The sequence below is a fragment of the Abrus precatorius genome, unplaced genomic scaffold (assembly GCF_003935025.1).
Source record: "Abrus precatorius isolate BTA unplaced genomic scaffold, Abrus_2018 Scaffold7, whole genome shotgun sequence".
Classification (NCBI taxonomy): Eukaryota; Viridiplantae; Streptophyta; class Magnoliopsida; order Fabales; family Fabaceae; genus Abrus; species Abrus precatorius.
The window spans coordinates 31,195,066-31,473,683 of record NW_020874417.1 but is presented as its reverse complement, the minus strand read 5'-3'; the positions used below and the strand labels follow the sequence as shown (position 1 = coordinate 31,473,683).

Genomic DNA, 278,618 nt, shown 5'->3' with positions numbered 1-278,618 from the left:
TTTGTCACGAGTTGAGTGGGCATCCATGATGCTTTGAGATATAGCAGTGCTCTTGAACAGGTCGGTCTGTTTCATCAATAATAATAATCACATGAAAAAAATACTAGTACAGACAATAGTCCCACATCGATGGTATAAAAAGTAGACTGAATATATATAAGTACAAAGAGAATTGCTGGAATGCCGGACTTGGTAACTCAAGCCTGTAACCCAAGTGGGGGCATTAAAATGATGGAACGACGATGAGTGTCGTGGCTTTGGTTGAGCACACTGGTGGCCAGCTTCAAAGAAGAGAGTGCCCCTGCTTGTAAGTTTACCTGTACGCATAGGAATCCTTCAAGGCCAGGGGGTGCAATTAACTTGGATTGTTCAAGTTATCGTTGTCTTATCAGAGCAACGCTCAAAAAAAGTGGAAGTAATTCCAGTTGCTTGCCCTATTGTTCTCCTCTGTAAGCCATCACGTCACCATTAACCTTCATTTTTTATACTTTATTTGTATAATTTATCCTTTTTACTTTATTTTATATTACGAAAAATTATTATTATTATTCATAATTACAAATCAGTTTTGTTATTTAAATAATTACAAATGAAGAATGTAACAAGTATAATTTTTGTATATAAATGTTATAAATTTATTTTAATGATATATGATATATCAAATTTTATTAGCATGTGAAATGGGCATATACTACTCCTATATCATGTTGCTCATATAATAATTTCATCATTTGGATAAACTCATAGCAATTATACACTACTATATCATGTTTATATACATCCAAAGCTTAGAGTATGTACCTGATTTAATTATCCAAGTTTTTTTTTTTCAAATTGATTACATCTATAATATTCTTTCTTTATATTTATTTTGGTACTGTCAATTGGTGTCCATAAAATTTCACCTTAAGCAACTTATTTATTAGATTTTGAATCACACTTGTGGATTATTCTTTAACTTACTTTGTGACACACCGTATGGTAAAAAATGTGGAATGCTGACTACAAAAGTAGCTCCGAGACGTTCTATAAATAACTGTGGATGCTGCTCTATTATCACTGAACCAAAGCATTGCAATGACAGCTGTAGCTAGTTTGTACTCTTTACTCTCTATTTCTTTGTTACTTTTGGGTACCCACATTCATGACTCTTCAAACTCTCACTATGAGGTATTTGCAAGGCCTCCAATTGCCAAAGGATTGTCATGGGATTACTATTAGTTGAGTTGTCCCAAACTTGAAAGAATAGTGGGGAAGCATTTAGTAAAGGTGTTCAAGCAGGATAGTGGTCAAGCTCCTGCCTTACTAAGGATCTTCTTCTATGACTGTTTTGTTCAGGTAAATAAATATTGTTTACTACAAATTTGCTAAAAGTAATATAGTTTATCTCTCTCTTTTTCTATGCCAATATCCTAATGGTTTGACAACAAGAGTTATCAAATTATCTTTCTCAAAATAATGTTTATTAAAAATCGTAGGTCGATACAAATTGAGTCATGTTAAAAATACACTTATATATGTTTGTGGAAATAACTGCTAATTTTATTTAAGCAGAGAAATATATAGTACTTCAAAATGTTTTGATGACAAATCAGGCATGCATCTTATTACATAGAAAAAAGAAAGGTGTTGTTACTAGAAGTGATCTGAGCACAGGAATTAAAAAATTATCATAATAAATAAGTACATAAAAATGTTGATATAGAGGGTTGTTGCGATGGGTCAATATTGTTGGATGGAACTCCAAATGAAAGGGATCAACCAGCAAACATAGGGATAAGGCCAGAGGCCTTGCAGACCATTGAAGACCTTCGATCTTGTTCACAGTGGAAAGGTTGTCACTGTTTCTCAGGTTATTTCATTCACTTCATATTTAATTAGTGATCTTAACTATTCTTTTTTCATCTAATAAGTAAAATGAACGTGAAAAATCATAACTCTATATAAACTGAAAAAAAGAAAGAAAAAAAAACTCTACTCTTAAGATAAATATATGCTGCTGGTTTGGGAAATTTTCAAACTGTATGTTATATATGAAATGATAGCAGAATGAAGGTATGATCCATGAAACAAAAGATTAAGAATAAGATGTAGTTGGATCTGTAATATACAATTTTAAGAAATATGAAATGGTTTAAGTCCTGTTTGTAATTCTTTAAAGGGATTTTTAAAACATTTTTGGTGCCTAAAAGGGTACAATGATTAATTAACAACTAATATTTTTTTATTAAAGATTATAGTATTTAATATAATTAATATATAACAAAATATACGTGTAGAAAAATTATTTTAACAAGAAAAGTATATATAATTATTTATTGGTGGAGCCCCAAAATTTCAATAATAAAATATTTATTTATATTATCACTTGGTATTTTTTAGACTTATTTAGTAATAACATGCATAGTATTATAGAAGATGACGTAAAACAAAAAATATTTTCCCCTTGTTTTTGTTTATTGTATTAGGCCATTCCCCTTGTTTGAGCATAAAGGGAACAAACAATCTTCAACCCCACCTTTTCAGAACCAGTGAACTCCTCCAAGCATTTGCACCCAGAAACTTTGATGAATGGTGTTATGAGAAGTGTATGATATATGGTGAATACTGCTGTGGCTAGTGGTGCACATCTTTTTTATTTCTTCATTGTCCTTTCACTTTTCTATTTATATCCTCTCAAAATCATTGGCGTATGGATATGGCTCATATACCGTTCCTTTCTGTACAAACTCAGATGCAGCCACCAAAATGAGTCAAATTGATAGAAATTAGATTATTAAATTTAATATATAGATTTTTTTAGGTAAAATCTATGGTACTCTAGATAATTGAGAGAGTTTATACCTTTCTTATACCTAAAATAATCTTGACTACTAATTTTACATAAATAGATAATAGAAATAGTAATTTAGTTAAAAAAAAATGTTATTAATTTAAAGAGAGTATAAAATATCTTCTCAAATTTAGAGTACGATAAGAAACAATTTTTTTTATGATCGTGTATCAAAGAAATGATTTTTTTTCCTCCAAATGACTAAGAACTTGGGCCATGGTAGTGTTATTTTTCTAAACTGACTCCAAAGGTAGTGGTTAATTAGTCCAAAATGGATGAGGGGGACTCCTGAAAAACATACACATTGAGAAGCTTCATGTTTATGATAGGAAAATCAAATGTTCACATTGAGAAAAACATACCCACCATTTGTTTCTGTGGGCGAGAAGAAGAAAAAGATTGAAAGAAAAGAAGTACAGAAAAGAGAGAAGGTGTAAAAATGTGAAAATATAAAATTTATTAACAATATGCTCCACCTGTAAAATAGGATGTTGTGCTAGTTTCTCATGATTGGGCTTGTTTATGCTCAATAGGTGTATGATTAACTTTATCTAACTTATTTTTTTGGAGATTATGTTTACACAACTATTTTTATTATTAATACCACCCTTTATATATCATTTTTTGAATTAAATTTTTATAAGTGCATTCTACGTCTTCTGAAATTAAAATTTGAAAGTCATTTATAAATACCTTATAGAGTTTAAATTTTTAAAATAATTTTATATTTTTAAAAATTAAATTCTATTTTTTGTAAACTACTTCTAAAATTTAATTTCTAGAATGTTCTAAATATATTTCCAAAAATAAAGTTATAAAAAACAATAAATAGTACCGATAAAAAAAAAACACAAAAGTCAATACTCATCTCTTATATATATAAAGTGAAGTGGATGGGTTTTGAAAAAGACAAATGGCCAATATGCTTTTGTTAGTTACCTGGGATTTTCAGAACTTTGAAAAATCCAAAGGTTTTAATTACAAGAACGGTTGGTCAGTGGAAGAAGAACGTGTAGGTAAGCTAAATATCACATCATTTTAATTGCTAATTTTATTGCAAACATGACTATGTATTTTACAAATTTGGTAGTCAATAACAGTTTTTTTTTGCTCTTTTAGGCTTTAGCCCCATTTTTTCTTGCCTTTTTTTTCCGTAAAAGAAAAGACAAACCAAATACAATTAAAAAATAATAATTTTAAAGATAAAATTATTTTACTACTAAAAAATAACAAAAAAATAAAGGTTTAGAATATGTTTGATTTCTTTTTAAAAATTGTTTTTAGTTTTTAAAAATAAATTGTAGCAAAATTTTTTACTACAATTTATTTTTAAAAACTAAAAACAATTTTTAAAAAGGAAATCAAACATACTCTTAGTGATTTAAAAAAGGTTAAAGATAAAAGTTACTTGAAAGAGTTTTTACTTTTTTAAAAAGAAAATTTCTTTTATAAAAAAATCAAATACCACCAAATAGTTAGTAATTATCAAACTAAAAGACTTATTCTCACAGGTATGAAAAATTAGATGTTAGGATTGTTTTTATTGATATAGAGACTTTATTTAATAAATTTAAACTGTTAATATAGATATTGTAGGGTTCCATAGTTCAAATAAAGAAAATAGATATTAAAATTATGGCATATGAGGTTTTAATTTTTTTATACATAATGCATGACATTACCGCTTATAAATACAATACATTTAGTACATTTGAATCTTTTTTTTTTTAATATGAATACATTTTAACTTTCATGATCTATTTCTCTTAATTTTAAAAATATTTCCATCGTTATTTGTTTATACCTTTTATGATTTATATTAATAGACCATTCATTTTACTTGTAAGATATGAATAAATTAATCAACGATTTAAGAAGTTAGAACTTACCTCTGGCTAATAACGAACACGAATAACTACTAAAATCTAAAAAAAAAATAAAATTTAAGTTTGAGATTGAATTGATTGTCAACGTTGTGGATGAAATAAATTTAATATTGCTTTACAATAAATAAAACATATTCAGAATACTTTTCTTTAAGAAAATATTAATATTAATACAGTAAACATTGAAGAAATTAGTGCAAAAACAAGAAAGTTTATACCCCATAAAAATTAACTTAATGATCGATGAGGATTGAGAATAATATAAAAGATCTTATTATTATAATATTTTAATATATAAGAACGTGTTAGATCTATCTAATTTTTATAATTTTAAATATATTTTATTTTAATTAATAATAAAGAATGCATTAGAAAGTTTATTGTTAATATTCTATTTAAAAACATATGTTAGTAGGAGGTAATTTGCATGAAATCAAAGTCGAAATTTCTCCAATATATCATAATTATATAAAAAGAATCTTGTGTCTTCTTTTAAAAGAGATTGACAAAAAGGGTTCACTGGCCATCAAAATTGAACTGAACTTATTCCACATTATTGAAATAGACATGCCACTTTGTTCTAAGTTCTGCCCTCTATCTTTATAGTTAATTTCAACAAGGGTAGTTATGGAATGTTTCAACATTGTGCAGTTCACTTGCACTAAAAGCAGTAGCCTAAGCTTAACCCTCTCAACAGGGTCCGTGCTTACCACGTGACCTTTTGCTTATCCTTGACGCTCCATTCTATTCAATTACAAAGACCAATATGTCTGATCTAGCTAATCTTGTATGCTCCTTTGGTAGTGTCATTGTCTAATTTGCTGGCAACAAAGACGTCCTTGAACCAACCACACGGCTGCTAAAGGAAATCAATCATCTCATGTTGAAATATTACAGGACAAAGTTATACACAAGTTTTATATTTATTTATTTTAATAGATTTTAAATAAGAAAAGTTTTGTAAAAAAAATAAAAAGACAACTTATACATTACCCATCATGTCATGTGACTGACTTTAAGAAAAATAATGTTTGCCTAAGTGATCAATTTGTATTAATACGCTAAAGTCCAAAAGAAATATATGAATATATTCACACAGTGGTTCATGAATTGTCATGCACCAGTTCATGTACTCAAAGTCATTACCTTATCTTTAAATACTAGAGGTACCTAATGCATATAAAGTCATTGCTTATTTACGTACACATGATCATGGCATCTGCTTCTTATAGGAGTGTTTTTTTCACCTTTCTTCTGCTCTCTACCTTACTTTAGGTTTCCCACATCAAAGTGTGTGAGGCACAAGCCAATCCTCCTGTTGTGAAGGGGTTATCATGGACCTTCTATGATTCAAGCTGTCCTAAACTTGAATCCATCATCAGAAAAGAGCTGAAAAAGGTCTTCAAGAAAGACATTGCTCAAGCAGCTGGCTTGCTTCGCCTTCACTTCCATGACTGCTTTGTTCAGGTAATTAACCTCATAATTGATTAATATGAATTTTACCAATTAACATACATGCACAAACTCTTTAAAATACTTTTATTAGTACGCCATTTAACAATAATATGAGTTTTACTAATGAATCTTATATACTGATGATATTCATTAGTATATTAACTTTAATTAATCCAGTATCATTAGACTAAATTGACATGTAGCTAGTTATGTTTTCAAAACAAGTTTCATGTATGGATGAAGCTTTTTTTTTAAAAATGCAGGGTTGTGATGGGTCAGTGTTATTGGATGGATCAGCAAGTGGACCGAGTGAGAAAGATGCACCGCCAAACTTGAGTTTGAGGGCCTCATCCTTTAGGATCATCGAAGACCTTCGTCGTCGCGTAGAGAAGAGCTGTGGAAGAGTTGTCTCTTGTGCTGACATCACTGCCCTTGCCGCTCGTGATGCTGTTTTCCTCGTAAGTACCCATAACCATTTTTGGTATCACACGAGAAAATAAACGCTCACAAGTGAGACAACTCAGTTTAATTAACACGTTTTTTATTATTAAATAGAATTATTACTAATAAGTGACTAGAAGATATCAATTATGTAATTAATAAAGGTAAAAGATTTTAAACTTTCTATTAAAAAAACACATTTATTTATTAAAATTATAATGAATGATTTCACTTTAATAAATATTACTATTATTAATTGAGGGTGTCCATTGCACACTCGTGTCTATTTCACTCTAATTTAATAAATTTTTATATAAAATATTCTTAGTGTTAATATAGTTATTAAATGAGTGATAATAAACATGTAGAAGTGATAATAGACATTTTTATTAACCGCTTAAATTCAACCGGTTAACATTTAAAAATAAATAAATTTTGGGAATCAATATCGTTAATATATTGGTTAAGGAGTTTCTTTTTTATTTTATTAAAAACACATTAAAAGTCACAATAGAAATACATTTATAAAGTTTGTGTTGTGTGTACAAAATGACAGAAAACAAATTACTCGTCACATATCTAGCTACACTTCTATGAATATAATAAAATGTTGACTTAAACTCCTTTCTCTAATATCTACTTATATAATCTCATTTCAATTTTTCTGAATCCAAAAAATTAGGTAGAATACATGGTAACCTTAGATTTTTGTTTCCTTTAATTTCCCCCCTTATATGCATTATTCAATTTCTTTCTTTGTTGTCTACAATATTGCAGTCAGGAGGACCAGACTACGATATTCCCTTGGGAAGAAGGGATGGGTTAATCTTTGCCACAGAAGAAGTCACATTAGACAACCTTCCACCACCATCAAGCAACACCACTACCATCCTGAACAAACTTGCAAGCAAAAACCTTAACCCCGCGGATGTGGTATCTCTCTCAGGTGGCCACACCATAGGCATTAGCCACTGCAACTCCTTCACCAACAGACTCTACCCTAAACAAGACCCTGTCATGGACAAAACCTTTGGCAAAAACCTCAAACTCACTTGCCCCTCTTCCACCACAGACAACACCACCGTGTTGGACATTCGAACCCCTAACACTTTTGACAACAAATACTATGTTGACCTCATGAACCGCCAGGGCCTATTCACCTCTGACCAAGACTTGTACACTGATAAGAGAACCAAAGGCATTGTCACTAGCTTTGCTGTCAATCAGAGCCTCTTCTTTGAGAACTTTGTCACTGCTATGCTCAAAATGGGTCAGCTTAGCGTATTGACAGGAACTCAAGGGGAGATTCGTGCCAATTGCTCTGCGAGGAATAAGGATACCAAGTCCTTGTTGACTTCTGTGGTCCAAAATGTGGCGGAACAATTCATAGAAATGTAACCGGGTCATGCATGTGTGTTGTATATATATGTTATGGCGATGAATAAACATAAATCCTTGGTTCTTTTCAACGGTTTTAGAAGGATGATCTTTTATGATATAAGGAATCATCTAATGTTCAAGTTCTACTTCAGAAACGGATAAATCTAAGTGAGAGCTTTTCTTTTTCTCATATATATGCTTCTCATAAAGTTTGGAGAAATTAATAAAAGCTTGCATTTAAATGTTTGTTAAATATTCATGTCGATGGATGTTTATAATTATAAATGTGGTATATAAAACAATATGAAGATTCATTAGTCCTTTACTATAACGAGGACAATCACGACAGAACACTTGTGGATTTGTAATTAACTTTGGGCCGGTGTGTATAACCATTGAAACCAAATCTTACTCATCAAATTTAAATTTCTCTCTCTCTCTCTCTCTCTCTCTTTTCTTTTTTTGCATTAAAAAAATCACGAATTGGATGACTAGCATGAAACCCACCCACATGGGTCGTCCTGAGATGCTACATGAAAATAGAGAGCAAAATCTGCATAATTTAGTGGATTTCACAAAATGCAATAAATGTCACCTAATACTTCATCTGTCTTATATTATTATTATTATTAAAAATATATAATTTAATATATTAATAATATTAAATATAATCATTTTATTAATTTTTATGCCCCTCCAAAGACACATTAGCAAAAATGTTTTATAAAGAGATGTGCTCATTTATGATTTAAATAAATCTTAAAATATCACCATTTATATTTTCTTATGTGGTTAAAAAGAAGAAATCTAGTTTGTAACATTTGGGGTACAGATAAAACTTACACGGTGTATTTGCATGCTTCCCGGGAAAGAAACTCGCGTATGAAGTTGCAAAAAATAATATCAACTGCAAAATTTTCAAATGTACGGTGTGTTTACTAAGAATTTATTAATAGAGTTAATTTTTTAAATATAATATTAGCCTCATAATAAAATATATACGAACTATTGATCGATCTCTACGAAATTAAAGGGTGCATAAATATGTTCGATGTGTATGATATCAAGTTCAAATCTTATCAATGCTAATTATTTAATGTTTGATTACAAAAAGTATGAATACAATTGTGAAGATATATTATAGTGAGAGAGATGATTAGTAAAAATACGTACAATTATCCACAAAAACAAAAAGGTTAAAATACATACAATACAAGTTGGCAAACCAATTAATAATAATAAAAAAGACAGCCAAATTTACTTTCTCTTTTTGTATAAATTAATAAACATTGAGTCCTTGATACTATTTATTACAGCAAAAATTAACACTCCTCGATACTATTTAGACTATATTATTTAATCATTACATTGGACTTACTGCTACTAATCTCTTGATTTTCATTCATTCATTAATATCACCACGTTATCTTAATTAATCATCTCACTAAATCTATTTCATGCACACAACCCGTATGGATATAGTCCACACACGTACGTAAGTTCATTACTATTGAAACATGACATAATATCATTTATATGATGTATATATTTCTCGATCGTGTACACACACAATACAATATAATTTTAAATGATTAAATTATTATATATACACATTGATTAAATATGTGTAAAGCTTTAAATGCTCATCTAATCGAATCGATCAGCTTAACTTATAATTAAACTAGTCTAATACCATAATTAATCCTAATTCATTTAATTAACTTGATTTGATATAGATCGCCCTGAAAATAATTAGAAATAATGGGTTAATGGTTATGGAGAACCGTACATAATAGAGTCTACAAGCTATTAATGTCACAGCCCTCCATGTTTGGATGAGGAAGAACTAGTGTCCAAATTGGTATCAAACTAACCAATTATCTAGATTTGACATGAATAAAGGAAAGTGATTGAAAAAGAAGATAAGAAAACGTGCAACGCATATAGAAACAACGAAAGGTGAGTGCTTAAAGACACTGTAGTGAGATTGGGAGTCCAAGAAACATCCCTAAATGTACGGCTTCTACAGATGACACACATGTATTCATCCAATTTAACCTCATCAAACATCATGGCCAACTGAGAACGACCATTTATTGGGGTTCTTAGCATTTCCCCTAAATGAACCTTCCCAACTCCCCACTAATTCCTCTCCGCACACGAGACTTACTCAATCATGGGTTTTGCCTTAAATATTCTCTTGTGCACGCTCCATTTTCTTTCTTTTACCACTTGTATGCATGTCATTGTCGATGTTATTCTTCTTCTTTAGGAAATAATTTTAGCTTGAAGGGATATTTTACCTTAATTTTAGGTGAGAAGAACTTATAAACTAAAAAAATGCTTTTAAAAAACTGTATTTATAGTATCACCCAAATTTAAAACCAGTATTGTTAACGGGGTTCATTTATATATCACAATAACATAACTTGAATTGAAATTCAGAAATTTCCCGTTAACAAATAGTCTTGTTATCGATATTTGATTTTTTAAAGATTTTAAATTCAGGTATTATATATATATATATATATATATATATATATATATATAAACTACTGTTATTATATTGTAGATGTAAACAAACTCTCCTTAATTTTAAAACGTCTTGAACATCTATGCATTACAAAAAAAAAGTTATTTACGATAGTTTAATATAAAATTAGCCTCTGTTACTATGTATTTTTTTTTACAAAATTTAAATTATTAATATAGACATTATGAATTTATATACCACTTAACAATAATATATTATATTAACAATTAATTTTATTGATAAAAAATTAATACATATTATCAATAAATTAAAATGTTAGTACAATGCATTATTTATTAGTATAAATTTTTAAATTTCTATTAATAATTTAAATTTACGTTGAACAAAATGTATATTGATAAATGTTATTCTTGACAATTTTTATTTATAAGTAAATGATACCCCCCCCCCAACACACACACACACACAATTAGATAGTACTATGCAGTACCCATTCAAATTAATTTGTGGTAAATAACTGTATATATTAAAAAAAAGTTAACATAAGATATAATAGTTCGTTTAAATTACTGTTGCTTTTAGATTGCATTTGTTTAGCTTGTATCCTACTTTTCTTATTATTATTATTATTTTATCAGGTGTCATTACTAAGAAAAGATCACGTATCCGCCTCTTAATTTAGTGATAGGTATATATAAAAATCACAGTGATAGGTAAGCAAAGTATAAAGAAATATTTAACTATGATCGTCAGCCATTAATTTACAATTATGAGAGGAGCGGTTTGAAAATTAACTGTAAAGGATCCTCATCCACTATAATAGTAGGAATTTTCTATTTCTCCTTCAGTCAACCTAAATTTACCTGGCCGCAGTTTAAAAATCCAAGTTTAAGTGCCCATGCAAAAATAAAATAATAATAAATTATAATTTTGTCTAAGTTAGCAAAATAAATACTATTGTTTATTATGTTTTAAGTCAACAATTTTTATCCGTAAGAATAAATAACATTATCATAACTTAAGAATGTTATAATATTAAGGAAAAAGACTGTTCGAGTCCCCTGAACATGCTTTGAGCTCTAGGTTTGTTAGAAAGTGTTTTATATTTTTCATTTTAAAAATAAAAATAAAAAATTGATTGATATTACCATGTTTACTGATTATCAAGATTTTGTTTATTAAATAAAATGACAAAAAGACAGGCCAACCAGCGAACTACTCATCTCTTATTATGCCTAAACGTCCATGCTCTCAACCAAAACTATGGCTGAATCTTTTAAACTCTCTCTTGTTCATTTGATGACTAATCCTTATCTACTCTTTTATTAAATATATGTTTTTTAAGATGGATTCATCACAGCAAGCTATATGTGCAACAAATTACTTTGCAACGTTCATTTTAAACACTACAGAGCATATTCATTATTCACCTATTTAATAGTTTTCGCCTAATGCAATGATCATAGCAGTATAAAGAAAAAAAAATAGCCACTAATATACAAGACATGATTGCAATTTGCAGCATTTTTACTCCACTCCATATAAAGAACAGTTTGTGTGCAGGCCAAGCACTAAAAGGGGAAATTGCAGCTGAATTTAACATAAAAAAAATAAAATAAAAACTTGCAGATCATTATTGAATCAGAATAGGTAATGGAGTAATGGAATGTGGATAAATCATTGTTATAACTGGCATGAATCGCTAATTATTTTAAAAATCACGAGTACTGCATGCTGAAATGGCAAGGGATGATTCTATGGTGCCATCATATATGCAGCATTATGATGTCTGGCTTTGCTGTAATAAACTTTAAATGAGAGGACTCTTTCACCCAACTTTAGTCAATGCAAAACCAGGTTAATTTTCAGTTGCATGCTTGCTTTTAGCATGAAAAATATTCGTACTTCGGAGGAGTGTGTTTATTGTCTGGACTTCAATCAATAAATTGTGGTCCACAATAATAATTGGCATTGCCATGCTAATTTTACAGTATCCACATTAACGAAGATTACATTAACTCTCTTTTTTTATCTGATTTAGCGTAATCCACCTCTAACTGACTTAGCATTATGTTTTGCTAAAACACATGTACACACATAAAAAAAACTTAACACAAACGTGTTTGTGAATTTTTCGGGTCAAGATATTTTTCTTTTTTAATATTTTCTTACTATATATTTTTATAAAAAAAAAAATTATTTATGGGTTCTTAAATTTGAAATTAACAAAAGCCTTTCTTTTTAAAAGCTGATTGTTTCACATCCGATGAGTGCTACGTCTTCATTTTTCGAGAAGGATTTCATGAAAGTTATTAATGTAGGAAATAACATTATTCATTAATATACACAAATATGAAGTTTGTGTAGCTATAACCTATGCTTCCAGGTTTTTCTTCTTCACACATTCACATTCTTTATCAATCAGTACTATTCTGTCTCAATCTAGAAGCCCTCCAACCATACGAATGCATTTATCATTATTTGACAGAAGAACGAGGAAAAATTGTAGAAACAATTCGAATGTCTAATCTAACCGACACGGTTGACTTGAAAATAATTTATTTAGTTTAAATAATTTTTACTTTTATTGGTTTAAAAATTGTAAAAGTATTATTTAGTTAAAATCTATAAAAATTAATATAGTAAGGCTTATATGTAAAGTTTGAGATTTTATCCCCAGTATATAAAATGTAGAGAATTTAGAATATTCATTGGCATTGCCTAGAAAATAAAAAAGGCCAAAAAGATGGGTCATAAACCTTCATTATATTGATGATTAGGCTTCTGATCCCCGAACCATGATGTTATTCAGGAATCAGCAAAGTCCCTTTTCAGCATCTTTTTGGTAGAGGCTTGCAAGATTTTCTGGTTTTGATTCTGGACAGAAAAATGATAAGAAAGATGCTTGTTCTAAAAAAATTCAGACCAAATTGAGACTCAAATTTGTTTTCTTTTTCCATTTCCATTTTCCTATATATTTGCATTCTACTTAATTTTTCAACTTGAGAAGATTCATGAAAATGCTGATACTGAATGGACCAAATCGATCAAGTGAGACATTTTTATGCTATAAATATTTTGGAGTCTATTGGAATAATAGGGAGAACCAAAGCTTTTATAGGCCAGTTGATTTGGTACTCAAACTACAATACATGTGGGTCTACATGTATCCGAGAGTCTTTAATTTTCAGTTTTCTAACTTGTGCAATCACCACAGTTCTACACTAATTAAGTCATACAGAGACTATGATTTCTCTTTGTATTTATATAAACTATTATTAAATTGAATTTCATTGACGAAGGTTGAGATTTGAGCATGTTGATATGTGATAGCACAACCTGATGAATACCCCAGTTATGTGTTAAGAATTCTATTATGTTGAATAAGATTTAGAGGAAAATTTCAAATGAAATGAATATATGATAATCATCCATAAAAAATTTTTATTAGGAAATGTGGAGCACTGATGGTTTTGTCCCATTTGTGCAACTAATAATGATATTAATTCTGTCAATCATATATAGCTGATCATAATTCCATTAGATAATTTCTATCTTAAAGCAGACGGATGAAGATAATCTCATCAATCCTTGAACTGCATGAAAGTCCAAAGGCCCACCTAGCACTAAGTCACTGACTTTGTCTTTGACATAAAGTGGGAGATGACTCCCATTTTCTTTTCATTAAAAAATGGTTGGGACACAAGAAGTTCCCCATGACCAAACAACATAAATGTGAATGTATCATAGCTTGCAAATGGCTATTCAGCATCTGTTCAAATCAAAGCCTAGTGCCTTATCTTGGTATCAAAATCTAAATAAAACAACCTACTTGGGGTCCCCCCATTAGAAAGGGAGGGACCATACCCCTACCTTGAAAATTCATATTGTGTCATCACTAGTAGATGGTGGCATCTCCTACAAGTGTGTCCCACTTCCCACGCAACCAATGACCCTCATGATTCTCCAAATCCAAAAGGGCACTATCCAACATCACACATGGGGTGCCACCACACTGGATCATGATGTTGCCTCTCCCTCTAAAAACCCACAACCAGCTTGTCCCATTTGTGCTTAAGCCTTATGTAATACAAATATTTTGCTGTTTAATGCAGTGAGGAGATTATAGAGCAAGTTTCTTTGTTAAACTTGGTGGATTTTGTCATGGAGAAAAGCAAGTCATTCCCTGAATACTCCTGCTCTTACTCTGAATTTGGGTTCAGAGAACGGTCCAATTCATATAATTTTAATGGGCCAAGCCAAAAGGGTAGTGGGTTTTCTGCATCAAATGATCCAGAGCTCAAGAGGAAAAAGAGAATCAAGGCCTATAATGTGTTAACGGTGGAGGGAAAGCTTAAAACAAGTGTCAGAAACAGCTTCAAGTGGATCAAAAACAAGTTCACTGACATTCGCTATGGTGTGTGAAATATGACCAACCTTAAGGATTGTTTGCCATGGGCTAGCACCTGTTCAGTAATACTATCATCTTTGAAGGTAAGACCTTTATAAGGGAAAATATTTCAGAGGTGTATTTGTGAGGTAAGATGTTATGCATAAAAAATGAATGAGAGGACTTGGTGGGTTGGAATCTATGTATGTTCTACAATCAAATGTAATCAAGGGTTTCTTAGCTGGCCTTTTGTAAGAGCAAGAGCAAAATTGTATGCTTTGTATCAAACAAGCAAGAATTCAAAATGATTCCAAATTGTGATTAATAATAGACTCTTATTCCTATCTTTAGATGTACTGTGCTCTATGTTCGTGACTTCTAATCCAATTATCTGAAATAGTAGAAATCTTAATATAGTTTTCTACTTTGTAATTTTAACAATGAACCTTTTCTTTATATCTTTTTTCTAGATTCTAAATATTTTTTGAACCCTAGCCAATACAGTTAATAAAGTAACTTAAAAGGGGTTCATTAATTCATGTAATATAAGAGCCAACTCACATTTAAAATTCGCTTTTTCCGCATAAATTTGTAATTCCTTGGAATAAGTTTGGAGATGGTGTTTGTCAAGTTCCAATATCTGCAGTCTAAACGCAGTACCTTACTGGCTTCAATTTCTGTGAACTTTTTTCAAGATGCAGACAGGTCAAAGCCTAAACCCGCCTAATTTAACTTGACCATCCACTGAAATATTCTCGAGAAGCTAATCTAATTTTTTTTTATCTTCATACATGCCTCAAAACGCCTGCCACTGTTACAATTTGAACATTAGAGCTTGGATTTGATCGTTGAAGTTTCAATGTTCAACACATCTCAAATGATTTTAAACACGTTTACTTTAGTTTAGTTTTAAAAAATTGTATTCATTATTTTAAAATTTGGTAAAATTAATTTTAATAATTTTTATTTGAACCATTAAATGTTATTAAAATATGTGCTAAAATTAATCGTAACCAAAATTTCATTTTAGAATATGTATTATTATGTGTAAAACTAATTTTAAATAGTAAATAAGCATACACAATCGTTTATTTTTGCTAATTTTTTAGAAAGAAATTTTGAAAAATAAGTTATTATTGCTCTTAAATTATTCTCTACCAAACACTCATTAAGGCTAGTAATTAGCAGTTCTTTAAAACTAATCTCATCATTGTCTCTTTGCTGTCATATTAAAATCTGCGAATCCAAATTCAATGGCTGAACTCTTTCGATTGATTAATGAACAAAAACCAACATATGTGTAAAACAAACAAACTAGTAGGAAGGATTATAAAGATTTAGAGTAGGGTATCATAGAATGTGACACCCCAACTCACAGCACGTCATGTATGATGGGGACAACTAAAAATAATTAGGCTTCATAATGATATGAATACTTACTTTAATTATTGATACTACAGTGGAAAATAATCAATTACAAGTTCCAATGCCAATTGTCTATCTGAGTGTCTCTAGCTCTATTTTAAATTCATTACTTTTTTCTTTTTTCAAACTTGCAATATTTGATCACACTAACTAAATTGTTGTAAAACATTTACTACACTAATTACAAAGTATATCAAAATAGTTTTTATTAATTTCAGTCTTTAAAATTAAGGATAAACAGTTAATAATAATAAAATTTTATTATAAAAAAATATTTATTATATTTTTATAACTTTAATACAATAACTTTGTGTTTTTTTTATAAATTTTTTTTATTTGTGATGCTTAAACTAAAAATATGCATAAAAAAAATTGAACAATTAACTTCAAGTTTCTTCCCACCAAAATTAAACAAAATATTTTTCTTTATTTCTTTAGTTGGGGATTTCTTTTAATATGACAATAATGCTAGGTACACATCACTTGAGCTACTTTTGTTCATACTTGCAAATGCACAGTTTTCAGCATCTTATTATAGTTAGTCCCACCTGAACAAAAGCACACGTACGCCTCGATGCTTCCAAACATGCAGGATTTGATTGAGTTGATGTGCACCTTAGATGCGTGTTCTAAGAAATATTATAATTTTCACAACGATTTCATTATTTAAACATCACACAATTGATAATGTACACAGTTATTTTTATCTCTGTTTTTTATTATCTTCTACACACACTTCAAAAATACTCTCCCAAATCGTAGGGCACTACAGAAGATGTCCCACTTGTAAAAGAAACAAAATGATATTACAAAAACAACATTTTTCTTTCTATAAAATACTAAACCGTGTGCAAAATGTATAATACAAATGGTAAGTTCATTTACAAGCTGATGCTTACTGAACAGAAGAATCAAAAAGTTAGGGGCGTGGGTCGACAAGTAATGTCACACCAAGAGAGCAAAGAATATGTAGAGCTGTCAGAATACATCAAATGCTAAAATAAAAATAACCGTTTTGGGTTTACATAAACTTTAATAGCCTAATCATCAATTTCAAAGATTAAACGATCGTCACGTTTTAAGTATCTGAATTCTCTAGTGGAAGCTGACTTGAAAACCTGGTTTGGTCTGTATCTGTTGTCATCTTTCTTTATAGCATTAGGTTTTGACTTGGGTAGTGGAGGAAGTTTATTGATGTTTTTTTCACCAACATTAGCATGGTGATGGAGTTTAGGAGACAGCTTTTGATCTGAACCTTTAAATGGAGATAGAAAGAAAGGTGAGTGATCCTTAGCCCCAGCAGGGTTTACACTAGATGAGGTACTACTTGTGCTATCCATTTCTTCAGTTGGAACATAAGTTTCAGGTTTAACATTCCTTATCAATTCCTGAAATAATAAATGAATTCAATACATCAATGAACCATACATCAAATTGGTTGTAATAGTAGCAGCATTTACATAATCAAAAGGATAACAAAAAGAATTAAAAAAAGCATGAACAAACATCAAAGTTTATATCGGAAGACATGTAACACAGTACAACATCTGTGGTTTTAAATTATTGATGTATTTATCTTTTTTCTTTTGGTGCTGTGTTCCTGGAGACACAGTACCAGCTTTATTTCATTATGTGGTCTACTGTGAACAATATTCCCACTGTAACAAGTGTGGACCAGATTGATATGTTAACCTCAAAAGTTGTTCCAATCAAACACTTTCTCTAGCATAATGTGAAACAAGTCAACATAACCACAGGAGTTGAGGAGCCAAATAGAAGGAAACTTAACAGGGAAGTCCTTGGTTCGATCTGAAGGTGGACAAAACAAAAATTTGAATCCAACCCTGTCACGCATGAGAGAGGGAAATTTTTCACCAGGCACAGTATGTTCTAAAGCACTATGTATGATACCTCTTTAGAAGATGCAGTGTGTTCTATTGGCCTCTTAGATGCTAAATTCTTCTGACGCTCTAGATATGTACGAGAACGCCTGATTTTAGAGTTCATGTACCTGTAAACACTAGCAAAGCAATAAGATATTTTTGCCAGCACTAAAATGAAAAATTTAAATCTTTTAATCAAATTTTTTTCATATAATAGTCACACTGTAAAAAAGTAAATCTGGATTAGTTGTTTTGTTCAATGCCACATCTTGAACAACAAAATTCCATAACATAAACATATGTCAAAATCATCCAATCCAAGTACAAATACATCAACAATGAAAAGAATTGTATATAGAGTAATATGCACTTGGCATTGTCTTCCATTCGACTTCTAGTAAATTCAAATAGAATTACTTTATTGACCGCAAAAGATATTAGAAAATGACTTTCATAAATGCCATCCAATAGTTAGATCACAAAAAGGTACTTTGGTCAACTAACTGCATTTTATTATGATTCAATGAACCCATCGTCTGCTCAATTCTGAAAACAGAGTTGTGCATATGGCGATGGCACAATCCTCTCTACGACAATAAGAGATATACCATGAATCACTGTTATGTATACATATACACATATGCGATGACAGAAGCATGTGTATTTGTGTAACAAGTTGACTGAAACCATTCTCGAAACATTGTATAGCTAAACATAACTTACTTGATCTGTTCCTTCGCTTGAACAAGCTCATCATCCTCTCTGTAGGTTACAGGCAGCCCAGAGAGATCACATGCCAATGGGCTCGTAGAGAAAAACTGCATGCAAAAGGTACTTGTATGAGGAAATTTTGGAGGAATATAGGAATGGAAATATTTCAGGCTGTTCAAAAGGAATTGCATGCTGAACTTAATATCATTGCACATGCTTGTGTTGTGACATTCTAAATCTACAAGTGCCACATGATCGTTAGCTAATACTGGTTCAACACGAGAACATAAAATCAATATAATGTATTTTCATCATGTAAATGATTAGTGAAATCAAAATGCACAAAGTAGTTAGACCATTAAGCACATATATGTAAGATATGTACTCTATTAATTGGCAACTGGAATTGCAAATTGGTTAGAGAATGTAGTTGAAGTTAATGGTTCGAGGTCAGAACCACTTAAGTCAGGAAAAGCTGTTGTTTTCTTCTCTAACCTGATTTTTTAGAGCTTTAGATGCACTGCCACGAAATGCAGGATCCAAAGCAAGCAAAGTGCATAAAAGACCCAAAGAAGATGGAGGTAGATCCCTGAAAGATTCTACCAGGCTTGGTCTATAAGACTTTGGAGGTCTAAAAGTTGTAGAAAGTTTCAACTTTCTCCAATACTCCTCTGATGGTGTGCCACATAGCCTGAAAATTTTATGAAGTTGCTCAACCTGGAATTAGGTAAACTTCATGATCAGCAGATCTAGACAATTGAAGCAAGATAAGCAGACAACATAACACAAATTTATACAAAGCCAAAATAAAAGAGTAAAAAAGGAAAGAATTTCAGTTTCTCACAAATAATCAAAGATACTTGAAGATAAAAGGCAGCTATTATCTCAGCATGATCACCTCTGTTCTTCCAGGCATGATTGGAATTCCTTTAAACATTTCTGCCAAGAGACATCCAGCACTCCATAGATCAACACCAACTCCATAATCTGTGGCACCTAACAACAACTCGGGAGCTCTGTACCATAGTGTCACAACCCGACTTGTGAGAGGCTGGTGACGGTCTGGAGCATAAAAATTGGCAAGCCCAAAATCTGCAATCTTAAGCATCCCATTTTTATCAATCAAAAGGTTTGACCCCTTTATATCCCGATGCAGAATTCCCCTATCATGGCAATGCTGCAGACCTGAAAGCAATTGATGCATATAGCACTTGACCTACATTAACTTTTTAAGATTATTAAGTAGAATAAAGGGATCCAAATGCTAAAATGTCCAAGGCATCAAAGAGTATCTTTTAACCTGTGGTTCAGTTAATCTTTCTTCGGGACGAGCAATAATTCTTGCCAAATCTGTTTGCATGAAGTCAAAAACTAGATATAAACTGTATTGCATTCTTGAAGTAGCTAATCCTTTAAGTTTTACTACATTGGGATGATCCAGTCTCTGCAATATCATAATTTCTCTTGCCATAAATTTTATGCTTTCAGGTTCTGATGTATTGAAGCGGACCTTCTTCAGGGCCACAATTTCTCCCGTGTCTCGATCCAGAGCTTTATAGACATTGCTGTAGGTTCCTTGCCCTACCTGCAAAACGGACATAAGTTAATTCAATTATCTTAACCCCCTTCTGCACCTTTTTCCAATTAGTATAGCCTTTTAGTTTTGGTTGTTCCTAAATAAACCGTACATTAATGAACTTTGTTAAACTTGTATACTAGATAGTCAATGATCAAGAAACCAGAAACTTAAGTCGTTCCATATAATAACTTTTAATCTAGATAGAAATCAGTATCATGATTCGATGCTTACTTGAAAGTTTCATAATTTAGCTGACCCGATCCTTGATTAAACTTAGTACATACTAATGATTAATAATGCTTTCAAAACGATCATGCATTATGCAAACAACAGAAGTCTGCTTGTACCTTACATTGCAAACAATAATCTCTAAACTCAAATATCCTATTCTCAATGCAAACGTAGATAATTTTACAACTCCTTAAGTTCAAGCAGAAAAAAGAAAAAAAGCATGAATTGCTGAAGACATGGCACATCATGAAAAATGATTGGAAGCATCTTTAAATACGATATGGCATATTGATGTTCTAGAGCTAGCTATCTGCACTATGCGCTGAAAAACCAAATAAACAATTTTGCAAGAAATGCTTCGAAAAAGCATATTTATACATAGAACTTTCCATAACCCTGTATCCTAGATTTTCCAAATCCACAACATAAAACTTACACAAAACTAAGAAACAAAGACCTTAACCTTATCAATCATTTTGTACGATTCAGCACTCTTAGGAACCAGAGTAGCCAAAACCTGTTCAGGAACATTATCAACAAACCACCTGGGCCACCCACCAACCATGTCATCCACAAAACACTTATTTGACAACTTCTTACTCCTCTCTCTGCCAACCAACTTGTCCTTATGACCCACACCAACAGCAAGGCCTTGCCTTTCACCATTGGCAACACCTCCAGTGGATCTTCTGTGAGCAACAAAGTCAGAACTTGCAACATACCCATTATCCAATTTCAACCTCTCTAGGCTTCTATAATCTGAAGCTTCCAAATCCAGTGACTTAGCCTGAACACAACCCATAACGGGTCTTCACTCTTCACGTGCTGCTATGAGTGTGGCTACAAAGAAAAGGAGAAGAGTAGCCGACCATGGACGGCACAAATGGGAAGGTAGGAGTGAGTACAGAGAAGCACACACAGCCAATGTTCTTTGGTTTTTCCTCAGAGAGAAAATGACTGCGCGGTTCTTACTACTTCTTAGAAAGCAAAGGTTGGAACTTGGAAGTGAGAGAGAGAGTGTGTGTGTTGGGCGCACGTGTCTGTCTGTGGCAGAGATGTTTGGATCTTTTATTCTTTTGTTGGGTCCCATTCCGTTTGCCGGCAACATTCTCAGAATGTCGATACCCAACAAGAGTCCGTATGTGCTAACATATGTCCGTATTTCGGTATCTCCCACCTTATTATAATTGCTACATGCTAGTTATATTTTTTTTCTTATTTAAAAATAAGAAAATATACAATTTCTTATTTAAAGCTAATTTTTAAAAATATTTATAAAAAAGAAATGTTGTTTCGTTTTAAGGCAAACAAAAAGTTATTAAATTCAAAAATAATTATAAAAAATTGTATTTATATACTCAAAGAAACGAGTAAGAGTTTAAACATCCAATAGTATTTTACTAGCATAAAATTATTTTAAAGAATTTGTTATAATTTTTTTAATAAGATTTCTTGTAATTATATTCTTTATTTTTTTATAAAAATATAGTTAGAGGAAATAAAGTAATTTATTAGATAAAAAGATAGTAAGATAATGTGTTTCAATATTTTAAAGGTAATTTTGAAAATTAATTAAATTATTAATAAATTTAATGTTATTAACAAAATTTAGTATATTTATTATTTTTTGTAAAGTAACTAAAATGATCTTGTATTTAGGACTTATTTTATTTCTTGAATATTTTATTTTGTATCAAATTATTTCATACAAAATAAATTAACATAGGGTTAAGATAAATTTTATAAAACAAAACTTTTAGAAATCAAAAGCAAATTAAATGTTACTTTTAAAGATTAATTTATGGATTTACTTTTTTAAATTATTCCCCAAAACACAGTTGTTCTACAGAAGGAAAAAAAAAAAACGTTGCAATACATTGGTTCATAAAATAAGACTAGTTTTTGAGCAATATTTAAAAATAATTTTTAATTAAACCTTTATATTTCTAGATTTTTTTGGTGTGTGCTAGAAAATAAAAATTAAAAAGTAATTATATATAACATTACATATAATATCAATTTTTAATTGGTAAAATAAGAAAACTCATCACAAGTTAAACTAGTAGGCAAGGTCCACCATATCCAACGAACATAGAAAACTGACATGTTAATTTTCTCAATTAATATGGTAATGACTTGTCTAATTCAAATAAACTAATGTATATCTCATCAAAACTTGTGTCAAGTTGAGGAAATAACTTCTGAGGTAACAAATTTTATCAATGATGAGTGGTGATGGAGAGAACCAATGTGAACGGAAAGCGTTAAAGACAAGCAATGAGTGAGGTGAGCTGGTGCGCTTCAAGTGTTGTTTTTTTCTAACGTAGGCAGTGATTTGAGATGTCATTGCACTCTCAAAAGTTAAAAGAATTCCAAACTGAACATTCTACGGCTATCCATTCACCATTGTTTACACATTGTTTGCTTTGGGGAAAATAATGAAAGAAAAGAAAAGGGTGGTGAGATAAATTTTTTAAGTTGTTTGGTAAAAACAGGAAAAAGAAAAGGAAGAAAGGTAAAACTTTTCTCTCCCTACAAAACATTCTGACAGCATTGCATACAACGTCATTGGCATCTTTGCTGGCCCTTTGTACTTGTCTAGAATCAATTTCACTAAAATCCAGCAAATAAAGAAAATATAACATAAATTTTTTAAATTAATTATAATTTATTATCAAACACGTAAATTAACTGATAAATGATTTTTTTACATCTTGAGTTTAGAGTTCAAAATTCAGTTAATACATTTATGTTAATTAGTCAAGAGAAAAAGTCTCACTTGAAATAGATTGTCTCCATAAAAAAAATACTTATGATTTAGACAAAATAAAAAATTAGCTTTGCCAATTTCATTTGTCTTGCTTTTTAAGGTAATGAATTAAGATTTCAAATATCATCTAAGGGTTCTGGAAAAATAAAATATTATTTTAATTCTTAAAATTTGTCAATTATTTTAGTCGTTAAAAGATAAAAATTGTCTTTTCCATCTTTAAAAAATGAAAATGTTGATTGATTTAATTGATGAAAAGGATTAAATTGATCATAATTTTTTATCTCTGAGACACAAAAAGGCTAATTCTCATCTTTATCAGGATCCAAATTATCTATAATTTGCGCAGAAACTGAAAGTCCAGTCTAATTTTTGCTTAAGCGAAAATTGGTTAATTTCACATAAATTTATAACAAAATAGCTTCAGCCAATTTTCGTAAAATAAATAATTTAAAAAAAAAATTAAGTGACAAATGACTTAAACAAAAATATTAGGCTTAAGCAAAAAATAGAGACAGAACTTTAATTTTCACTCAATCTTGTCTCCTCCTTCTTCCTAAACTTAACATTCCCTCTTCAACCTCTATATTCAACCCTATTTAACCTTTATATTCAACATTCTTCTTTCTCTTATACTTAATTCTTCTCTTTTTTTTCTAACTCTTTTTTCCTTCAATCTCGTACCAAATTCTTCTCTTCCTCTTTCTCTTCTCACTCCACCCAATACCTATCTCTCCATCTTTTCTTTATACTCAATTCTTCACTTTTGTCTTCCTTCACCGACACTCTTATTATATCACTCGTTCTCCTTATCTACATCAATTCTTAGTCCTTTCTTTTCTCTACATACAACCTTCATCTTTTCAATATAAAATTTGTTTAAGCTAAAATAATTCGTTTAAGCGAATTTGCACAATTCATTTAAGCCAAAAAAATAAACTTATGCTAATTTTGAATATAAAAAAATTGGCAATGAAAGAAGAGGAAAATGAAGAATTAAGTATAGAGAAAAGAGGGAGAGATAAGTATTAAGTGGAGTAAGAATGTGAAAAGAAAAAAGAAGAGAAGAATTAGGTATGAAGTTGAAAAAAAAAAGAATTAAAAAAGAAAAAGAAAAATTAAGTATAAGAGAAAAAAATGAATTGAATATAAAGATTGAAGAGAAAATATTCCGTTTAAGAAGAAGGAGAAAAGAAGATTAAGTAAAAATTAAAACTCTCTACACTCTAATATTTTCGTTTAAGCCATTATCGCTGAAGTCTTTTTTTTTTTTTTTTTACTTAAGCTATTTATTTTATGAAAATTAGCTCAAGACACTTTGTTACAAATTTAAGTGAAATTAATCCATTTTCGCTTAAGTGAATTAGAATTGCTTAAGCAAAAATTGAACTGAATATCGAGTTCCATGCAAACTAGAGACAATCCAAATCCTCTTTTATCATGAGACTCAAAATTGTGAAGAGACAAGTTGCACATTCAAGTGGTACATGTAACAAGAAACCCCATCTAAGGGGAATGAACAATGATGTTCTTACGTAAAATAGTTGAGGCTTTGATTGTGACAATATTACACATCTCATTGATGTTATCTGAAATGCACTTAAAGGCCTACCATATCAATAGCAAGAATTAAAAGAAAAAGGAAAATCGCATTATTGTTATTTAATAGAAGTAAGACAAAGCAAGCTTGCTTGCTATATAAGAAGATGAAACAAATTGATGAACGTTGTTTACACTATGAACAGCAACAAGAACCTATTGACAGTATATATAATATGAAGGTAGTCACTCCAAATCTACAATCCCAAAATTCGATAGAAGTATCTTTACTTGATCAACAAAATTGGAGCCTGTTGCATACTCTGTTAGCAATCCAACAGCAAAACCAAACATTGCCCATCTGTAGAAACAAAATTACAGATTCAAAGGTCAAATAAATAGGCTAAGCAGAATAAGCACAAGCATGCAGATATTCCATACAAGAGCAAAGGTTTCATCTCAAAATGAATATACATATTATTAAACACAAGTAGGTAAATCACAGAAAAGATGCTTCTTTGAGATTAAGCTTGGAGTATAAGGTAATTAACAGCTATATACCACTGAATGGGGAAAAGTACTACGAAATCAATATCTATTGTCATATATTTCATTCATATACAATAACAGCACATCAGAGACAAAAAGAGCTTCTGCCTCATGCTATTTTTTCAGGAAGTAGTGGACAGGATTATTTATAATTGGAGTTATTAATTTGATGTCTTTGTCACTTTATTTTAAGCTGAGCTTCTTAGGTTTCAAATTAAAGTCAAGGATACAGATAAATGATTGAATAAATTACCCATTTAACGGATCAACTGTTTCTGTTCATTGTCATCTTCACAAAGAAACTAAACTGTATAATCTATTTTCTAAGGTCCATAACTATTCAAGTAGCTATTTTGAAATTTGAAAATATTAGAATATAGATTACAAATAATACTAATAATTCGACCTGGGTAATTATTTATCTTAGTAATCAGATTTACAACAATTATCAAGATGACTTTTCTACCAGTTACTGACTGCATATAAATACTAATTGGTCTATCTTTCATTGTGAATTCTGTAAGACTACCCTTGAAGGTTTCTTCTTTATAACGATGTAAGAAAGCTTTAAACCTTCAGGACATATGCATATAAAATTTATTTCAAAGGAGCCTAAGAAGGCTCAAGACACAAAACTAATTTCCCTATGGAGCATCCAAGAGATTTCACATGGATTTTATTTCCCTTAATTTCTCTTCACTTGGAAAATGATTCAATACAGAATGATATTTAATTTGACTGCCACTCCTGCTTGATATGTGTGAGCGCACGCATTTGTATTGCAGTGTAGCCAATAGTTTAAGCTTTTGGGAGAGGTTGTTATAAACATGATACCAGAGCCTCTATGATCAAGTAGACAAGAGTTCAATCCAGGCCTCACTCACATTCTTCTAAATAAAAGTTCAATTTCAGTAAAAGATAGGTGAGCATGTTTATTTTCTATGCTTCAAGCCCAAATACTCTTGCATAAGTATATAAAATGCGAAAACCATCCACAGCCTTAACCTAACAGCTTAAGATTTTAGGATACTTGTTGTTTTGTGACATGCTGAAATATGCTAGGCGATTTGCTAGTCAAATAGTTAGGACAAAGGGTACAATTCCAAATTTGAAGCATCTTTATATTGCAATAAGTTATTGTCTCTTATTACTGATGAGTACTGTAATCAATAATCATAAAAAAACACTGCTGCTTTTAAGAAACAATATAATGGGTTTTCTGAACCTGGAATAATTGTTCCTTCAAAGTATCACTACAAAGGGCAATATAAAATTTGGGGTGCTTTTTTTTTTTATGTTGGAAGTTCAATCCTCCACCAAGCCACCGGAATGTAACGATTTTGGAAGTATCCCTCGAAATTTGCTAGCCTATCATCACAACGCAACTGATAACTGGGACAGATTTGTGTGTATGTTTTTGCGTTTGCAACCACACAAACAGCCACCGGAATGTAACGATTTTGGAAGTATCCCTCGAAATTTGCTAGCCTATCATCACAACGCAACTGATAACTGGGACAGATTTGTGTATGTTTTTGCGTTTGCAACCACACAAACCCAAGTTTCCTCAACAGCAACAAAGTGTTGCTTCCCTATGTTGGTACATCGGAACTAACAAAAACAACTCAAGGTTCATCTAATATTTTGATGAATAGCACATCACTCCAGCATTAAACCAAATAGTAGCTCACAATTAACTAGTTCTACCCACATAAAGAAAACAAAATCAACACAAACCCTCATAAAGAAAAGCTCTAACTTCAATATGACCCAACAGAAAAAATAAAAATAAAAAACAAAATTTTACCTCCCGTTGTTAATCTCATTTCTCCCAATGAAGCCAAACAAAGGACCTTGATCTGCTTCTTCAAGCTTCTTCTGTTTAAAGTATTCTTGCAGCTCCTTAGCCTTTTGCCTTTGAAACTCTAACGTAACAACACTCTTATCATCTCCAACAACAGTAGCACCCTTCTGGGGCTGTGGTGGAGTCTGAGAAGGAGGTGAAGGCTTCAAGGGCTGAGGGACACTACTTGATGGTTCTCTCACAGGAGGAGCCACTGGTCTTCTCAGAGGCCCTTCAGTTTGAGAGTTCCTTATGGTAACTGCAGCATAAGGCTTGAAAGATGAAAATCTAAAAGAATAGGATGGAGTTGATGGAGGTGAGGAACAAGCAGGGATTTTGATGCATGGGAATGAAGATGTCACAGACATTTTTTTCGCTTCGTGATATCCACAATCCTAAGATTTTATTTTTGTTATTTTTATTCTCTCTCTTTTTTTCACTTTTTCTACAACTGGGTTTTGGTTGGACCTGGGGACTTGGACATGTCTTATCAAAATCAGAGGCTATGTGTGTGGACAAGGTTTCGCCAAGTTTCCACAGGAAGAGCAGTTGAGAGATGTAAGTGTCTTAACTTGCACCGTGAATGTCGTATATACCTCTTTTGAGTTCTGCAGTGTTTGACTTAAGAGAATTCGCGATTATACTCACATTTAAAAAAAATTAATAAAATTCTATTTGCATTGCCATATTTTGTTTATAAAAATTGGAAGTAGTAAATTAAAGTGAATCTTAAAATTTATGGATATCAAATCCGGTACTAAATATTTTTGCGGTTATCCGGGTTTCGATAGGTAGCCAGTTTATTGTCGATTGTATGATCATAACAATATAATTATATTTTATGCAGATTAAATATCGTTTCCTCAATCATATTAGAATTAATTACATATTCTTTTGGCTAATTGCTTATATTTTGTTATAATAGCTTACCCATTTGATCAATCAGTTGTTATCTGTATTGATAATCGATTTTAAGGGATTAAAATGAACTAAACTTAATTAATCATTATCCGTTAGCAACTAAAGTGTAATCATGTACATGGCGGTAGCGAAAAACAATGAAGTAGCCTACGAAGAACCAAAGAAAATCTCTTTTAAAGCATTTCTTTAATCACCTTTCAGGAATTACCCCAAAAATTGTTGCACTGCATACGAGAGAATCAATCGCTTTAGCAATTTCATTTTCTATTCATAACATCAAAGTAACAAAGCAGTCAAGAAAAATAGGACACAAATGGGTATCCCAAATTGCAAGAAAAGTGAATCATCCTTAAGACATGGTGAATGAACGTTAATTTTTGGAAAATGATTGTTGACGCCCTAAAATAGGCAGAGGGAGAAAAAAAAAAGGAAGAGAGAGGAGGGGGAAAACAGAAGATGTAAGTGATTATATGATAAAAAATAAGAGAGAGAAATAGAAAACTAAAAATAGATATAAGAAAAAATAAATGTAAAGTTAAAAAGATTTGTTAATTTTTAACCAGAGTAAGCGATCCCAAACAATCAACAGCCTATAAAGGAATCGCACGAACACGAGATTTTTATACTTTTTAACATATAAACCTCCTTAACAAATCCTAGTCTCATCACAAGTTTGTTACCAGGAAGCCACACTGATTTTTACAAAATCTTACATTTGTATTATCTTCCTTCAAGATAACGCCAGTGCATAGAACGAAACCTTTGTTAATCCATATAAAAATAGGAACATAAAGTACCATAAAAATTATGAATCAAAGGCAAAAGAATTCACACATGACAAGAATTATACAAATTGATGAGGAGCAGAGGTGCAAAATTTAAAGCCGCAGCAAGCAATGACAGAATCAATCACTCAGATAAAATGTTGGTGTATATATCTCCACAGGACTGAAAAATCTTTGCTTCTCTTGCTTCAAACCGAGTAGGATTGTGTTAGCTGTGATTGATCCGATGAATGAGCCTGTCATCTTAATGAAACTCCAATTTACATAATCGCACAGGAACAAGTTCTGTCATTTCCACTATCAAATTCATCATCCGATCCATCCACCTCACTGAAGTTGAATGAAAAATAGCATCTTATTAAATCAATTACTACAAGTAGGTAATAAAACATGAAAACAAAAGAAACAAAGAAATATGACTAGGAAAACGTTAGAAACTTTCATCACAACCAACTCATAAGTATAGGAAAAGATATCATAGCAGAATACAAGACATGAATTGTTGTGAACCTATCAGGATTCAGGATACCAGAGATGACAAATTTCCATCAACAGGAATAGTCTGCCCCGTTCAGGACTCTTTCCCTCGATAGTATATTTGGGGAAAGGAAAATGCTTTTTATCCTGTGGACTTCCCATATATCGAAAATGACAAAATCAATCTTAATTTCATATACATGCATGTTTTTGTGTGAGGGAAAGAGAGAAACTTTTTTAGTATTGTCCTCCATATAGTTTGATATATTAATGTGTTTTTAATTTGTTAAAGGAGACCTGAATTTGTCAAATAGCCTTATTTTTTTAATAAGTTGTTATTATTACTATTATTTCACAATTCCAGGGTCCCGAAAAGAATCAGCAAGGGATTGGGGGAATCAAGGATGGAAAATATTTAACTCAATGCAAGAATTGAGGATGAGAATGGGAGAATAATAGGGAAGCAGGGACAAGATACAGGGAGGTTCTTCTCGCTCTAGTGGTGTGTGGGTGCCATCCCTACATGGTTTAGGACAGGCAATTGACACACTGTAGTATGGCCTCACTTATGATATTCTTGTTAGCGATAGTGAACACAGTTGAGACATAACCCCAAAGTTTCCATCATTACAATAAACTTTTTATGATATTGGATTAAAAAAAACTAAATTAAATTTTTGGTCGCTATAGTCACATGCAATTTTAACAAGTCTTAATCCTTACGCCCTTTTATTAATTGAGTGCCTATAATTTTATTCCACTTTTTATTGGATCCTGACATAAGCAGAAGTAATAACACTGACAAAATTTGTTGATGTGGCATATGAAATGTCCATGCATTAACATGAGCTACCTTTTTCCATGTCAATATCACATGTGAGAACTCAATGTTTTCAATATCATTCAATTAAAATAACTAAGCGTCTAAACCCCCTCATTCTCCTGTAACCATCTCACAGGGCCAGTAGAACAAGTCGGCTAGGGTATATCCACCATACATGCACTCTTGGCCATATCCAGTCTACCAAAAATGTGATATCCACAATCATCAGCAGAAAAGAGATGCATTTGAATGGACTACCTGTCAATGCTGTCACGCTGAGGGGCATAGACTTCCCAAAGTCTAACACACTATGGATTGTTGAACTGAAACCAATTAGCCACAAGATGATAAGAACCAAAAACAAGACCTTCTTTATCCTTACAAAAGGAATTGCATTCTACTAGGCCAAGAATGGTAACAAAGACAAATAGGAGATGTGTTTACCAGACGAGCATTAGAAATCTAGATGGGACTATTTTCAAGGATGCAATGAAGGCATCTTAATAGGACCACCAAACACAAGTGTTCACCCACAAAGCTTTAATGATTAGAATTTAGAAGTTGTTAATGTTGGATTTTAAATTTCAATTGTTTAGTGGAGTTGAAACAAGGAAGGAACTCTACAGAAGAAAGAAAGAAAAGAATGAAGGAAAAATTGAGTCCAAAGATGTGGTATCAACATGGAAAAACCTTAACAACGTGTACACACATGTCCATTCAGTCTGCTGGTGCCACCTTGGCAAATTTTGACTGGGTCATAAATTCTACTGATGGCATGGACCCAATTACAAACAGAATAAAACTATAGGAACTCAATTAATGGGAAAAAAGTGCAAGGAGAAATAAAAATTAAGTGAAGTTATGAATACTAAAAGATTATTTAGCCCCAAAAAAAAAAAAAACAGCTACATATGCAAAGCAAACTTTGGTTAGAGTAAATAAAATTGATCTTTAAGGACCCAGAGAAATCAATACTACACATGAGGAGATCACAAACACGATATACAAATACACTTTGTCTGGAATATTACATTCATATATGGACCAATGATGCAAGGCAAATAAATTCAAAATATAACATCAGCAGAGTTTTGCCTCAGTAGACCATTATTTAGCCTCCAAAATAGTTGCCACATCAGAATGGTCCACAATTTGTTTAAAAAAGTGTGCTAAAAGTGGTTTGGTTGTATACAGGTTAACAAGGTGTTCAGTAAAAATTATAGCAAAATTCTTATGATTATCTATAGATTCAAAGGACCTATTAAAACAAGGATTTGCAATATTTCTGCAACATTCATGGTATCAAGTATGGAAATTTCAAAAAAAATAATCTCCCCAACCAAGATGCAAGTTATTTACATTTTATGCAAAACCAGTAGCACACAAGATGCCCAGGGATCAATCGAAGAGTAAAACATCTATTTACTATTAGCAAAGATTTGCAAAAAAGCATTGTTTAATGTAATTAGTATGGGTTAATAAGATAAATAAATAACTAACATAAGCATATGATGTAGAACCTTGGATAAATTATGTGAATATACACAAAGAAAGTTCCAAATAAGGAGAAAGTAGTCAGCGGTGTTTAATGATAATTGTTAAGATATTAAGATAAAGCTTTGCAGATAACAATAAAGTGCAAGAAATGAAATAACAGAAATTAAGTGATTGCACACCCAAAGGAAAGGAGCAAAATAGGGAATCTCTTATTTTAGATATAATTTATGTGGACAAAAGAATAACTTTGATCACAATGGAATTAGGACAATTATAGACACCCAAATGATGATTTTGTAAATTGCCTGACAGAACCTGATCAAACAAGGAAAAAAGAAACAGACATCTAATTTATGTTGAAACCTTAAATAAAGCACCAAGCAAGGTCAAATCTTGGGCACTAGACATAATACCCCTCCGGGATTCCATAGAACTATAAGTTTAGAACCCCCTAACTATGAATTCAACCAGATATCCTGACTTCTTTCTAATCATTTGAGAAAGAAAATTGATTTCCCTAGTGTTTTTCTATAGGTCATATTCTAAAAATAACCTTTCTAAAGCTTCTAAACATATCAGTGATCCTTGCAAGTTTTATATTTTTGCCACATAATTATTTAGAGTGAACTTTGGTTATGCAAAAATGGAAGGAATGAATGACAGGCTTTCAACATTTGTGTCTGAATGCATCCCCACATTTCCATTCAATCATCAAGCACAGCACCAGCTTAGCCTTCAAGATAACAGTTGGACATAACAGAGTTAGATCGAACAAATGTGAAACTCCTTAGTGCTTTTTGAAATCATAGATGCACCTTCTCTAATCAGAATTCAGTTCACACTTCATTTTGCAAAAATGAAAACCTACTTCACTCAACTCAGCCTCAAACCAAAATACTAAACGCTTGATACATCAGTTATCATCATGATATCAGATACTCAGGTCATTAATACTAAAGATGGGGGGGGGGGGTGGTGGGGAGGAATGAAAAGGCCATCCAAACATATCTGATTCACTTGTGTAAATCACAGAAAATCATCATGAGCACCCATTGATAAAATCTAATAAACAAGACCTTCAAAATTCTGCATTTGAACAAAGAGAAAGATTCCCTCTTTAATAATAGCTGATATAGAAGATAAAATATTCAAATACCTGGGCTCAAATTCTCGTATTTCAACAAGCTCACTACCACAATTATCTGTCCACTGCACTTTCCTTCTTTCTGCTTGACCACCAGGAGTACAAATCCCCTGCCCACCTGATGCTTCGTGCTCATTAGTAGCCTCAACAGGAACTGATTTATTAATTTGTGGCTTTTTTATGCTACTTTTAAGTGTAACCTTTCTGTTATCATTTTCATCATCTACATGTGCAGAAGGATCCTTTCCCTTGTTGGAAACCAATGGCCCTGGTGAGACATCATGCTGTTGGGCAGGGCCCACTTTAAGATGAGATGGAGTATCAAGCCCTGCGGAAGTGCGACCAAAGCAAACAAAGGAGGCACACCCGCGGGAGAGGCGGTTCTTTGTGGAAGCCAGCTGGAGCTCGGGATCAGATTCTTGGTCTACCAACTGGTACTGGTTCCACGGCGCAACTCTCATGGGTTTATCCTCATTCCTCTGACCCAAAAGGAGAAGGCTCAGGCCCTTAGTATACCCTGAAGCCGAAGCAGAGAAGAATCCTCCTCCTTCTACTGCCAATAACATCAGTTCTGCTCATCGGCACACCATAAAAATGATTTCTATATGTGGCTCCCTTCTCTCTGAAGAACCAAAGTCACAGCCTTTTCCAACCAAAAGTAATCAGAGATCAGAACAATTTTCCATAATTCCAAAATCTTTCATTTCATATCTACTTTAACTGTTTTTAATAATATTTTCCAATCCATTTATTCCTTTCAGCTACCAAAAGACAGAATATGCTCAGCTGAACAAATTCAATGTTGATAAGATAATAAAAGCACATTTCACAGTGAAGATACAGATTTGAAAGCCTTAAGACTTAAGACAAGGACAATCTCACAGAACTAAAACCACTTTAGAACTTCCTCAAGTTTGTAGATGCTCCAAAGCATGGTGAATCTGTTTGTTTTAAAAAAAAAAAGCAACTAAAAAGGCCACAACATAATTAAGTTTTGTTTTTGCAGAAATCATCAAAATATACAGAAAAAAGTTCAAAACAAAAATTAAAAACATAACTCACTTCATCACCACTCCCAACCATCTCATGTAAACCACCATGTATATATCTGACCTACCTAATGAACATGCATATGACACACACGAATTAAAAATTCCTCTTGATTCATCACCGAGAGAGAGAGAGAGAGAGAGAGAGAGATAAGAAGATCTCTGCTTCTATGTCGCAACCACACACGTTAGCGAGCAATTTCTCAAACGCAATCTCAACTCCAAAAAAGCAAATTAAATTGCAAAACCAAAAACAGAAAAAATAATAATAAAAAAAAAGGAAAGCTTATCAGGTACTTCGCAAATGCAAGAGAAAGGAAAACAGAAACAACAGAACCAAGTCCTGGACAACACGAAATCATACTCAAATCGAACAAAGCAAAGCGAGATTTCAAAGTGTCGGTTTTCGCTCACTTTATCGAGAAATCTTAGATCGAAGAAGGAACGAGTTTACTGTACCAAAACAGTGCCGTAAAATCAACAAGGAAGGTCACCGGCGCGTGGATCAACGGCGACGACTTGTAGCAAGTGAAGTCGCCAGTCGCCAACTGAACGAAAACTCGGCGAGGAATTGAATTGAACAACAATAAGAAGGGGAAAAAAACGGTTCTGTATATTTTTCTTCTGCTTCCAATTATTTAAAAGGAGGATAGGATAGTGACCCACACGGCGCATGATAGCGACGTGTCCCCATTATTCAATATGCGCAATGGCATGCAATGTTTTTATATATATTATTAGTATTAATTTGTTTAATACACCGATTTTAATTAGTAAGTGTGTCGTTATTTATTTCTTTAGTAGTTAAAGGAATAATTAATTTTAATTTCTTGCACATGGTTTCCTTGGTGAGAAAATTTTGAGACGATAAATCTGGAAGAGAAGTTACTTAAATTAAATAATGAATAAATTAGTTTCATTATGATGTTTGGAAAATTCTAGAAAAAATAAATAGTGTAATTACATGTCTTTTTTTTTTTTATCTCATTTTGCTTTTTGTGTTGTGAATCTTTGGGTGAAGAGAAGACGTCAACTAAAATGGTAGACATGATGAAATTGATGAGTTGAAATTGTTGCATGCAGCTTTTGACAACAAAAGAGGGATCAACTTGAAGAAAGATGTCTTCCTTCCTTAATTAGGATAAGTCAATATATGTTTACTAAATAGAACTTCAGTGAGCAAGGTGTTATGGATGCAAAGTGTCTTCTCAAGTACATCATAAACTTTGACATCTTTTATATTTTAATCAAATAATAAAGGTTTTGTCAAATTAACTACGTATTCTTAGTGGCCAGATTCCCCGTGGGTAAAGTGAACATGTATTGTCATTAAAATACCTCAAAAGTAGTTTCAACTAATTATTACAACAGATGAACCGAAATTGTTTTTAAAATGAAAGTTGAGTAAGATTATTCAAATATATATGTGCATAAATGTCCAAATTAAGCATAATATAAAAGGTAATTTGTGTAACTATAGCAAGTTGTACCAAACACTTAAAATGTGGTGGTTTTTATTAGAATAAGTAATTATATTAAAAACATTTATTCATAAAAAAAAAATTGTATTGTCATATTATATATAACATCTTTAACATAGAACTTTTTACTCAACATATCGTTTACGTATATATAAATGTAATGGAACCTTGCAATACTGCGTTATTTTTCAGGTTATCTTTTGAACTATGCATAACGCATATCTAAACATATTAAAGGAATTTTAATACAATTTTTTCACACATTCATTTATTGGTTAAAATTATAGAAGTATAAATAAAAATTTTAAAATTAAGAGCAAAATTTACATGATTATAGAAGTATAAATAAATTTTAATTAATAATAAATTAAAAAAAGTGTTTTGCCTATTTCTGAATACATTATAAATTTGAATGAACAAAGCATTCCTAAAATGTGTTTCACTGGGGTTTGGATCCAATTTCATAGCAAAAGGTTAACTTCTAAGACTGCACACAGGAGCGTCATTTTAAAAGCTGTGGTAGGAGCTGACAGTTGCTCTTCTGAGAAAAATTTCCTAATTTTTATACAATTGTTCCAAACCAAAGCAATATATTTGCACTTCCAAGCAAGGTAACAAGATGTGCGTGGCAGACTCTAGTCCTAGATTGTGAGCAGTGGAATATATTCTAAAAAGCAAAGGTCCCAAATTGGGTCTCTTAAATGAAAAGCAAGGGTCCTAAATTGTCCCTTTGAAACAAACCTATGACATTGGGATCTATAGGCTTTGACCTTCCGAAGTGATTATCTCAACAGTGTACACATGGGGGAGAAATTTCACTTCACGTGGATATCTTAGGAGAAATATATGGCTTATAATTTTCATGCAACATAACTTGTTACACAAGCCACCAAAAGTTGTTCTCTGCAGACTCTTCCCATTCCTCTTCAAGTGATCTATTCTTAACGTTGAAGCCTGTGTATGTCCGTGCCACAAAGTTGAGTCGTGTATAGAAAACTTTTTGTTTCTATTAATTTTATTATTTGGTCACTTTTATTTGTTCTTCACACTTCATCACAACCTAGTAAGATACCCAACAATTAAACACACAAATGCCCCATAAAAGGACAGGTGTTTGTTATCAAATGTCAAACTCGTACCAATCAAGTTTCTTCCCCCGTCATGTTTCTATGTGGTGTTGACGATGGTTTTGTATCAAGTGTTATATACATATCAACAATATTCTTTTGTCATTAGATTGGGCTAAATGAGGGTTTATCTCTCTTCACTTGTACGGGTTTCTATTTTAATTTTTCTTTCGATGAAATATTTTATTGAAATATGGAAGATGGGTACTTAGTTAATTATACATGACAGTATCTAGGACTAGTCATTAATTACCACCTCTCATTATTAACACTGAAAGCAATGTTTCCTAACATTTTTTAAAAGGTTTTGGAAAAGATCTATGCTTGCCTTGTTGTGAAACATGCTTTCAACTTCATGAAGTAAAATATATCAGCTAGAATCTCACTGCAAGATCATCGTCTACCTCTACCTGTGAACAACGCAACTTATAAATGGAAAATGTTAAATGATACTCTCTCCGTCTCTAAACAACAGTTGTTTAAACTTGTAGGACAAGAAATAATAAATGTATTTAATAATCTTATTTTTATTAAAAATGAATTTTAAGATAATTATTATTTTAAGAGTAAAATTAAAAGAAAAAATTGATTCTGTCTTAAAATTATAAAATTATTATTATTTTGAGAAAAATAAAATTGATTAAAGAGATTCATTTTTTAAGAAAAAAAAGGGATCGTAATCCCTCGTGTTCAAAACCGAACATGACCGTCATGTTTGTGTAATTTTGAACATTTGCTTAAGCGAAAATTTACTCGCTTAAACAAATGTTCAAAATTATACAAATATGGTCATGTTCGGTTTTAAAAATAAGAAGATCCTGTCGCCAAATAAAGTATTTTAAAGAAATTGATTAAAGAATTTAAAATAAAAAATTATTATAAAACATAACAATATTTTTATTTTTATAATTTTTAATGTATTTAACATAATTTTTAATGAAAAATTATTATGTTATAATTTTATAAAAAAAATCTAATTAGCGTGACCCTTAAATAATTTCAGTTATACTTTATTTATTTATTTAATATAAAGTATATTTGTATTAATCTGTTATCGTTATTGTATTATTATTAGTTTTTAACCTCTTAAAGGTAAAAAATATATATCATATTTAAATGTAAGTAAAAGTATTATATTCAAATTTAAGTAAAAAGATAACACAGTCAAATTTATATAATATATACATGTATGCATGAAGTATATAATACAAATATAATATGGGTAATTGCTAATTGTTAAGTATAGGTACATCACAAGCAATCACTAACTTATATAATTGGTGTTGGGTTAATTATATAACAGATAAGTTATATTATATATGTTTTACAATTTTACACTTTCCTTACTTTTTAAAACTTTTCTTTCATTTCTTTAAGTTTGAATTAAAACTAAAAAAGTTAAATTAATCTTTTTTGCTTAAAATAACGTTAAGATTTGAGACTTAATATAACCAGAGTTTTAATTGTCTTACCCGTTCGACTTTTTTGTTGGCCTCTGTCTAAAGATGAACATACAGGCTAATTAGCATAAGTCTGGTCATTAAATGAGTAAACCTACGAAATAAACAGACCCATAAAATTGTTGGTCTACATCTAAGTAGTGAAACATGAAAGTTCCGATGTGAATCTAGTTTACGCATCCACGCAATGATTGTGAGAGCATACCCTGTTGCAAAAATGATTGAGTGGTCAAAAAGCTCACACGGTGCCGTCCATTATTTATCAAAAAAATATGCAGTTCAAGTTAATGGAAATAGTTGAAGTGATTGTAGGGTCTGATTAGATGCAATGACCTCTTCAATCGGAAAGAAGAAGATGCCGATTGCAACTTTAAGAAGGAATAGCAAAATATAAAATCCCATTGATTTGCTTGGACTCTTCAATTAAAAATCTGATTTCCAAAGGCTTGCTGATAGGTTGATAGAATTATCAAATACTTTTAAGGCCAAAACAGAGAGAAAATAATTCGATGCTGAAAGAGACGATTTTGGATTTAATGCATAGTGATGTCTTTGTTGCCATGAAAGAACAATTTAGAGCCAGTTTGTATTGACAGTGAAAGAAAGTTCGAGCTAAAATTATTTCTGTTCCCTTTGAAAACATGGAACTCTCTCCAACATGAAAAATCGCGTAACTCGCATTTAACATTATTTTTTAAAAAAATTTATTTATTAGGTGATGATATATATATATATAAATAATGGGCAGTCGCACTTATCTTGTTTCTTTTTTTATAGACATCCCTATTCTTTGTAATGTAAAAAGCTTCAAAGATTAAATTCTAAACATCAAATCATAGAAGTTCAGAAATAATGCCAAAAGCTTAAAATATTTTAACAATAATAATGATTTTTATTTGTTTTATATCAAGAGTATCTCCTTACTAATAATTGGGATTTTTTTAAAACACATAAAAGTATTAAATAATTTTATAATAAAAAATTTTATATATACAATTAAAATTTAAATTATTAATATATTTAAAAATATAACTATTTATTAATTGTTAAAAAATTTATTATAATAATTTTTATATTGCATCTTTATCACTTGATATATATAATTTTTAGGTTAAATTATAAGTTTAGTTTATATACTTGACATTATTTTATTTTATTTTTATATAAAAAATTTAATTATTATATAAGTAAATGTTTTTTATTACTTCTTATTAAAAATTCATTGACAAATTTTATGAAAACAATTGAAACATAAAAAAATATTTATATAAAAAGTAACACATAAATATTAATCGTAGAAAATAATAATTTCTAAATAAATATCAATTATAAAAATTTAAAGTGTATTTAAACTAAAAATAAAAAAAATTAAAGATTTGTTTAAAAAAATTGAAATATCAAATAAAAAAATTATGAAATTTTTAAAAACTACAAAATTATATCTTCAATTAAACTTATATTTATTATAACTTTATATTTTAAAGATAATAAAAAAAAGTTTTTAAAATATAAGATAAAAGATAAAAATATTAATTTAAATTATTAGGACTAAATTTTGTTAATATTGAATTTAAAATACACTTATTCTGGACTAATAAAAATATTTATTTTATTTCATAATTTTTGTTAACTTTAATCTTTACAATTGATTTTAAACATTTAAAAGTAAAAAAAATAAAAAAAATTATGTATTATATTAAAATTATAAAAGTTTAAATAAATACTTCTTATTGTAATAAAATTTTATTATAATTAATTGCTTAAATTTAATCTTAAAATTTGAAATTGATATTTATTTATTTCATATTTTTATCTTAACTAAAAATAAATAAATAAAGTATTAATATTAAGTTTTTTGTTATAATTTTTATTATACATAAATTTCTATAAAATAATTTTTTTAAAAATTATAAAAATAAAATATTTATTATTTTTATATATAAAACTACACTATATAAGTTTAAAGATATAAGTTTTAAATATTTTATAAATTTTTTGAATATTTTATTCGGTGCCTTATTTATTTTTCTAAACAAATTTATAATTTTTTATATATTTTTAAAATATACATTTAATTTCTATAATTAATACTTATTTATAAAACAATTTTATAATTAATATTTAAATTTTAGTCTTTATATAAATAATTTTTTAACTTTTATTCATCGTTCTCAACATATTTTTAAGAATAATGATTAATTTAAAAGAAATTAAAATAAATAATTATATAAACTAAAATTATAATTTAACGAATTTTTATATATGAGATTATTTGAGATTTAAAAGCACAAATGAATTCAACCGGCATTCATGAATCACGATCTGACGCAATACATCATATCACCGTCTCATCACCTCCGATATGGGAATGAATGTTTTATTTTTGGAATATTTAACGATGATAGAAAAGAGAGTAATGATGGTATCGAATTATAAAAAAAATAGATAAAGTTTTTATTGAATTAGATTTGATATTATATCAGAAATAAATAAGGTTTAGCATACGCTTATAAAATTTTTAAATTAATGTAATTCATTTAAAATAAATTACATTTTTATTTAAAATCACATATATTAAAATATTATTAAGTATTTAACTCGTATGTGTTGAGTTAGATAGGATAACTACAAGTGATGTTATTATTTTTTAATTTTGACTCTATATATATAGAAAAATAGAAGTCAACATATTTCAATTTTTTTGTTGTTGCTATTAACATATTTCAAATTTTAACTTATATTCGTATATTTCAAGCATGATGTATGCTAATTAATATAAAAAAGTTCTCAAATAATTAATACATTTACATATGCATAAACCAATGGATATTCTGCCATTTAGCATGATTGGATAGTATTATCTGTAATATTTCCCTATAAATTTTCGCGATGTTATATAATATCATTAATGATTTGACCTTTTAAATGAAATGCATTCTAACTTTGTACAGGGTAAATGGATTTGTCAATAATACACAATCCCAATTTTTTTTTTCTTTTGGAAAATTACAACACAGTGTTGAAGTAAAAAAAACAGTCTTTGCAAAGAAGATTCTCTTTTAACAAAAAAGGATTATTTAACAAAACTATTATAACAAAGGAGTAAATTGCAAATATATCTTTCAGAGAATATTCTACGACTACCAACCAGTACACCATGGAATCTGTTGTGCACCGTAGACTGACCCATGAAAAATAATTATATATAAGAATCTTTGCTGTTGACTTGATAAACATAATTTTATTTTTCACATATGCAAACTCTATTTATGTAATTGTTAAATCAAAATGTCTTTATTGATCCCTCCCTCAAAAGTAAAATAAAAAACCAACAACCAGATCACGAAAAGGAAGAAGACTTCTCCCTGTATCCTGAAGTCAACGATACATAAGCTACGCAATATTATTATTAATAACATTATCCTAGCTCTGCTAATTCTCAAATAAGCTTGAACGTGCCACCATTCAACTCTATCACACGAAGATGGAAACCACTACTTAAACAGCATTTGACTTGCAACTCAAATTGCGGCTACAATCAAAATGCATTACGATATTTTATTTCCTGATTTAGTTTTCAAAATAAAAATAAAATAAAATCATTGAGGATTACTATTCAAACCTTAAAATTGTCTCTGCATTGTGCAAATTTTTGCGCCGGTGAAACTACTTGCTCTGCATTGTGTATGATACAGAATTTTATGTTGAGTATTGCACTAACAAGGAGTTTAGGAAAAGCGGCTAGAGGTATGTAGGAAGACATCAAGCTAGGAGAGTCCTTAATGAAGCAATTCTACATGTGGACACAATCTTAATCTTAAGCTTCAAGTATACTGATGCTAATATACCTTCTATGTCATCACATAAACACAACAGCGCAAGCAATTCCATATCAACCCTTCCAAGGCTCCAATCAGAAACACCTTTTGTTCCCTTCTTTCCTGCACCATCCATTTCCAATTCCATGCTTAACATTGTGGTTTCAAGGACCCTTTTCTTTTTCTTTCTTTTGTTTTTTATATTGTTCCCTTCTATGTTTTAGAAATATCAAGCTTTGACCAAGCATATACCATAATGCATCATTAACTAAGAACTTTGTCGTATGTATGAGTTGCAGCCAAATGGGTGTCTTTATTCCCTCCCTTAACAATACTACAAAGAAAAGTGCAGTGCGCAGACGCAAAGAAATGACAAAAGTAGAAATGAAAAGCAAAGTGATAATAGACAAAAGATGCCTGAAGTTGTAAATTGCCGCATATAGAATCTACGAAGAGGACAGATATACATAGGAAACTTCAGATAGAAGCAATCCCTACATTGAAAAAGTTGTCTTTGAGAAAGAGGAGTGAGGGAGACAATCAAGGTACAAATTTAAATGCCTTTAAACTATTTCAACAAAATACTTTACAAAGAACATTTAAGATCCAAACTATCACTCCGATGAAATAAGCATTTCAATAAGTTAATACAAGTGGTTCAACCCTGCTGCTGCTATTTGTTGTAGGATGCAATGAGCAAAACCAGATATGGCCTTCCATTAGTTATTCACTTCTTTTGCAGGTAATGTAGAAGGATGGTCAAACAAAAATATTCATTGGATATAACAATGGGCAGGACTAGTCTGCATGCATGTCCATGGCAGAATCATTAGAACTGAATGTGGCAGAGTCTCTGCTTTGCTGATGAAGAAAGCCGGGTTCAATGTTCCGGTTTCCATTGCCAATGGAGAGACCACTTGGGTGGTTCCCTCCCTCACCAATTTGATAATGCTGAAGACTGCGACGAACAGGGCTTGACAAAGCATTTGAAAACACAGAATTCTTCGATTGATTTTCACAGTGGTCAGATCGGATTCCCTGCCCAATAATTGTTTGGCCAGAAAATCCCGATGTTACAGGAAATCCTGAACCAGTGACATGCATTAGTGGTTGTGACTGTTGATGTTGCAATGGAGCTCTAGGGGACATGGACGGCTCTTCTCCACCGTAATCCAGTTCATTCTGCTAGCAGAAAAGTCACCTTTTATAAATGCACTTAAACAACAACATAAACCAACATTTCATTAAAGTACAGAGGAATCCCAAGTAGCCCAACACCCACTATGTTATCAATCACATTTTCAGAGGTTCAAGATATCTAACTAGCCACAGGCACACACAAGTTCCTGAAACAATTTAAATTTCTGAAAAATTGTGAATCCTGCACAGCAGAAAAAAAAGGACATCTCATTATCTTTTCCATCTTATTAAGCCATCCTTTCTACAACTATTGTAATATAACTTAAGAATCAAGATAGATAGACAAACTGCCACAAGAATATCCAAGTTACGAAATCATACTCGCCATTTTAATTTCTGAGAAGTCATATATTCTATAAATCTTTAATATGGCATAAAAGAAACTTGTAATTGTCTTTTCTACATCTCTTTGGCAATCAGCAGTCCCCATACTGTAACTTCCTGAAGTACGCCAGGGAAATATATAATTCCAAATGTTTTTTTACAAAAAAAATTAAAATAACAGATTCCACAGCTTCAACAATTCTAGAAAATGATGAATTAAACAAAGAAAGGATCACATAAAAGCAATATCCATCAGACAAATCATCTGGCTTTCTCCCACTTAAATTTTACCAAATTTTCCAGACCTCTTCTAATTAAAGTTATTTTCCACTGAACAATTTGTACCTATAATTTGAAGTTTTAGCAAGGCACAGTCAAGGAAATTTTCCAAGATTCTCTGTATGTTACATCTTGCATACAGACAATAGCAAGCAAAACACTCATTTCCGTGACACAAGTTCATAAACAATATCATCAATAAATTGAAAATAAGCAATCTAGTTAGACATTCATAAAGGCCAGGGAAAGACCAAAAAGATAAAAAGGAAAAACAGCAACACTAACAGGACATAAAGCAAAGCAAAAAGAGAAAAGGAAAAGGCCTGCACGCCAAACAAATATCGTGGATGACAAAGTTTCCATCATTCATCCTGCCTACGGAAACATAATATAACTAACCAAATAAGCAAGTATCAACACCAGTAAACAATTTCACCAAAACCAGTCAAAATCACAATCTGAAGACAACAAGACTAATATGACATTTTCACATATTATTTTCCTTCTTTTTTAAAAATGTTCTCCATCAACAGCACTCATTATTGATGACATTCACAAGTGAGGGTTTGGGCAAAATTCTATAAACGAATTTGTTAGGCTCGGCTTATAGTCCTTCAAAACTTGACAATCACGGGGGCAGGGATTAGGTCAACACTCAACAGTCCAGCATTGGCAATCAAAAGAGACATGCATGGAATTAAGAAGCATAGAAGAGTAGGAGAGTTTCAAACAACCTGAATGTAGTTAAGTATATCAAGGGTTGCAACTCGTGATCCACCCTCTTGCTGTCTCCAGATCCACTGATAGAGTTTGTCCTGAAATCAAAAGCACGGTTTAAACCACAAACATAAGGCAATTAAAAAATTTAAAAAAAAAAAAACTTTATTGAATGATTAGATTAGACGCAGAACAGAAATGATTATGATATCATAAAAAAAGTGAGAGTGAAGTAAATTAGAATAACGATAAAGTGGAGAAAGAGAAAGAATTACGAGGGAGTGGCGTTCGCCAGCTTGGAAGGAGAGTTTTTGGTGGTTCATGGCTTGTGTGTAGAGGTGGGAGAGGGAATTTGCGGCGGTGCAGAAGGAAGCGTACATGGTTCGATCGACCTCGTCGAGGCTGGTGGCGATGGATTTTCTCTTCTTCCCCATTTCTAATGCCTCAAAGGTAGAGTGAGGCTTTTATAGGATTCACAGATGAGAAGGGAAAGGGACACATCTTATTTGCAATAACTAATATTAATATTAATATTAAAGGGCGTGCCAGACACGTGATCATTGTTTGGAAAGGGAAACACCCTAACTCTTACTCTTCTTCTATCTATCCCTGGCAAAATCAAGGAAGACTCTCGTCTTTGTGGGTTGCATGCAATTTTCCTTTCCTCTTTCTACTACTGGGCTTTCCTTGTTATTCTCAAGTCCAACTCACATCTTTCCCTCCACCCTTTCCTTTGCCCATGATAAATGTTTGTTTAAACTTTTAATTGATTTTTTTTCTTTACCAAAATAAATCAAATTTTTTTAAATAAAAAAATTAAAATATTTTAATAATTAATTATATTGATTATTATTATAAATAAGTTAAATTATATATTGAGTTCTACTGAATCTATTCACCATCCTACTTTTATATTATCATAATTATAAACTTATAATCTAATAAATATTTATGTTTTTTTATGTATATGTTTATGGTAAAATTTGTAATTGATAAATAAATAAATTTAAATAAGTAATTTGTGATTTAATTTTTTTTATTTCTTAAATATGTTTTTAATATAATAATTAAATCAATATCATAAAACAAAAGATTAAAAAGAAAGTAGAAGTAGAATGATACAATCTTGAAATAAACATCAAAATTATATAAACAAACTTTAAATTGAATTAAATTGAAAAAATATAACGTAAAACTTTCATTCACAATCAACACATGTTTATTGATCTCAAAGTTGTTGGATTTAACTAAATTGTTAAACTTTGGTTTAAAAAAATTTTGGGTAGTGTATAAAAGTGTTAACCCTCTAAAATGTAAAAATTATCTATATTTATATACAAATTATCTTAACTGTTTTTTTTCATGAATATCTTTTGTAATTTTTTTTATACTTTTTTTCATAACAACTATTATTTTCTTACCCATAACTTGTTCTACGTGTCGTGATCTTCAATCGATAGTAACTGTTGATGATTGTTAATAATTACTTAAGAATATTTTAAGACTAACATTTTTTTATATCTCTTGCATTTGCTTTTATTGTTGGACATGTTACAAATTCCTTAAAATACTTTCTATAAAATTACATTGAAGTACTCTTTTTGATATATTTTGATACTTAAGTTTAAGATCATTAATTATGTAAAAAATCTTTGAAATATTATTCCTGTTTCAACATAAAATGAAGCTCTTGTATTTACTTTTATGAAAACATGTTGAAATATGATATTTTTCACAAAAATTATAAACTTTTGAGGTCATATGTTGCAAAAATTAATCAAAATGCAAGATATTAAAGTTACATCAATTATAGTGAAAATGTATTTATAATCAACAAATTTTAAGATGTGCTGTACTGTACTTTTAAAAGGTATAGCTCATTCATCTATCGTGAACTTTGACAATAAGGTTTTATATTTTAGAATTTATTTTTCAAACAATATGATATTTCAAATACATTATAATTATTATTTTTTTGTGACAGTAAAGATGTAATTTATTATATGTTATTACTCTACTAATGCAGTCATTAAATTAATAATTAGAGTACCTTTTTTGAATATGTGATTTCTTATTCTATCATCAATCTTGTATACTAGTTTTGTAATGTTATTATTTAAAATACTTGAATTTGTTTCTATTAAACTCACAAAATATATATGTACCATATATATAATTTAATTTTAATCTAATATTGCATCAACACTTATCTCTTCTTTTTAAAGGTTTTCTTTTCCATTTTAAGATTTTTTTTACGTATTTCTAATGATTTTTTTCTTTGGTGAAAGCCTTTTTTATGATTTTTTTTTCATTGCTTTACTATTTCATTTCTATCTCTCCCCACCTTTTACCACCCCCTCCCCCTCTCACATTTCACTGTTTTTTCACCACTCTTTTCCTTTTTTAGCCACTAGCCATCCTAACCCTCTTAATTAATGCCTTTATTTCCTTGCATATGTCGTTATCTCTTTCATTGAACCATTCAGCAAATAGAGAGGATTCTCTTCCTCCTTTCATACAAATTTTCACTTCTTGTCTTGGGTAAAATTTTCTTATTATTCTACTATCTTTGCTCATATGCCATAACTTTTCTTATTATCTACAATTGAGCGAGACTGAAACACTAACAGAGTTAGTGATATTTTAAAGTTGAAAATCTTTAATTTCAAAGAGAAGATTAGTCATAGGGAAGCTTAGCAATTGTTTGATTATTTTACTCAATTTCCATTTAATTACCATTAAATGAGCATGTTGTGTTTTATAATATTTTATATTGTAGTATCAGATAACCACATCGGTATTCCGTTATTTATTTTTGTATGTGTGGCTTAGCTGCCTTGAAACTCTAAATGATTGACAAAGCATTTTTTTAATTCAAAGGAGAATGATTTTAGTAATTACTATATCGGTTACTATTATAATTAACTATGTAAAATATTTTATATATATATATATATATATATATATATATATATATATATATATATATATATATTGGGTATAACAAGTGAAGTGATTTTAAGATAATTTATTTTATTTGAATTATTTTAAAATAAAACATTACAACAGTTAATTTTATGTTTACAAGCGATGTCAGATATTTTACGTATTATTTACAGTAATTGAAATCATAATTTTAACTTACCATGCGATTAATCTCTAACCATTCTTATTTCGATCGATAAGTGTAGTTTAAAGTTAATAAATAGTCTATATAAATTTAGTTTAGATAAACTTTTTAAAAATTACTTATAAGAAAGAAAAATACAAATGTAGAATAAATAAAATGCATTTCATAAATAAAAATTAATGTATACATCTTAATTTTTTTTAAAATAATTCAAAACCGTCATAATTTAATATAACGATGAAAAGAAAGAAAAAGAAAAGAGAACATATTACGGTTATACTTGTGTTGTTTGTCCCAAAATGAAAGTAAAAGCAAGGGAGAACGTGCATGTTGGACCATACCAACAAGAATACGTGAAGGAATCAGAAAACATGGATTACTCTGCCATACCATAGCAACCATAACTTGCTTATGCTCGTGTTGTGTTGTTGGGTGCGTACCGCGTGCCTCTCCTACTACAATCTGCAAACCAATTCCCTTCTTCCATTTTCCCACCTTTCGTATCATTCCAAGTTCCAATGCATTCTCAATTCACGGTTTGCTTCTTTCTTTTCCTTCTTCTCTCTCAACCCCACATTCTCATTCCTTCAAAAGCTTCACCTTTTTTTAAATGATTAATCGTATCTTATATGTTTCTTATTTGAAGAGCAGAACTCGATGAATATGAGCTTACCCATGTTTGATCTCTTTCTCTCTTTTAAGTTTATTTATTTATTTATTAATTTTCAGTGCTACCCTTCTGGATCTGAGACTGCTTTTGGGATCTGGTTATGATGGATTTGATTTTTTTTAAAATTTAGTTAATTTATTTTTCCATAGAGCGGAGAATTGTTTTGCATTAGGAAATTATTGGAGTTCAATTCAGATGATATGGCATTTTGGTTAATTTAGGAGCTTTGTTTATGAAATTGGGCCAATTGGCATTTCATTCAAACGGGATATAATGTCTTCAAGGTTGTGTTTGTTTTGATAATCCACCCGGAAAATGTGTGAATCACTTTAGGGGTTATTACCGTGTATGATTAGAATAGAAATGTACTTATATGTTAGGTTTTGGATGAAAGATCTACTTTATTCATATTGATAGATTACTTATATCATTCTTCTTCTATTGGGCTATTGTACCGTTAGTGGTAGAAATGAATTTTGATCGCGATGTTTTACATGTCATATATTAATTCTAAAAATGATTTCTTGCTGATTTTTCCTAATTTTGAATAAATAATTATATATAATTTGAAAATGATATTGATAAAATGTATCATTATCACCACTTGATGAATTCAAAACCATACCATGTGGGCTTGTTTTTAAAGAAACCATGACATGATTTTGTGAATATTTTTTCTTATTCCTTCACATTACCTTTTACAACTCTTGGTCAATGCATAACTATAGTTGGCTTCGTTGATCGATTTATACTCTTGGGGAAAGGAAGATGCTATTTGCTGAGAAAAACAGGGCTTGCTAGGCGAGAGAATAGAGGTGTCATGTTAGCTGAAGGTCCCCAAAGGGGATGATGTGGGTTATGTTGAATCTAAATTAAGGAGATGCAGACTTTTCTGATTCTGAGTCTTGAATGTATCTTCTGCATTTCACATTTTAATTTTATAAATTTAATTTGAAACTCTAAGCTCAAAGGCTTAGTGATTCTCATATTTTCAACGTGTCAACTCTCTGTGGAGGTAGATTATTTTCATAACTAGGAGAAAAGGAACAAGGTAGAGTGCTAAATGTTGTGCATCAACATTTTTATCAATAAATAATATTATCCTGGGGGTTATTGTTAAAGATGATGAGATGCATATCAATTCTTTTGTTTGTCAGCTGTCAATTTCTGATCCTTTTGATGTCCTTAAGATTTTTATACAAATATTCATTTTTCTATCACAGTGAATTTGTGATATTTGTGGTCACATTTCCATTTGTTTTCTTTTTATTTAAATATGATAATTTCATACCTTCCACTTTACCAGGCTTCGTTGTTTATTTAAGTGGGCTGACCCATGCACATCATTTGAATGGAATTTTATGGAGGCTAGCTAGAAGAGATCAGTGTGAAATTGTGAAAAATAAGAAGGAACATGGCGCCAGCTAGCAAGGCTGAAAAGAAGGCAGCAGTGGATGCAGCTGCATGGATGTTCAATGTTGTAACTTCTGTTGGAATTATCATTGTAAACAAAGCTTTGATGGCCACTTATGGCTTCAGTTTTGGTAAATTCCCTTTCCAAAATTTTAATGATAATTTTGTTCTCGAGTTACAATGTCCCGGTTAATATATTATCATGCTTTGATGCTAATTTCTTATCTTCTTAATATAATTTGCCTTTGCGTGCAGCTACAACATTAACAGGTCTTCATTTTGCTACTACTACTTTGATGACAGTCATACTAAGGATGCTAGGATATATCCAGGCTTCTCATTTACCCTTACTAGAAATTCTAAAGTTTGTTTTCTTCGCTAACTTCTCCATTGTTGGAATGAATGTCAGTCTAATGTGGAACTCAGTCGGATTCTATCAAGTGAGTTGGGCTTAATTCGCTATTGGTCCATTAATGCATTCAGAAGTTAAATTTACTTTTTAACCACTGGCAGATTGCTAAGTTGAGTATGATCCCTGTATCCTGCTTGTTGGAAGTTGTTTTTGATAAGATTCGGTATTCAAGAGATACAAAACTGAGCATAGGTGTTGTTCTTTTGGGCGTTGGTGTTTGCACTGTTACTGATGTGAGTGTTAACACAAGAGGGTTCGTTGCTGCCTTTATAGCAGTGTGGAGCACTTCTCTGCAACAATATGTAAGTGTGAATTCCACTACATGTAATATACTGCATCTGTTCAAACATAAATGGCATAATTGAATCATAAATGGATTCATGCAAGCACAAACACCTGCATACACAACATTACAGAGAGAGGAATGGAATCAGACTAACATTGTCCTTTCTGCCTTATTATTGTGTTATGCTTATATGTCCACATGAATGCATTTTAGAAAAGTTCTGGTATTGTGAAAATTATCATGTTTCAGCCTGCTATTAACACTCCTATTTGGTTTATGGAGTGTAAGGATTAAGGAATCTTAATCTGATTTTTTTTTCTGACTTATTAATGAATTTTCAAATCTCTCATGTGCAGTATGTGCACTTTCTTCAACGGAAGTATTCGTTGAGTTCCTTCAACCTTTTGGGACATACAGCACCTGCACAGGCTGCATCACTCCTGTTATTTGGCCCTGTTCTAGACTATTGGTTGACAAACAACAGAGTTGACAAATATGCTTATAACGCAGGCCCTTTGGTATGTACAATGGATCACAAAATGATATCAATTTCAACATATGAACCATAGATAATTTATTTTTTCTGAGAAATCGAGTGCACAAACTAGTAGATTCACATGGATTTGCATATTATAGTGGATGGCTTGATGTGTTAAATAGATATTGATTTCACCTTTAAATAGATCTAGACAATTGTGTATATTATATATTTGGTCTTGTTTGTATGCCTGTGTGTTACATGACTGTTATTTAGGCATAGACATTACTATGCCTATCAGTGTAGATAAACACACAATAAAACAGATGGATTAATGCATGCTGACCTTATGTTACTTTTCACAATCTTATGTGGGTTGATATTGACCTTGCCTAAGGTTGTCATCTTATGTGTTGGCTTTGGCAGATATTCATATTTCTGTCATGCACTATCGCGGTGGGGACCAACCTGAGCCAATTTATCTGCATTGGAAGATTTACTGCAGTTTCATTTCAAGTACTAGGCCATATGAAGACAATACTTGTTTTAATAATGGGATTCTTTTTCTTTGGGAGGGAAGGTCTCAACGTTCACGTGGTTTTAGGGATGGTAATAGCCGTGGTTGGAATGATATGGTATGGCAATGCCTCATCAAAGCCTGGTGGAAAAGAGCGCTTGAACCACTCTCTTCCCACCAACAAAACAGAAACCAGATAGTTTCACAGCACTGGCTCGTTCTGGTGATTTTATTTGCAAAAGTTGAGGATAAGAAGATAGGAGTAGGAAAGTATTTAATTATTTGAAATTAAACCTTATTCGTTATAATTATTTCAACCTTATTTGCTATTCTTTAAATTTTCATCTCGGTTATGAAAGTATATTAATTCCCCACTCATAATTGTAATATGTGCTTAGATGACGACGGCACTTTTTGATGAAATTTTCATGCTGACACAATAGTGCAAATTGCAATGACTACATGAACCATATAATATGACACTTTACTCTTAAAATTATATATTTTCCTTGAAAATGTATATTAGGTTTGTCAGAATTACTGATGATTTAACGACCCATAATGAAAAATATAGGAAAAACGAATAAAAAAGCAAGCAAAATCTTAGGGAAGACCATTAATATAAATTCTTAGAAAAGAAAAATGAGATTTTGGGGAGTACTGAGAACCATACCCTATGCCTCAACGTTCAATTTCTCCAATTAACGCAAACGTATAAACTTGGTTACCTTTTTCAAACGTCTTCCATCAATGTTCACGAAAAATAAGTAATTACGTACTAATGTATGCATACAAAGCAGTGTGAAAACTTGCAACAAAATAAATTATAGACGGGTAGCTACCAAATCAAGTGTTTGGAATAAAGTAGTGATATTGTCATATTAAAGAGTTGGAGAAAATATAGAACTACTTAATTTTCAAATACATTTTGTGAATCAAAATCATCATTGTCTAACAATATGAATTCCATATAGAAAGGAAAAAAATTTCTTAAAAAAGGCTTACTTATAAAATGAGGAAAACAACGATATATCCACCCTTAAATTCTTTAAGGTTGGAATTATCACATATTTTAAATTATACGAATAGTAAAGGACTTCCTAGTTTTTACTTTATAAATAACTCACTTTTAAAAAACCTTATGAATGTGAAAGGACCACAAACAATTTTAATATCTCACCAAGTTACAAAATGTTTTGCGTCGCCAATTTATTGCCAAATATCATTACTTGAATACGAAAAAGTAACATTTTCCTTTGAGGAACATAGTGAATACGTAATTTCATCAAATACTATTTAAGGTTCTCTACAACTAAGAATACCAACATTAAACTAAACGGAAGCTTAACGCAAATAACAAACAAAATTGAAATTGTCACCGCATTTCACAACTAATACAAAGTCGGTATGGAAAACATGTCTAATGTACTTGAAATTTGCCTCCTCAACAAAATCTAATCTCAAGCCAAAACATATCAGCTTAACGCTTCTTGGAGACACCAACAGTTTTCCCCCTGCGGCCAGTAGTCTTGGTATGCTGACCACGGACACGAAGGCCCCAGTAGTGCCTCAAACCACGGTGGTTTCTGCATGATAGTTAGAATGTGAGTCCCAAGTGTTATAACAACAGCCAAAATTTACTTAAACATACAATGCATAGGCTTTCCACAGTAATTCTTAAGTATGTTGGTAGACTTTGATTTCATTACACATTCAATATTTGGACTGACATCTAGCAACTATGTGGACTAACAGAAAACCAAGCACAAGCTATTGGACGACAGGCTAGCAAACTAATATGATCAGGTTCTTTTGAGGAGATAAATTAGATCAACGTTAAGATAAATATTCCTATCAGATAATGAGAACCTGTCCTTCCATGATATCATATACAAACATCGCAGGCAAAACAATCACATAATCATAAAAGGAAAGAAATAAAAAAAAAAGAACAGATCTGCGTCCAGCATACATTCATGTTGCACATATCAGAAGACAGAAATCTAGTAGTCAATTTGACTTTGTCAACAAGGTAAAACTTATTCTGATTTTGAACAAACAAATATCAGATTCACCAGGAAAACAATTAGAACATAAAATATATGAAAAGATAGGTAACTAGTAGAGGTGAGTGAGTAACCTAATTTTCTTGAGTCTCTCCAAGTCATCCCTCAGCTTCATGTCAAGTGCATTAGACACAACCTGCGAGTACTTTCCATCCTTGTAATCCTTCTTCCTGTTCAAAAACCAGTCTGGGATCTTGAATTGCCGAGGGTTATAAACCACAGCCATCAGATTTTCCAACTCAGCAGCACTCAACTCACCAGCTCTGAAAATCCCAACACAACAAAACACCCATTTCAACAAAATGGAAAAAAAGAAAAAAAAACACGTCAGTCAATGTGCAATTGAACAGAACAAAAGAAAAAACAAAAACCTTTTGTTCATGTCAACATCGGTTTTCTTGCAAACGATGTTGGCAAATCTCCTCCCAATACCCTTGATTGAGGTAAGAGCAAACATTATCTTCTGCTTGCCGTCCACGTTCGTGTTCAGCACACGCAGAATGTGCTGGAAATCCTCGTTCGCCACCAGAGACTGCAAGACCCACAACAAACAAATTCAGTTACCTTTCAAGGTTTCTCAAAATTGCACCTTTGTTTCTTCCAATCAACTCCGTGCACGGAGGGGGCCAATCGAGATGGGAGCCTACCATTTTTGCCGCGGAAATGTTGTCGGAGAGTGAGGGTCGCCGCCGAAGCTGTTGGTGCTGCCCAATTGAGGATCTGAATTTTTAGGGTTCGTGAGCGAATCAACGTTATATAGGGTGCTGCTTCCAGGTCTTCGCTAGGGTTTTGTTCGTGTGCCGCACAGAGTGACAGGTGACTAGAACGTCGTCGTTTGAGTTACTAGAATTTGTGGGCTAGTTTGGGCTCCATCGGCCCATTTCTAAACTGCTTTTTTAAAAACATACTGATGCTTTCGACAAGCCCAGACTATTGTTGACAAAAAAAAAAGGAAAAAAGCCAAGGCTATTTTTTAAAATAATCCCAAGAAAATATTAATAACAGGGTTAAAATAATGATATGTGAATAAATTTATGAACAGAAGGAAGGGGTCAGACATTTCAATAATTCATATTTTTTGCTCACCGTTATGCTATGTTATGTTTCAGTACTATGATGGTATGCTAGTGGCATGTACATGTTTTTCTTGAATATTTAAAAAATGTCTAAATTTAGCTTCCTCCCTTGCTCTTCTTTAATATGTTGTTTTCCTTTCTCCTATAATGGTTAGAAGCAATAAATGAAAAGAGTCTTTTAAAATTAATGTAATTCCAAAATAAGCAAAAATAATATATTAACAAGTAAAATTTCAGGATGAACGTTAAGAGTATCTTAAAGAATTATATATTATTAATTCATTAAGTTTTTGTTAATATATTAATTTATATTTTTTTATCTTTCAAAATATTAATTTTAAATATATTTATTTAAAATATAAATTTTGCTCTCTTTTTTTCTTTCCTCCAAAACTCTTCTTCCCAGATAATTTTTAAGAAAAATAAATTCTAGTAACAAATTTGGTAGGCAATCATTTAGTTATTAGTGGATCCAGATCGCCTGTAATTTTAACTGGAGCTGCAACATCTTCTTCTTCCTGTATAGTTTCGCTTAAACGAAAATACACAACAAGAAGAAGATGTTGTCTTTACTTCCATTTCAACTCTCTCTCTTTCATCCACCCACTCAGCCCTTCTTCCTCTCCTCTCTTTCCTTTCCTATCCAGCCACCCTCTTTCTCAGTCTCTTTCTTCCTCTCTCTTTATTTAGTTCTTCACCCCTCTTTTTCTCTCTTCATCCGACCATTTTCCCTTCCTTTTATTATCCTTCTCACGCTCTCCCTCTCCCTTGTGCTCTTGCCTCATCTCCTCTTACCTTCTCTTTCTCTCTTTTTCTTCTCTTACTCTCTTTTTCTCTCTTTTTTCTAGTTTTTTGTCACTCTTTCTGGCTTAAACTATATTCGCTTAAACGAATTTTTTTGACTTAAGCAAAATTTGCTTAAGTTAATTTTTTTTTGTTTAAACTAAAATCACTTTTTACTAAATTCGTTTAAATAAATTTTGTTTCGATTAAGTGAATTTTGTTTCGCTTAAGCAAATGAAAAACTGCAACCAAAACTGTAGGTGATTCAAATTTGTTATTGGTTCTATAATGTTTTCAATGCATATGAAGAAACAAGACTTATGAACTCAAAATTATAGAGGAAGGTGATGTTCCTATGAAATATGGTTTGCAATACTATTCATCTTTAAATTTTAATATGAAAAATGTCAAACAATACACTTCAACCTATTTTTTTAGTAATTTATAGTGAAATAAAAAAATATTAAAAAAATAAAAAAAATATAATTAAAATATTTTTTAAAACTTAAAAATTTTAGAACAATATTAATGAATGGCTCAAAACACTTATTAAATATTTAAATATCAAACAAAAAATTATATATTTTTATTGTTTTAAATACTATAATTTTATTTAAAAATATTTTCTTATTATTTATCTAATGCCTTAATCTATATTATCAATCTTGATTAATGAATAAGATAAGAAAATAATAAGATAGAGATAAGATATAATAAAAGAATAATAATCGCTGATCCTATCCTATATTATAGGTTTGAAATAAATAAAAAATAAATAATATTATGTTTTGTTATTCGCAATCTAACACTAGCAAGTGCACTAGGATTGCAGCAAGTAATGAGTAAATTTAAGATCCAAATATCGTTTCCACAGGAAATTTAGGTTTCAAATACCACTTCATAGAATTATAACCATTTACGCTTTTTTGAAATTGGAAGGAGAGTAGTAACATGTAATAACAGCAAACCAGAACAATTAAAAGTAAAATGAACTTGCAGAAAATAGAACAATGAACAAACAATTATTTGATAACAGAAAAAGAAACCATAGCTAGGGAATTGCTTCACCAAAACTCCAATGTTTAATCAATAAAGTTCTAAATTAACAAGCATTTGGAAAGAAAGACAACCAGTTTCATGTTCTATTGTTCAGAGGTTAATTCCTTAACTCAGTGAACCTAACATTCAATTAAAACATTCTAATTTCTTAGATCTGATTTAATTCAACATTGCTTTAAGTATAAGAAACCAAAAGATTGCAAGATCAAAGTTCCTTATCCCTAAGAAAACTATAATCTTGGTGATTGGTTCAGATCTGAAGAACAAATTCAATTTCCATTGACAAAAGTTCCTCTGAAATTAGTTAATCAAATATCCATTCAATTCCTACGTAAAGTGCAGAATCAATCACTCATTCTATTCCAAAGCTTGAAATCCAGATCCAAAATCAATTCAACATATTCGTTTCAGATCTACAATTCCTAGCTATGAACAAATTACACAACCATGGCAGCAGAGAGAAAAAAAGAAAGAGAAGAAGAAAATCAGAATCGCCATGGAAGCTTGCTCCACTCCTATTCCTTTTCGTGAAGTTCCGAGATTCGAATCCCTACTCCTCTCTCTCACTTCCTCTAACAAGAATCTAACTAAAAAAACTGAAAATAAATAGAATCCCCTTTTTTCGGATCATTTCTGGTATTTATAGAATTTTTCATATTTTTACATCATCACTTTTATGAGAAATAGTAGTTACGCAGAGGGTTTATTGTTGCGCGTTAACACTTTTTCCAGTAATAGTGGCCACGCGCAACTTCCTGATATTGAGAGCTCTCTGAAACTATCACTCTTGCTGATAAAAGTGACAACGCAGATGCAAAGTAGTTGCGCGTTATCACTCTTACAGATAAAAGTGACTACGCGCAACTCGTCAAGTTGAAGACTCTCTGAGCTCTGAAGTGATCATTTTCTTATTCTTGTATTTTTGGAGTCCAGACTTGCTTCTTTCCTCTTCCTTTTCATCAAACCTCCATGGATATGATCCTTGCTCAAATTATTCCTTCAAAAACAAGATTAAAAACTTAATTCCTAAGCAAAAATTTCACAATTGCTAAAATAGCTACAAATTTAAACAAAACTTTAATTTCTTCTCTTTTTTTGAGTTTTTCTGTTTTATATATTTTTCTTATCAAATGTGTTAGAATTATACTAAAATATCAGTCAAAATATAGATTCATCATGTATTATTTTTAATATTTAAGATAAGTAAAAATTAATAAAATAAAATAAAGTTATATTTAAATAAAAGAGTATTAAAATTAATATATTTTATAATATAATTTTTTTATTTTTCCATATATACATAGATATAGATTAAAATTTTAGAAAAAAATTATAATTAGAACAAAAAATTACAAAAGCTTTAAAAATGTTTTATTAAATGATTTTTTTTTTTATAAATGTTACTTTAAATTCACTTTTTCTTTAAAAAGTTATGAATTTTAAAAAAATAAAAATAATTTGTTATTGAAAATGTTCATATAGGTTTATTATATTTAAATATTTTTTTTACAAAATATTTAAGAAGATAAAAAGTATGAATAATTTTTGTTTTAAAAAAAGTTATGATAATTCTTAACCAGCACCTCCTTGACATGAAAATTTGAATTAGGATAATTCAATGAAATATAACCATCTTATCATGTTAATCAACATTGAAAATAAGATAAGATAAATTATCCACTAAACAGGACGTTAATGACTTTCTAACTTCTCATTCAAAACCTTAATTTATAATTATCATGCCTCTGAACATGTCCCGCAATTCAAACAAATCATTGATCACGATCATAAAAGGAATATGGACCACTAAATCTTCGGTATGTCATGACAGGAGATGGAGGAAATAAAGCATCTCGTGTATATATTTTTTCGGTTAATCTACTGTGGTATCCAGTTGATAAAATCGAATACAACGTAAAAATAATAAAGAAAAAACACATCTCGTGTAAAATGAAAGCCAACAACAAAATTTAAAAAACACATATACTCAAGTACATACATCGGTCTAACAATTAGTACTGAATTTCGTTACAAGCTAAATCAACATAAGCACAACACAAAATGAGACAATGATGAGTAAAGTAAAAGAAAGACCTGGTTACAGCCTCGTCTTTCGTTACTGTACAAGTCTGTTCTATTGAGAGCACAATCATGATGAGCAAGTCCATGATGAAACAATGCTCAGGGTTGATGTACACATTACATGCATGATACAAAATGAGCTTTCTATAAACATACTAGAATTATGACTGCGGCTCTTTTAACAGGACTAGCAGAATGATGTTGCTTATTTGCAAACCCGTTAGTTCCAAAAGCATAAATAACATGTCTTTTTTCCTATAGTAAAAAATTGTCACAGACTAAGATGGTTGGTTCTACATGGTTTAATTTCATTTCATATGGAAATAGTACAGCCTAATTCTTTGGCAGCTGTATCAAGAAACGTAATAGACAAGTCACTGGAAATTCGGCTATGCGCTTCCCATGTCAAGCATTTTTCTATGTCAGCTTGCCAGTCAATGACATCCAAATTGAAGTACTGGAAAGACGGGTTGTGGATGCCATTTATTCGCAGTGGTTTAGGACTAGATCTGATTGAACCAGTGTGCAAAATGTCACGAAGTACCGATATGCTCAGGGTTCGGACGTGTGCACTTGGATGAGAGAGGCATCTAATAGTAGCCGACAGGCGACACTGGCATTTTCACAATTCTAAAATATCAGTCAACAATGTTATAAAAGCAAAAGAAAAGCACGATAATTGCAATAGTTCTACATTTGATTTCCCTTTCACTGATCTCATAATCTAGAATCAGATTTGTAAATGTATCACCGTAACCCAGCCATATTACAAGTTATGATGACGAGGGAAGTTTTTATTTACCTTTAAAAGATTTGAAAGGCCATCCGCCACAGCTAATCCAGATTCTCCAAACTCTAGCACCGGCTGAACTGCTCTAGCTGTTGCTTCCAATAGCTGACCATTTTTATTGTTGAAATTTGCATATCAGTAAAGCTCAAGTATAAAACAAAATATATGAAATACCAATCCCTTCTACTGTGCCACTAATAGCTGCTCTACCTATCAAAGTTTGTCTTTGGAAATTAGGAAATCATAGTGTACTAGCAAGCTGGCTCATAATATTAGTAAACTAAGTCACATTTCAATATAGCTTTCTTAATGAGTTGGTGAATCATCAAGTCCACTCACTCTGATGATGTTTTGTACATTTCAAAAACCTAAAATGAGCTCTAGCACGATGAATATTGTATGCTGGTTCTTTTTTAATGATCATGATCACTGTGAAGTAGAAGCTTTATTAGATGTCGACTACAGCACTATGCTGGTTCTGTAGAATGTAGGACTTGGGGATACTGTGAGTTTTTGCTGTGGAAACCTGCTTTCTTGGAAAAGTAAGAAGCAAAATGTGGTAGTATGGTCAAGTGTAGAAAAGGATACCATGCTATGGCTGAGCCTACACATATCGGTGTAATAGCCAGGATATTATTAAGATAGTGTTTAGTCCTGCTTTCCCTGAGCTAACAAAGACCAATGAGAAACTTCAGCAACGATTCATTTCTACTACTTAGGTGAGAATGAGCAGTAACAACCAGATTCAATGGAACTTTGTCGGAGGAGCATAGATACATTCATAGCAAACTGAACATGATTAGATACCAAGGCCTAACTCCATAGAGGGAGTGTTAGGACATAATCAACGTTTCAAAAATTAGAGCATTCACTAAAATTGGTAATCAGATCATTGGTATTTGGTCCAATGTGGTAGTTGAACCATGGTAGAATCAACAATTATATATAATGAGTAATAAATTAACATAAATTAAATAAAAAAACACATCTCGTAAATTTTTAAATAATCATTGAAGAACCAAATTTATGTCCAAGAAAAAAACCAATAACAAAGATTAATAACAGGATATATGTAGGCCTTTATTAATCTCAAAATATAATTTAGAACAAATAAAAAATCTTAGTAAGTAAAAAGAGAAAAAAGTTCAAGTTAGTTTTTTGATACTGATTTTCATGATGATCATCAGTTTTAGACTGGTTTGACCAGTTTTTTGCTCCCTAATTTTTAGGATTTTTTAGACTGGTGAATTGACAAATTCACAATTTTTCCATCTGAACCAGCTGGTCCAGTCTATCAATATATGATGTATCAATGTTTTAGTGTGTTATGTGACATTTGGTATTACTCGTGTACTAACTACATCCTATTTACTTGTAGAAAGAAACAAATAGGGGGCATTAACATCAAGTTAGCACGGTCCTTTATATAATAGTTTGCAATCTATTCATTCTATCTGTGTTTCCTTAGCAAAGTTTATATTCGAGACTTTAACAACACCAGTTTTATTTTCTTAATATCTATTTAGAGTTTTGAATTGAAGGCTACATCTTGGTTAAAAGAATTTATTTAATGATATAATGCTTTTCAATAAATAGTCTGCTATACAAGTATATAGCATAAAATTTCCTTTGAACTTTTAACTTATGGAACAAATAATTTAATGCTCTAAAATCTATAATTTCATTTAAAGACACCATGAAGGAGTGACATTAGCTTGATGTATGGGATCATTGGGATGTGTGCATACCAAAGAAAGGCAAATATTTATCTGGAAAAAGTTGCATGACATGCCTGTATGAGTGAGGGGAAAATTACATAGTTAATGTACATAAAATGAGGAATAGCTAAAGATTAAATGACAATAAATACTATTATGCAAGTATATTTTAAAATAGACACACAAATATGTGTTTTAAGTAAGAAATGAGTCAGTTTTCTGGTTGTGTGTGAAGCAGAATTAGGTTAACTCAGTAAATGAAAAGAACTTGAAAATTGATAGACGCTAATGTTGAAACAAACTACCTCCAGCTGTGGTAAAGTGCAAGCTTCTCCATCAACCAGCATCCCATCTGTGGCTCGCAGTAGTAAATCTGAGGCACTTGCCACAATTACCAACGATTCAGCAGTGTCATGATTCCGCATTAGTTCCACTATCAATTTTACAATCCGCTGATTGATTCGCCACATCTTCTGACCAAGATCATCATCCTTAGCAATCCAGGGCTGCAATTCCCTCTCCGCCTGACAAGCAAACAAGCCCAGGAAAGTGACTAAACAAGTGAATGTTGGAAATAATAATTAAAAAAAATTACAATAAACAGTGGATAGATGACATCTTCAGCATCAGCTATTGAACTTTCAAGACATTAAAAGACAGTTTTCAAAGGTATTAGGAATGATAGTTCATAAATTTTGGCAATCTGTTTAAAAAATGGTAATATATTTTTTTTGGGTGGGGCTAAAAAAGGTAATTGCTATTGCTAAACAGAATATGCGTCCAAGTTAGAGCTCAGAGTAATTAAAGAAACCACTCATGAGAAGACGAAATTTTGGACCTGAAGAACAACTGCTGTAGCTGCTTTTGTTGGTGAGGCTGATACAACATTGCATAATGCATCAACAACCTATAAAACATATAATAAAAATTAGTCGATATTGAACCCTTTTGTGAAATACAATATAAATAAGATATTTGGATCCACACAATCACATAGCACAGCCACACATACACAGTTAGAACTAAATCTTATTATGGGTCTCGATGGGGTAACTCTGTGTTTCGTTTCACTAACCCTTTAATACTTTTTTTTCCATTTAAAACGTCTATCTCCCCATGTGTAGAGTTGAGTTAGAAGAGGAGGCACTTCACATATGAATGTGATTCCTCTCCTCAAGCTTCACCAATTTGTAGCATTCAAAATATTGAAGTTTTCAATGCATGTGTTAATGAATGTTGCCTGCTCTGCATTTTAAAACTCCAGATCACAATTTTCTGTATGTGTTGCTGTTTCAGAATTTTGGTTGCATCTTTCCTATGCTTCATGTGTACACAGGATACACCTATTTATCCTCATCTCCAGTTCTTGTTTTATTAGAACCCTACTTCTATTATTAACAAGAACTTAGGTGCTCCATCAAGGAAAATTTCCTCACAATTTGTGTCAAAGGTTAAAAACACGTATAATTCTACCATTGGATGAAAAAAATAATTAAATTCGGTTAAAGTTTCTGCAGTATTAGTTTGGCACTCGTACCTGTCTCCATCCCTGTTGGGCAGAAGTGCTTTCTGCGAAAGGTTGAGTTTCAGGAGATGCAATCAACTTGTGCCATAATAGTGAAACTACAGAGAAACATAACTCTTGTTTCTCTGCCAGCATTGATCTCAGGAAAATTTGTGCATTGCAATTAAGTCCTATATGCCTGTCCATTGTGAGGAAGTTGGCAAGATCAGAAGCATCCAATGAGAAACCTGTGACACCTTTACCCAAGCTACACCCCGATGCTTCATTTGAACATGGAGTTCTTTCAGAACTATGGTTAATTTTTGACGGGAATGAATCTTCCATAGGTACAACAGATGTCTGCCCAGGGTCAAAGCAGCTACTACTTTCACACTGATTCTGTCTTTTACCATCAAAACAAACAAGAGAGTCCTTCCAAAGAGGTGTGTGAATTAAGTTTGCTTCTAATGGCTCGGCCTTGTTCACTATAGATGCAACAGCTTTGCTGTGAATGTCAATGAGATTATACAATGATGATGCCCTGGAGTGAATTTCATTGTCCCATTTGCAGCGAATCAAAACAGATAGAGCATGCATGCAAGCTTTTGACCTTCTAAATAGTTCAGAAACATGTGCAGCAACCATTGCTGCTGCAACTATTTCATTTGAGCTGTAACTCCATGGGGTGCCGACAGAAGATGGCTTCAATGAAAATAGGGCCTCTAAAATTGCCAAAATTCTGTGAGTATGACGTACTGCTGAATCTAAGCCATTCCGCAACTCATGGGATGATCCATTTAGTCTAACAGGCTTGGCTATATCTTGCACATTATTGGAAACTGAATGATTATTCCCTCGGGATATCAAAGGGAACAACTGAAGCTCACAGGCAAGAGCACAAACAGCAGCCAAAACGTAAGAATCAAATGCTGCTACCGGACCTTGCTTCTTTGTTTTCCTATTTCTTCTCTCTTTTTGGTTCTCAGATGTTGTTTGCAAGTCCTCACCAATTTCCTCCACTGAATAGTTATCTTCACCTCTAGGCCTCTTGCTTCCATTGAATTGGGCTTCATGACTAACACAGACAGTTAAGACAACAAAAAGTAGGCGTGAAGCAAGCTCTACAGATGCACACGATTCCAAGAACAGTGAATGAACCATGGTACGAAGTTCTGCCACAGCAAGGTTTTTAGAGGCAGAACCAATTCCAGATAGGTATTTTGATTTTCTGTTTTGTTCTCTAGTGGCCTCGGGGGGAAATGTCCTCTGAAGAATAGCTTCTACCGTAGCAGCAAATATTTTCATGAGACATGCTTCTGATGGGCTTCCACGAGGAAGATATTCCAAGACCTTTAGTAGGGGAATGTACAAATTCCATGACAGTATGGGAGGTTGTAGGGGGGTTGCAACTATAATATCTGGAAGATCAACAGCAGAGGAACTTGTAGGAATCAGGCCATAAGCAGCTTCCCAAATGGTGCATATTCTCCATTCAACCTCAGGACCATGGGCACAAAGCATTGATGCAATGCCTTGGGCAGTAGCCTCAATTGAGGCTTCAGCTGCAGGAACTTCTATCTGATCAACAAGAGATTTTTAGATCTTCAGTGTATAGAAAGAATTTGTCTGAAAAACTTGACAAAATAAAAATAACAGAGAAATAAAAATGCAACTGACAAAGATGAACACAACCTGCTTTTTATATGAAGAAATATAACCACCCAAAGGTTCGTGCTGAACTTCAACTCCATCAACTTGCCTAAGAGGAGGAAAAAGCAATGCAGGCTGAGAAAGTATTCGAAAAAGCAGAGCAGCAGCAGCATCTGCAGCTATACCAACTCTCATGGACATTGCAGTCCCTATTGCACGCAAGAAATGCAAATGCATCCAATTTCTAGGAAGCTGCATTAACACATAAAAGAAAAGAAAAACAAATCAGCCAATTAGTTTAAATCTTTAACTAACTGACTGATTTTGTTAGAAGGATACATGATAATCTGTCACATTAAAAATTTCTCAAATAAGGGGAATGTTACTTAAACTAAAAAAATAACCCCTCCTCTTCAGTACCATCCAAATCTATTGAGGCATGTAATAAGAGTATACAATTTAAACCAATGGAATATACTGTGTCCCTTTTCCACCTCTCCATGAGCTTCCTCAAGGCTCACTTCTGTGGTGGATCTTCCCTTGAACGAATAAAACATGTTTGAATCATATTATAATTTTATTTAATTTATGCATATTTCAATTTCTTCTTCCTATACTAATAATAATAATACTAGCATAAGATTTATATTTCACATCAACTACAGATTTGATCAAAGTAGAATATATAGAAGCTAAGGTAATTATCACTTTAAGAGCTAGCTTTTGGAACTCAGTTAGAATCTTTAGATATTAGCCCAAATTTAAGATGTTATCCAAGTTTACTGTAGATCTGGAATTAGGTTACCCTCAACTTGCGGAAACAAAACTTAACTTGGCCCTTAGATTTCATAATGAAACCTACCCAGCTTTCCCAATTCAATCTACATGGTTTGACGACTTTTTTAGTGCAATATATATTTAAAAAGTTATTGTTACAATTTTTGCACTCCAAATGTCCAATCTTGAGCATGAGGGGTGTGTGTTGAGATCTCAAATAACCATAATAAAGCTTATAAAGATTAAAGCAATTTTTATCTTACAATTTAGCTTTTAGGATTAAGTCCAATCCCAAATTTAAAAATAATATTAGAGTACTAGTAATATATTTACCTTAATGAAAGCATCACAGTATTCTCTATCTATCAATATTATACTTACCCTTATGCCAGATGCATAATCTTCTGCAGCTCGAAGAAGCTCCACAAGCTGCACTGCAGCATCAAGTGCATCTGGAGCCCATGATGGGGGCGCTTCTAGAAGTCCAAGAAGAAGTCTTTGTGTAGCACTTGGAGTAGCAATTGCATAATATCTGCAAAAGTTAGGTATATACATTTTCTTAGGCACATGAACTCTATGAACAACTAAACAGCAAGAAAGGTATTAAGTTCAAAATAACCTATGAAATAAACGTGCATATGGTTCTAGGGCTGGTAATCCAGCAACAAGATGTTCATCCACAGCTGTTGTTGGAGGGGGAAGCAAAAGTGCAGGGACTGCAGCAGCTGTTAAAGTAGCAGTCTCATTACGAGCAACTTCATCATCACAAACGCTTAATATAACACCAGCACCATTGGCAACAGCCCATCTTGGAGTTGAAGGCACGAGTTGAGGATGCTTCCCAGAACCACGAGAAGAAGCTAAGATAAAAAACAGACATATCATCATATTCGAAACATACACATAGGCATCAATACAATAGTGAAAATTGAAAAATGATAATTTTGTTGAATAAAATTCATTGACAATATTTTTACATAGCTGTTCATAGGAAAAGAAGAAAATTAATTCTGACATGTCCACTTAGTATGTTCAATCATTAGAATCACACCAGAAGACTTGTGTTAAGAAGTACAGTTAAGTGTCATCAATAAGTGGGTGTATAATGAAAAAATTCAAAAAATATAGAAGATCAAGTAGCCACATTGTTCCCACATTGTATTCAATTATTATATTTCTACAGAGTTCTACTATTATATTGGCTAACACAATGCAATAGCATGAGGTCAAGTAGGCCATGCTCTGATCTAAACATTTAAACAGAATGGCTGCATGCAAAAAAATACCAATAGTATGGATGTACATTGAGCTTTGATTTTTCAAATGAAAGTCCCCAAAGAGGTTGCCACTGATGCTGTAACTACAAATTTCTATTCAGTAATTTGTCTGTCTTATTTACTTAACTGCCAAGTTCCCTGCTCTATCTTCTTTCTGACTTTAGACTTTTTTCTTTCTTCCTCCTCAATTTTGGATGCCATGAAAAATGTATTTTTCTTTCAAAAACATGAGTTGCATGGCAAGATTTTCAAACTGTGTTTAATTTAAAAAACCATAAACCAAATTACATAATCATTAATAAGACTGCAACATAATATTCATCTTTTAGTCTTAAAATGAAAAATAACTATCTAAACTTAATTGGCCAATAAATTCTTCATATCATATTTGGACTAACTGATAAAATGGTGGGTTGAGTTGTGACAGAGGAGAGGCACAAGAAATAAAAGGGGGATGATGAACATGAAGATTGACGCATAAGGCAATTCCAAATTCTATGTACATAGTCAGCAAATATAGTGTAAACATGCACCCAAGCTCGTTTGACAAAAACCTTTTATGAATAGAAGCTCGTGTGACAGAAAATACATTTGCACCTTAAATAAATTCTCCACTCTATGAAGAAATGTCTCAAATATTTTGATATAATTGTTCACACAATATTGTGAATGAACGTCATCTAAAACAAAATAACAAAAATTACAACATTATGCAAACTAAATTTAATGTACCAGTTGATGGAGGCTTGAGTTCTCCTGCAGCATATTTACCCATAACACCACTGCACCTGTTAACATATGGAGAAATCCACTGACTTAAATAAAAATATACAAATGCCCACAACCCACAAGAAGATAATTCAACACATTACACTATGAGTCAAAGCAAATCAAGTAAGCTGTTTCTTTTATCAAGATAAAAGGAAGAACAGCTATTACCATACTAGGTAAGTTGTTCTAATTCATACTACTAAGTAAAATATAAAATTCTGCACCCCTAAACTTCATCATGCTATATTCTAATAAAGGAAAGCACTAATGAACATGAGTTCAAAAGCTTCCATTTTCACTGCCTTTGAGAGGTGATTATTTACTTCAATCCATATACTTCATCTAACAAACAAGAAAAGCTGCCAACAAGCTTGCACCTGTTTGGTCCTTTAAGATTAAGAGTGATAATTGTTGAGAAAAAAAGAGAAACAAGAGACACAAGATGAAATTCATGTGTCTAAACTACATATTACAAATAAACTATATAGACTAAAGGAAAAAATATACATAAATTACAGTTACCCTAATTACATGATTAACATATAGCCATCTAATGGACTTGTAAACAATTAAAAAGTTTTACAACGCTCTCTTTCAACTTGAAGCATTTAAGTCATTTGCATCAAGTATGTTACATATATAACATACTCAAGTACCTCCCAAAGTCATTTGTCAGCTGGTCAATTGAATAGACAAAGCAAGTGGCAATGTTTCAATGTAAGACTTTCTCTTTAATGGTATGACAATTCACCTTAATGTGTTTGGTACTGTCACAAAACACTAAATTTGAGGCAATATTCAAGGTAACTTGATTGTCATAAATAAGAGTTATTTATGTAATCTCCTCAAACTTAAAGTTCTTGTAGTTATTGCCTAAGTCAAATGAATTCACAAGCCGTAGATGTCATGGCTCAATATTTAGTTTCAATACCTAACCTTGTGGCAACAATATTTCTTACTTTCTAGCAATTATCTACAACAAATACACAAAACTAGGAAGCAAGTCTCTTGTCAATAAAACCTATCCAAATCTGGGTTTGCATATTCAACAATAAATGGCCATTGACTTCATAAATAAGACCTGCCCCTAAGACCTGGTCCACGTAAGCCAACAACAACAACAATCAAGTCTTATCCCACTAGATGAGGTCGACTACATGGATTACAAGACGCTAATAAGCTCAATAAAAAAACAAGTTTTAAGAAATATAATTAATCAAAAGATCTATTTTAATAACTTCAGTTTAAATGTGGTATTACATATTTCATTACCTGGGATACCATGGCTCTATACATACCGTTTTAGCAAGAGCATCATACAGGAAAAAAAAAATTAGTATCTACTTAATATAGTGGCCAAAAATAGTAACCATGGATAGAAACAATTGAGTTAAAGTCATTTTAGCCATCAAGGAAAAAGGTCTTCAAAATCTAACTCAAAACTGTCTTCAAAATCTAACTCAAAACAGATGCGTAACCTTTGGCCATCAAATAGGTCTTTTAAGATAATCAATTTGCTAACCTTGACTATATAGACCCGTTGACAACTTACAGCTAACTTCCTAAAGGTGGAAGAACAAGGTATCATGTCTCATTGCTCCAAAGTGCATACATCTCATCAAACATAACTTGTCTCTACAAAAAATAAGATATTGTCCTACAAATAGCCACAAGACAAAGAAGCCAAGCAAAATGTAGAGACCACGGGTCAGCAAAGAAGAGAGAGAAAAAGGTTGGACAACAATTGGAACGTGCTTGTTTTAAAATAAGGGCAACCTAAATGAGTTAAGATGAGGGAAGCAATACAAGGGTTGATCTAAGTGACAGTGAAGTAAGTCTGGCACAAGTGGTGGCAACAGCCATATAAATAGCTGCATGCACCATGATGAGCAATAGAGGGGTTTGCCAAAAAGGTTGAGCATAGAACAAAGAAGTGAGCATTAAGGCATATCACACATGCCCATTCAGCCAAAGAGGTAGGGACCACTAGGATATTGTCACAATTGACAAGGCAACTCAATTAAAAAAATAGTCAATTAAAAAATAATGATAGCAACTAATGGCAATCTAAGACAAAGATGTAGCTGAAATAATGTCACAGCAAAGAACCATTAAGGACTAAAACAAGAGATAACGAAACAAGAGATAATGCTCCTCCACACTGAAATAATGAAACAATCCCTACAAAACCTTCTTTAACTAGCACACCTAACTTCATTTACTTTAATCAAATCTTTATTCTTTTGAATTTTCTAATAATTTCAACACTGAAATCTAGTTCCTTTCAAATTGGTATCAGGGCTTTGATCTAGAAGGTATGGTACTTGATTCAAAGATGAAGAAAGTGAACAAACATTGGGAGCTCAAAACCCTTGAAAAGTATTAGAAGTTTGAGATCAAGGGAGGAAGAACAAGAATAACATAAAATATTGAAGTTTCCAAAGTTTGAAAGAAAAGGTGCCTATTGGTGGGTGGCTGATCAATGTGGAGGAGCATTTTAGTTTGAAAGGAACATTTTAGGGGTTGTTTCAACCTGGATATGACTTCTAGCATTTCCAACCTAAGTATAATCTAGAACAGCAATTTGAGAAAATATAGGAACCAATGCCATTCAAGTTAGGAAAGAGGTGCCCTTCACTAAGTATTCCTATGGCTTCAAAATTCTATTCCACATTAATTAACCACCAATGGGAGTCTTTTCCTTCAATTTATGGAAACATCTTCAAGATCTAACACCCACAGCTCTAAGATCGAAACTCTTATACCAATTGATAGTAATTAGAATATGAACAAAAATATGTAATATTATTGAAGAACCCAAATCCTGACCTTGCCCTAACAGGGTACAACACCAAGAATAAGAAGAATGTACAATAAGAAAATTGATTTCCAAGATAATCAAAAGATCCATGCCTTTTCCAAGTCCCTATCATACGTCTGAATTCTCAAATGTCCTCTCTAGTTTCCCTCCCCTATTTATCCAGTTTCCCTCCCCTTATTCATACTGATGAATATATAATTGATACTGTGTATAGGGTATGTTGGTTGATGGTAGAGTCAAGGTTGATCACCTTTTTCTGCTAGGCAAAAACTAGGGAAGAAGGTTGATCAAATAAAGTGTAGCAGGATGCAGATAAAATGGGATTTTGAACTTTTAAGTAGGAAGGCCTAAGGAATGATATTGATTGAAACGGAGAGATGAATATCTAGGTATAGGAGCCCAAAATAAATTGAATGAGATTGCCACCAGGTTGAACAATGGCTGGAGAAATTCCAAGCATCATGAAATATGGTTGAGTTTAAGGTCAAACCTTAAATCAACCAAATTGAATCATAGCACCCTTAATACTTGCAAGCAGAGTAACTCACAATGTATATATTACTAAGAAATACTCACCACCGGAAGTAGTCACTTCTAATGCCTACTGGTGCAGCCAACAATATATCCGTAATCCAGGGGGACAAAGGCCTTATAGGTCTCTTCTCTTGCTGTGTTAAAGAATTATGGCCAGATTTCCCAACAGCAGGATCACTAGTAGTGGCATGGCTACCACTACTGCTTCTTTCTGTTTCACCATACTGTCTTTCAGTTTTGTAAATAGGACGATTGTAATGAGTTAATATGCGCAAAATTTCACCACATGCCAGAGCCCACTGTTCTGAGTATTCATTCTGGAAAATTATACACAAAAGAAATGAAAATGATAGAGAACGTAGTTGCAAATTGAATTATACGCAAATTGAATTGAATAAATGCTCTTGATCAGCTTAGAAACTGAAAGACAAAAGGCAAGAGACTAACTCGCTACAAACTTGAATTATATACAAATAAAATCAAGGAAAGGAATAATACTTTTACCTCACTTTTTGGGCAGACTAAAGATATGAAAGAGGCGAATGGAGGACTAGCCTTATCATAGACTAGTGTACCATCAATAATACATGAAATAATTGGAAGAACAACTGCATGCCCATGCTCTGGATGATGAAGGACAAATGTCGCTGGAGGTACAAGTGAATGCAAAAAGAAATTAGTACACATAACATAGAAATAAACTCATGGTAAAATATTCATGTTGAATCAACCACAAGTTAAACTAACATGGGATAAAGCATAAATACCCAAAACATCATCAAAGAGAAGAATTTCCTTCGATGGATAACGGTTACGGATCAACTGTCAAGATAATACAGAATAGTGAGTGCCATTTGTATAAAAATTCAAGATTTCTCATGTAAAAAAAAGCCAAAAAATCTAATTCATGAAAATAGTTTGTATATAAATCTGTCTACAGTTCACAAGGTTTAACTGTAAATATGGGTGCATTTATCATACCTCAGCAATATCATCAGCGAATTGTTCTGATGTAAACTGAATGAAGTATTCAACATATGCAGCAATTTGATCCTGGAGAAATATGATAAAAACCAATGAAATGAAATTACAATGAGCTTCTAATACAGCAGATGATGTACTATGTTTACATTTAGATTGAAAAACAAATCTTTCTACATTACAATTCACCAAAAGACTGCTGCTTTCTCACCAGTGAAATAAGATTGACGAGTTTTCCAATTTTTTACAGGTAAGAAAAATGTGTACTTTTAGAGACAATAGTGAAAAGCAACCCACTTAATATGGTTAGTGGGTTACCAGGGAAACCTGTGTGAAGCTAAATTGAATAAAAGATGTGCATGATCATTGATTATATCATCCCATTTCAGGGAATTTTTCATAAATAGAAGATATTTCATTAGTAGTATAGGTGCAGAGAATATGGTATCCTCAAATGAGAAACTTAAACAAATCAATAACTAAACACAAAAAAAAACACAGCAAACAAGAGTAGCAGCACATCTCAAGTCCATCAAAGAGACCTCTCAAAAATAGAGGTTAAGTGAGCTAGCATAAAGAGGTTGAGAAGGTCATTTAATTCCATAAATGATGCAGCTGGAAAAAATTTATTGTTAAGAATTCTGGCACATTGTCCAACCATAAACACATTGCATTACACTGTAGAATCTTGTCCCTACTAGTCATTATTCCTCCCAAACCCTCTGAAACAGCACACAATTAAGTTCTCTGAATTCTCATTGCAGGCTCGTATGTTGCACTCTAAGACTAAAGTACATAGATGCACAGGAATGGTTTTATATTGCATCTATAACATGCCACCTCATGAAAGGGACCTTTCAGTTTGAAGCTTGGATAATCCATGCACCCACCTACATTGAGCTGAAATTCATTTTTCTTCATTGCCATAGTTAATGTCTCACTAAATCAAATTATTCCCGGGATTTATATCATCACAAAATTCTCTGCTAGGAAAATTCATCCAATACCCATACTTATTTCAACTTCAGTCAGTCTAGTGCTATAAAAAATAAAAAAGATAAACATTTTCCCCAAAGATGCTTTCAAAAAAGCATCCAAATCCAACCTAATGCCTGATAAAGGCATATATAATAGGAAAAAAAATCCCAGATAAATATAATGCGTCACAAAAAAATTTTCCAGATAATATTAGAAAAAGATATCATAATTTCTTTATTAACGTCTAATGGAAAATATAGAACTTCCCTCCACAAAAGAAATATATTCTATACTGAGTATACTCTCGCAAGGACATTGGCATATTGCAAGAGTCAACAGTGCCCCCCTTCAAAATTTATGTTTTCACAAAAACAATTGCTGCTATACAGTTTAGGAAAAATATATTAATTTATCATCCTAATTATTTATGATATTATTCAACATCTGCTTCTACATACATACATAAAATTAAATTAAAGTTGCATTCACATTCCATTCACAATTTAATTTTTTTCATTATATTAGAAAATATATCATAAATTCTTCATTAACATCTAATGGGAAATACAAAACTTCTCTCTACAAATAATAAATTATATACTCTTGCAAGGACATTCTAACAGTTATCAGTGCCACATAAAACTCTACATTTTAGCCAATGAATGTTGAATATCACTCAACTAATTTGCTGCAGGATCAATGTAAACCAAAACAATTATGTACAAGGAAAGATCCTAGTCCAACAAATTTGCTTCACAATTTTTTTGATTGATGAAATATCTTAATAAATGAAAAGAAAAAATCCCATAATTTTTATGCAGAAAATGACTTTTTTTTTTTGTTCAAGGTCAAAGACCATGAGGTGTCCTCAAGCCCAAAGAGCTCAAGACTTAATATCCACTTACAGTTCATGACTGCCTATACAGATTAGCTTGAGGGAATTTTGCATATGGTGGGGTTTGAACACAGGATCTCTTGCTAAAATGCCATTATATTCCATGTCTAATTAATCAAAAAAATCAAGTCAAAGCCCCGAGTGCATACACAATTACTGGTATGAAAGATCCTAGTAAATAGATAATAAACACTAAATTGATAAAACAAACCAAAAGGTGCCCATTACCAAAATTAGTGATATTACAAGACAAACAAATGAAACAATTTCCAAAATAAAATTAGAATGGAAAAGAAGTATACTTTGATTATATCAAATCACCATGCATTATTTATGCATAAAAATTTTTCTGTTTTATTAAAAACATATGTATGTGTGTGCACAGCCCCATCATCAAGCCTACGATATTATTGCCTAATATTTTTTCTCTCACACGCACCAAGCACCAAATAGGTTAAGGACTAAGGAGCATTAAATACACTTGCCTTGAAGGCTTTCAATTACTGAATAAAACAAGTACTGGATCTTATTGTGTTTCTGGCATAATATATACTTTTGTCTGATAAAAACCGACTAAATATGTATTCATTAGGAATTTCCATTGCTAAACTACCGAATTTTTTTAAGCTTTGTTCCAAACATTGAAACATAATAATATTAACAACAACAACAATAATATAGCAAAATCCAAAAAAGATTGCAACTGGCATTCAATGAACAGGAGTTAAAAGCTAATTTCACAATAAGAATATTAAAGAAGGGAGAAAAAGGAAATCACGATTCAAATGGCACCTTTCTTTGTTGACCATCTAGTGGAGGAGGCCAGAACAATGAAGAGAACTGAAGACGGTCAATCCACCTTTCATTGGAAGCAACCATCGAAGAAGACGAAGACATCTATCTACCTTGGTATTCCCCTCTACCTCTGATTATCAAATAGCAATTATCCAAATTCCAGCCAAAACATGCTACCAATCAAGAATTAAAATATCGTAATTCACCATTCCCTGTTTACCATGCCCAGATATTTTTTACCTTAGTAATAAATTCATTACCAACAATTCATCATTCATCCACCAGGACAATTTTCAGAAAAAAAAAAAAAAAAAGACAGAAAGCAAATATAAAAGAAAAGAACCAAATACATCTTTACAAATCTATTGTTGATTTCTAAGTTTCTTTACACTGTAAACCCACGACTAAAAAATATACGATTTTTTTTTAAATAATGAAAATCAGAACAGAGATAAATCAAAAGCAAAGTCCTGCCAAACAGAGCAAAATCAAAATTAAAAAAAAAAATATAAACAAAAAATAACACTGAGAACTTTGTAGGAGAAATCTTGAATTTTCTCAAGGCCAAAGAGGTCAGCCAAAATTGAAAAGTCAGCACAAATAGCAAAAAATACATGCATATAATAATTAAAGAAAAAGAAACAAATATCTAACAACAACTCAGATTCACCACAGAAAAAAATGAAAAAAAATAAAAACCATCAAACCCACTTCAAGAATCAACACAAACCCAGGAACGAAATCTAAGAACACAGGTTTTTAATCAAGAAAAAATCAGCCATAAAAAATCCAAAGCAAAAAGAAAAAAGTGTACCTGAACACTAGTGTGTAGATAGCCGATTTTTATGAGAAATAAAAAATCTTGATTTGGAAGGTGAAAAAGCGTGAGTGAGAAAAAGGGAAATTTTCTAAATTTTTGGCTTTTTATCCGAAAAAAATCATTGAAGAAAAAATGAAGGGGTGGTGGTAAGTTTATGGGGGTAGAGAGACAGAGAGAGAGAGAGAGAAAGAGAACACAACTGGGAGAGAGAGAGAAAGAGAAGATCTTTAGGAGCTCTGAGAAGCCTAGATTGAATGCATACGTGGCAATGATATTTTCCTCTCACCTTATAGCCCTTCTGTCACGTCATGTTACTCTACCCATCCCATTCCATCTATGTATCCGCATCATGCATGCCCATCCATCATCATCATTACATGCGCCCGCGTCTTCATTTTGCACGTATTACTTTCACGCTTTCTTTCTTTTAATCTATCAAATTAATGTTAAAAATGTGCAGAGATAATACGCTGTAAATAATTTTATATAAGTTATCAAAAGTATTGAAGTGAATTAGTATTCGACTGGTAGGATTAAGTTGATTACTGATTTCTGAAATATATCTGGTCTTGGTATTATTTTCCACAAAATATTTAATTTTTGTGGAAAATTAAAATATTTTTCTTTAATTTTATGTTTTTTTTTCCACAAAACAAATAAAATTTTAATTCAACTAAAGGTGCATTCCAAATTATATTTGTCAATTAATAAAATTTAAATCTATAAATCGAATAAGAAATTTTTTTTTCACCATTAATCTAATTTAATACTTGTTGTCACCTGAATTAATATTCTTGAGTGATAAGTACTTTATTATATTAAAAAATATTTAAGTACGAACAAATTAAAAAATGAAACTTTTTAAATCGAGTAAAAAGATTATGTAAATAAATTATTAAATCAATAAACAATTCTTTCACTAATACAATTTATTAAAATTAAAAGTTTAAAATCTAAATTAATTCATATATATAATTTTTTTTTACAATGTATCTTTGATTTGATATAATACACCAAAATTAAAATAAGGCAAAATTAAGATTAGTATTTAAAGAAAATAAAAAATACTATGTGATTTTAAAAAAATTATAAAATAATCTTACACTGAAATAAAAATCTAAATATATAATATAAAGATAAATAATTTTATATTAAATTAATCACTTTTTTTTATTTCTCATCTAATTTAATTTGAATAGTCACACATTTAAATATAGTAAGTAAATTTATTATTAAAATTTTTTTATATACATAAAAATTTAAACTCAAAATTTTATTTAAACATTACTCAGTCACTTAAATTAGATCACTTTTAAGCTTTAGGTTAACAACATTTTAATTATGTGTTGAAGCAAGCTTGGACTAATTGGGTTTCACGTGATTGAAACGGGGAAAGTTGAAGGAAAATACGAAAGTGTCCTCGGCGTGATGAATTTTATATTGGGTGTTGTTGGAAAGTTAGAATAATCGGAAGGGAGCGGTCGATAAAATAGTATTTGGTGTGTTGCGGTGTCAACTATGGTAGATATTTGTGTCCAGTGTGAGGTCATTAAGGTCATGTTCATGTTATTAGGGCCTTTTCACCCTTCCCATTTTATTCCATCCACAGATTCATTCATTTCCAAGTAAGTTCTCATCTTTTATAAATACACCTTTTATTTCCTGAAAACTTTTTGAATATAAGTTGTGTTTTGATTGATGATATATGTGTTAATCTGTATGCTTTTCTTTAAGAGATTTTTTTGTTGTGTTCCAAGGTCCTCATCTTAAAAATGTTCTTGGTGTGCAAGTTACATCTTTTTGTCCTTTAAAAAACAAGCTCCACTTGAAAGTGTTTTTGATGAGTTATAGAATTACAAAAAGTCAACCAACGTTTTACCCCACTAAATGAACCAAGTGTTTGACAAAAAATTCCACATCCTTTGTGCTAACTGGCCATATGTGGCAGACATGGCTTGTCTTGTTGCCAGATTTGGCAAAAGCTGATAGGCACTGCTTTTGGTTGACTTAAAACTTGCTATCTCTTGCCATTTCTTTTTATAAAAAACTATATTACTTATATTATGAAACGAAATCATTCAGCTAACTTTCTTCCAAAGTGGATACATATTCATTTAGTAACGGCTAGTGCAAATTTTTTAAGTTTTTATAAGAAGACACGTTATTTAGTGCTGTTTGAAAGATACCGCCGCTAGTGCTACTTTCTGATTAAAATATACATTGAATTTTTTAAACATCTTATTCTATTTTAATATCTACTATTATAATATAATTCAAAAATAGTAACTACAAAATATAGAAAATTTCATACGTATCCCAGAAACTTCTACATAACTGTGTAACTTATTTTTTAAATATATAAATGTGTTTCTCTGTCATTTCTCAAACTGATTGTTGAGAAATGATAATCAACCTCAAGTTAGGAGCATAATTTTAGGACACATGTTCTTATTTTCAGAAATGAAAGAGACAAATTAGGATCACATTTTTATGATGGGAAGGTGGAAGTGGAACATGTTGAGTTTCAAAGAAGATGATGCGTTGGAGCAGAACGCAGAATTGTAGCAGTGAAGAGCCTAACCCGTAGCAGATTCCATTGCCGAAGAGAAAAGATCCGATCCAATCAAATGGGTGGGCCCAGGCCAACCCGCTGCCCGGGAACGCATCGTGCTACCACATTAGTGGCTGGCAGCGACCGGGCAGCACTTCGGTCAGCTAAGAAATATCTGGTGGTAAAGACGCGCAACCCCGAAGATATTTATTTGTGGACTCGTTGGCGAGTTAACTGTGTTGACTCGGTGGTGCGTGGCCCAATGGGGATGCAACTTTAGATATACAGAGATCTAATTCTCACCGCGTGACCATGCTTCGTTCCGTTGTTAATGTTTCGCACATTCAAATTTCCATCCCCAACTTGCATGTGGGTCCCTCCGTCGCTTCCAACATCATCATCTTCATCATCATGCCATGATGTGCATTCATCATGCCATCCGCTTAATGTGGGTCTTTGTTATATTAAATGCGCCTACAGTTATCGTGGCTGATTTTTATTGGCTCTGTAAAGTGATTTGTCTTTGCCTGCGTTGGATTCTTACTTTTATCGAATCGTGCTGCGGGTTTTCATCGATTTCACCAAAACGCCCTTCCTCGGTCAAAAAATGAAATTGTTTATTTATAGCCCCTTTTTTAAAAAAAAAATTATAATAAAAGGTTCTTAAAATATGATAATATATATTTGTTATAATCTATAATGTTTTTATATGGTTTTGAGTTTAATAAATCTATGCTTTAATTTTAATTTTTATATATTTTCTAATTATGTAATTTAATAAGAACGTAATTTATTTTAATGTCTGATTATTCAAGTATATTTCATATTAGTTTTTACAGTCATCCAACATTAATAATAATTAATGATATTGTTTGTTTCGTGCTTTTTGTTTTAATTTCATCAATTAAATAATATATATACACACACTTATTTATTAAAATGTATATTTAAATTTACTTTTCTCATTAAGGTCTACTTTTTTTTATATTATAAATACTGAATTTTATTAATTTTAACTTTTAGATTTAAGATAAATAATTAATAATAATAATGTTTTATTAAAAATTAAATATTTATTATAATTTTATAATTTTGATATAATGAATACACATTGGTTTATAAAAAAATTATATATGCTTAAATTCAACTTTTAAAAATTCATGTTAACAAATTTTATATTTATTAATGTTCATTAATAAAATTTGAATGTTGATTTAATATTTTATGTAAATACACTTGTTAAGTGTTATTAAAATTTATAAATAAGAATAATAATAACTAACATAAATTAATATGTTATATGACTTATAAATAAATTAATAATATAATCTGTTATGATAAATTTTAAAGGTTATAATATTTATATTTTAATTTTTTATATATTTTATTGAGTTAAAAATTTCAGTATTTTAATAGATCATTTGAAATATTTTTGAAGATAATATTTTTTTAAGAACCTAATTATAATAAATTTAAATGAGTTTTGTTTATAAAACTTAACTTTATTCTATTTTTTTTTAAGTTTGTTTATTTTATTTTTTAAATTTTTTATAACTAGTTTGATAGATTTAGTGATTGTGATTGAATTTTAAAGTTAAAAGTTTAAAAGAAATATTTTAGAATTAAAATGTGAAATAAAATAAAATAATCTTTAATTAGAAACAGTAACACACATAATTTGTTTAAATTATCTTTATTATATGCCCTTCTATAAATAGTATGCAAACATGTTTCTATATTTAACAACTTAAATAGTTATACTATTTTTTACATTGTCCTATTTTAAATTATAATATTTATAAATATAATTAATTAAAATTAAAAATAACATATTTTATCATAATTCTCTTGACAACAAATAACTTAGTTAAATTAAAAATTAATAATGTCTAAATAAATATAATTGAACTTTAACAAATACAATAAAAATGTTGTTTATAAAATTCGTTTAAGTTACTCAATATTTATTAACGTTAAACTTATATAGTGATAACCATATAAAATTTATTAATTTTCATTTGGACTATTTTTTGTTTTCATTTAAGTTAAAAATGATTAAATAATTTGTCTTCATAGTTTGCTTAAGTCATATTAATTTATTTAAACTAATACTTATTTACTTACGTAATATTTTTTTAAGGAACATTTATTTGAGTGAGGTTAAAATGACTTAAGCAAATATATTATATTATGCATATGTAACTCGAAACTTAAACATATAAGAAGAATATGAAAAATATTTAAAATAATATTCAATGTTCTATAAGTATGTTTGAAAATTTTAATTTTTAAAATTGTCACTTACGTATAATATCTATGTGAGAAAAATTAAATATGACATTTAAATATCATTGTAATTCTACAAAAATCTAAATAATAATTTTTAAATATTTAAAGAGAAATTTTATAAAATTTCATAAAAAATTAAATCATAAATTTATAAAAATCAATATTTTTAAGTAAAACTAAAAAATCTTAGTGGTTAATTATTTACAAATATATTTAACATTTTAAACATACTACCTTACTCCTATACCATTTAAATACACCATTTAATTATTAGCTCATTTTAGTTGGAGAGCTTAGAAAAAAATACTAATATGATAAACTTTTTAACTTTTTAAATATTAAAGCAACTTTTTACTAATTTAGAAACAGATTTTAAAAAATGTTATTTTGAAAAGCTAAAGTGATAATCAAAGAATAATCTTTCATTAGCTTTTTAACATCGAAATAATCAATACAAAAACTTAATGCAAATAAAATCTACATATATTTAATTTCTTTCATTAAGGGGTGTAAGACAATAAAATTCCAAGTAAGAAACAAGTCACAGTAATAAATGAACAAAGACTAATAAAATATGCTTCAAAGTTGTTAATAAAATTAAACATGAACTAGAAAAATGTTTAAAAGAACATATAAAGAACTTAATTTATGAAGAAGATAATTTCACGTCACGTACGTATAGATACAAGAATGATAATACCCCATATTCAAATTAAGATATCATATTCTTTTACTTATTTGGTAAAGTGTTGAACTACTCATCTGCTTCTACACTAATGCCATACAAAAATAATTTTGGATATAAAATAAACGATGACGACGTATTTACAATAAATAAAATAAAATCCGTTCTCTCACATTTATCTATCTAATCAAATCAGACCACAAATCATTGCAAGCTGCTTTGATCCTTTGAACGTACCTTGCTGGATGGACCAACCTATTGTCGTTCAAACAATGCTCGATGACATGCATGTTCCGTTCTAAGAAACAATATATTCAACGACACATATACTGCATTGCCTTATTCATATTTAATTAAGAAAATAAAACCTTCATACTATGCTTACTTTTAACTTACTTTTAAAGCTCTTTTTTTCAAAATCGTACATTACAGTGATTCTTAGATTTGAAAAACCGATGGAAAAATTCAAAAGGGTAACCCAGTAATTGAAAATATCTAATGAGCAAGGAATTTTGACAAAAGTGAGAAGAACAATCCAGAATGATGACAACTAAGCTAAATAGCAGAAAGAGGTGTTGGAATACGCAATGAACTAACCAACATGATTGGTACGCTTGTCCATTCCAACGGCCAAACAAACTCGTTACCTTGTTACTTATTCGATTTTACGATAATTTTATTTTAATAAACATAAACCGTACACGTGTCCATAATTATGCTATCGTCACTGTGTCGGCAAGTGATATGCTATTATAAAGTGTTTGGACGGCTCCAAAGCAGGATATAACTTCTTGCGTGATGTAACATCTGACTTGGTTTCCATTCACAACCAAAACCTAATCACTCCTGCTTTTTAGTTTGCTTTTGTTTCGTTACTTTTGCATCTTATTTTTTAGTGTTTTATTTTTATTTTTATACTTTCAAGACTCCAATGTGATCCATGTGTAATCATCCTTAACTGCAAAACACAACAAGAGTTTTCTGAGGAGTACACTGTCTGTAATGCATTATTGTCAATTTTCTTTTGCAGGTTTGGTACGTGTTTGTAGTTTGTCTCTTACACTGTTGAGATTTTGGCAATTCCAGATTGTTTCTACTATAAATATTATAATTCTTCAAATTGCTTGATCATGCTTACTTGTCAATGTTGTCATATTCTGTATATTGTAAGTGAATATCTACATGTATTTCCCCCTCTTTAATTTGTGCCGTTCATATTGTTCATTCTTACGGGTCTGGTTTGTCCAAGATGGAGTATGGACAAAAAATGAAGAAATTGTTTTGTTGTAATAATGAAGAACAATTGAGTTTTCAAGCAAAAACTTTTTCTAGGCATGCCAACATGATAAAGGAATTTGGTGGGTTTCTACACTCAATGATACAACCCATGTCTCTAAAATATTTCATTAACGAATTGTGGCAATAAAATGTGTTGTTCATTTCGATCATTGTTTTATTATTTGTATTTTTTAATGTGAAAGGTAAAGATGGCTGTGCCGTTAAAAACACTCTAGTTTAAAAGAAAAAACGCACTTCAAAAATAAAATGCAGTTATATATAGTAATTATTATAAGATTAATAATTGAGATAATAATGAAACAGAAGGTATTAAGTATTTGTAATCTTTATCAATATAATTTAAGTTTTTTAAATTTTTCTGTAAACTTTTAAAATAAATATAATTATTATTGTCACTTATTAATAATGTAACAATCATTTAAACATGTTGCGTCACTTATTGTATTAGAATAATTATTTATGTTACATAAATAAATGCATGTCACGTTAAAGTTCTGACAATGAGTATTTTAAAATTTTATGTCTTTGATTATGAGAATATATAAACCATGTGAGAGCCCACTTTAATTTAGGAGTAAAACATTAATGTCAAAATCCGTATTGTTTCTTTCTTTTATTTTCTTTTACATTTCATTCCATCTAAACAACTATCAAGAAATTATCTTATTTTCATTTTTTAAATTCTTTCAATTTAAAATGCATGCTTTTCTGTTTTGCTTTCGTTTTATTTTTGTGTTTTTTCTTCTTTATTTCTCATTTTTCCTGTCCAAACTAAGTGTTAATCTCAATCCACTTAAGGTGTTCTATAGTATTGACGAAAAAAAAAAGTTACTCTAAACTCTAGACTTCTGTTAAAACCTTCATATTTTTTATCTTGATTTTGTTGCTCTTGTTTTACATTGTAAATTTACCATTTTTGTTGCAACCAAATATTTTGTAAGCATATAAATCAAGGTTGTTAGATTTTTAAATATTTTCCAGGTTAATATCATGTATGAGAGTGGATGTGTGAGATTATAAAAGAAATATAAGCTTCTTTGGTAAAGCGAGTGTTTGTGCTTATGTCACCTCAAGCATTTTTTCAAGTAGAAAACAGTCATTTACCAACACACTTATCCAACTTAGAAGCGCTTCATATCACAAAATCAATTGGTAAATCGAATTCCACTGACTTACCAAGTTATTCCAACGAGACAAATTCAATTCCACCATTATCTAAAAGCTAAAAAGAGAGTCCGAAATTGAATAAAGAACACTGTTGGACATAGCTCAAGTGGATGGATGAAAATATAGGAGAAAAAGTACAAATTTCAATTATGATTGTAATTGATGACAAAAAATATAAAATGCTCGAGAGTTATAATTTGATGCTAACAATTTGTTTAGATAATCAGGACACGAATGAAATATTGTATTAAAAATCCATTATGCGCATAATTAATTTGCTTAGATATGTTAATTCACAATTCATATTAGAACTATATAAAAAAAGTCACCTTTACGAATTACATTGTCATAAAAGTGGCATGAAATGGTTAAAAAATGCATTTTTGAAATGGATTAAAAAATTATTTAATTAATGACATAGTAGTATTTATAATAACACTGACAACGGGTTATAAGCAAAAGCAAAACAGTAAAATCATACATTTTGAAAAAAAATTGTTTTCAGCATAAAGTATTTTTGGACATTTTTATTTTAATTTAGCAAGTCTTCAAAAAGTGAAAAGAGCTTTTATGATGTGGAAGTTTTTTAGTCGCATTGTCATATGAAAAAGTTGTTTTTCTTTATTTTTCTTGTTCATGGAAAGTTTTTTTTTTCCCCAAAAATTTAATAAAAAGGTGACGGGCCTTCCAAACTGACAAATGGGTAATGATTTAATGACATAGCCCAGCCCAGAATAGCATAAAGTTATATATATCTTCCAAGTTGCATTTGCAGACGAAAACAAGATTAAAAGTGGCAACGTTGCTTGAATATGAAAGGTTGGATTTTTCACGTCACGGGAGTGACCCCGATGAATCAGAACAAACAACCTTAAACGTGAATCCGACATCATTATCCATGGTTGTGAAGATGAACCTGCTCTTCTTCCTTCTTCTTCTAGCTTCCACACCTTCCTCTTCTCTTGCCAGGGGTTCCTGGCAAAGCCTTGTTCCTTCAGGTCTTCTTTGCATCTCAAACTGTGCATCAATGCTCTCTGAATGCTTATTTTTCTTTCCTTCTTTTAAAAAAAATCTGATTAGAACAGGGAAAGAAATGGGTTCGTTGAAATTTGAGTCTTTTGAATTTTTGCTCAACACAATCTGAAACTCATTGTTGAAGTCGTAACTATATTTAAGATTTGGTGGTTCTTTTATAGATAATTTTTTAACTTCTTGATGTTGTCAATGGATGAGATTGTGGATAATGCTTTATCCTTTTCTTGCTCAATGTATCTTGGCTTGCTTGTGGATTTATATTGTCAGTTCATTTTTATTTCAGCTGTTTGCTTTAGAAGTTTACTGTGAAAGATTACAACTTTGGGAGTCGGAATTTACATTGTTGTGAAAATTAGATTGATAAACTTTTCTGTTTAGCTTGAAAGATGGATTTTTAGTTTGGACTTTGGAGTTTCTAATTGCATGTTTATGTTGGGATTAGAAGACTTCAATAACCATAGTAATGCAAGCCGTGCAAGGCATTTGCTGGATCATGACGAGTCTCAGGCTAAGACAAGGTAATCATTGCTTTTATCTGGATACCCATGACATGATTATTGCTATGTTTTGTTCTACATTTAACTTCAAATAGTGTGTTTTCATTTTTATCATCTAATTATTTGTTTTCTTTAGCAGTGTTGATTTGGCACTAGGATATATGACCAATGCTGACCTTGAAAGGGCCATTAAGGAATTTGGACAAAGATGCAGTAACATTTCTAGGATATACAGGTGATTCCTCATACTTGTGTAATGCATCTTCTTGATTATCTATCTCAAAATTATGCCTCAATAAAGGACATTAGAGCATAATGTTCAGTCATTCCATCTTTATTGAACAAATTAACTTCTGAAAAAGGCAGTGCTTCTTCTTACAACTTTTAAACTGACTGGAGATTTGTTTCTCTCTTTGAGGGATTCTTGGAATGGGCTATTAGTATTGGGAAGAGTGTAAATGGAGTTCCACTGGTAATCTCTCTTTTTTTTCTTCTTTTTGAAGTTCATTAATAACTTACCTTCGAATAAAAATAGCTTCATTTAAGTGAGTGTTGTCTTTCTTTTGTTTTCCTCCATTCCATATAGTGGGTTATAGAGATTTCTGACACGCCAGGAGAAGAAGAGACTAAACCTGCATTTAAGGTATGTGTTTTGCATCCGATACAAGTGAAGTAATTTGCTCGTGGTATTGCTTTATTTTAACTTTATTGATTGAAGTTAGAACATGATGACACATTGAGTGGTAGGAACAGACAAAATTATTGAAATAACTTTTCCATTTATTCTAATCCTCTTGATTCCCCTCCCTTTTTACACGTTTCCATAGTTAATGACTTCATTGAAATAAAACATAAAAAATCTGTAGCATTATATTAGAATAACACCTATTACTTAAGAATTCATGTTCATGAATGTTTCAATCGGTGTCAATGTGTCATATGGGATACTTGTCGTGACAGTTCAATGCTGGAGGCGATTTTGAACAGGTTTGTCTCTTGAATATAAATTTCAAGATTGTGATATTCGAAATTCTTTTTGTTCTCTATTAGGAACACCAATGCATTCTACATGCATCAATTTTCTGAACTGGCAGGAGTTTATTGGGGTAAGTGGTTAAATAATTCAAGGATTTGAAGTGTAAAAGAAATCATTGGCATATAAGTGTGTAAAATACATCTTTCATAACTCATAAAAATTACACTCCATGTTCAACACTTATCTAAAATAATGATCTCAGATAACTTCTGATAAGATGTTAAATAATCCTAGGAACTACTTCCCAATTATGCTTTTTTTTTAACTTGTGCATTTTTGCATGAGGTTTAGCAAATTCTTGTTGCATTTTCTCTCAATAAATTCTTCTTTTCTTGGATTTTTTTACTCATATATGGATTAGTAGTTTTGTGGCTTTGATTTTTGTGATCTATTCTATATTTATACTTTTGCCTTTTGTTTATTAATTCCCTGAAGAATATTCTGTTGTTCTGTATTCAGCAACTCTATGACCAATATAATACTGAATATGCAGTATATTGGGAACGTGCATGGAGATGAACCTGTAGGGCGTGAGCTTCTTATATTTTTGGCTAATTGGTTATGTGATAACCATTTGAAAGATCCTCTGGTATTTTTCTTTCCTGTATGTGCACAAATATATTCTGACCTCTTTCCCTGCATTTGTTGTGCATGACAAGTATGTGCCTTGGCTGTTATTTTACTGATACTGTTGACAGGAAGTTTATAAATTGGAGCAATATCTATTATTGAGCACACAAACTCTAGTGATTGGCCCAAAGTTGTTATACAGCCTTATAACAATCTCTTCATTTTTTCCTATATTGAAACGTCTTTTATTTTAAAAAATAGAAAGAAATCCATCAAATCAAGGCTTTTCCATCTTGTTGAATATCCACCTGTCAAATTTCATGAATAATGCCAGAGAAAGGAATGGTCCATTCATTTCAATTTCAAATGACTGAATGTGAAAAAACTCTGCATTTGTGTTATCACATTTATTTAATAAATAATATGAGCTATATTTCCAATATATTGGAATTCAGTTTCGGTATTCTCATCTTGCATTTGTCAGTGACACTATTATTATTTTATGATTCAGTTTTTACAGAGTCTGACTTTTTTTCAGGCAACATTGATTGTGGAGAATGTTCACCTTCATTTACTTCCATCAATGAATCCTGATGGGTTTAGTTTAAGAAAGCGTGGTAATGCAAATAATATTGACCTGAACCGGGATTTTCCTGACCAGGTATATTTTTTTAGAGTAATCTGTATACAGTATGTTAATGAAATTGTTTGAAGTTCATTTTTACTATGAAATCTGATCCTAATATTACAATAATTATTGATTTTTTGGCTGTCATGGTCATAAGATTGTTATAATGCTTGATTTACATTTATAAGTGCTTTGCATTAAATTTATGATTCCTTTTATTGATGATTTTAATATTAGGACCATGAACTTTTACTTTCTGGATATGGATGTATACATATTTTTTCCTTTTTTTGGCATTTAATTTAAATTTAAAGTTGCACTTTCTATATTTATTTTGTTATTTGTTATAATTACCTCTGTTTCTTGCTATAGATAATCTGAACATTAACCTATGATGTCTGTCTTAAATGAAACAATAGTTCTTTTTTATAAATGATGATGAGGATTCCCGGCAACCTGAAACAAGAGCAATAATGAATTGGTCGCGAGATATACGATTCACAGCATCTGCCACTTTGCACGGGGTACTACTTCTTTGGAATCAACATATAGGTTTCTTGATTTATTTATTTTTTGTGATGTCTACACTTGGTGAGATTTTTGTTTCCAGTTTTTCTTTTACATATGGGGATCCTGCTACACATCATGGAATTCTACCCTTGCTTTCATTCTACAATCTTTCTATTTTTTCTATTAGAAGATACACAGCGCAGAAGCAATTATATGATAAAAGTTAGAATATGAGGTTAAGCAGTTTGAACTGCATGGTTCCTGCTTTCTGAAATTCTGGGAATTTTTTTTTTCCAGTTAGTTTATTTTGTTTTATATTTCTTCTTTAATCCTATATTTGGATGAAGAGAAATAAAAAAAGGTGGAAAGAAAACATTTAAAATTTGAAAAGTTCTATGGTTTGGTTGAAAAAGAAAGTAGAGAGGAAATTAGATTCAAAAAACAAAATTTTCCTTCTATGTTTTTTCTTTATTTCAAATTTCAAAATCTCTCCTAATTGTTTCCTTGCATCTGAACATAGTTTAAATGAAAACTGAAATGTAGGAACTTCATTGCATTGCATTCTGCCAGCATTTACATAACTCGTTTTCATTTCTTCACTGACGTCAACTTTTCTTGATTTTCATTTATGGTTGAAAAGGCCAACCTATGTGAACTAACCCTGAATAGTTCATCTTGTAGAATTGTTTATAACTTGTCTACATTTGTATTATCAAATTTAGATACAAAGTTTGTTCATTAATGGTGTCTTTTTTTTAAAAAAAACTTCAGGGTGCACTTGTTGCAAATTATCCATGGGATGGTACTGATGATAAAAGGTGGTACTTTTATTTTTTTTGTATTCATTACACACATTAATTTGCACTTTGTGTCGACTTTGCAGCACATTATGTGTTTTTCACATGGTCACCATTGACTTGTAATGTTTTATGAAATTGAATGTTGAGCGGTAAAAAGCCAACGGAAATGTAGTAGAGATGAGAATGTTGTGTTGGATGAGCAACTGGGCATACTAGACAACGTAAAATTAGTAACAAAGGTATTGAAGAAAAAGTAGAAGTAGCACCTGCTGTAGAAAAGATGGTAGAAGCTCACCTTATGTAGTTTAAGCATTTGTGGAAAAGAACTGTAGATTTCCCAATGAAGAGAGTAGGTTGGATGGAAGATCCCAATCACTAGAGGTAGAGGGCAACCAATGGAAACTAAAGCCCAAACTACTTAGACATGATTTATGCTACATTATGGCATCGTTTGATCCATGAATCTAACCCCTTCTATTGGAAAAGAAAGGCTTGGTTATTGTCGTAGTGGTTATTGTTCTACTAAGTGTTCTATGTTTAATTGTTATGTTTGTTAAGTTGGAAAATGATTACCAATCTTTGTTTCCTGAAGCTTTCTTATCGGATGACAAATCTTTTGCTATTTGAAGTTATTAACATTCTGCAAGTGCTATGTTCTATTGTTATTAACATTCCGTGAGTGCTATGTTATAATGTTATTAAATTGGAATATGGTTACCAAGATTTGATTTTTGAATATTTTTTACTGTATGTAAAATCTTTTCTATTCTAAGTTATTAATTATTTCATTAGATATCAAAATAACTTTCAGACCTTATACTCATGTCAGCAACACCATGGGAAATATGACTTTAGGGACATATGTGATGTCAGATACTGTTTGTCTCTTCTTGCTTTCACACCATCTTCAGTACATTACATTTATGCTGGGATGTATAATGATATGCTCCCAATCTAGACACTTGCATTGAATTTGTCTATTAATATGAATATATTACAGGACAAAGTACTATGGATGTCCTGATGATGATACATTCCAATTCATAGCAAGCATATATAGTCACTCACACTACAATATGTCTTCAAGCAAGGAATTTCTCGGTGGAATTACAAATGGAGCAGCTTGGTATTGTCTAAAAGTACTGCATTGAAGTTCATAAATCATAATTGAAATCTGTTTCCTTTTTATATGTGCACAAATTACAAATGATAATCATTGCAGGTACCCTCTATATGGAGGAATGCAAGATTGGAACTATATACATGCTGGCTGTTTTGAGTTGACCTTGGAAATTAGTGATAATAAATGGCCTAATGCTGCTGAGGTTAGTTTCAATTTTTGAATCTGAGCAGTCCCTAAAATTACAAGTATATCTGGTGTAAGGTAAAATAATTATTAGAAGGGAACTTGAAAAAAGCAAGATAATCTTATAAGATCAGGTAAGAGAATATGTTTTCGGCTGACATTATCCTGTAGATTGTCTGAAGCTGGATGAATTTCCCCTCAGACATAATGAAAACCAAATTTTAGTAATATAACTGTTCATTCATTTGACAAATTTTACCCAGATATTGTTCACTTCATTTTAAAGAAAGTTCTTCATTTTCAGTGATCATAAGTTCTCTCCACATAACACAGCAAGTATGATTTGGCTGTTACACAGTCTAACTGGAAACCCCATTGTCTGACACCATCATAATTTATTTTTGTTTCTTTGCATTGAGTATGAGATACCAATAGGCATGTAGGAGTGAAGACCATAAGGTACCAGACATGCAGTGTACTATACGCTGGCTAAAAGGAATATTCACTAGTGGAGAAGGTGTGAGTTGTCTGAGAAAATTATTAAAAGGAGAGAGAGGACGAGAGGGAGGGTAAACAAGAATTAAGAAGAGAGGTTTTGGGAGGCTGGAATATTCTGTTAATCTGCAGGATTTCCTTTATTTTTCAGCATTATTTGTCTTTCGTGATTTCAATCTAACCTAAGGTCTACCTATGCTTATAAGGAGCTTGGTTTCCGCTATTTCTACCCTAATATTGAGTACTTGTCAGAAACTTGGTAAACATGTTTGACATCTACATGTTATTGATATTTTTTTTTTTACTTTTCATGGAGAAAAATTTCTTTTGATGACACCTGTTTACTTTGTTAATATTTAGCTTCCCATTCTTTGGAGATACAACAGAATGAGCATGCTTAACCTTGTGGCAAGCCTTGTGAAGGTATGCTGTTTCTGTTTATGTGCAAAATGCCTAAAGAACTAATATCAAATATTTTTACTGTCCTTTTCCTTTATAAATCAGAATATTTAAAAAACCCTTGAATGGTTCCTGTAAACTATTTCAGAGAAAAGAATGTAGGAGACAACATCCCTGAGTGAATGTTTAGTTATATGTATATGAGTGACCTTGACCTTACGTTTCAGTTTATTTACAAAGAGAATGAGACTCTTGACAGCCTGTCGTACAAGTCTGTAGTACAAGAACACTGATAATACAGCTATATAAAATACAGATATTTGCATACAAATTGCTATAATGACTACTATTTAACCAGTTTCCAATAGTAAAATCATGTTTTCTTTTTGACTGTTAAAATTACTTAACTCACCTTTGCACTAGGATAATGCCGATAGAGATCAGGTTAAGGAAAAAATAAGAATTAGTAAATAAAGTTTCTATTATGAAATTCTCAATGGAACTGAACATATCATGTATCACTAACTCCTATTATAGTTTACAGTAATGTGGATTTGTAGGCATGTCATAACAAGTAACTCATGATCTGCTGTTTCATGTATCCTTTATATTTTTAATACCGATTGCCAAGTTACCAACTAAGGCCGTGAAGACTTTTATGTGATTGTCTGCTCAGAATATGTTTAAAGGGCAATGTGGACAAAGAAAATGAAAGTTTAGAGGGGAGTTCAGCACACTGAACTGCTTTCCATCGACTGCTACAATGAGTACATTATCCTTTAGCAGACACTGCGATTTCCTTTGATTTCCAACACATCCCATTATTCCTGTCAATTTTCACAGACGTTGAAGGAAACCTGAAAGATTCAGTTTCAAATAAATTGCTGAATGCTTGAAATGAGATGCACAATTATATTTGATGACAGTTCCATACTTTTGTATATAGGGCTCAGTTGTTTTTAATTTTTTCCATTATAGTTTTATTAGATTGATTGGCTATTTGTTTTGTACTCTCTAGACAGGAGTGCATGGAAGAGTATATTCTTCAGGTGATGGAAGGCCACTACCGGCCTTTATAACCGTCAGTGGAATAAATTACACGGTATGTGTGAAAGTATATTTATGGTTCCTCCTCGTGATCCTTTAAAATTTGTTGTGTCTATTTTTTCTTCCTTCACTATGACTTTTCCATGTTAAGAAGTATGCATCTTCACATTTTTGTTCAATTATTAGATAATGACATCAGAGATTTATGTGAATTTCCAAACATGCTCCAATTTTGCCATAAAAATTGCACGGGTCACAAGGATTAGTCTGATCCCATGACATGGAATATGCTTTTCCTGTTATTAAATGTTCTATGCTCCATGATTCTTGTGTATCTTTGAATAAACTTTCTTCTTCTATTGCAAAAAATAAGGGTTCTGATGACAGTGAATCAATGAATCTTTATGTTGTTCTGCTTGATAGAAGTAATTTTCAATTTATCTAGATAAGAAAGGCCTATGGTAATTCGCGAATAGTAATTTTCATTCATATACTACATGAAGATTAGAAAATACTATGAAAGTGGGGTAAAATTGAAATCAGTTAGATGGAGGAAAAGGAAATAGAAAATGAGCAGAAATATTAGAATATGGGTATTTCACAATTCTAGCAAAGAATTTTTCCTTCTTTTCCTTTACGCTTTTTAGAATTGGTTATGTCAAAAATAAAGTAAAATTCTGACACTTCTTTGTTTGATAGCTTGAGTGCTACGTGGCCTACTGCAATAATGTGTTTATTATAATAAGCATTTCCTGATATATAACTTTTAGGAGCTAGTGGTCTAAAATAATATTCAAAAACAATAAGAAAGATTACATTTTTCTGGTTTTTGTAAAATTCTTTCCCAGCGTTGCCTTTTCATACAATGCTGATCTATATATTTGACTGATTGACCTATTAGACAATAATATGTTTCAATTTTTAGCCTATGGATTTGTTCCTTTGCTATAGTTCTTGATATTTCTCGGCACATTTGATTTTGAGCTTCACTTTTTTGGGTCTGTTAATTTTCTGGACCAACAGGTTAGAGCTGGAAAATTTTTTGGTGACTATCATCGCTTACTTGCACCAAGAGATAAATATGAAGGTATTACTATAAATTTCTGATTATTTCATCATAGTCCAGGTTGAAGCCTCCCTGAAGATATTCTGAAATAATTAAATAATAAAAATGACTGTCTCAAGATTTGATGATTTAGGTGGGTTCTTAAGTTGTTTGAAGACAAATTAAATAAATTACATCAAATAAAAAGGCTTAGGACATTTACTTCCTTAATATTCCAATTAAGTGAATTGCTGACAAAGGGAATACAGATTACATTGTATGATAAGTGACAATTTCATCACTACCCTGATGACATTATCCTGGTTTTTATCTTAAATTATGCAATGTTCTGTTTCTGAATGTGTGTAATCAATTTCTCAATTATAAATTGCAGTAGTGGCAACCATGCCTGGCTACAAGTCAAAGAATACATCTATTTGGTTGGATGAAGGCCCGGTGACTTTGGATTTTGTTCTTGACCCTGAAGTCATTGTCAAGGGGAGTGTACTGCAAAATATCTATGATTGCAACTGTAACAGTAAAAACAAACTAGAATTTGTTCAGTTTTTTGGGGGAGTTCACTTGGAAGTTTACTTTGTTTTCATTGTTATTCTAGGATTTCTATGCTTATTATTTCAGAGGAGAGCAAAAGCCAAACTTTCAACAAGCAGAGCAGCGGGAGCAAAAAGAACTGCTGTGGTTTGAGTTGTTGGTTATTTGTATTAAATTATGTTCTATACTTAGGTGGCTAAAGAAATCAAACCTTTTTCTTGTAAAAATTTCTTCAGATGGCTAACGTAAATTCATGTTATTGAATTCTGTTCGAAGAAATTAAACGTATTTCCATTTGAATAATATTTCTGCAGATGAATGACGTTAGTTCATATTACTCAATGCTTCGATTCTTGAAATGTGTGGCCCACTTTAGTTCTAGAAAAGGAAGAACACGGACGAAAAAAGGAAAGAAATAAAAAGAACATTGCGCAAGATATCCAATCGCAATGATGCGTACATTGTTAATGATTTTTTCAAAAATGAAATTTCTCAAGAATTTAGCTCTTCAAAGTTGATGTGCTGCTTCCTTGTTTGTCGTGAACTTCATCGACCAAAAGTTTAACAAATAAATAAATATCTTCTTGTCAAGTAAACAAAATAACAGTAAATACCCGAAGAAAAATGTTTAGAAGAAACGTGCACCGTGTGATCGGGGAAAGCTGGAGCAAGAGTTAGTTCAATAAGGTGCTGGAATTAGACAAGTGTACAATATACCGACACAAGGTTGTACAGCTCCAATATACCCTAAATATATTCTGAGCCTTCATTGTTTTTTCTTCCTTTATTGTCCCTGTTCTGTTGCTTGGTGTTTGAGTGAAAAGAATAATTTTCTGCAGAAAAGATAAGATAGAAAAAAAAAATGTACATTTGTTACAGTCGGTGCTTTGTCAGCCTTGCTAGAGAAAAGTCCAGGTAGGCCCAGATTTTATTCAATCTTTACAACAGCCCAAATGGGCATGTTTTGAGCTGGACTCATTCAGGTGGCATTAAATTAGGAATGAAGTAGAGGAAGAATCTGAATAAAGAGTGGCTCATTAGTCATTGCAATCATGAGCTTAAATTAAATAGCTCTTGCAACATCATCAGCTTAATCATGCCTAGAAGAAACTCGCTTCTGAGCCTCAGCTTGGGGGTGCCTCTGAGCAAGAATTTGCTTTGTCTTCTCAAGAACACCAAAAAATATTGAACCTCCAACTCCTATCCACAGAACTCTAGGCCCAATACCCTGCAGAAAAATGGAAATGTAACATAGTTAAGGGCCTTTTTACTTTGAGGAAATGTTTTCACTTTTAACTATGAAAAGGTTATCTTGTTTTGAATTTATTTTATTTTTCTAAAGATTTGTATACAGTAAAAGCAATAAAAAACTTATTTTAACAGTTTCCTATATAAACTTTTAAAATAAGAAAGAGTATGAAAATAAGCAGTATTTTTACAATTAAAAATAAAAACAGAAAATATTTCCCCAATAGTCCTAGATTCTGGAAGTTATTTGGTTTAAATAAAACTACAATTGTAAATATTGATTAGTGTTACTCTGAATTTCAAGAAATGACAATACCTTAAAAAGAGCATGAGTTCCTTCTTCTTTAACTATTGTCCTCACACAATCAAAAATGCCTTTGTAATGGTTTTGTGATCCCTGATGCTCCAAAAAGAGAGAGAGAGAGAGAGCGAAGGAGAAAGAATGTAATATTCAAATCAAACGTGTGAAAAAAAGGGGAATTTGAAATAAACAACTCCTATTAGAAAATTTTTCCACAAAGGAAAAATAACTGCAAAAATGGTTATTTTGTATAGTACTCAGCCATTAAAACGAGATCTTACTGGCCTGCTTGACCGATTGGCCCCCAGTACAGACAACTTAGAAAATCAATAGAACAGAAAACCAATCAAGAACTGGCCAAAACCAGATAATTATTGATGCAAAAACTCAGCTTGAACCAGTCTTTTATTTATTTTTCCCTTTTTTGGTTAGTTGTTTAGATTGCTAATGTACTACGATCTTTTCATAGTCTAAAATTTCACCTAATCAAATTTTCTAATAATTTTAGAATAATCAATTGCTTGATATATTATAAAATATATATTATTTATTAATTAATTGCTTTCACTAATTTAATGACCAATTTGATTTTAAGCACATGAGGAGTGCTAGTAACACACTCTTAGTTTATGGCTGAAAATTTATTAAAAACTACTAACGTACGAATCAAATTCATTAGATTATGAGTAAAACTTACATAGTTTTTGTAATTTTTAATAATTTTAGTTGTTAATAAAGAATATGTTTAAAAGAGTATGTTGCTAGTATTTCCCTAAAAACATTGGTAATATTAATGTAGTGGCATAACACCTAATATAACCACATTCTTCATTTCATAGCAAACTTATATAAAAATAGACTTGTGTTTGAACCTCTCCCCAAAACCCTTTCAAATAACAAGCAACAAGCAACAACAACCAACAACCAACAACCAATCCTTATTTCACTATGTGAGGTCGGCTAGCTTTCAAATAACAAGCAAAGAAAAAAAATTTATTTGTACCTGAACCATCAATCTGGTCTTTATTACATCAAGAGGAGTGGTAACTGCTCCAGTTATGGCACCTATTAGGTAAAAAATTTACCATTCTCAGTTCAAACAAGCTGGGAAGGATGTTATTTCAGCATGAATAGATGGAAAATAAAAGAAAGGTAAAGACTAATTTGAAGCTAAATTTAGCTGGTACAATGCTTCCTTATGGTCTAGTTACTAATTTAAATTAACCTTTCTTTGGGGAAGGGACAGTCATTTGTTTAGCATGTTGCAAATTGTCATACTATCTTCCATTTAATGGGACTTTTTACTAACTTGTAAGCCCAGCCGATTATAAAATAGTTTAGCTTTCACAGCAAAAGTTATGGCAAAGATTAGGAAATTATTTGGAAAAAATAAGGACTAACAATCATTATATAAAACAAAATTAGAGAAAACATTATTCATTAAGATACCCTTTAACCAGAAACCAAAGTAAAGGAATAGAAAATCCACATGAATTTAGCAGCACATGTTGGTCATGAATTCCAGGAAGAAAAGAGTAACACGTACTGACAGTTGAAGAACAAATATCAAAGAATCGTTGAATACTTTAAATAAAACTACTAATAGATATGTAGTACCAGCCAATGCCCCAAGCATAGCATTCTCTGGATCATTCAGATCTCTTTTTGCCTACAATGAAACAAAAAGTCAAGAAAATATCAAGTACCTCTACAGAGAGTGTATAAAAATTTGTTAGCATTGCTCAAGATCATATGCATCAACCACTATGGTGTACAGAAAATGAGAAAGGAGATAAACCACATTCTCTCTTCAACTTTGTCTAAGTAACCTTGACTCAATCATAAGCTTTCTAAAAATTGGGTTTTAAAGACTAAATGTTGCATCTCTTGCTACCTCATTTGCAACAAGTGCCACACCCAAAATGTGTATACTGAGAATGAATTCCCTTTGGTTTCTTCCTATCTTATAGCACCTCATTCAGGCAAAAAGTGAGAAATTTTGTAGTATCTTATAATATATATGCTAGAAAGTAGAAGCCAAACAAATTGATCTAAAGTCACTTAATCCTGAGCCAATTACAATAATATCTGATAAAGTGATGCCTAAAATTCAAGAAGAAATTTAATATTCATCAGAAAAATTACAATGAGCATAGCCACAAAGAAGATATATAATTTTACATGAAATAGAATGCTTCTTTGATTTATAGACAATTTAGTACCATTGGTAACTTTTATAAAAATACATATAAATCAATAGACAATTCAAACATTAAGCATACCGCCAGTTTATACCCAATCCGGAGCTGCTCGTAAATGCATAATTCTATGGCATCAAATGGTAAATCTCGCAATAAGAAAGATCCATATCCCTACAATCTCACAAAAACAAAAGTTGAGGTTCGTTAAGTCAGGTAAAACAAACAAAACAAATTAGCATTATATATAATTTTCAAATAGCATGTAAATTGGAAAACCAAAAAAACAATGTAAAAGCATTATGGTTCTGACTTCTGAGCATAATCCTGAAAAGAACATCATATCTCCTCTCTAACATAGCAACATAAAACTTCTTTAGTTCTCTGAATAAAGAGCACCCAGAACAATATTTAAAAGCAAAAATCATAGGCTACCTTGAGATTAATGAATAACTAATTATTGGTCATTCCTAAGATGTGAAATTAAGCAATACATACCGCATAAAGACCTTTAAAACCCTCATTAGCAACAATAAGACGGACAGCAGCTGGGGCTGATCCAAATTGCCCAATTTGCATCCTTTGCTTAATAACCTAGAAAGAAAAAAAATCAATTCCAAGTTCAAGAAAGCAGAAAATATTTGGCTGTGTCAGAAGTAAAGTTGCTTACCTCTGTTGGAACACGAACAAGAGAAGAAGCAATGCCTCCAATAGCACCTGCAGCCTGTATTCAGCTTCAGTGTATCAAAATAACATTTTTTTAAAAGAAATGTCACCCAGCTCTAGGTCAGGGTGATAGGCTAATGGCTTCTGCGCCAATCACATAAGACAAGCTTGATGTTGAACCCATCAACATAACAGCTCACCAAAAAGTTCAGTTAACTAATCGTATCTTATAACTTTTATTTATATGTATCTGTTTATATGCCTTCTGATTTATTTTGTTTCTATGTCTTATAATCATTGTGCAACTAGATAATTGACTCAAGCTATATAGACCGAAGTTTTTATTAAGTCTACTACAAGTGTTGCAAACCATTGTTAAAATATAATAAAGCTGGTATCTGCATTGGATTGATTGATAAAAAGTTTTGGTGAAATTTCTTGTAAATCTGCTGAATAACTAAGGTTACAAAATTTTGGATATCTATAAGGCTTCAAATTAGAAAAGGTTAACTTTGGGGCATTGGTGGATCACATCTTTGCAATGTCTGTCTTTTTTTCACGAAGGTTGAAATGTACCTATGATACGTATAATTGTAAATATAATAGCACTTCATTATCATATAAAAGAACTATGCTCTTGTGTTTCTGGTCAAGTACTGGCCTTGCTGCCACTCCTACTCGGTTGTGAATCCTATGATTTATCTGAGCTAAGCAATTCTCGGAAATCAGTATATTGGCATCAAGATATAAAAAAAAGTAACATGAAAACTAAGAATTCTGAAAGGGGCTGGGGCTGAAAAGCATCTCCGCATAAATATCTAAGGTGAAAGTTGGTAGCACACGTCTCCACATAGACAAGTTGAATAGAATGTCTCTTTTTAGTGAAGAGCAACTTACAAAATGAGCCACAGCACTGAGATTTTCAGGCAAGGACTTTAATAATTGCTGCTTAGTGGGTTCATATACACCAATAAAAATTGCTGAAGCTCTGCAAGAGTGGACAAATTGTCTATCAGGCATATGCACTGCATAAATTAATCAATCAAAAACCAATATTTTTGCTTTGAAGAAGGTTAACGGCCAATATGCCCTTAAAACTATCTTCTCGTAGTACATTGTATTTTCAGACAAAATTCAGTACACAACTGTGCATTTTAAGTTAAAAAAGCATGTAAACCTGTACTATGGGGTATTCAACCAGCATGATGGCATTGCCTAGCTCGTACTACAAGTTCTAAAATTTTCCACCTCTAACCTTTCTATTCCATAATGGCAATAGTTTGAACACTATCCTTGGTATAACTTATGTGGGAATATAGCTAGACCTTGATGTTATATATCTGTTGCTGAAAACAAAAGCTTGAGTATTGTGTTATGTGAGGTTTAGTCTTACTGTGAAGCCCACTGCATTTTAAAGATCCTCCAAGTTAGCTAGTTGTTAGTTAGTCTAACATAATGACAGCTGTCACTGTGATCTAGCTACAGCTGCATCAGATAACTCCATAAATATAGAGTTCAGTTGTCTTTCTTAATGATTACAAGATTCAGAAATCAGAAAAACAAATTTTCTCTCATTATTTTCATTCAGTTTTTCAGAAACTCTCATTTTCTTCTCTCATGGTATTAAACTCATCATAACAGATCAACCTGCTCATAATAATGAAGTTTGTACAAACATGTGTCAACAAATAAGATATTTATGATTAAATTACAAATACCCAAAGGTGGGACTTGAATACAGACCATCTTTTTCCTGTGTTGAAGATATGAAGATATACAAACTGCCTTTCCAGAAACTAAAAAATTGCTTTATCCCTAATAAGCATTAAGAGAGAAGTCCTAGTGAATGATTAGAAGGTAAACAAATATTCTTTTAGTCAATTCCTAATAGATAAAACCAGAAACAGGAATTTTCTTTGCTTGGATTCAAATAAGTTTGTCACAGAAAAATATTAAGAGAAAAATGGAGAAACAAGATAAATAACAAAAAACTAATTGCCGTAAGAACTGCAAGGGATGAGGTATATATGGAAATAAAAAATTTACTCACGGTAAGACACCAGCAATGTTTCCAGACAAACCAGAATACAAACCCTTCAAAACAATTTTCCCTCCATCACGAGCAACCTGATATAGTACGGAATGAGATACAAAATCAACTTATAATGTAACTGAAAGGTAGATATTAGAGAAGCCTGTTTGTTTTACAATTTGGGTACTTTTTACAAAAGGAAGATTTTCTTGCAGTAGTCTATGTCAAATGCTGACCTCCCATTTGATGGCTTATGCAAACAGAAGCTACACAAGAGGACAGCATAACTTATCCCTGGGAAGATGATATATTACAGTTTAAGAAAGCTTATTGCATTGCCCCACTAGCAAAAAAGATTACATCAAATAGGATAGAATGAATGGAGAACAAAGTCTATATCTCATGCATAAATATAAGTTGAATAGTGTGCAATAAGTAACAATTATGACGTTTACAGACTTGGATCTTTGATATGCACTAACACTGGGAAACCACAATAAAATGGGGAAACGAGTATCAATGTTGGAAAACTGCATTTTCAGACCTACAACAATACATGCTACCTCTTGTATAACAAACCATGAAATTGATTATTTCCATTTGTCTTCCTAGTCCCTCCCTCCTGTCCAACCCCCACCAGACAGATGTAAACATAGATATATTTAAAATATATATACTTAATTACCTGTAGTCGGGTTTTGATGGTATCAATGGGGTATAAAGCTGTTTCTACAACGACACCAGCAACACCTCCAGCAATACATCCATCTGCAGTTAGTGCAATATCCATAAGTATGTTACACAACAAAATATTATAGTACAAGAAAATAGGGATACATGATGAGATGCAACTTATGACCAGTTTGAGTTTCAAAGTCCAGTGCCAGATCCTGGATCATGAAATGTAATTGTAATTGTCCATATACATAGAAACACTGTCAACCATCTTTCTTGGGTAAAAATGGAACAAAACATTGAAATATCCAACTAAGAAGACAGCCCAGCACTGCCCACAGAAGTTGTTATGCTTGTCAATTCATTACAGTTTATAAACAAGGGGAAAAACAACTACTTGAAATGGAAACTACAATTTCAAGGCTTCAAAATTTTCAATTCTAATTACAATAATTTATTTTCATAGTTTCCTATACAATCTTTTGAATACAAGAAACAAAGTGAAAATTAAAAGTGAAAATAGAAAATATTTTCTCAAACTAAATGACCCCTTATATGGCTCGGATCTCATTTTCAGCACAAAACGTAATATAGACATACAACATATGCACGATGCCATGACAAGACAGGCTAGGACAACTGGTCAATATTTAAATAGCAAAGGATTGCGGTTTTTTTATCCACGCATCAACACAATCTTCAACTGGAATGGCTATACTTACCATACAGAACTCGTAAAAAGTCAAATGGCTTCTTCTCTCCTTCGCTGATGGACATGAAGAACTTATCTGTATCCTTTTGAGAAGACATTTTGAACTTGGATGCATCTGCATAGACATTAGACAAGTAAAGTGTTCAAAATAAGCAATGCAAAGCAAAACACAAGCAGGAACTTCAGCCAATAAATTGACGCTGCGATTTTGCTTTTGAAAAATAACAGATAAGCAACTGAATAATTAAAAAGCGCTTCTTGAGCCCGAGACTCACTGCATTAACTACTCACTATTCAACTTCTCCCTCTAGGCCAACAATGGGGTAAAAATGAAAATCAAAACAAAGTCACAAAACAAAATTGAATTTTGAGGAAAACCCATGGAAATGCGGACCAGTAATTGCGAAGATTAATCATAGTTACTGGAAAAAAAGGGAGTAAACTGAGTCAAGTACCAATTGAATCTTTGGAGCTCATGGGCAATGGGGGAAGATCAAATCTTTATCGAACAAACCAATCTTCTACGATAACAAATCAATTCTGTTCTCGCTTAAGTGAAGCCTAATCATGAAACAAAAGGGTTTTAGCTGGGGTTTATTCTTATTAACACTTAACCTATTATGTTTAACTAGAGTATTAAAAATTTAGTAAATACAAAACTCACTAAAAATTAAGTTAAAGCATATTTAAAATTATGAATATTATTATTACATAATTCTTTAATTAACGACTTATAGATGTAAATTATCATTTTTCTAATTTTATTACATGTTCGGTAATTTTTTTTAAGAGAAATAATTGACTATTTTTTAAAATTTATCGTGAAATACGGTATTATTCTCATAAAATAACATAATTTTGTATACATAACAAATTTATAAAAAATTACATAATATATCAATATATGCTATTATTTTTTATTATATAGATTTCAAGACAATTTAAAAATAAATAAATTGCATAAATCAAAGGCCTGATATTTGTTAAATCCAAACGCCACTTCAATTCTGTGTATAGACCTGATTAGACAAATTTGTAAGTTACGAGCGCTTTGATTCTTTTTACATTCTATTTCCCTTTTTTTAATTTTAATTTAAAAAACTCTTTCAAAAATTAAATTTTATATTTTTTGCACAATGTGTTAATATTTCTAAAAAAAATAATTCAAAAATTAATTTGTGATTTATTTATAAATCACTTGTGAACTAATAATAATAATATCATAAATGCAAATGTAAAAATGGCAGTATGAAAAGATGGGCCGGGCCCCTATAACACCATGACATGAAAAATTAAATTTAATATATAATAGAAAAATGAACTGAAAAATGAGTTGTAAAAAAAATTTAGTCCAAAACAAAAACAAAAAAATATATAATAGAAAAACCATGACATGAACTGAAAAGCCATGACAAGAAGTAGAAGAAAATTTTAAAAATTATTGGGCAGCAAATTTTTATTAAATGTTTTTATCAAAATGCTTTGTTTTTGTTATTAGAATTTAATTAGAATATATAATATATTATCGTTTAATCATTAAAGTTTATACATTTAAAAAATAATTTAATTAATGTTTATTTTAAAAATTAAATTTAAGATGATATTTAATTGATTAATGATAACTTTTCTACTAATACTATATTAAAATTTAATTTTTATCTATTCTTAAATATATAATTTTAAAAAACTTAACTAACTTTTGATCATTATTATTTGAACTTAATCAATTTTAATTGAATTTTATCAATATTTTAGAGTTATTTCTTTTTCTTCTATCCAATTTAATATAGATTTTATTCAAGTTTTGTATTTAAATAAGATGAATAAGTTTATTATTAAAATTTAAATTCAAAATCTTTTTTAAACTATACCAAGTTACTTATTACTTAACTAATTTTTATTAATATATTTTGAAATTATTTATTCTTATACAAATATATATATTTAATTCTATAAAAACAAACTATGATTTTTATTTTATTGTGGTGTTAGAAAATAATTGTCAAAACATATTATAACTCTTTCTCTTTAATTTATTTTGGATCCAAAATTTGTGAGTTTATTATAAAAATATATCAAATTAATAACTCTTATATAAATATATAAATATATATATATATATATATATAATTTACAAATTCTTAAACACAAGAAATAAAATGATAATAATATAATTTTTAAATAGTAACAAATATATATATCAGCTAAAAATGAAACTAGAAACAAACCAACCCTCTACTAAATTCTACAACTTTTTCTTGTGAAAGTAGATACCAAATACTCTTTTCTAACCATCTTTCATATCCCAACATTTCTCCATCACGTATAATAATCACATAACGATGAATTAAAATAGGTTAATTCAAGGTCGAATAATTTTTTAAGAGCACTGTACATTTGATGCAAATGAAAAATAAAGTTCTCATTGCAATATTTTTTTTTTAGTTGAGACAATTAAAAATATACATAAGTCTTTCTGTAAAAGTATACATTTAATAAATAGTTAATTATCTGTATTTGTTATGATAGATATATTTGACAATTTGTCCTTTTAACAAAAAAATAATAATTATTATTTTTCATTTTTATTTTATTCAAAAAAAGTAATGAAAAAAATTAATATTTTTCCATATTATATTAAATGATATAAAAACTTACTCATTTTTCTTTCTTATTTTCTCTTTTTAATTTGTTTATATTATTTTTCATACTAACTAAAACATTTTTTTATTCGAAGTATCTTCTTGAAATCAACACCATAAATTGAGTTAAAACAATTTTCCCTTTTAAAATACTCACATCTCATATAAAAAAAACTATAATTAATATAATTAAAAAATATAAAATTATAATGATTTTAGTTCCTTCTTATTTTTTTTATCTTATTTTCTTTTCATAACATCCCATTCACATGACCACGGCCCCCACCATCACAAATTCAATAAAATCTCAAAGAAGACATTTCTGATATTTCATTTGAGAGAATAAATAAATAAAAAACAATAAATTTTACAGTTTGTATCGTTTATTTTTATAATTTTGAATACACTAAATTTAAACTCAGCGTCAGCTATATTTAAACTGCTCTTTACCTTTATAATGTTGAATTTATTAAACTCGAATTTAATTATATATTTTAATTCATTAAAAATATTCTTAAATTTATCTTTTATTCGTTTCAAAATCTAAACTTATAATATATATATTATTGCTTTCCAGGTTCTTAGTTTCTACACGTTGCTTTTTTTGTTTCACATGATAATTTAAGTAAAGATAATAAAAGGGACATGTTACTTGATAGGTACCGCTATTATCTTATAATTTTTTTTCTTTTCTATAACACAAGCATAATGTACATTTAAAATTTTAATATTTATCGTATATAATAATAAGATAACTTTTATGTTACCTTAAAAATTAAGAAGGTATTATATATATTTTTAATGTAAAATGATCACAACCGTTAATATAAATATATAATAATTATTTGGATCAATAATTTGGCTTGAAAAATAAATATTTTTTAATTTTAAAAAAATTTAAATAATCTTAGCTGTTGTTCTCTCAAATTTATGAGGACAGTACCAAATATTTAATAACAATAAAATTATTATCATTATTATTATTTTTAGATTGCCTCACTTATCCAAGTTCCTAGATGAGATCTGCCAGTGTCCATAATGTTTGTGTAGTGTCCATAACAATAACAATATGCGTGAGAATTGACATTTCATCTGCTTGATCAGAAGCAAAAAATTGCAGTGATGAATTGACTATAACGTAGAAACTGTGCCACAAGCTGTTTTCAATATATGGTGTTCTTACTTACATCAAGGACCATTCAAGGTGGTGGGGACATATTCAGATAAGAGCAAGAAGCCTATGATATGATATGATAAGTGTAATACATAGTAAAGAGTTTCAAGTTCTGCAATCCATCGTCAACTTTCAAATATGATGTGCTATTTTCAAAGGATGTATATCACTTATGTTACTCTATGCATTCAGGTCGTGATTTTCGTTTATTATTATAAAACTACTGAAAACTAAACACTAAAATGCAATAAACAAAAAATATGCACTACTTAATCAATAAACATATGGGAACCAATTTTTTTAAAATAAAATATAATGAACAAATGTGATTTTATTTAATATTTCTATTTTGAATATTGATCCACGTGATTCATGTGACGAAATTTTACATCTAATCCAGATCACGTCCTCAGCACTTTTTGTTCACTTTTTCACTCTTACTCTGTCTGAGTAATAGTCTATTATTTTATGTTTCTGTTATTTTAATTATAGGAACGAATTGAGAGCCTATTGTATTATATTTGAGCATAGTAATGTTACATTTTCTTATAATAAATTTGAAATTTTACGCTGTTTAAAAGTAAAAAATATCAACATTTTATTTTACTATTTTTAATTTTTTATTCGATTTAATTAAAATTTGATATGAGATACACGTTTGAATATAATAGATGAGTTTATTATTATAAATTTTTTTTATATATAAAAATTTAAATTTAAAATTTTATTTAAATGAAACTGAATTACTTATTACTCAAACTAATCTTTAATTTTATTAATATTTTATTTAATAACTAAAGTCTTAGAACTGTTAATTCCAAAAACAGAACTCAACGGGGAAACAATAATGGTACTGTGTGGTTGTAAGTTAATGACATGAGGTGTAGGACCACGAGCATAACTGTGTGTGTATTGCACCGTCCAAATTCTTTATAACAAAATGAAAAATTGAAATATTGACGCAAAAATTATGATAAATCAATTTAATAAAATTATACATTTTGTCATAAAAATTTGCTTTCAGTTAATATCAGTTATTTTGATTAAAATATCTGAAGATGTTATATAATTTATAATGCTACGCCAGGCTCATTTGTACTCATTTTCAACGCTTATGCTGGAAAAGGCAAAAGAAAAACTCATCCATATCCATACAATATAGTTAAAAGTGTTGATTGTCTTTTATTTAGTATTGTAATTTTTATAATGTTTTGAAGATTAAAAGAGTATTATATATTATTTTATGTGAAATAGTTATAATAAAAGTTAGTAATTTATTTTAAAAAGAATATAAATATTTTTTTTAATTTTTAAAGCATTTAAACAATTATAAATGTCAATTTTAAAAAATATATAAAATATGTTTTGAAATTGACCTGAACAGTAGCAGCACCAAATAAATATCTGTCTATTTTTATTTATTTATATTTTTATATAAATTATAAAAACTATTCCATGGAGCCGCGTTAGCTTATTATGAACGGCATTATTTTTGTCCTCAAATAGTTACACGTCTCGTGGAGGACGCGGTTCATCTTAGGGACAGTTTGGCCTCTGTTTTTTTTTTTTTTTCTTTTTTTTCTGTTTTCATAATTATAAACATCAATTTTCAAATATAATTTTGTGAAAAATAATTTAAACTATGAGTCTAAACCTTTTCGATAATAAATTATGGTTTGTATCAACGATCTTGATTTTATAGGTGTTTTAATATTAAAAACAATTTAAGAACAAATTATCGTTGACTTTTACATTTATCTTACAAACACATTCTTTAACACGTTTTTTAAAATATTTTTATTATTAGTTAAAATTTATTAAAAACTAAAAAGTTAATAAATTAATTTTTTTTCATATTTTTTAATTTTTAATAAATTTTAATTAATAATGTAAAGTGCGTTAAAGAATTGTTAATATTTTTTTTCTCCTAAATAGTTATTTGAAATCAAGGATTTAATTTTTCTATTTTAAATTTAAGTTTCTGAACATGCATCTATAATAAATACTTGAAGTAAAAATTATATCTTTCAATGGTTCTACTTAATTTGAATAGAATTATTTTTACTAAAAAATAATTAGTAATTTTTTTATATAAAAAAATTATTATTATAAAGTCAATAGTAAATACTAAGTTAACAAAGACAAGCTCCGACTGAGACCGCTTGTGCGTCCTTTTGTGAGGCATCCAAAGTGGATGCTTCCAAGTTGCATAAATTCAATTTTGATGCAACGAATCGAAAAAACATTTATCAAATGAAATTGAAAAATTATATCCCAGTAATTTTCTAAAGTAGATAATGCATAAAAAAATCAACATCTATATTTTTTTATTGGTCACTATTAATATTTGTCTATTCTAATTGATTTTGCTACGCTAATAAGCTATTCGCAAGTTTGACCATTAGAATTACAGGAAATCTTTGAGTTTAAGTTACCAATATAAAGGTTTTCTTTTCAAATAAAAAATAATAAAAAGAAAGCTCCATGGTCAAACAAACACCAAAAGGCAAATACGCACTGTAAACGGCTAATACTTGTTTTCCTCTCTCTATAAATGTTGCGAGTTTTCTAACTTCACACAAACAAAGAACCTTAGTGTCCGTGTTAGACACCTTCACTCTGTTTCAGCTTCAACCACTTTGGTCAGTTCCTAATTCCCTAAATTCTACCTTTTCTCTTATTTCTTCTTACCCTTTAATCATTCTTCACGGTTTGTTGATTCCTGATGCTTTTCATCAACTGGGTTTTCACAAAGTTTCAGTCTTTTTCACGAAATCTTCACTGAACTTTTTTGTTCGCAGCATTTCCCCTGTTTTGAAACTCTATTCTTCTTTGTTCGCTGGGTAGTTTCTTAAAACACGCAATTATACTTTTTTATTCTATTCTCTGTTTGTTTCTCTCAGTTATCTTATAAAGGGTCATCGGTTTTCGCAACTGGGTTATAAAATTTGGCATCCTTCTCCGTGTGTTTTTGCATGCAGGAAAGTGCTTAACCAAACTCTGGTTCCGTTTCCTCTGTTCTTCAGCACAAACAGAACTCTTGTTTCCGTTGATCACTAAAAAATAATGGCCATAAAGACAACTGAATTGTTGAAAGGGTGCGCATCGCAGGAAGAGATAATGGAAGTACTTGCTGCGGTGGCTTCGGATTTGGGGGATGCGATTGATGATGTGAACACCTTGCAAGTGATTCCGTTGAAGGGTGCAATGACCAATGAGGTTTTTATGATAAACTGGCCAACCAATAAAGATGGTGATCTCAGAAAAGTTCTACTTCGTTTGTACGGTGATGGTGTTGACGTTTTCTTCGACAGGGAAGAAGAAGTTCGAACCTTTGAGTGCATTTCAGAGCATGGTCAAGGTCCACGCCTTCTTGGCAGGTTTGCATCTGGCAGAGTTGAAGAGTTCATTCATGCCAAAGTATGTGATTCTCTTCTTCGCTTTTGCATACTTTTTCTTTGAAAAGAAAAATTCTAACATGATAGTTACATGTCCAAACAAAATTATCCTTGTTGGGTGGATTATATAATTGGAGTTAAATTTTAATCCAATGTTCACCTAAAAATATAAAGTCTTTCTTAGAATGAAAAAAATTATTGCGTCTGAATTATAAAAATCATTTATTACATCAGAACCTTTTCCATTTTGGTTCATTAACTTATGCACTTGGTGCATAGGATAAAATAATGGACCTACATTGTCATTTTTCTAATGACGTGTCAATATACAATTCAACGTTAGTGAAAAAGAACTTCTACAGAGAGTAATAAATTAACCAAATTGTGTGTCTTGATGAACAACCGACAAGGACGAATTAGTCAACCAAGTTAGCTTCACTATGGAGGATACACTCTCCTCTTATCAGCCACCTCATAAATTTAAGTTTTTTTTTTTTAAATGGTTGCTATGATTAAATTATGCTTGAGCTTTAGAGACCGTATATATGCTCAGTTTAAAAGTTAATTACCTTTTTCTTCTCCATTTTACTTTATTCTTTAGTCAAAAAGCTTTTCTTTGGACTGGTACTTCCTTTTCCATGTTTTATTCCCCTTATCACTTGGAGCAATGGAGGGTTACCATTAACAGTTATTTGTTTAGGATTAATTAATTAATTAAGAAGCGTCTTTAAGAAGTTCAATTGAATGGTATTGAGTCGTCAATGGGATGGGATTAGGTACTCTTAGGTGCAATTTTCACCATTCTTTTTCCTCTACTCCCTTCCTAATGTTATTTTTTTTTATATAAAAAAGTAAAGAAACATAATAAAACAATGACGTTTGTTGAAGGGCATCTGGAATTTTTTATGCATACATGGAAGGATCAGATTTATTTCCTGTCTATTTCCCTCATTAAGTGCTCATTAATAAATATAGTGCTTGATTATTTAAGTAGTTCCTAACATGTTGTCACCTTTATATTTGGCTCTTTGAAGTTGACCTCTAGAGGAGTAAATGGGAAATTTATTTTGTGACCCGACTAATTGATGAACCTTGTGATCTCCTATGCAGGACTCTGAAAAGCAGTACATAAACACTATAAAAAGAATTCGAAGACTTCTTTTTTTTATCTAAACCCAGATGAGACTAAATATTGTTGATGTTGGACTGTGCAAATAGATGTGTTTTAGGTGGAATAGTTTATAGTAATGACTTATCACTTACGCTGCCAAAATAGAGACTTCCCTTCTCTATTATTTGCACAAATTTGACAAACTAAGCATTAAATTCAACTTCCAAAGGTGCATAAAATAATTAAAAGTTGATTATAATTATATTTCAGCCACCTTAACTTGGTAGGCCTCATTTAGTATATCAAATATGGACTATGGTATTGCATAAGGCCATCCACTCCTTGTTTTCTATCTGGAATTGATGTCACTTTTTATCGCAATGGAATAAAACCAAATTAATGAGTCAACAATAAAGATGTGATGAACTTGACAAGCAGTGTCATTTATGAACGTTTTTTTCTTTTCTTGTTTTTGGCTTTTTAGACTCTTTCGGCTGCTGACATTCGTGACCCCGAAATATCTGCTCTGATAGCTTCTAAGATGAGAGAGTTCCATAGTCTTCATATGCCTGGACCAAAGAAGGTTCAGATTTGGCAGAGAATGAGGTAATTATAGATCAGGTCAATATTAAAATCCTTTTTCATTGCTATGCTGCATATTAAACGCTCTCCATATGTTATTAGGAAGTGGCTTGGTCAAGCCAAAAGTTTATGCTCTCCAAAGGATATAAAAGTCTTTGGTTTGGACAATCTGGATGAGGAAATAAATACACTTGAGAAGAAGTTATCAGAAGGATATCAAGAAATTGGTTTTTGTCACAACGACCTACAATATGGTAACATAATGATGGATGAAGAGACAAGATCAGTCACTCTAATTGTAAGTATTGGTTATATACTTTTTTGCCTTGGGCATTTTGTGGAATTGATTTTTCTTTTTATTGTGCTACTGCGACAATTTGAGTGACACCCAATACCCATGAAAAGGTATGCATGGCCATAAGAAATATGAACTTCATACTCTATCATTGTTGGGACTTGGGAAGATAATACTACTTTACGGTAAACCTATCTTTTGTCCCTATTTTAACTTTCTTTAATGATACAGGATTATGAATATGCCAGTTATAATCCTATTGCATATGATTTGGCAAATCATTTCTGTGAAATGGTGGCAAATTACCACACTGACACACCTCATGTTCTTGACTACAACAAGTATCCAGGTAAAGTTTTTGTTTGTAATATTTCACTGCCTGAATTACATTTACACAATGATTATTAGTAATTGCTATTATATGTTAATTGAGATAACTCTGGATTGCTAACACACCAAATTGTATATGATAAACCAGGACTAGAGGAGCGTAAAAGGTTTATCCGCGTCTATCTGAGTTCTAAAGGTTAGTCCTCTGACTTGTTCACTCCAATAGTACATATGATTGGCAAAGATCAAGATATAGATAATTAATTGCTATGTGAATCTTGCATTCATTTGTTTAATTTATGCTTAACATAGTTATTTAGTATCTCATGAACTTTTCAGTGTATCTGTGGTGTCTCATTCACTCTTCTGCATGCCTTGTTCATATAGCTTTAAGAATCCTTGTCACATTCATTCCATCAAAATCATGTTATAAAAAGTTGAAATCATATCTTGAACTATGCAACGTTTCTGAATCTCAATCACGTCTCAAATTTATTCTGGCAACTCCTTGTACACAGGCAAGAAACCAAGTCATGCTAAAGTGAACCAGTTAGTGAAAGCTGCAGAAAAATACACTCTTGCTAACCATCTATTTTGGGGTTTGTGGGGACTTATTTCGGTATGTTCCATTTTATTTTTCTAGTTGTCCTATATAAGGCTACTTGTGCCAGCTAATTGGATATACTCATATATGTTTCACATGTAAATGCAGAGTTACGTCAATAAAATAGACTTTGACTACAAGGACTATGCAAGGCAAAGGTTTCAGCAATACTGGTTAAGGAAGCCCACTTTACTGGACTCACCAAGCATCGTTTCTCAAGCAGGAATTGTGAATGGATCATTGGCATCCTTCACGTGATTTTGCTTCTAATGTCTTAGTGGAGTTTAGTCTTAGTATATATTTATTAATAACATTGCAGCATCCTATATGTAAATAATATATAATCACTCACAATGCGTGATGGGTTTTGGAAATTTTAATTATGATTTGCTGATCAATCCCGCTCTTTTGGAATTGAGTTGGGGAATGAAATTGAGAATAGTTGGTTTACATTATTTGCAATATCGATGGGATAAGCATACAGAGGGCAGATAGCTTTGTTTTGTCTTCTCATCTATTACACATTAAATAATGGTTAAGCTTATGATTTGATATTAATCACTCTGACACCACTTGCTTAATGGTGCATAAAATATTTACCAAATTGTTTGTATTGATGAGATATAATTTGGTTAGTTTTTCTCATCTAACAAGGTTAGTCCACTCCTCTCCGCCTTTGTTGAAATGTTTTGTCCGGATAAACTATAAGCCATTGCTTTGAAATTTATCAAAACAGAAATTTCAAATTTGACTACAAATTATACTCTATTCCATTTTTAACGTTTAATAATTTTTTACTTGACATCGTTAAGTGACTAAAAAACTAATGAAAACTCATTTATAGTTATGTATTTGATATTTCTATATTGAAATAGTTTTTGAAATTTAATCTAGGCTTTATTTTACAAAGTAAAGTTAACATATATAATATTTACAAATTGTTATAAAGAGAGTATAATTAATATCTGTATTTTTAGTTTAATATTTCTTAATTATAATCAAATAAACAATTCATATATCATGTAGCCGTAGTCATAGGAAAATCACACGAAAAGATTAAATCTTGTGTAATAGTTGGAAGAAAGAAACACAAACAACAAAAAGAAAAGAAAAGAAAAAATCAATGTTGCACACATCCATACATATTAATTATTATTTCCACAAAACAAACCTGGCATGACATAAAACGATGATCACACAAAACATACACACTTAAATTCAGAAGGAGTCCCCCCACGTTTTATTTAATTGGGTTTTATACAAAACATGAAACATTGAGCTATGAACATGAGAGTGGGGTGGATGAAGGTGCAGTCTAGTTATTAGAACTAGCGACGGAAGCTCCTAACTTGTCGCGGTGGTTCAGCCTCGCTGTCTCGCAGCTTCACCAGCGTGTAAACGCCTGCACCAGCGAGTGCACCAAGTGTTGGTGCCACCAAATATATCCATAAATGTTTGTAATTTCCTGCAGCAACTGCTGGACCCAACGTACGCACCGGATTCATCGAACCCCCACTTGTTGGCCTAATCAACCGACCACAACATGCCAGAGATAAAACTATATTTATATTTTGATATGTTATGCAAATAATAATACTATAGTTTAATGATGAGATAAAGTTATTGAGTTCAAATTGAATCCATTTAAGTATTATTATTAAATTCCAACCTAATTTACTTCACATTTGACATATTTTGAGTAAAGGGTTCGTGTTATACTGTTCCATTTAATCTGAATTTGATGAAATAATTGTTACCCTGAGATGAGAATGTTAAGCAAAACTGTAGCACCAACAGCAATTCCTGCCAATTCACCAACCTGCATGGGAGCAAAATAAAAATGATGATAAAAAAGTTAATGAAAATTGAAAATGAAATAATGCAACGAATGAATGAATGAACCCACCGCACGAGTATCAGTAGCAACAGCAGTGACGACAAACAAGAGAATAAAAGTGATAATAAACTCAGTGGCAAAAGCTTGGCCAATGCTGACAGAAGGAACAGTGACACCACCAGAGAGAAAAGGATGGTAAACACCTTTGAGAGCAAAACAGGCACAGATGGAGGCAGAGACCTGTGCAGCTATGTATGCTGGGACATGGGTCCATGGGAAATGCCGAAATGCTGCAAAGGCAATGGTGAGTGATGGGTTTAGGTGTGCACCTGAGATGTGACCAATTGAGAGAATAATGAACATCACTGTTAATCCAGCACAAGCTGCATTCCCCATCAATGTCTCTGCTCCATTGTACTTGTTGTTCACTATGGGTCCAGCCGTTGCAGCAAATATCAATATGAAGGTCCCCACAAACTCTGCTCCAATCTATTCAACCCATCATTGTTCAATACCAATTTCTAAATTATGATAAGTTTCCACAAATTCAATTCTATATTTATTTGTCAAATCTAAAGTGAGAAAATCCTCCTTAATTGTCCCACTATTGTATTTTTCTCACCATATATGATAAAAAATAAATGTAAATAAGCATTCTTTTTTCGTGTTTTTTTATACATTCTTGATACCATTTGTAATAATTTTTTTTGTTTATTAATTCTTTAATTAGTATCATATTAATATTAATTAGCAATATCATAAGATAGTTGATTCTTGTACATTTGTTTAGTCTTGGCATTGCGTTTTCTACGCTTGTAATTTATTCATTCACACAAGCCAACAATTAGGTGTATTTTTCATACCCCAAAACACACACACACACACAAATGGCGAATTCCTTATGTAACATGCAAGTCTTGTTGGGCCGACCATTGATTTAACTTTTGTAAAGTGTGGTCTCCACGACCCAAAAGACAAAAAGGTATGATGCCCAGTCTTGTCCAGCCTAGCTTGACCAAAAAAATAAAAAAAGCTTAGCCTAAATTTGTATTATATAATTACGGATCACATTTATCAAATAAAATTTAAATTCCAATGATAATTAAAAAAAAAAAAACTTCATATTGATCTCATGGTGTGTCAAAATTATCGTAGGGACACTGCAAATGCTTCTCCCAGAAATGTTTTATTTTATATCGGATGTCCCGAATAAATGCTACATTTAATAAATAAGGTAATTTAATGGCATAAGTCCTCAAATTTGAAGTCCGAAATTTCATAGTAATTATAACGATCATCGGACACCTTTCTTCCTTACATTTCTGTTTTAACTTTAATTTTTTTATTACATTATTTATCAATTATCATATCTTCTTTCATTTTTTTTTTTTATCTTAAATGAGATATACACTCATCATTATCCTTCTCATAAATTGAAAACAATATTGATTTTATTAAATTTTAATATATTTATTTCAAAAGCAGTATGACAAGATAAATAGTACATCGAAAGTCTAAAAGACCAGAAATTGTGATCAGAGCCATCAATGAACGAAGAAATATGAAACACGGATATCCTAAGGCTAAGTTTACAAAAGAAATAAAAAACGACACACTAGCTCCTGCGTGTTCCTTTTTTTGTATAATAACTACAATGTATGAATATTGAACACCCTATGGATATTAATTGAACGCCCACCTGAATTTCTTATAATTGAAAATACAAAACCTTCTATATTGCAATTGCATTATTTTACTAGAGTCCCATTCATGCACTTCTCATCAATATCATATAAAAAGATGACAATTCTAGCTTGAAATCAAATGTAACTGCAACTTTGCCGACTCAAGAACAAAAAAAATCTGGAAAATGCAATGAAAATCGTTGACCAAGAGAGAGAGAGAGAGAGAGGCTTGTTAGTTGATACCTTTTGCGCGAGAGACACGTTGGGAATTGGAACCCCAACCGAGAAGTCATTGAAGCAGCTATCACCCTTAGTTGGCAAACACTTGCACCGAGCCATTGCAAACGAGTCACGCGTGTGGGACAGTGAGTCAACTCGCAGCGACGTGAATAGTGGCCCTCCCGGAGTATCCGGCGTTGCCGGCACCGACGCAGCCGTAGGCGTCCCTGTCTCCGATTCCGGCATTCTTTTTTTTTTTTTTTAATTCACAAATATAAACAAACCTAAAAAAAATAACTAGATAGAATAGTGGATATACCAAAGGGTACCACTACATGGTTTATCAAACGTAAGGAGAAACAAATATTTTTTTTGGGTTTTTTTGTGTAGTCTTTAAGGTAGAAAGGGGTAGTTTTACATAATGGGAAGGTTTTTATAAAAGTGATGTTAAGGAATGGAGGGAGAAAAGGGAGCCAGGTTTGGAAAGTTGGGAGTTAGAAAGAGGAGGTATGAAATGGTGGGATTAGGAAATGGAGCATGTATGAGGTTTTTAAGAGTAGAGTTTGTTTTTGTTAAGGTTGGAATGGAATCATGAAAACTTGTGATAGCGGTTGTGATCCAACTTGGAAGTTGGAGATTAGAGGGAAAAGAAAAGGGAAAAGCGTAGTTGAAGATGGGGAGAAGGAGAAGGAGAAGGAGAAGCAAAAGTAGCGTATGCAAATGGTCGGAAAAATAAAGTGAGAGGGTCAACGAGTTAAGAGAATGGAGGAGCAGTGAGGAGTTGTTAATATATGGTTATAATATTGAGTTGAGGAAGTGCTCTGAACGTTGAGTCGGTGACTTGCTTGCATATTACCCGTAGGAAAATGCTTAGCGTTCATTTTTTAGATGAAAAATATGAGAGACAAGTAAAAATATAGTATTATATCATACACGCTGTGATAATGTATTAATGCCAAAGTCAAAGGCCTCGCATTATTGTTTTGTTTTGTTTTTTAATGTAATGATTCTATACTCTATATTTTTATATCATAATAATTATGTATTATTGTACTATATTAATATAACACAAACAAATAAAATATTATATAATATTGTCATAAAAATATAATTCTCGATTCCCATATGTTACTGCACGGATATGTGATTTAACTTTGTATTTTAATTCGTTGTGTACTTGCTTTCTTCTTTTTCTTTTTCTTTTCGCATCATCTTAGCACCAAAAGAAATTATATGACTGAACCAATTGTCAGTCAAGGATTTAAATAAGATAAATAAGTTAATTTTTAATTTATTTAATCAATCAAAATAAACATTTTTAATATCACAATTTAACCTTGCCAACAAAATGCTTTTATCAAATATCATCTTGTGCCACTTTCTAGAATATACTAAAACATTCATATACCAAACGTCACTTGAGATAATTTTATTCAATAAAAATTTATTAATATTTTACATTAATAATATATACTAATTTATGCATAGACAAAATATATTATTATATATTAAACATATACTATACTCTCTCCAGTTCTTTTTATTAGAAATAAAATTGAGTATTTTTTAATTATAAAAAATATATAATATATTTGAGATGTATTAATTATTAAATTTTTTATACTCTTATTTTATTGTTAAATATATATTTATGAACCAATGACTACACTAACTATATTATTTAGTATTATAGGTATTTTTTAAATAAAATTTATATTTATAAAAAATGTAAGTGAATTAATTATTTTTCTTGATTTAATAATTTAATCTTCTATTTCTTATAAATAGGATTAAAGAGAGTACTATCATTATGTAAATTTGGGTAATATTTATATTAACTATTTCATTTTTATTAAGCTGATGTTATATTAAATTCAACGCTAGCCGTTAATATATGCTTTATTTATGATTTTTTAACGTGGGTAGGGTATATAATACCATTTTTTAACAAAAATTGCAAGATCTAATGTTATTAGTAATATAAAATATATAATTTTATATAAAATTATTATTTATTATAATATTTAATACATTCATTATTTTGTTGTTAAAAAATTACAAAATTTGAATTGTTAATTAATATAAGGTCCCATGTGCCATTAATTGCTGAACAATTAATTAAATACGATTAAAGTCGTGTTTTTCTTTCCAAAACGTGACGATATCATGTCATTTAGTTTAAAAATAATCAATTTAACATAAAAAGAGACAGAACGATATAATAACATATTTTAATAATTTTTAAAATACACTCTCTAGTGTTAGTTAAATTTTATTAAAATAATAAAATTGAAATAATTTTTACCAAAATTTGATTAATGATTAAAGAACATCATACAAAAAATATATATTAAAGAATAATATATTCTTACCATTCATGGTCTGCAAGGGAATTAATGTGGGTGCAGCAATGATTGACGAGGGTAGTATGCAAATTAAAAAAAGATGGATCATCAATGAATGGTTCATGGTATGGTCATGGCTACAACCGTTAGCAAACGTTAGTTGACTTTGATGATTCGGGTAAATAGGAGTGGGAGCAACGTAGCCATAGGCTTCTCCTTCCTGCAATTTGCCCAATTGATGATAATCATAATTATTTTTTATTTTAAATCTCAATGAGTTATTTTTAATTATATACACTAAACTCTTATTATTCAATTAAGGCAACTGAATAACAATAATGGTGATTGGTTTAAACACCCTTAGCGTGCGCAAGTTGCCATCTTGTGTATTCTAAATTTAATTTTGGAAATACATCATTCAAATTTGATACAGTAAATTTTGATTACGTGACCTTAATTAATAACTATTGCTTTAAAATTAGCAACAATACCTTTAATCTAAAAAATATAAATATAATTATAAGTAAAATTCTTATTTGCCCTCGCTCTTCAATTTCAACGTCTTTTAATTGAAAAGCTCCGTATAGTCAAATTTGCAAAAAGAAGCGTAGAAATTCGCCAAATCTCTGGTAGTCAACGCCCCACTTTCTCCACCCTGTGTTGCTATTATTCCTCCTCGCGTTAGTCTATAAAACTTTAATTTAAAAATTCAATTAATAAAATTTATTTATAAGAAATTATTGAATAGAATGACTCTTAAACTTAAATTATTATTATGCATGATATTCAACAGATTAAACAATTAGTGTATACTTAAAAGTGTGGGGTTAAAGTGTTCAATAAGGAACGAGTACTTATATAACTAACAACGTTCTCTCATATAAGCAAAGCAACCCTCATCACTCTTCCATTTAACTTTGAAACATATGTGTATTGTTTACTTATAAGCTTTGCAATATTCTTATCTTTTTAACATCCTTTCTTCTATTTTGTAAACGAAATATTAAACCATTTTTTCACATTTATTATCTTAAAAATATATTAAAAATTATTATTTAATAATAAAAAAGTTTTATAAATTTAAGAATTAAAAATTAAAAATAATTTTTTATTTATTTTTAATCAACCTTGTAGGGTTGAATGAATCGAATATGTTTAATTTGGCAATGTAAGGCAAAATAAGGATATTGGAAGTTGAAAAAAGCACTTCAGATGCTGACTATTACAAGTGGACGGCTTTTGTATTGTTCATTCGTTGGAGAAGACAAAAAGTGGGGTCTGGGTGACATTTTTTTCTTGGGGTTATTAATCTTTGTACTATACCCCTTTTCACTTTTAGAATTTAATATTATAAATATATTTAATATATTCGGACAATTAAATTCTAAAAATATTTTTAATTATTTTTAAAATTTAATTTTATAAAATAATTTTATATTGTTCAAAAAATATTTTTAAAAAATTTATTACAAATTACTTCTGAAATTTAATTCTAAAAGCATTTATACTTTCTAAAAATTTATAAATAAATTTTACTTTTTAAATGCATCTAATATATTTTAAATATTAAAATTAAAAAACTATAGAAGAGGGTGGCGCGCATACCAAGTAGCCATTTCTTTTTTTTTTTTATTCCTTTTGTAATTTCTTCTAATTTTACGCTTTAAATTTTTTTTATTCCTTTTGTCATATAATAATATATCACTGGACGTTCGAAGCCTCGAAGACAGAGTTTTTATTCAATATTCTGCTTTATTTATTTTTTAATAAATAAATTATCACTTCAAGTGAAAATTTGGATGCTATGAAACAACAGAAAAAAGTTTTGTAATTTAAATAAATATTTTAAAGACATAAGAATTTGATTTGGAGGCTTGGAGCGTAGGAAAAAGGAAAGAAAATGTAAAAAATTAAAAAAAGAATAAAAAGATAAAGTAGAAAAATTTTACCTTTTTATTCTTACTTGTTTATTATTTAGTAATTAAATTGAATGATTGAGATTTATTATTTAGCATCCTATCCCTTAATAATAGTAAGTACATGCAAGATCTTTTTGGAGACTGTGATCTTCTTTATCATATTATCATATATCTTGCAAGTAATTATTTGTATTATTAAAAAAAAACAAATTCTTATCAGAGACTAAGTAATTAACTACGTAAACTTAAAGAATTAATAAAGTGAAACATGATAATTAACTACGTAAATTTGATAAAAAAACTGAGTGTAGTTTCAGAAGCATATCATCGTCATTGGGGGAACAGCACAAGTTGTTTGCAGGATTATCGGCGGGAACGATTATAGACAACAATGGTTCATGGAGATGAGGGGAACACCTCACACCCATGTGAAATACCACAAATATATTTGAAAAACAAATTGTACATACCTAAATTTATGGAGACTATTTAATTTTTAAATAAAATCAATATATAAAATGAAGACTTGATTAAGTGTTAAGTCTCAAAAGTTATATGACTTTGTTTTTATACAATTTTTTTATAGTCTCTTAATATGTATCTTCTAGATAATTCTAAGTGTTAGTTTTTGGTTAGATTATATTAGATAGATAGATTATACATTAAAAAAAAAATAAAGAGTATAACTTTATTTGGTAAATTGTAGATAAATTTTATAAATTAAAAATAAATTATCTCTTCATATTTTAGAAAAGTTACATAAAAAATTTTATCAAAACTTTTAAAAAATTATAAAAATATTAAGTTATATTTTAATTTATAAAAAGATTATTTATTTTTATACTGATTTTTTTTCCTTATAAAAACTTCTCAAAATATTTACCAAAATAAAACTTATATACCCTACTAAAAAATTTTAAAGAAAAGAAGTTAAAATTATACAACTTTTGTAGTACTAAAACTTAATTAAACCTAAAATAAATCGATGCATTTAATCAAAGACTAAATTTTATAAAATAAAAACTATTAGAAAAAAATAAACACATTACTTTGACGGACCCCTGTTTTTGTTTTCTATATTCTCAATTCACTATTATTTAACAATTAATAGTGACCAATTTTCACTTTTCGCTTTCTCCAGTTTCTCTCATCTCTTATACGCTTTTATCGCTGGAATTTTATAAAGAAATCAAATTATTAAACTCATGAACTAAGCCATACAAGGGAAATGCGGCACCGACACTTAATAAAAAAAAAGGATTGATTGAACTTCGTACCGATAAATAATTTAAGTTTGACAATTAGTATTTTTTTTCTTATATTTAAATGACAATTATGAAAATTAGTATATTCATTTAACTATCGTATCGAAACTTTTATGATGTAAATATTATAACATATTGAAATTATTAAAAAATATAGCAAAGAACTAGAAGTCGGCACAATCTGGTAATGTATTATAATTCATGAATATAGTAATCTTTTACAGCAACAAAATAATAAAATTCTCTCGTATAACTGAGATTAAAATCTTTGTAATTATAGTCAATGAGATAACAGAATAAGAAAGTGTATCTTGTGCATTCTTCATGAGTATCAAATGAATGCGTGCTGCAATAGACAAAAGCATATTCACTCAAATCAAATGCAACCATCTGTCCATAAAACTAATACTTTACAAGATTTTCTTTTCAAAAGAAGATAATAAAGAATAAACAAATGTATAAATTGGAGAATCAGTATTGAAATGCTGTATCTTGAATTGAAAGTGAAAGGAGCAGTATGTTGAACATGGAGAACCAACCCTTGATTTTAGACAGATGTTCCTTCAATTTATTTTTATTAGCATACACAAAGCTTCCCATGAAAAGTCTTACAGTGCAAGTCACAGTTCAGCAGTCAATAAATATATATGATACAGCCAATCTATCAACAAACTTAAAATCTTATTCGTAAGATACCATATAAACTAATCATACAAATATTTTCTCTAAAAGTAAATATGTCAAAATAAAAAAACTAATGAAGAAATCGAAAATATAGCTGTGGCAATGTGAATTTGAGAAGTTGCAATAGCTATCACTGTTGCTCCTTTCAATTCAATGAATACTTCATTCAGAATTCATACAATGGCCCTGCACCAGAAAGTAAAGATTAAGTTAATATCTATGAAGCCTAGACAAGTAGTAGTTGTTGCAGTCCGGTTGTAACAACTGAATTGGACAACTCATAACAGTAAGATTATGAGTTAAGTATGATCTGGTAACTTTTTTGGTCACCGGTAAAGATTTGAAACAGTTCTCGGAGATTGCTTAGGATTGTGTCCTATTTATTATCTATGATATTTGAATAAATTTGTTAAATTTATGCAACCCAATATTGACCATAGATCTATATTAAGTTGTAATTGTTGAGATCAGTGTTAACTAAACAAAACAAAACAAATACTGATACAAACAACACATTCTCTTTAACATACTCTACTAAAATTTATTGAGAACTAAAAAAGTACAAAAACATTAATTTAAGAGTGAAACTTACATAATTTTTAATAAAATTTAGCAAATAGTAAGAGGTGTGTCGCAAAGAATGTGATGTTAGCATTATTCTAATTACAAATTATTCAGTTTAAGAAAAATATTTTTATTTGAATATATAGAAAGATACAATTAGGTATGTAATTTGAGTTCCACCTTAAATATGGGATTTTGGTTTAGTTTAACGTTTTGAAAGTTGTTATCAGTATCCAACTCTAGCCAATAACAAAGCCTTTTAGGACAATAACAACCAAAAGAAAATATGATACTTCAGTTTTTTCAATGTCAAGAACCTGGGGAATTGGCAGTAGGAGCCAGAAAAGGAAGAAATTGTTAGTCTATTAGTTGAATTAATATATGACTTAATGTTGGCAACTTATATTCCCGTGAATGTTTATTAATAATATATAACAAATCCCTTGATAGTTCCATTTAAGGCTACATTGGGTTGTTTTCTGTAAGGATGGAATTACACAGAAGGAAAGTAGAGGGGGAGCATAGCACAGTTCATTCAAATTTCATGCAAGAAAGATGTGTTTATTTATATAAAGCAAAGTGTCCAGATTATGAGACTAAATTCCAACTACCTAAATTTGTTATGACTTCTTCATTTTCAATCTCTGCATCAGTGAATGTCAGGGCTTTCTGTAGTTTCCTTGGGGAGAACACCTCAACCTCGGCCATATATGTGGCAGTCACAGGTCTGTGGTCTGAAAATTTGAGTTCAGTCCTTCCATAACTAAGTAATCTCATTCCCTTGCCATATGAAAGAACACGATCACACCTGCAAGGTAATTGCAAGTTTTATAAAGAAAAATCATTTTAAAAAAAATAAAAGGGTTTTAATAACTAGTGCCTTAGAAAAGGATAAGGAAGTTTAAATATTTAAGATCTTATTAGAAAAGGATAAGGAAGTCTAAATATTTAAGATCTTATCCCTATTTCATTCAACATGTTTACCACAACTCCACCAGATATTTTACTTTTGGATAGTGTATTCAAGACATTATGGAATGACACATACATATCGACACACAAAATTACTAATACCTGTTTTTACTAAGAATAATTCAGTTTATAAATATGAGAAAACAACGGAAGTTTAGAAGATAGATAATAAATTGGTTTTTCTTAACATGTGCCTAAAGATACATAATAAGAAATTAATAAATAATAAGTTTTTATTGAAATTTGAAGCATTTCATCTTAATATTATCAGTGTATTAATTGTGATATCTTGTAATTTAAAATAAAAATTTACAATAAATATGTTCTTATTGTGTGACCTTAATTGCAATCTTAGAAAAACCATAAATAAATATATGAACATAGATTGATTGGCAGATGTTGAAGTAAAATCTCAGTTCAAACAAACTCAAGCATACCATGCAGGTGTGCGCCTCCCAATCTTTGGGTCCTCTCCATAGTATTTCTCTGAATTAGTCTCATACTTATAAGTTGGTGGGAAGTTTAATGTGCCTTCTGACCATCCATCAAACACGCCTTTCTTAAGTTCTTTCACAAGCTGTCATAATAAGATGTCAATGAACTAAACAGCCAAACCAGTCACCTTACAACTTGAGTTCTTTTTTGCAGGTTCTTTCATCATTTCATAATCCATCTCATGGAGCCAAAATAAACAATGACATGGACTATACCCATTTATCTAACTTGGTCCAATTAGGAAGCATTAAGAATGGTATAAGTGACAGATCCACTAGGACATGGATACTGGTATACTGCTGCTTTTAAATGCCAGCATCTACGTTACAGCTAGGAAATTTTAGTTTAATATCACTATGCAGTTTCATTTACATGAAATCACTAAACATGGTCCTGACAGAGTCAAATGCTCTCTTTTAAGCAAAGTATGATAAATGTCAAGAAAGAATATGCAAAAATCACCACGTGTCACGAAAAAATTTGTCAGACAAAACAATATGGTAAATCATCTACATAAATATCAGTAAAATTTTATATAAATTTAACACCAAATACTTTAAATAATAGTTCATTAAAAATAAGTTTAATATCAATCGAAAAATCATACATGCTTTATTTCATCCTCTTCAAGATGTTATTATTCAAGTAATTCTCTTAATTCTTAACTGGTAGTATTATTATTAGTGAATTGTTAATTTACTTAGACGTGATAGGAAAATTTCTTGAGTGACGGCACATGTTTCCTTATGGTTTTTGTGTATTACTCCTGCAGGCAAGAGCTCAAGGGTTCTAAATTTTTTCCTTTATAAGACAAAAAGAAAGTGACAAAAAAAACTAGTTAGCTTGAACCCAATCAGGTCATAGAAAAAGGTTGGTTAGATCAGTAACAAAGGCTTGCTAGGCCCTTTATCTGATGTGGTTTAGACTCTGGGTACCAAATTTCTTATCAAAGCAGTAGATGGACCATACAAATTGTGCTGCAAAGGAAGGTTCTTATGCTGTACACGTCTAATGTAAGAGTTTCTATATTATTACCTGGTCTTTCTCAATCAATTTTGACCATTGCTTTTTTGATATAAAATCTCTTGTTTTCTCATATGACAAGTTGATACGGTAATTCAGATCACCCAACCAAATTATTCTTCTGCAAATAAATTGGAATTGATTTAGTGATTATAATTCTTTTAGACAAAACATGTAAATACAGAACTAGGGCAACCAAACATGAAGCAGAAGGCAGATTAAGATGCTACTTCAAGTGAATGAAACATGAGTGGACAAATTAATTACTTTTCTGAACTATGGCCTTCAATTCCTTCCCACCCTTCGAACACGGAGAATGTTTTTAGAATATTGAACTATGTGATCATATATGTAATTGCCTAAATTTTGTTAGATAATTGGGGTTGTAGGGATACAACAGTATCATCCAGGAGACAAATAACATTTTAGTGTATCTTAGTATATAAAACATGGACTCACTCATGATCGAGGATGCTTCTGGGAACTCCAATATCAGTAAGAGAATAAAAATGGGTTCTTTGATGTATCTCACGGACGTCAGCATTTCTTTTATGTTCATCTCCTTCCTTTTCACCTGCTGTAAGGTGGGTGCATATAAAACAAAAAAGTGTCTGATATATAGACATGCTGATAGATATCGATCCCTGAAAATTTTTTAAAAAAAATCTTATTATCTGATAACTAGAGTAACATTGATCATATGGTTATCAACTCATAAAGATATCCAAATATTACTAACAACCTAGTTAAAATCTTCATAAGAAGTCATGTTGAAAGATATATTATCATTCTCATATCATAATGATGATGTAATGACCAAAAACTATACCATCAAGTAGTAAAAACAAAAAAGCAAAGTTCTAAAGAAAAGGAAAAAGACCTTGTTACCAATATAGCCCATAACACCAACACCAACAGTTGACACCTTTAAATTCTGAATATGTTTACGCAAGCTACGACGAACCCATATGGTGATGAAAATCCCAACCATCTGTTTGCTCACTATCTTTACATATGATGACCTCCTTTTCCTCTTCATTAAAGCTTCAAGATCAATTTCAGCAAGCAAGCCTATTTCATCTATGGTTGGCTTGAAAGAATTATATGTTTTGAAAGACTTTGACGCTTTAAAGGATCTGATAGATTTAAAAGAAGTTGGTCTATCCAATGCTGCTCTCTCTGGTAGCAGATGTAGTGGTGGCTCTGGCCAGCTCAAGCCAATCCTTTCAGAACTACTAATCATTCTGGATAGCTTATTGGCCTGTTGAGAAGATGATGTTTCCTTGTATTCTGATGAATTTTCATCTCGGAAACAATTCAGCCTATTCAACCTCTTTGGATAAGAAAACTGTCTCAGTAAATCATTGTCCACTGGCACTACTGTGTTGGAAGTATCAGCAGCATCTGAAGCCTGAAAATTCTGGTTCAAGACTTCTTCATTTGCAATTGGTTTATGTGTCCCTCCATCATAAACATTCTGTTCTTCATCAAAAGGATGGACTTCTACACCAATATCACTATCACTTTCAAGCAATATTTCTTCTTCTATGTCTGGAACATCATCTGATGGCTTAAACTTTGATGGAGATGGGGGATCACTGAAGGATTTCACCTTAGGTGCTTTTGGTCTTACTCTATTCAGTGTATTTCTAATAATATTTTCCCATTTTGGTACCGGCCGAGTATCTTCAGCACCAAAAATGTTACCAGGGTTTAAAGGTACAATCTCCTGAAGACTGCAACATTGTAATGCAACATTTTGTCAAAAACAAAAAGGGGTGAATATCCTTATGCATGAAAGAAAAGTGAATATATTAAAAGTTGCTGCAAAATGGCATTGTATTCAGGTGAATGTACAATATTAGAAACAGGAAAAAAAAAAAAAAAAAAAAAACTATGATAAGGGACAGTGTAGAACTTACCCAAAGACATAGATATCAGCTGGGTTGTTAACGCCTAGCCAATCATCAATATCTAAGTCATCAGGTGGAAGTTTTCCTCCAACATTCCATGTCCCAACACATACTCTAAGAGACAAATATCACCAGAATCCAGATATGAGGGGCTTGAGCAATACTAACAAATAAACTGTGCTTTATACACTTTCAAATCATTGCAATTAGAGTCTGCTCTTGGTGGCTGAATAAACAAGAGGGCAGTGACTCACCTCAGTTCCTTGTTGTTTATATACTGAGACCTAGATGTTAATGACTTTTGCCTCCTTAACCTTGGAAGAAATTCTGCAGTTAATATTACAAATTTAGGGGGTGTGATGAAGATTATCTAGCAATATACTAATCTTTGCTATTATCAGAATATAAAAAAGAAAAATTACGAACTATAATATCATTTATGAAGAAAATAAACACCATTTGATTCCGTTGGAGCTTGTTCCCCTCTGCTGTCCACAAACCGCTCTGCATAATACACCCAATTCAAATTGAGACAGATCACAGAAACGGCCAAACTGAAAAGGAGTCTTCACACACATACAATAAGCGCTCCTAACAATCTCAATTCTGAATTTTCAGATCATTTGACATAAACCATAATGCTCAATTTCCATATTCTAATAAAATTTAACAACATGCTAAGACTAACTTCTTCAATCTTCAAATAGTAAACACACACATAGTCACAAACGCAAACACACTCGTGTAACAACAGAAACGTTGTTGTATACTCGCCTTCATTGTCTGAGTCACTGTCAGGGTCATCCTCATTAACATCATCATCAGGATCAGCACTGTAATCAGGCTCGTTGCTACTCATGTTAAGCCATTTGCGCATAACCACTCTTGCCCACAACAGCTGCAAGCAACACCAACCCAAAAAGCACTTTTTAGCCCAAGTCCTCCACACTTTGCCTCAGTTTCCCGATATTACCATGTCCCAAAACACCAAAGACACTAACTTGCACAAGTATGCAGAAAGAAGCCATGCACAAACAAACTCGTGGTAGAAAAAGAGAGAGAGAGAGAGAAACAGTACCTGTTGCTTGTTTGCTGGTTGTTGCTTCATCACTAATGAAAATGGCTATATATGGACAAAGCAGAACAAGTGACTCGCGAGCAAAGACAGAAACTGATATATTGCCTAGAAGAAGAAGAAGAAGGAAAAAGGATGAGAGGGAAGAAAAGGAAGTTCAAGCAGTTGCCAACGTTAACAAATCATCATGAAGGAGAAACAATGGTAGTTGAAGCTGCAAAACTGGTTTTTTCATATGAAGTTATTTTTTTACTCTTATTTGCTATTGAATGTGGAATTAAAGCAACAATAATTATAGGGTGCGGGCGATTTGTTAAAGTCTAGAACATCAAATACAGGATAATGGTTACACTCGGGAATTCTTAATCAGAAAAACAATAGTATTTTTTTTTATCAACAACTTAAAAGCATGATTAGCTGCACTATTTGACATTCTTTAACAAGGCAAAAAGTGGGTCCATGCCTAAAATCACGGACCATAAACAAGTTGCCAGTTGGAGGTTCAGCTAGTAAATTACAATAGTCATACTCGCACATGTCAACCAACTGTTTCCCCACACGTGGCATACCGTGCTGAGAAATCTTAAGATTTCTGAAACCATAATATATATAAAAAATTATGATAAGCCTATCAACTTATTGAATTATTTTCGTTATGATATTAATTAAATTAATGTTAATGATTCCATCGTATAAAACTAACTAATTAAACTCGAATTCTTATTTTAAGTTTCTTCCGGGAAGACTTTATTGAGAAGTTTTAATATGACTTTAAAGTCAAGGAAGCAACGTAAATAAAAAAAGAAAAAAATACTACTGTTTATGGGAATGGATCAAAGTCCCAATAACTCGATTGGCTTCAACAACCACTGCCGACCCCCAATTTTTAGAATTTCAGAGGAACTAAAGTTTAACTTTGAATTTTGCTATTAAAATATATGTAAACGTGTTGTGTAACACAAGTATTAATAACACCATTGTTTAAGAACGTGAAACTGCTAATATGAAGATAGGTAAAAATTATGTGTACTGCTATATATTTAGTAAACATGTAATAATTGAGTATATAATTTTACATTATAAATACACAGGTGTTATGTATTGTTGATTGGTCCTGTCATCGTTACTCACTTTGTATTCCCTGCCACTTTTCAGTAACATACATTAAACCCCTTTAAACATTGCTACCATAGACAGTCACAAGAGAAACTAATGAATCAAACATTAAATTATGTCAATACAGCATCTTCTTGCCTAAAACTATGTTAATCTCTTTCCACACTAACAAATAGATTAATGTGTTTCATAAAAAAAAGGATTAATGTGTACACCGTGTGAAAAGTAAAAGCCCAACTTAATGAGTGAGACAACAAAATCCTAATGTTGAATAATTTAACAACCTAGTTGGTTGAATTATTAATGTTGCTTTCTTTCACAACCTAATTGGTTGAACATATGACCATGGAAATGACAAAGAAAATAACACATCGAAATGAAATGAAATGACCCCACGACTGGAAGAAAAAATTGAATTATATCACGTGTAACAATCCTTGGCCCCTGACTTTAGACGAAGGTACCAACCCACAATATTTGAAGGGAAAACAAACAAAATGATGGAGTTGTTATATATTAAACCTGGTAGATAAGGGAAACAGAGAGCGACTAATTAAATGGGAAATACCACATTTTTGTTACTTGAAAAATGAAAGAGTAACCCCGCAATGCCCTTTTTTCCAAAGAGAAATGATAAGGTTGTGTGGAGAAACAAATAAAGCTATTTAATAATGCACGCACTAATTATATTTAATTAATATTTCTGCTTTCAAATGGGTGTGGATGATCATTTTGACTTGGCCATATGCATAATTTCGTATATAATGGCAGTAACTTTTATATGATAATTTTCTACATTGCTTGTACAATTATTTATACATCACCTAATCGTATTTTGGTTTGAGTTAATTAAATGTGGACCCCTACAGCCTCTTTTTTTTTCCTTTCTGTTAACGGCTTCTTATAATATAGGCTCTATGATTTAAGACTTCTTCAAGATGAAAACATATATGATACATTTTAAAAGGTAAAAACTTTACGAAAATCTCACATTCCATGCATGTTTGGAACAATCTATTCCCAATAATTACAAAAAAGTTCTTTTTTAAGAGAGTGAGATAATATCCTTTTTAATAAAATCTCCTTCAAATTGTTTATTGTATTATTAGTTCTATTCTTTTTCTCCATAATGTTCTTAAGTGAATTTGATGTATTGATTAATTAAGTAAAAATAAATAAAGAACATAGAATTTTAATTATTTTAATAATAGTATTTAAAAAATTTAAATTAATTGTAAAATAATTTTAAAATGTTATACATAAGACCAAAAATAATGAAAGGGTATAATAATCATAAATAACATTTTTTTGATTTTTTATATTTAATCAAATAGTGAAAATATTTGTTTTTACTTCTTACTAAGTTTAAACAACTTATTATTTTAATTTTTTTCACCTAATTCCCCTTTCCTTATTTCTCTCTCATTATTCAAGCTGCCCATTTACTGTTTTGACATCAAAGAAATGTTAATAATACAACACACAGTGTGAACAAGTTTTGATGACATATTCTTACCAAATTCACGCGCTTCGTGTTTAAAAATAAGAGGAAATGGTTAATAGATATCTTAGCTAGGGCTTTTATATATAAAGGAAAATAATAAAAAATGATAAATGTAAAAAATAAAAATAAAAATAGATAAATATTAATACTCTTAAAATGTTTAAAAATTATGGTTTCAAATTAAGATGCAGAGACTTTGACGGTTCATAAAAACACCACACAATGAAATGGTCTTTGGCAGAGATGGCACACGCCGTATTACGAGTTCGAGACATGCAAACATGCAGGCACATGCATGCGACAGTGACTTGACATGTCCTATACACCCAATCACAGCCACAAGTTCGTTATTTCCCAAACCAAATTGGGTAAAGGCCTTTAATTTTCAGACATCAAAACTGAGGATATCTGACTAGACATAAAAATGATTGTTTTTGTCGTACCTTTTTCTTTAATTATGATCGTGCAAGACAAATGTTATCTACCCAACACTTATATCCTCTAATATCTGGTTATGTAATACTAATAACAAGCTAGCAATGTTTTTAATTCAATGAAGTTTTTACAACATACCCAGGTTGAAAGGTAAATGCTACATGTATGAAATTAGTATATGCTCAACAGGCGTCGAAACCAGTTTTGCAAGGTTAAAATTTGTCTTTAAGGTTAAAAATGTATTCACTATATATATTAATTTTTAATAGTACTTGCTACAGTATTCTTAGATTTGAGACATTAAATACTTTTTTAAAATTATATTAAGATATTAAAAAATGTTTATATTTTTTTAAATAAATTATTAATTTCACTATCAAAATCAATTATCGATAATATAGAATACCTCTCAATTTTCATATTATAGTAAAATTTATCATTTTTAATATATTTTTTAATTGGTGCTCATAACCACCGCAGTTGCGCTGTATCTATATACATTAATTCAGTCTTAACGTTTGGGTTGAAGTTTGTAGGGTGAAGCAAATGGGCAAAGGACAAAAAACTAAACAGATATGCATATGACTTGCAAATTGCAATTGACTAAATTGGGACCCATACACATTTGACAATGTCTCTCATTTGGTTGGGATCTTTTAAGACACATTCACACAAAATTCTCCTCAGGATATCTCTCTCTTTCTGCTAAGACTTAAGAGGAAGCTGTGGCGGTGACTTTTGTCCTCTACCTATGTCATTTTTATTCATTTTTTGATGAATTTTGTCCTTAGCTTGGGGTACAGGTCCAGTTTGACATTAAAAAAAATTATAAACAAATTTGGCTTGTAATGAAAATAATTTATTCTATAATCATGATTTTAAAGAAGACTTTATTGAATCATCATTTTCATTTTTTTTTTCATTTTATGAGTAATGTGATAATTTTATATTAGGAAAGATACAAGGTAAAATTTATAAATCTACATAAATATAAATTTTTTTTTATAATTGTTTTATATTTTTTATATTAATAAAATAATCAATATAAAAATATTTCTAATTTTCAATATTAAAATATAAACTGTAACAAAGTGATATGTTTGTTACATTTTTTTTTCTTTTTAGAAAGAGAGGTAGGGTAAAATGTAGATTAGACTTTTTTTTATGGTAAATTACAAGTATATCACATGTAAATGAAAAAAAAAACATTATAAACTAATTATTTTGCGTAGATTTTGTTTATCATTTAATAAAATTTTATAAAATATGAAATTAACTAATTCAACAGTTAGATAAAAAAATTTATCAAATAAATTAACTTATCAAAATTTTATATAAAAAATTAATAAATATTTTATTGTAGTACTTTATTTTAATAGATAATATATTTTTAAAATATAAAAAATATCAAATTTTTAATAAATATATAAAATATTTTAATTGTAATAAATTTAATATATATGATAATAATGATGATATAAAATATTATAATAGTTAAATTTATCAATTTTATATCAAGGCTGAAAATTGTGAAGAACTCATTCAGGATCATTTAAGAGCTTTTAAAACTAGTTTTCACATCTCCATTTAGTTTTGCTCTCCCTCTTGTTGCCAAGTTTTGGGCCATTGTTTAGAGCTTTAAACTAGTAATACATAGATAAATTCATATGATTTGAATTAAATCTGATTGTAAAGATGCTATTTTTTTAGTTACTACTGTTTAAAATAGTAATTATCCTTTATTTTCTGTTATTAAGGAAATAAGGCTTTTCCTTAAAAATATCAAATATGTTAGATTTAATCATATTTTTTTTAGAAAACTAACCAATGTACGAATTGGATGAATAGATTAGGACAAGAAGAAAAAATGAGTTATTGCTGATTGGATACAACGGTTTCTTTTTAGAAACTCTTGATAAGATTAAACATTGTTAACTTTATTTGACCTAAAGTTTGTAGTTAGTTTTTTTATTATTATTTGAGCTGTGTTAAGCTCTGTTTATTAATAAATTTTTTTTTATCAATTTTACATTTATCTACAAATTTCGTACTTAATAAAGGTTCCTGACTCATATTTTTATGTATAAAATATACATAATATACTATGCAAATTTGTAAGAAGCTTTAAAATTCCAATTTCTTGTTAATGGAATTACAAAGTTAAACAAACTTACACTAATAATTCATTCCAAAAAGGAAATTGGTAATTTCTTCCTATGTTGATGATTGCTGCAAACTGACTGAATATTATCTTCTCTTATTAAATCATTAAAAAATAATGAATATTATATATATATATATATATATATATATTGTGTTTATATTTTAAAATATTAAAAAAAATTCCTAAAAATAAAGGAAAATTACAAGATAATTCCGTGTACATTACTTAAGGAAAAAAATTTGTTTAAACAAATTATCTTTTTTCCTTTACAAAAATAAATTATCTTTTAGTATATTAAGATTTTCAAGTGGAAGCCAAACAATCTTTTATTCTACTTCGACATTAAAGAGTAAAGACTGCAAAAGTGGACACAGAAATGGCGTTTCTTTTCATTCAGTATGTTCTCTTGCGGCAGATTATATTTAGAGAAATATAATTTAAAGAGTAAGTTGATTTAGGGTCTGATTGGTTTACAAATAAAAAACGTGAGAATCGATTGTGTAAAAGTTTAACAGTAATTAAAGCGGTGATACTCATTGTCGTTTTAGTTTTCCCAACTCCATTACTGTACACAAACTCACTCTTCAGCGTCTGTTAATTGTTTCACCATTCAAATGAGTTAAGCGTATGTGAATTTCAACACAGCTTAAATTGCTTTTTGGGTTAAAAACGTGTGTATAACTGTTATCATCAACGTGAAATAAAAACATATCAATGTTTCTATCAATAGCATACCAAAATATATCTAAGGAAAAAAAAATCCTGCAAAATTTCATCTTCTCCATATAAAATTCACTGTTTAATTAGATTTTTTCCCCCCAATTTCATCTTCAATTAATCTCATAATCAGTTGCTTCACCGACAGTACTATAGCGAAAAAAACATGAAAGTTTATGTCTTAGACATGCATACATAAGATCGAGAAGAATAGAAAAAGAAGATTATCGATCAAGACAAAAACGGAGAAAGTATCATACCTTCGTATAAGATCAGAGCAGGGTAGTGAACTTGACGTTTCAACTTCTTCCTCTGCTATGTACTGTCACTTGCAGGCTTCGATCTTAAGGGAACAAGGAACCAAGACTTTGCAGTGCTATGCATGTATATTATAGAGTGTATGAACAAAATATGAGAGTAATAATGAGTACCCATCATTCTCTTATACTTGTGCATATGAGAAGAAAAGGTGTACCTTAATTATTGACTAAATGACTGATATTAAAAGCAGTGGCAATTGTGAAGAGGGTTGAGCATCTTTCACCGGAGACATCTTGTCTGACCCAACGCTGTTGATACACGTGGCCTTGCTATGTGTCATCTGATATGTGCCTATATGCATAAAGAGATATATTTAAATAATAAAAAATAATAATTAATTAAGAAAATGCATTTTTCATGGTTGGTGTTCTATGGAGTTCTTCAGGTGTGTCTATACATGAATTTCAACAGAAGGGTTAACCAAACCTTTTCACGTGTAAAATATTTGTGTTATTATTGGATCGAGAAAAATAATAGATCTTTATGATTGTTTCTCTTTTTTTCTATATTCATGTTTATGTTAATTTTTTATGCATTATTAAGTCTTATAATAATTAATAATGTGGTTTTAATTTTTTTACTTAAAACTTTGACAATTTTCTTTTTAGTTAATTTTTGTGAAGTGAGTTAAGTCATGCTATCAATATACTTTGTTAATTAATACGTTATTTGACATGTCTTTTGAGATTTGTTAAATTTTTTGAAAAATTACATCAATAAATATATTTTTTAACAAAATAAATCAACCATATGACTGTTACAGATAAGTTAATATGGACTTATTTTAACTTAAATTATGATCTCAAATTTGAAACTTAATGCATAAAGAATTTTATTGTTTAATGATTTTACTTTCTTGAACATGATTATTTCATGTGAGTATATGATTTCCAATTTGATATTAAAATTTATCAAAATTAAATCTTAATTCATTTATAAATGTTTAGTTTTAAAAAGTCCACAAATTAAATATTTAAAACTAAATATGAAAAATATATGCTAAAATATTTTACCCTAAAAAAATTAATCAAAATATCCCTTACAAAACATATATATCTCTCCTTTCTTAAATTTAACTTTCAAAATCATAAAATGAAGAAGAAAAAGGTAAATTAAAAATATGTTTGATTTTTTAAAAAAATAATATAAATTTAAACTGTATTTTATTTTTAAAAACAGAAAGCTATTTTTAAAAAGGAAATCAAACATCTATTAAGCTTCTGCTGACATCCGTTTTGTTTATAAATATAAGAAACAACACATCTTATCATAATAAAAAATGTGGCAAAGTTTTGTTTATTGCCTTTTTAGATACGACTCCACATTGGCGTACGTTTCAAAATTGATGTTTTGTTACATTTCCTTCACACAAATCTATTAATCAATTCACTGTTTCCAAACTCTTGCCAAGTGCCACAAAGCGACGTATTCATTATTTCTTAAATCATGGCAACCTTAGACATAACATGTGACCAAGTCCAAAATCTTAAACTTTTTTTTAACACCACCAATCAAGATTTGTTCTTTTGATGACTGCTACGAAAAGGACTAATATAACGTAAGTGTTTTAATTAAGGGCAAGATTAGCTGATGATACTCTTTCTACGAATGACAGTATTTTGACCTAACATTGAATAGTTGGTTTTAGTGAATTGTGATTTTAAATAACAACACTCGTAATTGTTTAAGTTTCAATATTGAAGTTGATAGTTTAAGAATATTTAATCTGACCAACATTATTGATTTAAAGTGTTTGAATTATGAAGTTATAGGTGTAGGAAAAAGAGAGAAAAAAACTCTAAATATATTTCACAAAATCTAAAGCATTAATACTAATTACAATTTTAATCAAACAAGAAAGCAAATCACTGAACAAGGAAGTATGGAAACTAATATAGAAAGATGATGAGTAAAAAGAGAACAATAATAACATTCTGATGTCAATTTTCCCTTTGAGTTGATTTTTTTTATGTATTGCAAAAATCAATAATTTTATGTATGACAATCTACAATTGCATGATAATATATATAGCAAAAATTGCAATTAGTAATTGCATTACATTTGTTTATTTTTAAAAAAATAGAACTGTGTAAATAATAGATATAAAGTAATATCAAATTGTATTCTTTGAAAGTAAATGTTAATAAATAATTTTATAACATGTGAAACCCTATTTTTATTCAAAATACTTAAAATTACATGTATACAAAATACATTAAAAGTGGAAATGTAAAACATGTTTTCCAAAATCCAAATAAAAACGAAAAGGGGAAGTCACATGAGGAAAGCAGAAAGATTCCTATATTATTGCCATCCTAATATTCAAGGCCCTGTCCTATCTAACAAGAACAAATTTGCATCATTGAAGGGTGCAGGTGATCTTGGAGAAACATACGTAAACTACGAAATAGGAAGGAAAAAAAAGTGTGATTGAGTTTTGAGGAGATGGGAACAACTGAGGAGAAATCATTGACCTGAGCATATTTCTATGAAACTGCAAAAATGTTAATTTATGTGGTAAAAAGTTTAATTTTTACATATTTGATTATCAATTTTTAAAAGCTTGTCTAAACAATATAATTGATTATTTTTTCAATTTAAAGAGTTTCACTTAATAAATATATTATGTAAGAGTTAATGTTGAGTGCATAAATCAACATAAAGAATTGTTCAATTTTAATATATAATATGAATCGTAGATTTTGAGTACGTCCTTGTCCTAACCATTTGAAATAATGAATGGCTTAGGTTAATTGTCATTATCCAATAATTAATTATTGTAAATATTACAATTTTTGTTCAGCACTCATAGCTTTTCTCTTTACTTTTGGTTCTTCCATATTTTCCTCTTCCTTGTGGGAGACCTCATAGAGAACTAAAGGTGAGATTTCAGATAGGAAATCCAACAAAAATCAATTGAGTAGGTAATATTCGTTACTTTAGTAAATGAGCAAATTGTTTGAAAATGATATTATCATATTACATTATTATTTTTATCTAATAACCATACATCATTTAATTGCTAACTCAGGTTAGCCTACGTCAAAAACAAAATTTAATATTTTACAGACTTGTTATCACTGATAATTTTACTGCTAACTCATGCATGAACCACTTAAATTACTGTTTAGCATGAAAAAATAACTTAGAAAGTTCACACAAATCAATTATTTGAAAGTTTTATTAGCTGAATATTAAATAATTAAAATTTGAAAACAATATTTACTTGACTGAAATCATGCAAGTTAAAAACGGTTTCGTGATTCATTCTCAGAAAAAATATTTTTGTATTGGGCCGAGTTTCGGTTTTTTGGTCCATTCTGTGGCCTTTCTTGGCATCGGGCCGCATGTACTGATAGCCTTTGAGCTTTAACTTTCGGGCCTATGATTTACCAATCTGTTGAAAAAAATGATAACGGTGTAAAAAATTAAAGCAGGTAAAAGAATATCATGAGCTTGAGATATAAAATCATTACATTTCATTTTTTGTATAAATGTCAATTAAATTAATAAAATTTAATATTTATAAAAAAAATTTGAGCAGAATAAGATAAAATTTATTTTTTGAATTAAAAAATATATTATATATATTATAATATTTTTTTTATTGTATCAATCATCTTATTATAGATTCGTTTTTTCTCTTTATTATTAAATAAACTGTATAATATATATTAGGTAATTGTAATACTTAAAAAAGTTTATAAATATAATGAAACTTAAAAAAAAGAATTAAAATTTTCACAATTCATATAAAATAATTTATATCGTCTTCTTATGTCTCGCGTAGAATTAATTAAATCAAATTTCAAAGGTAAAAATATCAAGGAAAACAAAGGCAGAGAGCCAGAGACATGAAACCTCAAAAGGATAAAACAAAAATCAATATTTTCGTGTCTGTCTGAAAACCAAAGGTGATGTTGTGTGCAACAGCATACCAAGATGCCATTTATTCTTCATCCCTGTAAGTTCCTTTGCTTTCCAAAGTGCACAAAACCTGTTAAGGATATCAGTGTTTTCAGCAGCACCTTCATAAAGAAACCACACAACAACCCCACCAAGAACCCGTCTCCGACGCCCCAAAAGTTTTATTCTTTTGACAAGTTTGTTTTTTGCAACCCTCGTGCTTCCCTAGTTTCTAAGAAATATTCAATCTTGGGTGATACCCATTTCACATTTTGCTCCAAGAATGATGGGTTTGATGGGTTTTCCAGTGATTTTTCCCAAGAAGCTATTGAGGATGGAACCCAAGAACTTGAAAGCGAAAAGCTTGAGTTGCTGAACAAGCCTTCTCCTGTGCGTGTTGCAGAAGAGTCTTCCTCTGAAGTTGAAATGGACCAAGAGGAACCTTCTAAAGAGGAGGCTTTGGCACCTTTCTTGAAGTTTTTCAAAGGTAATGACTCTGTGAAGGATTTTGAACAAGATGGTGAGGTATTGGGAGTTTCTGAAGAAAAAGATGACGTTGGTGGTGATAATAAAGAAGAAGAAAAGAAGGTTAATGTTGAGTACTACGAGCCAAAACCTGGGGATTTTGTGGTGGGTGTTGTTGTTTCAGGTAATGAAAACAAGCTTGATGTCAATGTGGGGGCAGACTTACTAGGTACAATGTTGACCAAGGAAGTGCTTCCTTTGTATGGTAAGGAAATGGAAAACTTGTTATGTGATGTGAACAAGAATGCAGAGAGTTTCATGGTTCATGGGAAGATGGGAATCGTGAAGAATGAGGAGGCAATAAGTGGAGTACCAGTGCCTGGAAGGCCTGTTGTAGAGACTGGAACCATTTTGTTTGCTGAGGTTTTAGGTAGAACTCTTAGTGGCCGGCCATTGCTTTCTACAAGAAGGCTCTTTCGTCGAATTGCTTGGCATCGAGTGAGGCAGGTTTTCCTCTTTCTTTCACTCCCGTTTTCCCCGTCACTATGTTTAGTTTAGTAGATATTCCAACTTCCATGCATAATTTGTGATATGAAGCATCAGTACTTGCATTTTCTTCACCTGTTTGTAGTGGTTATGCACCCTACAATGATCTTAGATACTTTACCTATATGTGTCTATGAAGTATCCGAGCCTTTTTTTAAGTTATGAAAATCTGAGATGGCTGGATACATACAGATAGTGAGGGAGCTTTGATATCTTTCAATATGGATTCTTCAAGTTTCTGATTTTTCATTTTCCCCTGACTATATGGCATGAGATGCAACTCTTTTATGTTTATATCAATGCAACATTTCTGTATGTTTTGGGATTTCCTAACAAAACTGATGCCCATAATCTAATGAATGCTACTTTGTCCCCGTTAGCTTTCTTAACTCATGTAAAGTCAAATAACATCTTTTTAATGCTGAGAAGATTTAAATTTTCAATTTTTAATGTTTTGGGCAGATAAAACAGCTCAATGAACCTATAGAGGTTAGCATTACAGAATGGAATACTGGGGGCCTGCTAACAAGGATTGAGGTTTGCTCCGTTTACCATAAATTCATGTTAATGTGGCATTTGACCAAATGTTTATCTCTCCACAAATTTGGATGTGCAGGGTTTGCGAGCTTTCCTACCCAAGGCTGAGCTAATAAAAAGAGTAAATAGCTTTACTGAATTGAAAGAAAATGTAAGTTGCAGAGTTGGAATATTTGTCCATGCCAGAAAAAAATCAGTTTTTTATTGGGATGACTACTTATCTTATAAGTGTCTGTTGATACTCTCTGATTTTATCTTCTGTTATTTAGTAGATATGCTTATAACAATAATCAGTTTTTTTTTTTCCCTGTATTTTTTAACCTGCACCAGCCTTGATTTAATCCATATATATCATGCTGGGGGTTCAGAGTATAAAAAGTGATATTGCATAATACTTTACTACTTTATGAGCTTCCTCTAGGTATATGAATGTAGCATATTTTATAATTTTTTCAGAAAATTACCTGAAAAGATTCTGTACTTCTTTAAATACCTGCTAATTTTTACGTTTCTTTACAGCTGGAAGACTCCTATTAGTTTGACAGAATACATTTGTAGTTATCATTTGTCTTTATCGTCTTCCCATACTAGTACTTGATTATAATGATGTAGGTGGGACGCCGTATGTATGTACAAATTACTCGAATAGATGAAGCTAAAAACAATTTGATGCTTAGTGAAAAGGAAGCTTGGGTTAGTATTCAAATCTGTTTATTTCCTAGTCTTCCTTGCGTAATTTTTTCATAGTTTTTCTTTCTTTTTTTTGTCTGTTGAAATTCCTGCTGTGCTATATGACGTTCCAGGAAAAGCTATATCTTCGTGAGGGAACACTTCTAGATGGGACTGTAAAAAAGATCTTTCCATATGGAGCCCAAATCAAGCTAGGAAAAACTAACAGAAGGTCAGTGACTGCTTGGATATGGATTGCAAACTCTTGTGCATTTTTTTCCTGTTTAGTAAATCACAGTCATAACTTTATTCAAAGGGGTTCCAATAGGGTGTAATTCTCATTGCAAGGGATAATTCCATCTTAGAGTATTGTTAGATGTTTCCAAATGCCACTTGTGAAGATAAGAAAACTTAATTCAAGTTGGTTTCCTGCATATGGCTGATGGAAAACTACATAAATCAGGCACACTGACATACAAGTGTTTTCTTAAATTCTATGATTTGGCCTTGGAAATTGGGGAATTGTTTTGAGCTGCATCAACACTAATGAAGCAAATTGGTCAATCATTGCTGTTAAATTATTTAGTGGATTGCCACTATGTTCCTTTTCCACTTATTCCTGGCTGTAACAACATTTAAGACTGTTAAATGGATTTGATTAGTGTTTTACAACTATCAATTTGAGTTATGTTCTTTTCAAATATCTATTAAACCGAAAAGCTTTAGTTGTAAGGTTCTGGCATATGAATGTTCTATATCTCTAAAACACTCCCCCTCCCTTCCCCATGGGTCATGCGAGAAGCTTCATACCTGGCTAAAGAGGCTTTAATAACATGCTGAAGACCAATTCTACCAAAAGCTTAAGATGTTGAGTGCAGTTACACAAATGGTTTTATTTTTCTAACACATCTTTGCCGAGTTGAAAAAATAAGTCTCTCCCTTATTTTGAGTGATATGCTCCTTCTGACTTAGCATGTAAATTGGCTCAAAAATAGCTTAAAAAATTTCTCCCCTTCAGTTACAGGGAGGGGTCATGACCCCTAAGCCCAACAACATCCCTTCAGAAACTTTAAATTCTGTTTGAAATTTTTTAAAAGTTCTATATATTTGTAATGGTTTGGTCCCTCAAAAAATGATGGTATAAATATAATCTTTGGCATCCTGACATCCACAATGAGTAAATCCTAGCTCAGCTTCAAATAATGACATATTATGCTGCATCTTATAGATCCAGGGTACTAATAGAGGTGCAACACTTTAGCCACACATTCTGACTAGACCCATAAAAGGTAGGGAGGCTTTAATATAAAAAAACATGATCTTAGTATACCATATTTTCCTGGTCTATTGAAGCTTGCTTTAAAATGGTAGTCCATCCCCCTTTCATTACATTCTATTCTCTTTCTAAACTCCCAGTGAGATTTAAACTTGGGGTGTCAACTTAAAGTATCCAATGGGAATGTTGCATCCCTTTGTCTCCATGGATTCTTCACAACTAGCCTGTAAAAAAATATATAAAAAGGAAATTCCATGCAAAATAATAGGGAAAGTACTTTACATAAAAAAGCTGAAGTTCCAAAAGAAACATTTGAAGTTTTGGGAATTGCCGGTAACTAACAAGCAGTTTTATTAGGGTTCACACACATTTCTACCTTGTAAGAAGTGTTTCCTTCAAATTTCAAAACAACATAGATAGATGTAAAAATTTCCTTAATTTTTCTTCATTTCTTTTATCTAGACCATATTTGGCATTGTATTGTTTTTAATCCAAAAATAGATGTGACATAAATTGTAAATTTAACTGTTATTGGTCAAGTTACATTCTGTATGTGAATGAAGCTAACAAATATAATATGCATCAATCCTTGTTACTGCATAATTTTCCTTATTATTTCCCTATCTATCATGGTTTTAATATTCCCGTGCACATATCTATCCGTATCATTGTTGTATCATCTGACATTCTGGTTTGGATGCTCTGATGTCAAGAGGCTTTATAGGCATTTTATCATCTTCAAGATTTGATATCAATTTTATGAGTTTCATTTGTTTAAGCTGGATTAAATCTGCCCCTTATACATTGACTTGACATTTTAAATGAACCTATTGGATGTCTTTCAGTGGTTTGCTGCATGTTTCAAATATCACTCGAGCTGACATTACTTCTGTCAATGACATACTTTCAATTGATCAGAGCGTTAAAGTTCTTGTGTTGAAGTCAATGTTTCCTAATAAAATTTCCTTGAGGTAATGGATTGCTCACTTTAACTTCCTTCTGTAATTGTTGGGTACATTTAGTTTGTTCCTGTTTAATTTGCCATATTTAGTGAACCTGGACAACTTACCAAAAATAAGGCATCACCTTTAAAAGGAGAAAGATAAGGCTATCACGTTATACAGAATGGTTTAATCCAATTTAAAAACTGTAATTTTTCCAATTCTAGATGATTTTACCTGATGGCAATTTGATGTGTAAAGTTTCAACTTATTAAAACAAATTAAAATAGTGGGAAAAACACATATGGGGTGGCACAGTGGAAGTGGGAGAATTAAAAGATCACAAGGTTGAGTTGTGTTGCCAAAAAACTGCTTTACACCTTGAGTCCCCTGACTTTTTCATCGGAGAATAGAATATCTTTATTGGGCTCTCTCAAATGAATGCTCCACAAACTACTTTACACTTTCTTGTTCTTTACCCACTGGATGTGTTTAGTTTCAAGCCTTTTTCCCCCTAAACTCGTAAAAACTTCATTAGATTATAACATTGAGCAATCATTTGCTGTGATGGTAATTTGCCTTTCCTACCATGCAGCATTGCAGACCTTGAAAGTGAACCTGGTCTTTTCCTGTCAAATAAAGAGGTATATCTTTATTATTTTCCAATTAAAGTTCTCTTTAGTTTTACTTGGACTGATATTTATAAATGCTTTATTTATTTTGGTTATAAAAAGAGAGTATTTCTGGAAGCTGATATGATGGCAAAGAAATACAAGCAAAAGCTACCACCAGCTATTATCACTCGACAATTAGAACCCCTATCAACCAGTGGCCTCCCTTTCGAAAATGAAGCACTTTATGCAAACTGGAAGTGGTTTAAGTTTGAAAAGTAATGCATGGAACAATTTGACACAAAAGCATGAAAATATTCACTGACTGAAGCTCAATTGAGAGAACATGACATTGCATGGGGAAGTGCCTTTCCGAAAGAAAACATTAAGAGCCTCCAATGGTTTTTGTTTTGATGCGGTCATTGTTCTCCTGATGAGTAGCGCAAAGATCACAAAGCCGCAAGTGTGTGGCGAAAAGGATCAAAGCGTAATTTACTTCACGAGGTTGATTTTTATTAAGGCTCAGTAAAGTTTTTGCACTATCGTCAAATTGTGCTGACACTTCATTTTTGAATTTTTCAGGCTAGAGTTTTTTTTAATGTTCTAACATATTAATGATAGTGTAAAAGTTTTACATTGAGAAGATCAAAATTAAGTCCAAACTGTAATGTATTACATTCATTCACTCAAATTTTGATGTTTTCTTTTATATATATATATATATATATATATATATATATAAAATATCATCTTGAGCTTCTCCTTATCCTTTTGGCCTTTTGTACTGTTTTTAAGGGTTTGGACATCATTGATTGCAAATTTTAGTAGCAATAGCCAATGGGAATTGGAGGGAATTTCTTCTACTCTTCTAAAACTGGATGTTTCAGCTCATTCAAGTTTGTCAGCAAAGTGGGTGGTGATTACACTTTTATGATTAGTTGACGTGAAGCCCTTTGGTACTGGAAATAATTGATCTTTTGAAAAAATCAAGCACCCCCCGATCATTGTAGGTGCCAACTATCTAGAACGATAAAAGTAAATCCCACGAACGGTACGTTTCCAAATTAGAAAAAAAAAAAAATCCTAAAACACGTACTCTTCATAGATGTATCGTTATTTTTTATTATAAAATTATCTTAAAGATAAAAATAAGATAAACAGTCAAATTTGAAGTAAAATTTGACAAACGAGCAAGCACTGCAGAATTATAGAAACATGTCTCTCAATAGATATATCTAACAATGTGTTAACGGAAAAAGAGAAAAGTTAGGAATGAATTTAATTAAAAGAAATTAAAATACTTCCTGAAACTTGAAGACAAAAGTCTTTAAACATTTCAAAGCAAAGTTACTCAAAAATGAATTTAAGACTTTTAATATATTAATGCACATTAAATTTGTAATAAATTCAAATTGGATTTATTTAAATATGCAAAACATTTTTATCATTTATTTACAAAACTCAAACTTGATACGTCTTTTCTTAAAAGCGAATCCAATTCTTTATCATTAAAATCAAAAGATGTTGAGAAAAATAAAATAAAGGCTCTTAAAATTTAATAAATTCCTTTTGAAAGATGCTATTAAAACTTGAATTCAAATAATAACCAAGCACACCCATCCTATGAAATAATGTAACTTTCTTCAAACTAGATATGCCGTACTCATCTTCATACACGTTAAATACTTTAATTGCATACTATAATTTTATATTTTACATCAATACAGATGGTAATATCCAAAAAATGAAATAATTTACAATATTTTATATTTTTATCGTGTACATAATAACTTTCTTTTTTTAAAAGTATCCTTTTGTTTAAAATTTATATTTAATGTAAACGTTACCTTATGTTAGAACCGTATTCGATTTAATGTAATTTTGTCCATTCCATTCTACGCAGTCACTCAATCCAGACGCCATCCAAACAAAAGAGAAAGACAACCGTCTGATTATTTTTTCTGTATTTTCAGACCCTATACGGAAAACTTACGACGAAAAATATAGCTGCAGGAACAGGCGGAAAAAACCATGTAGTTTGAGTCCGGAAAAAAACTGAAACTCAAACAATTTGTACCCAAAACCCTTGCTCAACTATTTCTCGACTGCACCCTCCCAACCAACATGACTCATTACTCGCAACAAATACATATTTAGAATGAAAATAACAAGACTCCCAGACCCCGAAAGCTCAACCAGTCAAGCCACAAAATTCAAACTCAACCCTAACTTTGCCTGCTGACAAAAACTCAAGACACAAACAGCTCAATTCAGTGATACAATCTGATGACTATTAAGTATGAGAATATCCCAAGATTCGGGCAGCAAAACCATCAACCCCCTAACCTTGTCAGACCACCGAGTAGTATAGAATATGAATGAGTAATACTCAAGCTGAGGAAGCAGGTTCTTCAACTTTCTTATCTTCATCTGCCTTACTTTCTTTTGCAGATGCCGATTCTCTTTCCTCAGTTTTGTCATCAGATATCTTCTCATCTTTCTTCTCTCCATCGGCCTTCTCATCGGCCTTCTCTTCTACACTCAATTGCTCAATGAGACCAGCTGCTGCAGATGCATCATTCTCTTCCTCTCTATTCTGAGACTCGGCAACTTCTTGGAATGTTTCCATGAAGCTTTTGCAATCTAAAAGGAAAGCAAGCCAACAGAAAATAATTAAATATAGACATGCAATTAGAAAATTACCCCTCGTACATCCACACAATACTCCTATAGGCTATACCACTCAGCCAAATAGAGCATAGGAAAGAGCATATCTAGGAAAATAAAGTTAATATGCATATCAATGTATAGATCATTCAGACCATGGAAGGGTAAATGGAAAATCATTTCATTTCAGACATCGGCACTGATGACAAGTATACACTGAATCCTGGAAATTGAAATGGAGTGAATACATGTACCATAATATCAACTAAAGAAACTTTTATTCAGGCAATACACTGATGAGTGTCTAAACCAAACTAAGACCTCTTTTAGGGGGTATAGAACAATCTGTGCCTAAAGTAATTTTAATTAATTATTAAGTACACATAAGTGAATGTTTAAAATAGATTTGTACACGTGTATCTGTGAGCCTAAAGTTTTCTGAAGAACTTGAGAACCAAAGATCACATAACACAAAATATAAGTCGCATTACATTTAAAAATTAAAAGGAAATTCATATAAATGAGTTGCCATGATAATTATACTCATAATCGTAGAGATATCAATTGCATTTGAAAAGCAGTTAATCAAATACATAATGCAGTAGCAGCACACACACAAATCGGCTGGGCCAAAGCAGGCTGCGCTAAATTCAGTGAAACTTAAAGCCATGAAAGAAAATATGATATATACTGAGAAACTGGCCGTGCCAAAACATATAATACGTCTAAAAATTTTCCTACTACTAATAAATATAGCTTGACTAAGGTCAGAGATTCTTTTATAAATACTGATATAGAACATAAAATATTCTCAAATCTTTTGTGATGACTAAATCACTTAATGAGAGCCCGTATTGATTCTGGAATATGTGCAGATAATCCACATAAATCAAGACACTACACAACAATATTTCTCTGTCAAAAATACTGTAGCCAATTATGCTGGAGAACAGATATCGAAATAAACAGAGGATATGCTGATAAGTGGCACATGTTAAAGCCAGTTCGGTCATTCTCCTTCGACTATGCATCAATGAGTGTAAGACAAGTAAGTTTTTTCAATGAAATTACTAGAAGACCACAATACACTTGCATAGACAAAGTCGCCAGACTATAATTTCCCAGCTCATGGAGTGTGAACATGTACTTCAAACACTGAACTCATCAAATGACTTAATGAAAACTTTGCAATGTGAGTGTTTTAGCAGAGATTCATCAAAAACAACTTTATGCTAATGTTCCGAGGAGATACTGAGTGCAGAATAAGACACCGTGCATATTATATTCCAGATTAGATGGATTTAATATAGTGAAGTGACTAAAAATTGCAACTATCAAATGCAACAGATGAATTCTCAAATCAATGTTAGGTGGTAACAGATAACTCCAAGGCATCTAGATGTCAAGTTGAAAAACAAAGAATCACGAAATTGATCTAAATCAAAAGAACTACAGACCCAACACATTAACTGCATCTAAACAAAAGAATCAGCAAATTGAAACTTGAAAACGCAGAACTTACTTTCAACAGAAGGAAAACGAATGCAGAAAAGCTCATCTTTGAGTTCTCCATCGGCATAGTCCCTTGCATGCCAAACGCAAGATTTCTCATTCCCAGCATGCTCTTGCACAGTCATCGTAGGCAAAACTGCGACAATCGAGAGTCAAGAAAACAAAACCAGAAAACCGAATCTCATAATCAAAATCGGCGACGCAGACACAAAAGCACATGAAGAAAAGAGTGCACATACTGAGATGATTGGCGCAGATCTTGAGAGTCTTGGATTGCCTCATGAGAAGCCTAACCTTGCCAGAAACCTTATGCTCCAGGAACTTGACGGTACCCGCACCTCGCTCCTTCCACTGGTTCCCATCCTTGTCGAACCGGTAAAGCTTCGATTTGCTGCGATCAGTGAAAGAAACCAAATCGATCAGTGGCAAAACCGTAAAAATCTAAAAGAAGAGGTAGAAAATAGGATAATGAAGAGGCATACAGATCTAGAATGGGATCTTCATCCTCCTCGCCAGTGGTGACGGCAACCTCCTCGAGCTTGACGATGGGAGCAACGTGAGCTCCGGTGTCCTCATCTTCGCCGGGGGCGGGTGCCTCCTCCTCTTCACGGTGCTCGGGATCGGCGCTCGACATGTTCTGGAGATAGAGAGAGAGTGTGTAGTGCCGGCTAGGGTTTGGAGAGTGTGAGATGGTAGTAGTGAGAACGGTGGAATGTGAGTTGTAGAGAATAGACTATAGAGGGGTTGTGTTGTGCCAAAACAATCATGCTGGGCTGAGTGGGCTCTTTTGCATCTACGGTTAGATCATTGCCACGTCCCTTCTTTTTCGTTTTTCTTATAAATATGGAAATATTTTTTTCCTTAATGATGTTATCTTATTTTAATTATTTTCTTTTTCTAATAAAGTGTATAAAATATTTATAACTGTTTAATCGAAAATAATAATGATGAGTCAAACGGCAAAAAATACTTTTTAGTTTAAGCATAAATAATAACATTAACTCGTTTTAATAAAAAAATTGTTTTGCTATTGTACCATTCATGAAAAAATAAAAGTAGAAGGTTAACTTGCATTCACTTTTTTTTTAAATAGTATATTTTATTTTTTATTTTTTATTTTTTACATTACTCTGACTTCTTGTTTATATAATTGTATTAAAAAAATAAATATGAAATGTATAATAAAAAATTGTATACATTAAAAAAAGTTGGAGAAAGATAAATAAAATAAATATATTAAAAAAATATTGAATGGTATGAATATAATTTACTCAAAATATTAGCATAGATCATTGTTATTAAAAGAAAACATTATTTATATAGTTGTTTTAAACACCTACGCTATCTTGTTTTTATATTTTATTACAATTATTTAGATTTCTTATTTATTTACACCATCCTCCTATAGGTGTCCGAAGATGTTAAAAAATATATATATCAGCTGTTAAATTTGGAATTTTGATTAGTTGTATTTTTGGTCAGTAAAAAATCCGAAGCAAACAATTGATAGAAAGATAACGTTGGAATCGTGTGATGATTGATAAGGAGAAATATTGTATAATTTTTATTCTAAGTATATTTTATAGAAATAAAATCTATATGTATGATTTGTATATTAACTACTTTCTGTGAGTTTTATTTTTATAAAATATGCATTATGATTTTCCATATTAATTTAAATTTTCACGCAATTTAATTTTTTATAAATTTTATATCACACGATAATTAAAAAATATATATTTTGTTATTATTAAGTTGAATCAATCACGCCTTTCATTGATCTAGTTATTGAATTAAATATAAGAATATTTGGATCATTGATTAATTATATATTTATCTTTTCTGGCTATACTCTTTCTCGTCCATCCATGTCTTGCATAAGCTTATTATCAGACATGCTTTTCTTGTGGAGTATTATTTACATTGTTAAAGCTTTGTGTTTTGAATTTAAGTTTGATAATAGTTAATTAAAATACAAGTTTTAAATAACTTTTTTTAATATATTTTCACGTATTGTAATTTTAGTTTTAATAGTTTTGATTATTTATACTTAATTAATTTAAAAATGTGCAATTTTAATTGTTCACATTTGTCTTTTAAATTGCATAATTTTAATTGCTTATATTCAGTCCTTCTAACTGTTTAAATGTTTTATAAATTCTTTATTTATTTGTATAAATCAATAAAATAGGCTTAATTTAGTTATTTTAAAAAATAAATATAAAAAATTAAAGAGACTAAAATTACATATTTAAAAAATGACAGGAACTAAATTTAAGTAATTAAAGTGACCAAAATATTACATTTAAAAATTTTAAAAGAACTAAATATGAGCACTTAAAATAGAGGGACTAAAATTACACACATTAAAGTATATAAATAAAAAATATAATTAAATAAAATATATAATAAATAAAAAGGTTTAATTAATTATAAAAAATAACATTTCTTGTCAATTGGATGAATCATGATACATGATTAAATAATAATATATAGTATCAACGTGTTTTAATCAAAAGTATCATCACCCAAAATGTTACACATACAGGCAATGAAATTGAAATAAAATTCAGTTTGAATTTTCAGAACTGAATTTCTTACCTTCAATATGCAGTTATGCTATTTTTTATGTTATGTTTACTACGCATTTAAATAGTAAATTAAATAACATAATATTTGAGATACATAAAAATAATAAAATAAAATATAAATTTGATTATGTTTTTATATTCTTACTACATTAACTATTTTTTAATAACACTGGTCAGTTTTAATAATTTAAAATCAATTTTAAGTTTAATGTTTTTTTTATAATAATCCTTGTTTAGCATTACTTGACTTTTTAGGCCTGAGTTTTTTTTTCTTGTTTGCTTGAGGAAGTAATTTTACGCACCACATAACCATATTTCTTGCAATATTTTTACAAAGATATTAACAATATACTAATTTAAAAATACTGTTTAGTATAATTTTGTAAAATATCAATTTAAAAAAAAAAAAAATACTTATGACATTAATTAATTTTTAAACATTATTTTAAAATTTTAATCATCCAATCACAGAAAATGTATCGAATAATATACATATACCGTTAAACCATTCTTACCTTGCAATTAATGATTTTGTACTGTGTCGTAACTATTTTTCTTCTCATCCCCAACACTGAAATTAGAGGCAACAAAGTGAGCACTGTGAAGTTGGTTCTTTGTGGACTTCTCCTCGAGTGACGAAAGAAATTATCTCATCAAGTGTTCATTCGCGATTTTGAATCCTTTAGTTTTGTCAAATTCATACGAGTTCACCAACATATGTGTAAAATTTCTAACTTAACTATTTTCATTAAAAAAACAAAATTGATAAAAAGAAAAAAACAGAGGAGAAAAATAAAAAAAATAAAAAAGAAGTGTACTTTACATTTATATGGAAAAAATTTCCATCTCGATTATTTTGTGGCAAGAACTCTTTTTGTTTATCCTTAAATTAGCCCAAGTTTCAAAAAAATAAGAACCGAGATATTCATTCAATAAAATGGGCCATAGCCCAAGGCCCGCTATTTAACTTGAGGGTTGGGAGAAATTATTTGAGCCATGGATATTTCTTTACCACGAAAATAAAAACAATGGGTAATCTTAACAACGAAATAAGTTATGGATAATTGGTATGCGAATTCTTTCTTTTTCTCTTTTGATATTTAGTATTTATCGTTATTTTACAATTTTTTTAGATAAAATCTATGACACCTCTTTTAATTTAGAGAAATTGATATCCTTTCTTATATAATCTTGAAGAAAAAAATTGTTAATATTTTTTTATTTTTAAAATATTCAAAAAATCATAATCGTTAACTTAAAGAGAATATGAAATATCGTTTTAAGTTTATGAGTATTATAATAAACACTTATTTTTATATGTATTTATAAATTAAATTATCTTATTCTTAAAAAAAAAAAAAGTTTTGACATCTACATTTGTTCAGATACTCATAGCATAACATTCATTAACTAAACTAATAATAAATAATAAAAAAGAAATCCTAATAAACAATATGCATATAAATAGAATTAATCTGAAATTTAGGTGAATGATAAATAAAGAATAACAATCTGCAAAAGAGAAGGATTAGAAAATAAAAAAGCTAAATAAAACAAGAAAAAATAATTTGAGTATCATCAAAACACTATTTGATCCTTAATTAACAGTTAACATAAAAAATCTGAATTTTTTTACTGATTTACCTTGCCTATAAATTGAGTGAACAGTTGAAAAAATTACATTGTTATTTTTCTTGAAAAACAAACCTTTTCTCTTCTCAAATTGACAGGTCAAGGGGATATTCGAGGAGAAGAAAAAATAAGACTTTAAACTTACAGTTCTAATACTTGTTTGGCGTTAAGGTATTCATCTTCTTTCTATAGTAATTGTGCTTTATCAATTGAGCTGTCTTGTGACTCTTGTCGACTTGTAATCCTCATTTGAAACGAAATGTTCGTGCATTGATGTCGATTCCTTGTATTTGGTTATAATTGAATGAAAATTCTGTGGGTTTGCTTGCATCTTAAAAAAAAAAGAAAAGAAATCATGATTCAACTATGTATTGAACTTTATATAAAAACAATAGTGATAATAATAAAATATGTAGGTAGTCAAAAACCCATCATTTGTTGTCTGTGCCTATATGCGTGTCTTATTTAATTTCGAGGTTTTGTTTTAATTTTATTTCAATAGTTGTTCATCATGTATGACACCCTAAAATGTTAGCAATTTCTATGCTGGTACACAATTTTTCATATGTATAATTATTTTTATCATCATTTTTTTCACTTTAGTTAGCTTTGCTAATCATGATATTTGAAAAAAAAAAATTTCTCAATATTAGAAAAAAGATCGTTAGCTCAATTAAGTGTACTGATGAGTTTGAAAGATTTAATTTTTTATATTATTATTAATATTATTTAACATGTTTGTATTTCATAATTTGATTGTTACACATGAAATTAAGAAAACATTAAAATATCATCAACTGTTTTTTATTATATTCTTGAAGGTATTATTATTGAATCTGGTTAATTCTGCTGGCTTGGTCTAATCTCTCACGTAATATATTTATTTAATATATGTAACTTTTGTATATACCATAGTTTGTATTAAAAATAAAACATTATCAATGACAGAAAATTATGAGAGAATTTATTTATAATCATAAATTAAGACTAGTTTTTACACGATTTTAATGTGATTAATTAAGATACTACAACTGTTTGTTTTGCACTTATATATAGGAACTACGGCTTAAGTTGATCTCCTTTGTCCTCTTCATTTAGAATTTCTTTGCATTGTTTATTAAAAATCACAAGTCTCATTGTTTAAACAGCTGCAAGACACAGACAAATTAATTAATTAATAAGTGAATTCATCCTAAAAGAATCTTAGGCGATTAAATTGTCACCTCCTATTACCATTATAGGGTTTGGGGCTCTATAAGCTTAACTATAATTAGAATATATGCATGCTGATCAAATAATTATCATCAACACTTCAAATTCATTTCTTGCACCTCACCATAAGCTACACATCATATATATACTATTTTCCATTTTTTCTTTTGACCCTTAATCTATGAAGTAGGAACCCTGAAAACAAGGGAACCCAATATCCACTAGTCTATAAATCTTATATGCACTACTTAGTATAAAGATCCTTATACACTTGAATGGATAAAAATTTAAACTTATATATGCTCAAATAAACAATCATTTAAAGAAAACCAAATAGAATAATAGATACCTGTTCCCTGTGTAGTTAGCTGCAGAGTGTAGAGCCAAGGTTTGTCTCTGGTTGCTTTTGAGTCCAGCTTCTTATCTTAATGGATTCACTCATGTCCAATAAGGGTATGCCACATAACTCAATCAACAAATATTTTTTAGACAAGAGTTATATCTACCATCATGAATCATAATGTGATCCAAATAAAAACTATTTTGTTTAGTATTCTTTGTGTACATATTAATCAATATTAGCATGTTGTATATGTAGCGGCGCATTAAAGTAAAGTTCGAATCTTTTTTCATGCGACTCTTTGCTCCTTAGGGTTAAACTACTTTCCCCCTAACTTATTTAGTCTTTTATGATCGTTATTTAAATTAGCGTAGCCCAAAAAAGGGGAAAAGAAGATGATATGTGCATTCTTTAGTTTGATTATATATGTTATATGAGATGTAATTACGGTATACGAAAAATATGAAGATCTTGGTTTACACTATACGTTACAGGAAGGACATGCACATTATCAGAACTATTTTTCACGAATAACTATACCATTTTGGTAGCTAATTAAGACTAATCCACACACTTAGTTAATGATAATTCTAGGTGTTATATATATGGCTTTCTAGGGGAGAATATGGACTCATCTTACATTTATATTGCAAATTTTGACATGTATAATTAACTAATGCCCAAATCAGTGTTATTCCGATTAGTGAAACCAGTTTAGTTGCTTGCAAACCACCCCAATACTGTAAAAGTCACGTCATTACCCAAAAAAATTGTTAACACTGATTTTTAAAATTGTTTTTAAGCATTAAAAATAAATATAATTTTAAATATAAAAATACAATTTTGAAATATTTAAAATAAAACCTGAAATTTTATGTTAATAAAATCGACAACTAAATCTTTGACTCTGCAGTGATACTATTAATTATTCTTCATCATAAATTCAAATTTATTAAATAATTTTTTAAATCACATGTTTCTTTACAAGAGGAAATTTTTCCCAAATAAAATAAAATAATTATAAACAATAAATATTAACATACAATATAAATATCTAAATTAAATATTCAAAAGTAAAACAAAAATAAAACTTCGATTAAATTTAGAAAATTACTACTATAACTTTGTCTCAAAATTTTTAAAAGCGTAAGAATATCATAGGTACCATTCCAAAAGGTTTCCAGTTTTAAAATTTTGTGACATTAATGGGAGATAAGCCTCGTGCAGCTGAAATGTAAGAAAACAGTCAAAACCTAAACCTTAATAAAAACCCTAATCGTTACCTGTGCCCTAATTTATTCCAAAACCTTCTCTCTGTCATGTGACACAAATTTCTTTTGCTCCACTCCCAAAACAAAGCCACCACCTCCTCCTCGGTAACCAAATCACTCTAACCTTTCTTAATTCCATCCTCAAAACAGTAATCAAACAGTTAAAAAGGTACAAACAAACAAAATTAAAACTTACAAATTTACTCTATCAATTTCTTCCCTATGCACACCATGTTATTGCTCCTCCTATCGGAATTCCTCTATAACTACGCTACCTTGCACTTCATGCCCTTTTTAAATTACAAGTACTTAGTATTTAAAAACAAGGCCACGTTTTAGGATGCTTAGTTTATGCAAAGAGGAAGACATTGAAATTGTTTTGCTTACTCTAACCCTTTAACCTTTCACATTCTCCCAAACTGCCTCACTCCTTATATTATCATCAAAGTGCTATTTCTGTTCCCTAGAAGGCAATCTTACAGAGTGTGCTATGCCCAACTCCATGGACATATTTGCACATAAACACACAGCTCTGAAACTCTTGCATTGTCCCAATTGGAGCCCTAACCAGCAGAATTGAGATAGCGAAAACTTATCCACAGCGCCCCATTTTGTCACATTGATGCACGGACTACTATTTTACATTTTTTAGGACCTTGATTATTAAGGGCATTTTGTCTTTTTAGGCGTTGATTTATGAGGACTGATGTTTACACCAACATTGCTCTCAGTCACAGACCTCACAAAATTTCACTCTTCACATTGAAAAATGTTGGGTCTTCATACATGTGTACTTGTTCACAAAAGTATATTAGAGATATATTAGAAATCATAAGAATAATATGTTGTTACACTTTTTTAATAGCAAAATTTTTTTAATCCTTAATCAGTTTTTGAGTTAATATTTGTCAAAAAAAAAAAGTTGTATGATTTAGATTCATTAATACAGTTGTTAGAGAGAAAAGGCATAATTTTTATTAAATTTAATTACTTTTTTTTTTCATATAGCAAACAATTTTTATCAATTAAATTAGTCAAATTTACAGGTTATGCTGTTCACAGAATTTATCAGAGGCGTGAGAATTTTGGTGTGTTTTATAAATCAGTCATCAGTTACCACAGCATGCAGATACAAGAACAAACAGGGAAGCCCCACTCCTCTCCAAATAGTAGATAATGAAAAGGGAAGGGAGAGTGTGAGTGACAGGAGAGGAGAACACTTGGCTTTTTATAAACTCTCAACATTGTCCCCATTCATACATTCCCTCTATATCTTAATGACTAAATAATGAAGGCCAATTTGGTAAATGTACAGAACAACTAATACAGCCAAATCAATGAAATAAAAACTAGCCTAAGTATTTAAATGTACACGAGATATTGGGAGGGGAGGTTTTCAAAGTGCATTGAACTCTAAAAAAGCTCAGCCACCGCACTATCACCGTTGAGCTAAACTCTTTTGTTATTATTACCTGTAAGCAGCCACGCGAATCATGGAAACCAATAATGGTGCATACACCAAAACTGCCAGAACTTAGATGGCTATGCCACCGTTCACATCACCATTTTACCAAAAATAAAGAAATAGCAGCAAGCAAATTAGAGTTGTGTGGTCTTCTGGTAAGACACAGAAATAGGTATCATTATTCATTGTCCATCTCAGCTGTGTAATCTTCCTTCTTCAAGATACATGATACAGTCTCCTTTGTTTCACATGCTGGTATTGAAAACGTTAGTGTGAAACTTAAGCAATGGAGACTCTCTTTCACATGCACTTGGTCTCCTAGAGTGGACTTTTTATCAACTTCAACTTCATCAATCATCATCATCTTCAATAGCTGCAAGACTGACTGACAACTTTCAACCAACACTCCATTAATTCCAGTTCTTAATCTCCAACACCAAGTCATTTTCACAATCCAAATGGAAAACATTGTTCCACGTGGTGTTACTGCTTGGTTATTTTCCTTGTTGTTCTTATTCCTCACCCTGACAAATATAGAAGTCACTTGTCTCTCACCTGATGGACAGACACTTCTTTCTCTTCTGTCAGCAGCTGGTCCAGCTGCAAAATCATCACCTTCTGTACTCTCCTCATGGAATCCATCAAGCTTAACACCGTGTTCTTGGAAAGGCATTACTTGCTCACCACAAGGTAGAGTCATTTCACTCTCTATTCCAGATACTTTCCTCAACCTTTCCTATTTACCTCCTCAACTCTCCTCTTTATCAATGCTACAACTTCTCAATCTCTCTTCGACCAATGTCTCTGGCTCCATCCCATCCTCTTTTGGTCAACTCTCCCATCTTCAACTGCTTGACCTCTCCTCAAACTCTCTCACTGGTTCCATTCCTGCTGAACTTGGAAGGCTCTCTTCACTTCAGTTCCTTTTCTTGAACTCCAACAGATTGACAGGAAGCATTCCACAACATCTTGCTAATCTTAGTTCACTTGAAGTTCTTTGCCTCCAAGACAATCTTCTTAACGGGTCAATCCCATCACAGTTAGGCTCTTTGACATCTTTGCAGCAGTTTCGGATAGGGGGTAACCCATATCTCACTGGACAAATCCCATCACAGTTAGGCCTACTCATAAACCTCACCACATTTGGTGCAGCTGCCACTGGACTTTCTGGCTCCATTCCCTCTTCATTCGGTAATTTGATCAATCTACAAACTTTAGCACTTTATGATACTGATATTTCTGGTTCAATACCACCAGAACTCGGGTTGTGCTCAGAGTTGAGAAATCTGTATCTTCACATGAATAAGCTCACTGGCTCTATCCCTTCTCAATTGAGTAAGCTGCAAAAACTTACTAGCTTGCTTCTTTGGGGCAATGCATTGTCAGGGCCAATCCCAGCTGATCTTTCCAATTGTTCATCGCTTGTTATATTCGATGTCTCTTCTAATGACCTCTCAGGTGAAATACCAGGGGACTTTGGGAAGCTGGTGGTTCTGGAACAGCTTCATCTATCAGACAATTCACTCACAGGTAAAATACCATCGCAGTTGAGCAACTGCACTAGTCTGTCCACTGTTCAGCTCGACAAGAATCAGTTATCAGGTACCATTCCATGGCAGGTTGGCAAGTTGAAGGTTTTGCAGAGTTTTTTCTTGTGGGGTAATTTGGTGTCTGGAACCATACCGCCCTCTTTTGGAAACTGCACAGAACTCTACGTACTTGACCTTTCAAGGAACAAGCTAACAGGTTCTATCCCAGAAGAAATTTTCAGCTTGAATAAGCTGAGTAAGCTTCTGCTTCTGGGAAATTCATTAGCAGGAAGGTTGCCACCAAGTGTTGCAAACTGCCAGTCTTTAGTGAGACTGAGGGTTGGAGAAAACCAGCTTTCAGGACACATTCCTAAAGAGATAGGGCAGTTGCAGAATCTGGTGTTTCTTGACTTGTACATGAATCACTTCTCTGGAAACTTACCAGTGGAGATAGCCAACATCACAGTTCTTGAGCTTTTAGATGTGCATAACAACTACCTCACTGGGGAAATTCCATCTGTGATTGGGGAACTTGAAAATTTGGAGCAGCTTGATCTCAGTAGGAACAGTTTGACAGGTGAAATTCCTTGGAGCTTTGGAAACTTCAGCTATTTGAACAAGCTCATCCTCAACAATAACCTGCTGAGTGGATCAATCCCAAAATCCATTAGGAATTTGCAGAAGCTAACTCTACTGGATTTGAGTTACAACAGCCTCTCTGGTAGCATACCATCTGAGATTGGTTATGTTACAAGCTTAACCATCAGTTTGGACTTGAGCTCAAATGCTTTCACAGGAGAAATCCCAGATTCAATGTCTGCTTTGACACAGTTACAATCACTTGACCTTTCTCATAATAGGCTTTATGGAGGAATTGAGATTCTGGGTTCTCTCACTAGTCTCACTTCCCTCAATATCTCCTACAACAATTTCTCAGGTCCTATCCCGGTAACTCCATTCTTCAGAACTCTATCTTCTAATTCATATCTTCAGAACCCCCACCTATGTCAGTCCATTGATGGGACTACATGTTCTTCAAGTCTGATTCGAAAAAATGGTTTGAAATCTGCAAAAACCATAGCTCTGATCACTGTAATTTTAGCCTCAGTTACTATAATTCTCATTGCATCCTGGATTCTAGTAACTCGAGATCACAGGTACAGGGTTTCAAAAACTTTGGGGGCATCAACCTCCACCTCAGGAGCTGAGGATTTCTCTTATCCTTGGACTTTCATTCCATTTCAGAAACTAAACTTCACCATAGATAATATCTTGGATTGCTTGAAAGATGAAAATGTGATTGGAAAGGGTTGCTCTGGTGTTGTGTATAAAGCTGAGATGCCAAATGGGGAGTTGATAGCAGTGAAGAAGCTTTGGAAAGCAAACAAAGCAGATGAAATGGTGGATTCTTTTGCTGCTGAGATTCAGATTCTTGGGTACATTCGGCATAGGAACATTGTGAGGCTCATAGGTTATTGTTCTAACAGAAGTGTCAATCTTCTTCTCTATAACTACATCCCAAATGGTAATCTGAGACAGCTTTTGCAAGGGAACAGGAACTTGGACTGGGAAACTAGATACAAGATTGCTGTTGGATCAGCTCAGGGTCTAGCTTACCTGCATCATGATTGTGTCCCCGCAATTCTTCATAGGGATGTTAAATGCAATAACATACTCCTAGATTCCAAATTTGAGGCATATCTTGCAGATTTTGGTCTTGCAAAGCTAATGAATTCACCAAATTATCATCATGCAATGTCCAGAGTTGCTGGTTCCTATGGTTATATTGCCCCAGGCAAGTGTACTTGACTTTTATTCTTTGCATAATTTACATAATTAATGCCCTTATATTTGTTGATTTCAATTAATTTTAGTTTGCATCACCAAAAACAGACTTGAATAGTCACATGACAGCCAAAATAGAAACAATGTGCACCAGTTCAGTTCAAGCCCTGAAATATTTGGAGATCAATTTTTTGTAATTTATTGCTATTGGTTTAAGCTTTAAATTCTAATCATGTTTCATCATCAATGCAGAATATGGCTACTCCATGAACATAACAGAGAAGAGTGATGTCTATAGTTATGGGGTGGTTTTGCTAGAGATACTAAGTGGGCGTAGTGCTGTGGAACCCAATGTTGGAGATGGACAACACATAGTTGAGTGGGTGAAGAGGAAGATGGGAAGCTTTGAACCAGCAGTATCAATACTAGACACGAAGCTCCAAGGTCTACCAGATCAAATGGTGCAAGAGATGCTTCAAACACTTGGAATTGCTATGTTCTGTGTGAACTCTTCCCCAACAGAACGCCCCACAATGAAGGAAGTGGTTGCATTGCTAATGGAGGTAAAGAGCCAGCCTGAGGAGATGGCCAAGACCTCTCAGCCTCTAATAAAGCAGTCCTCAAATCACAGTTGATATTTTCCTCTTTTTTTTCTTTTACTTCCAATGTTTAGTGGATGATTTTCATCTCTTCCCAGATGACAAAAAGATGCTGTTCATGTGGAAACTTGAGAGTAGGAAGCTAGAGAGAATTCATTCAAGCGGCTATTGTTGTTGTACAGTTTTAGAAATACAGATGCCAGTTATGTGATTGGGAAGTAGCAATACTCTTGTTTCACCATCTAGTACAGCCGAATAATTATGATCTTTCATGTCATCTTTCAAGTTGCTAATCCATGTCGATGATTTGCTGAAGCTTGAATAGTCGGCTGAGTGGACTTGACATGGCACCGAAAGTTTGTCATTTATGCTAGTTGAATGGTCCCAGTTCTTGTGCCTGAAATTCTGCTGATAATTTTCTTAGGGGAAAGGACCTTTTAAATGTGAGTACTTTAAAAGTAGACAATTAAAGAAATATTTAGTGTTAAATTTTAATAAATTATAGTTACCGTACATTTCCTCTTTAAAAAACCTAGTAACATACTCTTTCTTGTTAGCATTCTTTTAACTTAAATTTAAAATAAGTACACATTTATTATTTACTGAAAAAACAAATTTACTCTAGCTCTTATCTGATTCTACACAAATAATTTCTTTGACGACTTTAGGTCTCACATCGACCAAAGAGTTCAAGAGAGACAACCGAAAGGCGTGAAGTTGACAGGAAAAATACTGAACATGCATGGCCCGGAAGTTTCCTTGAAAAATAATAGTAGTAGCTTTGGACAAAACGTATGCTTTTTCTACGTAACAAATTAATGCTTTTACCATGCAAAAACTTGATTTATTTTTAAGTGTACATAATGTAATCACATTAATTAAATTCCATCCAACTATTACTCAATACTCCCCGGGTAACGAGTTTAGTTAAATTAATTTGAAAAATGTAACACTGATTAAGAAAATATACATTATATGTTCTTCTTGTGATTTCTAAGAAAAATCTTCTTTAAACACTCCTTAATAACCATGAAATTTATGAATGATGTAACTGAAATATAAACGTGGACACTGACTCTTACAGAACAGGAAAACAGTGTAATGATTGATGCATGGTTTATGGAGAGGTTTTAAGAGTGGGGGCCAAGATTGCAGCGTGTTGGGAGACAAAAAGAAACAAGCCATGCTTGTCTCTCCTTCTTCCATGTCTTAGCAGACACTACATTTCCTTCAACACCTGCGCTTTGATTTTTCAGACAATGTTGTTGGTCAAAAGGCAGAATCGTCATGTTCATCACTTTGCACTCCGAATCTCCATTCTTATATTGCATTCATCCCCCCCCCCCCCAAAAAAAACACTTTGTTGTTTGTAGGGTAGCAAATTTTGTCAATATATAAAAAACAAAATACCTTTATCTCTGTTTCTTTCATTATCCTTAAGGACCAATTCCAACTTCGAATTTTGAAGTTTTAATAAATAGATTTTTCAAGAATAACCTCGATTTTTTTAATTTCTGATTATAGAATTTAGTCCGTGGATGAATGTTGAAAATTAATCTAGTTCCTTGAAAAAAACTCTCTCATGTGGGTGGCACGATCTGTCATTTTCTACCCGCTCCAAAGAATCCAACATTTAAGCTAACTGCGCACCATCTGTTCCTTCAATGTTCAGACCATAAAGTAACTATATGTAATAATGCAGATTCAAGAAAACGGGTTCTTATGTAATAATGCATATCAGGCAGCATCCAAAACGATTGTGTTTTGGACAAGATACACAACAGTTAACAATGGCATCTTATAAGATCAAACATCTTCTACATAAAATTTCCTATATTGAGAATTTTCTGGTTAACACATTCCTAAACCTCAAGATAAGTGAATGGATCACGTGCAGCAACTAGGGACAAGTGGTGAGCTATTTAGAAATATGGTTCACATTTTTGCATTGAATACAATTGACATAATTGCTATAATTCAAGGTCAATAGATATAATTAAAACAGTAAACCTCCTAAAGAATAAATAAAAACAAACTAGTTTTCAAATTTGGCGATGCTTATTAGATTATTTTTTGTCCACAAAGAATGTGCATTGCAGTAGAGACAGAGATAATTAAGAAGTAAAAGGAGAGGCCAAGCTGGCTATTGGAAGCAGTGACAACCTCCATTGGGCAGGACTAAGAGATAATATGTAACAACAGCTTTAGTTTTGTGTATTGAGGAATGACCTAAATGATACTATTGCTGCTGCTGGTGACACAACCTAATCCTGCTTTGCATCCTCTCTTGTCTCCACTGGATTCTTCATTAAAATCTGGAGAGCAAGACCCTTTCCTATGGATTAAAAAGTATAGGAATACCATGGCTGGAATGCTTGCCCATATATATTGATTACTGCAAGCACCGACCTGAATTGCTTCTTGAATTGAATGGACACAATAAAACTGAGAAGGATCTCATGGATATACTATTACCATATGAAGTCTCTTTGATTTTGATGTTATTTTATTTAATTCTGATTTATGAACATTCCAACATTATCAACACCAATTAGCACTACTCATTTCTCTTTATGTCACATTATATCCATATCACATCTATTACTCTTCTCTTTCTATCTCTCTGGGTATATTCATCCAAGGTAGTACTATCTATGAACTGTTTCCCTACTTCGATATCAAATTGCAATAATGTTTATCTAGTTTCATTGCCTATAATATTAATTGGGGTCATTCTACAAGTTCTAAACTATTTGTTAAACAATTGTCACTATGTTAGCTTTTATATTAAGGGCATTCTTGAGTATATTGATTGTTACTTTCTATTTCCAGTAGTTTTATAAACATATCAATCAATGTGTTCCTTCACCTGTTTAATAACTATCAGAAAAACCTAAAGTGGACAGAATGCAAATGAATGTCACATTAAACCAATAATAAAACTAGTGGAAATGCAAAAAGAATAACAACATAAAAGAACTTGAGTAATCAATCCCTACAAACAGAACAGGTCATAAAATTGTGGCTTCCGAATTCTAATGCATTTATTCAAAATTACAGCCAATAAAACACCCTAATATAATTGTGTCAGCTAAAATTTTCTAGAGTTGGAAAAATTGACTAGCATAACTCACAACCATCAAACAATAAAATCTCCTACTCATCCAATTGTTGAAGTTCAGCCTTCAATTGTTCAATTTTGAGACCCATAGACCTTTGCAAAGCTCCTCTTTCCCTCTCTGGCAATTTTGCCAACAACTCCTCGAACAAGCCCACAACTTCATTGACGGCAGCACGGGCACACTCGGCTTCTTCATCGAAATAAACGGTGTCTTTGGACTCCAAGGCCATCTCTATCTCTTCCCTTGCTTCTGCAAACTTGAGGTTGATGGTGTCCACCTCCTTGGTCTGATCCAACTCGCTAGACCCACCACTGAAACTCCTTAGATTGTGACGAATCGCCAAGTGGGTACTCATGATATTGGAAAAAGAGTGGAACTTTGAGGTTGGCACGACTTGGGTCGATGGAGTAAAGGGAATGATCTGGAAAGTGGGTATTGGAGATTGACGAAAAGGGTGTCTGATTCTGAAGAACACGTTGCAGAGGGAAAGCTTCGCGCGTCGATTCATCCTATCGTGTTCACAGAAACAACAAGTTGAAGTTGCAGCGGCGACAGGAAGAGATAGAGTAAGCAAGGAACTCTCAGTCTTCAAACATACATAGCAATGTGATTCGAGTACGTGTCTAACAGTCCAAGGTTAAGGGTTTTTTTTTTTTTTTCCTCTTTCGATAATAGGACTAGAACCTTGATTTATTTAGAATATTTGATTAATTTGCGATAATTATCCAATTTTTAGTTAGAGATTATTCTTGTTGAGCGAGTTAAAAAATTACTTAATGTTTACAAGAATTTAGAATTTTTTTTTCTAATATTTTTATTTTATTTCAATTAATAGTTTTTTGGTATATTATACAAGTGTTATTTTATTTTTTAATGTACATAAAAATACATGTTAAAAAATTAAGTTAATATTTATTATTTTATAATTATAACAAATATTTAATGTATAAAAATAATTCAAAGTATTTAATAGAGTATATTAACTGGTTATTAGTGAATCAAGTAGTAAGAAGATACATAATAAAAAAATTTAAATAAGTTTTTACATAAATAATTTAGAATATATTGTTTAAAAATATTTAAATTTAAGAAATTTTAAATATATAATAATAATTATTAATATTTTATCATATTCAATAAAATATTTGAAAATATTATGAGATTTCAAACTTTAAATTTAAATTTAAAAAATAATTATTTTATATAAAAAAGTATTTGATACATTTTCTATTTTTAATTTTTAATTTTTTAATTTCTAATTTCTTAAACATGTAAAACTCCCATAGAAGCAGCATGAGTTACTTGTTTTAATAATCTTTAGAGATTCAAAAGGAGAGGAGTTAACCCATTTTACTACGGCTAAAGTAATCCATGTCGAAGAACTTAAACAACATATATTAGAGATGCCAAACAAAAGATCTATTCTAGAATTTTAACATCTAACAATTTTTAACTTATAAAACCTAATAAAAATAAAAATAAAAATATGATAAATTTTAAAACATGTTACAATAGGTAATTTTACAAGAGCATGGGTGCACTACTTCAAACATAAATAACTTTGTGCATGACATACATCTCCTAAGTTAATATAGTAAATTTATTTTATCTTTTAAAATAAGTAGTTCAATCCACAATAGGTGGATGCTCAAAAGTCAAACGGTATAAAATTATTCAATTATATTTCATGTAATTTAAAAAATATATTTTATTAGAAATTAAAATTTTGGAATATTAGTAAGATACAAAATACATATTATTTACATTAAATACAAAGAATATATTTTAAAAGATTGAAATTTAAAAATATCTAAAAAAATTAGAATATCTGTTAATTTTATTCTTCTTTAATAAAATTGGTATTGAACGTTTGAGTGTTATAAGTAAATAAATAAAATATCGATTTATTTTATTCTTCTTTAAAAGCATCCAATTGAAACGAGTTATATTGTTTTTAAAATTCAGAATAATAATTTTTTTTATCATATTATGCTTAATTATTTTTCTCACACACACAAGTGTGTGTATATATGTATATAATGCAAGTACAATTTGGCAAGAGGATACGTTGCCAGCACTACCAAAACGATAACGTTTTACTAAATCGATACTCGAAACTCCCGCCAAGATGTCTAAACTTCATTCTCCCGCCGGCGATGAGTCTCCGGCGTGCCAGCGATCGCCAGTACTCCCCCAGGATCTCATCTTCGAAATCCTTCTTCGGCTTCCGGTGAGATCCCTTCTGCAATTCATGTGCGTATGCAAATCTTGGAAAACCCTAATCTCCGATTCCCAATTTGCGAAGGACCACCTTCGCACCTCAACCGCGGATTCAAACATGACCCACCAACGATTGGTCTCTTCCGTCCCTTACGACCGCTTCAAAATCGAATTTTTCTCTGTGCAGTCTCTGTTTCAGAACCCATCAATCCCTATCAAAGGTCTTACCTGTTGGATGAGTCACTGCTTCGAAATTCTAGGTTCTTGCAATGGGTTACTGTGTATGCATGACCCTAATGAAGATAATATCATATTATGGAACCCTTCTACCAGATTGAGATCCAAAAGAATGCCAAACCGTGTTTCTCTTGATGATGTTACTTGTCATGGTTTTGGTTACGATCACGTGAATGACAAGTACAAGTTGTTTATAGTTGTGGATGGTGAGCGCATATATGTGACAAAAATATTTAACTTCAGTTCAAATTCTTGGACAGTGATTCAGAATTTCCCTTGTCGTAATGCTTATAGTAGGTTAGGAAAATTTGTGAGTGGAACTCTGAATTGGATAACTTGGGGAGGTGTTCTTAACAAAGATCAATGGATGGTTCTTTTCTTTGATCTGGGAAAGGAGAGTTATGGTGAAGTATTGCTGCCTGATGGGGGCCACGACAAAGATTTCATTTCCACGCTTAATGTCATTCGTGACTGTCTTTGTTTTTGTTTGCTTGATTCCAAGAAAGCTCACTGGGCATTGTGGCTGATGAAGGAGTATGGGGTTCATGAGTCTTGGACTAAATTGATGATAATACCTGACATTGGGTCTGGATGGTATTATTTCTCCTTGGACCCTTTGTGCATTTCGGAAAATGGTGTTGTTCTGTTGAGAACTACACCTCCCAAATTAGTTCTGTATAACTCAAATGATGGTAGGTTCGATTATCCTAGGATTTGGGACAAACTTGGGTTGGATGTGCATGTTTACCATGAAAGTTTGTTTTCACCTCAAATTTGAGGTTACATTTGTGAACTCTTTCCTTATAGGATATCTGATTAAAACAAGTGTACCTTTCTTCAGAATTTTTGGGCGCTGCTTTAATTTGAATAATAGCATAGAATGTTGGAAGTCACTGCTTTATAAGAGCTAAACTAATATTTATAGCATTGTTTTATTCGATTCAGAAATATATTTATGTTATCTGGTGGGAAGACAATTGTGTTATATGAGTTGTGCTTTTACAGGATAAACACTGAAATAGGAAAGAATTCCTAGTGTTGCAATAGTGGACTCACATAATTTAATTTGCACTTGCAAGACTAAAACTAGCTTTTGAATTCACAAAGTTACGAATCATTTTGTTGGAAAAATTAGGTCTTGTTTCGTAGCTGTGATTGCCAAGACAAGGATTAGGGATTTGGCAAAAATATCTTTTGAAACAGCTTTTCCCACCTATCAATATAAAGGTTTCAGTGGCCTAGTGGAAATATGCAATCTTACTTTTTATTTGGGGTTAGAATTAGCCCTGGTTTCAAAGGAAGCAATGTAGAACTTTGTTAGCAATTGCTTTGATCACGATAGATATATGCAATGGCCCACAATACTGGTGTATATGGACAACGTGATGGTAAGGGATCTATTACTTAGTGTGGATGATCATGTGGGAAAACTTCAATTTTGTTAGAGTTGGATTGAAATGTTGTTCATCTCTGCCCAAATTGCTTTAAGATAAAAAAAAAAAAACAAAAACGTTGTAGCTTGAGGCCAGTGGTCATCTTATGAAAATTTATTTTGAAAATAATATAACTCTTGTCATTCTATCAACTAGTCTAATTTTTTTTAAACATTTTACAAATTTTCCAACAAAAAATTCTAAAAATTACATTAACTTTAATTCACAATTTACCAATAATTCGCTCAATCACTTGAATACCACGTCGATAATATCTTAATTTTTTTAATATATTAATTATTTAAATCCTTTCTTCATTGCCTTATTTTTATTTTAGACAATAATGATTAATTGTTGGTTACGATATTTGTAGGGCAAAGACATGTTCTTCGCGAATTTTCCTTAAAGCATCATGTTATCCATATACAATTTGGGGTCATTGCTATCGTGATCAAAGCAATTTGCAAATGATTAACAAACATCTACAGAGCATATTTGGAAACCAGGACTGATTCTAACTCCAAATAGAACATAAGATTGCATATTTCCACCATGCACCTATTTCAGTGTTTATGCGTGTAAAGCACAACTTATATAATACCAGTGTCTTCCTAGTCTACATAACATAAATGTATTTCTCAATCGAATAAAGCAAAGCGATAAATATTAGTTTAGCTCTTCCAACAGTCTATGCTATCATTCAAATTAAAGCAGCGCCCAAAAATAGAAGCGGATTTAAAATTTTCAAACGTGATAAAAACAATGGTTATCAACCACCAAAAATGTAATGTACGCTTTTTTTTCGAAGAATATAATGTATTTGAAGTATATCTCTTGTATAAAGTAAAAAATAGAGTTATTCACATTATGTTGCAATTAGAATATATCTAATATATAGTAGAATAAATATAATATTTTAATCGTTATATTCAAAACATGCGTCACTCAGTCCAAGAACACTTAAAAAAGCAAGGATATAAAATCACAAAGCATTACAATAATGTGTAGTAGATACATTGAAAAAAAATAATCAAGCACACGTACATATCCAAATATAAATACAACTTAACAGTGAAAACTGAACACACCGAAGTCAAAATCAAACATAAAATTACATTCTTTTCTCGTATAGGAAATTTAATGAAGTTTTAGAGAATCAAAAGGAAAATAACAGGACAGAAAAGACACAGAAAAAAATAATAAAAAATGAAAAGTTCGAATAAACTCTCACAAAAAAGAGGAAAAAAATTCATTTAATGTGAGTAAAAAGTCTTAGTAAGAAGATGACAAATTCTTGCCCAGCAACGGAAACTAGTAACCATTCAAGGTGGGTTCGGGTATTTGGGTTTTCGAAACAGTTGCAAAACAATTGTCACTAATAAATTTTTGCTTTTGACTTGTATTGAGTCTATTAACAATCATTTTCCTTGTATAAATTATTCACATCTCTCAATACTAATCTACTCTTAATATCTTTTGTTCACACGCGAAAGTTATTTGAATTCTTCAATAACCACATGTCACACATTAAAAAAGAAAAAATAAGAATCCGGAGGTAAAAAGAACAAAAGACAGTGCAAAGCATAAAAAAGTCTTTGATTACATCCAAGTCCTCTGTATTTCTTTAATATTAAATTTAGAACTGTTATCAGTTAGTGCAAGTATCGCACTGTCACGTTGATCAAATATGATAATAGAAAAATGAAACTGTGAAGTTCTGAAGAATTTATAATGGCATTATAGCCATGGAAAGCGCACATCAAATGCATCTTATTCTCTTCTTCTAGTTTCTATCAGCTTTTCATTCCATGAATCAAGTGTAATAATCGGAAGAATGAGTGATATAAAAACATAGAAAACCATATTTAATACTTCAAGGTTCCACGTGTGACCAGTGACAACTAAGAAACATACGATCACTTGTAGTGTTCAGGCTTCAAGACACCAATGTAAGGCAAATTTCTATACAGTTCGGAAAAATCCATTCCATAACCTACAACAAAATAGTCTGGACACTGCATACCAAAAATATGTAAACAGAATCAGTAGATATCACTTTAACTCACACTGCTTATTGAGATTCATGTGAAATAAAGAATCAACCACAGCAGAAAATTTGAAAACAAAAATGATCATAACTGCAACATAACTAAAATACACTTCCACCTCAAAAGTTAAGTGGACGTTGATATGGGAACCAATAGAGCCCTTTTCTTTTGTATTTCTATTCAATAATTTGGCTTATGAAAATGTCAAGTAAATAAGCATGAAAATGAGAGGAAAATCAGTTAATAGAAGTCAAAGAAATTATGAAAATGACAAATCAAAGTTGCAACTTAATTCCAAAAGTTTTAGGAGGTCCCTCACTCCTCAGACATCGTGGCCAAAGCTGATGTGGCATGTATTGGACTGCAGAAAAAAATAGCACAACCCCAAAACAAAAAAAGGGACGAATAAAGCAGTTAGAGCATCATACCTCAAATCCACGATAGAATTTCCCTTCACCCACCAGTTGAAAATTAACTTTTCTCCTTGCAGGTTTATCAAGGAATGTGCACACAGAGACAGAGGAAGCTCCTTTTGATTTCAAGTATGCAATGACCTTGGATAAAGTGTGTCCAGTATCTACAATGTCTTCAACCTAATTATCAATTTTAAAAGGTGTGTAATACATATATTGGGCTAGCAAAGAAAGGAGGGAGAAAAAAATACAATAACAAGAGAAGTAATTAAAAAGAAATAGAAATAAGTAAATCAGAGATTAAAACTACAAAATGCAATTTTATTTATTTATTTATTTTTAAAAGTGAACTTTCCTTTTGAAACCTCACTCTTTTTGAGACAATAACAATGTTACGCTTATTTTAATAGAAAACTTTACCTTTTGATTCCAAATGACATGTTTTTGACCCAACTGAAACGAAAGCATAAAATAATCAGTTACAGTTATAGTAGACCAAAAAACATAAACGCCTTTTGACTGAGCACTTCAGAGGATAAAACAAAGCTAAGGCTTGACATTATGATAAAACACATGCACATGTAATATACAAATTTCATTCAATATCCAAACATCAAATAATTTTTAATTAATAGAAGACAAAAATAAAAACTTAAAGCTCAGTAAAACTTGCAGCAATCCAAAATCACATAAAGTTTAAGTTTACCTTTTATTTCTAGGGTTATTCTTCATTGAAATCAAAATGTTATTTGAATAAAAATTCACATTTAAAATTATTAAAAAATATTTAAATAAAACTCAAATTTTAATTGAAAAACATCACTAAAACACTTTAAAATTATATATAAACTCTGTGGTCCGATAACACTATTAAAAAGCAGTGGCGTAGCGTGGAGTAAAGGGTAAAGAAGGGGAATACCAAGATAACGTGGCGAGCGTTGATGTCGACCTTCAAATCTAAGGAAATGGTGGGTGCGCCATTGGACTCGGTTCCGGAACCGTAGGATTCAGCTCGGACGAAATCAACGGCGATGGGGAGTTCGATTTTGCGAACGAGATCGGCCAAGAAGAGAAATGCGCCGGTGGCCACACCGACGACCACGGGCACAGAAGAACGGGCGTTAAAGTCGCCGGCGATTTGGGCGGCGAGTTCAGAGACTCGGTGAGAAATTTGGTCCTCGCTCCACAGGATTCTCTCTATGTGGGAATGCATTGTCAAGAGAGTGAATGGGGAGGCCTTGCTTTGCATCCACCACCTACACACTACACACTACACACTACACACGTTAGGGTTTTTCTCAATATTATTACCCGTTCCATTCTGTTTTTATTTATTTTAATAACCCCTTTAAAATTTACAGTCACAAGAAAAGTTTTTAGGTAATACTCGTTATAGTATATTACGCGAATGTTCTTTCAGCAGCCACTATTAAACATTTTTTTGTTGTAAATTTCTTTACACTTTTACCTCTTTTACATTGTTGATGTTCAATTTTTTTATATAATCAAGTAATTAAGATATATCAGATATAATTTTATATTAATTATTATAAAAATTGATAATTTTACTTAAATGACAATCCACAATGAGTGACGGTATACAAAATTTTAATAACTAAAATAGTATAGATTTATATTTTTATAAAAAATTTTACAATTAATCATAATTATTTTATTATTATCTGTTAATATGAATTTATAACAGGAAATACAAATTAATTATTAATAATATTGAATAAGTATAATTTTGATATTTGTAAAATACTCTTTAATTTTGATCACAATTTTGTTTTAATTCTCACTTTTTTTCTCTTGAACTACTGTATATATACTTCTAAAATACCAATTAATATACTTTATATGATGTCATAAAAATGTTCTATTAAACTAATAACTAAAACCATCAGTTATGGATATAAATTTTTTTATGAAATACTTTAATTTATAATATATTCTAAACAACTAATTATGAGAATTTTCAGAAGATTATATACTTGTTTATTTTAAAATTTGTAAGATAAATTTTGATGTGTAATAATAATAATAATAATTAAAAAAATTGTTCACATTGCATGCAAGTAACTGTCTTCAAATCATGATCTGTAACATATTTGAATATATTTCAACCTCACATTCTTTCTAGCAAGAAGGTGGCGTCAGTTGGAATTTCCCAATAAAAAATTAAAGCACAATTCCATTTTAAACAACAAAAGGAATGGAAAAACAAAATTGTTGTCAAGATAAATATAATTATAAGTCTGAAAATACTAAAATCATTAAGATGCTAAAAAAAACTACCAAAACAAATCCCTGGATCCCTCCATGTCAACTCAAATCAATATTCTCGCAAAAAGAAAAAGTGATCCCACTGAAAGTTAAAATTTCAGAAGACTCTATAGAATACTAGGTCCAAAAAAGTGCTGCTCACGGATGATCGAACGCAACACATCTACCAGTGATTACTTTATTCATTTAAAGACATTGAACCAAGTTGATCACTGATTTCAGTCCCTGATGCAGCTTCACGCAGGACCTGCATTGCCTCTGATACCTTTATCTTCAGGTCTTCTGGAGATTCAATCAGATGTATTACCTCTGATTGGTCCATTTCAAGCAACATCCCTGTCACTTTTGCCGTATATTGGTTTGTTGTAAGACGCTCCACTAGAGGATATAAATGTTCACCCAACATCTGTTAATTTAAACCAAAATACAAATCAAAGATTACATTTCTCACCCAACAATCTTCATCAATTCAATAAAATGTCACAATACTTGTAGTTACAAACTAAACTGCAAGAAATGTAAAATAATCCCTGATTTATTTTGTGAGTGCAGTTTGTCCTCTAAATTTTAAAACTCATTTTGCTTGTTCCCACTGAAGAAAGTAGTAGAAGGACTAACATGAAAATAATTTAAGGAGTAAACAATACTATAATCTGAAACAATATGAGTGAATTGTGAGAGAAGAAAATTTTCAGATACCAAAATGCCAGTTCCCTGTGAAAAATATAATACTGGTCCTAATTCTATACAAAAAACCTATTTATATATACCATGCGTTGATTTTCCGGGGTGGCAGAGGCTAAAGCAGAGGCAAGTGTGGCAGACACTGCTCCTGGATGCTGATTATCATTAGAAGTTGCAGCAACTCCAGAACCATCAAAGGTCATCGGCATCATTGGAGCCCCAAGACCTTGAGGAACTAAAGATGGGTCCATGCCATTTCTACTGGTAGCCATGTATCTATACCCTTGGTTGGAGTTGCGATGTAGCATCTGTTGCCAAATGTTAAGTTGTTTTCAACTGTGATAAAATAATAAGATTATTTATTAAAAGCACAAACTTCTTAGACTATAGAATAATTACCTGGTTTTGCTGCACTTGTTGAAGATTTCCATTTCTTCGAAATCCCATCCTCTGTCCTGGCTGAGCCTGCCTCTGAAGTTGGTAAGGCATAATGAAATTTGGAGCAACGCCCCGCATTCCAGGCAAGATTTGGTGCTGGAAACCATATCCAGCAGGCTGTGGTGGAATGAAGCCAGGTGTGCCTTGACCATAATACATCTGTTGAGGGGCAAGTCTTGGTGTGCCAGGATGATATCCAGGAATTCCTGTGGGCAGAGGTGTCATTCCATTAGGTGATCGGATTTGAGCAAAGTGAGCCTGCAAGAGAATCAATTTGTTATCCCATCAATCAAGTTTAATGAAAAATTAAATAAAATCAAACAACCGATATTCTCTATGCTTGAAAATAATAAAAACAACAGTAAAACACTCTTTTTTGTAAGGGACATAAAATGTCAAAATCCTAAGCACAGTAAGGATTGGCACAAGTACTGCAAAATAGCAAAACTCAAATAACCCAGAAAAGAAAATTAGAACAAACCTTGTTAATAATACATAAAAAAGCGCATGTGAAGATTTCAACAAATGCAGTTAAAACAAACCCACTTACTATAAGCTACTTTCACAAGGAAGTAATCGGGCTATATATAAATCAGGTCAGAACATTGAGATTAGGGAAGGGCATCACCTGTAGACGAGCCTTCCTCTCCTCTTTGCGCTGTGCCACAGCAACATACAAAGGCTTCCTTCCCAACAACTTTCCATTCATTTCATTCAACTGAACAAAAGATAATAAAAAGCTCAGGGATCCAATATGAAAAGGAACAAAGCAAAGTTAGCCACACCTTTTTGAACCAAAAGAATTAACCACTCACAGCTTTAGTTGCTTCTTCGGGAGAAGAAAAGGCCACAAAACCAGATCCCTTGCTATGCCCATGTGAATCAAGCATTACCTAATATATTCAATATATAACTTCATTCACTCAAGTAATGATAATAAAACCAACAAGTTAAAAGGCTAATTGAACGTTCGAGGTACACTCAAGCAAGGATGCAATATAATACAAATAGAGAGATAAATAGACATACAACCAGAATACTCGTCTCATACCTTACAAGACGTTATAGTTCCAAACTCAGAAAATAGATTTTTCAACTTTTCATCACTGAAGCTGTCATCGAGATTTTTCAAGTACAAATTAGCACCTTTTAATTTGTCAAATCTATTAATTCTTTCCTGCTCAAATTTGGCTTTCAACTCAGCCTCTCTTTCAGCTTTCCTCTGAGCTCTCCCCACATACAAAACCTTATCATCATTCATGGTAGTTTCATTCAACCTCTCAACTGCAGCAGCCGCAGAATCTGGACTCTGGAAATTTACAAAACCAAAACATCTAGATTTTCCATTCATATCTGTCATAACAGTGGCACTGGTTATTGTACCATAAGGGCTAAATAGCTGCTTCAGGTCCTCGTCAGTATACGTCTCAGGAAAATTTTTCACGTACACGTTAGTGAACTTTGGTGATCCATTTGTAGGAGCCCTTTCTTGGCGCCTAACAAAGAGTCCAACATAGACTTGTTTATCATTAATTAACATACCATTCAGCTGTTTGATTGCATTCTGGGCAGCCTCTTCATTGTCAAACTGAACAAAGCCATGTCCTTTTGACTGGCCGCTGCTGTCAAGAGCCACCTTACAAGAAAGGACATTGCCAAAGGTAGCAAAAGTGTCATGTAATGCCTTGTTATCAATTGATGTGTCCAGGTTCTTAATGAACACATTGCCATATCCACTTTTCCGAATGCTAGGATCTCGTTGAGAAAACATAATTCGAATGGGTCTCCCATTCAGAGGAGTGAAGTTCAGCAGTTCCATGGCATTTGCCGCTGTGATATAATTACCAAAAGTCAGGAGAAATAAAGAATGCACAGTTGCAATAAAACAGTAAATAACTCTCTTCTGTAAAGAGATCATAGGGGTTTCAAAATCAGGCTCAAACAGTCAAACCTCTTACATCAATAGCTAACCCATAGTAGCTTAAAGTACTAGTAACAAATACCTATCTAATTATCGAATATCATAATGAATATCATGTACGATACAAAAAACAGCCTCTACCCAACATTGCCCTCCTATTACCCTCGCATGAAAACAAAATTCAGTAAAATATTATTTTGATTACAACGATATAAATTCAGAATCCCTATTTTTTACTCACTTTAAATTGACTGTTCTCTTTTTTATAAGAAAAAAAACAACAAAATCAACAAATGTACGTAGTAAATCAGAAGTATTCACATAGATTTGCAATTTTACGAAAAAAAAAAAAACGTAAATTAACGACAAAAAGAAACACGAACCATCCTGAGCATTGCCGAAGTTGACGTATGCGTAACCGAGAGAGGATCGCTTGGTCTGATCCCTACAAACCCTAATCGAGACCACCTGCGCCACCTGACCGAACAGTTCAAAAAGTTGTCCCTCGTTCACATTCCCTTCGAGATCGCCAACATACAGCGATGCATTCGCGAATGTCCCTCCGCCCAATGCTGTCAGATTCGAGGCGGGAGCCATTGTTCCCGCAGACTGAATCATCGGTGAAGAAATCGCCGCTGCCATTCACTCTTCTGAGAAAAAACAAAAATTGAAGGAAAAAAATAACTGAAGACGAGAAAAAAAGAATGAGGAGTGTGATTTTATGAGTGGATGGATATCTAGGTTAAAACAATTAAGTAACGACCGATCTTTTATAATTTTGGATATTATTTTTCTTTTTAGGAAAATATTTTTCTTTTTTTCTGGAAATAAAGAACAAAAGAGGAGGGAAGTTCAGAAGACGAAGAATTGGGCTTATATATGCGTTCAAAGTCTTGTTTCCTACCTATTATATTGCCGTTTCCGAAGAGATGACGTGCACCTTTTTTGTTTTTTTTGTTTTTTTTTTAAATATTTATTTCCAAAGGTGTCATATATTCTGTAAAAATAAATAAATCTTACTCTATCTTTATTGGGCTTTTTTATTTCAATATTATTATTTAAATAAATTATTAAATTATAATTTTTCAAAACTAATTCTTTATTTTTAATGAATCTGACCAAGTGGCATAAATTTTGCTATTTCTGTTAATCAAATTTTATTTTTTTATTTTTCAAAATAAATTTTATCGTTATAAATATAAAATTTGTAAAATTTTAACACGCGGTCAAAATTTTATAAATTTCACAAATATCGTGACGATATCTTTTCACCTTAAAAATAGCAAAACTTATGTCACGTGATTTTATTCATTCCTGATAGAAAAAATTATAATTAATAATTTGTTTTTTAAAAAAACAATAAATGAAATAGAAAACAAAATTTATTGCTTAAATTTTTATTTTGAATTATATTTAAAAGGTATTGCATTATCATATTTTTAATTTTCTATCATTAACTTAAGAACATCATTTAATATTTTTTTAAATATTTAAAGTATTTTTATTTTATAATTTGATAATGTATTTTTTTCATAAACTTAATACCTTTTTTGAAGTAAAATAAAAAATGGATGGTAAAAAAATTATCTTCAAAATTTAGTGATGGATAACTAATTATTTTATAAGAATTTTCGTGTGTGCAAAATAATATTATTTTTTTATAAAATAAAATGTTTATTTTTTAATAAAATAAAATAAAGATGGAAATATCAGTACGTACCTTACTGTGAAAGCTCCCGATTCGTAAGGTAATGTGCGGAAATCTCTCACTTTTCATAATATATATTTTTTTTGTAACAAGATTAAGAGAGTATTTTATTTTATTTATACGTAATATAATTATTATTGGCAATGTTATATTAAAAAAATATGTATCATAATTAATAAAGACTAATAATTTATCTAAAAATTGTAAATATTTTTAAATTTAAAATATTAAAATAATATAACTGACAAATTTATATAAAAAAAAAGTATAAGATCCACTTTTAATTTTACAGGAAGCCGGTACTTTAGGATGCTTTTTTATTAAATCATTTAATGCGTACACTTAATATTATTAATTAAAATTTATGGTATGTTATTAGCATTTCTTTTATTTAATTTATTGCGATATTTCAGTTTTGTTACAATTCATTATTTATCAAAATTTTAAATTTAACTGATTCAATTAAGATTAAATTAACAAAAAATTAAATTAAAAAATTAAGACAATATTTTATAATTAAAAAATTAAAATTTGTATTATATTTTATTATTTTAAAAGATTTTGTTAACCTCACCTTTAAGAACTAAATTTAAGCATTTATAAAGATAAAATATATTTATAAACAAAATATATACTTATTATATTAAAATTATAAAAATACAATGAATATTTTTTAATAAAATTTTACTATTATTGATTGTTTATTTTTAGAGGCTGAGATTAACAATATTTTATTTTAAAAACTAATTTTCTCTTACTTAATATTTACTTAATATTTACACTGAAATAATGATAGGTTTAATGAAATCACGTGTATGTGTACTGTGTTATTTTCTCTTTCTGCTAATTTGGACGATTTTCCTTTTTCTTGTTCAAATAAGAGAAGAGAGTTAGATAATCTGTTTCTTTATCTATGTGCTTCAACTGCATCAAATTTCGGATATAGATAATCACCTTCTTTATAACAGTGAATAAAAATTAATTTTAAAAACAAGGGAAAGTTAAATTTTGACCAAATAAATAAGTTAGATAAAAGGGTACAACTTTTCTGAATCAATAACTTTGAAAATTAGATAAAATCTTTCGAAATAATTCTCAGATCGATGCACTGAGTGAAAATAATAATAATTTAACCTATGAATTCAAACCGGTAAAATATGTAACAAAATTTATTTTAAAATGGGTTTGATGCAAATTTTTTAGTTAAACAAGAATGCAAAAATTATTAAACTATAAAATTGAATTATTCTAATAAAAGATATATTTCGATTTAATTTCAATTACTTGTAAAATAATATAATATTTTATTATTATTATTGCACAAAAAGTTTGTAGGCCCACATAAACCAAAACTTGATTTAGGAAGCCGAACTTTAAGCCCAATCTTAAATGCATCCTTATGCAACAATTCATCCAAAGAAGACTTAGATCCTACATACACACACACACATTTGATATATACACGTGACACGTATTTATATGTTACCAGCCATGATAAATAAAATATTCTTAAATATATAATATTGTGATATATATACTATAAAGTAAAGTTGATTAATAAAATATTAAATATTTTAATTATATAAAATTTTCTAATTTACAATTATTAAATAAAATGTTATAGTGCAGAACAATAGCAACTTTTTTTCAAAAGACTAAAATTAATTTTTATATAAAGTTAAGGACCACGAGATGGTTTAAAATTTCAAGAACTAGAATCTAACTTATACAAATTTAAAAAAGATGACTTGAAGTTTTATTTTACAATCAATTTTCCTTAGTTTTCTTTTTCTTGGCTTTCTAACTCGTTGAGAACTAAAATGGTTGAAAGCTTGAAAATGGAACTAGGGCTCCAAATAAATCCACTCCTTATAGAGAAGGTTACAAAAAGCAATAACTAAGAACAAACAAAGGAGAAAATTAAGGAGCATGTGCTTGTCCTTCAAGATGAGACAGGCTTGTCCTTTAAAATGAGACAGTCACACAAGGACTTATAATTTTAAGCATGAAAATGGGTTTTATTTTAGTGTTTACATTCATAAACATGCTTGAAATCCATCATTGCAGAAAAAAAGAATCAAAATAACTAATAATGATGACGGTTAGTGTTTCTAGCAATGTGGCCTTCTTTGGTATTCAATCGGTGACACGACCGGGCTTGATCACAATAATTTTAAAGTTGTTCTCCAAGCACCAAGCTGAGATTTTAGCTGCAAATGTCTCAGTTAATAACGGGAAATTGATATTAGCAATCACGGCTTTGGTACAAAATGGTGGTGATGGAAACAGTGACATTGAAAATATAAAGAAAGATATCATGACTTTGCAGGTTTAACTCTTATGCTTTGAATTTTCTTTAGAAATTTAAACGGAGGACATGACATGGTGTTATACACAAAAGTGGAACTAATACAATTACCCAATAACAGATACCATGATTGATGGGAGAAGAAATAGTGGGTGGCATTGAAATATATTAGTCAAAATGTTTATCATGAGCAGAATAATTGGAATATATGGTTCAGTGTATTGAAGGGGTTGTTATGGTTTTTTCTTCTAGATCAAGAAATTGGACACCCACATTTAACTGGCTTTTGTCCTAAATTTACCTAAGAAGGAAGGAATCGGGTTATAGGGAGAGTGAACATGTTTCGAGGTTTTTAGGGGTAAAAAAACAAAATGATGTTACGAAAATAAAAGCTAAATCCTTTTTTTTAAAGAAAATGTTAACTTCAACCTCTAAAATTGAACTTAAGTAATTAATAATAATAAAATATATTAAAAATACTACTTTTGTATCTTAATGTAATAAATATATTTTTTAATAAAATTTTCTACTTTTATATGCTTAAAATAAATTAAAAATGTTGATATTAACAAACTTATCATCCAAAATTAATGTTATAATTAAGTATAAATAAAGTATTTAAGTGATTGACCACTTTTATTTTAATGTTATTGAATTACGTGTGTCAAATTTTATATCACTATCAATAAATCCTAACCTACAAGTTTTTTTTTTTCAAGGAATATTTCAAATATATATACATTAAATGCTTCATTTATGCGTAGAATTAAGCACGGAATTAGAGTTTACTAGAACTTGAAATTTATACAATTACTTACAATTTTTTTTATTCTTGGAAATGTTTTCAGAATTAAAGTCATAATTCTTTAACAATTTCGTGGAATTTCAAAACAATTAACTGGAGTTCTTCTTAACTAGTACTACTACTAATCTCAATTTTTAAGGATGAGCTCAAACACGTATAAACAGTTAAGTTTTTGTTTAAAAAATTAACATTTATTGCACTTCATATTCTCAAGATAATAAATAATTTTTTATAATAAAATTACCACTTTAGTTAACATTTTCCTATTACAAAACTTCTTTTCACTCCACCCCAAAAAAATAAGGAAACAGTGACAACGGAAATATAAAGAAAGAAATTATGAGTTGGTAGGTTAAACTCTTCTGCTTTGAATTTTCTTCAGCAATTTAAAAGGAGGACATGGCACGGTGCATGATTTTAACACCAAGTGTGTGTTTTTATACACAAGCAGAACTAAACCAATTACTTAGTAACATAGGTCCTGATTCATGGGAGAAGAAATAGTGGGTGGCATTGAAATGCACACACTATACAGTGTATTGTATGGAATTTTTTAATTATAATTGGGTAATCAGAACCACTTGTTTTGTAAATGTTGGTATTTGAAAAAGCATATTAAGGATTTATTTGAGATTATTAAAAAAGTTTGTGATTCTTATAAATCATTTTTAATTTTGTTTCAATAAACTTTTTAATGTACCTTATTATAAACTTCTTTTAACTAATATTAATATGTTTCACAGTTATGGTATAAACCTTATCTAATAAAAAGTTATTAAATAAGGACTAAACTAAGTTGTTTAGCCAAGCACCCTTATATTAAAGAAAATAAGTTTTAAAATCGTTGCATTTATGTAGACCACTTTTTCGTTTTCTTTGTTTTCGCAACTATCTAGTTCTCTTCTATTACCTATTCCCTCGGGTTTCAAGAATTGAAGAAGTCTTCAATCCCATAATAGTGCAATTGAGGCTGCAGTATCTTCGGTAACCCATATCCACCAACCATTTTTTCAAACATAAATTTGTGTTACAAACTGTAAGAGCAATCAAGATGTTCTTGAATTATATCATCAAGTACATTGTTTCATACTCTTAATGCAGGTTGCTCCATTTAGGTCTTAAAAATACGTAACCACCAAAATTACAAGAGAACTAGTAGTGTTTGCAGAGAAATAGATGCTAAAGCCAGTCAATCCACATGAGATTCACAAGAACATGCCGCATGAACCTTTATTGTATTTGGTTCATGAAAAACATTGCTATGCTGCCTCGTCAGAAAGCCCATTATATTTGTTTTCTGGCCTATCATATATAACAATAACGTTTCTAAGTAAACTATAAACAGGTTATGCAAACAAAGATTGGATGAACATCATTCTTCCGTTAACTGTTAAACCTTAGAACGGTGAGTTAACCAGGGATAAGTCTCAAGTATCAGTGAGACTAAAAAACTAACTTCTTTAACAGTTAAAGGATTCAGTTCCAATACAAATGTTAAAAAATAAAAAGAAACAAGTGCTATGTACTTGCCTGTCACCATGACGCACCAAAATAAGGTAAGCAGGATCATGAGAAGATATCTGGAACAACTGCCACGCAATGTAGAAGCAAGTAGTAATGCTGAAAATTTTTAAAAGTAACCACAAAAAGTGAAACGTTAGTATTGTTAGAACCTAGTGAAGCGTAAACCTTAACACAGGGAATGATAAATTTTTATTATAATTTAAAATCATACATTATTTAAAGTATTTTAAGTTGTCCATTGGAAATTGGAATGTATCTTAAAACTAAAATTAGTTAAAATTCTTTGTAAAGGTATTTTCTAATGATAACTAGTTTTAATCACCAACCAGTAAGCAAAATTCAAAATTATGTGAACAAACCTGCCAAAACATATCAAAAGAATTATCCAAAAGACTGCAGAAATCCAACGAGATTCTTTGTAGGCAACCCAGACCTGATAATGCCTGAATAGTTAGGATGCTTCAATTGAGACAAAACTAGTGTACTAAAATTACACTTCTGCATTCTTACACACTATTGAACATAACCTTCCATGTACAGATATTTCAAATTTGATTATCTCCATATCGTTTACTGGTCCGTAGTCACATAGATCATTTTCACAATTATTGATAATGAAAAACTACTATTTCTTATATTATTAAAATCTTTCTGCTGTAGTTCCAGAGTGCACTTGATAGTGCATATTTCGCTAACACTATTATATACGATTGGGTTTTCTGGTTAAACTAGAGTCATTGCACGATTGATGTATTTTTATTTGAATTTACCAGTTTGCCACTATGCTTGAATAAAGAGTTCATTTTCTAGGCATACACAGCAATCTCAGTTAGTGAAAAAAATCACCAACTAGACAACCACATAATACATCGTCTCCCCCCTAAATCCTTAACACTACATAACCTCAATTTTTTCAACAGCTGAATTCTATTTTGTCACATTTATGTTCTACGAAAATTATTATTATTTTAACATATATATTGTCATGAGCTAGGATCACAGATAGGAACATCCAAATGACTTCTTGAACCTGTTTAAAGAGGCAATATAATCTGCCAAAATTAAGTTTCAGTTCAGGTAGTATGATTTTTGAGAGTTTCCTGCTTGTTGGCATCCATCCCTAGCTAGGCAGATTCATCGGTTCCTTTGCTGAAACATCTCGTGTAGGATTTCAAGTCTTGTTATATTCTGTTAAAATTATAGAATCACCTCCCAATTCATAATGCTGAGCCAACGTTGCAAAGTGGCCATCAGACATTGTTTAAGATAAAAGGAGGAAACACTTTTTTCTTAGAAGTTTAACATAGGCAGTCTCTTTGGTTGGAAAGAAGAAAAATAATCTATGGAATGGCCTGAATACTCTTTAAAGTGTCACTCCCTACTTACACTCATCATGAGTTGTAGAATATATGGAAGATGTCTTTCTGTTATACAAGTCATTACTGAATGGCCAACTATCTATTAATCACCAATAAAATTCTGCACATTAAAATTTTAGACTTCCGATCATTAAAAATGTTAATCCAAGCATATAAACGTAAACAATATTCAAAATTGTTTTCCGTCCTTGAACCTTAATTGTCCAAGTTAATGAAATTAATTTATATTTGGTATAAATTAGAACTGCTAAGATAAAAAAATGTAGACATACTGCTAGAGCCGTAACATTCATGTAGAAGTCAATTAGTGTTGCTGTCATCCACCTGCAAACATTTCGGAGCTTATGATGTTCACTTAAAAGAAAAATGACAGGGACAAGCTGAAACTTTGGAGAAAATTTTCTCCATGAGCATGCAAAAGTTGTAAACACATACTTGAATGAGACAAAAAGTACATGCTTTGGTCTTGGTGAATACTTAATTTAGGAAAATGAAGACTCAAAAACACCACGTTGATTGAAAATTTGAAAATTAATGTGGTCCACTCTGCATTCTATGGATAAGCTTTCAAATGTTTACCAACAGCTACATGGGGACAAAACATGAGCAATTTGTCGTGCTTTATTATCTGTATTTGGAATTTTGAATTTTGCTGAAATCAAGTCAGGCGTTTTCATAGAAAGTATGGAATCCAAATATTTAAAATGCAGCTAAGAATGACAGTTGTGCATTTGGAACCAAAGTCAAACAATGAAGATTACCGTCATTCATCCACAATTTTATCCCTAGCCTCTTCAAACTGCAAACAATGATTTTTCTAAGGTCTGACAAAGGTTCATGGTGTACTTTCACTAAACAGAATCTATTACATCATAATGTGAGAAAATTTTACCTAAGAAGGAATAAAGGCATATACAACATGTTGAAAATAGAATAATTCATTCAAGTATACAGAAAACAGCACAAAGAAAGAGGTAACGTGGTTATATAACTTCAAAAATGAAGCTAACAGTAACAATGCAAAGCACTTACGGAGTTAGAAGCTCTTTACGGAAAGGAGAACCATGAGTGACAAGTGTGTACACCAAAGTTCCAATCATGACAAAACCCAAAATGCTGAAAAGTATTCTAAGAGTCACAGCAGAAGAATGCTCTGTTTTTGGTGCTGCACCATTCCTATGTAAAAGACTTCTCAGAGTCAATCAGAACTGATGATGAAAGTGTAGAGATTATATACAAAATCATACAGTGAAGTAGACCATGAAATTAGATTCTATAATATCCTCCAGCACATTTTCTTCGCATACACGTGTTGAACAATTCCACAATATAGCAAGGATAGTTTATTAAACAAGGATAAAAAATAATTTAGATCATAAAATTTAGCAACAGGAAAGAAAAAAATGAACACCTTAAAATTCATAGATTTCACAAATACCCAAAAAACAAAAATTAAATCATCCCAACATATATTTCACCTAAGACTGTAAGACCTTGAATCATTTTTTCCCTTTTTTGATATAAAGAAGACTTCTCAAACAGTTGATCATACTCAGGAAATCTAATCATCCTCGTACTTAATTCAAGGAAGAAAATCAATATATTCATTTCAGAGTGAAGGCAATCAAACTAGTAAAACTCCATAATAACTAATGAAGAGATTATGTATGTAGGAGCATAAGCTGGATGGCCACTGGAGTGGTTCTGTTATCCATGGATCAAGAAAACTGATAAATTGTTAAAAAAAATGGAAAATGTTGAGAAAACATGACTCTGTAGTAGTGCTTCTGTAGACATACTTGTGTGGATGCCGCAACAGAACATAATATATAGGATCCTGTGAAGATTCTTGGGGTGACAGCTTCAATAATTGCGCAACAATATACGCAGATGTAGTAATGCTGAAACAATTGAACAAATATAAAAGAATATGGTGAACATAAATTAGAACTTATTCTTTTAAATGATCATAAACAAGATAAAATAAAATAAAATACTCTAACTCATGATCAATTTGATCTTTTATACAGAGGAACAGTTTGCATTTTGAAAGTAATATGAAATCAGAGTATCGCTGCCAGCTTTCTCCACTGGTGCAACAAATGACAGGATACCAATTTAAGTAACATAAACCTGTTGTTACACGAGAGATAAAAGTACACGAAGCTTCTCTTATCAGAAACCAATTTAAGAAATATGAAAAGATCATTCCTATGTGACCTTCTGTCAGTATAACACACAAATAACCAAGATTAGCTAACGTTTACATGAACACAAAAGAAAGTTACATGCAATTCATAAATTCATTTTAAAGACGAAGTATATATAGCATTATCAGATCCCTGTATCCGCTTGGACTGTGCCATGCAAAATTGTATAGCGATAAGACCAACTATATTTTAAATTAAACATAAGAAACTTTGACCCAAAATCTACTTGTTCTGTACAATGTACATTTGTATAAGAGAGCTATATTTAAACTGAAACAGGAAACCATGACATTTGGTTGGATTTTTATTTTACGTGACATTTATAGAAGGACAAGGTGATAATATCGGGTTGATTTTAATATGTGCCCACTTAAGCAATGTTAAGCAAAATGATACCTTCCAAGGCAGACAAGCAAAATTATCAACAAAATTGAGCTGATCCAATTTGATTCCTTGTAAACAATCCATACCTGATGTGATAAATTAATGTATGTCAGAGCTTTTGAAACTTCACTCGAGAAGTGATTTTAACTTATTATCAATTAGGCAATGTTCCGTTAAGCATTAGTCATATATTAAAGGAAAATTTATTTTAAATTTGAAAATTACAAGTTGGTTCGGTTCTTTCGAAGAAAAGTGACAGGTAAATCACAAAAGCAACTAGGTAATACAGGTAAATTGACTTATATTCACATGAAAAATTATAGGGGCACACAGCTCAAGTGACGATTTTTCATTCGAAAACTGCACCAAACATTCATAGGAAGTTGTACAGTTGAGTACAATTAAAAAATGTCAACTTTTTTTCTCAATCCAAGACACCCCACAAGATCAGTCTACTGACTCAATCCTGCACAACATATATATTTTAAATTAGAATTTTAATAAACTTTTGATTTTCACTGTATCTAATGCTGATTTTGGTTTATTCGCATCACTAAATATCACTGTATATTGTATCAATGCAGTAATCGCTTAAGAAATGGATAATTTCTCGTTGAAAACAAAAACACTGATTTTCAATTAAAATTATCGTCAATCTAAGTCTATCTAAAACACTGAAGAAAATAAGGAAGTTAAGTAGTTGTTGACTTACACTCAAAGCTGCAACGTTGATATAGAAATCAATCAAAGTTGCAAGGAACCACCTGAATCAAATAAAATTACGAGGAGAAAAAACTTGTTTTATTCCAAAAAGAAAGTAAGCGTCAACTAAAATATATAAAATAGAATGAAAAATGTTAGTTAACACATTTTCTAACAAGTCTTCTTAATACACTCCTAACGAGTAAATAATTGAAAATCACAAAATTACATCTCGCTCCTAACAAACTCTACTCCTAAAATTTCATTAGTTTTTAATAAATTTTACCTAATAATAAAGTATGATACTATTGCTAGTACTCCTCAAATAAAATAACCCTATGAATGAGTGAATACCCACTTTCAGTGATGAGTTGGCAGAGAAGGAGGAAATATTTGCCCTTGGTTTTGAGTTTAGGGTGCTGACCACCACGTGTCAACTTATCACTTGGTTACCTCTTAAGGACAAGGAGAAATACAATGGAGGAACGTTAAGGACGAAATTGGTATTTTAAGGATTAGATTGACGGGGTCGAAAGTGGGTATTCACTGTTCTATGAATCTATGATCGTTCTATTCGATTGTTCAAAAGGAAAATAAATCCATGCAAACATGTGTTGATGATTCAACGTATTTGAGAATGGATGAGAGGGAGAGAGGTTACGTACGGTTTGAGGAGTTCTTTGGTAAACGGATTACCATTGGTGAAGAGAAAGTAAAGAAGGGTAGCAAGCATGAGAGCTCCCAATACAGCGAAGAGAGTTCTCAAACCAATTGCCAGTGAAATTTTCGCCATTGAGTTTGAGATTTGAGAGAGTATGGCAATAATAGTAGCAGAGAAGGAAAGGACAATAATGAGAGTGGGAACTTTATTCTCTAGTTTATGTGATCATCAACACAACATCAAGCTGAATATCACCAAACACTTCCAATCCAAGGCTACAGTGGATTTGGATAAGGTACGGTAATGTTTCTTTTCTTTTCTTTGTGTCTCCTAAGTCTAGAAATACATGTATTTTCTGAAATCGAGTTTCAAGTATATAACATTTACACATGAATTTGATTCCCCTCTCTCTCTCACAGTGTGTATATATAATTGTAGAAATAGATACTGCGTGATAAACATGTATGAAGTGGTGAGTAGGATTGTGCACTTGTTGATTTTGGATTTGGGCCTCTATTCGATAACCCGCGTAAGCCCAAGTTTGTGCATCATGAGCATGTAAAAGCTCAGACACATGAGAAACCAAACGCCACCAATCATCCATATTAGCTTAGGGCCTTCACTGCCCCCCAAGTACAAAAAATAGGTTACTACTAATGACTTCATCCAATTTTACCTTAATATAAATGATGATTCCTTAGACACATGAGAAACCAAAATAATTCTTCAAAGAGAATGTGTGAAATAATACATTAAAGAGTTAAATATGTATTTTGTCCGTTAAAATATACTAAATTTTTTATTTTATAAAATTATATGTTTAGTCTTTATATATTTTTTAAAATTTTAATTTTAATATTTAGTCATATGACTAATCCAAATACTTTTGGGAAGAGAAATCGTCCCCTTTCTATTCCATTCTCAATTATTAAATAAAATTATTAAAAACTATAAAAATATTAGTAATAATTATTAAATTAAAAATAAAATTCACCATTTCTAAAAAAAATTAATCAATAAGTGCATTTAAAATAGCATTTTAAAAAAATATGCTAGTATTTTCCTTGACGAAAAACCACCCTCTACCAAAATAACTTCACAAAACATACTTTATTGATTTAAGTGGTCTAATTATATTATCCCAAGGCTATTCCTTAACATGTTTGAGAGTTTTATATCATGAAAATTTGATTAAAAATTTATTTTTGTTATCCAACAAATTCAATGTCTCACTAAAGTTGCCCTTGGATATATAATTTATTTTAAATACTAAATAAATAAACTATTTTCCAAGGACAACTTACAACGTAAATTTAACAAAACTTGTCATTAAAAAATTTATAAATAAGTTAAAAACAAATAACCTGTATCATCTATAGGTACAAATAATTGATTAAGCCAAACCCAAAAGCAATAATCGACAACCATTGTACCCTTAGAAATTATACTAAAAATTTAAAAACATTTACTAGAGCCAAAATAAAAATAGGAAATAAATATTGCTTAACCATCATGAAGATATAGGATGAATGATATGCGCATTTGAAGATATATGTTTAATCTCTCTCTCACACATACATGTATACATCAAGGACAACATGTTCAATTGATTCAAAGAAATGCGACAATGAATACCACTGTGAGAAGCCATTCAATTGAATTTAACCAATGAATGGTATGACATAATTCAAGTTGTCAAAACAAGCAATTTAACCATTTCAACCAGATAAAAAAGCATGCAAAGAAGCAAGATTGACCATATAACACTTAAATAAAAAAGCCTGTCTATTGAAAGCTCCATATTTTTTTGGGGGAAAAAAGTTCTCAAATCGCGCCCCAGCAGTTTAACAGACAAACTATCCAAGAAACAAAACTGGAAAACATGCAATCAAATATAACAATCCTAATAACGTTATCTTCAAGCACCCTTGTCAGCTTTAGCAGCAGTTGCAGCAGCTTGACCTCTAAGACGACCCGTCCTCCTAGCAGCAATAAGACCAACCTTCTGGCCAGGAGGAGCATCGCGCCGGACAGTACTAGCATGTCCAATATGCTGGTGGTTACCTCCTCCATGAGGATGCTCAACAGGGTTCATGGCAACACCACGCACCTTAGGCCAGCAATTCCTCTTCACCCTGAACTTGTGGTAAGCACTTCCAGCCTTAAGAAGAGGCTTCTCAGTTCTCCCACCACCCGCAACTTGCCCAATCATAGCCCTACAATCACTTGGAACGATCTTCTTTGCACCAGATGGAAGCTTAATCCTGTATTTACACAAGGTTATTGCTAAAGAGTACGATATTGTAACTATTAAATACAACCACTATCCTTGATTTCCGCCAAATGAAATCTTATTTTATCTTTTCTAATACTAATATCCAAACCATTCATACCAAAAATGATAACAGTTTTCGCCATACCCATGCCAAAAGTTTTCATACCATTTAGCACTGCTCTTTACAAAACCTAATAAAAACTGCGCGCCCAAATGTAATAGAATTAAAAAAAAATCCGTAAACCAATTCACCCAAAATTTCAACCCTCCTATTCAACAAAATATAAATTACACTATGCACTTCAAATCGCAATTAATACACCACAAATTCCATTTCCAAGTAATTGAATCAACAGTGCAACAACAGCATCACTAATGAGAAACGAGATCTGGCAGTTCTACTTAAATTTTTGAAGAGAAATGGAAGTGGTTACCTACTGGTGTCGTTATCAGGGTTGTGGCTGATAACGATGGCGTAGTCGCCGGAGGCCCTGGCGAAGACGCCGCGGTCACCAACGTGGTGTTCAACGTTGCAGATGACAGCACCTTCGGGGATGGATCGGAGGGGCAAGACGTTACCAACGATGAGGGTGGCTTTTTTGCCACAGTAGACGAACTGGCCAGTGTACATGCCCTCAGCGGCAACGAAGAGTTCATTCTGCTTCTTGTACCTGAATGGGTGGCGGAAAGTGACCTTGGCGAGAGGGGCACCGCGACCGGGGTCGTGAATGACGTCGGTGACAACACCCTTCAGGTAACCATTTCGTTCGCCGAAGTCAAGGCTGCGGAACCTAGCAGGGCCCTTGCGGTGGTGGGTGTGGGACTTGAATACTGAACCCGCACCCTTACGCTGCGCACGGATCACACGTCCCATTGCAGAAACAACCACTTACCTCTGGGATGGGGATTCTAGGGTTTATTGTTAACGGTTTAGGGTTATATTGCTTTTTGTTTTTGGGTTCAAGTTATTCAGCTATTTGGGCCTGTTTCAACCCAATATGATACGGGTAAAATGCTTCACTAATTGGGCCTCAGAAGAAGGACTCAGCTCATCCATTACGTCATACAAATACAAAATACTCAACTCAATAAATTAAGTAAAAAAGAAAAAGGTAACATCAAGAAATGTGTTATTTGGTTCTACCTTTCAATTTAAATTATTTTTTTTATAAAAAATATATATTTAATTTGTTTCAGAAGTCTTGTGTTTCCGGAAAGATGATGGAACATTTTTGCCTCTTTCTTTTAAAACTATCTAGATGTTATAAATTTTGTAACCAAAATAAAAAATCCATAATCTAAATTTATTAATTAAATTTTTATTTAGAATTATATTTAACTTGTAATGTAAATTATAAAACAAGAACTATCTTATTTTTAATAAAATATTTTTTTATTTTCTTATTATTAACCTGATAACATAATTTAATATTTGTTCTTTTTTTTATATATTTTAAGTATTTTTATTGTATCATTCTTTTTCATAAAATTAATGTGTTTTTTAAGGTAAATAAAAAATGCAAGGTAAATAAATTGTTTTCAAAATTTAGTGGTGGACAAACTAATCATTTTGTTGTGTGTATAAAATAATATTATTGTATTACAAAATAAAATGTTCATTTTCTTTTCAAAATAAAATGAATATGAAAAATATTAGTACAACTGTGTTTAAGGAAGATGAAAAAAATATATAGGTGCAGAGTATTTTTTTTAAAATTAAATTTAGATACGCTTTTAAGTAACCGGATAAAACTACACAAGTTTGGCAATAACAAATAAATAAATCAGCAAATCATACTAATTTTATATAAAAAAAAATGATTTTAACTAACTACTTACCTTAAATTAAAAGAATACTAAAATATAAATTTTAAATAATAAAAACATATATAATAAAGTTATATTTAAAAAATATTATTTTAATGCAAAACTTATTCGTAAACATCTAAAAAATAATATATTTTTTATTAAATTAAAATTATTATTTAGTATAAAAACAATGTTTTAGTTTTTTTACTCACATATTTACCAATACATAATTAAAAATTATTATAAAAAATAAATATTACAAAATTTAATAAATATATCTTTAAAAAAAAATTCATTCAATATCTTTAGATTTGTCATAAGAAAACAATATATCCTACTTTAAACACCCAGTAAAAGTCTGTAAAATTCACATAAGGGATGATGATATCTTCAGGTTACCGCAAATTGATTGTCGTGTGATTAATCCCCACTAAAACATGCTTCACAACACCATCTTTTCATATTTGATGTCTAAATTTTGTTTGTTGCAAATACATCATCTTTTCATATTTTGATCTACAAATTTAAAAAAATAGAATTGCAGAGGATCTCAATCCAATGCAAACAAAATATTATGAATGACTTTCAATTTACTTACTGATGCAAATTCTAAGCCAAATTGTAAGCGTTAAGACTAAATTAAACATGACATTTGCAAACATCATATATCCTAAACCATGCTTGCTTTGCAAAGGAAACAAAAACCATTCATTTCTGGGACACACCACAAAGATTAATGTCCACTAAGCACCATTCAAACAGAATATACACTGTCCATCCCACATCTCAATTTCTGAATAGATTGTTAGTTCATCAATTTAATGTCTTATCTGCAACTGCAATATTCTCAAGCTCATCCTTTCCAAAACAAGACTAGAATAAATTGTACAATTTATCAAAATCGCAACCTCAAGGTGCACAATTTACTCCCACAATCATGGCATACAGTGTACTCTATATGACCAAAAAGAATTTGAAGAGTTTGAACTACAGCATTAAGGAGAGTGGGTAAAATTATGCAGTATTTTGACATCAGCATGCACATCCACCCCTCTGCTCATTCTCTGGAACTGCCTCAGGAATCCCTTGAAAATATCTGCAATCAAAATTGAAACAAAGAATTCAAAAGTCAGTTGAGCTATAATATTGTAAGCGATTCATCAACTTGGCTTTCTATATAACGAGAAATGCTATGTAGTGCAAAAATTTTAAGCGCAAATTTGCTCAAATTCATGTAGGAGTTTTATTTGGTTTGTGAATAAATTATTGAACACAAATCTAAGGAGCAAAACAGAAATCAGCCGCATTTATTTTAGTTTTTGTAAAAAAAAAAATTACTATCAAGCAATTTCCTTATACAATATATATAAATTCAAAGTCCCTAATTAATAGTAATTGGCACCATAGTAGTCAATATCGAATAGTGGCGCTGAGCTCGACTCCAAAAACACTACACACTTATATATGCTAAAAAAATTATAAAATTAGTATCCAAAACAGAGCAGGAAAATAAATAGAGAAAGAAATAAAAAATAGAAAAAGAAAATAGAAAACAGATAATTAGTCATCACTGGAAATTCGTAAGAAGTTTTGTTGGAGATGGAGAAGATGACCAAAATATGTATGGGTTACATTGGAAGCTTCGCCGAAATTGAAAAAGATGACTGGAGATGAATAAGATGACTGAGAAACGTCTAAGTCATGTCAGAAGCTTCATTAGAGATGAAAGAGATAAACAGAGATCAACTTTGTCGCATCAAAAGCCTCACCGGAGATGAAAAAGGACACTGGAAGCAAGAGAATGTCACAGAGAACAAAGATGAGAAAGAACAGAAACAGAGATAATTGAGAGGAAAACTAAAAGATGAGAATTTGAACTTAGGGCTTGCAAAGGAGAAGATATTAGAAATGTAGAAGGGGGCAAAATTCCAACATCGCCCCCATTTAAAGTTGTCCAACGTTCTAAAAGGGAGGACAAAGTCAGGTTTTGGCCAGAGATGAAATAGCAGCCATAGCGGCTGCTATTCTCCTGCAATTTGGCCGCTATTCACAGCATGATGGCTGCTCCACTAAAACGTGACGCTACAAGCTCTTCATAGCAGCAACCTGCTGCTCCACTCTGCTCCTCTGCAGTGGCGGCTGCTATAGCCGCTGTTGACTACTATGATTGGCACTTTGCATGTATACGCATATATGCTTTATCTCATGGCTCAGATTATAACTAAAGGCTGCTATTTTCATTTTCAAGATGAAAAGGCTAAATCTAAAAACAGGATATGTAATTTTGTGGAGCAAACACCGTCTAACTCTTCTCCCTTTGTTGTAAATGATTTTCATCTCAAAAAGAAAAAATAGATCACTGGCTGGAATTCACAATCGAGATTGGAGAAAAGATTACTAAATTAAGTTGAAACTGGAATGTCCTACAAAAATATAAATATCCTCTCATAAGAATAAAGTTTTGGATACTTATTAAACTATCAGATGCAAAAAGAAATCATTCTGAGTGCCAGAAATATAATTAAAGCTTTTAACAAAACAGAGAAATCCTGGAGCAGGAAGAAATTTCAAGATTTTATTAGATTATAACTTCATAAAAGACCAGATAATTTGGCTATATATCAATCACAGTATTAATCAAGTTTACTGCTTCAATAACTGAACATCAAACTGAATTTTGCAAAAGTGAACAATCTTTATACAGTATCAACTGAACAGAACATTTGGTGACACTGGAAGTATGAAGACCAGAGAAGCTTAATTGAACTGAATATTGCATTTCCTTAGCAACAAGCTAGTCTACATAGTTTTGACCAACTACGTATGACAATTCCAAGATAATATCAAAGCTGTGCTTTTCTGTGCTTTTGGCATTGATACAAAGCATTGTTAACATGTTTGATATGAAGCAGTCAAAATAGCTAATATCAAGTGATAGCATTATGTTATTTTGAAAAATGAGATGATCAAATCTTGACCCTCGGAATATGAATGATTAGCATGATAACTTTAAAAGGTTGCACAACTTCAACTTCTAATCTTAACCATCCATGCTCTATTCTATTTTCCTGAAAAACCAATTTAGGCATAAATGACCTTTAGGGTAATAAATGATAACTTTATAAGCCGCAAGAAAAAAAGTTGTCAAAGAATATCTTCTTCTAAACCAGCTATTATCCCTGAAATGTCATTCTACAAGAAATCACTTTGTTTCAAAAGGCTTGGAAATAGAGATTCTCATGAAATGACATTACAAAGTCAATACAAGTTGGCCTGATAGTTTAAGATGCAACTATAAAATAGCTGCATGAATAAGATAGAACTACTGGTTCAAGAATTGAGAGCAAAAGAAAATGGGAAAAAAATGACAAAAGCATGGAATATTTTATTTTCTTTTTATTATTTATTTCTAATTACTTAAATATAAAATTTTCAATTAAAAATAAAAAATGATATATTCAGTTATTATGATACATGCTAGAAGAAATGTCGTCATCTTTAGCAAACTCTCTTCCAAAGCAATCAGCAACTAGAAAAAGATTATCAAGAGAAAGGCTTTTATTGCGTACATCATTAATGTAGTTTGCACACTGTAGAAGCCATGCGCAATAGTACCAACTACCAACTCAAAGAAAGTCATTGAAGTTGAAGAACAAGTTGCAAAAATTGTAGAAGAGAAGGATTTGCAGGGAGATATTCTTTATTAAGCTATGGGCTATCATGTGGTTAATCAAGTTCTTGTGAAATCATTTATTGCAGAAAATAGATAAGAGTTAGCTTCTTTTTTTTTTTTTTTTTTTTTTTTTTCGCATAATCGTTAGCTATGATCTCTGAAATCTTTACGAACATATTAATGATTTCATATCAAGCAAGCGGATAATTCTTGTATCAATGTGATGTAGTGTCTTGTGTCTGTTGCAAGTAGTTAGCATTGACTTGAACAGAGCACTAATGTATGGAAGATGGGAGCAGGTTTAGGAATTTCTTCATAAGATACAGATAGTGACTTCATAAGATGGAGCTAAAAATGAGATCAAAATTTTCAAATTAAAGCCTTTCCAAAGATCATAGTGGCAATAGGTTTGGACCAGCAAATAACCTCATCATTTCTTTATATTTGTGTAGCAGCTAATTAAGGAGGATTAATTTTAGACAACTTTTAACAAAAGATTATACTCCAAAATAATCATTATTTTGCATAAAAATTCAGATACAGAACAAAAAAGGGTAAATATTTTACATCAAGGAAAAACTTGGGCAAAAAACAGCAGCATGTGCCATGCAATGCATAATAGTGAACCATCTTCTATTTCTAGCACTTCATTGACGTTCCAACAGTGAGTACCAATTGCATGCTAGCTGTATATTAATTTTAGACTGCATGCAGTACTAGTGCTACAGACAATAGATAGTACAAATTCATACTTATTCTTACTGAACATTCTAGAGGTTAATGTGTCACAAATACAGTTCTTTTTTCTATAAACGTTTTTACATTTTAATAAATTCATGATAATAGTACTATTTCTTTGCCTAACTTCAATTATACAGTACTACAGCTTATATTCATCATAATGTATATCTGCATACAAATCTAAAGTGAAACTTACATGTCTTGTTCATGCTCATTGGCTAGAGCAGCCTTAGCAATACACAGGAATGCAAGATCAACATTGTAATCCTCTTTTGCAGATGTTTCAAAGTAGGGAATATTCCCTTTTGAAGCGCACCAGTCCTTTGCTTTTTTCTCAGAAACCTGCACATAATATAAGTAAACATTTAAATGAATAAAATAAGGAAAGTTAGAAGTGTGATGATATCCACCTACCACTCGACTATTCCCACCATCGATATCCATCTTGTTTCCAAGCAGTATAAATGGAAATGTCCTTGGATCAGGGGGGTTTGCCTGTGTCACAGCGAGAACATAAATCTTAATGCAAAGCTTATCTAGCGAAGTTCACTATTGGTTGGTCATATACATAAGAGTGAGACAAATCCAATCAATTGGCATGCAAATCAGTAGGTGCATTCTTTGATGCTGTAAAGATGAATATTTGCTCTCCCCTCTCTTCCTCTTCCATTAGCACGATGTTACAAAAAGATGGACCAATGGAAATAAATTACAAGGAACCTAAAAGTTCTGCACTTCTTTTCATTTGCTGATGCCAAGATTCTGAGTTTCTTTTTAGTTAGAATACAAATACAAACTACAATGGTAATAATATTAATATACTAGTCATAATGACTAAATTAAACTGGATGTGTACCTTTTTCTCATAACAATGAACTATAAACAAGGAAATATTAAATGCAAACTATCACAAACCACACATTGCAACAAATGTGGTCATTAGAAAAGGACAACCTGTTTGAGAAATTCCTCGTGCCAGTTGTCAAGGGTGTCAAACGACCTCATCACATTCACATCATAGACTAGAACACAGCAATCCGCCCCTCTGTAAAACGCAACTCCAAGACTTTGGAATCTCTCTTGCCCAGCAGTGTCCCATATCTAACAATGAGACACATACAACATATTGCAATATACACAACTTTCCCAACAATCTCAACACAAAAAAACAAAAGAATACAGAAATACCGTTGAAATAGGAAACCCACTTGTAGAGTGACAAGTCTGTCTTCAATCTGGAGTTCCTTAGTGACAAAATCAGCACCAATCGTAGCTTTATACTGCTGACTAAACTTCTTGTGCACATATCTACACAATTAGTTAAGGTCCACATGGGGCTAAATTCCAAAAAGGAAAGAAACAGCCATAAAAATATCATTAAATTGACCTCAAACACAAAACTCTAAAACTTTACAGATGCAATAATTATAATTATAACAAAGCATTATAAATCAAAGTTAATACTAACAAAAAAATAACTTAAACAAAAAGCAAATACCAGAAAATTCCAAAGTAAACATAAATTAAGGTAAAGCAAAATGAACGCGCCAAACGCGCAACAGCGCTGTTCAAAATCAACACTCGAAGACACGGGTTTCGAAGACATTAGCACAAACCCAGAAACGATTACGCATTCAATTACAAACCCAACGCAAGGGCGCGTGAGGCGGCGCGTGAGGATACTGATTCATCAACGAGGTCTTTCCCACCCTGGCAATGGCAATGAAGGAAAAGGGGTGAACTCAGATGTTGCGTTTTACCAAAAGGGAAAATCCAAAGAACGTACCCGCTATCGCCGAGGACAATGACTTTGAGCAAGGTTCGCCTACGCAACGACATAGCTGCTTACGGTGGGATGCAATGGATTCAACGCGGTGGATGCTTTTGCCTAGAAGCTCCCTTTGGTTTCTTCGATTATTTATTGGGTGATTTGGTTCAGAGGTCAACTGCGAACACAAAAGGGGAAAAGGGACGCCATTTTCGATCGCTTTCTGCACTATTCTTGTACTCCACAAATTTCACCAAAAACAAAAAAAGTAAATAAATAAAGGATAAACAGTTTTTAATTTTTGCATTAATTTATTCGACTTCAATGAAAATGGCAAACGATTAACTCTTCCCCCGTTTGTCTATTTCTCACTTGCTAGATGTCTAAATTTTAACTACTCAAAATCGATTTGAGTTAATACATCAAAATATACGATGAATATTCTTTATAATTATTTAACTCATTTGAAAGGAAAATGCTAATTAATGATCCAAAGTAACTAAATAAAATTATACATTTTTATTAAAAATATATATAAATACAGCATTATTACATTTTTTACACATATTTTCAAAATCATGATCAGGACACTAATTAGTAAGATCATAACAAAATATTCACTACAGAGTTTTATCGTGTATCATGATGCGCTTTTAAATAATTATAACGAAATATTATTAAACATGACGTAGATAAATGTATAATTTGTAATTGTTCCTTCTAATTTTTTTAAACGATAATTTAATTATATTTTAGAGATTTTAAAAAGTTGTCAAAGGTAGTTAATATGTTATTTTAAAAAATGTTACAATATTCTCAGATTGTCGATAGTTAAAGTTTTAATTAATTTACTATCTTTATTTTTATTTATTTGTTTATTTAAAGAGTTTCAGTTGTATATATTTAACATTATTATTATTATGTAAAAATGTTTTTATATTAAATATATTTATTATTAGTTTAGTTATAATGAAAGCGACAATCAACATTTGAAAATGATGAAAAACAAGCCAGTCTATTTAGACAGGGAAGAGTAATTTTGTTCTAACGTAGTTGTCTATGTAGAAGCTTGAGATAACGTTAATTATTATTCTTTTATTAATTTTGTTTGTTTATTTAAATATTTATACGATTTGAGATGTCTAAAAGTTAAAGAAAAATTATTAATAAAGAATAAGTTAGAAAATATGTCACTGATATTTTCTAACAATCAAATTTAATAAATATAATTAGTTTATATGATTTCTTATCTCCTATATAGATACATAAATAAAAATAAACTCAGCATTATATTAATTGTTAAGAATATATAAACATTCAATAAGAATGAAAAATAAACGTGTAAATAATTAACAAATACTCAAAAAGAATTGTAATTTTTAAAAAATCAATTTAAAACATTATTATAAAAAACTATGGGAGGAGTATGTTCTTAAACCATGTAGTAACTACAAGGCAACATACGAGCAAATATCATATGTACATGAAATAATAATAATAAAAAAAACAATATAATTATTTTGTATTTGAATGACAAGGAATTAAACATTCTTTAACTAATGCTTTAGTTTTAACTCTTGTAAATTAAAAAAAATAAGAGATTTAAAATATGTTTGATTACTGTTTTAAAAATAGTTTTTAATTATTAAAAATAAAATTTAATATAAAATTATATCAAATTTTATTTTTAAATACAGAAATATATTTTTAAAATAATAATCAAACATGGTCATAGTTTTACTGAGTACTAACTTAAATTAATCTAAACAGCATAATTTTTAAATATCAAAAGTTAAAAAATGTACGATATTTAGTGACTGAAAATTGCATGTGCGTTACTTATGCGTGGTATATTTGTAAAAATGAGAAAGATAATTAAGGCAAGACAGACACGACAGTGTAAGACAATGAGATGCAAGTAAGTGTAAATGTTGACATAAAAACTATCAAAATCGTTTTGTCTGTCTATATTCAATAACATTGCTTACGTGAAAATAAAAAACACGAAATTTTTCCAACTTTCTGAAAACAGATAAGATTACCAAATCCCAGAACTTAAAATCAATAAATTTAATGACTTCAAATATTTCAGTCAAATAATGATAGAGAGAGAGAGAGAGACCTGAGGAAACATTTTTTTAGCAGTTAAAGATAAAGAAAAATGTTAAACTCATTTTTATTAAATATTTGAGTTTAAATAATTAATAGTAATTTTTAAGAATATTTTTTATAAAAAATATTTTGTAAATATTTAAATTCAGTCTCAAAATATACATTCAACGTTTTTTTTAATTATATAGATTAAAATAAAGTGTTAACATGAATTAATACTTTATTATTAGTAGTAGTACATGGGAAAGTATATAGATTGTTAATCAGGATTGCTGAAAGAGGAAGGAAAGAAGCGAAGAGAAGAGCAATGGAGGAGGAAGAAAAAGCAGCGCTGTTAAGCGAAAACGAGGAAGAAGATGGAGAGGTGAAGGAGGTGGAGATCCACCTGTTCCGGCGAGGTCATGGTCCAATTGCGGTATTCAAGTCCAAATTAGGTGGATCTCAACACAACCAGTTAGAGGTTCGTCACATTCTCCACAACCACTCTCTCAAATCCATGTTCGCTTTCAACCCCCAATCTGGCCGTGCCGTCCCCATCCGCTTCAACCCTAAAACCGGAAGGTCCATTCTCACTTACCGAAACGGCGCCGTTATTTTCGTCGACGGCGAACCCAAGGTCTTCTTTCATTCCTCGATTCAATTCATTTGTGATTATTCTCTCTTTTTAACATTTTCTTTTGCTTTCTATTGTAGGACTCGTTGCTTAAGCCAGTGACTAGGATCTTGGTTGGGGTGGTGCTCATAACGATTATGATACTTCTAGTTTCGAGGGAAAGTCCTCAGTGGATTCACAAATTAAACTTTTCGGGTGTGAATTTCCCTCCCTTGATCTTGGCTTGTGTTGTTATTGTCTTCACCCGCATGAGGAAGAGAACCAAAGATTTTCTTAGCAAGTGGGGTTTGTGAATCAATGCTTTCAGGCTGTCTTAGTTGATGCTGTTGTTTTGCGAGTATGCCTTGTTTGGCGGTATACTGTTTCTCAATTTTCGTTTTTTGTTTTTTATGCTTCGAAGCATTTCTAATGATGGTGGAAAAAAATTATGTTTAGTGGAAATATTGTAAAATTGTAATCTTGCTGGTATCACATCATTCCGAATATAACAAGTACATAGCTGTTAAATATGTAACAATTTAGACTTTGTTTGTTTCTCAATTATAAAATAAATTCTGAGTTTTTAATATATAATATACATTGTAATAAAAATATATGATTCAGATTACATATGTATGTATTTCAATCATATTTAATAATTTAAAATTAGTTTTACTCATCTGGATACTTAAACTAGGGAGTTATTGAGAAGTGTTGCTGTTGATATCATTCATGGTTCTTCCTAACAAATGATGATTTTCTGGTCATGGAATTCCCCTTCTGGGTTCATTTTCTATTAGCATGATGGTTAATTAACTCCCGGTGATTGGTATTTGATTTGGCGCATGGGTGAGCAGCAATTAGCTTCAATAATTACAGAAACAGAAAGGACCACAATGATTTCTTAGGATGGCAAAATTTGAAGAGAGATTCTCACATCACACCACTCTGTATGTGCCATATCAAATTCAATTATGTGGGCCAACACTAGCTTCTATCTTGAGCTTTCATTGTTAATTATGGTTGCTGTATTGAAGCTTTCGAAAAATTAATGGGATGGGTAAGTTGTAGACGATAATGGCTAACATAGATGAAATAGATGATGTGACATTTGTTGAGTGGTAAGTTGCGAGACTATAATGGAGTATAAGAATCTTTCAAAATTGAAGCATTATTGCCCAAGAACTGAAGTAAATTATCAGTACATCCGCTACAGCTTTGGTTTTGTTCAACTTTTCTGAAAATAGTGGTAGCAATTAATGAGCAGTCTATTTATTTTATTTTATTTTATTATTTTTATTTATAAAATTTTATTTGTTTTTATTATTTTTAATTTTTTTTATTTTCTATATAAATTAATAAAAATTAAATAAAAATAAGGTGATGATTTTATAATTAAAATAAAAGCTTTTCTCTTGAATTGTGCCCTTTTGACATTGCAGCACACTGTTTCCCCGGCTTCAGTTGTGTTTAGCAAGTGATTGTAGTTAACTCAATTTATTTAATTAGTTTATATTTTTTTCTTTTTACAGTTTACAAAATTGTTTTATTAAAATAAAAAATATGTTGAATGAGTCTATTTTATTGAACTATAATATTTTTTCAGACACAAGCAATACAGTAATAATTTAAATATTAGTATTAAATTTTTTATTAATTGTTTTACTAATAGGATAGTGTATAATTGTAAGACCATATTAGTATTTTATAAATAAATTTAAATTAACTTGAGTAAAAAATTAAAGAATTAAACTCTATGATGAAAATTATAATTTTGTCAATTCATTCCGATTTCATTTGAATTTGACGCATTGTAATTTTTAATTTAGATTAAATATATATTTCGCTCCTTTTAAGATAAACATATTTGAGATGGGTAGAAAATTTAATTTAAGATTATAGATCAAATTGGAACAACTTATTAATTGAAATTATGATATATTATAATTTATTTTTTGAAAATGTGTAATTAAAGATAATATTTATATTTAAAATATTTATCATCCTAAAAATATAAAATATAATAAGCATTATGTTTTCAATAAAATGTTATTATTTTAAACTTATTAAACTCAGCTTAAAATTTGAAAAAAAAAAACCTTTAATTATATATTAAAAACTGATTACAGTGGATCAATGGATAGGTTATTTCCACGGTAAGAATTCAAGCCAATTCGCGCAATAAGCAGTACAATAACAATGACAAGTACGTGGAGAAGGTTCCATGCGTGTTTGTCTTTCCATTTCTAGAATTTGCGAAACAAAACCTAACAGCAAGCAAAGGTTATTTTCCATTCCATTATAACAATTTGAGGTTCGAAAACTGTACCCATCTTTGGTATAGTGTTTGTGTCTTGACGATGGCGACGCAACTGAGTGATCCCGAACTCATAGCCAGCTTGCAAGCCAGGGTCAAGGTAGTATTTTCTTTCAACGTCCATTCCAATTCCAATTTCAGTCTCTTTTCCGAGAGAACAGGGGGAACAAGAAAATTATAGGCAAATTTTATCGATGGATTGGAAATGGCAACATGTCAATTGTCAACTGTCCCGTTTATTAGAGTGGAAGTAGATGTGGGGTAAATGTATGTTACGCATGACTTTGTTAGTGTTTGTTGTTTAAGCAAGCCTGATATTATAATCTGAAAATCAATGAACGTGCTTAAGGTTCTGCCGTTGTTGTTTTATTTTAATAATAATTAAGGAGATTGTGGTGAAGGTTTTACCTGGCCTAATCCAGTTTAGAGCTTTCGATGTGGTTTTTCCTACTGATTTGTGATTCATACTATCAGGAATTACAAGCTGAGAATGCAAAGCTACTATCTCAACTTGCTGATTGCCACAGTCATGAGGTTAGCTAGTAAATTGTTTCAGCGTTTTCGTAGCATTTTTGGCTCTGTGTTTTATCTTCTTGGCCAGTGGAACATATTGATAGTTTTCAGCCTGGAAAGTTAACCAAAGAAAAAGAAAGAGCAAGGGGGACAAAGCTGCATTCTTCAAAGAATTTTGTTTAAATCTGTGATGCAGATGGAGAAAAAATTATTTGGCCCAGATGAGAAAGGCGTGGAATCAGACAAAGGCAACAGGAAATCTGAAGAGAAGATAAAGAATATGCCAGGTTCCTTTTCTCAATATTTTCGTTAGGGGACTGGTAGTGGCACCTGTGATGTGGGTGTTAAGAGAAAATATCTTTTTTTAATACATGATGACATTAACATGATAACTCTCCCCCTTTATTTTTTCACAAAACTATATGAAATTTGAAACTATAAGCTTCACTTTCTGTTCTTCAGCAGAAACTTCATGCTATTGATTTGTATGCTTTGCTTCTGTTTTTCTGCTCCAACTGCATTTTTTTGGGTCTGCTGTTCTGTGTGTATGAGTTTCCACTCTTTCACTTGTTGTAGTTTCTAAAGAAATTTAAAAGACAAAGAAACATTATTTTTTTAATCTCGTGAGAGATGTCATTTTAGCAAAACATATTGAAAATTTAAATTAGCTTTTACATCATGATACAGGCTATAACACAAGGTTTATGAGTCATCATAGCAAGAGATATGTAGCTTTAAAAGTCATGTACTTTGGAAAAAGGTATATACTATCACTGTAATATCTGGCTTTGTTTTCTGTCATAAGAATTTGCCCCATAGCTTCTGTCTGTGTTATCCAGAGGTTGAGAGTCAAGCCTTTCACCCCCGCCTATTTTGTTCCCCATCCAGTGGGAACTTGGAAAATAATTTTTTGTTGTTTTCCATCTTAATAATTTCTGCTGAGGTTCTGATCTATTCTGAAAAGACAGATATGTGTATTTCATCAAAATTATTTTCTTTGAAAAATGTATTTTAGGATATTGATATTCAAGATCATGCTACAATCTCTAAACTATTGATTTATATTTTAGTAACTATTTATATATCTACAGAGTTTGCTTTGTAGGTCCTTAATGATCTGAATTTCTCATAATCATTTAAGTTTTCCTTTAGTTGAATTGAGGCCTTTTCTGTTTTTTATCCCTTCCTATCATTTCACTGTTTTGGTTCTTTACACTTTTGATTCTCATTGAATTAGAAGTATATAATTCAATGTGATAATTAATATTAGGGTTTTCTGATTGCCTGGTAAATACAGGTTCTATGGTTTTGCTTCAGAGGCACAAATGGAACCAACTGTTGAGGTTAGCTTTCTTCAAATTCGAAGTCAAAAGCTAATAATTCTCAAAATCTGCATAAATTTGTCAGGAGTACCATGAAGTAGGAATTTTCATACTTAGCACAAATTATATGTGCTGGACGAATTGTTTTGGTTGTCAACTGGGAGGATAGTTTTGTAGAACCATTGTATGGCACTGTATGTGAATGCTCAGTTTTATTTATCACTTCTCATTTTTCTTGCAGTCTGAACTTTTTAAAGCTCTTGAGAAAACAAGACTATTGGTTGGTGATAAGAAGGAGTCACAATATTCAAGATGTGGTAGAACAGACAAAGGGGTTTCTGCTGTTGGACAAGTAAGTTGATTGCTGCATGAAGGTGGAAAAGAAAGAAAAAGAGAATGATTTCTATTAGTAATAACTGATACACACATGATTAAGAAAAGCTGATATGAGAAATTGATCTTTCCCATTTTTATATTAAGATACACCCATTAACTATCATTTTGCTGCCAAAGAGTAAAAACCTATGGCAAATACAGGGCAAGAAAAGATGAGGTGCTTTTGTGGTGTGCCTCACTGGAGATAAAGAGGATCAGAGAGTAAATTTCTAAACAAGTTAATACATTTACAATTAACATTGGTGCTCCTCATCTTTTGGGAAGACCTATGTATAGGAGATTTATCCGTTGCTGGGGCTTTCTTCACCTTCATTGACTTTCTATCCATGTACTACTTTCCTCTCTTTAGGAGAATTGTTGTTCATCACTTCGTCTAACTAAAACGATGAAACTTGAAAAACAATAATATAAGCATTATGCAGTCCTTAATATTTTGAAAAATGCTATTAACACACTCTTTTACACACTCTTAGTTATTAGTTAAAATTTATTGAAAACTACAAAAATTATATGGATCTCACTTTTTTCAACTCTCAATTTAATAATTTTCTCTTATATTTTTATATTTTTCAATGATTTAGTAAATAATTAGGTTTGTGTTAAAAAAATTGTGTTCCTAACATTCCTCTAATATTTTATATTGTTTGGAATCTTTAATGGTCTAAAAATTTGGAAGGTTATTAATTGTATGAGGTCATTGAAGTGGGTTGGTTTGAACGTCAATGCCGAATTTCTAATTGTTATACTGCTCTATTCTGCTGTTGATTTGTGGATCTTTATGCAATTTCTTAATTCATTATTTAATTGGTTCTGATGACTGCAACATGCTGAAGCAGGTGATAGCTCTTTTCCTAAGATCAAACTGCAAGATATCTGCAACAGATAATGGAAAATCTGGAGTTGCTGCTTTAGATGAGCAATATGGTTAGCAGGAAATTTTAAAATAAACTTTTTTTTTCCTGACTTTTGTGTTTCTTTTTTAAGGACTTAATCTTGTTTCATTTTCATTTTTGGCAATATCCTAGTTTTTTCTTGTCATACACAGGCTGGTATTGGTTTTCCTTGTTCACACTTCTCCATCTTAAAGTGAGTCTACAGATCATTTACACATGTATAGGAGAAGAAGAAAGAAGGGTAGGCCCAATGATAAGGGTGTGCATGTTTATGGAAGTTAAAAAAATGATATAGTGGGCAAGGTGGGTAGTGGGGCAGGAGATTTGGGTATCATTGGGGGAAAATGGGGAGTGGCATTACATGATGGGGGTTATGGAAAAATTGGTATAGGTTTTGGGGCTAGACTGCCCAACCTGTGTTACAGTCTTATTTTCTTTTTCTTTCCTTCAAATGTTCTGTTTCCAGAGGTTTACCTTTCTGTAAAGAGCCTGTTCTCTTTCTTTTCAGCTAAGTAGTTCTCAGATTTTCAGTTTGTCAGAATCACATTAAATTATTTTTTCATATTATCCCTCAAAATTATATATAATAACTTTAAACAGAAATTCAAGTGCTGGGCATGGGATCAAATACTATACATCTGCATACAATCAATACTAGTTGTGGTGCTAATATTTGATTTGAATGCCATTGTGCTGTTGTATGGATGTATTGATTTTGTTTCCCCTTTCTCTTCTCTCCTCTATTAAAGATTAAAGTTGTCAATAACACCATTTTCTTTTTCGTACTGTTACTATATAATTAGGGAAGTCCTTTCTCTGAAAATTACAATTCTGACATGGTTCCTCCTAATTCAGCTTAGATAATAAAGTCTTCTTTTTTTTCTTCACCAGGGGAAGGGGTTTAATTCAGGAAAGTAATGAAAGTTGAGCTTTTAATGATATTTGGATCTTTATTTCTCAATTTAGTTTTGAAGGTTTTAAGCTCAGACTTTAAGTAGAACAATATAAAGAAGGCTGTGGCTTTTCATTAACCCATTGGCAATATGGATCTTGGACAATTATATTATTGATAATCCTTTTTCTCACTATTATGATTTGAAAATGTTAGAGCTTTTACATTTTTCATTTTATGGTGCTATTAATGACAGTTCTGCCATACTGATTATTGACCACCAAAGACCAATGAGTGTTAGGCCCGAATGTTCTAAGCATGAAATCCAGATCATATTTGTATTAGTCTAAAAATGTCAGAGCTTGAGGTATAGTTAAAACTTTTTGTTTGGAGGCAGTAAAAATACATAAATAAAATTTACTCTATCTAGGGTAGGTAACCACCCTCCCCCCGACTTTCATTTTTAGGGAAATGGAGATAATCAATTGTATAAATATTAGTTAATGTTTTCTGCCTTGTGTACATATCAAAAGGATTACTTGTTAGGGTATTTGTTCAGATTCATGCCCATTGAGTTGTATCTGATGCAAAAATGATGGAGGTGTCATATGGTTTTAGCCAATTATAAATGTAAATACAATTGTATCCTTTATTATATCTTTTACATCTGTCTGGAAAATTATTCAGCTTTATTTCTCCTTTCATAAAACCAACCTTTTTCTTTGTAGAAGGGGAAATTGATTATGTGAGGGTGCTAAATCGAGTCCTTCCAAATGATATTCGAATTCTGGGCTGGTGTCCTGTTCCTGTTGATTTCCATGCAAGGTTTGTATGCATTCTTCTAAAGCTTTCCTTCTTATATGATGATTAAATTATGCAGAGATTAATGATAGCAATAAGTAACACTAGACAAGGGATCTCCTTTCCCAGTATCCTGCATAATGGGTTCGAAGCAATGGGGTAACACTGGATATGTGTGTAGTTTTTTAGCAAAGTACTTTTTGGCTGCTATGTGTCCCTACTATGAGATTTAATATTTTGTTTCACTCCTAAATTTGAAGCAACTTAACCAGAGTAAATATATGCTCAAATATGTAAGTTTCTATATATGCTGACTGGTCTGGTTTGCAGGAGAGATTATAATATAACATGAATTCTGACTACAAGGGTGACCATTGGCCAACTTTGCACACATTTGGAAACAAATTAATTTAGGAAAATAATCATTTTCCCAAAAGCTTAATCTAAGGATGACAATTGGACCTAGATCCAATATGTACATGTAAAAATCCTACAAACATGGGAAGGGAAATTATTCACTAAATGGGTTTGGATCCAATTATGGTTATTTATCTGCAAAAATTTATAGGGATAGTTGAAGGGATGGGTACCTTACTACCCAACCCACCACATATTCACATGTTATTCAACATGTTAAATTTAAAATAAAAACTAGTATTGCACAAATCATTACATATAATTAATTGTGTTATTTTGAATACTATTATGCCAATAACTCTTTTGAGCTTGATGATAAGATAGTTGTTTTGATAAGAATTTATTTTGAAGAGAAATTATTTCTGAAAGCTTGAGTTGATCTTGAAAGGACCACTCACACAAATGTATAAGAAACTCGACACATTGTAGCTTTTCCTTTCATGGGTGTGGGTTATGAATTAGAGCAGAAATAGAGAAGGATATTATAGACAGGAATCAATGCTTTTTCTAGATAACAATTTTAGCCATCTCACTTAACAGCTTAAGTTGATAGGAATTGTATTTCATTTGGTGAGCTAAACCATACTATTCTATTTGCAGTGTACAATTAATTGGTTAGTTGATTTTTGGGGTAGGATTGTGACACAAGTTGAACTGTCTGTGTATTTACTAACATTAAAACCTTATTATTGCAAAGATCTTCAATAAATTAAATTTATTTTTTTACTTAATGAAGCTTGATATCTTGAATTATTCTATTTGGTTATTGTGTTTCTTGTTTGCTTTGTCGATACAGGTTCAGCTGCTTAAGCAGGGAGTATAAATATTTCTTTTGGAGAGAAAATTTGGATATCCTGGTAGGAAAACCATTTTCCTATGCAGTTGCTATAACTTCTTGATCCTTGTTTTGTCCTTTTTCTCTTCTCTTTTTCCAATCATTTTTCAAAGATTTTAGAAGCATGTAAACTGTAAACATCTCATTGATTCTTGTCCCATAATTCCCATTAGGCTATGGAGAGTGCTGGAAACAAATTTATAGGAGAACATGACTTTCGAAACTTCTGTAAAATGGATGCAGCCAATGTGCACAACTACAGGCGGCGCATCACGTTGTTTGAGATTTCTCCCACAGATGTGAGGTTAAGATTGGTAGACAATTTTTCCTACCCTTGTGTTTATGTGTATGCTTGCAGGCAAGAAATATGTAGGGAACCAACACAGATTTTTGAAAATTGGATGTAGCAAATGTGCACCACTATCGAAGTGGTAGTTTATCACAATATTTCATATATCCTGTACTTATGTGGAGTTAAGATTGGTGGAAAATTTGCAAGTTTTTGGGTTGAAGTCAGCAATTTTTCTACATTTACGTGCAGGTACAATGGTAATCAACTTTGGGTAATCAAAATAAGAGGTAGTGCTTTTCTATGGCATCAGGTTCGCTGCATGGTTGCTGTACTATTCATGGTTGGCAAAGGTCTTGAATCTCCAAATGTCGGTATCTGGAACCCTCTCTTATATAAATTATTTTGAATTGTTTAATTGCTATATCTGTCCTATAGTTTTTAAAGTGTACAACAGAATCAGTGTTGTAATCTGTGAAGACTGCATGCATCTATAAGGCATGTTTGCCAAGTTTACTTCCTGAAGCCAATTTCATTAAGGATTTTCTGCATCTAATGGAGGCAACACGCACCAAATGGCAGTGTTCTCTTTGCTGCAATATACAAAATGTCACTTTTATAATAATAGTTCTATTACTGTTGTAGAACATAATTGTTTTTATCATCTTGATGTCGGAATTGAGGTTTTGAAACTCCTCTCAAACAGCTGCAATCTCATATTAAACACTTCAACATATACACACACTCGACGATGTGGAGAGACCTTTTCTATTGAGAGTGTTTCCACATCGCATTTCTCTCTTTCTTATTCTATGCTTTAGCATATCCTACATTATGAGAGGGTACAGCTTAATCACACAGGGAACAGTCTTTTTGAAATCTTTGTTGGGAAAATTGTTTTGCCTTCTTGCTTATGAGGGGTGTCTCACCTTGTCTCTAATTTATTTATTTTCTTTTCTTTTTTATAATAGCAGCACACTGTAATATTAAATCCTAGAACAATTCATCTCTACATATGGATTTCTTGTTTTGTAGTTTGAGCTAATAAGTTTAATTTTTAAATTTGAAGGTGATTGATATGCTACTGGACACCAATAGGATCCTAAGGAAACCCCAGTACTCTATGGCTTCAGAGGTTCCATTGGTTCTTCAGTCCTGTGAATTTGACGATATTAAGTTTACGTGTTCATCAGGTATTTCTGATTTGTATGTATGGTGACTAACTACTTAGATTCCTTTCCGGAAATCTTTGTATCAGTTAGCAAACATATTAATGCCATAGACTTTGGTTGCATCTAAATCTTCAATTTCTTCTTTGGTTTCCTATTGGGGCTTTTTACTCGAGAGAAGTTTGATTACTTGAATTTATTTTACTGCTGCATATCTAGATGCAGGAGAAGTGCTGCGTGTACACTTGATGAATGAAAGCCAAATTTACCAGCTTCAAGCTGCAATCTTTCATGAAGCTCTTCTTAATTGCGTGCCTCTATCAAATGGTGCTGCAAATGTGTTAGCTTAATTACATTGCAATTACCTTGCTTACTCTGTTTACAGTGATCTATTGTGCTGATATCCCTTCCTTTTCCAGATCAAAGTTTGCTGCCTTTTCAAGGAACCAAGAAGAAAGTTTCGCATGTCCCTCTTATGTCACGACCAACTGAGCGTGAGTTTTTTCACCTGCAATATTTTAAAGCTTGTGTAAAAATTACTCAAATGCATGATAATGCTACGAATTAAATGTGAATGCGTTGTTTTCTTCTAAGCTCCACAGCAAATTATTTCACAGAATATACATCTTGGCTCCTGCACTCTGACTGCTTTCTTATTCTTGTTGAATTAAATCCAGCGTCATATGAAGAACGCCGTGCCAAAATCAACTCAAATACATGAAGATTTCACCGGTCATCTGCATTAGTATGAGTTCTGAGTGAGCATTTTTAAACTTGATTTTGGATAAACTTAATTTTGATTAAAAGTGAATTTAAAGTGGAATGATTTTAATTTATTTTATTTGGATATGTTGACAAAATCACTTTTAGATGTAACGTTGGCAATAAAGGGATTTCTAAAAGCCATTAAAAGAAATTATAATATTAAATTAAGGAAATATTTTTGTCAACGGACATGCAACTGGTTTTTTTCCAATGCAAGAGTAACAAAATCATGCTTCCATAAAAGAAAAACCATTATTTGGAATGCAGAATACACAATTTTACCCAATATGTTGGCAAAATAAACAAGGCGTGTTTCCATGAGGTGCATGTACTTATAAATGCTCCCAATGTTTTTCCAAACGCACCAAGACATTTTAGTTTACTTAGTACTTGTTTGTTTTATAGTTAAAAAAATAATTCTCATGATTTTTAATGAAAAATACACATTTTAATACAAAATTATGACTAAAATAAATGTTGGCACATTTTTTAATTATACTTAATGATTTAAAATTAATTTTATTCAATTCTTAAACAAATGACTCTCAGATTCTAAGTCTTGTTGTATCTTTCGTAGTTTCATCTGTTTTCAAGGAAATAGGATGGTTTTCGCTTATTCTGGGCTGGCTTCCATTGATGGCTGATTCTTTGAGATGAGCAATCTGAAACAGCAGAATGTGAACGATCATGGGAGCTGAGAGATTGTGTTTGCGACACTCGCAATTTACAAGTGGATGATATATATCAAATTCTATTTATAATAGGATTTTTTAAATTATCTTTTGGGTTTCTGAAAAAGTAATGATTTTTATTGTTCATAATCACTAAATATTATATATGATATGATATCCAAACTTACATAATTGTCAGTTAAAAAAAATCATTTCAATCTATCTGGAATCAAGACTTGCTGGGATCACTTTGGTAAAACAGACAAAAGCTACTTCCCAATACTTTGCTTGTCCATGTCTCCAATCTCGGGTGCGGATGCCTTCAATCAAACTCCTCCTTATCTGGCAGTCACCATGTGGGAAAAAGTTGAACCACCCAAACATCTAAAACCTTTTCATACCTCGTTCTTATGATGGTGGGTTAATAATGGCCTTATGCTTGTTATCATATGTATGGATAGGCATGGTCGCAGTCGACTTCGATTCATTCAATTTGAAAATGAAATCCTTTAGTATCAAGAATGATTGATTAGTGGAACCCATGTCCACCCAAAAGCTTAAATTTTGGTTTTAGAGAAATGTTACTTACATTATGTCCAACACCTATAAAAATTTATATTTTTTAATGATAAATTTACCATGAGTTTGAGTACGTAACTTTTATCTAAAACAAAAAAAAAAAAAATCGATCTTTTTAAAATACAAAAGCTAAACGGTCAAACTTGAATATTCTTTTTCATTTGAGATACATTGTGAGGCATAAAATGTTGGAGTAAAATTTTAATGTTTTGACTTAACGTCGATTGAAAAGGGCTCGAGCTAAAAAAAAACATGCTTTATTAAAATTATCTGAATTTGATGGTTTATATATGTAAAAAAATATTATTGTAAGGAATTTTGACTTTTGGTGTATAATGATATTTAAAAGAGTAAACTACTACTTTAGTTTATGCAATTGTAAGCTCTAATTATAAAAAAAAATATTTTAATTCTTAACGTTATAAAATATTATAATAATGAATTAAAAAATAAAATGGAGAATCACTCATATTTAAAGGATTAACTTTTACTTATTAAGAAAAAATAATAAAAGAATCCAAAAGTTTTATTAAAAAATAAAATGGAGAATCACTCATATTTAAAGGATTAACTTTTACTTATTAAGAAAAAATAATAAAAGAATCCAAAAGTTTTATATATATATATATATATATATATTTAGAAGTATAACATTCTTCTATCCAAAAAAAAAAAAAAGTATAAGTCGCGGACTTGACGCTCGACATTCAACTACTTTAGTACATAAATTTTAATATTTTATTCTTTGACTATGAATGTATATAACGAGAGAGAGAGAGAGAGAGTGGAGGGAAATTGGGATAAAAAAAGAAGAGGAAGGCCTAACAAAGGAAAATTTGTTGAGAAAATTTCTCTCTTAGACGCTGTATGTGTGTGTGTATGTGCATTTGAAGAGAGAGAGAGAAATGGAAGCTGCGATGGGACTGATGCGGAGGATTCCGCCGAAGCACACAGAAACAGCTCTCTCAGCGCTTCTGAGCCTTATGCCTCACCATTCTTCCGATCTCCTCTCTCAAGTCGATCAGCCCCTTCAGGTCTCACTCCTTCATTTCCATTCTTTACCACAATTTTCACCACATTACATTATTGGGTTGGGTTTAAGGCCTTTTTTTTATTTTAATTTTCATCAATTTACACAACATAATTTGGGGATGAAAAATAAAATAAGAACTGGGTTTAAAGCTCAAAGAAAAGTTGTGTTTTTTAAACTGGGGTTTAGGTTAATGTCTTTTTTTCTTCGCCTGTAGGTTTTGGCTTTGGAGGGGAAGTTATTGTTGTGTGACTATGAATGCTTTCAAAGCTTGAACTTTTATTTATTATAATATTTTGAATGACAAAGCAGGTTTTGTGCGACGTTGAATGTGGAAAGGAGTTCATATTGTGTGAGTATAACAGAGATGCTGACTCTTACAGGTTAATTATTCATCCCTCTATGTGGTTTGGTTTGTGCTGTATAGGATATGATTATGTTAAGTCTTTGTTTTCAAGCATGTTTCACTATTATTTTTTTCAATTGTGTACCGTAATCTAGTAGCTTTTATTTCCTTTGAAGCTAATTAAGATATGAACTTTATGAAGTATTATTGGTCAATTTTTTTTATTGGAATCATCACTGAGTAGTGAATAGTATGTACAGAAGGAATCTATCATCTAATAAAACCCCAAATCATGTTTGGTATTGTATTAAATTTAAAACACTTGACATATTTTTTAACGAAGAAAGGATTTATGTTTATTTATATATGAGGTAGCGCCTGGGAGAAAATCAGGGAGGGAAAATGAAAAAAGATTTTATACCATGAAATATATCGTTAATTCCATAATTTTTTTATCTATGAAATCAAATTCAATATTTTTTGCAGCATTTTAATGAATATTGCAGCATATAATAATAATAATAATTATTATTATTATTATTATTATTATTATTAGTAATGACTGAATATTTTATAGAAAATTTAATCTTGAAATGTAGACCAATACCACTATTGAATTATTTGTGGCTAAGTAGTCTAGCTCTTGTAGACAGATCCATAACTAATTTATCATGAGCCCCCTCCCCCACTCCATTTTCCTCTTCTAATGTGTTTAGTATTCAGAGAGAGACAATTTTAAACTTATTGTTGTACTGTATGTCTCTGCAGATCACCTTGGTCAAATAAATACCATCCACCATTAGAAGATGGGTCCCTCCCTTCTTTAGAATTGAGGAAGCTTGAAATTGAAGCAAATGACATATTTGCAATATATCGTGACCAGTGAGGTCCTATACTTACCTCATCTTTAGAGCATATGTGCTTTTCTAGTTGTCTTATTAAGCAACCATTTTGCCTGCTAGTAGCTTATTGCCTAATTTCGGTCTGGTGTCAAAGAAAATCAATTGAAGATGGATCATCTTGTGTTTTCTGCTAGCTGTTTATCTGAATATAATTATTTTAGCTACTTTGTTTTGAATCAATATGCACCATTAATGGATAATGTCATAGATATTATGAAGGTGGCATTTCATCAGTTTACATGTGGGAAGATGACAATGAAGGTTTTGTAGCCTGCTTTTTAATCAAGAAAGGTGAGCCTGTTATTTGAGTAAACACTGATAGAAAAAAACACTTCTCATCCTTTTAGCCTTTCTTCTAATGTGATCCTGGTTGCAATTCCACGATTAAAGATGGCTCAAAGACAGGGCAAGGTCGACGTGGATATCTAGAGGAAGGAGCATGGGATGCTATACATGTTATTGAGGTAAAGTGTCTTTATGTTGAAGACTACGCATTTTCATCAAATGCAGCTGCATAATCTCTCTTTACTAATAATTTTTCAGATTATTCTCCTGCAAGTTGATTTCAGTAATCCTTAGTCTTGCTTTTCTTTTCTTAATTTAGGTGGGACCGGAGGAAGAAGAAAACACCAATTATCGTTTAACCAGTACAGTTATGCTGACTCTGACTACAAATAACGAGTCTTCGGGAACTTTCAGTTTGTCTGGATCAATTAGACGTCAGGTACTTTCAATTAAAACCTGCTCATTTTGACAATTAGATCATTTAGTTAAAACTTGCATGCTAAGTTCAACTTTCTACCTTTCTTGAAAAGTCACATCATTATTGAATATTAAATTAATTATATGGTGGTTGTTTTCTATATTTTTTCTTGCCTTTTATACTTGAGTCAACTATTTCAGTTTTTGTTAATCCTAATTTTTTTCTTTATATTTTAGATGAGTATGAAGCTATCAGTTGCTGATGGGCATCTCTGTAACATGGGAAGGATGATTGAAGAAATGGAGAGTAAGCTGAGGAACTCACTAGATCAGGTACATATTTTATTCAAGATTACTTTCTTTACTTTTTCTTTTGCCTGTTCTTTGATTGGCGAAGGTGGGATCAAAGATCAAGTTGTCCTTTGGGTGTTTATTAAATTTAATACTTGATTCCTTCTTGTCTATGACATTTCACATTTCAAACTATAAGGCAATATACTTTATCTGGTTAATCATCTGTAGCTAATGCATGTTACAGGTATACTTTGGCAAAACGAGAGAAATGGTTTGCACACTGAGACCACCATCTGAAGTAGCACAGATGAGAATGCCTGAGAGCTGATGTGCCATTACTTGGGGTAGCAGAGACAACTTTAATTTGTTTTCATCATATGTTTTAGCTGATTGGCTGGTAATTTGTGTCAGAGTATCTGAAGTAGGTAGTTTCACAACGGTTGTGGTTCAGATGGCAATCGTTTTACAGAGGTAGTTGCGTTTGTTTTTTGAGTGTCTATTGTTGTGTTCTGTAGTGGATAAGCATCAATGTTTGTTGTTGATACTTGAATGATGATTCAACAAGACAATGGGATTCCAAATTTCTCATGCCATTAACTAGAGGATTTTTATTTTCATCATTATTGTTATTATTAACCAAAAAATAACATAGAGCTACCGGAAGGACTCGGGGCATGATGTATATTATTATTTAACAAAAATTTTACATGCTCATATATATGATAAGAACATTAAAAAAAAGAATTTTTTATTAAAAAATTATTATATAAATAACACAGGTCATTTAGTTCTGGTAAAGTATCCATTAGAGTATATTGTTCCTTATCATCTGTTCATAGACATTAAAATACCCTTTAACAAATTTAAAGCTTTGTTAATATATTCGTTATTAAAACAAAAGTATACCCTAATAAATAATAGAGGAAATAGCATTTGTGAGGAGGCAGCATTTTTTTTAATGATGTAAAACTAGTATATAAAATGTATTTCATATTGTCAATTATAATAATATTTTTTCTAATCTATGTTATACATAATAAAATTTTATTAAAACTTGTAACCTTTTATTATTCTTAATATTTTATATAATTTTCACAATAAATTTTAACGTTTTTTCAGTCATTAAATGCATTTTAGGTAGTTCAGCAAATTTTGTTACACACACTAATTCAATCACTTAATTATAAGGTACAAGTTTTTAGGTAGTTTCTTTAACTAATTTTATGTTACAAGCTTTTAATTAATTTTATTAAAACATAGCTTTTATAATTTTGTTTCATTTGATCATAAACTTTACATTGCCTGACGGAATGAACAAACTTACTGAATCATGAAAAATCAAAGGTGGAATCCAAGGCTAAAATATTAAAAACGTTAAAAGAGCAAATAACTAATTTTGTCTTTCAAAAAAGGGTATATTTTTAAGATCCGATGAGTTTTCTCTTAATTTGGCCCAAGGCTAGAATTTTGAAGGAACCCACTGCCGCTATAAAACTTTCCAAATGCCACAAATAGCAAGGTAAATATAGCATACTAAAAAATGCTCGTCTAAAATTGTTATATTACTCTAAAAAATGGGCTAACTTTAACTACTTTAATTGATAATTTAGTTAAAGATACCTTATAAAAAGGATTTGAGAGAATTTTTTTTCAGACTAACCCTAACCCAAACAAAGGCAACCGATATATTCCTAACTACTCGTTAAAAACCAAGGATAATTTAACCCGTCACCAACCTAAAACCATAATAATCCGGGAGCTATAAACTTGTCCTACACTGAAAGCTATGATAAGGTCCACGATTCCACGATTCTAAACTTTGGCATCAGATGCAGCACTAGGGTTGCTGCCTGCCGTGTCTTTTGTGTCAGGCTCATTATCAGCTGATTCTGAGTCCTCCTCTTCTGTGTCACTCTCATCATCTGAACAAAAGACCAATAAACTCCAGTGAAATTGAAGTTCATAAAGAATTTAAAATCACAGTAAGAAGCAACCATGCTGCACTCCCATAAATAAAATAAATGACAACAGGCAGATACTCTTACCATCACCATCATCTGCCACATCACCATCCAGTCCCTCATCGCCACCCATGTTCAACTTCTGGAATTTATAAAAAAAGGAACAAGCGTGTAAGATCTCATAAAACCAAAAACATTTAAGTATTAACCTATATTGAATTTTGCTACTTACAGAAAAATCGAAGTTGCCATAGTCCATATCAGTTCCAGCTGAAAAACAATGAGCAAATCAGACAACTGATGTAAAAACGAGCTTATATCCTGAGAAATGTAGTAGAATCACTAACGTTTATTGTCTTCTTGCTCCTCATCTTCATCAACCCACTTGTCCCAATCTACTTTCAGAAAGACTGGAGGTTTTCCTTCTGGCTTTAACAATCTGCTCCACCATTTGCTCTCGGACTTTTTCACAATGTAGAAGATATTTCTAGAACCGGTGCTAGCTTTGCTATTCTGAAAAGAAAGATTTAACACGCAAATTATAAGAAAACTGTGCAAAATGATACGATTACTAAACCATTACAAGAATGACATCGCTTACATTTACATCAACCTTGTCAAACAAGTCAATATTAATTTCATAAGGAATTTTTTCTGCACCAGTAGTTGCAGAGAAGTAAAATTTCCCATCTGGCTCCAATTTAAGTTTCACATCCTGGGCATCAGGCAACTCCACAGTTATGTAGAGCTCATCGGACCTCTGGGCCCACTTGACAGGAGGATGGCGGCTGTATTTAAAAATTCAAAGGAATTTAGGGATCTAGAATACTGAAAATCTTGCTCAATATTTCCCGCAACTGACACTAGAGCATGGCATAACTAATTTTCAAACAACAAACTTAATGCAAGTATCAAGTCACAGGGCCCCAACAATAGCATACAGAATGAATACATCATATAATAACAATCATTTAACAACTTTCTTATATTAAAAGAACTTTTTATCAAATTACAGTAGAAAACAAGAAAAATAAAAAAAATGCAGGAAATCTTCCCAATCTTTATACATGTCTGAAATGCCAACACCCTTAAAACAGCCATCAACTGAACGACAGACTGCTAGCTAATATTTTATCAGTACAGTGGCCACAGAAGCCCAACATAGACTGAAAACATTGAAACTTGAAAGCAATTGCAAAATTCTGATCTGACATTTTTACTTTCATTGAATTTTTACTCTATAAAACTTCATATAAATTATTGTTTCAAAGGTATCCAAAATTTTGCTGTAAATGAGCACTAAAAACCTCAAAATAACTTATTGCACAACTACACAATAAATAAAATTCAAGTACAAGAAAAAAAAGAAAAGAAATCATGCTGACCTACTTCCATGTAATTTCTTCACTTAAATTAATTAAAATTATACTAGAAAAACATCTTGAGTGGAATATATTTTAGATCCATGTCCATCAAATATGAATCTAGAAGAGATTATACTCTAAAACATAATTTTGTTTTAATTTTCCCCCTCAAACTTATAATTCAGCATAATGTGTCCTTGATTTTATGATCATCAATATATATGACATGAATTTCTTTTAAACTGAAAACTCATTTCAAACAAAAACTATTAAATTCCTGACCCATGCTAAGCAGTACCATACACCTAAAATGAGCATCAATCTTATTTGCATTGCTCTCTGTCAATATATATATATATATATATAAGAAATCTCCATCGCTTACATCACCAATCATAGACAGAGTAGCCTTTGAGCGTGAACTCAAACAAGAAATACAATTACGAGACCACATCAAAACTTATGCGGCAGAAAATGGATTAAATTGAAAAATAACTATAATTAAGAAAACATCACATTCGAGTACAAAATAAAAAAACAGCCCTCTGTTCTGTTTCCCGCGAAGCAACCAAAAAAATTGAGAGAGTAAAGAAATAAGCGCACAAGAATAAAACAAAGAGGATATGCAAGTAACCCAAACCCTACAGCTACAATCAACCGATGAAGGCACAAACAAACGGTGCGAATATCAAATTATCAATAATTAAATGTTGCAATCAACCAAGAAACCAGAGAGAATCGAAAAATTCTTAAGCACAGTGCTAAAAAAAATAAAGTTCACAACAAAGAGAAAGAAAAAAAAAAAAAAGTAGAAAACTATAGAATTAAATAGAGAGATAATACCAACAAAACGAAACGCAGTCTATATAGTCTTAAATTGTGTTCGGGCACTTTCTCGGGAACCAAACCGTAGAATGTGGAAGATAGAAAAACGCACCTCATCTTCGAATTTTCTCGGGAAAACGGTGCAAAACGGTAGAGTGCGTCGGGTTTTCTCAGCGAGCAGAGATGTTGTGACTGGGGACTCGCAATTGATGCCGTTTTGGCAAATACTTTCAGTTTTATAGCCCCAATCAATAAAAAATATCATTTTTTAAAAAAGCAGAAATAAAACAATGTGATGATATAAGATAAAATTTATTTTACTTTTAGTATTTATTACTTTAATCTAGGTGCATTCTATAATTTTAATTATTTAAAATTGATCTATACAATATTTTATTAATTAAAAATAAATCTTTCATCTCAAATTTCATTTAATAATTACTACCAATATAATTTATTTAAATATTTTACAGATTCTTTTTATATTAATGAGTTATACAAATTAATGTCTCATCACTCGTTTATTATATTCCTGTTAATTATTAAATACAAGTTAGGGTAAAAACTTAATTTTTGTAATTAAAATACTATGAAGATAAATACATCCAATTAAAACAAGGAAGATCAAAATCATTAATAAATTAAAGTTAAACACCAACACAAGTAAACTTGAATAAAATATTAATTTTATAAAATGTAAATTATTTTCATAATTTTATTTTTCAAATTTCCCCAAACTTTATTATTTATTACAAACTAATAACTTTGTTTTTTAAGAAACCGAAGGAACTAATATTAATCGTCAATTAAACATTGCGATAAACATTAAGCTCTCATTCTATGTTTACTTGTTATGTGTGCTGAGAACATTAACCCTCTCAAAATAATCACGAAGGCAGTACTAATATTTAATGGAAGGTCTTTAACGAAAATTATCCTTTAATAAATATTTAATTTTGTGCCAAAAAATAACACCTAGTATAATCTTCAAATATATGAATTCCATATTAATTTAGTTTTTCCCCCATCATCTTATATCTAAATTTCATAACAATTTAAACTATGTTTATTTTCCTTTTTAAAAATAAAAGTTAATACAACTTTGTATTATATTTTATTTTTAAAACACAAAGAAAATTGTTTTGAAAAAAGGAAACAAACATGGTAGATCTAAATCTGTTTAACTTTCATAAAATTTGGCCACTTTCAACAAAGAAGAAAGAGTTAATTTGTTACCAAGTTAACAAATTTAGGCACCAAAAATACACACACTGACCATCAAGGGCGAAACGAGCACATGTTGCCACTAGTATATTTACTCATTTTTGTTTTAATCATTCAAAAGTAAATGAATTACAATGATATCTTCACTCCCAATGGTTCTGGATTACAATAAAAATTTATAATAAATAAATGGTACAAGTGAACCAACAGTAGAAATAACAAATTATGGTAGCAAAAACCTGGTACTCTTTTAGCAACTTACACCTTCAAAAATGTTTTTAAGTACATGGAAAATAAATAATGAAAAGCTCCTTAATCACATCATCATAGTTATGCTACACAAGGTGGATTGGCAAACCTACTGTAACTTCATGAACTGAAAAAGCCAGTAAGCTCCAATTAACTTGAGAAATGCCTACAGTAAAGCCTCTGGTCCTAAGGAAAAATGATACCATCAGATGAAAGTTTCAACAATTACAGGGTAACTAGTCCTTTGCTGGCCTGGCCTCAAAACCCCCTTCAGGCCTCCTTACAAGATTAAAAGGCATGTATGTCCCAAGAAGTTTGTCCCATAAGGGAAAGAATGGCTGAGAATAATTGTACTTCAGCCCTTGTAGTTGATGATGAATGTCATGGTAAGCTGTGTTATTCTGGAAAAATAAATGGAAGATGTTGCCAGGCAACCACAGTCCACAGTGATCATCAACCGTTTTCATGACAGCGAAGCAGAAGAATACAACAGCTGTTCTTGCAGTCATCCCTGAGGCCAGAAATGAGATTGCCCCACCCACGGTGTCAAGTAGAAGACCCTCAATGGGGTGATTGTAAAGTGCTCCTATTGCATAAGGAACAACCAACCTGTGATGCTGGGAGTGGATATGGCGGTATAAAAACTTGTTCTGATGCATGTACCGATGAACAAAATACTGCCAAGTATCCATCACAAACATTGCAATAAGGATCTGCAGAACTTGCTTGGGGATAGAAGGCTGCACTATAACCCCAGATCCATTTGTTGTAGTCAGCTGCAAAATTGTATCAGGCATATATATAAGCCATTCAACCACAGGTAAAAAGTTTATCTACAGAAAATTATATTTTAAGATAGCAACCGCAATTTATCTCTCTCCATGCACTCACTGTGATATGACAACTACAATTTTTCCAAGGCGTGTAACAACTTCAAGAGGTTCATTTCAATATTCAGCGACAATTCATCATATAAGAAATAAGAAGTAATAGCCAGGTCTATTAATGTAATTGCTCCTATATATAGTTCAATTCTTAACTTGTACCTCTTTTAGTAGATAGAAGCTGGGCTTTATAACTAATTTCCATGGTGGCTTCATATGTTTGCCAAACCAAACACAATAGCTAGAGTACTAAATAACCAATATCAATATGAAATATTATCCGCTTAACTGACACTAAATATAGATCTACAACAACAGCAACCAACCATTATCCTACTGGGTGAAAAAACTTTGAAGAGGACACAAAAGCCCAGGGGTTTGAATTATAGCTAGAGCAATTATCAGGGTTCATTTAAAATTTAATATGCAGATTAGCTTTATTAACTTGCCTGAAATGGTTCCTGAAAATTGATGCTTCAACAGTTAACATAACAAAGTAAAAGAGAAATTAACACATCAGGCATATTTGCTAGTTTCATATAAAAAAGAAGACACTTCTTTTCCCATAAAACTCAAGCATAAGCACAGAATCCCACAAGGTCAACAAATAAACAATCGGTGTCATCAGCACAACAAACTATGCCTAGCTTATTGCCAAATATCTGGGCACCAAGTTCAAAAACAAGTCAAAATGCCCACAACTCACGGCAGTTTGTTATTTTTACGGTGCATATGGCTGAAATGTCTACACCCTACATCTTTATGTAATAACTGTACCTAAGTGGCTTCTCTTTGGAACTCTGCTAGCGGTTGTTTCTGTTTCTAATATACGAAAAAATTAGACTGATTTCTTGCATTTTGAGCCATTTTGGCTGGCTGCATAGAGATTATCATTTTAGAAGAGTTTCTTGGATTGCTTTCAGATGTAATTTCTCTCCTTTCTTCCTAATAATATTATTCTTCTTTGTCAGGACTCAGGAGTAAAAAGAATGAATATAAATTCAGACCAAAATTTTTACTAGAGTGAACTTAAATTCCCATGAATGGATAATTATATCAATGAAAGGCCAAAAGCAGCGTCTCAAATGAAAGTCAAACCTAGTTGTAGATAAAATATTCAATTAACAATTATAAAGTAGAATAATCCTTTCAAAAAATCAACTATTAAATTACATAACAATATTTTAAAAAAGAAACTATGCATGTAAATCAACACCACTATTTAGTTGCCACCTAACATGTCTAAATGGCAGTTCATATGCAACATCAGACCATTCACACATCAGCAACTGGATAGATCACACATGAATATGCTACACCATGCAATGTGGTAGATCACATCTAGACACAATGTCACCCTGCCCATGCCAAAAATATACCCAGTAAATAGTTCATATTTGAAGCTGTATATCATGTAAAAAAAATAGGGATCATTCTCAGTGTTTGTAAAAAAATTTTGTTTTGTGATTAATAAATCAAACTCGTAACCTGGTGGGAAATAACACATCCATTTTTCTAATATGTGCCCAAGGACACACAGTAAGAAATTAATAAATACTAATAGTAAGTTAGCATTTAATGCTATCAATGCATTGAATCTTGTGATATCCTATGATTTCCCATGAAAACTTACCATACATAGGTTTTTGTTGTATGCCCATGAGCATACATTAGAAAAACCATGTGTGTGAGTGTGTGTACACATGTGCTTTGCATTTGGTATTTTTAAAATATATTACATATTATCAAAATCAATCTGCAGTCTGCACTGCACTAATGGTGGAGTCATTTGGGCTCTTCTATTTTTCTGGCTCCATTTTCATAATACTACTCTTTCTTTGCTCTCATCTTGGATATTCAAGGAGTTTGGTCAAATAGTCATGTAAATTGGGCCAAAGGTATACTAAGTATTAAGTAACACCTTCTATCTAAAGCAGAAATGTTAGCTTTTCATAACTTATGCCGTATCACTGTGCAAGTCATACAAAAAACTGTAGGCACAACACGAACAACAAAAAGAGTTGGGGATAAACGAATGAAATAGAAACTAGAAAATGGAATAACAGTTTCATTTAGAAAATGCTATAAGCCTCTAACACCAGATGTGCAGAAAAGCAACAGCAAGCAATGCAGCACAAATTTGAAAACTAGAGTGAGTTTTCAACTATGAAACGGTTATACAATTTAGCTTAGTACATAAATGTAAATGGCAAAATTAATTCAAATGCAGAAGGACTGACCAAGAAGAGTGCAACAATTGCCTGAACAAGCTGCTGAAGCAAAACACCCTTCACAACTGTTGAAAAGGGCACCAAATTCTTGTTTCCCTCGTCTCTCTTAGGATGCAACCGATACTTTTCTAAAGGTGGAAGCAAGTGATAAAATCCAGCATATACCCAATAAAGCACAATAGGGGCAAATGTGCCCATTACTTCATCGCTCACATATTCTTCCCAAAAAACCATTATATAAATTTTGATCTGAAACAAGTCAAATTTAAGCAAAACAACCCAACCCAGGAGCAAACTCAGGAAATCAATGCTGCATTGCAGCTCAAGATCTTAACTTGGACAAGTTCCCTCACTCCCTGAAAATGAGAATCAAAACTGTCAAGTTATTGGGCAGACAAAAGAAGAAAACAACTTAAAAAGGAAACCACCACATGTTGGCATGATTCTTAACCTTTGCAAATACCCAACATGAACAAAAATAACAAGAGCCACGAAATTTTTCATTAGATAACATTCAATTCCCAAAACCTTAGAATTATAAAACTTTAAGAATCCCCCTGAAATTATAAGAAACCAAACTCAAAGCATGAAACTTTCCAACAATGCAAAACAAACCCAGAACAGAATCTGGCACAATGGCTTACCAGAACAACCAGATGATCAAAACGGTTTCAGCCACGAAACCCTCCTCGGGTAGAAAAGCGCATTGCTCGATCAGATCTAGGGCCCAATCTGAATGGATGAACACTGGTGACAGTTGTGAGATTCCAAAAATCTTCAAAAGTTTGAATTTTTATTTCAAACTTTGATTAATTTTGTTTTGTTTTTTCCCCTTTATCTTCTCTCCCTTCTCTGAAGAGAAAAGAAACGTGTTTGGGAGACACGAAAATGATTGAAACATTTTCTTTTTGGCCCCTCCATGACCTAATTTTTGCTGTTGGAAAAGTTAGAAATGGGGATGAATACACGTGTTGCAATTTCGTGGTCATGATCAAATTTTCCTTCAATCGCCAACGTTCGAAAAGTTTTACTTTCCATGTCTTCTTTGTTTCTTTCCTTTTTTCTATAAATAGAAAATTAGCAATTTTTAACTATATTATTAATTATCAGTTAAAGTCCACTTAACATCTCTTCAATAAGAAACTATAGCCCACTTAATTAAAAGCAAAATTAACCATTGTAGATTCAAATATATCTTTAATCTTCATAAATATTAGTTTCATTTATTCTTAGTCATTTAGAAAAAAAAATATTTAATTTTATGAATTTTAAAAATTTTAAAAAATACAGATATTTCAAAGGGTATTTGTATTTAATGAGGGAGAAGCATAAGAAAACAGATAATAAATATGATAGATAATATGGTGTGATGAAAAAATATTAATGTTGTTAAATTAAAATTAAATGTTTTAAAATGATACATAACACGATTAAATATATGTTACATCATTCACGAAAGGCAATAAAAAATGTTTTTAAAAATACATATAAAATTCATGAACATAAAAAAGCAATAAAAAATAACATTAGAAGATTTTAAATTTGTAAAAAAATGCCATAAATTTAATATAAACATTATTTATCAGTAAAAACAGTGTTAAAATATATTCTTGTTACAATACATTGTCTAAAATATATTAGACAATGCATTGTAAATATTCCTCTCACGATGATTAAAAAAATGAGTGTTAATCATGTATATGTATTATCAATCAAAATTTAAGTCATATATATTGCATCGTTTATCTAATCTTATTTTAATTACGGTTAAGTTATAAATTTGATTTATACTAAGTAATTTTAAGTTAATTCTTACATATATTTTTATTTGAACATACAAAAATTGTTTATAGATTAGTTCTTATCATTTTATTGAAGTTGAAATAGTATTCATTTCGATCTTGATATTTATCATTGTTTTTTATTTTAATCCATGTATTTTCATCGATTCATGTAAACAAATTTGTACATATTGATCTTTGCATGTGATATACTACTTCGTTTGTTTGACATCAGCATAAAAAAAAATACACTGCCGTTTTTATAATTTCACTAAACATTGAAGACTAATTTATAATTTTCCCACACAAAAATAATTATGTATTTCTTTTATTAAGACTTTAAAAAACATTTACATATAGAATTTGAGCTCAGATTTGGTAAACTCCTAGAGAAATTATTATTATTATTATTATATAAAAGAATGGCATACAAAATAAATATTTTTGTTTATAAGCTGTGTCATGCTAACATTATAGGTTGTGTAATTTATTATCTATTATTTATTGTTTGAAACAAGCTAAAATGTTGTAACTCAATTATTATACCAACTATATTGTAATATTTGAATTGTTTTGAGTTTGTTGTTATTTGGTTTATCTAGAGTACACCAAATATTATACTAAATTATGAATCTAATTTTAACATGCTTTTGGTATAAACATTTTTATATAAAATTTTACTGATTTTTTAAAACTAACTATTCTACGAAATTAATTGCATAACAACCGATAATCAAAGAATAATATGACTGTTAAATATTTTAATCCTTTGTTTATTTAGTATAAAGAATAATTTTTTTATTTTATAAAAACTATAATTATTTATCTTTCTGATACGATAATATTTTTGAGAACCAAATTAATGCTTTATCTAGTTAGAATGAAAAAAATACGGATATATTTTTTTACTGTCTAGTTAAATAGAAATTAAAAAACTTTTAAAAACAATAATTCAAACTTTTTATTCTTTTCAATTATTTTCTGAAAAATGTTTTCTTTTACTTTTCTTTCATCGTAAATGTTCACTCTTTTTTACTCTTTATTTTGTTGTATTTTTTACAGTGAAGAATAGTCAACAATAACCACTGTGATCATCTGCACGTGTCAAGATAGGCAAAGTATGATTTGGAGTGTGTGATACCAAGTCGAAGCCAATGTTCACACTCAATAGTTTAATCACATACACCCAAACATACGTGAAACCATTGACTAAACCTTAAACTCCAGAACGATAATCACCGTTCATCTTCCTATGATGGAAGCTTAAGACCCACGCAATCACATCTCGTTAATGAGCTCACTCCCTCACTCCCTCACTCAGATGCACCAAATCTCCCTTCGACGAAGGTTCGCAGCCACTGCTATTAGCTTCCTTCTTTGACCACAACACTATCCCCAATCAAAAACTCTTTTTACCCCTTTCAATTTTTCTCGTAAACGCGTTTTAAGCGCTCTCTCTCTGTTTAGGTATTCGAATCCTCTCACCCAGAGGTCCGAGTCGTATCATGTAATTGTGGGTTATTGGTTTTTCGACTTTTAAGTTTCGAAGACTTTGGTGTTTTTGCTTCTTATCCCTTTTGGGTTGCGGATTTTGATTTCCCTAATTAGGGTATTTTTTTTAATTCTGGAATTCAATTGCCGGTTTAGAATACCCAGAGGTTCGAATCGTGTCATATAGTTTTGGGTTTTCGGTTTTGATTAAAAAGGTTTGGGTTTTTGGTGTTGGGTGGTTGAGGGCTGTTTCTTTTTGCTCCGATCGAGAATGGGTGAGGCTTCGGAACCTGCTTCCGCTGATTGTTTCAGCAAGATGATGTCGTCGATGCCGGGTTTTCGCTTTCATCCCACGGATGAGGAGCTGGTGATGTACTATCTGAAGCGGAAGATTTGCGGGAAGAAGCTGAATCTCAACGTGATTCGCGAAACTGATGTGTACAAGTGGGATCCCGAGGATTTGCCTGGTATTTTCTCTTGTTCTAAAACTCTTATTTCATCTCCCCTTTTATCCTTTTTTCTTGTTGGTGATTGTTATGGCGATGACTTTTGGTTGGGGGTTGTGTGTTGTTTTGGTTCTTTTGATTTTGTCCTTTATTGTTTGTTTGATCGGATATAAGTTGTCTATTTGGCTATGAATGTTCAGATTTGTGAATGTTGGCTATGATCGATGCTTATTTTTTATCAAATGAAACTTTGGATGTGTTTTTCAGGTTAGAGTACCAATCGTTGACTTGGGTTTTCTTCAATAAGGTGTTGTGTGTTATTTTGGTTCTTTTGATTTGTTGATCTAAGCGATTCAGGTTGTGATTCATGTTTATTTGATGAGTGATGCTGTGAATCTGTTTGCTTTTCTGTTTGGATGTAAGACTGATCCCCAGCCTTTCCTCTTGTGGCTGGGTTTCGTTACATGGCTTTATCTATTTTTCATGTTTCTTGATATCTCCTGTTGATATTTTGGTGGGGCATTTCACATCAATTGAAATTTCATACTTCAGTGTCGTTTGTCAATGCGATGGAGTTCTAAATTTCTAGCCACTCTTATGCAAAAATTACTTAGTTTTTCGCTAGGATATGAAGCTGGTGCTTTGCTAACCGTATGTCATTTAATCCCACGCTGCTTTAATCTGATTAATAAGATTTTGACTACCCTTATTTCCTTCTTGTTTACTTGCTAATTCATAGCTTGTAATATTTGGCAGGGCTATCTATACTGAGAACTGGAGATAGGCAATGGTTCTTTTTCTGTCACCGAGATAGGAAGTATCCTAATGGTGGAAGGTCTAATCGAGCAACCAAACACGGGTACTGGAAAGCAACAGGAAAGGATCGTAATGTGATGTGCAATTCTAGGGATGTTGGAGTGAAAAAGACACTCGTTTACTATGTAGGCAGAGCTCCTAATGGTAAGCGGACTGATTGGGTCATGCATGAATACACCATGGATGAAGAGGAGCTCAAGAGATGCCAGGGTGTTAAGGTATCACTTCAAGTGACAGTTTTGCTTTAAATTTCTTGATTTGTTTTTTTTTTTTTACTGATTTTGATCCTGGTAGTATTATTTACTGACTTTTGGGTTTCTGTATAAATTCAGGACTATTATGCACTTTACAAGGTTTACAAGAAAAGTGGACCTGGGCCTAAAAATGGTGAACAGTACGGTGCACCATTTAATGAAGAAGAGTGGGCAGATGAAGATATTGTAGATTTTAATAATAAAGCAGCTGATCGGGAGGCTCCTAATGCTCTCACCGAGACTGTTAATGACCAGATGCAACGTTTGTTTGATGATGAAATTGATATCATTAAAGAAATCTTGGATGATGATCTTGTCCTTGACCCGCAGCATGTGGGTGGTTATCCTGACTTTCCTCAGGTGTGTGATCTTCCCAAAATTTCTTTTAAGTTCTTATTGATTTAGTTCACCGTCTTTATTTCTTTTTGGTTGTTGGGGCTGCGGGTAGGAACCTTTATCTGTAGGGACTAAATATGTAATCATTTCATCTTTTCAAAGTTTTGATCTTCTTGTCTGCGTACTGGTGTTCATTTTACAGCAAAATTTTGCAGCTTATTTAGGGGTTCAAAATGTTTGAAAATCAGCTGTACTTGTGATTTTGGATTTCTGAAAAATAATACTATTAATAAAGAAACTGGAAGGCAGTATCTATTTTAAATGTGCACATAGTTGTCTGCTAATTTCTAGTGTTTGTTGATTGTAGTATTGATCTTCTCTTTCATTTTTTCCCTCTATTAAATTTTAAGAAAGCTGCTAGTGATTTGTTGTTCATTTGATTTCTTCAGTCATTGAAAGTCACTGACTAATATTTTCCCTAAAATCATGTAGGTTGTTACAGAAGAAACACAAAGTACTGTCGTGGATCAAATCTCTGAGGCTATGATATTCCCTGAGCCAAGCAGAATCTTTGATTCTAACAGTCAGTATTATGATGTGCAGCCCAGCTTTGACTTCAATCAGTCAGATACTTCTCATTTGCATGTTTCTGAAGCATCTGAGGTCTCTTCTGCTCCCAACATTCAAATTGAGGGGCTTGACTTTCAAGAGGATGGCTTCTTGGAAATTAATGATCTCGTTGATACTGAACCTGCACTTTCGAATGTGGAAAAGCCCGTGGAGAACCTGCAGTATGAAGATGGGTTAAGTGAACTTGATCTGTTCCAAGATGCAGAGATGTTTCTTCGTGACTTGGGGCCAATTCTTCACGAAACAGATTCCCATGTGTATTTGAATACCCATTACAACAATACTGAAAATCAAAATTACCAGTTCTTGCCCAATCCAGAGGATGCCAATCAAACCGATGGTGAATTCTGGATGCGTGGTGACGGAAACACCCTCAGTCCATCAGAAGGCTTTGTTGATTCTTTATCTCCATCGAACCCAGGTATAGTCATCAGCACAAGACACAGTGTTGCTCAACTGCCAAAAAATTATTTCACTTTCTTTGATTTGGGTGGAGACGCAAACTTCCCATCTCATTTGTGCTGAGCTCGTCACAGTTTACCACTCCTGGTTGTCATGCCATCTTTTATGCATGGCAGAAACCTTTCTGGAGTATAAATTTTGTGCCATTTTGAGAGCGCTTTATAAACCTAAATTAAAATTTCTGATCACATATTCCCACTGGGAAAATAAGATTTAAGCCAGTTTCATGTGGCTCTTTTGTAAAAACTAAAAGAAATGTCATAGATATCCCTAATGCAATGTAGTTTTTGGTCATGTTTTAGGTGTTGTATGTGAATCTGTCAGCTTTGCTACCGAAGGCAATAACAATCAAAGTAGCACCGTAGAAGACATTGCTACTAGTAGATTCTCCTCTGCTCTCTGGGCCTTTGTTGAGTCAATACCTACTACTCCTGCATCAGCTGCTGAAAGTGATTTGGTGAACCGAGCTTTGAATCGAATGTCTAGCTTCAGCAGGGTAAAGACCAAACACACAAACTTTGCTGCAGGTAACGACACTGCAACTGTGAAGAGAGCAGGCAGAAAGGGACTTTCATTCCTTTTCTTCTCAATTATTATTGCTTTATGTGCTTTCATGTGGGTTTCTATTGGAAATTTAAGACTATTAGGGAGATGCATCTCTCCTTGAATATGTAAATCTGAAGTTTTGCTTCTAGGTATATTATATCTGGGATCTACCCAGAATGAATGAAAACACTAAAACAGTGTTGTTCTAACATATTCTGAAAATAAAAAAAAATCTTTGTGAATATTGAAGTCGGGATCAAGTGTAGGGTAAGAGCCTAATCGGCCTTGTATAGGATTTTGCTGGGCGAATTGGCAATTTCATTCACAAAACTTCCACCTAGTTGTTAATCTTGTCTAATCTTATTTTCGGATTAGTTTATTTAGTTTGGTTTAGCCCCATGCCTTGTATTGTTTTCATTAACCTGAAGAGAGCACTTTGTTTTCGAGAGTAATTGTACGTGGATCTAGATCACCTTATGTGAAATGTGTATGATGATGTATATTTAGGCCCAGTTAAACGTCTATGCTTGTAATGATCTTTTTTTGTTTGTAAATATTGTTATTGTTCATACTTCTTGATAAATAGATGTGTCCTGAATCTCTGATTTGCAAGTAAATAGCATAGTTTTGAACATTGGACCGAACCGACTGTTTTGATTGGTTTATCTGAGAATTGATCAAGTTATCACTATCAGATTAAAAATAGGTAAGTACAGGTCTAAATAAACGGTTTGAACCAATGTTTCAGAAATATTGTTTTTTTTTTTTTTGCTTATATATGAAATTTATGTATGGGTTGTTTTTATTTAGTTGTTTATTGTGAATTTTATATTTTATAAGACTATTATTTTAGTTTAAATTTACATTTTTATGTAACTTTTTTTATAATTTCATATTAATTTACTATTTGATATGTTCATATAATATTGAATACATATACTTAATTGCCATTGGTTGGAATTTGGTCTAATTGTGGTTGAGTCAATGGAACCTTGATAGAGTAAATACTCCTTCATTCATTGGATTTTAGTCTAATCTAAAATGAAAGTGAAGTTCAACTCTCGAGAAACCTAAGGAAGCAAAGAATATGTAGCAAATATTAAAATGAGTTAATATTTTGGGGAATCCTTGAAGGCAACTGTTTGTCGGCCTTGTGGTGGTGTAGATTGATAAGTTCCAAATATGTATTCCTTCTAATATGAAATATTTGTTGTCGTAGCAAAATATTGTGTCAATTTTTCGTCAAAAAATAGTATATTAATTATATTTGTTTATTGATGGTTTGATAAAAATGAATTAGTGCATTAATGAAGCAATAATATGCTGAGTATTTTAACAAAAAATGACTTGATCAAATGAATTAAAGAAAACAAAAAGGAAATTTCATAGAAGCCTTTTTACACCATTATCTTTGCACCAAAGGATTCCATTTTTCACTTGCAATCAATTGATTTGCATTGTTTTTTTAGTGAAGGTATTCTACACGCTTAAATTTTATTTTATTTTTTGTAGAAGGGTTATCATTGTACCTTTTATCTAATCATGCAAGGAGCAATGGGTCTGATCCTTATTGTCATAATTATGCATTATTAAATTTGGGTAAATTAAGTATTAATAAATATTTATTTTATAATCAACATATAATTTTAATATGGAGTTTTGTAAATTTAATGTAGCTTATTAGAACTTGCAATTCAGATAGAGTGGCAAGAAGAACCCTTCGTACATGACATATTCCGATTGAGAATACCTCTTCGAATTCAAGTACTCTACACAAAGACTTCAGCATCTACAGTTTCTTTCGTTTCCCCTCTTTTTGGGTTGCAACAATAAAAACAAAAGTTGCAATTTTTAACAATGCCAATTCATGTCTTGTGTTTTATGCAATATTATTATAGAAAAAATTATATCACTCTTAGATTGTGTAACAATTTATATCAATTAGTACATGTGCGTATAAGAATTTTTATACTATTAACTAATTATAATAAATTTTGTACTAATTATTATACAAATTAATAATTCTTACTGATATAATAATCTATAATTTAATTTAATGATAATAATTTTTTACGCAGATAGTTTATTTAAATTAAATTTATATTTTTATATATATGTTTATTAATACAGTAAATATTACAGTGGACAATTGAAGAACTTAACTAACATTTTTAGATGTCTATTACTTTTATAAGATACAAAATCATTATTATAATTATTTACATGCTTTAAATCATAACAAATCAATACTCAGTACTTAATATATAGTTTTTAATTAAAATATTTGATTTTTTTTTACTATAAACGTTTTAAATTAAATAAATTTAATCATAAAAAGTAAAAAAAGGTTAAACCTTATAATTATTAAATAAAAATAATTCGTACAAGCCATGCGTATCCCAACTAGTTAGCTAACAATAATCGCTTTTTAGTTATTGAACACTACATCTTTAGCCAAATTTAATTTACAAAAATTGAATTTTTTTTTTTTTAATGAATACCGTTACCTGTTTCTTTGCGATTCTTAATAGCATTCGTAATTAAAATATGTTTAAAAGAACTTTACAATAATTATATGCCTTTAAATAACATAAAAAATAAAAGTAATTAAATATTTTTTAAATTTAAACACAATATAATTTTAACAACGTGTAACCTATTATAAATAAGAACGTCTATAATCTATTCAAAATATCTTTACGAAAAATACTGTTACCAAAAACCCTAGTGCTTACCAAATATATTCATATATGAGTACGACCCTTCTTTGAAGAGATACAGTAAAAAATCTTAGTGTAATGATGTACACTATTTATCTATTTTAGTTTAAGTTGTGTATAATTTTAGCTTTAAAACTTTTTTTTAATCAATTGCAATATTTTATGTCTAAAATTTAGGAAATTTGGCCCTATCACTATTTTATTTCATTGTAATTCTCATTTATTTTACTTACAGATTTTACAAATAAGATCGATTAAAATTAAGAAATTAAAAAGCACAAATTAACCTTTTTTTTTTTCTAAATAATTTAGCTGTCCCACATTGAACCCTTAAAATTCTTAACAATTATATATTTTTTATAATTTATTTTACACTCACTTCTTTTTAATATTTTTTATTATATTATTTATTACATCTTTTACTTTTTTTTTCTTCTATTATTTTTCTATATTTTCTACACCCATTTTACATTCTTATGCGGAGTGTGAAAAAAGGTACGGATTCTTTGATATTATAATTGATTTTTTTTTGTTAAACACCATTTTGTTAAAGATAAATATAAAGTACAAAAGATATTTTAGCTTATTACAACTCAAAAGGGAATTTACAATATACTTTAGAAGATCATTAGTCCAATTCACATATATTATCAATGTTTTCAAAGGTTCTGCTGCAAGCTATTTCTAAGAATAATATTTAATAAAATCAAATATTTTACTAATATTTAACACATTATTATTAAAGAAAATATTATTCTGCTACAGCCAAATAACCTATACAATTACAACTCTCTTCATTTATTTTTTTTACATTAGATTCTATACATATTTAGTGATGTCTCAAATTTTTAGTTAAGCATAAAGTGATATAAAATCATTTAAACACCATATATTACAGTTTCATAGAAACATCGCAATGTAAAAACGATATAATATGTTCTCATCTTTAATATTACACAAACCAAAAGTTTTTGAAGGAATTCTTAATCGTTTGATCAAGTTCTTCTACACTAATACTATATTAAGCAATAGATGCTAAATGAATATTACTTCATTTCTCAACATATTAACCTTACAAGTCTTAATAAAGTCTGCATTAGACCCAACTCCAAACTATTATCTGTAATAAAAAAATAATAAATGTAATAATAAATAAATTACACACACTATATTTTTTTTACTATTATATTTCTACGGTAACATGTCACCTTATATTATAGTTGAATTAAATCTTAAAAAGCTTACAAGAATGACTTAAAATATGTTTTGTTTTTATTCATTCAGCTAAATGCATATGGGTCTCAACATGAGTAATTTTTTATAATTCTTTCTAAATATACGTGCAATTATTTTAACCCTGAACTCGTTCCAAATGTGTGATTCCTTCTCCAAGCTCATTCTTTTATTTTAGAAAGAATGCTTTGGATATTTTAAATTATTTAGTTAGTTTTATATGTGTAGTCAGATTTGAATAGAAAAATGTATACATGTTTCAATCTAAAATCTATAATTATAATTAAATTAACAATTACATTTAATAATTTAAAATTAATTATAAAAAAATAAATTTCAACAAATTTTACGTTAACGCGAATGACCAGCCAAGCCTCATCCAAAGTAAAGTCACCCATAATTTGATTTAAGAAAGTTTAATGTGGTTGAATTGACTATGTTAATTTTTTCATTTTGCATATTAAAATATGCACGTTGAGACCGGTGCGAATATTAGTCATATAAAAACAAGTGCACGAGAAATATTACAGTTGTGGGGCTTATAAAAAAAATAAAAATAAAAATAAAAAACCCTTCCCACTAACAGTGTCGTTGTTGAAGAAGAAGATCGAATCGAAACGCAAATTTTTGTTTTCTGTTTCTGATCAAAGAATGATTCTGAGGAGGAAGAAGATGGGGCCCTTCTTCTTCTGTTGATTTCATGGCCACCTCTCAATCCCAGCATCGCTGCGTTTTCGGTATCCCTCTTTCTCTCTCTTTCTTCATTTCTTTGCACTTTTTCTTGTTATTGAGTGTTTGCTAATCGAATATCTTTCTAGAAGGAATGAAGTCTTTGATTTCTTTATTTTTTATTTGAACTTTCTATCTTCCTGGCTCCATGTTTGTTGCAATCTTGAATGTTCATAGTTTAAATCAGATTGAAATTTGTGATTCTGTTTATTGCAGTTGGGAATATACCGTATGATGCCACGGAGGAACAGTTGATTGAAATCTGTCAGGAGGTTGGCCCTGTAGTCTCATTTAGGTAATTTTGTAAAAAGTTAAGCTCTTTATTATATAGGAGTTTTCTTAGATTTAATTATTTGTTACCACAGTTCACCGTAATTTCCTGGAATTATTTTTTGCTTCTTTACCAATGGTTTATTTGGTTCCAACATTTCCGTCGTCCTTATCTGCAGATTGGTTATTGATAGAGAAACTGGGAAACCGAAAGGTTATGGATTCTGCGAGTATAAGGATGAAGAGACAGCTTTAAGTGCTCGACGAAATCTTCAGGGTTATGAAATTAATGGGCGGCAATTACGTGTTGATTTTGCTGAAAATGATAAAGGGAATGATAGAAATAGAGAACAGGTATATTGTCGAAACTTCTTGAAATAGTGGCAAGTTATTTTCCCAAATCTTTGCTATGATTTCTTTAACGAAAGTGCAGTAAATCACCTGGAAGAAGTTAACGTTTAAACCATTAGACACACCCTGAAAGTCGTGTGATGGGATGATGTGGATTTTCTCGTTACATTTACTTTTTTCAAACCATAATATTCGATCAACATGAAACCAAAAGGGAAATAATTATTTACTTATTCTTAATCTTACATTGACCCATGTCTTTTACTTGTTAACTATTACTTTTTAAAATTTTTGACCAAATAAATCAAGTTGCCTGCAATCAATCGAAGGTGTCAAGCTTTTTAACTCTAAAGCAATGTAAAGATTTTGTTATTTTTGTTTTTCCTCCCCAAGTTCTTTGTGCTTTAATAGGTCAAAATAGAGGAATCATTTGCTAAATTCCAGTTTCATCACAAATTATATTGATTTTTTTTTTTTGGTGCAGGGTCGTGGTGGGCCTGGAATGATAACAAATGCTGGTTGGTTCTTTATCTCTCTGCTTTCTTATATGTTATGATAAATTATCACCTCACACACATAATCACTGTGTTGTCTTTTTTGTCTTGTGTTTTTCATTTTCTTCTTTTATATGTCAAGATCCTCACAAACAAGTAGGTGGCCCAGCTGTACATGGGGAAGCGGTTCAGCATCAACCTATTGGTCTTCATATTGCCATAACAGCTGCAGCTGTCATGACAGCAGCTCTAGGTGGTGCTCAATTTGGCATCCAGTCAAATCAAAATAGTTTGCAGAGTCAGTCAGCGTTGGCACATGATCCTTTAACTCTGCACCTTGCCAAAATGTCCAGGAGTCAGCTCACTGAGATTATCTCTGAGCTCAAGGTAACGGTTTTGTAAAGCTAACTTCACCTTCCTAGATAATCTTCTCTTTTCTTGACTAATTCGTTCTTTTAATGATGACAGGGAATGGCTACACAGAACAAGGAACTGGCTTGCCAGTTGTTACTTTCGAGGCCACAATTGCCCAAGGCTCTTTTTCAGGTGTGTACTTTCCTACCTTATCAATTCCTTTGTGAATTTATCCAAGCACCACATCCTTTGATGACAAACTTGTCTCTTTTTACATATGCTTGTATGATATAGGTGTCATTTCTGGTATTAGTAGCTGTTCATTTTGACAGAGTACTCGATATCAGCTTGTGTATTGAAAGACCATATACTGATTTCCCCATTTATAACTACGTTGGAGTGAACAGATGAGATAAAAATGATAATATTAAGATAGTTTTGTAATGAAGACTGGAGAATAATCTAAAATATGACAGATATGGTTAAGACATTTTCTTGGGCAGAAGAAGAGTGAATTGTGTACAATCTTCTCATATTTTCAATTTAAATGTGGCTATGTGCTATTGGTGTTTTTTGGTCTTATATGTCATTCATAGGAGTTTTGTAAGAGATCTCTCTACTTGATAGAACTAGAATTTAGGGGGACTGTGATCAGATGGTTTGAAGACAAATAACTTTCCTTTTCCATCTTTGCTACATTTTTTTGAAGGGGGGAGGGGAAGGGAGGGGTTTATTTTGCAGTAATTGGTACTCCAATCCATGAGGTGTCGGTTTCCTTTTTTCTCATCTTATACATGATATATAGTGATTGGATAACAATATGGTTACAATTTTCTGGTGAGTTGAAAGGTTTAACAAGTCTGACTAGACCAATATGTGTCACTGGTTGACTTGCTCAAGCATTCATCTGGCATAAAAGTTGTTAATTTTATGTTAATTCTCTCTTTGTGATTTAAAATGTTTATTTTATGTTAATTTTATACATTATATTATAGCTGTGTTAAGTCCTATGTTTTTTAAAACGTGTTGTATCCCTTTTCCATGTTATATTGTATTTGTCTCCTATGTTTGTACCCATGCTTCTTAAGATAGAAGCCTTTTTTTATGGCCCAAATGCAATTTTTCTTTCTTTTACTTTATATTTTGTCTCCTTTAGGACTATTCCATCCTTAATCCTTATTTTTGACACTTGTCTAAAGAAAATATGTAGTTGTAAATTGTGTAGGGTGTTGTTTTAAATCTTTCCATTTGGTGTGGGTGTGCAAGTCTATGTCTTCATTTGATAATCAAAATATTGCTGATCTCTCTTCAAAGTTATATTTTTGTCAGTGTGTTCTATATAAAGAACAAATTTGTTACTTTCTAAGAATATAAACTCTGGGGATTATGTTCTTCTCTCCTCCAAATCTATGTTTCAGTTTCGTTGGATCTATGTAATGCAAAATTAAATTTTTCTATCATTATGTTCACAATTTGCTGTATTTGCAGGCTCAGATAATGCTAGGAATGGTGACTGCTCAAGTGGTTTGTTTCATCACCTTTTTGCTTGATGTTGATTCCATTTATTCTTTATGCCAAATCTTTGTGATCCTTGATTTAGGGTGCTATAAATAAATTCCAACTTCCAAGGCTGTGTGAACTGAACCTGTGAATTTGCAGATTAGGGTTTTCATATTATGGGACAGTTTGAAGCAAGAATCAGTTAATATTTTGTTGTGTGTTTTCATACTGCCTGTGAAGAACAATAGGTCTGGGCAGGTTACAATAAAGAGAAAGGGAATACATGTTATGAAGAATATTCCAAAACTTGAGGTCCAATAAATAACCCAAACAACTGAAATGACTTGAGCAAACAAGCACAAAAGGCCATTTGCTGACATGCTTAAATACCTAATTGTTATAGATACCTCTAGGACTGAAAATATAACATCAACTAAAGTAGCAGTGAATAATCGTAAACAATTATGAACTTTTAAGGTTTATATAATATCAAATTAATATTATTTTTTAATCAGACTACTGAGATCTTTTGCTCATTAAGCTTATTCCTTCTAGATTTTACAGCTATTTCCATCAATTTATCTTTTTTAATTTTCATTTTAATAATAATTTTTGCAGTTACAAATGCCAAACCTTAGGATGGTTTCAGATCAAAACTCACAGTCTTCAATGAATGGAGGTCAGGTGGGTCAACCCACGTTGGTTCAAACTCTGTCTGGCCTTCCTCCTCATGGGCAGAGCAAATTACAGGCTGGTTTGACACCTTATGTTCATGAAGGCCAAGTCAGCACCATACCTCATAATCCTTTGGCTCCAAATCAATTAACTGCACTTCCAAAGCCTCCAGTGCAGCCTCGAATTCCCCTTCAGCAACATCCAAGCAACCTTGTACAGCCAGGAACATTGTCAGGGCAGTCTAATTTAATGCTTCCTTCTGTGCGTCCCCAGGGGTCTTTGGGCAGTTTGTCTGTCAGGCCTCCAATTCAACCGGCAACTTCAACTGCATTGAACCAGAAAATGCATGCTTCTATGTTACAGCATTCCACACATGTTGGAAACTCAACTGTAGGACGTAATAACATCCAAATTGTTAGTCCAGATACAAGCTTTCAGGTGCCAAATTTTGTTTGTATTTGTGTGACTTTCTATGGTTCTCAGATGTAGATTTTTATTTTTTTTTAAATTCTTTGGATTGAAAGTTAGTATTAGAACATATGATACTGGTTTAGCTCCACCTTTCTCTCTATGGAAGATTACTTCTGCTTTATGCACTTTGTTATTATTATTATTATTATTATGACATTAGCAATTTGTATTAGAGATTAGAGAAACAAAATGATGTCGGTGGCACAGAATAATAGAGAATACAAAACCTGACGACAATAACAACAATTGAGGTGAGAAAAATTTGGTTAATCAAAAGATCTTTTTTAATAACTTTGTATAAGGTTCTTTTGACTCTTTTGACCCCTCTTTACCTGACTAGAAGTCATACAATTTACTCTCTTAACTAGTGTTTCCAAAAGTCTCTGCACATGACCAAACCACCTTAAATGATTTTCAGCCATTTTTTTCACTCTAGGTGTTACTCCAATATACTCTTGTATGTTATCATTTTTTATCCTATTTTTTCTTGTGTATTCACTCATTTACCTTAACTTTCTCATTTTTGTCACTCACTTTTTTTTATGTTGTTCCTTTAAGGCTTTACATTCACTAAGATAACTAGTCGTATTTCAGTACGATAAAACTTTCCTTTCAGTTTGATAAGTACTTTACGATCACAAATAACTTTTGATGTCTTTCTATATTTTAAGCACCTAACTTGAATTTTGTGACTAATATCTTTATTAATTTTTCTATCATTTTGTATAATCAATCCCAAGTACTTGAAATGGAGAATTTGTGGTATAATATAATCTCCAAGTTTAACTTTTAACACATGATTCTCATCTTGTTTTTTGCTAAACCTACAATTCATGTATTTTGTTTTATTTCTATTCAAGTGAAAATTCTTAGATTTTGAAGTTTTTCTCTATAATTCAAGTTTAACGTTAACTTCTAGATAATACAAAAACCAGACAATAGGAGAAAAACACATCAACCAAACAATGCATTCCATTCCCTCTAGATATTTGTCAGTGAATTGTCTTTTTATTCCATTATCTGCACACCATAAGGATGCTCAATATATCTCTCTATCTCATAAAAGTTGTAGATGAGAATATGTATACTTTAAAATCTTGGAATTTCTTATTTTAGGGTCATGAAATTTTGGGCTACACAACACTTTGCTGAAGCCTTATGATAGGCACCTGGTGTATAATCTTAGTTTTATTTATATAACACTAACTCTTGTCCTGTGTCTGATATTGAAGAAGGATCAGCAGAGGAAGAAGGAAAGATACAATCAGAAAAATGTGGAACAGAATAAAAAAGAGAACAGTGCAGAATTTTAATGGACTGCCACCTCCCTGGCTCTTAACTGATTCCCCCCAACCCCAACACACACACTCCTTGCCACATAGGCTATTGTTACAGCTTAAATTCCTCTTCTTCCCCTTACTCATATTGTCCTCAAGGTAGTAATTATAGGGGGCCTAAAACCTTATCCCAAACACATTGTCGCTGATTGGCAATTTCTGAAATCTTGTGACACAACAAACATTTGGAGAAAAGGCCATATATTGCCTGCACACAGCTGGTCATTAATATTAATCTTGTTCAAGGTTGTCACACTCGAGGGTCTATAGACTCAACTCATAAACTTGTTTGTAAAAGTTTACATAAATTGATTTTAAAAAACCTAGTCATAGTGTTCAAGTTAAGTATAATTCCACGAAGTAATAAAATTCTAGCATTCTGACTTCATAATAAAGCAAACCACAATAATAAAGTGTGATAGTACAAGTTAAAAACTTCAAATTGTATGCAACTGTCTCAGATTCAGAGTCACAGGTACTTGATTGTCAACTAATATTGCTAGTTCAGACAAAAAAAAAGGATTTAATGGGAAAACGATTGGCGGAATGGGTTTGTTTGTGGGTTGTAAAGAGGAGGGGAAATATGAGGGAAGTCAGATGTTAAGTACACCAGGAGAGCCAAGGACTAATCCAATGGTCGCAATGGAGGTTTTGGGAATGGGTAGCACAATCAACCCACCATAGAAGCAAAATAAGGTGGAAGATCACAACAATCGTCAGCTATAACCATTTGCTGTAATGCAGTTCACCGAAGAGTTATGGGATATTAGTATAATTATAGTCCCAGATGTTCTGTTTTGTGGCCAAAAATGTGGAAGAAATGAGAGTGCTAGAGTAACATGGGAGCACTTACATATTTGTTTTTGACCCATGAGGAGTGAAAGCTATTTTTGGGCTGCAGGGTGTAGTTGGCTTAATCATCATGCTTTGAATAGATGGAACACCAATAGAAATTTGTTTTGCAGCTGCTATAGTTATTTACCTTGATGACAAGGTGAAACTTCAGGGAGAGAGTATTGATGATAGACATCCTCCAATAATTAGAGTCTATGTAGCAGAAATAAGATTAGGGCATCATCAGACCTTAAGATTGTGATATGCTGCAACAGAATAACAGAATCTGTTATGAATAGGGAGAGGGAAACTAATAACAAAATAATAAACTGTTATTACTTATTAATTAGTATAAATATGGGAGAGAAAGCAGAGAGGGAGGTGTTGCACCCCGTTTGGGTAAGATTAGAGTTGGGGGTTCTTCAATAATAATACACTCTTTCATTCATATCTTGATCCAATTTTTATGGTTCATTAAAAGAGGTGGTTTATGATGAAGAAAACCACCAAAGCACCTGTTATTAAAGCATCATCTACATTATGTTTTCTACATTATATACTGTTGTTACCTGATCCTTGGAAAGAATCTGAGAATGTGAGGGGGTGTACTTGTAAAGAACACTGCGATGCTTAAGTCAACAAGGCTGTTTGCAAGTGTAAGAGAGTTATTAATATTAAAGAATAGTTCATCATAGTTAGGGCTACCTCTCTTATATAGGATGTATTTGCTTATGATTATGAGAAGTTATGATCATGTTGTCTAGAAGATTACCTTTATTAACAAGTGATAAGATGATGGTCAAATGTCATCACCTCTTAATGTTGTGATCCATTGAGAGAAGTTCTTGTGAGATCTTTTCTGGATTACAGTCTACAACATTTACTATGCATAGAAGTGTCAAATTATTTCTTCAGTGTAGTTGGCTATGTGCTTTTAATTTATGATGCTTTCTTTGTGTAGAACCTGTTTTTCTTTAAACTTCTGCTGAGCTGGTTACGCCTCTATTTTTTTATATGCTTATATTTTTAAAACAGAGAATCTAACATCATTCATTAAAGCAGCCTGGCCCCTCCGTATCAACAGCTAAAACTATGATTCGTGATTCTTCAGAGTCTTTTGCTCGCCCATCAAAGCTCATGAAGTTGGATGAGGGACGGAACACCTCTATTTCTGCAGGGATTTCAGACATGCCTGTCACCGATGGATCATCCAATATCCTTGGGAGTAGCTCATTGCCTGCACATGCAGCTCCTAAAGCAGAAGTTCGGCAATCTGAGCAACAATCTTCTCAGGTATTTGTGACTTGGTGATTCATGGATGACAAATGACAGCGAATAATTTTCTTATTCTTTAATTAATTTGGTGATTCATTATTGGTATGTTTGAATTTGGATGAAAAAATTATTGTACAGTCATCTCTTTTCAGGTTCTGTATTCTGAAATTTGAATATCTTTTTATTTGGTTGCTAAAAAGGCTAGTCTAATCTTGCATAGAAAAATGATGTCAGGAATATATACTTCAGAATTGCCTGCTGTTGCCTGTTTCTTAAAAGTCTGAAATTTAACATTAGATTGTGTATGCTTAGATATATCATATACTTGATTGGAAGTGGATGAGTAAGGTGATAGACTGGTTTTAATATACTTTTGAAATAAAGTTTTATGTCAATGAAAGGCTGCCTACTATTGCTGATATTTAAGGAGTTAAATATTTGATTTATGCAGCCAACAGTTATACTAAAAAGGTTTCTTTTCTTTTTCGTTTGGAATATCATCACTAAGTGGATAAATTTATGCTAACGGAATCTCTTCATTTAATATTTCTGAGAATTCTCGTCAAAGTTGACATCATTACGATCTTTACGTCACTAGCCTGTAGCCAATATGACCCGTAATTGGTCTGGAACTAGTGATTGGAAGAACTGATCGTGTCTGTACTTTAGGAATCATATCAACATGACTCTGCCTTGGTTATGAGTTGGTCTGTTTTGACCTAAATCTGCAATAGGAGAGGGGTTTTTTATGCATAGGTAGTTGGCATCAAATTTGTCATTTATACATGTAAAAAATCCAATGTTTACTCGTACTTTTTTTAGTAGTATGAATTTTGCCTGAAAGCACCTTTAAATGTTTGAGATTTATATTTCTTCTTTTACTGTTTCAATTTTTTTTAACCACAATGGACCGTATCTTAATTGTTTAACGTAGCGATTTTAATTATGCCTGTTTTCTTTGCTCAGTCTCAGCTTCCACCTAATGTGGAGTCTGTTTTGCTGCAACAAGTATTGAATCTAACGCCTGAGCAATTGAGTTCCTTGCCACCAGAGCAGCAACAGCAGGTCATTCAGCTCCAGCAGGCTCTTCGGCGAGATCAGATGCAGCCTTCATAACAGTCAGGAACTCACGAACAGTGCAGTTAGCAACAACTTGTATATTAGCATTTGCTGTAGATTAGACTCGGAATATCAAAATTCTTTTCAGCACTGTCGCTTTTTTTATAATTTGTTTTCTAATTCCTTGTCCAAATATTTAATGTAGCATTGAGGAGCTCCACACGGCCGCATATAAAATCCTTTAGAAGAGATAATTTGTACAATAATTATTTAAACGATAAAAATTTTGCCGTTGAAATACCTGTGGTGTGGGCTTGACTATCTTTGCTTTGTCATTTGAGCTATTATTATATATAAGCGTATGCTTGAATATATTTCTCTTGCACCAAGTTGCGTTTAATCGCTGAAACAAGTTAATTTAGACAGCATAGCAATTTTGGTTTCTTCAATTTTCCTATTATGTCTCTCTCTGCTTTGCCTGGTGGATATGATCCATTTCCATATAGCAAAGGAACCTATTATACTTGCCATTCTGAATATGTAACAGGTCTCAGCAAACAATATAGATTTATCGTGTCCTGTAAATGCAGACACTCCCAAACCTGCCCACGTGCAGACTTTATCAATATGATGTCTAGTTTATTATTGAAACATAGGGGACAAGAAGACTCCACTTGACTACGCAAGCCGCTTCGACAATTTGTTACCCCGCATTGAAAGAAATGGAAGGAGAGAACAATCTCTCTCTTCGTCACAAACAAATACATGAGTTTAGGAATTTTGGGGTGTGAAAAATCTTTTTGTATACATCCAACAAGATCGGATAGAAAATATGTCATTCACAAATACCAAATGTGTAAACTAATTGACTTGTTGGGAAAGGAGAACTAGTAATCCTTGTGGACCTACTAATATTTCGTTAAGAAAACTTATCAATCCAAACCAGACCACAGGAGTAACGTCCACACCAGCAAGAGGAGGAATCACTTTGCGGGTAGGAATGAGAAGTGGCTCAGTGGGAGCATAAGCTATTACATATGGAAATTTTCCTACTGGAAGTTTTGGGTACCAAGACATGACTATTCTCAAGATAAAGAGAAAACCAAACACTGAGAGGAAGGGGCCTAGAAACCCAATAGCCAACTTTGCCGTAGCAGGGTCAAGATCAGCAAGAAGCAATCCTGCCGTGAAATCTATGGAAGTGTGCAAAGTTTCTGGTATGCTAAGCTTGAGAGTATTCAAGTCTACATCTGAATCAAGAGATTTCTGCATAGTAGCCGCATCCAATAGGGAGGATATTGTTATGCCTGCAGAAGCTCCAACATCTGTGTAGCATGAGCAGCATTGCATGCCTCCAGAATTGCCATTGACGTTTATTTTATTGGTATACTTAGAACTTTTCTGCAACAATTAAAATCTCAAATTAGAAGAAAATACCTGGTTCAAAGGTTATCAGTTGTTTAAACTTAATGTAGAATGTCTATTTATTTCCAAGTAACTAGGTAAGACCGGCCATAAGGAATTTTTTTAAAAACACAAAGGAATGTAGGCACATCAAATAGAAACAGTATAGAGATAATAACTTAAATGTCTTTAGTAGCAGCATTAATCAACACGTCATTTAAAATAGGCACAAGGCCAGTTTAAGACGAGTTCATCAGTACAGGTCTACAATATGAAGAAATGTAAAAAATACAGCAGGAATAGAAATCCAAATCATTAGCTAAAATTGAGCTCTCCCAATTCTGCAAAGATGCCAAGAAAACACAACCTTATCCTACAAAAATACGAAGGAAAGGAATCGTTGAAATCTTGAGACGCATAAACTCTAGATGGTAGCCGCATAAACCACCGTAAGCAGCAATTAGGAGTGACAATTGGTGGATACTCTTTATATTTTTCAACTATCTGAATCCAAATCGTAAGAAATTACCCGATGTCTAAATCCCCCAATAACTCAAAAGTAAATTTACATTTGTCCCACTTAATCTTAAATATCTAAAACATCCATTCAATAAGCTACTGCAAATGCGAATTTGATTGAAATTCCCGTTTTTTATTGCTGATGATGATCAAACTTAAAAATTCATATCAGAGAAAAAAATCTCACATTAACCCAATCCACATCGTGATTATTAAATAATTATGACCAGGTTTTGGAAATACTCGTATGTTGGAACAGCACCAAACAAAGGCCGAATGTATGTTTTAAACTTTCAATCTTGTCCTATGAACCGTAAAAATCAAATTCCTCACTTTGCTTGGGCATTTTATCAAATAGAGCATGCACTTTCAAAGTGACAAGAAGATAACATAGCACAATTTCTATGCTTCTTTCCAAACTCTAAGATATCCAAGTCAAATTTTATCTTTTTGTTATTGGATATGCGAAACTCAGCTAATGGAAGCATGGCCACGAGAAATTTCCAGATAGTAATGCTTACCCAGTTGCCAAACCCAAAACTGTCAGGCTTGAATATTGAAGGTTGGCATTGCCATCCTATAAAATTGAAAAATTGAAACAAAAAACATGTGAAGCAGGCTTTGATGGAAGAATGCAAAGCATAAGCATAAACCCAAAACTTACTTCTGATTCCCGCATGAACATGAAAAGAGTTAAGATTCAGAAGATAAGATTGCGTTGCCATTGTCATATGTCAACCGTATGATGTGGGAACCTTAGTTTATCCATGTGCCTCGTAAGTACATACTATGCGTTATTTATTTATCTGCTAATTTACAATCCAGAGTTTCTTTTAAGCCACGTGTCCTCCTCTAATTTACAAAAATAGTTTTTTAATGATTAATTTGAGAGCAATTTGGTGAAATTTTTTTAGAAGATTATAGTGATAAAAAATTGAATAAAAATTTAAGAGTTTTCTTTAATTACTATACAAGAACGAATCTTTTGTCTTCCTAAAAAGTATGACATTTTTTTAAAAATATTCATAAAAAATACAGATGAATCGAAAAAACAATGTAGCTGAATTTTGATTAGAAGTAAAGTCAATAATGTCCAATTAAAATTTAAACACCTGAGCTTCTGCTGTTAGCAGTGTTTATATAATAAAATTTCGTTATCTATTTGTGATTTTTATTGTTATTGATGAATGAATTTTAAAAATCACAAACATTTAGTTTGTGTTTGGCATTACTGTTGTTTTAAAATATTTATACTTTGTCAGTTAATAATCTAAAATAAATTTTTAGTGAAAATATCAATTCAGAAAAATATTAATTAAAAAAAAATCAGTTTACATCATTTTTATATAATGTGTTTTCAAAAGAATCTCTTGGAGGACAGTAATGGGAGTCAGCCAAATAAGCTTTCATGCTTCTGATGCATCCAACAATTGAGATATTCCTTTGGTTACACATTAACAAGGTTCGTATTTACACTTGTTTATACATCTAACTTCAAATATTTAATTTACTATAAAAATTTGTTTATATTAATATTAATCAAAATATACAATCCTAAGGAGAATATTATCTTTAGGTAAACAAGGAATTGTGAATACCCATTCAAATTTGCAAATAAAATAATTTAAAGGAGGATAATATTTGACTTATTAAAAAGCTAGTAGTTACATGCATATATAATTGTTATTTTATTGAAAATGATATTTGACTCTTAAAAGGAATGAGATGCCATTAAATATTTTATTTTCAAAGTATTTAAAATATTTTAGGATACTGTGTACAGTATTTTACTCTCTTTTTTCTTTTTTTTCGTGAACAAAGAACATCTTTTGATTGATAGTTAAATTTTTTAGATGGAAGATCATTGAGGTGAGTTCAATATTTTTTTTTTTCATGTTTTTGTGTGGGAATTTAATCTTAGTTAATAAGATCAAGACTGTCTACCAATTGCGTCAGTTGTTGTTGTTATTATTATTATTATTATTAGTATCATTAATATTTTTTGCTAGAAGCATTCCTATTCCATTTAAATAAGCTTATTAATTAAAATCTTTAAAAACATGTAAATTATTTTGAATTTATTTGTATATATAAACTATCATTTGAGAGTAACATTCATGTAAGTCTATGCTAATAATAGGAACATTAATTTATTTTAGACAACATTTATAATAGGAACTTGTTTAACAATTTCGTGAAATAACATTATTTATTAAATTTTATGGCAATGTGTCTAAGTCGATGCCATTGCCTTCTTAATAGCAACTGCAAGTTCATCATATGCAACTTCCCAAGCATTGCTCAATTCGTCACTCCATTTATCTCCGACTGCTTCCTTTAATGTTTTAAGAAGTGCTTCTTTAACCACCTACAAATAATTAATGTTAGTTTAGCGTTGATATTTTTATTTAAAATTAAATTTTCAATTTTTTTTTAAATATTATTGGTATTTTCATTATCAGAATTATTAGTATATACATTAATTTTTAAGTTGACTTTAATAAATGGGAATCGATAAATAAAAACATGGCAAGTCTATTGGGTCTTTCTTACTTTGTTTTTTTTTTTTTACACTTTAGGAATCTTATTTTATTTATTTATTTATTGTTATTATTTTATAAAATTAATAAATGCAATGGCATTTATTGTAATATTCTAGGAGTCTTAGCTATTTACCAGGAAATGAGGATCGGTGACTCCTTTTTGGACATGGATTGAAGCCAAATGCTTTAATGTGGCATTAGCCACCACTACTTCTCCCTTTGCTCGAAGTTGAACGGCCGAGTCATGCGTCTTCAATTCCAAAATATCATATGATATGATAAGCATGACAAATAATATAATCAAGAATGTTAATTAATTTGATTTTATAATATACTCAGTGAGATTATAATATGATATATGAGAAATCATTTTTTACATTAGGATAAGTTTAAAAACTTTTATATTTATCTGAATTTTTTATTTAATTTATATTTAATGATTGATAAAGTAATAAATTATAACTTATTAAATATAAATTAAACGAAAGTGTAAATTTTTTTAAATTTACACTAATATAAAATTTTTTTATATAACACGATATACTATACAGATTAGTTAATTGATAAGAGAGTTAAATAGTACAAAATACTTTTTTTTTTGCTCATACAAAATACTCTTTTAATCTCATGCAATAGCTATAATTTTATGTTGGAATGCACTTACCATTTCAAAGAACTTTTCAGCATGAGCCTGGTGCTTAGGATTATTCTGGTCCACTCCATTACTTAAAAATGAGAACATGTTCTTTGCTGCTGGAGCTTTCTCCACTATTCTAATTTTTTTATCAAATCAAAAACCAAAGACACTCACTCACATGTATATATGCACATTATCTCTTTCCTAAACACAACAAACAACAAAAGGGAAAACATAAGAGTAAGAGACATGGTGAGCTTACAAGGTGAAGAACACAAAGCTGTAGTGAGGAATGTTTTGCTTTAACGCTTCCCATGAGCTGTTCACTAAAGTCTCTTGCTTCTCAGTGAAAGAAACCATATTCCTTTTTTCAATCTTTCTTATTTTTATTGTTCAATGTAACAATTTTGCATCCAATACTTGTTTATATAGGAGTTCTTCTAATTTTTATTGGAATTATAATCTATTGGCTGGTGGTGGGTGGAAACGGGCATGATTTAAGAGACAATAACCTTTACAAAAACGTAATCAGATGTTTTTAATCGAATAAAGTTTATAAATGCTTGAAAATTTTAAAATGTTTAATGTAAATAATTTTTTTCAGTTTTTCATTAACTAAATAATTATTAATATAAAGAAAAATGTCAATAACAGTACTTTTTTTGGCCATTTTCAAAAACCCTTTTTAGTATTAAGTAAATTTTATACTAATTCGATCTAATAATACAGTAAATTGATTCAGATAATTAGTTTCCAATATAGAATTTCATCATGTTGGCTTCTCAATCTTCTAATGGTTAGCATTAGGAGCTGTTTGCGGCCTGGTGTGATGCCATGGTATATAAAAATCGAGTTGTAAATGAATCCAGCTATTTTAATAATCTTCGTTTATATTTTTTAGGATAAAATTTAGATTTTTTTTGTATCTTTAATTAGTCAGTAAGTTATTTTAATCAAATACTAACATATATATATATATATATATATATATACATATATATGCTCTCTTTATATATATATATATATATATATATATATATATATATATATATAAAGAGAGCATACACATGTATATATATCATCATTTGATTAAAAAGCTTAGTCATAAAAATATAAAAATGTTTATCTGAATTTTTTATTTCTTTAACAAATGCATTTAAACTTATTAATAAATCTTTAAAACAACAATATTTAACTATTTACATAAAATATTTATAGAATAAATTTAAACGAAAATCTCTAGGGGTTAGTAAAGGTTGTTTATGGAAGGAGTCAAAATATACCAAATAAAATTGCGTTGGCTTCTCAGAATTTTTTTACTGTGAAATAATGCATCTATCTATTAGTTTTCAATAACATAGTTCTTGCAATTATTGTATTAGCATTATTTATTGTGACTCTTTTTCAGCTGTTCATTTGATTTTCATCTCAGTTACAATTTATTCACTGTAAAAGGTGAAATTACAAAAAGTGAAAAAGATTGAGCAAAGTTATTGATTTCTCCAAAAAAAAAATGCTATTATAAACTTACTGGGGTATCAATAAAATTATTTCCTGATTACTTCTCTTTTTATAAACTTTTATAAGTCCAATCAATGCTTTACTACAATCAATATATTATATAAAATATTATTTTTATAATAAAACATGTGATATTAATTTCTCTATTTTTGATAAAATAATTAATTTATTAAAATTAATAAAAAATAATTACATATTATAAATTTATATTGCATTTTAAATTTTTTTTTAATTAACATCTTAAAATACATGTTAAGAAAAGGTAATAATTAATTGTTTTGGTCCAAAATATTATTTTTAATAAAAAGATGTGGAAGGGGTAAATTTTAACGAATTAAATAAGAAATTGGGTTTAAAACAGTCATCCACCTGTAGCTTATCAGTACTCTCACTGTCTTGCTTACATCATTGACCACACTGCACTTATTACTGGTTGACCCAAAATGGCCCAAACACTCATCCAAATCGGTGTAGTTGGCTGCGCCGACATAGCCAATAAGGTCTCACGCGCCATCACCCTCGCCCCGAACGCCGCCATCTGCGCCGTCGCCAGCCGCTCCCTCGACAAGGCTTCAGCATTCGCCGCCGCCAACGCCGTCCCTCTCACCGCCAAACTCTATGGCTCCTATGAGGCACTTCTTCAGGACCCCGACGTCGACGCTGTCTACATGCCACTCCCCACCAGTCTCCACCTCCCGTGGGCAGTGCTCGCGGCGCAGCATAAGAAGCACTTGCTTCTCGAGAAGCCCGTGGCCCTCGATGTCGCCCAGTTTGACCGCATTCTTGAGGCCTGTGAATCCAATGGAGTGCAGTTCATGGATAACACCATGTGGGTCCATAACCCCCGCACCCATGCCATGGCTCAGTTCCTCAACGATGCGCACCGTTTTGGTGACCTCAAATCGGTATGTCATCCATTCATTCCGCTTTTTATTTACTGTATTGACCAATGCAAGGGAATTTTTTTTTTTTAAAAAAAAGAAATTATGATTCGAAAATGTTTATTTTTTGGACACCCCATTTTTGTATGAGAGTCAAAGTTGGAATCTTTCTTTTTTTGGTGTGCGGTAACTATTTGCTAACAATGGAGCTCTGACGGTTCAAATAAAAAAATGGGTTAGCAACTGAATAATGCAATCCTTAGTAGTATTGTGACATTAAGGCCTTGTTTGTTGGGGAATGTCGTGAAAAGCTTCGAATTTAAATTTGGAAAGCAGAGGGTTAAAGTAATTTCAAGAGAAGTAACCAATGTCTTATTAATATTTCATCCTTCTGCCAAATATAGCTCTTGTGCCATTTATCTGCTGTATGGTTTTGTTGACTAATATAAACTGGGCTTTAACTGGGGTTTTTCGCTTCAGTTGCAATTATTTAGTTGCTTTTGTATATTTGGTTGTCACTGTTGAATGAATAACTCAAAAGGGCATTCCTAGAATATTGAGTTATGTTATAAAACATTGATTATGCATTTGATAAGTGGCATCTTCTGGGCTGTGTAGGTTCGCACCTGTTTTACATTTGCTGCTGATTCTGATTATCTGGAGAACAACATTCGTGTGAAGGCTGATCTTGATGGTCTTGGTTCTCTGGGTGATCAAGGGTGGTATTGTATTAGGGCAATCCTGTTGGCAGCTAACTATGAATTGCCAAAAATAGTAGTAGCATCTCGTGAAGCTGTGCTTAATAAAGATGGGGTCATATTGGATTGTGGGGCTTCTCTATATTGGGAAGATGGGAAAGTAGCAACCTTCCATTGCTCCTTCTTGGCGAACTTGACAATGGATATAACAGCCATTGGGACAAGAGGAACTCTACATGTGCATGACTTTGTTATACCTTATCATGAGAAGGAGGCATCGTTTATGGCTGGTACAGAAACAAGCTTTGATGATCTTGTCACTGGGTGGGCTAAACAACCAAGCAAGCACACAGTGAACACTGATCTCCCTCAGGAGGTTCTTTTGGTTAGAGAATTTGCTAACTTGGTGGCACAAATCAAATTCAAAAACTCAAAGCCTGATAAGAAGTGGCCCACAATTAGTAGGAAAACTCAACTAGTTTTGGATGCTGTGAAGACTTCAATTCAGAGGGGTTTTGAGCCTGTTCGGATTCAGGAGTAAATTAAACAGGTTGTACACTACTACTCAGGTGAGACCATTTTTCTTAATAAAGATTCGTTCTACGTTTGTTTGTATTTGTGAGCAATTCATTTCTCCCACGTGGTGGAAATCCTGTAGACTGTACAATGCTACCATTCTAATTGGTTAATATTCATGTTTTTTTATTTATTTATAAAATTATAAAGAAAATAGAGCACAGTGAAGAATATAATAAAAACAAAAATAAATGACATTTGTAGCTAAAGATTCAAGTGAATTTTTAATTAAATCAATAAGTGAAGTTTCATACTTGCAATCCTAGAAACCAGAGTAAGAACATACAGTTGCAACATCCCAGGTCAGGGTATATTTAACGTGCGTTTGGAAATATGTTCAAAAACTTATAGTTATAAATTCAATATCGAAACTATAATTAATAAGGTTGAAGGAAACATAGTTATTTAATTGTAAATTTAAACGCATTTTTAGTGTGAAAGATAACCGACAAACTTTAACATGCTAAGAGAAGTGCGTACATCCTAAAAAGGAAAGAGATAGAAAAGAAAAAAAGAGAGAAAATAATATATTTATATATATATATTTGTGATTGTTTACAGCCATAAGAATAGTATTTTTTTGAATACGCAGGCCAAGTTTTTACATTATTATCGCACATTTTCTTTGGATGAGTAAATGAGTTTTGTTTTTATTTCGGTAAATTCTTTCTCTCTCTATCTCTACTATAAAAGGTAAATTTATTTTATAAATATAGATTACTTTTATATGTATCTTACTTCGTTATAAAATAATATATATTTTTTACCCTCGATTCTTTTCTTTTTTTTATTGACAGGGTACTTTGCAAAAAGTATAAAAGTAAAGTAGAAGAAAAATCAAAGAATGATGTGAAAGAACTATATTTTTTTAAGTGGGTGTAAACAGCGTAAAAAGTTAAAGTTGGTTTTTTTTGTTAAGTAGTTTTATAAATTTTTTAAAATACAATTTTTAAAAATTAAAAACTAAAATAGAAACAGAGTCACCCTTAATATATGAAATTACTGTTGCTGTTATTTTTTCAGAAAACTATTGCATGTTTGCCACAGCAATACAGTTACAACTGTGCATTGCGCACGCGTGTCTCAGTATTCTCATTACAAAATTATGCAACATAGTTTAGAAACATAATAGCATTTACTAAAGTTAAGTGAGAAAACACACTACATGATTTCTGCTGTCTGTCACCTGGGTGAGGTTATCATCTTCATGTTTTGTCAAGATGCTAATCAAAATTAGGAATACATCATTTTCAGCTAGATTTGGAAACTGATTCTTAATCCATAAAATAAAACAAAAGAAAGACATTCAAATTATATAGTTTATTGATTATAGATTTATAAAAGAATTTTGAAAAAAGTAAATTAGAATTGTAATTTATTACAAAAAATGTCAACAGTAAAAAATTGATACGAATCTCACACTCAATCCTCTAATTTGTCATTATTATTTAATAAAGTTTGTTTATCTAACAATGGAAAAATAACATATTACAAACTTTCCTCTTGACGAAAGAATCAAGGTCACAACCATCCACGTGTATGCAGGAGTGGCCATGATGCTGAATGATAAGATATTCCACCACAAAGTAGATATAAGAGATAATTGATGATTATGAATTGATGATAATGGAGCTTCAAACCCAGACCTTGCTTTTACTAGTCACACTAACCATTCTCATCACCCGCTTCTTTCTGAACCGCCACGGTAAAAGAAACCAACCACCCGGTCCAACCGGGCTCCCCATAATCGGAAACCTCCACCAGCTGGGCCCAAAACCCCACTGCTCCCTCTCCTCACTGGCCCAAACATACGGCCCAATCATGTCCCTCCGCTTCGGCTCTGTCACCGTGGCCGTCGCTTCATCCCCCGCCACGGCCCAAGAAATCCTCCAAAAGAACGACCAAGCCTTCGCCAACCGCCCCATTCCCGAATCCGTAGCGGCCCAGCCTAACGTCGGTGACACCCTTGCGTGGGCCCCCGCGGACCCACGGTGGCGCAACCGGCGTCGCATCTGCACCACCCAGATTTTCACCAATCAACGCCTGGACCTCCTCCAACACTTGCGGGAGCGCAAAGTGCAGGAACTGATTGAACACCTTGAGAAGCAAGCTTCGAAACGAAACGTAGTTAACATTGGAGAGCTTGCGTTCGCGACGATGCTGAACCTTGTGTCGAACACGGTGTTTTCGGAGGACATGGTGGATCCTGAGTTCGAGAGTGCGGGGGAGTTGAAGGAACTGGTGTGGAGGATCATGGAGGATGCTGGGAAGGTTAACCTTTCGGACTATTTTCCGGTGCTGAAGAGGTTTGATTTGCAGGGCGTGAGGAGACACGTGGCTGTTTCTTACGTGAGGTTGCATGAAATTTTTGATGACATGATTCAGAAACGTGTGAGGGATAGAGAGAGTTCGCGTGGCGGTGGCGCCAACGGTGATTTCTTGGACGTGTTGCTCGATCATTGTCAACAAGGGGACGCTCCTGATTTCACCGTTCAAAGCATTAAGCCATTGATTCTGGTAACTCATAATTTTACCTTATTATCATTACACTACATCTTAACTTTTTATTAGATAATTTATTTTACAATTAACTATTAAAAAATTTAATTACATAAACTATATTTACAAAATTTGAAATTAATTTAAAATGATTTAATATATTATTTATGCATACCACATTTATACGTTTGAAATATGTAAAAATAAAAAATATTATTTAATTTCGACAAAATTTTATATAAATAATATACGTTATATATTATTTAAATTTAAACATTAAAATTGTAAGTTTACAGTGAAAAAAAAGTTACTTATGATAAATATAGCTAGCTAGGATATTTAATTATATCCTTTCTTTGATTTTTCCATCTCAAATGTATACGTAATTACTACTATTTATTTAAGAAATAGCCCTCAATTATTGTTATATATATATATATATATATATATATATATATATATATATCTAGGTTACTATATCATTTTAAAAGATAATAATTTTATCAACACTTTGAAGATGTTTTAAATTGCTATTTTCTCCGCAATTAATTAGGTCCTTCCCTATCATTATATAATCACAAAGAAAGTCAATTTCTGTGAAAACGCTTTAAAAGAGTGTAATGTTATTAATAACGGCTTGAATGTCCAAATAAAAGTTATTAAATTAATTTTTATAGTTTTAATAAAAAAATTATATTTTAATATAAAAATATATGTTTCAGACTAATTTATACGTATATATCAATTATATTTAATAGTTTATAATCAATTAAACTATAATTAAATTTATTTATTTTTAACTAAATGTATACTAAACCTGCTATTTCAGGCATTAACATCATTAAAACATTTAGTTGTGCAAAAACTAAAGAACAGCAGCTAAATGTTTTTGACATACTTTTTATTTTATTTAAATAATATATGCATTAACTAATAGAATACTTGTATAAAAACAATCCATTAAACATTTATAATTAAAATTCACAGTAGTTCAGTTACCATAAGCATGATTTCGTCCTGCATATTTTTCTAGTTTATTTAGGAGTAGTTTACCTAATAAATATTTTATATGAGTAGTTTATCTAATATTGAAGGGTTAGGAAAATAGGCGTGAGCCAAAAAGGAGTAGTAACGAATGGTACAATAATTATTTAAAACAATATTCATTTCACATCTCATTTTTTTTAGTAGTTTTTATACTCTTAAAACATAACGAAAAAATAATAATTCTTGACTGATGTGAAAGAGAGTAAAATAAGAAACGAAACTTTTTTCAATGAGTGTAAGTGAAGGAATAAAAAAAATATTTGAAATAAGAAAATAAATTTTTTTATATCATATTTTAAATTGATAAAGCAAATTAATATGCAAAATTTTTAGCTAAATTAGATCTAGATTTTCTAATTTTTTATTCTCAGTTTAAGGTTCCTCCTCTCCCTTTTTTGTCTTTCTTGAATTTAGATTTTAGATTTCAGTTTTCAGGATTGTCCTGGACATTGTGGCTAGGTTCTATTCTGTTTTAGGCTTTTGAGCCATTTTTATTAAAAGATAAAATAAAAATTTTATTGTTTATAATTTTTATAAAAAATAAGTATACATGAATGCGTTATTTAAAATATGACGTTATATATATATATAGAGCAGGATTTTTTTACACCAATCTAAGTTTAAAATTTTTTATACCCAGTGTAAACTTTTTATTTAATTTAAATCTAATTAAAGTAAGAGTTTCGTTTTTCTCTTCATTGTTCAGTGTACTAAGTGGTGTAGAATTGGGTAATGACAAACGAATATACTCCTTTTTCAGTGAATACTTTTCAAAATTATTTTATATTTAGATATAATATTTGAGAAGTGGAAGATTTAAGTTTGTTTGAATAATAAATTTTATTTTAAGATTATATTTCAATTTACACTCGGTTGAAATTTTCCTAGTAAAATTTTCAAGATAGTGGTTAAGGTTGGACACGGAATGTTACGACCAATGAAACGAGAAACAGGAAGTTCAGAAGATTCCCTTAGTGGATATGCTTAAGTGACCCGTAAGCCCGACATGCATGTAGATTTCATATGACATAAGTATTATATATATCTAACCTAGGAAGTGGTTTGGGCTTAATATCAATTTGCACGACCATGCCATGGACCATAGCTGACTTTGATACACTTCAGTTAGTGAACAATGGCTATAATTAATTTAAATTTGAATTTGAATTGGATTGATGGGAATTTAATAAATTTTTAAACGATCGAAGACGAATATTGAAATAAATTCTGACGTAGTGTAGCAAGTAAGCTCACTGCATGCAAGATCTTGTTTTAATTTTTCTACAGCCACAAAACAACCAAGTGTGATGATGATGGTTCCAAACAGGATTTGTTTATAGCGGGAAGTGACACTTCAGGATCAACAACAGAATGGGCAATGGCAGAGCTTCTACGCAACCCAGAAGTAATGCAAAAAGCAAGAAATGAACTGAATCAAGTAATTGGCAGTGGCACCTCCAATGAAGTAAAAGAATCGGATATCCCTAGACTTGCATATATTCAAGCAATAGTGAAAGAAACTCTTCGGCTTCATCCACCTGTACCCCTTCTCTTGCCCTATGTGGCAGGATATGATGTTGAAGTAAGTGGGTACACTATTCACAAAGGACACCAAGTTCTAATAAATGCATGGTCTATTGGTAGAAACCCCGAGTTTTGGGATGACCCATTGTTGTTTAAGCCTGAAAGGTTTCTCAGGTCCAATGTAGATTTCAAAGGCAGGGATTTCGAGTATTTGCCTTTTGGTGGTGGTAGGAGAATTTGCCCTGGTTTGCCACTTGCTAATAGAATGATTACTTTAATGTTGGCTGCGTTTGTTCACTCTTTTGAGTGGGAGCTTCCTCAGGGTGTTACTCCTCAAACGCTTGACATGAGTGAACAGTATGGCATAACGTTGAAGAAGCTTGCTCCTCTTTGTGCTATTCCAATATCAGTGTAATCAAAATCCCATGCAAATATATATGAAGTTCGTGGAATTTAAACCTTGTTTATTGGGCCAAAGTTAACGAGTGCATGCTATTTCATGTTCTAAAGCTTAATGTATATGTTGCATAAGAATATACTTTCGTTTTATGAATACTTTTGTTGTATTAAAGTTTAGATTAAGCTAATTATTTTAATAGCTTTTTCTTTACAATATCAGCTTCATATTTTTTCTACTTTTTGAATTTGAGCTTTTGCTAGTAACATATTATTTGCTATCGTATTTTTTATTTGTTTGAATCTTAGCACTTTTTTTATACATAAAAAGTCATAAATTTATGAATAAAATATGAAAAATGTTAATCAAGAGTATTGGTTAAAGAATTAAAAATTAAAAATAGACTTATTCTTATACTTTTTAAATATATTTTAATATAAATTTCAATAAAATTATTATTTATTAATTCTTTAACTAATATTCTTAAAGAACTAGTTATAAAGATTCATAAAATATGAGTACACTAGAGTCAACAGGTATATCATTTGCAACAACTTTGCTTAATGCTACCTATTAAATTTATACACACCAACTAGAAACATACAAAGAACTCTTAATCTTATATGAAAAATCATAATCAGGATCTAATCTTTATCATCCTAAAGATAACTCCATTGCATGTCAACCAGAGGGACCACATGCTTCCAGCAAACAAAAAAAGTATAGCTTTTTCATTACTAAATAGACCACTTTGTTGTAGATAATGAGAAGGAATGGTTTCTGGTAGAACAAAAGAGAAGCCAAGCCAATTAGACTTTGGTCCAAAGCATGCAATCCTTCAAGTTAAGAACTAGTAGCCTACTCTTTTAATGTCAATAAACAAACATACAATGTTTATCCGATTGGGCTATATAAGTACTTTTCACACAAGCTCGCTTTGAGTAATGAATCGAATCCGAATATCGATATATTTCCATGTTAACGCTCTAATATCAAGAAGCAATTACTTATAGATCACATTAAACTTCTCCAATTTCCAAAATAGAAGTACAATTTTCATATTGCATTGACACTAGGTATAAGTGCTCGTCATTTAAATTTAAATAAAATGCTTTTATATATTTTTTAAATTGTTAAATATAATTAAAATATATGTATACATTAATCTAAATTACAGAAATTTGATTAAACAATATATTTTGTATTAAAATTATAAAAATCAAATGTTCAATGGTAAAACAATAATAATTTTAAATATTCTTCCAACATCTTACAAATCTTTCTACTTGCTAAATAAAATAAATGTTATATTTTTAAGACATTAAATATATTTGATTTTTATTTAAAATTTATTTAAATAAGTATTAAAATGATTAAAATAAATAAATAGTATCGTTATTCCTAAAAAAAATATCTAAATTAAAAATTTAGCTCCTCTAAATTAAAAAAATAAATAAAATAAAAAATAAAACTTTATTTTCCTTTATTTTAAATTTAAATATTTTATGAATATAATTAACTTCGAGTAATATCTAAATATCTTTATTTTCTTACTTTACATTTTTTTTAATGGAATTAAATCTTTGTTTTCATGGGGAAATGAGCCGGTTATGTGTTAAAATAACATTCTCCTTGAAATGCAAGCGATGAACCTTACTTTTAGCGCTAACCTGTAAGCAAATCAACTCTTAATAAACACGTAAATCAAGAACATATATACAGCTCGAAAGAAAATAAGATTAGTTTGATTCTTGACACTTAATACGATATTTAAGGGAGATAAGCATATGTAAAATTAAAATTTAAGAAAGCATTGTTAATGTAAATTTTAAGAACAGTAACGTGTCTGATTGTCAGCCAAGCGTTGGATTTGGTTCACTAATTGCGATGGGGTCGTTTTCAATTAGCATTTTTCCATGCATGAAGATGCTCAACACTTTTTATACGGGTAAATATTAATCAATATCTTAAAAATTAATTAGTAAATTAGAAAATTTATTATTAACAATTGTAATAATATACTCCTTTCTAATTAAGAATAATAGTTAATTTTATTTAATTTTCTTAATTTCATTTAAAAATAACTTTATTATCTAAATTTCCTTTTTATTGGGACCTTTTTTCAAATGAAAATACTAGTTTCACAAAAATAAAATGAGTTATTAAAAATGAAATTTAAATTAAATAAATGGTATTTTAAAAATAATTTTATTACATAAAATAAAATCAATTAAAATTTGCTTATATTTTAAATATTTACTTGAGTTCAAATTTGTTTATATTTGAGTCTGGAGAGAATATATACTTTTAAAAAAAATTATTATACTTAGCATATTTTTTATTAAAATCTAAAATATTACTAACACTTAATCTTTAAGATTAATTTTAATTATTTATAAAATCATAAATTTATTTTTAAAAATATTTTCACACTAAGCTGAAAAAGAAGGTCTCAGCCAGAATGGGCATTGCGTTAAAATTAATAATAAAACATGCATTTATAATTTTAAAGAGTGATTTTACTTATGTTTATAAATTTAAACATTTTAAAAATACTTGTAATTTTAAAATTTTAAATGACATACTATTTTATCTTAAAATATTACAAAACTAACTATAGTAATCCTACTCAACTTGAACGTAATTATCTTAAGTGAAGAATAATTGTGATATAAATAAAAAAAAAATATTGTAATAATATATATAATTTTTGTACCATAACATGTTATGATCCACTTTTATATATATTTGGTAATGAATAATAGTACTCTATTTAGAAAGTAAGACATTAAATAAAATTATTTTATTTCATAGTTAGTTACTTATATTTTTTAGAATTAAGATTAAAGAAGGATGATTTGTGAATTACTTTTTCTTGCTATAACTAGTTTAATTATTTTTTATTTTAAATTTTGGAAAATAGACTTTGTTAAATTTTTTATTAATTTAAATAAACTTCTAAAATTTTCATAAATACTTATATTTATATTAATAAATATTTCCTTATTACGTTGTATTTTATGATTATAAAATTAATTATATTAAAATGATTTTTTTATAAATTTTAATATTAATGATAATTTTATTCATTAATATATTTACATATATATATATATATATATATATATATATTAAAATAAAATACTTTGCATATCCTACTAAAGCTAGTAGTGGATAAAAGAACATTTAAATTATTATATTCATCAACTAATATACTTATGTACTATAAAAAATAATAATATTATAGTTACTAGACATATTTCTGTAAATCTAATTATTGTATAACAAAATTTGATATATTAATGTGTGTTTATTTCTTATATTTTAATAATATATATCAACTTTTTTATTAATATTTAAAAGTTTGTTGGTAATTACATATTTATTTGTAAAAAAGAGAAATTTAATATATTCCTGGTATAACGTTGATATAAATTTGTAATGTTTGTAAAAGTTGTGAGTGTATTTTTACTAATGATTTTTCTTTGATAATCTATCAATAAATATTGTAGTACATTTTCATTAAAATTTGTAATAATGTCTTAATTAAAAAAATTGAAATGTCTCATCTTACTAACCTTTTCTCTTAAACACAGAGAGCTACTAACATTCATAGGATAACAAAAAGCTCCTAACATGTGATCAATTCAGGTGGTGCGTACCTTTTTTTATTTTTTTATTTTATGGATTTAGATTTGAACATTATGAATGGTTTTTATTTATTTTTTGGTTAAAAGAGTTAACTTTAATATATTGTAAATATATTATCAGTTCAAATATGTCAATCTGACTTTTTATATATGTGGTTTAAAAAAAATCAAAGAGCACATTATTTAAGAATTCTAGTTACTTTAACATGATTAGTGTGAGCTTTAGAATAAATAAATAATTAAAATTATGATATAATATATAATATTATGATATTTAAAACTTATTTTATATTATTTCTGATTTTCTGAAGAATACCATTTAATTTACATGAAGGGGATCTGCAATTTAAAACATTTTACTTAGTCCTTATTTTCTTATAACTTTATTTATCGTTTGATTTACCCCATTCAGGTCTGAATCAAGTATGGTCATTAAAGATACTTATTTTCTCATAACTTTTTTGTTTACAATTTTTCTTTGTATTGTTTCATTAGTAGACTTTTATAAAGTTTGAATTAAAGTAAAATATTTTATATTATAATTTAATAACGTTAAATTAAAGAACATAATAGTTTAACAAAAAATAATAAAAATAAATTAATAAACTACGAAATTACAAAAAAAAAGATAAAATATAAATAATCCCAAACTCAATGTTGATATTTGATATTGATAGTGCCATTATAACGAATCTAAGTCAATTATCAATTTTAAAAATATCATAGTTTTTTATTTTTATAATTTTTTATTTAATTTCATTTACTACAGTTAATAAAAATAACATGATTTTAACTTCTCACCAAAAGCTAAAAACTATAATTTTTATAATTTATAAATTATAAAATTGAATATTTTTTTTATAAAACTAAAATGAAATATATAGTATTCTGACAAGTGTTAATTAGGGTCCTAAAAGTATTATTAAAAATTTAATTTTTAAAATAAATAAAATACATATTTTTGTGATTTAACACATTTTTAATAAAAAGACTCTTATTTTTAATTCTCTTATTAATATTTTAAGACTTTATTTAAGAGTTTGAAAGAAAAAAAATTTAAAAGTAAAAGAAGAGAAGAGAATGGATAGTTAATAAAAAGAAAAAATTAAAACCGAGAGTAACTTAAAAATATAAACTTATGGAAGAAAGGCTAACGTAGTTCACTTGTTAGCAAAATGGTAATATATTTAGTAAGGAATGAGTATTGAAGTTGCATTGTTGGGAGATTTGTGATACATTTCTTGAACAGCTCGTAGCCACGTGAGGCTGAGGCATTGAGCAGCGCGTAATTGGACCTCGCTTCCCGCCCTAACACACGCATATATGCCTCGAAATTCATATCCATCAAGGATCCGATTTTAAAATTTAATTTTGATTCATAAACATGTAAGAATATCATCATTCATTTTATATTTTTCTTAGAGAAACAAAATATCGTATCAAATTTACCCCACCATCCAAACTAGCTCCAACCATGCATGGACGCCTATTTATACCAAGCTTCCCCTGTCTCCTCTGCACTTCACAATCGTCCAATATCTTTCACGCACTCTCTTGCTGATTACCTTCATTTCTGTAGCTACTATAATGGGGTTACCTTCAACGTCATTAGACAGTAGTAACTGGGGGGTATTCACACTTGCAGCCATAGCAGGAACGCAAAACTTGCTCAACAACCCACTCTTGCTTATCCTAATATTTGCACTCCTTCTCTTCATTGGGTTCTTGACATGGGCTTTCCCAAGAGGAGGAGGAGGTGTAGCATGGAGAAATGGCAGGAACCAAATGGGCAAGGTCCCTATACCAGGTCCCAATGGAGTTCCAATCTTGGGCATCTTATTGAACTTGAACCATGGCCTGCCTCACCGGACCCTTGCTTCCATGGCTTCAACTCTAACCGCCACAAAACTCATGGCTTTCAGTTTGGGGTCAACCCCTGTAGTTATAACTTCAAACTCTCACATAGCTCGTGAAATCTTATACTCACCCCATTTTGCAGACCGTCCCATTAAACAATCCGCTAAGAGCCTCATGTTCAACCGTGCCATTGGCTTCGCACCAAACGGCACCTACTGGCGTTTGCTACGTAAGGTTGCTTCAACCCACCTTTTCTCCCCGCGGCGCATCGTAGCGCACGAGGCCGGTCGCTTGCTAGACTGCGCCGCCATGGTGCGCTCAATGGGTCTTGAACAATCCAAACATGGGTTTGTTTGTTTAAGGAAACACCTCCAAGATGCAGCTCTTAACAACGTTATGGGCACGGTTTTCGGAAAAAGGTACGACCAAGTGTGCCATGATAGGTACGAGGTTGAAGAGCTGCGTGACATGGTGAGGGAAGGGTTTGAGATTTTGGGAGCTTTCAATTGGTCTGATTATGTCCCTTGGATCAGCTTCTTTTATGACCCTTTTCGTCTTCGGGAACGGTGTGAGGCTCTTGCTCCTAGAGTTAAGAAATTTGTGAAGCAGGTTTTGGACGAGCACCGAATGGCTCCGTTCAAGAAGCTTTCTGATGGCTCGGACTTTGTGGATGTGCTGCTGTCTCTGGAGGGGAATGAGAAGCTCCAAGATGATGACATGATTGCCGTTTTATGGGTTTGTGTTTTACTCCTAATTAAGTCGTATCGTAACGTTGGAAACTTTGTTGGCCATGCACATATCAACACGTGTATATGTTAGCCACATTTACAACAATTATCACAATTTAAACACCCAAAATTTTAATAATTAGTTTGATCCACTCCCCCAGTTAGCAGTATACTAGTTCCTCATGGATTGAAAAAAATATTTTTTAATAGGTTGTGTCTAGTTAATTAAGATAAAGGGCGAGTTTCAACACAACATTTATATATTAAGCTTTTATTAGCATATATATGTTACTCAAATAAAAGGTTGGTTTTGACACGGTTCAAAATAATTTGTTGTTTGTTAATATGATGCTCTTATGTTTTAATTTAGAGGCACAGACAGTATCTTTGCTTACATGTTAGAAGTTTTTTTTAAAATTTATTTCAATAAATTTTATATATGATGAAATTTATATATATATTTTTTATATAACAAGAATTTATTGTGCTCGATTAATTTGTTTATTCAAATAAACGTAAAATTTACATGACAGAAACTGTGTCCATTAAACTTCCCTTCATTAGTTCTGTTTAATCCCACTTGTTAGAATCAATGCCAAATTATTGTGTCAAAATATTAAATTAAGCAGTGAGTTTTATTGGCTTTGGTCACGTACGTGCAGGAGATGATATTTAGGGGCACAGACACAACAGCACTTCTTACTGAGTGGATAATAGCCGAGCTTGTTTTGAACCAAGACGTGCAGACAAGGCTTCGTAACGAGCTTGACAGGGTTGTGGGGGACAAAAAGAATGTTACAGATGATGATGTGATCAAATTGCCATACCTTGAAGCTATTGTGAAGGAGACATTGAGATTACATCCAATTGGGCCCCTCCTTTCGTGGGCCCGCTTGTCCACGTCAGATGTCCAGCTCAGCAATGGGATGGTGGTCCCAGCCAACACCACAACAATGGTGAATATGTGGGCCATAACCCACGACCCCAATGTGTGGCAGGAGCCATTGGTATTCAAGCCAGAGAGGTTTGTGAAGAGTGAAGGAGGGGTTGACTTGGATGTGAGGGGCGTTGACCTAAGGCTTGCTCCATTTGGTGCTGGACGTAGGGTTTGCCCTGGAAGGAACCTAGGCCTCGTGACCGTGAGCCTTTGGGTGGCTAATTTAGTTCATCAGTTTCAATGGTTCCAAGACATGGCTAACCCTGTTGACCTCACCGAGGTGCTCAAGCTGTCTTGTGAGATGAAGAACCCCCTCAAAGCAGTGGCTATTCCTAGGGTTGCTTAAATTAAGTTCAAGAACTCTACAAGGTTTGGTGCATGTGATATGTAATACGAGTGTCAATTATAAATGTGTTAGGAAGATCATAAATTTTCCTAAAGTTGTGTGGTGAGGATTATTTATCTAGTTTCTTAATTTATTGTGTTGTGTTAATGTGTTACTGTGAGATAAGATGTGTGACTAAATAAGTTGGCATTCTATGCCTACAAAGTTAGTGCATGTAACATAAATATATCCTTGTTAATTGTAATAGTACTTTGTATTTACCTATTCGTATGCGATAATTTTAAATTTGATTTCGCTTTTCTTATTTTGCAAAATCAAAAGGGTCATATATGGAGTTACCTCGACTGCGCTGCTTAAACTTAATTCAGAGAATAAAGGAAAATGAACAACTATAATGAATATTAAACTAATTATCAACTTGTTAACTACAAAAATGATTGTGTTGGTCACTTAACACTTTGATTAAGATTAATATTTTAATCAAAATATTAGTTAGAGTAATGATTTAATCGTTAAAAGTGTTGATAATATAATATCTTAACTAAAATTTAGTAATTTAACTAAAATATTAGTTAATATAATAGTTTATTCAAAATTTTATATTAATTATTCGACTAAAATCTAAATTTTATTAATTTAAACAATCATAAAAGTAGTTAAGTGTTGAACACTCAGAACTTTAAATCACTAATTCAGTTAGAATACAAATCCTAGAAATTTTAGTCATAAAAATAGCGAGATTTTAGTTATTTAAATTTTATTTTACACTTTATTTTTAGTTTTTACTATTATTATTTATTTATTTTGTTCATTAAACTTCTTTAAATCTCGTGGTTGACGATTATTCAGTAGAATTCCTTTTGAAGTTTGCAAAAGGACTTTAATCCAGTCCTAGAAGCGAATTAGATAAATAGGTGAGTTTAAATACAAAATTTCACTACAATGCAATTCTAAAAAAAATTATTTATGAATAAAATATTATTTTCATAGGACACATTATATATATCTTTTTTAACACTCCTATCACGTGATAATAAAATATGCAGTCATCCAACAAGCAGAGGAAGATAAGTAAAAGGGAGTATTCGATTTCTGATATGCGTAAAGAAAAAGGAAAGAAAAATATGAGTAAAATTATAGGGATTAATTTACTAAACTCTGTGTTTAATAGCTATAATAATATAATTAACATAAAAATTGATGAGCAAAATCCTTTTTCACGTTACAACTAATGTATATTGAATGGATAGATCGAGGTTGTTGTTGGATGTGTCTTGCCGAAGTTATAGTTTATACGCAGCCGACACCATAGAATTCACGAAGCTTCTACGGAGAAAATTATATATTAATGAAGTTTGCGTATCGAAATGGCCGTTATGCGACGCGTCAACATAAGGCAAACCATTGTAACATGAGCTTGCTATTTCGAATTTCCAAGTCCAAGATCTTTCTAGTCATGCTAGCTAGCGAGGTCGGTTATCGATTGAATCCCCCAAAGTCCTTACACAAAGTGAATACCCTAACATTCTCAGTTTCTCACTCACTCTTCCACCAATAAATATTAAAAAAATACTAGGAAGACAAGTCTAGGAGAACAAATATACAGTATAAAAAGTTATGGTAGATGGCACGGTATCTTGATTAATCAATTATATGGTTTAACTCAGAGCTTATGGTTGTAACCTACGCTTAATAGTTCAAAGATATATAAGGAGTCTGATTTTCTTTGAATAAGATTTTTGGCTAAAGTTTTGTGAATGGAAAAACAATTTCTGAGCTTTAAATGAGTTCAAATTTTCTCAACTTGAATTAATCAAAATTAATGTGACTTTTGGATATCATTAAATTAAAGTATAAACTCATTGAAAGGACTTATAAAATAATTAAGGTCCATTTGATTATTTAGAAATGAAATAATTTCAAGCAACAACAATGTGACTTTACTTATTTGACGAATTTGGTTAAGGTGAGATCTTGACAATGGTTTCTGCAAAAGCTAAGCTGCCCTGTCATTCTCTCACCAACGTAATCATTAATATATTACTTATTGGGATATGAAGATTAAGTTCATATTATTTGTTAATGAAGATTCTTAAAATTTTATAAAGAAACAACTTAATTTTACTAAACATTTTTTTAAATATTTGATAGTTATTTATTTATTAATAAATATTTCTTTTGTAATTTTGGCAATAAAATTTTCCTTTACTGTTTTTTTTTTTTTTAAAGATTGGTCTGGTCAGTTAGACCCGAATCGAGGCGTGTCAAACTCCGACTTTTCTGGTTGAATATGCTGAAGTCGTAACCTAATAAAGAAAAAAAAAACTGAAAAAATAATAATAAATGAACTATTGATCTCATATTTTAAAATTAAAACATATAGGTTTGTAATTATTGTTATCGTCATTATTTGTAGTTGTGGTTTAAAAGTCCAGCTGTCTTCGTCGTATGGGTGAGAAACCTTAATGCTTGTGGGTGAGTTCGCCCTTACATGGTTGTTTCCTTAATGTTTGCCGAACAATGATACATAAAAAGAGGAATCCTTGTAGTTAATTGTTCTTTCCTTTTAATTTTGTAGGTAATAATTTCAACATAGTCGGTGCCACGAAATATTAACAACAATCACTGGGACTTGGGAGACCCTTTGTTTACACGAAATCCATGAGTCTACTGGCTGACTTTTTTTCAAATTCCAAGTCATCAACTTAGCTGCGAGATGATTCATGCATATCTAATTCGTGAGTATTTATTTCCTTTCCAAAACCAAACAATGACGAACATATAAGGAGATGATACAAATGTTTTTCTTCTTCTTAAGTTATACAAGAGATGAATTTAGTGTAAAAAATTTACATGAAATTATGAATAAATATCAACGATAGCATTCACAAAACATTTTCATATTTTTGCATGTCGAATGACAATATTTAATTTAATATATACATCTTTTGATAATGCTTTTCAAGAACGATCTTTAAGGTTCTTTTCCAATGGATTCTCCACCCAAGTTCCTTTGGAAATAGGTCGAAACGGTTTAAAGGATTTGGCTCGATCGTGGTGTTTATGCTGAAACAGGAACAAATTTAGAAATTTGGTGAATAAAAAAATTGATGTTTTGCGGACTGTTGTTGAAATCCTAGGTAACAAAATTGAAGAAAAAATTTCATAAAATAAGAGCATGTTTGTTTTCATTTTACTTTTTTTTTTTTTTGGGTTTTTTCTCTCTTCCCTACCCACCTGATACAATTTCATTGACAGTTTGATTTGGGTTGACATGCAAATTGCTAAAGTGTTTGATGAGAAATTGCCCTATCTAGGGTTTGACAATATTTGAGCTTTCCTTCAATTATGACTTGGACCTGTTGGTTTTGCGACGGTCATGCGACGATTACCCAGACAAAGACGCAACACCAAAGCAATAGCCGAAAGAAAATCTTAAAGGTTGCGTTTTATACTATAAATCTCCGATGTCGATGGAAAAGCCGCACATTAAAAGTGCAAAAAGTAATAAAAGAATATTACAGTATGATGAATACCAAAGTATACGGAAAACTACTTTTTCCTCCAATTTTGCCATACATGCCATATTGAAACATAATGTAAAACAAATGTGTAACTTATTATTTTCAATTAATTTATCATAGTTTACTACAAAACAGGGAAAGTCCATAGTATTCTTCAACATGGTGGCATGTCTGGCGGTGGAGGAGGTAATGTTTCATTGGAAGACTTGCCATTCTTCACAATAAACACTGTCTCCATGCCCCAAGATTGGTGGCGTTCTAGATGGCAATGCATAAACCATACTCCTGCAATTAATTGAAAGCACATGCAATTAGTTTCTTGACAAAATAAAGTTATTCACACCCCATTTTTACGACGTAGGAGATAAAAAAATAAAATGAAAATATTGTATACGCGAATGAACATCATTATTGTTTCTATATAAGGGAGTATTCCGTGGCACATACCAGGGTTGGTAGCCACGAACCTTATTGCAGCCCATCCATTTATTGGCACAATCACTGTATTCAAATAAGGAGGATCAATGAGATTGAAATTCATGGGGTCTTTGCTTTCGTTGAAATTGCCAAACCCAAATCCAACAACATGGAAACTGAATCCATGCAGATGCATAGGATGGTCTATCCCCCCAACAACGTTTGTCCCTTGGAAAACTATTTCCACCGTTGAACCATAGTTCAGAAAATTAACCTTTGTCCCTTGCCTTGGAATATTCAAGGTTAGAGGCAAAAAATCCGCAGTGAAGTTAAATATATATGGTGGAAATCTAGGAAATCCTGTTTTGAATACCCCATTGATATGGTAGTAATAGGCTTCTAGAATGTCAAAGTTAGGCGTCTCAAAACTAATGTTGTTCATGCTAGCAGCAAAAATGGTTCCATTTGGTCCTTGGCAGGTTCTTCCATTGGGGCATGGGAACGTGTTGACAGAAAGAGTGGTAACTATTTGAGTTGTGATATTTGTTGGGACTGAGTGGGGGTAACTTTGAGGTAAGCCTCTCATGCTTGAAATGAAGTCAAAAGCGGCTTTTGTGTCATTAAAGTTTGGAAGGTATGGTAATGAAGGAGGTGAAGGTGGAGTGTAATTCCCATTATACTCTACTCTTGCAGTGGTTGTGGTGTTAGCAAAGGCAACTCCAGCCCCACTCGAATATGCCCTTGCAGCCAGATAATAATGACTAGGTTCTTGGTTGGCATGCAATAATACATCCATTGTTTGCCCCGGTGATATGCATATGTATTCTCTTGTCAATGGCTTCGTGTACATTGCATCAGCACCAACAACAGTGAGGTTGTGTTGGGAGACAGAGAAAAAGAGAATGAGATTCATTGCCGCGTTGACAACGCGGAGGAGATAAGTCTTGCCTTGGTCTACATTTAACTTGAATGTTTCTGAAAATCAAAAGAAAGTGTGGTGTTAGAGTCTTGCTTCAAAGATATACAGATGTTTGAGAAATTAATTAGTTAACACCATAAATCATATTATAAATAATTGATTGTTAAATGATTAATTTTGATAAACAATTGTTTTTAAAATAAATTAAATCAAACACGCATCAGATAAATCATATGATTATGTCAATTGTTTTGAAAGAAAATTTTGATACATGCCTGATGCTGAGCAAGGGTACAGATCCCCGGGTTGACCATTTATAGTGAGAGCATCAGATATGTTAGGGGCTCCTCCAGTTTGAATAGATTCTATGAAGACCTCATTGACATCACTCTTCCACCATTCTCCTGTGTATAAATAAAAAGATATACACCGTTTATCCCATGTTTCTATTAAATCTATGCTGGCCATAAGGCTAATTGATAAATGATAAGGAGATATGACAATTGTAAAATATTTTCATACCAAATATGATAGGAATCTCTGCATCAGGCTTGGGAAAAGGGTAGGTACTATTCTTTTGTGGATAGACATAGATAGCCCCATGAATAGTGGCTCTTGCCCAGTCACTATGAGCATGCCACCATATGGTCCCTTCCTCAGTAGAAAAAATCAACTTCTGTCTAAATTTCCTTCCAGGTTGGATGGGGCATTGAGTTATGTATGCAGGACCATCTGTCCATGGATTCCTTGGTTGCTTCACTCCATGCCTGCCCCCAAATCAATTATAGTTAGGAATTTAATTAACTTTGATTCATTATGTTATATTTTCCATAGGTCATCAAAATTCCTAATATTGAAAACCCAATACCAGTGTAAAGTGATATTGTGTTTGCCCCTGTTATAAACATTAACAAAGATTGTGTCTCCCCTGTGGACTCTGATAGTTGGTCCTGGAGAATATCCATTCACAGTTAATATGTTTTTTGTGGAACAGAGTCTTGTATATTGGGCTTCTCTCACCTGCAAGATTCATCAAACTAGTTTAATTAACATCCTGTGTTATAACAATTTATTAATTTGTGTGTTTTTTTTAAGAACAGATTGTATGTGTTTTATATATTATTAATTTTTATTAAAAACTAAAATTAATAATATTATTTACAAAAAAAAATATATTCGTTGATATCTTGTGCATTTTAACAATATGTAAAAAAAGTAATGAGAAAACAATAACTTCAATGGTAAATAATAATAACTGTATCCATCACTGGTGGGTGTCAATGACATTACATGCAGTATTCATCATTAAATGGCTAAAATAACATCAACTTAATGAACTTAGTCAACCGAAAAAATTTAAGGAAGGGTTAAAACGGTATTAACAAAAAAAATACAAAAAATTAAGAAAATGATATAGAGAAAAAATCATGCAAAATGGATGAAAATGAGTTTCACCACTAATCCTTAATTCCAGTGTGTGTATTACCATTATTATAAACTCTTACATCAGCTAATACCTTAGATATTACTATATATTAGAATATTTAACATCTGAAGCTAGATGTAATATTATAAATAATCATATTTTTTTTATATACATGTACATCTCAAAAATACTCATTACTATTAAAGAAAATACTAAAAAATATCTCACCCAGGTGGTACAAAAAATATTGTTCTATTACTGTATGATACATATATACAAATGAAATTCAAAGAAGAATTATACATCCTTTCATAACGATAGTTTGGGGAAAATAGACGAAAAAAAAAGATGGAAATTGTATTTGTGACACAATAATATTTCACCAATATCTACCAGAGTATTAGGAACAGATAGGATGTGATGGGACTCACAACAAAACTGTAATGTTTCCGTGTTTGGGAACTGAGACCGATCAAGGAGAAACACCACAGAATATGGAGGAGCAGTTTCTTGCCAAACGACATTTTCAAGAAAGAAAATGTTATAAACTCTGACACAATAATATCCTACTGCTAATAGTTTCTGTATTTTATATGAATATGTAGGAGGGGTTCTGTATCTGCAGGGGAAGAGATTTAAAGAGAGTAGATTTTGAAGTACATTAATTAGTTTTAGTCTTCAAATTTTGGTGCGGCTTCACTGTCAATATGTTTATCAAGATAAGTCAATAGGTCATTCTAGCCATTATTATTTCCCTACGTACACAGGACAAAACATTTAAAATGAAACTTAAGAGGGATTGTTACAAGCAATTTGCGCTGAAGGTAGCGTGTAGATTATAGATTACCTTTTTTAGTGATGTTGTTATCGATTGAACCTCTTGGAAAACACTGCAAGAACAGCTTTACTTTATAGCCATAATGAATTGCTAACCCTTAGATGATGCGCTATCCGCGTAATAGTTAAGATTGTTTAAACAAAGTTAGTGTTAGCTTTTTATTATTCATTTTTTTATATAATTCTGACTATTCGTTAAATTATGGTTCCATGCATGCATACGTTAACGGGAAAGATAATATACTAAACTTGCGGATCAGCTGACACAGTGACACTCTTCTTAATTGATTATTGCTAGCTTTGTTCGGAAAATTAATTTTAAAAACGATCATTTTAAAATTATTTAAAATATATATATATATATATATATATATATAATTTTAAAATGAACTAATTCAACACAAAGACTATCTTTCAATATAAAAACAAGATTAAGTGCTAAGGGACGTGATTTACAACGTATGATCTACAGTTGGATTATATAGTTCATACGGATGTTTTATTTAAATGATAAAATGAAATTATTTTAAAGTGTAAGATAAATACATTTTATGCATCTCATATTAAAAATTATTTGGTATCAGTGGAAACTGGGATTTGATGCCTATTCTTACAAGCTATTATAGTTTGACAAACTAGCTAGGTTGCAAAAACTGGCATAAACCAAAGCTACGTATGTATTGACCTTTCTCTTTTAAGGTTAATGATTTCACTCGCAGTCCCTAGTCCCTACCACAAAATGCTACCGTTAAGAGGACAAAGACAACCAATTGATAAATATTAGTGCTTACCCAAAATGATAAGAACACACTCAGCGTAAAACTTTCACCTAACGATTTCGATCTCTATTATTCTCTTTAGGATGATCGCTTTACGACACAATACTCATTGGTAAGACTTTTATAATTCAGATTCATGAATCGCCAGATATTAAATTTTAATTCATGAATATTATTCTCAATGTATTTTTAACACTAATTTAGTACATGTTTAAAAATCTTATAATTATGGAAATAATCGTCTTCTAAGATATCTTGAAAGCTTAAAAAGTTCTTCTGTTAGAATAAATTAATCCAAACACGCAGTGAGATAAGTTTTTATTCAAACCACTATTGCAATTTCTAGGGTGGGCATGGCCATGATATACAGATATATATTACTATCAACATCTAAAATATATAATAGCCGTATGGTCTTGACCTCAACCTAGAGTTTAAGGTTGGATTGCTGTTTATACATACAATCCATCGTTCAAGACTTGGACTTAATCAGGAAAAATGTCGTAAAAACCACACAAAAAAAAGGAATTAAAAACGGAGGAAATAGCAGTTCTTGATTTTAGCGAATGACATTCACATGTTGCATATATTTGCAAATGAGTTACAACAACTATATATTAATTAGAAATAATTCATAAATTTATTGTATATTTGCATTATATACGAAAGTATACAAGTACACAGCTTTCCCAATCGAGTTAGCTGGATCATCAAAGTTTTGGTCTAACCCCTCACCAAAAAATAAACATACTTATTATAGCTCATAACACCAGGGTGGGGTCATTCATTGAATACCAAATTTATTAAACGAATATTCAACTGGTAAGGATTTGAAAAAAAAAAAAACGTATAAACAACGAATAAGCCATAAGTTCCCAAAGAACTGGCTAACCTATTCATATTCCTATTTACAGCATTTCCTGTGTTCTTATAATGAAAACAAACAGATAACAACACATTTAAACAATCCATACCTGCAGCCATACCTAAAATTATTAAATAAAAAAGTGTAAATTTTAAAATAATAAATATCCAAAAATAATATTATAAGTTCATGAAGAATATTTTAAATGAGTGCAATTAAAATTATTATTTTTTAAAATATTGTACTTTGAGAATCAAATGTAAAAACTACCAACATGAAATACGGCAAGCTTTTTAATATTTTTAAAATTTAAAAACAAGAAGGCAATATATGCTAAAATAATTTTTAACAGTCGATTTTATTTAAAAAAATGATAGAAGTAGTTTACACAACTCCATATTTAAAAAATAAAGAGACGAATGAGAGAAAAGAAAATTAAAATTGTAAGAAATAACAAGTGTTGATAAATAAGGAAGAGAGGAATTGAACAATAAAAAGAATTAGTAGAAGTATAATATATGTGTAAAAATAAATATACAGGGCTTTAATTAATTTGCATTTATTATCAAAAACTTATTTTCAAAGTATGCTGAGTTTAACACACATGCCGATATATATATTCAATTAATATTAAGTATTAAATTTTATAAAACGATACGTGTAATAATTTTTTATCCAACATAAATTGTAACGATTTCCATTACACAAATGAAAGCTATAAAAGTTATTTGATTGCATTCATTTTGCTTTATACATGCTCAAATTTCAAAGAGGGAGTAAAATCTAAACTCCGTATTTGGTAATAACAACACAACTGAACGAATAAATAAATAAAGAATAAAAGAAAACAATGTAACAAAATAAACAATGAAATGAAATGTAGTCATATATAAATAGATAGGAACGAATGGCTTCTGCTTGAATAAATTAACATTGTGGCATGTGTGGCGGGGGTGGCAGCATCTGTTCTTCAGGGTTGTCACCATTTTTGACGATGAAAGTCATAGCCATACCCCAAGTGACATGACGCTCTAAGTGACAGTGCATGAACCATACACCTATATACATCATTACCAAACACACATTTTGATTAGAAAAACCACAACTTTGGACAATATTTAAAATAAAATAAAAAATAGAAATCAAATTAATAAGATATATATATACCCACCTGGATTTTTGGCCCTGAATCTTATGGCTGTCCAACCATTTTTGGGGATAGCAACAGTGTTCTGATAAGGAGGGTCAACAAGATTGTAGGTGAGAGGGTCCTTGTCCTTGTCGAAGTTACCAAATCCCCACCCTACCACGTAGAAACTGTAGCCGTGCAGGTGAATAGGGTGTTCTGTACCTGCCAACAAGTTAGTCCCTTGAAGAACAATCTCCACCGTTGAGTTATACTCAAGCACATTCACCTCAGTATCGACTGAAGGTGTGTTTAGAGATGTAGGGAGACTGTTGGCAGTGAAATCAAATAGCAATGGTGGAACATCTGGGAAATTTTTCCCAAAAACGCCATTAATGTTGTTGTAGTATGCATTTAAAATGTTATTGTTGGATGGCAATTCAAAGCTTATGTTGTTCATGCTTGCTGAGATCCGGTTTCCATTTGGGCCCTTACACGTTGAACCATTGGGACATGGTAATGTGTTAACTGAGGCTGTGAAGAATAGGTTGGTGCTTATGTCTAAGGGCACATCAATTCGGTGTTCATGATCAGCCAAGCTTTTTAGTTGACTTAACAGGTTAATAGAGGCATTTGTATCATTGAAACCAGGAAGCAAAGGCAAGGAAGGGGTACTTGACGATGGAATGTGCTTTCCTCTATATTCCACAATAGCAGTGGTAGTGGTGTCGTCAAATTTAACCCCAACAGCACTTGAATAAACTTTAGCAGCCATGTAATAGCGATCTAATGGTTGGTTTGCTTCTAGTAACACGTCCATTGTTTGTCCAGGAGATATTGTGATGTAATCTACCTTCACTGGCTTCACATAGCTACCATCAGTTCCTACCACTGTGAGTTGATGTTTGGCAATGCCAAAGAACAAAATGTCTTGAACTGCTGCATTCACCATTCTGAGGAGATAGGTTTTCCCATAATCAACCCTAAGCTTGAAGGTTTCTGCAATTTTATATATCATCAACAATTATTTAAATTCAAATTAACATGTAGTTAATTAAGAACCAGTCAAACATGTATGATACCGATGAAACGTATATATATTATATATTATATGTGGCTCCATGTCTTGCATACCTTTCTTCGAGCATGGGTGAAGATCACCGGGTTGGCCATTGATTGTATAAGCATCAGAAAGAGCAGCATCTCCTCCAGTTCTACGAAGATCATTGTAAACCTCAGCAACATCTTTCTTCCACCATTCACCTATTAACAATTTCCAATCAAAAGAAAATTAATATAGTATCCACAAATGATCATCGAACATTTTAAAATAATAGTTACTCGAAACCCGTGTAATTTATTTTTACTATATGTACCTAATATGATTGGGACTTCTTTGTGTGGTTTTGGAAAAGGATAGGTAGTTCCAGACTTGGGTTTAACGACAATAGCCCCGTGAACGGTGGCTCGAGACCAATCACTGTGAGCATGCCACCACAGTGTGCCTTCCTCTTCTGAAAATATAACCTTCTGACTGAACTTTCCACCTGGTCGAATTGGACATTGTGTGACGTATTCAGGGCCATCAGACCATGGATATCTTGGTTGGTTCACTCCATGCCTAAAATTAAGTAGTTTAAAAGTAATCAAAGTTAAATTAATTATTAATTCTATAAGAAAGAATACGCAAAATATATTTATCAATAATGAGCTAGCTAGCATAACCAAGTAGCTTGCGATTGATATACCAGTGGATGGTGATGTTGTAGTTAGCTCGGTTATACACATCAACAATGATAGTTTCTCCTTTGTTAACATACAGTGTTGGGCCAGGAAATTGGCCATTTACAGTTAAGATGTTCTTTGTACTGCAGAGTTTTGTGAAGGGGGCATCTCTAACCTGCAGTTGATTTTTTCAAAAAAAATGGGTCAGTACTGCCTTTATATACGTTAGATAATAAAAATTGATACGCTAGGAAAAAAATAAATAAAAAGTCTCTAATTAGTAAGTTAACAATGAATTAAAGTCTATATAAACAATAAAATTATAAGTCTAAATCACAAGACCTTTTCTCATTATTGGATTTAGCCTATATTAAATTCGAATAATATATTAAGACATGCATGAAATAACAAATTATCACTATAACATATATCACAGCTAATTATGAACTCTTTTATCATCGAGTTGTTAAAACTAAAAAGTACTAACACATACCACAAATTTATGATGCCTTAGTGCCTGGCAAGAAAGGAGAACATTTAGGAATAAAATTCCTAAAATTTGTAAGATTGCGATTTTCATGAATAAAATGAACTTTGAACTTCTTTATCTGCTAATTTGTTTTATGGTTTGATATGAATATTGGAGGAGTTCGTTATGTGCATGTATATATAGTATTGCATGGCTTTGACATGGCCATGATTACGCGTTAGAATATTATTCGAATGGGGGCTCATTTGGCAGCTTTGCTTTCTATGCCCTACCAAGTCGCCTATGTCTTTTGATCAAAATAATACAAGTGCGTGTATTAGGTAATTCAAATTAGCACACAGAAAAGGAGAGAAACGCATCATCAAATGATGAATATCTTCTTTGCACGTACATATATATCTATCTTTTGCCTATATAGTTTAATATATCAATTCTCAGGTGCTAACAACTGGAAAGGTGATGTTGACATGGTCAATATTCTTCTCTCTTCTAAAAAAATTTGAAGATGTACGTTGAAATTTCTAATTAAGAATAAAACAGTTATTGAAAACTTTCAGTGAAGGAGAAAACAGATAAAGTCCGAAAATAAGATCATATACATAACATGAGATATACTACTGTAGAAGAGGACTTGTTTAATAATGGGTTGTGTTCTTATATATCTCTTAATATTTTCATTATTAATTGAATTTATGTCGTAGCCAAAGCTGTAGATAGCTTAGAATGTCACAACCATGACTCTGTAAATTTGTCAAATACAGTGTCCTCCGATTCTTTACTTACTATTTGAGATTTTGAAACCGATATACATTCTCAAAAAGTCAAAACATAACACCTTTACTTCTTAAAATTAAAGTATGATTAATATTATTGACATTTGTTGAGGCTCTCTCGTGTTTCATAGACGGCTTAAGTTATTTGGAGAATTAAAGCCGGCTTGTGTTATGACTTCTTTTGAACTTTATAAAATATATTAATATTATTCATAAAATTTAGTTTTCTAACTTTTATATGAAACTATTAATTGATTTCTAAATTTCACTATCAACATTCGTAACTTTTCTTTTCTTTTCTATAGATAAGCAATATATTTATTAAGGAAAATATGTTAAGTTCATTTCAGATACAATTCCTTTACAAAATTATTTTATAATAAAAATTTAAAAAAATGTGAATTTCAACAGAATTATTTTATGTATGCACGATCCAATAAAGGACAAAGATGACCAAATATAGAGGGAAACATCAAAGTGCATAGCCCAACGTAGAATAGTGTATTTTTTTTTCTATTTTTGAAAACAAAAATGGATTCGTTGACAAAAAAAAGAAGAAGAAGAAAAGAAATGGATTCTAACGTTGATTTTGCTCAGAAGATTCCTATGCCCTGTTTTGTTCTGATTTTAATAATTTTTAGATCATTGTTCTGTTCTTGAACCATGTTTGAATATTGTCTGATTTAGAAACTTTGCAATACACAGGTATTTTATTTTATAATAAATTTTTAAATTTTTATAAATGATTATATAAAATAAAATTATTTTAAATAATATTTTTTAAATAATATTTTAAATTAACTCTATAATTATGAATAATATATATTAAAATGATAAATAAAATTAAATAATTTTAAAATAATATATTTATAGTATAGTGTCAAAAAAGTTTAAATTAAATATTAACAATTAATATAAAAATAAAATCTAATTCAAAATTAATTAATTAATTAAAATAAATTTTCATAAATGTTAAAATACCTTTAATTACAATAATATAAGAAATTTAAATAATAACTGTAATCTTTAAATTTTAAAGTAAAATTAAAAAATAAATAAAAAGAAGAATTAGTACAATAAAAAATATGTTATTTTTAATTAATTTGAATAATAAAATTTATCCGTAATGAACCGGGAAAAAATTTAATTTCATTAATATTTTACTTTTCAAATAATTAACTCTTATTTATAATTAGATCATGTTATATTATTAAAAAAAACACTTTTTTTTATTTTTGGAATTCCTTTATGATGTACATTGCAGAGCACAATATTTTTATGCCACAATATGTAAATTATATATATATATATATATATATATATACACACACCAAGGTGACATATGTAAAGCTGCAGCACACAACTTTTATAATGCGAGAAAGATAATAAGGTTCAAAGGAACAAAAAAAAAATCAATTTTTTGAAGTTAAATTCAATTTTAATTGATCACATTCAATTCATGTCTATTTTTTTCTTTTTATGGATTGAATATCTAGTCCTTTAAAATCAGATCTTTTGTCCATCCCTATTTTATGTAGATTTAATAAGTATCTAGAACATGTTCTACACTGTCCAAATTCATAAAAATGAAGAGCCTATATATATATATATATATATATATATATATAAAGTTTAAGCTCTTTATATTAAGTTATTCAAAATATTTTAAATTTATATTTTTTATATATTATTATTTTAGAATATTACGAAGTATTCAAATACGTGCTTTAGAGAATGCCAGAATGGATGTATTGAAATTGTGGGATAATTAATGAGAAAAAGTTTGTACAGTATTATTTTTTATATAGTTATTTTTTATTATCTTTTGACTACAATTTTTTTTTGTATTATCTTATTTTTCTAATTCATAAAAAATTCTCGAAAAGGAATTTGATATTTTTTCAATACTTTAAATTATATAATGAAAATGTTTAAATTGTTTTAAAATTACATAATGCAAATTTTCTAAGATATTTTGTTTATTATAAAATTTATAATGCTTAATATATTATTTCTATTATTTTAATTTTATTAAATCCTAATCATTTTAATACATATTATTTGTAGTTATAATAATTTTTTAAGAAAGTTAATATTTTAAATA

At 31.1% G+C, this 278,618-nt stretch overlaps 37 protein-coding genes across 63 annotated transcripts; 15 read left to right on the top strand and 22 right to left on the bottom strand.

Moving 5' to 3' along the window:
* The first annotated feature begins 5,931 nt into the window (after window positions 1–5,931).
* LOC113872377 (peroxidase 12) lies at window positions 5,932–8,232 on the top strand. The gene is given in 3 exon segments (XM_027509887.1): window positions 5,932–6,186; window positions 6,438–6,632; window positions 7,393–8,232. Coding segments are annotated over 3 exon segments (1,071 nt in total). The 3' UTR covers window positions 8,014–8,232.
* An 8,999-nt stretch (window positions 8,233–17,231) lies between these two features.
* LOC113872896 (probable serine/threonine-protein kinase At1g54610) lies at window positions 17,232–21,510 on the bottom strand. The gene is made up of 7 exons (XM_027510774.1): window positions 21,172–21,510; window positions 20,199–20,483; window positions 19,797–20,114; window positions 19,394–19,615; window positions 18,911–19,005; window positions 18,216–18,315; window positions 17,232–17,692 (listed from the first exon to the last, which is right to left on the bottom strand). Exons 1-7 carry the CDS (start codon window positions 21,508–21,510, stop codon window positions 17,345–17,347), a joined length of 1,707 nt encoding a protein of 568 aa, XP_027366575.1. The 3' UTR covers window positions 17,232–17,344.
* A 3,449-nt stretch (window positions 21,511–24,959) lies between these two features.
* On the bottom strand, window positions 24,960–27,957 carry LOC113872163 (light-harvesting complex-like protein OHP2, chloroplastic). Its single transcript, XM_027509487.1, has 2 exons — window positions 27,374–27,957; window positions 24,960–25,378 (listed from the first exon to the last, which is right to left on the bottom strand). Exons 1-2 carry the CDS (start codon window positions 27,775–27,777, stop codon window positions 25,264–25,266), a joined length of 519 nt encoding a protein of 172 aa, XP_027365288.1. The 5' UTR covers window positions 27,778–27,957; the 3' UTR covers window positions 24,960–25,263.
* Window positions 27,958–28,863: 906 nt separating this feature from the next.
* On the bottom strand, window positions 28,864–34,718 carry LOC113872162. Of its 3 annotated transcripts, none has more exons than XM_027509484.1 (3): window positions 34,565–34,718; window positions 33,069–33,699; window positions 28,864–29,445 (listed from the first exon to the last, which is right to left on the bottom strand). In XM_027509484.1, exons 2-3 carry the CDS (start codon window positions 33,620–33,622, stop codon window positions 29,376–29,378), a joined length of 624 nt encoding a protein of 207 aa, XP_027365285.1. In that variant the 5' UTR covers window positions 33,623–33,699; window positions 34,565–34,718; the 3' UTR covers window positions 28,864–29,375. The 3 variants fall into 3 exon arrangements, with proteins under 3 accessions (XP_027365285.1, XP_027365286.1, XP_027365287.1); XM_027509485.1 differs by having other exon boundaries at window positions 28,865–29,445; window positions 34,470–34,718; XM_027509486.1 differs by lacking the exon at window positions 28,864–29,445 and adding an exon at window positions 32,596–32,645 and having other exon boundaries at window positions 34,565–34,704.
* Window positions 34,719–42,397: 7,679 nt separating this feature from the next.
* Window positions 42,398–44,985, bottom strand: LOC113872881. The gene is made up of 3 exons (XM_027510756.1): window positions 44,787–44,985; window positions 44,529–44,609; window positions 42,398–43,173 (listed from the first exon to the last, which is right to left on the bottom strand). The coding sequence occupies exons 1-3, from the start codon at window positions 44,943–44,945 to the stop codon at window positions 42,790–42,792; spliced, it is 624 nt and encodes a 207-aa protein (XP_027366557.1). The 5' UTR covers window positions 44,946–44,985; the 3' UTR covers window positions 42,398–42,789.
* Window positions 44,986–48,064: 3,079 nt separating this feature from the next.
* On the top strand, window positions 48,065–52,622 carry LOC113871094 (UDP-rhamnose/UDP-galactose transporter 6-like). Of its 2 annotated transcripts, none has more exons than XM_027507867.1 (6): window positions 48,065–48,177; window positions 49,618–49,855; window positions 49,980–50,164; window positions 50,238–50,438; window positions 50,779–50,940; window positions 51,327–52,622. In XM_027507867.1, exons 2-6 carry the CDS (start codon window positions 49,726–49,728, stop codon window positions 51,615–51,617), a joined length of 969 nt encoding a protein of 322 aa, XP_027363668.1. In that variant the 5' UTR covers window positions 48,065–48,177; window positions 49,618–49,725; the 3' UTR covers window positions 51,618–52,622. The 2 variants fall into 2 exon arrangements, with proteins under 2 accessions (XP_027363668.1, XP_027363667.1); XM_027507866.1 differs by having other exon boundaries at window positions 48,069–48,177; window positions 49,684–49,855.
* LOC113871095 (40S ribosomal protein S18-like) lies at window positions 52,623–54,270 on the bottom strand. The gene is made up of 4 exons (XM_027507869.1): window positions 54,131–54,270; window positions 53,855–54,015; window positions 53,558–53,746; window positions 52,623–53,003 (listed from the first exon to the last, which is right to left on the bottom strand). Exons 1-4 carry the CDS (start codon window positions 54,131–54,133, stop codon window positions 52,898–52,900), a joined length of 459 nt encoding a protein of 152 aa, XP_027363670.1. The 5' UTR covers window positions 54,134–54,270; the 3' UTR covers window positions 52,623–52,897.
* A 4,103-nt stretch (window positions 54,271–58,373) lies between these two features.
* LOC113873442 (protein GIGANTEA) lies at window positions 58,374–75,056 on the bottom strand. 7 transcript variants are annotated; one of them, XM_027511557.1, is made up of 15 exons: window positions 74,789–75,056; window positions 73,972–74,104; window positions 71,307–71,378; window positions 71,093–71,147; window positions 70,830–70,972; window positions 70,368–70,642; window positions 66,932–66,987; window positions 65,542–65,782; window positions 65,304–65,454; window positions 64,188–64,397; window positions 62,529–64,073; window positions 61,830–61,898; window positions 61,297–61,515; window positions 59,286–59,378; window positions 58,374–59,096 (listed from the first exon to the last, which is right to left on the bottom strand). In XM_027511557.1, exons 2-15 carry the CDS (start codon window positions 74,074–74,076, stop codon window positions 58,797–58,799), a joined length of 3,534 nt encoding a protein of 1,177 aa, XP_027367358.1. In that variant the 5' UTR covers window positions 74,077–74,104; window positions 74,789–75,056; the 3' UTR covers window positions 58,374–58,796. The 7 variants fall into 7 exon arrangements, 6 of the variants coding, with proteins under 6 accessions (XP_027367358.1, XP_027367357.1, XP_027367359.1 ...); XM_027511556.1 differs by having other exon boundaries at window positions 73,972–74,186; window positions 74,789–75,055; XM_027511558.1 differs by having other exon boundaries at window positions 73,972–74,147; window positions 74,789–75,054.
* An 8,522-nt stretch (window positions 75,057–83,578) lies between these two features.
* On the top strand, window positions 83,579–93,001 carry LOC113872012 (carboxypeptidase SOL1). 2 transcript variants are annotated; one of them, XM_027509166.1, is made up of 15 exons: window positions 83,579–83,783; window positions 84,263–84,338; window positions 84,457–84,552; window positions 84,759–84,789; window positions 84,904–84,960; window positions 85,847–85,942; window positions 86,462–86,584; window positions 86,971–87,075; window positions 87,833–87,879; window positions 88,862–88,987; window positions 89,084–89,186; window positions 90,023–90,085; window positions 91,080–91,163; window positions 92,132–92,195; window positions 92,548–93,001. In XM_027509166.1, exons 1-15 carry the CDS (start codon window positions 83,684–83,686, stop codon window positions 92,856–92,858), a joined length of 1,482 nt encoding a protein of 493 aa, XP_027364967.1. In that variant the 5' UTR covers window positions 83,579–83,683; the 3' UTR covers window positions 92,859–93,001. The 2 variants fall into 2 exon arrangements, with proteins under 2 accessions (XP_027364967.1, XP_027364966.1); XM_027509165.1 differs by having other exon boundaries at window positions 84,454–84,552.
* Window positions 93,002–93,272: 271 nt separating this feature from the next.
* On the bottom strand, window positions 93,273–101,107 carry LOC113872884 (S-adenosylmethionine carrier 1, chloroplastic/mitochondrial-like). The gene is made up of 12 exons (XM_027510760.1): window positions 100,993–101,107; window positions 100,548–100,652; window positions 99,836–99,918; window positions 99,169–99,245; window positions 98,016–98,106; window positions 97,123–97,176; window positions 96,951–97,046; window positions 96,537–96,626; window positions 95,872–95,923; window positions 95,258–95,319; window positions 94,270–94,350; window positions 93,273–93,933 (listed from the first exon to the last, which is right to left on the bottom strand). Exons 1-12 carry the CDS (start codon window positions 101,012–101,014, stop codon window positions 93,796–93,798), a joined length of 951 nt encoding a protein of 316 aa, XP_027366561.1. The 5' UTR covers window positions 101,015–101,107; the 3' UTR covers window positions 93,273–93,795.
* A 5,759-nt stretch (window positions 101,108–106,866) lies between these two features.
* Window positions 106,867–111,271, top strand: LOC113871184 (probable choline kinase 1). Of its 5 annotated transcripts, none has more exons than XM_027508093.1 (8): window positions 106,867–106,995; window positions 107,465–107,773; window positions 109,347–109,468; window positions 109,547–109,742; window positions 109,971–110,088; window positions 110,218–110,265; window positions 110,588–110,688; window positions 110,782–111,271. In XM_027508093.1, the coding sequence occupies exons 2-8, from the start codon at window positions 107,474–107,476 to the stop codon at window positions 110,929–110,931; spliced, it is 1,035 nt and encodes a 344-aa protein (XP_027363894.1). In that variant the 5' UTR covers window positions 106,867–106,995; window positions 107,465–107,473; the 3' UTR covers window positions 110,932–111,271. The 5 variants fall into 5 exon arrangements, with proteins under 5 accessions (XP_027363894.1, XP_027363889.1, XP_027363891.1 ...); XM_027508088.1 differs by having other exon boundaries at window positions 106,934–106,995; window positions 107,335–107,773; XM_027508090.1 differs by having other exon boundaries at window positions 106,934–107,196; window positions 107,335–107,773.
* Window positions 111,272–111,989: 718 nt separating this feature from the next.
* Window positions 111,990–115,007, bottom strand: LOC113871185 (probable aquaporin NIP5-1). Its single transcript, XM_027508094.1, has 4 exons — window positions 114,439–115,007; window positions 112,580–112,999; window positions 112,431–112,492; window positions 111,990–112,197 (listed from the first exon to the last, which is right to left on the bottom strand). Exons 1-4 carry the CDS (start codon window positions 114,658–114,660, stop codon window positions 112,002–112,004), a joined length of 900 nt encoding a protein of 299 aa, XP_027363895.1. The 5' UTR covers window positions 114,661–115,007; the 3' UTR covers window positions 111,990–112,001.
* Window positions 115,008–120,545: 5,538 nt separating this feature from the next.
* On the bottom strand, window positions 120,546–126,967 carry LOC113873532 (type IV inositol polyphosphate 5-phosphatase 3). 2 transcript variants are annotated; one of them, XM_027511686.1, is made up of 12 exons: window positions 126,843–126,967; window positions 126,673–126,717; window positions 126,369–126,492; window positions 126,051–126,098; window positions 125,849–125,921; window positions 125,604–125,708; window positions 124,562–125,417; window positions 124,141–124,325; window positions 123,694–123,802; window positions 122,601–122,740; window positions 121,803–121,999; window positions 120,546–120,813 (listed from the first exon to the last, which is right to left on the bottom strand). In XM_027511686.1, exons 2-12 carry the CDS (start codon window positions 126,700–126,702, stop codon window positions 120,794–120,796), a joined length of 1,887 nt encoding a protein of 628 aa, XP_027367487.1. In that variant the 5' UTR covers window positions 126,703–126,717; window positions 126,843–126,967; the 3' UTR covers window positions 120,546–120,793. The 2 variants fall into 2 exon arrangements, 1 of the variants encoding a protein (XP_027367487.1); XR_003505948.1 differs by lacking the exons at window positions 120,546–120,813; window positions 121,803–121,999 and adding an exon at window positions 123,359–123,424 and having other exon boundaries at window positions 122,677–122,740.
* A 9,758-nt stretch (window positions 126,968–136,725) lies between these two features.
* Window positions 136,726–142,175, top strand: LOC113872347. The gene is made up of 8 exons (XM_027509840.1): window positions 136,726–137,805; window positions 138,307–138,381; window positions 138,461–138,532; window positions 138,994–139,074; window positions 139,185–139,282; window positions 141,172–141,297; window positions 141,863–141,911; window positions 142,002–142,175. The coding sequence occupies exons 1-8, from the start codon at window positions 136,870–136,872 to the stop codon at window positions 142,158–142,160; spliced, it is 1,596 nt and encodes a 531-aa protein (XP_027365641.1). The 5' UTR covers window positions 136,726–136,869; the 3' UTR covers window positions 142,161–142,175.
* A 1,613-nt stretch (window positions 142,176–143,788) lies between these two features.
* Window positions 143,789–146,770, bottom strand: LOC113872380 (ran-binding protein 1 homolog b-like). The gene is made up of 4 exons (XM_027509892.1): window positions 146,540–146,770; window positions 146,297–146,448; window positions 146,068–146,193; window positions 143,789–144,521 (listed from the first exon to the last, which is right to left on the bottom strand). Exons 1-4 carry the CDS (start codon window positions 146,689–146,691, stop codon window positions 144,268–144,270), a joined length of 684 nt encoding a protein of 227 aa, XP_027365693.1. The 5' UTR covers window positions 146,692–146,770; the 3' UTR covers window positions 143,789–144,267.
* Window positions 146,771–155,335: 8,565 nt separating this feature from the next.
* LOC113873764 (probable LRR receptor-like serine/threonine-protein kinase At1g34110) lies at window positions 155,336–158,517 on the top strand. Its single transcript, XM_027512069.1, has 2 exons — window positions 155,336–157,892; window positions 158,135–158,517. The coding sequence occupies exons 1-2, from the start codon at window positions 155,336–155,338 to the stop codon at window positions 158,515–158,517; spliced, it is 2,940 nt and encodes a 979-aa protein (XP_027367870.1).
* Window positions 158,518–161,532: 3,015 nt separating this feature from the next.
* On the bottom strand, window positions 161,533–162,193 carry LOC113873100. The gene has a single exon (XM_027511078.1). It carries the CDS (start codon window positions 162,109–162,111, stop codon window positions 161,638–161,640), a length of 474 nt encoding a protein of 157 aa, XP_027366879.1. The 5' UTR covers window positions 162,112–162,193; the 3' UTR covers window positions 161,533–161,637.
* Window positions 162,194–163,731: 1,538 nt separating this feature from the next.
* LOC113871787 (F-box/kelch-repeat protein At3g23880-like) lies at window positions 163,732–164,838 on the top strand. Its single transcript, XM_027508894.1, has one exon. It carries the CDS (start codon window positions 163,732–163,734, stop codon window positions 164,836–164,838), a length of 1,107 nt encoding a protein of 368 aa, XP_027364695.1.
* Window positions 164,839–167,172: 2,334 nt separating this feature from the next.
* LOC113873466 (hypoxanthine-guanine phosphoribosyltransferase) lies at window positions 167,173–169,225 on the bottom strand. The gene is made up of 3 exons (XM_027511596.1): window positions 168,874–169,225; window positions 167,970–168,134; window positions 167,173–167,508 (listed from the first exon to the last, which is right to left on the bottom strand). The coding sequence occupies exons 1-3, from the start codon at window positions 169,201–169,203 to the stop codon at window positions 167,410–167,412; spliced, it is 594 nt and encodes a 197-aa protein (XP_027367397.1). The 5' UTR covers window positions 169,204–169,225; the 3' UTR covers window positions 167,173–167,409.
* A 948-nt stretch (window positions 169,226–170,173) lies between these two features.
* LOC113872645 (polyadenylate-binding protein 3) lies at window positions 170,174–174,132 on the bottom strand. The gene is made up of 7 exons (XM_027510351.1): window positions 173,667–174,132; window positions 172,414–173,192; window positions 172,178–172,255; window positions 171,991–172,080; window positions 171,324–171,620; window positions 171,011–171,232; window positions 170,174–170,646 (listed from the first exon to the last, which is right to left on the bottom strand). The coding sequence occupies exons 1-7, from the start codon at window positions 173,923–173,925 to the stop codon at window positions 170,419–170,421; spliced, it is 1,953 nt and encodes a 650-aa protein (XP_027366152.1). The 5' UTR covers window positions 173,926–174,132; the 3' UTR covers window positions 170,174–170,418.
* A 4,954-nt stretch (window positions 174,133–179,086) lies between these two features.
* LOC113872769 lies at window positions 179,087–185,365 on the bottom strand. 2 transcript variants are annotated; one of them, XM_027510573.1, is made up of 9 exons: window positions 184,969–185,365; window positions 184,314–184,365; window positions 183,614–183,687; window positions 182,807–182,908; window positions 182,040–182,195; window positions 181,280–181,331; window positions 179,988–180,061; window positions 179,635–179,724; window positions 179,087–179,406 (listed from the first exon to the last, which is right to left on the bottom strand). In XM_027510573.1, exons 1-9 carry the CDS (start codon window positions 185,094–185,096, stop codon window positions 179,364–179,366), a joined length of 771 nt encoding a protein of 256 aa, XP_027366374.1. In that variant the 5' UTR covers window positions 185,097–185,365; the 3' UTR covers window positions 179,087–179,363. The 2 variants fall into 2 exon arrangements, with proteins under 2 accessions (XP_027366374.1, XP_027366375.1); XM_027510574.1 differs by having other exon boundaries at window positions 182,040–182,183.
* Window positions 185,366–186,578: 1,213 nt separating this feature from the next.
* Window positions 186,579–188,155, bottom strand: LOC113872398 (60S ribosomal protein L8-3-like). The gene is made up of 2 exons (XM_027509927.1): window positions 187,674–188,155; window positions 186,579–187,228 (listed from the first exon to the last, which is right to left on the bottom strand). Exons 1-2 carry the CDS (start codon window positions 188,111–188,113, stop codon window positions 186,883–186,885), a joined length of 786 nt encoding a protein of 261 aa, XP_027365728.1. The 5' UTR covers window positions 188,114–188,155; the 3' UTR covers window positions 186,579–186,882.
* A 1,581-nt stretch (window positions 188,156–189,736) lies between these two features.
* Window positions 189,737–195,593, bottom strand: LOC113871104 (ras-related protein Rab7). Of its 3 annotated transcripts, none has more exons than XM_027507889.1 (7): window positions 195,249–195,593; window positions 195,146–195,172; window positions 194,671–194,770; window positions 194,417–194,563; window positions 193,877–193,957; window positions 193,659–193,804; window positions 189,737–190,144 (listed from the first exon to the last, which is right to left on the bottom strand). In XM_027507889.1, the coding sequence occupies exons 1-7, from the start codon at window positions 195,299–195,301 to the stop codon at window positions 190,081–190,083; spliced, it is 618 nt and encodes a 205-aa protein (XP_027363690.1). In that variant the 5' UTR covers window positions 195,302–195,593; the 3' UTR covers window positions 189,737–190,080. The 3 variants fall into 3 exon arrangements, with proteins under 3 accessions (XP_027363690.1, XP_027363689.1, XP_027363691.1); XM_027507888.1 differs by having other exon boundaries at window positions 189,848–190,144; window positions 193,877–193,993; window positions 194,414–194,563; window positions 195,249–195,477; XM_027507890.1 differs by having other exon boundaries at window positions 189,848–190,144; window positions 194,414–194,563; window positions 195,249–195,477.
* Window positions 195,594–197,570: 1,977 nt separating this feature from the next.
* On the top strand, window positions 197,571–198,458 carry LOC113873418. The gene is made up of 2 exons (XM_027511523.1): window positions 197,571–197,958; window positions 198,036–198,458. The coding sequence occupies exons 1-2, from the start codon at window positions 197,650–197,652 to the stop codon at window positions 198,246–198,248; spliced, it is 522 nt and encodes a 173-aa protein (XP_027367324.1). The 5' UTR covers window positions 197,571–197,649; the 3' UTR covers window positions 198,249–198,458.
* Window positions 198,459–200,151: 1,693 nt separating this feature from the next.
* Window positions 200,152–209,399, top strand: LOC113872890 (tRNA pseudouridine(38/39) synthase). 2 transcript variants are annotated; one of them, XM_027510766.1, is made up of 16 exons: window positions 200,152–200,351; window positions 200,726–200,785; window positions 200,961–201,051; window positions 201,452–201,524; window positions 202,062–202,107; window positions 202,328–202,438; window positions 203,319–203,406; window positions 204,996–205,092; window positions 206,282–206,342; window positions 206,494–206,624; window positions 206,862–206,979; window positions 207,679–207,802; window positions 207,998–208,105; window positions 208,198–208,272; window positions 208,456–208,523; window positions 209,121–209,399. In XM_027510766.1, the coding sequence occupies exons 1-15, from the start codon at window positions 200,295–200,297 to the stop codon at window positions 208,497–208,499; spliced, it is 1,284 nt and encodes a 427-aa protein (XP_027366567.1). In that variant the 5' UTR covers window positions 200,152–200,294; the 3' UTR covers window positions 208,500–208,523; window positions 209,121–209,399. The 2 variants fall into 2 exon arrangements, with proteins under 2 accessions (XP_027366567.1, XP_027366568.1); XM_027510767.1 differs by lacking the exon at window positions 209,121–209,399 and having other exon boundaries at window positions 208,456–208,563.
* Window positions 209,400–210,580: 1,181 nt separating this feature from the next.
* Window positions 210,581–213,682, top strand: LOC113872853 (probable F-actin-capping protein subunit beta). Its single transcript, XM_027510705.1, has 8 exons — window positions 210,581–210,827; window positions 211,136–211,206; window positions 211,938–212,051; window positions 212,280–212,362; window positions 212,462–212,535; window positions 212,676–212,795; window positions 213,011–213,106; window positions 213,312–213,682. Exons 1-8 carry the CDS (start codon window positions 210,699–210,701, stop codon window positions 213,393–213,395), a joined length of 771 nt encoding a protein of 256 aa, XP_027366506.1. The 5' UTR covers window positions 210,581–210,698; the 3' UTR covers window positions 213,396–213,682.
* Window positions 213,683–214,645: 963 nt separating this feature from the next.
* On the bottom strand, window positions 214,646–217,422 carry LOC113873386 (co-chaperone protein p23-1-like). Its single transcript, XM_027511484.1, has 6 exons — window positions 217,330–217,422; window positions 215,630–215,816; window positions 215,376–215,541; window positions 215,261–215,298; window positions 215,113–215,170; window positions 214,646–214,989 (listed from the first exon to the last, which is right to left on the bottom strand). Exons 1-6 carry the CDS (start codon window positions 217,332–217,334, stop codon window positions 214,880–214,882), a joined length of 564 nt encoding a protein of 187 aa, XP_027367285.1. The 5' UTR covers window positions 217,335–217,422; the 3' UTR covers window positions 214,646–214,879.
* A 1,251-nt stretch (window positions 217,423–218,673) lies between these two features.
* Window positions 218,674–222,695, bottom strand: LOC113872748 (very-long-chain aldehyde decarbonylase GL1-9-like). The gene is made up of 3 exons (XM_027510547.1): window positions 222,450–222,695; window positions 221,815–222,161; window positions 218,674–219,466 (listed from the first exon to the last, which is right to left on the bottom strand). Exons 2-3 carry the CDS (start codon window positions 222,037–222,039, stop codon window positions 218,927–218,929), a joined length of 765 nt encoding a protein of 254 aa, XP_027366348.1. The 5' UTR covers window positions 222,040–222,161; window positions 222,450–222,695; the 3' UTR covers window positions 218,674–218,926.
* A 2,185-nt stretch (window positions 222,696–224,880) lies between these two features.
* LOC113872281 (NAC domain-containing protein 17-like) lies at window positions 224,881–230,428 on the top strand. Of its 5 annotated transcripts, none has more exons than XM_027509713.1 (6): window positions 224,910–225,544; window positions 226,280–226,557; window positions 226,672–226,953; window positions 227,422–227,512; window positions 227,585–227,980; window positions 228,324–229,200. In XM_027509713.1, exons 1-6 carry the CDS (start codon window positions 225,349–225,351, stop codon window positions 228,686–228,688), a joined length of 1,608 nt encoding a protein of 535 aa, XP_027365514.1. In that variant the 5' UTR covers window positions 224,910–225,348; the 3' UTR covers window positions 228,689–229,200. The 5 variants fall into 5 exon arrangements, with proteins under 5 accessions (XP_027365513.1, XP_027365512.1, XP_027365514.1 ...); XM_027509715.1 differs by adding an exon at window positions 225,791–225,830 and having other exon boundaries at window positions 225,436–225,544; window positions 227,422–227,980; window positions 228,324–228,783; XM_027509712.1 differs by having other exon boundaries at window positions 224,881–225,544; window positions 227,422–227,980; window positions 228,324–230,428.
* A 2,624-nt stretch (window positions 230,429–233,052) lies between these two features.
* On the top strand, window positions 233,053–242,252 carry LOC113872661 (cleavage stimulating factor 64). Of its 3 annotated transcripts, none has more exons than XM_027510380.1 (10): window positions 233,053–233,257; window positions 233,466–233,544; window positions 233,699–233,873; window positions 234,355–234,388; window positions 234,507–234,751; window positions 234,833–234,910; window positions 236,207–236,242; window positions 236,837–237,331; window positions 240,598–240,828; window positions 241,777–242,252. In XM_027510380.1, the coding sequence occupies exons 1-10, from the start codon at window positions 233,221–233,223 to the stop codon at window positions 241,924–241,926; spliced, it is 1,560 nt and encodes a 519-aa protein (XP_027366181.1). In that variant the 5' UTR covers window positions 233,053–233,220; the 3' UTR covers window positions 241,927–242,252. The 3 variants fall into 3 exon arrangements, with proteins under 3 accessions (XP_027366181.1, XP_027366182.1, XP_027366180.1); XM_027510381.1 differs by having other exon boundaries at window positions 233,112–233,257; window positions 236,207–236,239; window positions 240,595–240,828; window positions 241,777–242,115; XM_027510379.1 differs by having other exon boundaries at window positions 233,112–233,257; window positions 240,595–240,828; window positions 241,777–242,115.
* Window positions 242,253–242,375: 123 nt separating this feature from the next.
* On the bottom strand, window positions 242,376–244,583 carry LOC113872662 (ylmG homolog protein 1-2, chloroplastic). 2 transcript variants are annotated; one of them, XM_027510384.1, is made up of 3 exons: window positions 244,457–244,583; window positions 244,314–244,369; window positions 242,674–243,270 (listed from the first exon to the last, which is right to left on the bottom strand). In XM_027510384.1, the coding sequence occupies exons 1-3, from the start codon at window positions 244,521–244,523 to the stop codon at window positions 242,731–242,733; spliced, it is 663 nt and encodes a 220-aa protein (XP_027366185.1). In that variant the 5' UTR covers window positions 244,524–244,583; the 3' UTR covers window positions 242,674–242,730. The 2 variants fall into 2 exon arrangements, with proteins under 2 accessions (XP_027366184.1, XP_027366185.1); XM_027510383.1 differs by having other exon boundaries at window positions 242,376–243,270; window positions 244,314–244,563.
* Window positions 244,584–246,025: 1,442 nt separating this feature from the next.
* LOC113871786 (leghemoglobin-like) lies at window positions 246,026–247,332 on the bottom strand. The gene is made up of 4 exons (XM_027508893.1): window positions 247,235–247,332; window positions 247,000–247,108; window positions 246,469–246,585; window positions 246,026–246,160 (listed from the first exon to the last, which is right to left on the bottom strand). Exons 1-4 carry the CDS (start codon window positions 247,330–247,332, stop codon window positions 246,026–246,028), a joined length of 459 nt encoding a protein of 152 aa, XP_027364694.1.
* Window positions 247,333–248,936: 1,604 nt separating this feature from the next.
* Window positions 248,937–250,613, top strand: LOC113873472 (uncharacterized oxidoreductase At4g09670-like). Its single transcript, XM_027511603.1, has 2 exons — window positions 248,937–249,398; window positions 249,993–250,613. Exons 1-2 carry the CDS (start codon window positions 248,937–248,939, stop codon window positions 250,611–250,613), a joined length of 1,083 nt encoding a protein of 360 aa, XP_027367404.1.
* A 1,661-nt stretch (window positions 250,614–252,274) lies between these two features.
* On the top strand, window positions 252,275–256,133 carry LOC113871785 (geraniol 8-hydroxylase-like). The gene is made up of 2 exons (XM_027508892.1): window positions 252,275–253,165; window positions 255,522–256,133. The coding sequence occupies exons 1-2, from the start codon at window positions 252,275–252,277 to the stop codon at window positions 256,131–256,133; spliced, it is 1,503 nt and encodes a 500-aa protein (XP_027364693.1).
* Window positions 256,134–261,352: 5,219 nt separating this feature from the next.
* LOC113871784 (cytochrome P450 78A7) lies at window positions 261,353–263,633 on the top strand. Its single transcript, XM_027508890.1, has 2 exons — window positions 261,353–262,357; window positions 263,013–263,633. The coding sequence occupies exons 1-2, from the start codon at window positions 261,353–261,355 to the stop codon at window positions 263,631–263,633; spliced, it is 1,626 nt and encodes a 541-aa protein (XP_027364691.1).
* A 3,678-nt stretch (window positions 263,634–267,311) lies between these two features.
* LOC113871783 (laccase-15-like) lies at window positions 267,312–272,519 on the bottom strand. The gene is made up of 7 exons (XM_027508889.1): window positions 272,510–272,519; window positions 270,351–270,469; window positions 269,362–269,513; window positions 269,016–269,260; window positions 268,769–268,897; window positions 267,605–268,549; window positions 267,312–267,442 (listed from the first exon to the last, which is right to left on the bottom strand). Exons 1-7 carry the CDS (start codon window positions 272,517–272,519, stop codon window positions 267,312–267,314), a joined length of 1,731 nt encoding a protein of 576 aa, XP_027364690.1.
* An 808-nt stretch (window positions 272,520–273,327) lies between these two features.
* Window positions 273,328–275,831, bottom strand: LOC113873190 (laccase-15-like). Its single transcript, XM_027511216.1, has 6 exons — window positions 275,745–275,831; window positions 275,275–275,426; window positions 274,903–275,147; window positions 274,661–274,789; window positions 273,572–274,525; window positions 273,328–273,458 (listed from the first exon to the last, which is right to left on the bottom strand). Exons 1-6 carry the CDS (start codon window positions 275,829–275,831, stop codon window positions 273,328–273,330), a joined length of 1,698 nt encoding a protein of 565 aa, XP_027367017.1.
* Between the last annotated feature and the right edge of the window lie 2,787 nt (window positions 275,832–278,618).

Excerpts from the sequence above, each read along its gene's own strand:
- LOC113872896 (XM_027510774.1), bottom strand. The coding sequence starts at position 21,510 with ATGGGTTGTGTTCAGGCTAAGTCACTGGATTTGGAAGCTTCAGATTAT. Across the intron at positions 20,115-20,198 it reads AAAGATTAACTGAACCACAG|GTCAAGTGCTATATGCATCA; the intron begins GTTAAAAGATAC and ends AAGTTAATGTAG. Across the intron at positions 17,693-18,215 it reads ACACTGCATCTTCTAAAGAG|GAATTGATAAGGAATGTTAA; the intron begins GTATCATACATA and ends TTATTATTTCAG.
- LOC113872163 (XM_027509487.1), bottom strand. The coding sequence starts at position 27,777 with ATGTCTGTGACATCTTCATTCCCATGCATCAAAATCCCTGCTTGTTCC. Across the intron at positions 25,379-27,373 it reads AATGAGATTAACAACGGGAG|ATGGGCAATGTTTGGTTTTG; the intron begins GTAAAATTTTGT and ends TTGTTTCTACAG.
- LOC113872162 (XM_027509484.1), bottom strand. The coding sequence starts at position 33,622 with ATGTTATTGGCAGTAGAAGGAGGAGGATTCTTCTCTGCTTCGGCTTCA. Across the intron at positions 29,446-33,068 it reads ATACGAGAATTTGAGCCCAG|TGAGGTGGATGGATCGGATG; the intron begins GTATTTGAATAT and ends ATTCAACTTCAG.
- LOC113872881 (XM_027510756.1), bottom strand. The coding sequence starts at position 44,945 with ATGGGGAAGAAGAGAAAATCCATCGCCACCAGCCTCGACGAGGTCGAT. Across the intron at positions 44,610-44,786 it reads CTGGCGAACGCCACTCCCTC|GACAAACTCTATCAGTGGAT; the intron begins GTAATTCTTTCT and ends TTTTGATTTCAG. Across the intron at positions 43,174-44,528 it reads ATATACTTAACTACATTCAG|AATGAACTGGATTACGGTGG; the intron begins GTTGTTTGAAAC and ends TTCTGCTAGCAG.
- LOC113871094 (XM_027507867.1), top strand. The coding sequence starts at position 49,726 with ATGGCGCCAGCTAGCAAGGCTGAAAAGAAGGCAGCAGTGGATGCAGCT. Across the intron at positions 50,165-50,237 it reads ACTCAGTCGGATTCTATCAA|ATTGCTAAGTTGAGTATGAT; the intron begins GTGAGTTGGGCT and ends AACCACTGGCAG. Across the intron at positions 50,941-51,326 it reads CTTATAACGCAGGCCCTTTG|ATATTCATATTTCTGTCATG; the intron begins GTATGTACAATG and ends TGGCTTTGGCAG.
- LOC113871095 (XM_027507869.1), bottom strand. Across the intron at positions 53,747-53,854 it reads GATGTTGACATGAACAAAAG|AGCTGGTGAGTTGAGTGCTG; the intron begins GTTTTTGTTTTT and ends TGGGATTTTCAG. Across the intron at positions 53,004-53,557 it reads GAGAGACTCAAGAAAATTAG|AAACCACCGTGGTTTGAGGC; the intron begins GTTACTCACTCA and ends ACTATCATGCAG.
- LOC113873442 (XM_027511555.1), bottom strand. The coding sequence starts at position 74,076 with ATGTCTTCGTCTTCTTCGATGGTTGCTTCCAATGAAAGGTGGATTGAC. Across the intron at positions 71,148-71,306 it reads TCGCTGATGATATTGCTGAG|TTGATCCGTAACCGTTATCC; the intron begins GTATGATAAATG and ends TTATCTTGACAG. Across the intron at positions 61,516-61,829 it reads CTACAGCAGTTGTTCTTCAG|GCGGAGAGGGAATTGCAGCC; the intron begins GTCCAAAATTTC and ends TTTGCTTGTCAG.
- LOC113872012 (XM_027509165.1), top strand. The coding sequence starts at position 83,684 with ATGGTTGTGAAGATGAACCTGCTCTTCTTCCTTCTTCTTCTAGCTTCC. Across the intron at positions 85,943-86,461 it reads ACCATTTGAAAGATCCTCTG|GCAACATTGATTGTGGAGAA; the intron begins GTATTTTTCTTT and ends ACTTTTTTTCAG. Across the intron at positions 88,988-89,083 it reads ATTACAAATGGAGCAGCTTG|GTACCCTCTATATGGAGGAA; the intron begins GTATTGTCTAAA and ends TAATCATTGCAG.
- LOC113872884 (XM_027510760.1), bottom strand. The coding sequence starts at position 101,014 with ATGAGCTCCAAAGATTCAATTG. Across the intron at positions 95,924-96,536 it reads GGATTGGGTATAAACTGGCG|GCAAAAAGAGATCTGAATGA; the intron begins GTATGCTTAATG and ends GTTTCATTGTAG. Across the intron at positions 94,351-95,257 it reads AGACCAGATTGATGGTTCAG|GGATCACAAAACCATTACAA; the intron begins GTACAAATAAAT and ends TTGGAGCATCAG.
- LOC113871184 (XM_027508088.1), top strand. The coding sequence starts at position 107,420 with ATGGCCATAAAGACAACTGAATTGTTGAAAGGGTGCGCATCGCAGGAA. Across the intron at positions 110,266-110,587 it reads CGTCTATCTGAGTTCTAAAG|GCAAGAAACCAAGTCATGCT; the intron begins GTTAGTCCTCTG and ends CCTTGTACACAG. Across the intron at positions 110,689-110,781 it reads GTTTGTGGGGACTTATTTCG|AGTTACGTCAATAAAATAGA; the intron begins GTATGTTCCATT and ends ATGTAAATGCAG.
- LOC113871185 (XM_027508094.1), bottom strand. The coding sequence starts at position 114,660 with ATGCCGGAATCGGAGACAGGGACGCCTACGGCTGCGTCGGTGCCGGCA. Across the intron at positions 113,000-114,438 it reads ACGTGTCTCTCGCGCAAAAG|ATTGGAGCAGAGTTTGTGGG; the intron begins GTATCAACTAAC and ends TGGGTTGAATAG. Across the intron at positions 112,198-112,430 it reads CTTAACATTCTCATCTCAGG|GCCAACAAGTGGGGGTTCGA; the intron begins GTAACAATTATT and ends TCGGTTGATTAG.
- LOC113873532 (XM_027511686.1), bottom strand. The coding sequence starts at position 126,702 with ATGAAGCAACAACCAGCAAACAAGCAACAG. Across the intron at positions 123,803-124,140 it reads AGAAGCATCCTCGATCATGA|AAGAATAATTTGGTTGGGTG; the intron begins GTGAGTCCATGT and ends ATTTATTTGCAG. Across the intron at positions 122,741-123,693 it reads AATTGATTGAGAAAGACCAG|CTTGTGAAAGAACTTAAGAA; the intron begins GTAATAATATAG and ends TTATTATGACAG.
- LOC113872347 (XM_027509840.1), top strand. The coding sequence starts at position 136,870 with ATGCCATTTATTCTTCATCCCTGTAAGTTCCTTTGCTTTCCAAAGTGC. Across the intron at positions 139,283-141,171 it reads CTAGGAAAAACTAACAGAAG|TGGTTTGCTGCATGTTTCAA; the intron begins GTCAGTGACTGC and ends GATGTCTTTCAG. Across the intron at positions 141,298-141,862 it reads CCTAATAAAATTTCCTTGAG|CATTGCAGACCTTGAAAGTG; the intron begins GTAATGGATTGC and ends CCTACCATGCAG.
- LOC113872380 (XM_027509892.1), bottom strand. The coding sequence starts at position 146,691 with ATGTCGAGCGCCGATCCCGAGCACCGTGAAGAGGAGGAGGCACCCGCC. Across the intron at positions 146,449-146,539 it reads GAAGATCCCATTCTAGATCT|CAAATCGAAGCTTTACCGGT; the intron begins GTATGCCTCTTC and ends CACTGATCGCAG. Across the intron at positions 146,194-146,296 it reads GATCTGCGCCAATCATCTCA|TTTTGCCTACGATGACTGTG; the intron begins GTATGTGCACTC and ends CGATTGTCGCAG.
- LOC113873764 (XM_027512069.1), top strand. The coding sequence starts at position 155,336 with ATGCTACAACTTCTCAATCTCTCTTCGACCAATGTCTCTGGCTCCATC. Across the intron at positions 157,893-158,134 it reads CTATGGTTATATTGCCCCAG|AATATGGCTACTCCATGAAC; the intron begins GCAAGTGTACTT and ends TCATCAATGCAG.
- LOC113873100 (XM_027511078.1), bottom strand. The coding sequence starts at position 162,111 with ATGAATCGACGCGCGAAGCTTTCCCTCTGCAACGTGTTCTTCAGAATC.
- LOC113871787 (XM_027508894.1), top strand. The coding sequence starts at position 163,732 with ATGTCTAAACTTCATTCTCCCGCCGGCGATGAGTCTCCGGCGTGCCAG.
- LOC113873466 (XM_027511596.1), bottom strand. The coding sequence starts at position 169,203 with ATGCAAAGCAAGGCCTCCCCATTCACTCTCTTGACAATGCATTCCCAC. Across the intron at positions 168,135-168,873 it reads ACGCTCGCCACGTTATCTTG|GTTGAAGACATTGTAGATAC; the intron begins GTATTCCCCTTC and ends ATTGATAATTAG. Across the intron at positions 167,509-167,969 it reads AATTCTATCGTGGATTTGAG|TGTCCAGACTATTTTGTTGT; the intron begins GTATGATGCTCT and ends TTTGGTATGCAG.
- LOC113872645 (XM_027510351.1), bottom strand. The coding sequence starts at position 173,925 with ATGGCAGCGGCGATTTCTTCACCGATGATTCAGTCTGCGGGAACAATG. Across the intron at positions 173,193-173,666 it reads CTTCGGCAATGCTCAGGATG|CGGCAAATGCCATGGAACTG; the intron begins GTTCGTGTTTCT and ends ATTATATCACAG. Across the intron at positions 170,647-171,010 it reads CCCCGGAAAATCAACGCATG|ATGTTGGGTGAACATTTATA; the intron begins GTATATATAAAT and ends TTAAATTAACAG.
- LOC113872769 (XM_027510573.1), bottom strand. The coding sequence starts at position 185,096 with ATGGCGAAAATTTCACTGGCAATTGGTTTGAGAACTCTCTTCGCTGTA. Across the intron at positions 182,909-183,613 it reads TTGCTTGTCTGCCTTGGAAG|CATTACTACATCTGCGTATA; the intron begins GTATCATTTTGC and ends CAATTGTTTCAG. Across the intron at positions 179,725-179,987 it reads CTTTTGATATGTTTTGGCAG|CATTACTACTTGCTTCTACA; the intron begins GTTTGTTCACAT and ends AAAAATTTTCAG.
- LOC113872398 (XM_027509927.1), bottom strand. The coding sequence starts at position 188,113 with ATGGGACGTGTGATCCGTGCGCAGCGTAAGGGTGCGGGTTCAGTATTC. Across the intron at positions 187,229-187,673 it reads CCTGATAACGACACCAGTAG|GATTAAGCTTCCATCTGGTG; the intron begins GTAACCACTTCC and ends GTGTAAATACAG.
- LOC113871104 (XM_027507888.1), bottom strand. The coding sequence starts at position 195,301 with ATGTCGTTGCGTAGGCGAACCTTGCTCAAAGTCATTGTCCTCGGCGAT. Across the intron at positions 194,771-195,145 it reads AAGACCTCGTTGATGAATCA|ATATGTGCACAAGAAGTTTA; the intron begins GTATCCTCACGC and ends CTAATTGTGTAG. Across the intron at positions 193,994-194,413 it reads AGGAATTTCTCAAACAGGTT|CTTTGCATTAAGATTTATGT; the intron begins GTCCTTTTCTAA and ends TCGCTAGATAAG.
- LOC113873418 (XM_027511523.1), top strand. The coding sequence starts at position 197,650 with ATGGAGGAGGAAGAAAAAGCAGCGCTGTTAAGCGAAAACGAGGAAGAA. Across the intron at positions 197,959-198,035 it reads TCGTCGACGGCGAACCCAAG|GACTCGTTGCTTAAGCCAGT; the intron begins GTCTTCTTTCAT and ends TTTCTATTGTAG.
- LOC113872890 (XM_027510766.1), top strand. The coding sequence starts at position 200,295 with ATGGCGACGCAACTGAGTGATCCCGAACTCATAGCCAGCTTGCAAGCC. Across the intron at positions 200,786-200,960 it reads CTGATTGCCACAGTCATGAG|ATGGAGAAAAAATTATTTGG; the intron begins GTTAGCTAGTAA and ends TCTGTGATGCAG. Across the intron at positions 201,525-202,061 it reads GTCATGTACTTTGGAAAAAG|GTTCTATGGTTTTGCTTCAG; the intron begins GTATATACTATC and ends TGGTAAATACAG.
- LOC113872853 (XM_027510705.1), top strand. The coding sequence starts at position 210,699 with ATGGAAGCTGCGATGGGACTGATGCGGAGGATTCCGCCGAAGCACACA. Across the intron at positions 210,828-211,135 it reads AAGTCGATCAGCCCCTTCAG|GTTTTGTGCGACGTTGAATG; the intron begins GTCTCACTCCTT and ends ATGACAAAGCAG. Across the intron at positions 213,107-213,311 it reads TGAGGAACTCACTAGATCAG|GTATACTTTGGCAAAACGAG; the intron begins GTACATATTTTA and ends TGCATGTTACAG.
- LOC113873386 (XM_027511484.1), bottom strand. Across the intron at positions 215,299-215,375 it reads GGAGCAAGAAGACAATAAAC|CTGGAACTGATATGGACTAT; the intron begins GTTAGTGATTCT and ends ATTGTTTTTCAG. Across the intron at positions 214,990-215,112 it reads TGTGGCAGATGATGGTGATG|ATGATGAGAGTGACACAGAA; the intron begins GTAAGAGTATCT and ends TCTTTTGTTCAG.
- LOC113872748 (XM_027510547.1), bottom strand. The coding sequence starts at position 222,039 with ATGGTTTTTTGGGAAGAATATGTGAGCGATGAAGTAATGGGCACATTT. Across the intron at positions 219,467-221,814 it reads CAATTGTTGCACTCTTCTTG|CTGACTACAACAAATGGATC; the intron begins GTCAGTCCTTCT and ends ACAATTTTGCAG.
- LOC113872281 (XM_027509711.1), top strand. The coding sequence starts at position 225,349 with ATGGGTGAGGCTTCGGAACCTGCTTCCGCTGATTGTTTCAGCAAGATG. Across the intron at positions 225,545-226,279 it reads GGATCCCGAGGATTTGCCTG|GGCTATCTATACTGAGAACT; the intron begins GTATTTTCTCTT and ends AATATTTGGCAG. Across the intron at positions 226,558-226,671 it reads AGAGATGCCAGGGTGTTAAG|GACTATTATGCACTTTACAA; the intron begins GTATCACTTCAA and ends GTATAAATTCAG.
- LOC113872661 (XM_027510379.1), top strand. The coding sequence starts at position 233,221 with ATGGCCACCTCTCAATCCCAGCATCGCTGCGTTTTCG. Across the intron at positions 233,545-233,698 it reads GGCCCTGTAGTCTCATTTAG|ATTGGTTATTGATAGAGAAA; the intron begins GTAATTTTGTAA and ends CCTTATCTGCAG. Across the intron at positions 233,874-234,354 it reads ATGATAGAAATAGAGAACAG|GGTCGTGGTGGGCCTGGAAT; the intron begins GTATATTGTCGA and ends TTTTTGGTGCAG.
- LOC113872662 (XM_027510383.1), bottom strand. The coding sequence starts at position 244,523 with ATGACAATGGCAACGCAATCTTATCTTCTGAATCTTAACTCTTTTCAT. Across the intron at positions 243,271-244,313 it reads GTTTTGGGTTTGGCAACTGG|AAAAGTTCTAAGTATACCAA; the intron begins GTAAGCATTACT and ends TAATTGTTGCAG.
- LOC113871786 (XM_027508893.1), bottom strand. The coding sequence starts at position 247,332 with ATGGTTTCTTTCACTGAGAAGCAAGAGACTTTAGTGAACAGCTCATGG. Across the intron at positions 247,109-247,234 it reads AGCTTTGTGTTCTTCACCTT|AATAGTGGAGAAAGCTCCAG; the intron begins GTAAGCTCACCA and ends TAAAAAAATTAG. Across the intron at positions 246,586-246,999 it reads CTGAAAAGTTCTTTGAAATG|ACGCATGACTCGGCCGTTCA; the intron begins GTAAGTGCATTC and ends TTGGAATTGAAG.
- LOC113873472 (XM_027511603.1), top strand. The coding sequence starts at position 248,937 with ATGGCCCAAACACTCATCCAAATCGGTGTAGTTGGCTGCGCCGACATA. Across the intron at positions 249,399-249,992 it reads GTTTTGGTGACCTCAAATCG|GTTCGCACCTGTTTTACATT; the intron begins GTATGTCATCCA and ends TGGGCTGTGTAG.
- LOC113871785 (XM_027508892.1), top strand. The coding sequence starts at position 252,275 with ATGGAGCTTCAAACCCAGACCTTGCTTTTACTAGTCACACTAACCATT. Across the intron at positions 253,166-255,521 it reads GCATTAAGCCATTGATTCTG|GATTTGTTTATAGCGGGAAG; the intron begins GTAACTCATAAT and ends GGTTCCAAACAG.
- LOC113871784 (XM_027508890.1), top strand. The coding sequence starts at position 261,353 with ATGGGGTTACCTTCAACGTCATTAGACAGTAGTAACTGGGGGGTATTC. Across the intron at positions 262,358-263,012 it reads ACATGATTGCCGTTTTATGG|GAGATGATATTTAGGGGCAC; the intron begins GTTTGTGTTTTA and ends ACGTACGTGCAG.
- LOC113871783 (XM_027508889.1), bottom strand. Across the intron at positions 269,514-270,350 it reads GGAAACATTACAGTTTTGTT|GTGAGAGAAGCCCAATATAC; the intron begins GTGAGTCCCATC and ends TGAATCTTGCAG. Across the intron at positions 268,550-268,768 it reads GTACCCTTGCTCAGCATCAG|AAACATTCAAGTTAAATGTA; the intron begins GCATGTATCAAA and ends TTTGATTTTCAG.
- LOC113873190 (XM_027511216.1), bottom strand. The coding sequence starts at position 275,831 with ATGAAAATCGCAATCTTACAAATTTTAGGAATTTTATTCCTAAATGTT. Across the intron at positions 274,790-274,902 it reads AGAAGTCCCAATCATATTAG|GTGAATGGTGGAAGAAAGAT; the intron begins GTACATATAGTA and ends AATTGTTAATAG. Across the intron at positions 274,526-274,660 it reads TCACCCATGCTCGAAGAAAG|AAACCTTCAAGCTTAGGGTT; the intron begins GTATGCAAGACA and ends ATAAAATTGCAG.